At 37.0% G+C, this 288358-nt stretch overlaps 2 protein-coding genes across 2 annotated transcripts; both read left to right on the top strand.

The window, feature by feature from the left end:
* Nucleotides 1-126488: 126488 nt before the first annotated feature.
* LOC149182182 (cyclin-dependent kinase F-1-like) lies at nucleotides 126489-128716 on the top strand. Its single transcript, XM_089418482.1, has 3 exons — nucleotides 126489-127313; nucleotides 127779-127814; nucleotides 127858-128716. The coding sequence occupies exons 1-3, from the start codon at nucleotides 126816-126818 to the stop codon at nucleotides 128626-128628; spliced, it is 1305 nt and encodes a 434-aa protein (XP_089274608.1). The 5' UTR covers nucleotides 126489-126815; the 3' UTR covers nucleotides 128629-128716.
* A 16218-nt stretch (nucleotides 128717-144934) lies between these two features.
* On the top strand, nucleotides 144935-273549 carry LOC149182181 (pseudouridine synthase and archaeosine transglycosylase (PUA) domain-containing protein). Its single transcript, XM_089416792.1, has 8 exons — nucleotides 144935-145227; nucleotides 177882-177963; nucleotides 178076-178143; nucleotides 219959-220056; nucleotides 220145-220281; nucleotides 220608-220675; nucleotides 273175-273238; nucleotides 273475-273549. The coding sequence occupies exons 1-8, from the start codon at nucleotides 145217-145219 to the stop codon at nucleotides 273490-273492; spliced, it is 546 nt and encodes a 181-aa protein (XP_089272918.1). The 5' UTR covers nucleotides 144935-145216; the 3' UTR covers nucleotides 273493-273549.
* Nucleotides 273550-288358: the final 14809 nt, after the last annotated feature.

The following is a 288358-nucleotide window of genomic DNA, read 5'->3' as shown; positions in this document are numbered from 1 at the left end:
TAAAAAACCTTAAGCACTTTGGAGCTTTGATCAAATCCATCAACTTGGGCACCAAGACACAGTTTCTTATGGATCTTTATGAACACCATCATATCGAATCTATAATACTAACAAGTGATCAAAATTTGTGTGTATGGATCTTGTTATGGATATAGTTGGAGGTCATTATTTGGACCAAAATTGTTGAGTGGAGGTCTCAAAGGACTGTCTCATGAAAACTCTATTTTTGTGCCTACACAATTGATTTCTTCTCCAAAAATGAAGGATCCTGTGAGGGATGCAGGTGGTGATAGTAGTCCATTCAGGGCCGCCAAACACAAGAAGTGCATTAAAAAAGATAATGTTTGATAAATTTGGTCTTGAGTACAAAGGCAAAAGTAAATGGTGTTGTAAATATGGTGAATTTAGCACTGGTTTTTTACTTCTAAGGCTAACATTTAGGAGACAATCAATCAAGGAGTGGCTAATTGTGGATATGGAACCCTCTTTAGGGTACTACCTAAAGATGTTGGTGTTATCTAGAGGTTGGTTGGCCTTGGTATTCCAGTCAATGGAGGACTATGATTGAGTATTAAAATCTTCCTGGAAACTTCCAACTAAAACCTATGGACTTTACCCTATGTCTTCTCATTGCTCTGCGATCAGCGAGAGGCATTTTTTATCTCCATAACAAGGTTAATCCTCTCATTTTCCACCCTGACATGAAGGAAACCAACATCCTACTAGATGATAAATCCAATACAAGATTTGCATATTTTGGACTTTCAAGGCTTGATTTATTATCAGATATGGAAGGTTAAACTCCAAATTATGTATCAACTGCAGTGAAACGCACCCCAGGCTAGCTAGATCTAGAGTAGTTCTTGACTTGCCAACTGACTAATAAGAGAAATGTAGATAGTTTGGGCGTGGTTATTCTTGAGTTTTTTACAGACATAGAACCCATTTCACAAGGAAATAACTCGTCTATGCAAGTGTTATGGAATGAATTTAAAAGCTTCAATGTTACATAAATATGCAAAGGATGGAATTAAATCACAGAAAAGGCAGGAAGTTAGAACTCTCTTGGTTATTTTCTACAAAATGTTCTTTAATCCACTAGTTGAATTTGGATTTTTCTTGTAATTGCGCAATCATTTTATTTGTCGTGATACTCTCAGTGTGGAGGAGTGCAAAAGAATCATTTTAGAGGCATTTAATGCTTTGGAAAAGTAAAAGTCAAAGCTTCCTTGCTCGAAGAGGTTGCCAATTTGGTGGAGGTGCCACTTCCAATTCTTGGAAGTTTTGAAGAAACATTCTTAAAAATTCCTTTAGAAGTTTTAAATACCATCATGCGCAAGCATCAAATATATTTTCCACTATAGGATGCATCGAGTGGGAATCTTTTACCTGCATTCATTTCAGTAGAAAATGAATAAGTTCACAAAATAACAGTTTGCAAAGGAAATAAAGTTGTCCTTAGAGCGCTATATGAGCATGCAAAGTTATTTTATCAATTGAATACTAAGAGATGAAGTGTAAAGGTTGAACATAAGTCTGTAATTAATTTTCTGCGAGGAATAAATACATAATACATTGAAACAAAGGTTTACCATTCATAATACTTATGCATGAAATAAAGGAGTTCATGACCAAAGTTTTAATAAAAAAATTGAACAGTGGATGAGGCTACAACAGCCCAACACTCATCTGATGGCCATTTGAAAAAGATCAAAGTCATCCATCTACATGAAGAGATCTATAAAAAGAAGTAGACTATCTAATTCAAAGGATTCCCAACTTTTCATGCCCAAATGTTGCCCAACTTGCAAGTGAGGGTATGACCAGCCGGTGAGGCTTTCCCTTTTATTTTCAAGTTCCATCTTTATGCATTCATCTCATATGAGATCATGGACGGGTTGCAAGTTTCCTTTCCAAGAATTTCCTAGAACGTGAATGTAAAGTCTTATCAGTTAACAATCAGACAAAGGTATAAATCGTTCATTTTACATTATTTCCACTATTTTATCATTAAATTGGTATAATTATGTGATTGTTTTGCAAGATATATGATTTTCTTGTTTGTTGTTGATTAATTTAAACCTGACTATGTATCACCTTTTCTTTCGCATGCATATACCATCCTACCAAAATGAGATGCTGAAAGCCTAATTAAAAAAAATCCTTTACTAGTCATATCAAGCCTCAATGGTTTTATTGGCCTTTGGGCTTATTTTCTTTTAATAATGTTCGATTTTAATTTCAATTTTTCTTTGTATAAAAATGTTATATAATTTCTTGTATATTCCATGAACTTAATGTCCGTGTATGTTTAAGTTGTGATGTTCAATAAATTTTATTTTGTTTTACTTTCTTTTACTCTAACCTTGATTCTTTTAAATAATTTGGTAATAGTTACTATTAACTTTTACATTTTGTATGGTTTATCCCTTAATTAAGTTTGTTTATTTTATTTTAGGTTTATTTTCTTTTAATTTAATGTTATATTTTTGTACGTAATTTGTTATGTTTTAATTTAGAACTTTTTATTGGCTACGATATTTCTTAATGTTTAATTGTTGTTTTTAAAATAAATCTTTTTCATTTTAACTTAATCACACATTTTACATAATTGATTAATATTTCAACTTCACAAATATAAATACATAAAGCAACAATTAAATTATATACCTAACTAATTAATATTTAAAGATGCCTTCATTTATTTGACCAATTATTAAGTATTTGAATATTTCACTTTTAAATAAGAGGGATTACAAATCATTTAATTATTTCTTGTATAGAGGATATTGTGGTTAATTTATAAGTTAAATATAGCTAAGGCTTTACAATGCTTTAAGGCCGAAAAAAAACCTTAGAGCATTGATTAGTTTGTTGTTTTTGTAAATAATTTGGTGTTTAGGGTTAGCATAGTTAGTTAACAGTTTGTTTATTTTGTCAGGGTTGTCAGTTGCAGGATTGTTCCTAGCCTGTTATGACTCCTTTAACAAGTGAAAGAGTTGACTTACACCACCCTTGGTATGGATTCAACCCCTACTCGTGCGGCTATAAACTCTGGAATAACGTTCCTGTTACTTCACATTAGCCGCCAAGAAGCTCAATATGTTGATGTAGTGCCAAAGCGACGCCTTAATTCCATGCTATCAACAACATGGAAAACAACCATTATGTTATGAAGGATTATAATTTCAATGTGTTAGGTGTCATTGTCCTAGACATTTGGCTCAATACTGTTGTCTCCCTCATTGGACGAAGAAGTGGACTTGAAAGAGTTGAGTAAGTCAAAATAAGATGGAAAGGATCATGGGATTTCCCCACTAGATTGCAAGGACTACTCTCATGGTCATATAAATAAGTCTACACCTTTGAAAGAAGTTGATGTCACTCAAGCATTTGAAAATCCATCACTTGTTATCACTTCACTACCTAGATTGGATAAAGAATATTATTTGGATACCTAAATCTCGTATGACCAACACACAGTAGAACATATGTAAGTTCTTCCCTCATTTTTTAGTAAGCCTCCAATTTTTTTGGATTCCTGGAATTTACGTGAAGAATTTTGACAATAAAAATTTGGGCATTAGGAGCTTTCTTGAGAATTGTTAGAAGAATTAGAGACTAGGGACTTCTTGAATGGCCTTTTAAGAATAAGGGGGTTCCATTAAGTTGTAAATATCTATTTTCCATAACCCTAGAAATAAAACCATTAAAATTATCAGCTTCCTATTTTTTTATCAACCTAAGTGATAACCAAGATCCATTTGTATGTTATTTTAAGGAATCTAGAGAAGGAAGTAATTGCTACATTTTTTTATTTGATAAATTAGGAGGGTCAATGTGATATGAAGGTGGTTTAGGTTATCTAGGGGAGAAACAAAATAAACTACACATAATGAGGAGAAAATCCTATGCGACTATAGTGTAAAAATAGATACAATGTGAGAGAAAATAATCATAGCAACAACTCATAAAACATGTACATAATACTTAACCTAGAAAACTCAAAAAAAAAAAAAAAAAAAAAAAAAAAACTAACAGATATATTAGTCCCTTGGCCAAACCTAGAGTGAGCCTTCATCTTTCACCTCCTTAGCACATTACAATGAAATATCTCCAAGCCTTTAAACGCTTCATTACATGCAATTCACAAGCACAAAACCTCAAGCAACCAAAACCATGTGCCTGAAACCATCATTATTGACCTAAGAACTTTGATTATTTTACCGAGCCAAGTTTAACCTAACATTCCTCTTTTTAAACTTGACTCGGGGTTTATTTGACAAAATATCACCAATTGCCAAGTGAGCCAACACCGACACTCACCCTAGGCCCTAGTCCCCTCAAATTTTATTATGATGGTATTCGATAATCGAACATGTCCCCCTATCATATAAGTCTATGTCTAGAGTTTAATGGTAGTTTACCAGGGGTATGCATGCCTTGCCATGTGTTACATTCATATGCCCATTTACATGTAATAATTTTGATTCCACTATAATTTTTTTATTTTTTTGTTATCTCAACACTTATGGCACCATCCTCTCACTTTTTCATTTCTTTTTCTTCCACATGCTTGTTCAAAATCCAAGTGCATACTCATTATATTTAGACATCATGTTCTTAGCTTTTGCATCACAAATCCTCCTTTTAACTTGATGATGGATTCCGACTATATATCCATTACAATGAGAATGTTTAAAACCATTTTGATTTCCCACAAGGTCAATTCAAAACAATTACTCTTCCACTCATAAATAATTATCCCAATGAGCCATGCATGCTCCAACCTATTTCAAAAACCTCTCATAGAAGTCACCCAAATGAACACAACAACTATAATCCACAATGGTAGGGCATCAAAACCCACTTTGCAGTCATAAACACAACCACTATATATTCACTCTATGGGATCAAGATGTCATTTTTCCAGTTTTTGGGGTTTTCGCTTGTGCATGCATTGAGCAATTGTGTGTTATGTTGATCAACTCATGGCTCTCAAGATTTGAACCCTACCCTTCATGTAAATGACCCATGGAAAATGGTAGGTATCTACAACACCTTATCCTCATGCTTTAGCTTCAAATATGCCACACCCAACAACATGTCGTGGGTGTATAGCTCCCACACCTACTCCGCCAAAAGAAACAGTTGTTTGACATTGATGTTCATGGGTTTCCTTGATGATGCATGGGATATGATTCTAACAATTGCCTTTTGATCTTTTCATTGCTCCATTCTCTAGCAATTTCATCTCATGCCCAAGTGGATAACAAGGTGTGTCGTGTCTGTAGGTGCGCACTATCATGAGCACCTTCATGGCACCATCATTTTAACCAAAGGTAGCCATTTGAAATTTGTAATGCTAAGCTACTCATCAATGTTGCATACATCTTCAACGACCACTTCTCTTAAGTTTTGTCCTGAGTCCAAATTAATACAAAGGGCGTAGGTTATGCTTATAACTTGTACTTTCTTCATATAAACCTTTTGTTCTTCCCAATAGGTCTGCTCTTGATACTGCTTCATCTCTTCCATGAACCTCTTTGGCATCATGTCATATCTTTACACACGTGCTTTTCACCAATTCACAGCCTTGCCCAATTTTAATATAAACCACACCAATAAATCAAATCTAGTTGTAGTGGATTTACGTACATATAGACAATTTAGTGGCCTCATCTCTTTTACATGCAACCTTCTGAGTTTTGGGTCACATACCCTCACATTGGCAATGCTCTTGGGATTTTAGCCACACAGCCGTCTGATCGACCATCGAGCTCTAATACCATGTAAAAATAAAGAAAAGATGAGAGAAAATAATCATAGCAATAAAACATAAAACATGTACATAATATTTAACTTGAAAAACCCCAAATAGGGAAAAACCAACTAATAGATATATTAGTCCCTTGGCTAAACCCGACTAAGCTAGCCAAGTGAACCTTCATTGTTCACCCCCCTAGCACATTAATTAAGTATCCCCAAGCCTTTAAAGGCTTCATTACTTGCAATCCACAAGCACAACCATGGGCAACAAAAACCATGTGTCTGAAACCATTACCCAAAACCACCACTATTGAGTTAACAAATTTGACTCTTTTACCGAGTCAAGTTTAAACTAGCATATAGTGCAAAAGCATGCTAGTAGTGAATTTTTTTACGTAAATATATGTCATTTGAAGGGGTAATTAGTGCAACACCCCTTCTAAGAGTTATAAATGATATTGTTAACCTTTAATTATAGGGTTCTAGTTAACCTCACCAAAAAAATGGCCATTAAAAGGGTTGTCTATTTTCATCATTTGGAATTTATTTTATTCCAAGGGACTATGTTTGATGGTGGAAATTATTTAAGATTCAAATAAATTTGTAAGGAATTTGGATTTTGTTTATGTGGAAGCTTGGGGTAGATCAAAGCAACTCATTATGGCACGAAGAAAGTGATCCCTAATATGCTCTAACTCGTATCATTTTTCCTCGTGACTTATGTCTACTATGTACTCTTTGGAGTTGGGGAAAGAATTCAATGTTTTGAATATATATAGACCATATTTTAAAATAATTGCTAATTAGAACAAGATATTCAATTGGGAATGGCTCAACTATGGTGTAAACATTATTGGTGGGGATTTAAAATTTTACTTGGGGTCATTTGAGATGTCACTGACTAATTCACTTTTAGTATTTTATTCAAAAACTTGGAGATGTGTGTATATAGTTCATGAAAACTCCCTCCCACATGGAAAAACATGACAACATGTGGAGATCTAATAGCAAGGAAGACTTGATTGGTCACTTCTTTTGAATCCTAGCTAGACAAACCTTTAAATTTAGGCAATGGGTGTCCATTTGAGAGGACTTTGACCACTTTCATGTTAAAATGATTCCAAATATAAAAATATAAGAGCCTTGGCCTCCTTTTGATGAGCCTCTTCACGAATTAGCTACACTCTAGTTCGAAATGAATTTGAAATGGGTAAAAGAGGTGTCTATATAATGGTCACTATCAAAAAATAAAAGGGATGATTGAATGCTTCGTGACTTGGAGGTTAGATTGGCGTCTATGTACCAAAGTGATGGATTTGATTTTCTCAATGATGAAATAAGGGTCAAGGCAAACATATTAGAAGAAATAAAATGGAAGTTACTACTAGAAAAAGAGCAAGCCCAGAGACATAAAAATTCATGCCCTTTGGCTATAAGCCAACAATTAAAATACCAAGTTTTTTCATCAATTTGCAAACTTTTGAAAGAACACTAATTCAATTTGGAAAATAGAGAAAGAGGATGGCTCTTTGGTCACTAGTTTCAAGGAGATTACTGCAGAACCAATGGATTTTTTTGACAAAAGATATTAGACTAATAGAAGAGCAATAATTCCATAAGTTGTTTTAAGGATATTATTGCAAAATTAATGGAGAACTAATGGATATTTTTAACAAATGATATAAGGTGATAGAAGAGCAAGAATTCCATAAGTCATTCATATGCCATCTCACTTCCCTAGCTTTATAGATTAGAATCACAATCAAACTGTAGTGGAGGAGGTAAGGAGAGGGGAACTATTATTTATTCCTAAAATCTTCCAAAAGGATAAAATCCCATATCTTAATGGGTTTCCTAATAAATTCTTCCTGGTTTTCTTGAATTTATTGAAGAGGATTTAAGAATAGTTATAGAGGAATCCAAGTCTTTAAGGAAGATGTTAGCAACTTTCAATTCAACCTTATTAGCACTTCTTCCTAAAGTTGACGACCCCGCCTCTTTTGACTTCTTTGACAAGTTCAAATTGATATCCTTATGTAATTGTGTATATAAATAATAACAAAAATTATTACGCCAAGAGGCACTCTACAACCGAGTATGGGGTAGATGTCAAGCGTAAATGTTTAACATTTAACAAATTTAACATTTAATAAATTTAATCTAATGTCAATATCAACACTAATTTAAAATAGATATAGAGATAGATGTGTAGGCATAAATGTTTAACATTTAACGTAAACATTTAATATTTATATGTAGGCTCAATTAAAAAATAAATAAAAGGTTAAAAGTAATATGACAACTCAATTAAAAAATAATAAAAGGTTAAAAGTAATATAGAGCCAAGTATGGTGGAGATGTTGTAGTGTAAACATTTAAATCTTGGCTCAATTAATAATAAAAAGTTAAAAGTAATAAAAATAATAAAATTCAATTTGTTATATTATAATTTTGTTTTGCAAGTCAGCTTAGCCCCTCCAACTCAAGTTAGAAATTATGCTCTGGGAAAAATTGCATAAATAATTATAAGTTACATTGGTCAATGCTAAATTAATAATGGTTGATAGACAAATCATCCTATAGTCTTTCTTTGGAGTAACTAATAAATTGAGATGTGAAGTGGATAAGTAAATTAATTGGTCAATCAGAAAACTTGCATAAATATTGTTGGGTAGTAAAAGTCTACACATTTATAATTTTACTTCTACATAAGTGTCAAAGAAAACATAAATAATGGTGGGAAGTAACTCCTGTAAGTATATTTTTTACATCCTATTCTTAGTCATTTTTTATGTGAAGACTTGCTTAAATTATGGTGGGAAGTAATTGGTGGTAGATATGTTATTTACTTTAGTATAAGTTTTCCGCAAAGCTTAAGAATAAAAAATCATTGTGAAAATATCTAAAACTCATGCATGAAAATTGCAACCATATCCATAAATTATGGCATAAAATATGTAAGCCAGTTATCCACATGACATTCTATTGTGCAAATGTTGCAATAAGGCTTCCAAGTTATGTTCAAATGAAAAGTTTGAAAAATATTTTTTTAATAACATTGAAAAACAAATATTTATTTTTCAAAGTTAAACATTATAATTTACAGTGGTTAATGCTAAACTAACACTGATCAACAGACAAATCAATTGTTAGAGTCTTGCCTTTGCAAGGACTAAAAATGATTCCATAACCATATTTAAATTCAATTAATAAGCACATAAAAATGTAATACTTACAATAAACTTACAATATAGAAAGTTTCTTAACCATGGATATCCACCCCCACTTTACCATGGATATTATTAAGTTATAAAAAGGTTTTATTACAATGCCAAGGCTTATCAATACCACATATCAAGAAACCATAGATTTCAAATTCTCCATCATATGGAGAGAGAGAGAGGGAGGGAGATAGTAACAGAGTTGAAGGGCGGAGAGAGAGAATGATGGGTAGGGGAGAGAGAGAGAGAGAGAGAGAGAGAAAGGAGAGGAGGGTGAGGAGAGAGGGAGGGAGAGAAATATGGAGTTGGAGGGGGAGAGAGGGATGGAAGAACAAATACATAGAGAGATAGAGGTAGCGAGATACAAAGTGACAAGGTAGAAATGGGGAGAGAGAGGAGAGGAGGGAATATAGAGAGGAGAGGTGAGAGAGGGGGGGAGAAAGGGAAGAGAGAGAGAAAGGGAGACATAGAGATGGAGGGGGGAGAGAGGGGGAGAGAGAGAAGGAGAGAGGGAGGTAGATACTAAAAAATTTGGAGGGTAGAGAGAGAGAGATGGGGGAGGGAAAGGGAGAGAGAGGAAGAAAGAGAGATAGAGGACTTTAGAGAGATGAGGAGAGAGGGATGGAGAGATTAGAGGAGGGAAGAGAGGGAGAGAGGGAGAGATGGATTCAGCCTATATATGGTATGTGTATATAAAAACTAGCCTAGATCCATCTTAACCTCGAACCTATTAAGCACCGAGAGGGATCAAATCTCTTTTCACTTTAAAATAGGTTTTCATCTCAAGAGATTTGATCCCTCTCGACTCTTGATAGATCCAGGGTTAAGATGTATCTAGGATGGTAGCTACAATAAGAAAGAATATTTTATCCAATAACATATACAAGGAGCAGTGTGGGTTTTTTTTATTTATGAAGTAGTTGGAGTAGCATGGGAAGGATTTTACTCCATCAAGGATAACAAATTAAAGGAATTGAAGAGGTGGCAGGAGGGGATGGATTCTCATAAATCCTGATGGAAATCTGGAAGTTAAGTTTTCTTAGGGATACGGTCAAAGAATGAATAATCTTGTTGAAATGTATGGCCTCCACCTTGGCCTCCAGTTGGCCAAATATTGTGACATCTCTTCCATTCTCATCGTGGGGGATTCTATCATCATAATATACCACCTTAAATCGAGCTCTCTTCCTATGAATAATCTCGTATCGCTTCTCCTTAGAAGAACCAAGTGCATCCTTGAAACATCTTTTCATGTCCTATTATCATGTCCTTTGTGATCTCAACAAACAAGTTTATGCTCAAGTTAACCTCGCATGCCTACTTAAAGAAGGACAATGTGATGTCAATGGCTCCCTCACTTGGAAGGTTATTCCATGACAATTTCAAATATAGTTCCTATCTCCTCCCCTCTAAATAGAATTGAAGCTTGGATAATGACATGGAGTAATATGATCAAATTTAATAGCAAGGAAAATGGTGAAGGCCTTCCCTCTATGCCTTTGAAGTTATCCCCCTTGGAGCATAATCTGAGGATCAACAAATGGTGTCACATGCATGTTAGGTCAAGTGAGGTGGTAGGTTTCATGAATGAAGGCCATCGGAGCATTATGCAAGACATGCACCACTGAGAGAACTCATACTCCTTTGCTCTCTCGTATATGCCTTTGTGTCAGGCCTGGTGATCAACATATGGGCTAAACTTATGAACTTTGGGATGACATCATTCGCTGAAGCATGGGATCTCTCGGTGATATGACCAAAATTCATGGAGGCTAATATTAGGTTTATATTGCAAGATTTAGCTCGTAATTTCATAAATTTAAGCTCTGTGGGGTGGGATTTCCAACACTCTATTAATCAGGTTCGAAGCTCCTCCTTCTAGTCTATTGGAAGCCTCCTTAGTTTTTCTCTTCCATTTGAAATAGGTAGAGGAGTATCTCACTCTATGTTAACTCTGATCTCTTCTTCATTTGCGCAAATTGTGGGCTCAATTCGCCTAAGAATGACATTGAGGAATCAAAAAAAAACCGGTTGAAAGATTGGGAACTTTCAATAATAGTTGCAAAGGTTACTAATTTGGTTCAAACGTGTTCTGCACCACCCTACATGCCAAGTGAAGCAGCTTCAACAAATAGGAAGGGATATCTTTTTTAAGAAGATTTTCGACGTAAATCACATGTAGAAAACCTTTGTCGACGCGTTTCGTATAGTCTGGGCTCTTTGGTATTTTTCTCTACATCCACAATTGGGCTCTCTCCCCAGAGATGTCACTTGTATGCTCCTTTTATTTTGTTTGGGTGCTATGTCTCACCGAGAATTGTGATTCAAAGAGCCTTTTTCTTGCATTTTTTAACTCATCCTTCGAGTGTTCTTGGACCCCTTTGAAGCCTTGAATATAAGCATGTTATGGAAAATCAAGTCACTCCCTCCTATGCGACTTTCTCAAATAGCTTCACTCCTTGTAACCTCTATCTGCACCCCCCAGTGGATAGGAATTAGGAAATTAGTGACGTTCCTCAGCAGATAAGCCAACAACCAACCAAAATTCTCTACTTGAGAGAGGAAGTACAAAGTCAACAAGTCAGAATTAACCAGCTGGAAGATGAGGTGGATTGGATTCGCTACCAACTTGTGGACAAGCAGGATCAGATAAATTCAAAGGAAAACAAAAGCATGACCAGTAGTTCCCTTGGTGACCCCTCATACAATATGTCCATTGATCCTCCTTCGTAAGATATGTTTGCTCCATATAAATGCATTTTATTATGCGGCAAGTTCTGTCAAGTCTATAACAGCAATAAGCTTTATTTTTTCTCTAAGTATGACTATAGAAAAAGTATTGATGTAATCCTAGAATTTCCTCTCAATTCTTCTTGAAGATCTTGTATTTTTTAATAAAATGTAAAATTCCCTGAGTTTTTTTGCATCAATTGTGTAATAAATTAATAAAAGATCATTTTCATTTGTGTCAAAAAAAAAATGAAGGAAATGGAACTAAAGGTTGACCTTTCCAAATCTTATGATAAAGTAATTTGGCCATATCTAAGTTTATTTCTAAACTAATTTTCTTTCTTTACATCTCTTGTCACTTGGGTAATGAATTTTATCACTTTAGTGTTTTTTCAATCCTCATTAATGGACCAATGTCATCCTTTTTTAGGGTTGAATGTGATCTGACGCAAGGATTCCCTCTCTCTCCTTATCTATTCCTAAAGGTTATTGAGGGTTTGAGTCAAGCTCTAAAAGAAACACAAAGGGTTAGTAGTATTAAATGCATAAAAGTCAAGAATGATTTTACCTTGACACATTTACTATTTGTTGATGGTATTTTGTTTTTTTTATTGCTCTAGGTAGAAGGTCAAAAATTAAAGGAGAACATGGATATATGTTGTCTTCCTATAAGTATCCAAGTAAATACGGAGTAGTCAAACATCTCTTATAATGGGATATTTTAGAAGGATTAAGCTTGTATATCTTATCTCTTTCTTCTCAATTTTATGAAACTAGGAAATGGCCTAAAGTATCTGTGTTTTTTTTTTGCTCAAACCAAATAACTACCAAATAAATGATTGGTAATGGTTAGTAGTGAAGGTGGAAAATAAAAAAAACCTATGGTGAAATAATTAGCTCTCTCGTGGAGGAATATTGGTGTTGGTTAAGTCTCTAATTTAGGCCACAATTGTGTATTGGTATTCTTTATCATGGATTCTAAAGAGAGTGTTGGAAACAATAAGGAGAATAAGCAACAAGTTAATTCGGTCTAGCAATAGTGAGCGGAAACTAATTACACGAGTTCAATGGTTGTCTTGGAGGCATTAAGTAACTGGAGGCTAAGCAACATTTTCACTTTTCACAAGTTTAGGTAGCCAAAAGTTATTCCAAGAAGGTTTATGGGAAAAAAATTTGGTGCCATGTAGTTAAAGAGATTACATTCATCTTGAAACTATTGAAGACTCGATCTGAAAACTAATTAAGGAAACTCATATTATATTATTATTTAGAATTACTCATGCTTTCTCCTTGGTGGGGAACTAGATTACTTAGAGCATGGATTTAGGAACAAAGGTTTAAGTGGGAGTTGATACCTGGGTTGGATGTGGATATTTTAGATTACTTGTTCACATCATCCAATGTTGGGTCCCTATAATACTAGTGATTACCCCATTACTATTGTAGTTATACCCCTTATTTATATTGTTGTGCCCCTATTACCCCCATATTGTTATTTCTGTGCCCCATAGAATCCCTCTATTGTTATTTTTGTGGCTTTATATTATTATTGTTAGGTCGGCTGGATTATATTGTGACTCCTTAGACTCCTATATATAGAAAGGAGGTTTTGTCATTTGTATCATCCAAGAATTGTTCATTTATGTAATGTAAAGGAGGTTGCCCCCTCGAAGAGGCTGAATTCTAAGGCGTTGATCTATCTTTTCTATCTTTTCTTGAGCTGGTTTCATAACATTTGGTATCAGAGCTTTGGATTCTAGGGTTTCGCTGCTCCAAACAGGTCATCGTGGCATTTTCGCTATAACTTTTTTCTGTGACGTTTCAGAAGTCGCAAAAAAAACCCATTTGAGAAGAAATCGCGCTGAACCTTGGGTCCGAATTTCAGAGTTTTTCACGTGATATTTTCGGAGATATGATCTGAGGAAGTTGGTCTTTTTGCAGACTCCTGAATTACATTCAAAACAGGTGACCTGGGGAAAATCGTCATAACTTTCTCTCTGAGCATCGGATTGAAATTTCGTAAGAAGGTTACAGAAAGAGGACGGACTGTAGTTTCTTTTATATATTTTTCAGAGTCAAAGGTTGAAACAGTGACACGTGGCACGTCGTACAAGTTCGCTCTACTGAACTAGTCTATAATCAAGTCACTGTGGGAGATTTCGCATAACTCTTCCTTGGAGAATCCAATTTGGGTCAGACTTGTGGCATTGGAAAGAGGACACAGAGAGCTACTACAGGTCACAAATTCAGAACTAGATGATCAGAAAGTACAGAGATACATCAGAGGCAATATCGAGCTCCTACAAAGTGAAAAAAGGTGTGTAGATTTTCTTTAATTTTTGCTTAAGCTTGGTTTGAAAATTTATTTTGAAGGAATTCAAAGGGCATAGTAGAGCATTATTATCGGTAACTGATGCCCCGAGGAAAGAAAATGCAAACACCTAGTAAGGAACCTGAAAGCTCTAGCATGACTCATGAAGAAGAAGAAGAAATGCTACATGATATATCAAAATTACAAGAACAAGTGCAACAAATGTCACTTGCACAAAAAGCAACAGAATCTAAAATGGATGGTTTAAGGAAAGATGTAGAAGCTAAGATGGATGGTTTAAAGAAAGGTGTAGAAGCTAAGATGGATGGCATGGAAGCTAAGGTGAATGGCATGGACGCTAAAATTGATGGCATGGATGATAAGATGGATAAGTTGCTACAAGAAATGGTCACTAATGGTGAAAGAGTACTAAAGGAAACTCATGATGAGAACAAAAGAAATGTTAATCATGATTCCATAGACTCTAATGTTGGATCGAAGACTCACCATGTTCCAAAAATCGATATGAGGAAGTTTGATGGCAAGGATCCCGCCACATGGATATTACAGATGGAGCAATTCTTCGATCTCAATAATGTGCAAAACACACAAAAGGTACGTATGGCAACTTTATATTTGGAACCAAATCAGTTTGTATGGTATCAATGGCTTTGTTCTCGTAAACAATTTATCACTTGGGCAATTTTTACGGAAGAATTGATAGCACATTATGAGGATACAAAAAGCAACACTTTTTTTAGCCAATTGATAAGTCTCAAACAAAAGGGTTCAATAATGGAGCACATTGAGGAGTTCCAAAAATTGAACATAAGGGTAAAAGATATTCCAGAGGAGCATAGGATTGATGTGTTCATAGGGTCTTTAAAGGATAATATCCAACATGATGTGCGCCTTTGGGAACCTGATTCATTAGAGAAGGCATTCAGGTTAGCAAGAAAAATGGAAAGCAAAATTATGGCAACTAGGAAGCATACCATTCACAACTATAAAGACGGAAGTGTTGTTGCCCATAGTCTTCCACAACCTACAAGGTTGACACCACAACAATTGGAAGAAAAAAGAGCAAAAGGGCTTTGTTACAATTGTGATAGCAAATACACAAAAGGTCATAAGTGTGCTGAGAAGAAATTATTCTACATAGATTGTGAAGAGGAAGAAGAAAAGGAGCAAGAAAGGTCAAAAGAAGAGGATATATTCCAGGAACAAAGCCTAGATGAAGAACAAATAAATCCGACCATATCTTGTAATGCATTGGCGGGAATTACCACTCCTCAAACCATCAAGATAGAAGGACAAATCAAGAAGAAAAAGGTAATAGTGTTGATTGATTCAGGAAGCACCCACAATTTTATTCATTGTAGGGTAGCAAAAGAATTGAATTGCTTCCTATATCCAGCACCAGAGTGTCAAGTGATGATTGCAAATGGAGGAACAATAAATTGTTCTGGAAAGTGCCATAATATCAAGCTATCCATGGGAGAATATGTATTGACTAGCCCAATGCTTTCCATTCCAATGGGAGGTGCTGATGTTGTACTAGGAGTCCAATGGCTACAATCCTTGGGTACAATAGCTTTTAATTTTCAAGAACTTTTCATGAAATTTTCTGTGGAAGGAAAGGAAGTTGAATTAAGGGGTATTGCAGGGAAACCAGGAAAGATAATCAGCTCTAATGGCATGACAAAGCTTCTAAAAAAGGAGCAAAGAGGTGTAATTGCACAATTATGTTCGCTAGATGTTTCCACATTGGAATCATCTATTTCTCCAGATCTCCAAAAAGTCCTGGACAATCATTCCAAGGTATTTGAGACTCCCAAAGGTCTCCCACCTATGCGTGATCATGATCATGCTATTCATCTGATTCCAGGAAGTGTTCCTCCAAACATCAGGCCGTACAGATATCCCTATGTCCAAAAAAGTGAAATTGAACGTATGGTTGCAGAAATGCTAGAGGCTGGTATAATTCAACCGAGTCAAAGTTCTTTCTCAGCTCCAGTAGTATTGGTGCACAAGAAGGATGGATCATGGCGCATGTGTCCAGATTATAGGGAGCTCAACAAGCTCACTATTAAAGATAAGTTCCCCATTCCTGTCATTGATGAATTACTGGATGAATTGCATGGATCAATTTACTTCACCAAGTTGGATCTTCGTTCGGGATATCATCAAATCAGAATGAAGATTGAAGACATTCCGAAAACGGCATTTAGAACTCATGAGGGTCATTATGAATTTTTGGTCATGCCTTTTGGCCTTACCAATGCACCTTCAACATTTCAAGGTTTGATGAATTCAATTTTCAAACCATTCCTTAGAAAATTTGTGTTAGTATTTTTTGATGATATACTAATCTACAGCAAGTCTTGGAAGGATCATGTTGAACATGTTGACAAGGTGCTACAACTATTGGAGGAGAAACAATTATATGCAAAAAGATCCAAATGTTTCTTTGGAGTCCAGGAGGTGGAATATTTGGGTCATATTGTATCTCATGAAGGAGTTAAGGTAGACCCTAGCAAAATTAAAGCCATTAAGGAATGGAAAATCCCCACATCCATAAAGCATCTGCGAGGATTTCTTGGGTTGACAGGGTATTATCGCAAGTTTGTTAAGAATTATGGGAGAATAGCAGCACCTCTAACAACATTATTGAAGAAAGATTCATTTTCATGGACTCCGGAAGCAACAAAGGCCTTTGAACATCTTAAAGAGGCAATGTGCCAAGCACCGGTCTTAGCTACACCGGACTTCACAAAAACCTTTATTGTGGAATGTGATGCTTCAGGAAATGGAATTGGTGTTGTTCTAATGCAAGATGAAAGACCCATTGCTTTTGAAAGTCGTCCAATCAAGGGAAAGTTTTTAAGCAAAGCTATTTATGAGAAGGAAATGTTGGCAATACTCCATGCACTTAAGAAATGGCGACCCTACCTAATGGGAAGACACTTCAAGGTAAAAACGGATCATGATAGCCTTAAATACTTTTTAGAACAAAGATTATCCTCTGAAGAGCAACAAAAGTGGGTCACAAAGATGTTGGGTTATGACTTTGAAATCATCTACAAAAAAGGGAAGCAAAATGTGGTGGCAGATGCACTCTCAAGAAAGGATGAGGATGTGGAAGCATTGTTGTGTGCCATTTCTATTATCCAACCAGATTGGATAAACGAAGCAAGGAGGAATGGAAGAATGACGAAGAAGTGTGGGCACTTATTCGAAAGCTACAACAAGATTCCAGTACTTCTGATACATTTAGCTGGAAAAATGATTCGTTATGGTACAAAGATCGCTTATACCTCTGTAAGAATTCCCAGCTAAAACAAAAGATTCTTATGGAATTGCACACTTCTCCCTTAGGAGGGCACTCAGGATTTTTAAAAACTTACCACAGGGTTAAGAAGGAATTTTTTTGGGATGGCCTTAAATCAGATATTCAAAAGTTTGTGGCGGAATGTTTGGTTTGCCAACAAAATAAAGTTGAAACAATTAAGACACCGGGTCTATTACAACTTTATCCATTCCAAGCCAACGTTGGGAGGAGGTTTCAATGGATTTTATCACAGGTTTACCCAAGTCTGAGGGAAAGAGTGTCATCATGGTGGTAGTTGACAGACTTACCAAGTATGCACACTTTTGTGCATTATCACATCCATTTAAAGCCAGTACAGTTTCTACTGCATTTATGGAAACAGTTCAAAAGCTACATGGAAACCCAAAGATTATTGTAAGTGACAGAGATCCCATTTTCACTGGAAATTTTTGGACAGAATTATTTTCTTGTCTTGGTACTCAGTTAGCTCATAGCTCATCTTATCATCCTCAATCTGATGGGCAAACTGAGATAGTAAACAAATGTTTGGAAGGATATCTTCGTTGCTTTGTATCTGATAAACAGACACAATGGGTCAAATGGTTGCCTCTGGCTGAATGGTGGTATAACACTTCCTTCCATACAGCAACAAAAATGACCCCATTTATGGCACTTTATGGGTATCAACCACCATCCATCACATCATATTTAAGAGAAAATTCTAAGGTTCAGGCAGTGGAACATCACATCGAACATCAACAACAAGTCCTCCAACTCTTAAAGGATAACCTCGTGTTGGCACAAAATAGAATGAAACAACAGGCAGATCAACATCGCAGTGAAAGAAGTTTTGATGTAGGTGATTGGGTATTCCTACGGCTACAACCATATAAGCAAATGTCCCTAAAGCAAGCTAAGAAGGATAATAAATTATCACCAAAGTATTATGGTCCGTACAAGGTGTTGCAAAAGATTGGTACTATGGCATACAAATTGGAGCTTCCTGCAGCTTCTCGATTGCACCCAGTTTTCCATGTTTCATGTTTAAAGAAGGTTATAGGCGACAAGCTCCCAGTTCAAACAATATTGCCAGAACTTGACGAGGAAGGAAAAATTATATTGGAACCGGAAGCAGTCACAGAAACAAGAACTCGACAGCTACGAAATCGATCAATTTCAGAGTATCTTATCAAGTGGAAGAACTTATCCGCTGAAGATTCCACATGGGAGGATGAGAATTTTATGCAGAAGTATCCAGAACTACTCAAGCGTTGAGGACAACACTTTTTTGAAGGAGAGGGGCATGTTGGGTCCCTATAATACTAGTGATTACCCCATTACTATTGTAGTTATACCCCTTATTTATATTGTTGTGCCCCTATTACCCCCATATTGTTATTTCTGTGCCCCATAGAATCCCTCTATTGTTATTTTTGTGGCTTTATATTATTATTGTTAGGTCGGCTGGATTATATTGTGACTCCTTAGACTCCTATATATAGAAAGGAGGTTTTGTCATTTGTATCATCCAAGAATTGTTCATTTATGTAATGTAAAGGAGGTTGCCCCCTCGAAGAGGCTGAATTCTAAGGCGTTGATCTTTCTTTTCTATCTTTTCTTGAGCTGGTTTCATAACATCCAACATATAAGGAGTAGGGGGTTTTATACACTAAATCATATTTAAAACCCTATTATGGCTACAATTTGGTGCCAAAAGTGGATCTCTAGAAGGACTCCATAAGGGAGGATGATGACCACATGTTGAATATATATATATATATATATATATATATATATATATATATTATATATATATATATATATATATAGATATATATATATATATATACATATATCAAGTTTCACTAGGATTAAAGATGTAGATTATAAGCTAGTATGAATTTTGAACCCTATAAGTGATTATACTCCTAGGGAGGGATAAAAATTAGTTGCATATCAAGATGCTCAGGACCTCCGAAATGGTGGTGGTGGAACTTCAACTTTAAAAATTCCCCTAAAAAACTCTACATATGTATGTGACTGCTTTTAAATAATAAGGCCTTAATGTGGGAAATTCTATAGAGGAGTCACCTCAATGGGACTAGATGGTGCAACCGTTGCATGGAAGTGATGAATCAAATTGTCACTTGATTATGTCTCGTAGGTTTACTAAACAAGTATAGAAAGATTAGGAAGACTTTTATGATATTAAGAGATGCTTGAGTTGGATATTATATTCAATAAAGGCTTAAAATATGGACTGATAACCCTACCGAAAAATCATTTAGGGCTTTATCTCTAATCATAGCATGGGGCATGGGGTTGGATAGAAAGGCTCAATTTTTTTTTAAATATAGAAATCCCTCATGTTTAGTGTGCAATTAAAGGGTGGAACATCTTAGTTTCTTTAAGGCGGGTGAAGGATTCAAAGCATTCGATATAGATTTGTGAAGACCATGTTGAAGGAAATAACCTTGGGCATATGTTGATGGAACCTCTCAAGGATACCCACCTATGCATGAGTTGGTGGCATTATACATTTTTATTCCTATAGTTAGTTTCAAAGAAGATATTGGTGTGTGTTCTAATTATCTAGTGTAAATGATTGCTTTGAATCTAACACTGTGGAAACTAAAAATGGAATAATTGTTTTAACGATCTTTGGGGCTTTACCCTCTATCAACAGATCGTTCAAAAGTGAAAATAGTTTTAAAAATTTTAGTCTCCAATCTCTTCATGATGAAATTTCGGGTCTACTATAAGGTTTTACACAAGTTTCCTTTGCTCATTTATTTGGATAAAGGAACCAAAAGCCATCACTTTGTTAAAAGCATGCATAATGCTTCCCTATGCTACATGGACCGTGGAAAAAAATGTAAATGGGCTCTCCACATTTTTTCTTCATTCTCTTTTTCTAAGATGGACTCTACTTTTTCCTTGAATTGATGATGAATAATTTTTTATTTATGAATATGGATTCATGTATAAGGGGACTTTATTTCTTTACAGAGTGAACAAATATCTCATATATGTTTTCATAGTGGCTCTTGTTTGATGGGGTATTATACTATATATGTTTTTGGTTTGAACTAAAGACTAGTAGATAATTTCCTAGAGAGTGTGATGTCCCTTAGTTGACTTATGAAAGGCATTAGAAATTTTTTTTAAGTATATAAAAATGTAATTTAATATTTCCTTAATAGAAATAGATGCTTCCCACATCATAAATTCCACATGATATAACCTCTTTATACAAAAAACCTTCTATGCAAGCACTCTTCTTTATAATTTTACTAAAAAAAATCAAAGTCTAAAATTGTATTGAACTAATTCTATAAATATATTAACACATTCATTTACAACAAAATTTTAATTATATAAATAAACCCTACAAACCATGTATCAAAGAAAATGAAAAAAAAATATTCACTTTTGGGAATCCAAATATGATTCCATAAAAACTAATCGTAACTAGAGAGCTTCAATCATAATGAATTGAAAGTGTGAGAGCAGATAGTGTATTCCAGCTTTCATCTCCATAAGCACCCATGATGCCAATATTACCAATAAGTTGTGTTTTGACAAAGTTGTCCACCAATGTTCTAATATCACTAAATATGTGAATTAAAGGAGCCTCTTGAAAATAGTCTCAATATTTTTAGAATTGTTCAAAAAATAAGATCATCACTAAACTTTCTATTTTGAACTTCATAGTCACACAACTTATTACAACCTTGGAATCACCAAAAAATTGTAGATCTATAACATTCTTATTTGCTGCACATTTCAAAAGTAATTTTAAGACCAAAAGTTTAGCATGGGTATTGGAATCTTCTCATAGTCTAGCCTCATAATCTGAGGTTTAGAAACATATAGAATTCCCCTTTCCCCACATAACATTGGAGTTCCTTGTTTTGTTCCCTCAAAATTCCCCATGCAGTAGACTTATTAATAAGGACTTCCTCAATGTATCTCATAGTTTCAGTGATTTTTATAGATTCAATACCTTCAAATACTAATTAAATATAGGAAGCACATTGACAAGTGGGGATTTGTCAGATACCCAACCTCCTCGGTAGAATTAAGAAGGTATGGTATTTAAAACTTTCCTCTTAAACATTAATCTAAGGTAATTTTGAGCTTATTAAGGCATACTACTCATTGAGAGATTTCCAAAAATTATACTCTTACTCGACTTCGAGCTCCAAGTATAAAGTTATGGCCTTTTGGAATTTTTTAATGCTTTCTCTCTCCACTCCTATCTCATCATCCATACAAGGGATACATCCACAATGTACAATGACACGTCATATTTCACAATTATTGAGGAATTTTTCTCTCTCTCTTCAGTGTATCATGACCTTGAAATATTTCTCCTAAATGTTGTATCACATCTCCATTAATATTCTTATCATGCCTTTGAAAATGTTTATCCAAGCAATATGTAGCACCATAAACTTTTACGGTGTGACATATCACACTAGGAGAATTTTCAAACCCATATAGAGTCTATCACATTGCTTGAAAACATTTTTTCTTGTGATGTATCCAAGTTTTCTCTTCCCACAACAAGGTGTTCTCCTTCTTCTTTTCCACCATCCTTTCTTCCCTTTTATATCCTTTCTAGTTTCCTTATCCTCTCCATATCCTTTCCTTTCCTTTCTTCCTTCCACTAGTCACATTTTCAAAAACTTTCAACTTGCAACATATCATGCCAAAACAGTTTGTGCAATGATACACCATGGCCTCAAACATTTTCCTTGTTGTTATATGTGAACTCTTCATCACTCTCTAATTTATCACAATGTCTAACTTTTTATGAAGTGTGGTGTATCACTCCACAAATTTTTTTGGTGTGATACATTACACCATGGGGAACTTATATTCTTGAAGCATGGCACTCTTCTCAAAAATTTCCAAGTCTTTGAATCTAAATCTCCCCATCCTTGTTTATCTATACTCTCTTTTCTTTACCTTGTTGCATTCAAAAACTTTTAGGATTGCAACATATCATGCCCAAAATAATTGTGTGTGATACGTCATGTGCACAAAGATTTTCCTCAGTGCAATGAGGTTTGAGTCATAGGATTCTCTTTATCACATCTATTTTTCAACCCTACAACAAGTTTACTCTTCACTTAGAGACCCATGTGTCACATACTCTAAGAAAGTTCTAGCATGTAAGTATCACACCAAAAAAACTTGTGCTGAGATACATTGAACAATGAGAACTTTCCTCTCATGTGATACCTTGTAAACTATGCCACACCTTCCAAACCGCCATTGCTTCTGCTATATCACATGAAAATAAACTTCATGCAATATGGAAAAACTTGCCAAGTTTTCTGTATAGCCAAATTCCTATAACATTTTGAAATTTCCTAAGTTTTTCTAATGCTTAAGAAGCCAAAATTTGTCTAAAACTTTTAGGATTACAACATATCATGCCCAAAAAAAATGTGTGTGATACATCATGTGCACACAAATTTTCCTCTATGCAGTGAGGTTTGAGTCCTGAAATCTCTTTATCACATCTATTTTTCAACCCTAAAACAAGTTTACTCTTCACTTGAAGACCCATGTGTCGCATACTCAAAAAATTTCTAGCATGTAAGTATCACACCACAAAAACTTGTGGTGAGATACATTGAACCATGAGAACTTTCCTCTCATGTGATACCTTGTAAACTATGCCACACCTTCCAAACCCGAATTTATTCCACTATATCACATGAAAATAGACTTAATGCAATATGGAAAAACTTGCCAAGTTTTCTGTATAGCCAAATTCCTAAAACCTTTTTGAAATTTCCTAAGTTTTTCTAAGGCTTAAGCAGTCAAAACTTGTCTAAATCTACAAGACTTTTATACTTAAAGGTTACCAATCCCTAAAATTCATTAATTACCCTTAAGCGTAATCTTGTGTAAGAACATGATAATGACTTTTCCATTGTAGGCTTATGGCTATAATTCAAGCCCAATATCCTTCATAGATAGACCTAAAGGCCAAGGGCCCTAAGACTTAACATATTGTATTTATCTTGCTTTCTAAAAGGGCACCTTAGTTTAAGTTGATCCAAATGTTAGGAGTCTCATGGGTACCATAGAACTTCCTTTTGTGTCATACAACACAGAGGTTGGTTTAATTAGTCCAAAGTAAGTTGTTTAGTGAACTTTCTCTTCCAAAATAATTAATTCTAGAGTCCACTTGAGTCTCAAATACTTTATTAATCCCTCTTAATGCAAGATCTATATTTAGAATAGAGGATACTCTCATGCTTGTTCTAAGGCCTCAATTTACTAAGTATTTATTTTAGCATTTGTTCTCTAACATAATTGTTAATACTCATGCCAAAACACCCATATTATATCTGAGTTAACAACCTTTTAATAACTTCAAATTTTGGGTTACATTCTTACCATGGCTTAATTCATAAGAATTTAGAATTAAGGGAAGCGCCTCTTCCTTGGGTGTAGGAATCATCTACCTAGAGGTAGGATATCCTTTTCTTCATAAGATTATCTACATGCCCTTAGTTACTAAGTGATTTAGTTAGGTATCGGTCCTCTATTATAGCCAAACTCTTCATCTCATACCATCCATACTTTTTATTTTATTTTTCAAATAAAAAAACTTTATATGTATTAAAAAGTAAAATAATATATACATATATTGTCCACCACCAGTCAATTGGGGTTATCTTGCGTGGTTGGGAGTAATGATTAGGACCCTCCCCACCTAGGTTCAATTCTGGCAAGTCACATGGTGAACTTTGATGTAACAGGTGAAATTTGTATATTCCTTACATTGAATATATAGAATTGCATCAATGAAAAAAAATATTTTCCACCATCTGAAATCTGATCTCATACCATTTATTCAACTAGAAAACTATTGCCTTATTTTCTTAGATTTCAAACATAAATTACTTCATCAAATTAAACTTGCACATTTGTGATGCAAAATATGATGCTAAGGAAAGATGACTCGCGAGATGGAATAACTCTTACTTGTAGTGAACCTCAGTTTCTACTTGTTTTAGGCCTACTATGTAATATCTCCCATTATTACACCATTAAAACAAGAATTCATGTAAACTCAATTTACCAAAAAAAAATAGAGCACATAATTGAAACTTATCAGAAAATGTTGAAAGATCCAACCAACTCACTAAGGGTGAGTGATTCTCCACCCAACTATAGGCATAATTGCATCTTGAATTTCTACAATTGACCACCCACTAGCCAAACCATGTGGACACTAGAGGAATCTAACAACACTTAAAAAATTGATGTTTAAATGACAAATTGTATCATAGGAATAAGTTGAATAGGGGATCATTTCTCCACAAAGTGTAGTGCCTCCTCGATATCTAGGTGTTCCTCTACTAGCCTGCAGATAATTGAATCAAACCCTTCACTATTATACAGTCCCTCAATGACTCCCCTCCCTTATGCTTATCATGTGCACAAAACACAACATCAAATCACAACCCTCATGCTCAATGAATTTAGTGAACTTCCTTGCTATAATTTATGGCATCAACTCAATGGTTATGAGTTTGGATTTCATAGGTAATGGATATACTAATGAACAACTCTCTTTTTGCATTATGTTTGCTTGCAAAAGTCCATCACTTACCCACTTGTGTGCACCCCAATCATGATTTTTTTCTTCGTTTGATGTTGTTGTCGTCATCCATGATTTCCCATAGATGTAATCACCCCATTCCCTGTATATGATGTTGATAAGACTCTCTCAACTAACATCTATGCTAAATAAATATTAGAAGGGGATACTTGAACCAACCAATATTTTCATTTAATGATTTGGGCTGGAGGGAGAAATGTGTGGGACATTTCAATATTTAAAAATTAACAAAATGGTTTTGGCAAGGGTGGCTTGAAATTATTTACAAGTTGAAACCCCAAAGCCCTCTCATTATTCCCCACTCATTATATCATGGTCCTTGCAGACACTCAAGCCTTAGTTAGTTGTTTGGCGTCTTTATAAATTAAATTAAAATACATATACATTGCTTTTGATTTATCGAGTTCAATCTGGCGTGGTGATGAAATATTCATGCCAAAATAAAGCATCACTAAACATAATTAATTACAATTTTCCACGGGATCAAAATGGGGACATGACAGGATCCTTTTATATTCAAATAATTTATAATTTTTGGTTAACCACATATTCATGAGACCACAAGTGGCATATCTCTAACAAAATTTATCTCTTTTTTCTCATGCTAGTTCTACATGCATTTTTCCACAATTGCATAATGCCAACGATCAATACATCATGCCATAATTTCAAAATAAATCCATGTCATTCTTACACAATAACATTTTATTAACAAATGATCTATAGTTTCTAGCTCCTACTTGCACCACGCGCACCTACCTTATTCTCAATTGTTCCTCTTTTCTAATACTTCACATGTTAGGATGTTATTTATAATAACCAACCACATGAACACTCTTGTATTTTTAAATGCCCTAATTTTCCAAACTAGTTTCCAGCACCAACTAACCTCACCATGTTTCTCATATGAAAATTTCACCTAACAAACCCAACTTGGTTATATATTTTCCCATGGGAATTTTTTTTCTTAATTACCACCATCTTATCCTCCTCATCCCTACCTTAAATGTCTCTATTTCAGTCTCTCCATATAAGTCTTCTATTGTTCACCTCTTTCCTCCTCCAAACCTAAACTAATTACACTCTTCTAACCTCGATACCACAAGTTGGTAGCTAAAGGACCTATTGTCATTGAAAATTGAAGATTTGGTGTCCTATAAAATATTGATCAAATCCTCTACCAAACTAAAAGAATTATTATACCCAACCCATGGGCTAGCCCCAACTCTTAATTTTTCTTTATTTCCTACCTTTCAAACTAACTAGTTCCTTGTTATTGGAAATGAAGGCCTTAAACATTTCCATATTATTGACACGTTGTTTATAGGTATAGTCAAGCTCCTAATATATTGTTTTTTTTTCCAATTGTGGTTCACGGTCACCGAGTGGCTGCTACATCCACAGGTAATAATCCAAGAAAATCCACCTGAAGGGATTGCTCCTTATATATTGTTATAAGGAGAGAGATTCTATATTTATTTGCATGATTACCTAATTCCACATTCATCTCCAAAAATAAATCTCCATATAATTTTTGCAGCCATTGCCTTGCAAAAATGATGAATGTTTTTGAAGTCCTCGTATTCCTACTTATTTTGTCTTAGAAATTGTTTTCAACTTAACTAGAGGAATGTTATCTTTATCCTTATTACTAGTACATAAATAGTTAAAATGCTTTCTCTTATCTTCTCCAAAACTCGTTTGGGGATGGATACCAACAATTTGGAATCACTTCAAACACTACTTTACTAAGGTTAATCTTCCTCCGATAGATAGCCAAATATTACATCACATATTAACTCCTTCTTCAACCTTATCAGCTACACATTTTCATAATTTTATACCATAATCATAAGGTTTTAGGTTGAAATGTATGTATTCAAGCCTTGAATGAAAATCCAAATGTTGAAAAGGGGAAACTCGTAAAGCACCCTATCTTGTTCCTCCGTAATACCACTAAATGAAACAAATGATTTTTGAAAACTTATCTCCATATAAGATCATATGCTACAAGTATCAAGTATTTCTCTTTTGTAGCATCCCTTAAAGACCCACCATAGAATAAGAATGTATCATCTAGAGACAAATTGTGAGTCAAGTAGAGAGCCCTACCCATCTTCATTCTTCTAATGACACTTGTTATTTTGACTTCCAACATCACCCTACTTAAATCTTCAACTATTATAAGAAAGAGTAACAATGGTGATGGACATCCTTGCCTTACACCTCAGAATAGCTTGAAAAATACAAAGGTTAAACAATTCATTAAAAAACAAAACATGCAAATGTTAAACACCCAATTAAAGGTAAAAAATTATCCTTAAGATATTAAAGGGGCCTTCAATTTTCCATTAGAAGTCCAAATCCAATATGGATCAACATTAATCTCAAATAAACATATTTTTCTCTATTATGGGGCTTAAAGTGGGATTTCAATGTCATTGAAGATACCTTCTTAAATGTCCTGGCATGCAAACCTTATTGAATGATCCCAATCACATCATTCATTTGTCTTCCAAAGGCAAACAATCGTTGTTCTTTAGAGGTAGTTTCAAATAAAATCTTATTCACTATTATGGCTATGGTCTTTGTTATTAGTTTGTATATATAATGACATAAAGAATAAGAATAAAGTCTTAAAAAAAGCGGTTGTCCTTCCTAGGAATAAGTGCTACAAAATATGGAGTTAAAACCATAACACTTTACCAAGGACCTTATATTCATCTACAACTTGGAGAACATCCTCTTGAAGCAACTCATAAAAGCTAATAAATAAATCCACTATCCACTCAATAGGTTTTGGACTTTTATCCTTCTTGAATAATGTAAAGGTAGTTTTAGTTCCTCCTTTGACACCTCTTCCTTCAACATCTCATAGGCTTCCTCATTGACAAAGATAGGGAAATAAAATGAGATTTAGGATCTCAACTACTTTGGTTCTTTATACAAACTCCAGAAATGGGATAATCATAAATTTTCAATTTCACCAAACTTCCTTATTTTGCTTTCATATTAATTTTTCATTTCCCAAAATATGTTGTTGGTTTCTTTGATTTGCATAATTTTGAAAGAATTTCCTATTCTCACCTCCTTTTTCCAACCAAATGGCCTTGTTTTTCATTATCCACCATGATTCATTACAAGCTAAAAGATTTTTTTCTATTGTTCTAGTGACCTTATCTTTGGTCATGTTTCATCTATAAATATCACTTCAAGGTCTTGTTGATAGATATCTATAATTTTCCTTTCCTCTTGATTAAGCTCTTGTTTAGAATTCTTAATCTATTATGGGAACAGGAGGCTAGTGTAGTTTTCAATTTTTAGGGCTAGCTATAAATTTACAACTAGGCATATTCCTCATTGTCACATCATAAATTTTCCAACAATTTGGCTTGCTTAGTAAATCCTTCATCTTGTAATTGGGATGGATTAATCTGAGTGCACTATCTTCCTTTGCAATTTGAAGTAAAATTGGGGAATGATCATATTCACTCCCAAATTGCATGCATAACATAATTCTCTCATCATCTTCCGTTATGGACTTTGAAATGAGAAACTTATCCAACCTCTTGGGGGCATGGTTTCGCCATGTTAGCACTAGCTCAATTTGCTCCACAAGTACAAGTTTTGATTCCTCCATTTTGTGGATAGAAAATATTTGAAAGAGGATCAAATTTTGTTTTGGTCCCCCAAATTTAGCCCTCATGGTAATAAAGTTTAGATCACCTCCTAAAATTAAAGTATTTTCCTTTCTTCCTTCAAAAGATCTTAATGGAGTAGACCATCCAATAAATGAACCCCATATTCATAAGGTCCATGGATGTTAGTCATTGAGAATATGTTGATCCTCGGCTCCATTGACACAAGCTTTGCACCTATTCCTAATATAAACAAAGTAGAGTTTAAAAGTCTCATAGATCTCTTCCTCCACCATATTATCAAACGTTCAAATATTCACGTAACATCTACATATAATAAGTCCTAACATTTCATGATTGAAGCTATGCCCCATGTTAATTACTTTTTACCACCATGTTTTGTTGAATTAGAATAATACATGTTATATGCAAATCCACTAACCTCCCTACAACATTATTTTCTGATGGTTTTTTGAACCACCTTTTATGTGTGTGTGTGTGTGTACATATACATATACATGTACATATATCACATATGTGTATATGTATGCATATACATATACATGTACATATATTACATATATATGTATATGTATATGTACAAGTATATGTATATGTATATGTATATGTAAGTGTATATGTATATGTACATGTATATGTATATGTATATGTACATGTATATGTAATATGTATATGTATATGTATATGTACATGTACATGTAATACATATACATACATACATACATACATACATACATACATACATATATATATATATATATATATATATATATATATATATATAACACAAATGAGTAGTAATTATATTAAATTTGCACCTAGTTGTAGCAATTACATGAGGAATTAAATATATTGCAATTTATTTCATGGGATCCTCCACTGAGGCACTGACTGATAGACCAAAAAAACTATGATAGAAATAGACTATAGTAGCAAGTCGACATGCATAGATCTTACAAAATTGTGCTAACAAAATGATGTATTTACAAAAATAACCCATTAGAAAAGGAAGAAGAAAGCCTCCTCTGGAGGCCTATTTGGATCGAATTTTAGGTTGCTATACATGTATATGTATATGTATATGCATACATATACATATATGTAATATATGTACATGTATATGTATACATATACATATATGTAATATATGTACATGTATATGTAGACATATACATGTACATATATTACATATACATTTACATATACATATATATATAGCACAAATGAGTAGTGATTATATTAAATTTGCGCCCAGATGTAGCAATTACATGAGGAATTCAATATATTGCAATTTATTTCATGGGATCCTCCACTCAGGCACTAACTGATAGACCAAAAAAACTATGATAGAAATAGACTATAGTAGCAAGTCGACATGCATAGATCTTACAAAATTCTGCTAACAGAAGGATGTATTTGCAAAAATAACCCATTAGAAAAGGAAGAAGAAAGCCTCCTCTAGAGGCCTATTTGGATCCATTTTTAGGTTGCTAGCATTGGGGCTTGAAGTAATGTTGGTGATGTCATGGTTCCCTAGAACTTGGGTTGTGTGCTTCTGGTCCTCTATTTATTTTCATAAAGCATCCAACTCGTCTTCCTAACTTGAGAGCATGTCCTTGAGTGATTGAATTTCTTCATTGAGGAAGATAAGAAAGTTTTCTTGTCAATGAAATTTCCATTGGATGTCCAAATTCTCCATCTACAAGGCCTCAATTTTCTTATTGTATATGTTACAGGCCTTGGTGCCTCCAATGGTAGTTGAGTTGTTATCACTAGTTGACATAGTTGATAGTGCAATGGGGGAGGGCGGGGGCGCAACTAAATGAAGGAACGACCATATATTTAAGGAAAAAATAATCATGAATTTACCCTCCCTGAGGCTTACTTCACTCTAAGGGACCCTGCTATTTTTTTTTGTTTCCCTATTTAAATATCCCTATTGGTTTTATATTGTGTATGCAAGAGTTAAGACTTTCTTTATAAGATATTAAAGGTTGCTCCCCTCCCTGCATCCGTACTTTAAACCCCATCATTTCCTACTTCCTTCATAGTTGTATCCCCTTTCCAAACTCTAAGATCATAATGGGGATTATCAAGGCCAATAGAAACCTCCTCTAAATAGCCTTAATTAGGGTTAATCCTTTAGGTTTAGGATATGTTGTTAATGCTTTTTAAAGGAAGGGTAATTGGAACATTAATATTTTCCTTTAATTCCTCTCAAAGATCAATCTATGTAGGTCCCCTGATGCTTTTCCTATTCCATCCCCATTCTTTAGATTTTTTGGGGGATATTTTATTTTTCAAAATTATCCCCAAGATAGCCCAATGATCCTTAGATATTTCCATTTGTCTCCTTACCTCTAAATTATCACAATATAGAGGAAATAAAAGACATGCTTGATATCTTATCTCCTTTTGCTTTGATTACCTCTATTATCATTACATTGAAATGGAGACTCCCCTTGAAACAATCATCTCTTCGTTGATGGACTATTATAGAGACAATATTTCTCGATACCTCCCATTGGGTTATACTTTCTTTCCATACCCTTTTTTTTTATAATATTGATCATTTTCCCTTTTATACTAACCCTTCAATAAAGTTCCTCTATTTTCATCCTAGTTTTTCTTTTCATCTAAGGCCTCCACTTGAGATTTAATATTGACCTTTGAGGGACTTGGCTTCTACATGGGCCTTCTCTACCATACAACTTTTAAAAACTTTTGTAAACAATGTTCTATAAGGTTCCCATATATACGACATCAAAATGGAGTCCTCACATCATTTAATGATTGCATGTCGATCCACCTTATAACGTCTATTTTATTGGCCTTTGGAAGTCCCTCCTTAAATCTAGATGAATCAAGTTGCAATCCATTGTCATTGGGTTCCCTTTGAACCAATCATCCATGTCAATGGACTCTATGCTATCTCCAATAACCCTTAGAACCCACAAGCACCAAATATCTAATTGTAAGCTTGGGTGTTTAACTCATACAAGTTGAGGTAAATATGTCTCCATTTGAAGGCTGAAACATAAAGACCATTTTTTTAAGATACAATGACAAAGGAACCTAAACAATCTAGCATTAAGGATCATTGGTGCATCTTCCTCAAATTTAAGAAAGAACATTAGCCATATGTTGATAAAAATACAATACTCTAAAGAATCACTAAGCAGTGAGCTCCAAACCCTAGCTATCCATTGCTCCATATTCATTTATGAGGTATTTCTACAAAAGAACCACTTTGTAAGATATTTATTCTCCATATCCAACATTTGTTCCACTAAAATACTTCCTCTTAACACCAACTTCAATATGTTCCTCAACTTACCACTTTCCCTATCTTTAAGTTTAACCCGAGGACTTCCCAAACCTTTATTGCTTAACTCCCTCGTAGAGACGTCAAACCCTATCAACCCTACTAGCTCGAAATTCATTCCCATAAACCTTATGCTCACTCTCGTAGAACCGTTGACTCCTCCCACCCACAAGTACTTACCCTAATTTTTTAATCTAGGAAACTCATATTAGTTAAGTTCAAATTTATTTCCTCTTGGTCCCCATGATGGTCCTTTAATGCATAGTTTTGAAGGTGGTAGAGAGGGTTGCAAAATGAGCCCACAAAATCCTTTCCCTTCCTTGTTATTTATTCCCAATGACTACAAAAGTAAAGCTTATTACATTTATTTTTTACCACGTAAATTGTCAGAAATGAAAATTCTCACAAAAAGGTTGTCCTTTCCTTCTCATATACATAACCCAAAGTATTAGTGGGTTTTAAATACCCACCATCAAGATAACTTAAAAGATGCTTCTTAGAAAAGAACCCCTTACTTAAAGAACTTTGAGATCAAAATGAAGAACTTTCATTGGTGAATATTTGTTGACCTTCAAACAAATCTGGAAGATAGCCTATTAGCTCATGATCAAACTCCATGACTCATCTCCAATCCAAAGCTACACACATACACATCCTGCTAAGGAAAACCTCACATGGAAACCTGAGGTATCGTTTCCCATAATTATGGATGGCATCCCTTGCGGATATTTAATATCTAGATAGAACCTGACTCTTGTTCGTTTAAAAATTTGAAATATGTGGAGAAGACCCTTTTTGAACTTGAAACATGCATGTAAAGAAACAAATCAATGCCATGTTATTTTAAGACAAAATGGGTATGAGTTATGAAGGTGGTGTTCAAGTTTAGAAACAAGATATGGAAAAAAATGAATCTACATCAATCTTAAAAGGTACTAAACATACATATGTGGATATGACATCAACTAGGTAAGTTAAACTCCCCAACTCAATCCAATAACATTTGACATAGATCTAATAAATCACCTAAGCACTTGTAACATTTCAAACCTTTACTAACAATGTGGGGTTTGAATTCTTGGAGCAAATTCTTTAACATATAGAATAAACCAAAGTACACTTCAACTAGGTGATTGAACCAAAACAAAATTCATGTTTACAATATGACATATAGGTAAAGAGCATCCCCTTATCCTAAAAATGTTAAGACTTCAACAAATCCCGATGTTAATCCTAAAACCCATTATTAAGTCCTAGATATAGAGTAATTACATTTCTATTATTATCGTGTTAGGTATATTAGAACCTTTCATTGTACCCTTTCATTATAATCAAACCCTTTGTATCCTATTATGATCTCATGGTTTTGTTGCTTCAAATGAGTCGTCTTACCAGTTTTGTTATAACTTTTTGTGGAGATTTTTCAGGCCATGAAATTTTTTGCAAATAGAGAAGACATCTCAAGACCATGAAATTTTGAGTAGATTGAGAAAACATCTCAATGTACATTTGGTAATGAAATTAGACTCTAGTTTGCAATAGTTTTGGAGATATACCAAGTGAAAGTTAGGTTTTGTGAATTCTCTTGAAAAATATTTCAAATGAGTGATCTTGGCATTCTCACTAGAACCTTTTTTTCTGGGACATTCGAACTGTGAAATTTTTAGAGATGTGACGAGACATAGTGAAGTAACTCGGGTAAAAATTTAAGAATCATATTTGAAGAACTAGACATTTGGCATGCTTTACAAATTCACTTGTGGGAAGAGGTAAAAAAATCTACAAGTTTTGGGAAAGTTACCACAACTTTCACCTGAGACATCAAATTTTGGTCAAATCTATAGAAATACAAAGAACACATATAAGAGTATTACATGCCAAATTTTCAAATTTAGAAGGGCTCAAATTCATAGATATATCAAGACAAATGTCAGACATTTAGATAGTCACCCAATTAAGGTTTTAAAGGTAGATAACTTACAAGTGACATAACTCTTGATTAGAAGATCCATTTTTCTGGGTGACTGAAAGTTGTGATAAAGAGGATCATTGCCATTAATTTCTCACATGGATCCAAAGAAGATAGAAGAACTACTACACCAATTAAACATCCCAAATGCTCATCCATGACTCGTGAAGAAGCATAATACTTCAAATATTGGTTATCCACATTGGAAAGCTAATTTAAGCAAATAAATGATACTATAAGGGTGGAATTATCATGGGTGAAAGGATCACTCAGAAATATGGATCAAAATCTGGAGAAAAATAAGTAAATGATGGATGAAATAGAAAAGAAGATGAATGAAAATAAGGGTGATATACAAAAATCCATGCAAGAAAATAAGGAAGAAATACAAAAATCCATGAAGTCCTTGGAAAAATTTCTACCAAAAAGGCTTCTTGAAAGGGATATGGAGATGCAAGGAAAGCTTGAAAAATTTCTCTAAAATTGAATTTTAGAATCATGATCCACATCATTAAGGGTTCAATGTGGCACAAAGGAACTACTTCATTTCAAAGATTGATATGAGTAATTTTGATGGTGAAGATCCTATAACATAGATAGTCTAGATGCATTGATGCTTTGATCTATTTTTTTTAACCAAAATGAGAATTTGCATTACTAAAAAAGTGTGCTTGGAATGCAACACATACGTCTTATGCCAAAGAGTTTGTAAATCAAAAATAGGTCTCCATTTATTTTAAGGTTGTTTTTGGTAGTCCGAGAGATCAAACTTTTATGATCATTTCTTTCTATTCTATTATGTCTAACAATGTGTATTTTCCAAAATACATACAATATCAAACAACATTTCCAGATCATATATTAATCATTTAAGTAAGGAGAGTCACAATTCTACTATGTTTTCTCCCTTAGAGGTGTAATTTTTGTGTTAAGGTTAGGAACAAGTTGAGTTATTGTGTGTGAGTCTTTACCAAAGGTTGATGCATTCAAATGTTGCATATCTAACCTTGTTTGGGTCTCCCCAATTTGCTGACACAAGCTAATTAATTCATCCTCATTCTTATGCATGTTAGACTTCCGATCTACTCCATCATTGTGGTAAGGCTTATGACTATATGATTATATCTTATATGTAAGGCTTTTATGTTTTCTCGGATATGATTGATGGGTGCCATAAGCTAGTTTATTTATGCACCTTTGGAGTAGGGCATGTTTCTTATGTGGGATAAGATGAAGTTGATACACCAATTACTATCGGATGAGACCATGAACCAATTATTGAGCTACTTGACCAGTGCTCACTTATCCTTGAAGGGGAATAAGTCCTTTGACTTGAGTTGATGACCAATTGCCACTTGGCCTATCCCCTTTGTTTTATTTTACCCTCGCATATTGCTACAGTAAGGGTTTTATTTCTTGTTGCCCATTAATTATAATTAAACCTTGCACAATGGTTGATCCTTCATTAGCCATTTCATTGGCCTAAACATTATTCTTCATTGGGACATGATGGATTTCATAAGTTTCAAGTTTTTTAACGCACTTGGAATCCTTTTATGATTGCTTTTAAGATGTCTTCTTTAGGGAGGATTCCTTTCTTCTCAGTGTTAATGATTAGTTTCAAATCTTCGATTATTGAGAGGTTGGTGATGTTCCTTTCATGAGTGAGGAGAAGAACCTAGAGTAGGGCATAAGATTTATCTTGATTGTTGGTTTTGTGGTCTAGTTTCCATGAAAATGTTAATTCAATAGTTTCATTAGGGCATAGAATAACCCCCCCACTCTTGCCTCTTCTCAATACTTTGATCTACACCAAGTAACATCCTTACAAAAGGTAAATATTGCATCATTATATTCATAATATGATCAATTTTTATAGTATCAATGGCTTTGTGAAAGAAAAAATGATTCTTTGTAGCTTGGTCCATTCTTACAGAGGAATTGATAGCACATTATGGGGATATTAGGAGCAATAAATTCTTTAGTAAATTGGTAAATCTGTGACAAAATGGTCGATCTATAGAGTCAATCAATAGTTACAAAAGTTGAGTCTCGGGGTAAAGAATATTTTAGAGGATAACTTGTTATACTTATTTATGGGAACATTAAATCAAAGCATCCAACATGAAGTGTGTCTAAACCTAAATCCCTAGAGGATGTGTTTATCCTAGCTAGGAAATTTGAATGTAAAAATATGGCTACTAGAAGAGTGAACACTAAAAACTATTGAGAGAACCATGCTCCCTCTCCTAATATCACTCAACTAACAATATTGCAAACCTATAAAATGGATGAAAGAAGAGAAAAGGGACTTTGTTTCAATTGTGACATCAATTATAGTGAGGGAAATCAATGTAGTGAGAATAAATTATTTTACATGGACTGTGAGGAGGAAGAAGATAAATAATTGGAACCATCGGGAGATATTGAATGAGAAGAGACTACTTCAACAATTGCTTGTCATGCATTGGACAACATCAGTGTTGCACAAACCCTTAATATAGTAGGATATATCAAAATAAAAAGGTAAATACATTTATTTATTCTTGTAGTACCCATAACTTCATCACTTCCAGAGTTTGAAGCAAAGAGGTGAAGCAGGAGCGGCAGCGAGGGGTGAAATCTCGTTAGCAAAAATGTCGTCACACAAGACTTGTCGCATCAAGAAGAAGTTGGCTAAGAAGATGAGGCAAAACAGGCCTATTCCTCTCTGGATCAGGATGAAGACTGACAACACCATCATGGAACAGAACATTGAAGCAGACCAACTTTATAAAGAGGGTGTGCAACAGGATTTGGACCGATGGCGTATAGAAGAATCTAAAGATGAAGAGACCCATGTGTCAGACCTGCCTCTTTTTTTAGACCACTTACAAAGCCAAAGTTTAAACAGTTTAATTGCTCAACTATTATCAACTTTTTTGGTTTATGTTTTTCTATGATGGACACTCAGACTTTTAAAATATGTTTTTTACATATATTATACTATGGAACAGAGAAAAATTAATTTTTGATTTTTGGTTTTGGATTGCAGGTTGTTGATCCTTGTTAAAATTGGCAGCCAGGGTAAAACTTCATGTGGGTCATCTTATTCATGGCTGATAATATTTTTATTAGATTCCTCTCATTGAGAGGTGTAGGATTGATATAAATATCATCCGATTCCGATAAGTATTCATGGAGATATGAATTTATTTTGATTATGGAATTATTATCAAGCCGACCTACAACTCATGTAGGCTCAGAAGCCCAACAGTCGCATCTATTCACCCACCAACGTTGTGTATAAATATAAGAGGACTTTTCCTCATTTGGACTCACTCATCTCATCACATCTCTCTCTCTCTACTGTGCAGATATGAGTCTCTTCTCTACTGCGCTGAAATGGGTCTCTCTCTCTCACACATGTGAAGCCGGAAGCTGTTGAATTTGAAGCTGCAACTGAAGAAGTAAACATTGACTTGAATGGCCTAGAAGATCTCCTCTTTGGAACTGCACTTTAGGTTCATTGAACCTCCTTTGAAAGCCGCAACTTTTGGTGGTGGAATGAAGTCAATCCGACGAACGGTTTGCAAGATATCGACTGCCCTAGTTTGAAGCCGGAAATTGCTGAAACTGAAGCTGCAACTGCAGAAGTAAAGATTGACTTGCGTGACCTAGAAGATCTCCTCATCTGAACTGCATTGTAGGTTCATTTGAACCTCCTCTGGAAGCCGAAACTTTTGGTGGTGGAATGAAGTCAATCCGACTGTCGGTTTGTGAGATATGGTCTGCCCTAGTTTGATAATGAAGCCGCTAATGCTGATGCTACTGATCTAGGGTTTGCTACTGCTGATATGAATCAGATTTATTGTACTATTTCTCTCTGCTGAATTATTGAAGATAAAAGAAGATTTGATCAAAGGGTTTCCCCACACATTGTGGGGTTTGTCCCTGGCTAGCCGCCACATCTTGTGTCTCTTGTCTTGGCTTGTTTTCTGTCGATCGTTTAATGTTCTATCTGCAATTTACTTTATGTACATGTGATTGCTAATCGGTGGAATATAATAAGAAAAAGAAGTAAACTGTTATAAGCATAGAACATACCATAACTTAACATGGTATCGGAGCTGAGGTGAAGACAAAGCCCGAGCAAGAGCAAGAGCAATCATTGAAGAGAAGATTGGCAAGGCTATCCTAAAAGAACTATGGGGTCCTCAACACTCTTTCCTACCGAAGATAAGCTCCGTGAGAAAGCTGACTATCACGGATGGAAGATGTCTATCGATCTAACCCTTGAGAATCAAGGAGTGTTGGATCATGTGAGAGGCAATATTGTTGAGCATCCGCTGCTGCCTGGAACAAATGAAAAAATGGAGAAGTCAAAACAATAGAAGATCATCCGGGACTCTATCAACAAGCACTTTGTGGCCTACATCTCTGAACTGGACACCTCCAAGGAAATCTACGATAGACTGGTGAGATTATTTAAAGTTAATGATGCAAATCAAGTTTTGTTTCTTAGAAATAAGCTGAGGGAAATCAAGAAGGGTAAAGATGAAAGTATGCAAGCATACTTCTTAAGAATCACCGAGATCAAGAACGATCTCCTATCTATTGGGGAAACTATTACTGACAGAGAAATGGCACTCACAACTCTCGAAGGATTACCATCTGAATGGTATGTGTTCAGGACTACTCTTATGAACAATAATGTAATTCCTAGTTTCGAGGAATTAATGGCTAGATTCATTCAAGAAGAAACAAGGGTAGAAGAGCAGGAAATGCCCATGCTTAAAGGTCCTCCTGCTGCCTTTTCTTCTCATGCAAAGAAAAGAAATAATTCCGGGACTAAATCAAAAGGAAAGGCTGGACCTAAGGCTAGAAGAAAATGACGATGTTACATTTGCGATAAAGCAAGTCACTATGTATGAGATCATGAGCATCATGATGAATGAGATCATGGACATAAAGGGCAACATGAGATCATGGACATATAGGATAGCATGACGATGACGCACACTAGTTTGAGCAGCATTATGATGGATAAAATCATGGACATGGGCAGCATGATGATAATCATGATTAGAGAAGCATGGTAAAGTATGCAGTGGTGCAACTCGAAATCCCTCTGATGGCAATCAAAGGAATGACAAATTCAAACAGCAAAGGTAAGAGGAGAGCTGGGAATCAAGGAAGAGGACAAGCATTCAAGAAGGCTTGAAATTCTAGGATGTATTAAATGCACCTGACCTCAAAAGGAACCTAGTGTCCATCTTGGCAATGGAAGACAGAGGCTACAAGGTAACCTTCAGCAATGGAAAGGTATGTATATGGAAAAATAGGTTAAAGATGCCTTTACTCTTGAGTTTAGTGTTGACTCATTATATCAGGTCGATGGAAGTCCGCTAGGTGTCATGTCTTGTGACACAACTCTTTAGTCTGAACTTTGGCATCGAAGGTTTGCCCACCTTCATTACAAAGCTCTACCCGATGTAAGACAGATGGTAACAGGGATGCCCGAATTCCAAGTAGAGAAAGAAGGTGTATGTCCGGGATGTGCCAAAGGAAAGCTCAAAAGGGGACCATTCCCCTCAAGCCAGAGCAAGACCTCCGATATATTACAATTAGTTTACTCAGGCATACCTGAGGTTGGCATTAAGAGGGAGACTACTACACCACATCCTCCTGAGCAGAATGGTGTGGTGGGAAGGAAGAACCACACGATGATGGAAGTTGTCTGGGCCATGCTACATGATCAAAGCCTTCTAAAGTTTCTATGGGCTGAAACTACAATCACCGCCGTATATGTACAAAATCGATGCCCTCATCAAGCATTGGGTTCCAAGACTCCTGAAGAAAAATTCACCGGTAAGAAACCTGATGTTTCTCATTTTAAAATTTTTGGATGCCCTGTATACTTTCATGTGCCGAAAGAGAAAAGAAATAAATTGGGAGCATCTGGAAAGAAGGGAATTTTCGTGGGCTATGGTGAAAATACTAAAGGCTATAGAATCTATGTAGCCGGTCAAAGGGAAGTCATAATTAGTCATGATGTCACCTTTGACGAAGATATGGCTCTTAGCAAGGTGATCAATCTTCCGACTTTGAGGAGCTCTCAAGAAGCCGACACCAGGGAACCGAAAGAAAAGGATGATGAATCAATGCCTGATGTAGAAGAACCCATGGATCCGATTGATCCTCCTCCATATGAGCCTTCCTCTTCTAGGAAGAGGCCTTCATGGCTTAGGGGGATACTTGATGATGCTGAAGGACATGCTGCACCCTAAGGAACCTTCCATCAAAGTAAGAAACTTAATAGGTATCAAGGATACCTGACCATCATGAGCACGATCATACAAAATGAGCCTTCGTCATTCTCAGATGTCGTCAAGCATCAAGTATGGAAGGATGCTATGACCATAGAATATGAGTCTATTATGGAGAATGATGTCTGGGAAGTAGTTCCCAGACCCTGGACAAGACAATTGTTACTTCAAAATGGCTTTACAAGATAAAGCATGCAGCAAATGGAAGTATGGAAAAATATAAGGTTCATTTTGTTGCTCGTGGTTTATCCCAGAAGGGAGGTATAGACTATGATATTTGCACCTGTTGCCAAATATACGACCATCCGCTTGATCATAGCCCTTGTGGCTTCACAAGGATGGAACCTACATCAGATGGATGTTAAGACCGTGTTCTTGCATGGTTCTATCAAAGAAGAGGTCTATGTGGAGCAACCTGAAGGATTTGAGATTTATGATTGAAAATATCATGTATGCAGGTTGAAGTAGGCTCTCTATGGGCTGAAGCAAGCACCCCGAGCATGGTATGAGAGGATCGACAGCTACTTTATGAAGCTAGGATTCTCTAGGAGTGAAGCTGATCCTAACCTTTACTTTAAGGTTGAAGATGACAAGCCTCTCATACTAGTGTTGTATGTGGATGACCTCTTTCTAACAGGTGAAAACCCTCTCATTCACAAATGTAAGAGGGAGATGGCTTCTGAATTTGAAATGAAGGACCAAGGACTTGAAGTGTGGCAGAAGCCAAGGGAAATTTTCCTATCTCAAGGAAAATATGTGGTAAATATATTGGAAAGATTCGGTATGATGGACTGCAAACCTGTGACTACCTCGAGGATCTTAACTTTTAGAAGTTATATGGTAGTGATGTCGGACCAGACTTGGGAAATGCCTCTGAGTTTCAAAAACTCATTCGCATTGATGTTCTTGGTGAATCTCCATCCGAACATATGTTTTTCAATTAGCATTGTGAGCTCATATTTGGTTGAGCCTCACTGGATTGATGCTAGGAATCTTCTGAGATGTCTTCAGGACACAATCTCTCATGCATTAAGATACACTGTCGGAGATGTGAGACTACTTGGATATACTAATGTCGATTGGGTAGGCAGTGTGGTGGACCGTAAGAGCACTTCCGGGTACTGTTTCACCTTGGGATCTGCTTCGATATCCTGGATGAGCAGGAAGCAGAAGTTGGTGGCTTTGAGCACCACCGAAGCAGGATATATTGTTGCTAGCATAACCTCGTGTGAAGCAGTCTGGTTGCGAAAGCTCTTAAGTGAGCTGTTTGGATTTACATTGGATACCACTGTGATTCTCTGTAACAACCAGAGGTGGGATTCGATTATTGAGGAATCCCATATTCGTCAATTGCTCCAGCAGATAGATATCATCTGGGATATGGTAAGTCAATGAGCAAGGAAGCTCCATCACATTAAGATGATGTACAGGTTGATACACCTTGTCAAAGCCCCGAGGAAAGATCTAATCTGTGATTTTCCCAAACGACTTGGAGTCGGCAAGAAACCCTTGTACAAGGGTCCTGCATGTTGCATACATTGAGCTCTGGGAGCTCTGAGGGCTTGCGGTTCCTACTGGAGTAACATATGACCACAGGGTAACTCAACCTCCCCTGGTGGTGCACACTGGAACAAGATGATTCGCTCTCTTGTGGGACAAGATGATTTGCTCTCTTGTGGAACAGGATGATTCGCTCTCTTGTGTAGCAGGATGATTAGTTCTCCTGTGAGGCCTGGATTGATGTGTTCTCCATGGCAGCCTGGATTGATGTGTTCTCCATGGCAATTGTAGCAGGATTGATGTGTTCTCCTGTGAGGCCTGGATTGATGTGTTCTCCATGGCAATTGTAGCAGGATTGATGTGTTCTCCTGTGAGGACAGGATTGATTAGTTCTCCTGTCGAGGCATCCTACCCATGTAGTCTGGGAGTCATGGGAAGTACCTCTCATCTGATCAATGAGGAGGGAAATGAAGTTAGGGACCATAGTAGTACCGATGGATGCATCGTTGTAACTACCGTACTCCCTACGCTAGGATGACCTCCATTGATCTGGGATCAATGATACTGGTCTGGGACCAGTGGTAGGAGTTGTACCATACTATGACGCTGACTTCGGGTCGGTTGAGACTGGTCTGGGATTAGTGGTACATACTCTGAGACTGACTTTGAGTCAATGGAGGATGATATTGGTCTGGGACCATTGGAGTTGTACTCACTATGACGTTGACTTCGGGTTGGTTGAGATTGGTCTGAGACCAGTGGTACATACTCTAAGACTGACTTTGAGTCAGTATGATACATCCTCGATCATTTCTTCTTCTTCATAATTCGGACAAAAGCAAAGCAGAACAGAACAATGCAAGAGCAGAGCATAACAGAGCAAAACAGTACAGATCACTGCAGGGCAGAACAAGACAAAGCAAAACAGGTAGAATAGAGCAGAGCAGGGTAAGGGTCAGGCTGTACAGGGCAGTGCATTTGATGGATGAATAGTAACGATCGATAGACAGATTGCAGATGAAGTTCTCCATGGTTGAGAGGGAGTGTTAAAATTGGCAACCGGGGAAAAACTTCATGTGGGTCATCTTATTCATGGCTGATAATATTTTTATTAGATTCCTCTCGTCGAGAGGTGTAGGATTGATATAAAGATCATCCGATTCCGATAAGTATTCATGGAGATATGAATTTATTTTGATTATGGAATTATTATCAAGCCGACCTACAACTCATGTAGGCTCAGAAGCCCAACAGTCGCATCTATTCACCCACCAACGTTGTGTATAAATATAAGAGGACTTTTCCTCATTTGGACTCACTCATCTCATCACATCTCTCTCTCTCTACTGCACAGATATGAGTCTCTTCTCTACTGCGCTGAAATGGGTCTCTCTCTCTCACACATGTGAAGCCGGAAGCTGTTGAATTTGAAGCTGCAACTGCAGAAGTAAAGATTTACTTGCGTGGCCTAGAAGATCTCCTCTTTGGAACTGCATTGTAGGTTCATCTGAACCTCCTTTGAAAGCCGCAACTTTTGGTGGTGGAATGAAGTCAATCCGACGAACGGTTTGCAAGATATCGACTGCCCTAGTTTGAAGCCGGAAACTGCTGAAACTGAAGCTGCAACTGCAGAAGTAAATATTGACTTGCGTGACCTAGAAGATCTCCTCATCTGAACTAGGCTGTAGGTTCATCTGAACCTCCTTTGGAAGCCGAAACTTTTGGTGGTGGAATGAAGTCAATCCGACTGTCGGTTTGTGAGATATGGTCTGCCCTAGTTTGATAATGAAGCCGCTAATGCTGATGCTACTGATCTAGGGTTTGCTACTGCTGATATGAATCAGATTTATTGTACTATTTCTCTCTGCTGAATTATTGAAGATAAAAGAAGATTTGATGAAAGGGTTTCCCCACACATTGTGGGGTTTGTCCCTGGCTAGCCGCCACATCTTGTGTCTCTTGTCTTGGCTTGTTTTCTGTCGATCGTTTAATGTTCTATCTGCACTTTACTTTATGTACATGTGATTGCTAATCGGTGGAATATAATAAGAAAAAGAAGTAAACTGTTATAAGCATAGAACATACCATAACTTAACAATCCTATTCCTGTTTGGGCTATTTTCCTCTTTGAGGAGGCCCAGGAACTGGTTTCAACGACCATATCTGCATATTGAGATCGGAAAGTAATATGTTTTTGCTTACCATCTCAGATCAAACTCTATGTTTAGATGACAAACACACAATTTTTAGAATGCTTAACTGCATATACTATGTGACTTTTTATTGCCTTAATAGAAAGTTTGATTTTTTCTTTGGAAAAAAAAAAAAAAAAAACTTCATCACTTACAAATAAACAAAACTTTTCAATTGTTTCCTATATACAACACTAGAGTTTCAAGTAATGATTGTAGTTGGAGGTACCATAAATTGTTCAAGGAAGTGCCATAATATTAAGCTAAATATGGAGGAGTATTTATTGGATAATCCCGTGATTGAAAAGTAAATGGGTGGTGTTGTTGTTGTATTAGAAGTCCAACGGTTATAATCATTAGGAATAAAGGCATTTAATTTTCAAGATCTCTTCATAATATTTACGTCATAAGGCAAGGAAATTGAGCTTAGAGGTATCAAATGGAAGCCCTCTAAAGTGATAAGCTCTAATGGCATGAACAAACTACTCAAACAGGTGCACTATGGTGTAATTGTACAATTGTGTTCACTATATGTTCAAATGTTTATATCATCTATGCCAGGGAATTTTCAGAAAGTCATCAACAATCATTCCAAGGCATTTGAAGAGATGTGTAAGGGTATGCCACCTATTCAAGATCACAACCATGATACTCACTTGTAACCAGGAAGTGTACCACCTAACATTGGGCTTTAGAGGCATCCATATGCACATTAGAGTGAGATTGAGTATTTGATTCAAGAAATATTAGAGGTTGGCATCATTTAACCTAGACAAAGTGTTTTCTCTTCACTAATGGTGATTGTTGTAAAAAAGGAATGGTTCATGGCATATGCGTCTAGAATATAGAGAGCTCAATAAACTGATAATCAAAGATAAGTTTCCGATTTCTTTCATTGATGAATTGTGAGATGAATTGCATCGAGCATTTTTCTTTACTAAGTTCGATCTTTGTTTGGCACATCATCAAATCAAAATGAGACAAAAAGACATTTTTAGAATTATTTTTAGAACATATGGATCTTATTGAGTTTTCGTTTATGCCATTTGGACTTACTAATGCACCTTCAACATTTCAAAGCTTGATGAATTCTATTTTTAAACCCCTTCTTAGAAAAATTGTGTTAGTGTTTTTTAATGACATATTAATATACAACAAATCTTGGGAAGAGCATGTATGACATGTTGACAAGGCCTTGTCTCTATTGGAAGAGCTACAACTATATGCAAAGCCTTCTAACCATGCCCATGTGGTTCAAGAAGTGGAATATTTGGGTTATATCATATCTCATGAAGGTGTTAAGGTGGACCTTAACAAAATTAAAGTTATGATGGAATGACCAATCCCTAAAATCTTGAAAGAACTCAGAGAATTCTTAGAATTGATAGAATTTTAACATAAGTTTATCAAGAATTACGTTTAAATCACAACACCTCTAACAACGTTATTAAAGAAGGAAGCATTTCCATGTACTCAAAAGCAACCAATTTTTTTTTAAAACTTGAACAGATTATGTGTACAACCCTTATCCTAGATACATTCGACTTCACAAAAACTATCATTCAAGAGTGTGATGCCCAAGGCCGTGACATTGGGTTTTAATGCAAGGAGTAAGTCCCCTTGCCTTTGAAAGTAGCCAAACCAAAGGGAAGAACCTACTCAAACACATCTATGAGAAAGAGAAATTGGTCATACTACATGTAGTTAAGAAATGGCATCCTTACTTAATAGGAAGACACTTCAAAGTAAAAAAGATCATGATAGTTTGAAGTATTTCTCACAAAAAAAAAACCATCTTCTTTTCTTCTTTTTTAGGTAGGTAAGACCCATGGGGGATTTGAACCATTGACCTATCACACGTAGTGCCTTTACAATGCACCCATTCCCCGTCAATCCAAAGCCCTATGGGCCAAAAAAAATACCATCTTCAAAAGAGAAATAAAAATGGATTACAAAGATGCTAGGTTATGCTTTTGAAATTATCTACAAAAAGAAAAAGAAAATATTGTGGTATATGCACTCTAAATAAAAGAGGAAGACATAGAGGGTTTACTATGTGTTATTTCCATTCTGCAATCTGATTGGGTGGAAGAAGTAGGGATAGAGTGGCAACAAGATGATAAGATACACAATATCATTCAAGACCTACAGGAGGATCCCAATGCAACAAAACAGTTTATGTCGAATAATGATTTGGTATGGTATCAAAATCACTATGTAAAAATTCTCAACACAAACAAAAGGTTCTTTTGGCACTTCTCCTATAGGAGGACATCCAAGGTACTTGAAAATTTACCACAAGATCAAGAAAGATCTTTTCTATGAAGGTCTTCAAGTATATGTGTAAATGTTTGTGACTAAATGTGTGGTATTCCAATAGAATAAGAGAGAGACAATCAAGACCCCAAGGCTCCTGCAACCATTATCCATACCAAGCCAACATTGGGAAGAAGTTTCAATGGATTTTATTATCGGTCTACATAAGTCAGAATGAAAGAACGTAATCATGGTAATAGTATATTGGCTCACAAAGTATGCCCATTTTTCTCTCTTTCTTGTCCTTTCAAATAAAGTACAATAGCCATAAATTTTATGGAAATAATTGAAAATCTACCTAGAATCCCTAAGATTATTGTAAGTGATAGAGATCCAATTTCCATTGGAAATTTTGGGATAGAATTATTTTCTTGTTCGGGGACTCATTTGGCTCATAACTCCTCTTACCATCTTGAATCATATTGACAAATTTAGATTGTAAATAAATGTCTAGAAGGGTATCTTCATTGCTTTGCATTTGATAAATAAACACAATGGGTCAAGTGGTTACCTTTGGCAGAAATGTGGTATAACACATCCTTCTACACTTCATAAAAGATGTCCCCATTTTATGGCACTTTATGGATATCATTCTCCATCCATCACATCACCCTTGAAAGGATTTACAAAGGTTCAAGTAGTGGAGGACCACATATGTTCTAAAGTTATTAAAGGATGACCTGATTATAACACAACATAGGATGAAACAAGAAGCAAATCAATGTCACATTGAAAGGGAATTTGAAGTGGTAGATTTGGTATTTTTAAGGCTACAACCATACAAACAAATGTCACTCAAGCAATTATCACCCAATCATTATGGCCTTTATAAGGTGTTGTAGAGGATCAAAATTTTACTTAATGCTTAATTGTTTACTTCTTATTCTTTTTTTTTCGAACTAGGTTGAGCCTAGGTCGGGGCAAACCCCAATGTTGGATGGAAGAATGATCTGCCCACTATTGGGATGTTATCACCATGATTTTTTGAAGCTTGATCAAGCTTGGACACCCCTTGAGATAGTTTAATTCCCCCAAAGGTGGCTCCCATCCTCAACCCCTCCCCATGAGATTTGAACTTGTGACATCGTGGGTCATAGGTTTAACCAACAACAAGACCATGTTACAAATGCCTTTGGTGGATGGTTTAGCTAATCGAGATGACCCTTGGAGCTATATGTAGAAAAATAGAATGAAAGAGAAAATAACTAGTGTAGATACATCTTAACCTTGGATCTATTAGGTTCCCAGAGGGAACAAATTCTTGGAAGTGCATTTTTTTTCGAAAATTTTAAAACTTTGAGAGATCCAATCTCTCTCAACACTTGGTAGATCCAACGTTAAGATGGATTTAGCTGATTTATCACACATCTCATCCATGTTAGATAATATAGTGCACCTTACTTCTCATAGGGCAATGAATATATGTCATTCTCTAAATTTTATAATGGGCATATCCATTGCTAATATTGGGACTAGAAAGTCTCTCAAAATCCTTTAGAGCAACTTTATCATGTATTTTTCAAAAAACGTATTGTGAAAAGGTGCCTTGATTCACAAAATGGTTATGAATGAAAGAAGGTGGCTAAGTTTTATATAATTTTGACTCTTTTCTAGTTTGCCATAACCAAATTTGCCCATTAAATTTTCATAGAAATTGTAATTTTAAATTATTGAAATCATTGTTTTTAATGTAAAAATGGATTCAGTGTGATCTAGATCTAGAATGGTCATTGATGTAGTATAAATTCAGATTTTGAGATCAATACAATATAATAAAAGGGCTTGAGGCCTTTTTCACTAGTTTTCTTATTTTGTCTCACTTATATGAATTCTTATCATGGTATCAGAGCCATGGTAAGCGAAGCTAGGAGAAGTTCATCATTAGAACCAACAGATTGTGAAATAGAGATCTTTGAAGGAGTGGTTTGCTTTGGGATTTTAGTTGTCACCTCTTTCTTATTCTTGATTGTATATGGCATAATATAAATCTCACAATTTGTATATAAAGGTGTTTCTTAACAAATATGCTTGTATCAATCTAGTTCCTCATGTGATTTATAAGAGAACTAAGATATGCATAAATAGACTTGTCCTAGGACATACAACTCTTGGATTATTCGATTTGCATAAGTGTTATCAAAGCCTTGGATCCATGGTGAAATGTGTCAATACCTTTGACCTATGCAAGAGAAACTATGGTATGCGTCCATAAGGGGAAAAAGTCACTACATGAGCCAATGCTTTCGATGAATCATCAAGATACTTGTCTTTGTTGATATGATGAAGAATTCATGGACTGCTCAGCTTCTGGGAAGAATAGTTTTGCACATGCTAGCTACATCAAAAAAAATATTAGATCTAGATCTACAACGTCAAGTAATGTTATCTTTTGAAAGTATTTCATTCTTTTGTTTGATCTTAGAAGGCCACAATTAATGAGTTGTGAATCCCTCCTCTAAATTACACTAGTTTGGTGTATGTAATGGGTAACATATCTAATTTGTGAATCCAAACCTTTTTTTGGATTATATTTCATGGGAGGTCAAATCTATGTAGGTCCAAGCAAACTGCCATTCCACCAGTCAAAATTTGGATCCCGTCTTTTGATTTCTACGTAAGTTTTAGTCTAGAAGTACACACAAGCTCCTTAGGGTTAATTAAATATCAAGCGTTGTTCATTAAATATCTACTGATGTTAGTTTGCAGCAATTGTTGGATTTCAACGGTAGTGACACCAAATGTTGGATAAAGGGTTGATTTTTTATGTGCGTAGGCCCAAACCATCCAATCTTCTATCTTATTCAAATTGAGTTTTTGTGGTCATGAATCTAAGGAGTTCTACCATATCTTACATCTGTTGGTGAGGCACCATAAGGATATTTGCAATAGAAAGTGGAGGTGAAGGTTTCATGTTGAGGGTATGATGGAATTGGGAGGTTTACAACCATTTATTTGTTTATTTATTTTCTATTGGTGAAAGAGCCGACACACTAGCTATCACCATTTTTTTAATTGACAGTGTGCAATATTCTGGGAAGAATTTGTAGACAATAAATTGTATAACAATGCAACAAATTGATTTTGTTCAGTACAATGCTTGTAAAAGAGAAGTCTCTAACACTTATCAAGAGGATTTGTAAAGAGTCATCAAGCTTTTGTATTGGAATCCAATCATTGTAAACTAATGGACATTTGCAAATGATCATTGGCATGGAATTTATTATCAAAATGGTTTGGGATGAAAACATCTTTGTAACAACAAATAAAATTATTAATTTTCAACATTCAATGACTTTGTAACTATCCTTTGCTAATAATTGAGCATGGGCAGATCATTGAGGTGGCTTGTAGTGTAATTTGTTGCCATAGGCATGTACAAGAAAGCAATTGAAAAAAAAAGTCGAACTGGGTTGTGGCACTATGCTTAACACTCTCAAGTACATACCACGATCTCTCGTTCACATCAACATGACCATGATTTGTATTGACCTTTGTGTTTCACACACACAAGGTAAACCTCACCATTGAAGGTATCAATGTTATTTTCTAACTGATTTTAAATACATATGATTGCCACATTAAACGTATTATTCTTTAATGGGATTTATTTTTTTATTTTGATATACCTATGGTAAATCTCATTAAATCGAAAATAAGAGGACACATAACCATTTAGAGGCAGATGGTGATCATTTTCCCATAATAAATTATTTAACAAAAAAAAAGAGCTTAAAATGGAGATTCAAATTGGAAATGGTATCCTCCCACAAAATATTATTTTTTCGTAAAGCTTTAAAATAATGGTTAAGGGGAGGAGTGAATGATTAAAGGAACATGGAATTTGTTTTAATTGTTTACTTTTGGAGTTATAAGGGTTGTCCCTTAAAGTTATTAGTTCCCACTTCACTATGGATTATAACATTTGTCTTGTGGTCAAGTTGCATTGTTGTGTATTATTTGGCCATGTTTTTACAATTTTAACCAAAGTTTTGGGAAAATGCTTAATATTTCTATCTTTGCATAAATTCAAAAATAAGTTTTTGAAATTTCAGTAAATGTTATTTCTAATTTATTATTCGATGAGGAAGCTCTAATGGGACATAATTCCCCTGGTGGAGGGCGTTTTATTTTCGATTTTTTCCAGTGCCTGACAATTCATTTTAAATTAAATAAAAGTAATTTTGTGAGTGGCCATTGTGTTGGTGAGTGCTTTGACACTGACATTGTTATGTTAGCACTTTTCTCAATGATTCGAGAATTGATGTGGTTGCAGGACACTATTATGTTAGTGCTATACTCAATGATGTGAGAATTGATGTGGTTGCAGGTTGTGTGCAGGGGGGAGGGGGGCGTTGAACAAATATCTAATTAATATTATTATATTTCCTTGTGCGGAGGAAGGAGTATGTGATAGAGAGTTGGGGTCCTTGGCATAGTGAATTTTTTTATAGTAATCAATGATGCGGATATTAGTACGTTTTCCTTGTGCATAACTTTTACTGTGCAGAGGATGGAGAATGTGTGGGAGAATTGGGGTCCTTTGCATAGACGAGGGTGCTCTGACATTGACAGATGTGTAGAGGGAGCTAGTATTGTTTTTGTAATAATTATCATAACCGTTGGGCTATAAAAGCTACTCTTATTATGCAATATCAAATAAACTATGTTTTCAATCTATGTGACATGTGGTTTTAGGACACTATTATGTTAGTGATCTACTCAATGATGTGAGAATTGATGTAGTTGCAGGTTTTCTACATAGGCCCCGACGGGTAGGCTAAACAAATCTCCAATTAATATTATTATGTTTCCTTGTGCAGAGGACGAAGTATGTGCGGGTGAAATGGGGCTCCTTTGCATAGATGGGGGTGCTAAATAAACTGTGTTTTCAATCCGTGTGAAGAAGAAGTGTTGCGCATTAAAACTAAGTGATTAAATTCAATCTTTCCATTGAAAGGGGCGGGTACATGTTATGCAATATCACATGTAAATACTCCCCCCCAGGTAGAAAAAGTCCCTAGTGTTAGTTGAGTTCCTAGTTCCGCAAATGTGCAGAAAGCTTTGTGCAAGGTTTATTAAAATAATAAATAATAAATAAACAAATCTCTTTTTATATTATTATTTAGGAATGTATTTCGCAACTATGGAAGTAGTTGTGCAGAGGAACTTGTGAAAAGGTGATTGTGTGGAGTTTCCTATTCGAAGGAAGTGTGTGCAGAGAACAAACGCATGTGTGCAGAGATTTCATTATGCCAGAAGCATCGTGCAACGTTAAATAAAATAATAAATATGCAAATATCTTTTTTAATTCTTATTTAGGAACGTATTTCGCAACATATGCTCATTAATTAAAATAAGTTTCAAATTTCAATGTGATTTGTAAATTGTCGTGGATATTCCACTAGATAGTTTGTCACAACATATTTGATAATAATATATTAAAGTTTTGAATTTTTACACTATTACAGTTTTATTAAACTTCCAGATCTGTAAATCTAGCTATAATTAGTGCATGCATGTGAATGGCAATTATGCAGAAAAGTAGAGAACGATGAAATAAGCTCACACACACACACATAAGACACAAGATATGCTTTGGGAAACCCTTTCAGGAGAAAACCCAACATGAAGGTGAGGTCGCTTCGCTCTCTTTCTCTATCTAGAAATATGGCTATATGTACAAAGAAGAAATGCATGTGGCCCGTAGACTTATATAGTGCACAAATCCTTTGTGTGTGCTCTACCTCTTATTTTTCTAGCTATATTTTCTCAGCTATGGAACAAAATCCTCTCGAAGGAATGGAATGCCTCTTCCTCTTAGTGGCACGATTATAGCACAACCCAATAACCTAGTAGTGGTTAAGTTTGACTGCATCGATTCGTAACTCGAGTTACAATATAGACTCTTCTAGAGCCTTTTACATCAAAAACATGTGGTTAGCCCATTTTCCATGAATAATGGAGGTTGTCATGACATCCTCCCTAACTATAGGTGTGAAAACAGGAAGGTCAACTTCTAAGTGGCATAAATTTTTCATGCAGACTCTAATTGACATGCTTCTTTTGTTGTTGGAAATATATCTGTGTGTGGACAACATGAAAAGGTGATACTCTAAAGCAACAAATTTTTACCCCCAAAAAACATTGTTTGATGCCTCAAAGTTCTCTTGGAAGGTTTATAACCTCGTTTTGTCGAACTGGATCCCCTTGATAAAAACAATCCCATGAGTTGATTCCTCTACTTTTTCCACTATAAATGCATCGAGATGGATGAAAACAATATAATGATCCAATCTGGATCACACCTCCCCATTTTGGGAGGCTTTGGTCCCCAAAAGCTTTTACTTAATGAGGTGAAAATAACATCCATCCACCTTCTCTTTGGTGTACCATTTAGCTTTGATTGGAAGATGTCCCTTCAACCCAATCTACCAAAGCTCATGTTGCCCCTATCTTGTAGTTTTGGACCTCTTCTGCAAAATTTTATCTTCTGTCAACTATGCCTGAGCCTCTAGTTCCAAATCCTCCATAGAAGGTAGGACTTTTTCTTCTTCCTAATCTAGCATGGAATTCTCATAGGGTTTCAAATTCTCTACATTCACAACTAATTAAATGTGCATATATGGTGGTAAACTGAATCAATATGCATTATCACCCACCTTTTCCAATATCTCAAAGGGACCATACCTCAGAGCCTTGATTTTCTTACCAGGCCCCTGCAGCCTATCCATGTTCAACTGTAGCCATACTCTGTCTCCCCCCTTGAATGATTTATGTGTTTTTTGTTAATCATGCCTAGACTTATACTTCTCCTGTGGCTTCTGCAGTGTTTCCTGCCCCTGTAGATGGATCTCCCTGATCTTCTCTATAAATTTCTCAACCCTCAAAGCATCTCCTGTAAGATCTTCCCTCACTCCTCCTTGTTGCCCATATGCAATATCCGAAGGTTAAGGTGGAAAATTTCCAAAACAAGTTTCAAATGGGGACTTTCCTGTAGAAGTGTGGATTGCTTTGTTGTAAGAACGTTGTATATATACCAGATTTTCATCCCATATATTCAGATGCTTCTAGTTATATCCCCTCAAGAGTTGCACCAAAGACTTGTTGACTACTTTTGTCTACCCATCTATCTGTGGATGGACTCTTGTAGATCTCTTCAACTTTGTGTCCATCTTCTCCCACAATGTAGTCCAGAATGCATTGAGAAATCTTGTATCCATGTCTGAAACGATGCTCCTTTGTATCCTAAAATGCACCCAGACCTGTTCAAAGAACAAGTTTTTTGCTTCTTGTAAGTTGATGGTCTTTTTACAGGGCATCAAAACATGCATCTTATTGAACCTGTCAACCACCACGAACAGGTAGTCATTTCCCTTCCTAGTTGTTGTAAACCTCCCACAAAGTCCATGGAAATGCTCTCCCAAGGATGAGTAGCTACACGTAAGGGATGATATAGACCTTGTTTCATGTTGTTATGCTTGTTGATACAACAAAGCATGCATCCTCTTATTAAACTAGCTACCTTCTCTTGCATCTTAGGTCAATACACATACCTCTACAAGTTAGCCATGATCTTCCCTACACCAAACTGCCCTGCAACCTTGGAGGTGTGAGCCTCTCTAATCAGATACAATTTCTCACCTTTAGGAACACATATCTTATCCTGCATTTAGAGTAACCCATCCTGGTGATGATATTCAATGGTGTTGTCGTCATCGTGCACATGACTCTGACTCTGCAATTTTTGATACACCTCCTTGAAGTCCTCATCCTTTAAATATGCCTCTTTTTATGCATCATGGGTGAATGGTTCCATGTGCATAAGAATCCCTAAAGCTGTGATCTTTGATGTGGGTGGCCTTGAAAGCATTTTGACCAACTTTTGTGTGTTTCCCTTCTTATACTTAATCACCAAATGGAATTATTGTAGAAACATCATCCACTTGTATTGCCTCGTCTGTTGTAGCTTACTTTGGGCCTGCAAGTACTGTAACGACTGGTGAACTATGTAGATTATTGTATCCTTTCCCACCAAATAATGCTTCCACTTCTTCATAGCTTGCACCATCGCATATAGCTCCTTATCATAGGCAGGGTAGTTAAGAACTGCCCCATGAAATACTTCAGAATGGTAGCATACAGGCCTTCCTCCCTACATCAAGACAACTCCCGTAACATGCCCACTCACATCTATCTCCACTTCAAAAGGTCCCTGCAAGTTTGGTAATTCCAAAATTGGTGCTTGATTGATATTCTTCTTTAGTTCCTCAAAATCCTTATGCATTTCCCCACTAGAAACTCTTGCCACTTGTTGTTATGGCATGGAGTGGTGTTACTACTGCTGAAAATGAGGCTATAAATTTCCTCGGGTACTGTGATTCCCCAATGAAAATCCTAACCTCAGAAACATTAGTAGGAACCAACCATTTCATGATGGCATCCATATTCGAAGGATCTATCTTTAGTTCTCCTCCATCGATCACATACCCCAAATACACCAAGGACTACTATGCAAAATCACACTTCGTAAGATTTGCTAGCAGTTGGTGCTTCTTCAATGTTTCCAACACCTGCGTCAAATGTTAAATATGCTCCTCCTATGTAGCATTATATACCTATATATCATCCAAATAGACAATAACAAATGAATCTATAAAAGGGCGCAATACATCATTCATTAATCTCATAAATGTAGCCGGTGCATTACATAGGTCAAATGGCATGACTAACCACTCATAGAAACCTTGTCTGGTTTTGAAGACGGTCTTCTGTTTATCTTCTTCTTTGACTCGAACCCCGTGATATCTAGACTTCAAGTCAATCTTGGTGAAGTACCTTCCTTCCTACAGCTGATCTAGCAGATCATCTATCTCGGGAAGGGGGTATTTGTTCTTGAGCATGATTTTATTCAACACCCTATAATCTATACACATTCTCCAAGTCACGTCCTTCTTTGGCACAATGATGATAGGTAACCGACATGGTGATATAATAGGATGAATGACACCCTGCTTCAGCAGTTGTTGCAATTGTTTCTTCACCTCACTTGCTTCTACAATACACTGCTTGTACAACCCAATATTTGGAAATGGGGAGTCTGGAAATGGTGGATCTCATGATCCACTTCTCTCTTAGGTGGTAACCCTTTAGTCACTCGAAAAACTTCCCTATATGCATGTAACAACTCCTTCAATTGTTGTTTTTGTTTCTTAGTGTTGGAAAATCAGAAGGGCAGTAAAGATTTTCTCGATCTTGATAATTACTTGTGATGTTTCTTCGTATTATGATTCTTTATATCTTATTTCTTTAGTTCAACTAGCAATTACCAAAAGTAGCAGCACATACAATAATGAACACAAGATGTAGGCACATGCCAAGGAAAAACGCCCCTCAAGGGGAAAACCCAGTCAAAGTAATTCTTCCTTTCATAGTATTCTTTAAGACTCCTCACCCTAGACCAAGACCAGACCTTCCCTCCACACCAAGTCAGCCTCCAAAAAATTGACCTATTCCCAGTAACTTCGACTATGCAGCAGCCAACAACTTCCAGCAGTAGTCCAACTTGGAAGACTTTGATCTCCCATTCCAGAGCACAAAACAAAGTGAGACCACCTCCAAAAATTTGATTTTTATCTTCTCCTTAGACTCCCCCAAACTCGCAGTCACTTCGGCTTCCCTTCAACAAACTTTCCTAGCTTCCTACATTGCACTTTTGCCCAATAGAGAGAGAATGAGAAGTGATGCTTCAAATGAATTCAATGTCCTTCCTTTTATAGGCTTCTTGTGGGGTCAAATAGGGTCTTAGGCTGAATTGATCTTCCCTTAGGCCGACATGCTATGGAGGTTACATAATTCATATTTGACTCAATACTTAACCTTTTTACACGATTCAAAAGCCCAAGAAGGGTCTCTTTAAATGTACAATAATTCTATAGACTCAGAATAAATCCTAGAATTCCTCATTGGGCACTTTGACCTGGAACATGGTGACCCAAGCATGAAACTCATGCTTTAAAAAGTCACAATAATTATTATTATTATTATTATTATTATTATTATTATTATTTTCTTTATTCTTTTGACAAGTACATTACATAATGACTCAAGTACACTATTGAACACAGAACATAGTTACTTTTTCCAACACTCCGTCTTAACTAGGGAGGTATTCATAATGTACATATACAATGGAATATCTCAAACTATATGAACCATGAAGAACTTTAGGCACCGCAATGCCATGGACTAGATTCCTAAACATGGCAACCTATCCAAGTGGGACCAAGGTGGACTCAAGCTTTCAACCCCTCTAGGTACCATCAGGCTTACTTGCTAACCACCAACGCAAAAACAAAACATGTGTGTATCCAAAATAGAGCTCAATAATCAACACCACCTTTCCAACTTCGGGGACTCAAACATCAACACAAAGTGTCATTCAAATGTCTCCTCGGGCAATGCTTCACTCACAAAGCCTCAACACCCCTTGATCCAACAAATCAAGAATGACCAATCTCCCACAATCAAACTGATTGGTAACCAGCATGCTATCCTTCAAGATATTCACCTGTACAAACACAACCCCGATCAATAATATACTTAATATACTTTCACATGTACATGATCAAATACAAACAGCTGGGGTATTACATACAAAAGATATTGCTTCTCAAATTTCCATAGTAGGACTATCAACCAAATCTTTGATAGAAGATTCCTCAATCATATTTCCTACTTTACATGCAACAACATTTCCTCTGAAATTCATTCTTCAATTGATACCAAGCTATGCCCTCCCTCTCAACTAGGAAGCAGCTCTTTATTAGGAATCCATGTTAATCTTAGGGACATCTCTTATATCCATGCTTCCTCAGGGAGACTAGTTTCTTATTGTAGACATCGAAGAATCTTTCGTGACTTCCAACCATTTCATCAGAGATATCATCATCCCCATAATGCTCATCACACCTTCACCAAGTTGAAGATTGTGTACCAGCACAACTTGCTTGTCACATCGAGCATCTTCATGAAGTTGAAGATTGTGTACCTGTGCAAATTTAATAGCAAGTACAACCAAAACTATAGAAGCATGATGTTAGCCATATCAAAATCATGGAAGCATTTCAAATTTATTCATAACAGATACCCAAACTCAATTACAAACAAGAGACATATACTCTTCAACATCTTGCTAGGGACTTTGTTATACACCCTAGACTATTTCGTAACAACATTCATTCCATCTAAGGTTTCAATATGTCTTCCAAAGGTATGACATACCTTACTAAATAAAGCAAACCCTAGAAACCATTTACACACATAGATATTCAAAGTACCTAATAACCTTTCAAAACATATATGTTAAACTTTTCATTAGGGACTCATACAAATCCTAGATTTCATACAAAAGAATCAATCTAAGTCAATTATAGCTTAGTCATTAACCTAACCATCTTCAACTAGGGTTAGTTCCAAACCCCTAGATTTTCAATCAGCCACCAATCAATCACTATCATGATGAACTACCACTAGGGTTAGTTCGCAAACGTTATATTTCTGAGCAATCATCAAACTCAACCAAAAATTCCAATTTCAACAATCTATTCACACATCTCAAATTATCATATAGTTAACATTCATCAGAGATTTATACTCCAACTGAGGTGTAACTCCAAAACCCTAGAGTTCACAAATTCGCCAATATTTATACACATATCAAATCATCATATTCCAGAGATTTTACTTTGGCTAAGGTTTAATTCCAAAACCTTAGAATTCCACTTTTCACAGTCTCAACAATCATTACATACATAAATCTTACATTGTTATATTTCACACTAGACAATGTAACTACTAAGATTTAACTGCTAAAACCTAGATTTTCATTTCCAACAATCACTTATAGATTTCAGACCATTATATCACACATACTAGATATTTTAACTTCTCTAAGGTTTAGCCATAACAACCTTATATTTCCATATATCATCATCCTAGAATCTTAAACAAGGACTTCCATTAAGTCGTAAGACTTATGACCATCAATAACTAGGTCAACACAGATATCTAGGAATTCATAACCATACATAAGCATATCATATGTCCAACAACATTAAATCTTCTTGACCTAGAGAAACCTACGACTTCAACCAAAAAGACATATATATATATATATAGACAGATCGATTTTATCATAATGAAAAATATATTTCATATCATGTGTTAGTTAAACCCAACTTCAGAACAATATCAAATAAGAGTTAGACACACAATCATTTTGATTACATTAAGGTTTGATCAGACAAACACACACATATACCAAGGAAAACAATTTTAAGACAATGTAAGGGTCTTTCTCACACATTCCACCAAACCTCAATGAGTTAGGATTCCAATGTAGAAACATAGAAAACCCAAGGTCACCAAAACTTCAAAGGTTTCGGGATTTTAGACCTTATCATTCAACCCTAACAAATTAGGATTTCTCGATCACACCAAAATCCCAAACAAGACATCATCAATAAAATATTCAACTATAATTTCACAATATCCCTAAGCAACTTAGGATTTCAGACATTCATATTAGCATACCCCTCAATTAGGGTTTTCCAGAACCTGTCTAGGGTTATACCAAAACAATTAAGAGTGGGGTGGGTAAATTTATCAAGAGATGAATCACCTAAACAAGAGTAACTAAGATTCAATACAGCTAGTCACAACAAGGTTAGTAATAGATCATGAAATGAATAATCCTTTCAATCAAATTATTCAAAGCATACATTTGTTTCTTGACTAACCTTATCTTGAGATATCCTCCTTCTTCCGATGTTTTCCTAATCAATAAAACAGGGGGGAAAAGTGATTAGTATTTAATATAATAAAAAATAAATGAGTACATCAACCCAAAACTAAAAATACATGAGATACTTATCTTTGAGAGTTGATGGGAGCTCCCTCCAAGGCTTGAGGGAAACCTACAAAATTAAAGCAATACGAAAATGTCTTTTCCAAAGATATGTTAAAAACCTATAAATTCTAAAACATATAAAACAAGTTATGTAAAGAAAATGACTTAATATTGTAAGTCCCTAATGTTGGATTCTTCAGGTTTGAATTTCTTTGAGTCTCCTTCTTCAACAAAGTTGGCTTGATCTCTTCCTCTCTTCTTTTTCCTTGGATTCTCAGGACAGTCACTCTTGTAGTGACCTTTCTTATGACATTGATAGCACTCTATCTTAGACATGTCAACTTTTTTCCTTGGTCCCTTCAGTCTTTTTCCTTTATGATGAACAACATAGCATTTGATACTTCTTCAGGATTGACAACCATTGAGATCCTTAATTCTTCTTGACTGCATGCGGTCCATAATTCTTCAAAGCTGGGAGCTACCTTCCAATTGTTGAGACCTCGAGAAAATGCGCCCCAAGAGGGTGGAAATCCTAATATAGCAATGATCATCAATTCTTTGTCTAGAATAATCTCATCGATGGATAAAAGATCATCCCCGAGTCTAGATATCTTCATAATGAAGGTTGCAACAATATCTTCTTTAGTCATCTTAGTATTCCTCGTCTCATTCTTAAAACTTGCTACTTGACTAATGTTCCTAATAGTGAATAGCTTCGACAAGGATTCATACATCTCGTGAGCATGATCAATTTTAGCCACGAATGGGACAAGATTGTCTTATATCCCTTCTACCACTATAGTCATAGCCACCAATTCTAGATCCTTAAATTTCACTTTGTTGGCATCACTGGCTTCTTCGGTAGGCTTCTTTACATTTCCTTTTACCAAATCTAGCACCTTTTTCTTCTCGAGGATTAGGTCAATCCTCTTCTTCCAGGATCTGAAGTTAGATGCTCCTTCAAGATTTTTCTCACCCTTGATAGAGTTAGACATCCTCTTTGAATATAATAGACTCCTTCCCTAAGATAGTGCCTATGAATGGATCTGCCTTTTTCTTCCTTCTTCACCAAGCTCTGATACCATGTTGGAAAATCAGAAAGGTAGTAAATATTTTCTCAATGTTGATAATTACTTGTGATGTTTCTTGTTATTAAGATTCTTTATATCTTATTTCTCTAGTTCATCAAGCAATTACCAAAAGAAGCACCACATAAAACAATGAACACAAGATGTAGGCATATGCTAGGGAAAAACACCCCTCAAGGGGATAACCCAGTCAAATTAATTATTCCTTTCAATATTATTCTTTGAGACTCTTCAACCTAGACCAAGACCAGACCTTCCCTCCACACCAAGTCAGCCTCCAGAAGATTGACCTCTTCACAATAACTTCGACTATACAGCAATTTGCAACAACCAACAGCTTTCAGCAGCAATCCAACTTGGAAGAATTTGATCTCCCAATCCATAACATGAAACATAGTGAGACCACCTCCAAAATTTCAATTTTTTTCTTCTCTTTAGACTCCCCCAAACTCGCATTCACTTTGGCTTCCCGGCAATAGACTTTCCCAACTTCCTACTTCGTACCTCTGTCTAGCAAACATATTTCACACTATTGCTCAGTAGAGAGAGAATGAGAAGTGATGATTCAAATGAATTCGATGTCCTTCCTTTTATAGGCTTCTTGTGGGATCGAATAGGGTCTTAGGCTAACATGGTGTGGAGGTTACATAATTCATATTTGACTCAATACTTAACCTTTTTACATGATTCAAAAGCCTAAGAAGGGTCTCTTTAAATGTACAATAATTATATAGACTTAGAATAAATCCTAGAAGTCCTCATTGGGGACTTTGACCTAGAACATGGTGACCCAAGCATGAAACTCATGCTTTAATAAGTCACAATAATAATAATAACAATTCTTTTCTTTATTCTTTTGAAAAGCACATTACATAATGACTCAAGTACATTATTCAAGACTGAACATAGTTACTTTTTCCAACACTTAGTACACCCCTCCAAGGATGCCGTACCTCTTATTGACTCCTCTCTAGACTGACTTTCTCTTAAAAACAATACAAAATACTTCTTGTTGGAACCAATCAACTTCTTGGCTTGGTTGGAACTTACGAGTGAAATTTATGACTTGCCTTTGTGCGCGTTGATGATTAACGATTTTCCATCCTTGACGAGGCAGTACTAATTCGCTCTCCTCATGAATATAGCAACTCACATGTATATGTATGGACTCCCAAACAAGACTCTTTGTACACCAAATGGGAAACACATCTAGATCTACTTGATCAATAAAATCAACAATGATAGCAAATATAATTTTACACTATTTTGTTACCTTGAGCTTTGCATCATTATTTACCCATCTCAGTGGATATGGGTTTGGATGATCACAAAATTCCAACCCCGACTTCTTGACCATGTTTGTTGTAATGAGATTCGCTTATGATCTTGAGTCAAACAGAGCATTAATAGTTGTCTTCTTGACCTATGTCTTTATATTGAAGAGTTTGGTCATTTCTTTCTCTTCCTGTTCCTGAAAGATACTCATATTCACCTCCTTCTACACTGACGTACAAAAGATTTTCTTATCGACATCTGAGCTTCTTAAAAATTTGGTTGCTTGAATCTATGGCCATGAGATTCTTCTTCTTATTATCTTTCTTCTTGTTCTTTGAGTTTAGCTTTGGATGCAACTTCCAACACTTCTCCTCTATATGGCCATCAATGTTGTAGTGGTTGTTAGTATCTTTGCATTGGTGTGTTGTGGATATCATATTTTTATCTTTTCCCCCTTTTTCCTTCTTCTTCCCCTCCTTAGAATATTCTTGTTTCTCCTTCTGCTTCGATCCACTTTATTGCGCACTTTTCAAGCCTATGTTCTCCAGGCATTGTGCCTGTACACTAGCCTCGTCCACCAGTTTGGGCTTGAACAACATCACTTGCTCGTGTAGATAGTGGTGCAGACCCCCCAAATACTTGAGGAGTACGTATGGGTTCTTTGGAGAGATACCCAACATTATAGCCATATTTCTGAATTATGTGGTGTACTCCTATATGCTTTGGCCCGACTTTTTCTTGAAGTAATGCCATCGGATCCATTGGTCCTCCATGTACCCCATGGGATAAAACTGTGCCTTAATGAGGGTTTTGAAATCTTCCCACTTAGTCACTGGAGATTCTCCCTCCAACCTAAGGTTTTTTGTGTGGCTCTCCCACCAAGTCAGTGCATGGCCTTCCAATTTTAGCTCCACAAATTAGATTTTTTGTCCTTCCTCAATATGATGGACGCTGAAATAAACTTCAGTTGTTGTAACCAATGGTTCAGCTTTAGAGCATCGATCTTGTCATGGTATGGCTTGATATCGAATTTTTCTTCCATTTTAGATAGGGACTGGTTCACAACACTCAAATGAGGTTGATCTTTTATGAATTATTTCTTCGAATGGTCCTTTGTTTCTCTCCAATCTTCTGATCCCCATTCAGATTTTTCCTCTGTATTCGAACCCCCTTCTTCTCCAAATTTCCTGAGCTTTCTATTAAATGTCACTATGAGGAGGTTTACATTGTGGTTGATGTTTATGGCTTGTTGTTCCATCCGTGTAAACCTCACCGTTGCAGGATCACGAGGTTCATTTATAGATTTGTTGGCCATGATTAGGGTTTTAAGATTTTCGGCCCCACCGATCTAGATCCCTGAAATCTCAAAAAAAAAATCAAAGAAACTTGCTCTGATACCAAATGATCCATAAATTTTTGTGAATATTCCACTAGACAATTTGTCACAACAGCTCTGATAATAATATATTAAAATTCTGAATTTTTACACTATTGCAGTTTTATTAAACCTCTAGATCTGTAAATTTAATTGTAATCAGTGCATACATGCAAATGGAAATTATGCAGAAAGGTAGATAAGGACAAAATAAGCTCACACACACACACACACATAAGACACAAGATATACTATGAGAAACCCTTTCTGGAGAAAACCCAGCTAGAAGGTGAGGCTGCTTCGCTCTCTTTCTTTATTTGGAAATATGGCTATAGGTAAAAAGAAGTAATGCTTGTGGCCCTTAGGCTGCTAAAGTGCATAAATCCTTTCTCTGTTCTCAAACTCCTATCTCTCATGGCTATCTTTTCTCAACTATGGAATAAAATGTTGTCGAAAGAATGGAATGCCTCTTCCTCCTAGTGGTCTGGTTATAACAAAACCTGATAACCTACTAGTATTTAAGTTTGACTACATCGACTCTTAACTATAATTTCAATATAGACTCTTCTAGAGTATTTTACATCAAAAATATGTGGCTATCCTCTTTTCCATGAATTATGGGGCCTGATGCACCATCCTCCCAAACTATAGATGTGAAAACAGGAAGGTCAACTTCTAAGTGGCATAACGTTTGCATATGAACTCTAATTGACATGATTCTTGCATTGTTGGAAAGATATTTGTGTAAGAACATCATGAAAAGGTGTTACACTAAATTTCCCAAGTTTTCCCCTATAAAACGTCTTTTTATTACTCAAAATTCTCCCAGAAGGTTTCATACCCAGTTTGGCCAAACTAGTTTCCGCTGGGAAAAACAATACCATGAGTTGATTCCTCCACTTTTTCCACTCTGAATGCATCAAGATGGATGACAAACAATATAATGATCCAATATTGATCACAATGATTGAACGAATGGTGTTATTGAGTGTGGAAGTATTTGTGCGGACGAAGTTGTGTGAAGGTGGTCGTGTGCGTGCAGAGGTTATCCGAAGAACAAATGCATGTATGAAATTTGTGTGAAATGAGGGAAGTGCGGGGGGATATTTTAATTGTAATGTGTTTCCAAATATTTTGGAGTTATTGCACGTGCGTATTTTATCATTAATAAATTTTGTGGATTGTGTAGATTCATACAATGAAAGATTGAGAGCTTTTTGCACACAATGGACTGTGTTGTTTGGAGAAAGCATGTGCAGAGAACAAATGCATGTGCATAGAGCTTTCACTATGCTGAAAGCTTTGTGAAAAGTTTATTAAAATAATAAATATACAAATCTCTTCTTTAATTATTATTTAGGAACGTATTTCGCAATAAATGCTTCCTCCCTATGATATTTCGAACCTACAACAATTAATATAAGCTTCAAATGTAATTGACTGACCTAAGGGCATTGTTGAGTCTGAAAGTAGTTTTGCGGACGAATTTGAGTGGAGGTGGTTTTGTGTGTGCGATGGTTATGTGGAGAATAAATTCATATGCGGAATGAGGGAAGTGCGGAGAGATATTTTAATATTAATGCGCTCTCAACTCTTTTGAAGCTAGTGAATGTGCAGTTTGATATTAGTAGATTGTGTCAAAGAGCACTGCCTATTTTATTATTAATATATTATGCGGTGTGCAGAGGTTTGCACAATGAAAGCTTTAGAGTACATATGCATTTGTGTTATTTTGAAAGTATACATGAGTATTTTCATTTTAATACTTTGAAAAGCATGTTTGTATATTTGATATTTTGAGAGCTTCGCTCGCACTCTAGTATGAAACTAGTGGTTATTTTATTATTAATAGATTGTGCGAAGTGTGGAGGCCCGTACAAAGAAAGCTTGAGAGATTTTTGCGCACAATGGATTTGTCTATTGTCCCGCACACATGCATTTGTGTTATGTTGAAAGTATACGAAAATCATGTTTCTGGATTTGATGTTTGAATGCTTCTGTGGTTTTCTGAATCTGTGGGCAGGTGTGTAGTCAGTGAATTGAATGTTAAGAGGAATCGTATTTACTTACATAGTTGTTTTCTATTAATCATAGGACAGACATCAGGACAATAAAAAATATGGATGGTGGCTTTATCTTTGTAGCGTGTTTTAGATGCAAAATAGTGGCAGGTGGTGATTTCTAGGGAAATGAATCTACAAACATTTGAAATAGCTAGTATAGTGAGGGAAAAACATTATTTGTAGTGATAGAAAAAATAACTCACTTCGTTCTGATTGTTATATTTGTGAATTAAGAATAATAATAATAATGACAGGACAGACATTGGAACAATAGAGAAACATGGATGTTAGCTTTATTTCCGATACAGAGATTTCATGACATACAAGTGGTGATTTATAGGGAAATGAGTTGACAAGCATTTTGAATTCATCGACGGAAGAAGGAAAGAAGTTATTTGTTGATATCGATAAGATCCTTTTCTAATCATTTACGTATTTTGAGTAGCAGATCGAGTATCATTTTCTCTTTGCAAACTTCATTTAAGAGCTTAGAGTATTGTTTGAGCTTTTGTTGCCTTACATAAATTGTTATGTTCAAAGTTGATATGGCATCTCCAATGGTGTCTCAATGCCATTTTTGTTAAATCGTGTATGGTAGCAGTAGTGTAGAAATACATAAGCTCTACAATACTGCAAGCTTTCAAATTGATTCACCTTTACTAGTTTCCTATTCACATTTGGCAGTTTCTTAGCTAATTATCATGATTACAATTAGTTTGAACTTGTTTTGTATGGTAAATTTATGTTTCTTATGACACGTATAACGTTGATATTAAATTAGTGGATTGTGATTAAATTTGGTTTATTCTATTGTTAATTATCCATCTTTTCGTGTGTGGTAGTTTTGACGTGGAATAATAGTTGCGGGAGAACGGGTGGGAGAAGCAAGGAATATGACATAGTGTTAGTTTCCATTCGTTCATTTGTCTAGTTTAGTCTAAGTCATTAGTTTTTTTTTATTTTGAATGAATCCTAATGTTAAATGTCATTTTTTGTCATCCAAATTTTAATCGTTTTGATGTTTGTTTTCTTGTTAACAGAAAATACGTGTGCGGGTAAATAGTAGTGCTTTCAACATTCAATTTACCAAGTAGGTACATGTGCATGTCTTTATTAAATATACAAATACACATAAGATATCAATATTTCTCATTTTTGTTTCATACATACATTTTACCGCAAAGCAATAATTGTTGGCATCCATTAAAAAGACACTACATCTAATATTGCATAATAGTAATAAGTATTTAATCGACAAAATTTTGTTATTTCTAGTTTACAAATTGGTTTTTGCAGTTGTGCCTATTACATTATGAATTAAAGTTTCACTTTTCAATAATTAAATTATTTTCGTGTCTGCAAAAATCAAAGAGTTTAAAATTAAATCTGTTTTTGTAGAATAAGGTTCCCACTGCATCGAAATTGTGTGTCAAATTTTGTGAGAAATAGGTTTGTCAAGTCATTCGTAAATCAAATTTGGTTCAGTTTTACAAAGAAGTGGTGACCAACTATCAAGTAGATTCGTCGTAGAAGGCAATTGAACATGTGTTGGCATAGTATTTATTTGTGAATCTCCTTACGCACTTTATTATTTGTAGTCGTTATTGACAGTTTTACGAGCCTTCGAATTTGACTAGAAAAACAATGGAAATTTTGACATGTTCCTGATAAAATATGGTGGAATTTTATTTGTAACTCGAGGTTACAGCTGTCAACTTTCATGATCTTGGGTGTCGATCGAGTTTTTGATGATATTGAATCCATTTCCACTATCAAAAAACACAATTTTAACACTCACATTGTCGAATTTTATTGAAAAAACAAAACAAAAAATGTCAGGTTACAATTATTTTTCGCAGTATGGGAAAATTTTCCGATGGGGTTTTTGATGATGTTGAATCCATTTCCACTATCACAAAACATGATTCAAACACTCGTGTTGCTGGATTTTTATTGATAACAAAAAAAAAAACTGCATTGTGGTGATTTTTGTCTGTGTGGGCGAATCTATTGCCTCAATAGAAAACGTCTATTATTATATATCGTAATTTGATGTTTCTTACGACACATATATCAATGATATTGAAGCAAGAGTAAAGTGAAAAGTAAATGGACATGATGCTTCTGGAATTTCAGAATTTTTTTCCTATTACTCTCCATAAAAGTTGGCTTTGGTATCTTTAATTGTTATTTATTCATAGTGTCGTGTGTAATGGTTTTCACACAAGTAATAGTAATAGCCAGTGTTTGTGAAGAAAACATAGAATTGTAAAGTGAAACAAGATTTGAATACATTATTCAATGATAGAGTATTTTTTATAGTAAAGCAAAAATGGGTAACAAGCGAAGAAAAGATGTTATTTGCAGTGATACAATTAACTCACTTGCTGACATCGATCATAGTTTTGATTCATCAAGAACATATGATCCATATGTGAATCTATCAGTGAAAGAGAAAACAAGCAACAAGATTTGGAGTACTAGATTAGCGAATGTTGGGTGATTTCCGGAGATCTTCAATTTCATAGAATTTGTTTATCCCTGTGAAAATAATTTTGGTTTAAGAAAGAGGACAATTAAGCTAGGAGTGACAAAGGTTCCTCTAAATCCAATTGCATTCAAATGGTTATTCAAGTTACCTAAATCAAACGAGTGTTTAGAATTGTTCGTTATGAATAGTTTCCTAAAGCCAGAAGGACGCAATGATGCAATATTGACATTGTGCAAGAATTCATTGCTCCAACTTCTGAGGTTCCTTTCGATCTTTCTCTTGTATATATTTCTTTGTTTAGGCAATTGTTTAGGGATTTTTGTTGGCTCTTTTCTCGTGTAGTAGGTCTACAAAGTACAACAAATTTTCCGAAATGCATTTTCTATGTGCTTTATAAGACATACAAAAATATTTGTATTTTCGATTGGTTGATGTCATTTTGCAATGAATTAATTGTTCAATTACATAGATTATCTAAGAAAAAATGCTTATTTATGATGGCATATTTGATAACAACTCTCGTGTAAAGGCATGTATTTGACAATTTACCCTATAATCCTAAATTCAATATTCACGAGGAACGAATGTAGTTTTTGTATCCTATATTGTAGAAGCACGAAGATTCTTTAAATTTTTGTTTAATTCAAGATGTGTTTCTAAGGCAAGTGTATTGCATGGTAACCGGACAAGAGCCTTCTCAAATATCTGCAGAGGTTGAGATTTTCCTATATGGAAAAGGGGAATATGAGGAAAGAGAAAGCAATACAGTTATACGAATTGATAGTTTTGAAGATAGACCATTGCTATTGCTAATGTTTGTTCTAGATATCTATTTTATTGTTGAATTATGCCGACAATATCATCATTGGCTAACTATATTTGAACTGGGAAAACAAAAAAAAACACAACAACAACAACTTATTTATTTTCTGTTTATTGATGGAAAAGTCGAAATGAAGAATATGACTCATGCTAACTTTTGTAGAGTCTTTTATTTTTGATTGGGTTGATGTCATTTCGAATGAATTATTTGTTCAGTTACATAGATTATCTAAGAAAAAATGCTTATTTATGATGACATATTGATAACAACTCTCATGTAAAGGCATGTATTTGACAATTTACCCTATAATCCAAAATTCAATATGCACGAGGAACCAATGCAGTTTTGGTATCCTATATTGTGGAAGCATGAAGCTTCTTTATATTTTTTTTAATTCAAGATGTGTTTGTAAGGCAAGTGTATTGCATGGTAACTGGACAAGAGCCTTCTCGAATATATGTAGAGATTGAGATTTTCCTATCTGGCAAAGGGGAAAGAGAAAGCAATACGGTTATACAAACTTATGGTTTTGAAGATAGACCATTGCTATTGTTGATGTTTGTTCTAGATATGTATTTTGTTGTTGAATTGTGTCGACATTATCATCGTTGGCTAGCTATTTGTTCTAGATAGGTATTTTTTTGTTGAATTTTCTCGACAATATCATCGTTCGCTAGCTATATTTGAACTGCGACAAAAAACAAAAAACAAAAAACAAAAACAAAAAAAACAAAAAACAAAAAACAAAAAAAAACTTGAGTCTATGAGGTAAAAGAACTTGTTTCCAATAAATAGAGAGAAGAGCAAGGAAGTCAAAATGTCTCAACAAAAAATCAAAAAGCGCTATTAGATGCTAAATAGATCGCTGGAAAAGAGATCATTGAGACAAGGGAAAGATATAAGAAAAAGGGTACAAATCCTATGGGACAATCTCAATCTTACACACGCAGTATTGGAAGCGAAAAAAATTGGTCATCGATAGACTATCAAGTGGCGAGGATGACGAAGAGCCTCCTTGTAGAGTAACTCCAGAAAGAGCACACATGAATGAATCATCTAGATCCAAGAGTATGCCTAAAACGAGGAGCATTGAAGAGGTTGTGGACATGGAAGTTGATAGTGTTGTAATTCCTGATTGGGTTAGTACTTGTTTGCAAGAAAATATAAAAATAATGGGTAAAATTGTTGAAGAGGACATTACTTTCGATGACCATTTTGTCACATTGCAGGATGCAAATTATGACAGGGGCGGTAAGAGATTGAATATTTAAAGGGTACAACTTTCCAACATGTTGCTGATCGGGAATAAATGAATGTTGATCTATCTTTGGTTGCAACGCAAGGGCTATGAAATTATATCAAGCTATTTGTGAAGCGCTTGTGGATTTTGTTAGTAGATGACAAGCAAAAAAAATTGAAGCTGAAGGCAAAAATAAAAGAGCTAGAAGATACTTTGAGCTTGGGTCCTTTGTTGAAGGCTCCACTAGTGATATGCAAACCGCCATTGGAAATTTAGTCCTGGCGGATCTCATAGGTTTGAGAATCTTATCAATCTTGTGAGTTTAGTGAAATCATATAGCATTAGTAATATATCTGAAAGATTGTGGATTTTTGAATCTGCATGACAAATTGCTTTTCATCTACGACATTTAAAGTAGAGAAATTTATGTCAAGTTGGTCAAAAGTGAGTTGGAGGGAGGTAGGGAATTCATAGACAATGACCTATTAAATTTTAATCAAAAGCTTGGTTACTGTCTGAACTAGAAGAATATTAAAAAGGTTGCCTGATGTTGATTGGATGAGGAAGATCAAGGTTACATGGTCTGATAAAATCAAAACATTGGAGGACATTATTTCTAAGTGTGGAGACATAGAAAACCAAAGAGAAAATGTGTATCTCAAGGCCATAGCAATTGTTCAAGATTGAAATGGTTTGTGAATTACATATGAGTCTAGATTAATTGTGAAAGATGAGCTAATAGCTGATTTGGAGAAGCTAAAACAATGATAGGCAACAAAGTTCGATGATATAACGAATTTTACTGTAGAGGAAATTAGCAAATGGTTAATTACTTTTGTTAGTGTTAAGGAAGAGTACTCTTCCTCAATTTTGTAATTTCCAAAAGAAGCTAGAGAAATTGAGGAGGAGATATTCAATGAACGTGTTTAGTGGGACATTACCGTCGCTCCAATGAAAGAATTCATTGAAGCTAAAGTGAAGGAATTCATTGCAAAAAGCCTGATTCCAAGAGATAGTTGAGGGCTAAACATTATCAGGCTATGCTTTGACATATTGTAAGTGTTTTAATACATTGGAACATTTGTTTTTATCTTCAAAGCATTTTACTATTGAAATTTTATGTGTGCATTATGATGGAATAGTCTAATTACTAAATGCATTTCCTTGTTATTTGTTGCAAATGACTTTTAGAGGTTACGGTCGACAGGATCCCAGTCACAGTCCCCATTGGGATGAATGCATTTAGGTTTTCGACTAAAGTATTAGAATTTTCATAAATACTTTATGAAACAAAGGCTATTTTCTAGACCAAGGCTTTATAATCATAACTTATTTGAATTATGATTACTGTCATTTCCATCTCTCTGTTTGTTTACTAATTATGTAAACAATTATGAGATAACGTTTCACATGGGATGTTGTATGGACCTGGGTTCTCGAATGTTGTACATAAAACAATAATTGAACACCTGTTTTCCAATATTTGCTTTGAGCTTTTTTATATTAGCTAATGTTTTGTAATGAATGATAATTAAAATGGAATTTTGTTTACTTTGTTCTAATACTAAAAGTTTTTACCCATTATATCAATTATAATTCATAGATAATGTTTTACATGTGAACTTATATTACTCTAGATTCTTTAGCATTTCTAAATATCATTGATTGAACATAAGTTCATGAAACCATGATTTTGAGCTTTTATATTTTATGTAATGGTATGAAAATTGTTGGCAATTAAAATAAACGTTTAGCGGGAGTTTCGGTTTAGAGATATTTATTGCATTTGTGATGTTTATTTGAATGATAGCTATAGTGATTAGGATTTGAATCTGAATACAATTGTTGTTGTTGTAACTATGTTCATTACTCTTCAAGGCTTGTGAAGCACAAAGACTATTTAGTCTGTACAAAAGCGAGAATTACACACATTAGTGTTTCATTGTACAAAGTTTTCATTCTGTGGGCCTAGAATGAGAGTTTTCATTGTGCAAAGGAAGCTTCTTGTCGGGAGTAAAAGCTCCACACAAGAACAATGATAATAATAATAATAATACATTGAACTATAGGTTCTGTTTTTTCAAAGCATTGTGAAAAAACTCCATATTTTGTTTTGCAACAGTCAATTGTAAACTAGTCTTTGTAAGTAATTTGGTTATAGACATATACAATTTATTTTCTTAAAGTAAATAAGTATTAAATAAGTCCGACTAGATATAGAAACATTTTTTATTATGCAGATATTTTCTTATCTAAAGCTCATATTAAAGCTTATATTGTGTGCAGGAAGCTACTTCCTCACAATGAAAACTTTTATTAAGCAATTATAAACCTAAAAATCATAAAAGTGCATAGGGATCTTTTAATATCGATCTCACAGTTTGTAGATCAAGGTGTTATTTAACAAATATAATTGTATCAGTCTAGTTCCTCATGTGATTTATAAGAGAACTAATACATGCATCAACAGACTTGTCCTAGGACATATAGCTCTTGGATTCTTCTATTTGCACAAGTGTTATCAGAGTTGTGGATCCATGGTGAAATGTGTCAATACCTTTGACCTATGCAAGAAACTATGATCTACGTCCATAAGGGGAACAAGTCGCTGTGTGATCTAATGCTTTTGGTGATTTGGATACTCAACCTTGTTTCTATGATAAAGAATCCATGGATTTCTTAGCAGCTCGGAAGAATAGTTTTGCATGTGCTAGCTAAATCAACAAAAATATCATATCTAGATTTGCAATGTCAAGGAATGTTATCCCTAGGAATGACTTTTTTGGATCAATCACAACAATATTTTTGGGGTCAGCATTTTGAAACCTCCACTAATGTTATCCTCTGAAATTATTTCATTCTTTTGTTTAATTTTATGAGGCCAAAATTAATGAGTTGTGAATCTCTCCTCTAAATTACATTGGTTTGGTGTATGTAATGGGTAACATATCTCATTTGTGAATCCAAACCATTTTTTGGATATGGATTTCATGGGAAGTCAAATCTATGTAGATTCAAGGAACCTTTGATTTCACCCATCAAATTTTGGATCCTGTTGTATTGATTTCTACTCAAGTTTTAATCTGGAAGTAGACACGAGCTCCTTAGGGTTCGTTAAATATCAAGCATTGTTCATTAAATATCTATTGATGTTAGTTTGCAGCAATTCTTGGATTTCAACTATAGTGACACCAGATGTTGGATAAAGGGTTGAGTTGCTATGTGCGTAAAATCCCAGATCATCAAATCTTTCGTCCTATTCAAATTGAGTTTATGTGGTCATGACTCGGAGGAGTTCTACCAGATCTTATATCTGTTGATGATGCACCATAAGGATATCTACAATAGAAAGTGGAGGTGAAGGTTGCATGTTGAGGGGATGATGAAATTGGTAGGTTTTCAACCATTCTATTTATTTAGTTATTTTCCGCTAGTGAAAGAGCCAACACACTATCTCTCGACATTTTGTTGACTGAACTTGTGCAATATTCTAGGTAGACTTAATAAACAATAAATTATATAACAATGCAATAGATCAATTTTTTTAGTGCAATTATTTGAAAAGAGAGGTCTCTACCATTTATCAAGAGGAGTTGTAAAGAGTCGACAAGATTTTATATTGGAATCCAATCATTGTAAACTAATGGAAATTTGCAAATGCTCATTGGCATGGAATTGATTATCAAATGGTTTGGGCTGAAAACATCTTTGTAACAACAAATGAAATTATTAATTTTCAAGATTCAATTATTTTGTAACTAACATTTCCTAATCATTGAGCCTTGGCAGTTCATTGAGGTGGCTTGTAGTGTATTTTTTTGCCATGGGCATGCATAAGAAAGCGGTTGAAAAAAAATAATTGAACTGGGTTGTGGCACTATGCTTAACACTCTTCAAGTACATACCATGATCTCTTGTTGGCATCAACACGACCATGATTGGCATTGACCTCAGTGTTTCACACACACAAGGTAAACCTCACCATTGAAGGTGCCAATGTTATTTTCTAACTAATTTTAAATACATCTAATTTCCACATTAGACGTATTATTCTTTAATGGGATTTAATTTTTTATTTTAATATACCTATGGTAATTCTCATTAAATGAAAAATAAGTGGCCACATGGCCATTTAGAGGAAGATGGTGATCATTTTCCCAAAAAAAAAACTTAAAATGGAGGTTCAAAGTGGAAATGGTATCCTCCCACAAAATATTATTTTTTCGTAAAGCTTTAAAATAATGGTTAAGGGGAGGAGTGAATGATTAAAGGGACATGGAAGTTATTTTAATTGTTTACTTTTGGAGTTATAAGGGTTATCCTCTAAAATTATTAGTCCATGCCTTGCCCGGGACTATAGCATTCGTCTCGTGGTTAAGTTGCATTTGTTGTGCATTATTTGGTCGTGTTTTTGCAATTTTAACCAAAGTTTTTGTAAAATGCTTAATATTTCTATTTTTGCATAAATTCAAAAATAATTTTCGACTTTTCAATAAATGTTATTTATAATTTCCCATTGGATGAGGAAGCTTTAATGGGACATAATTCCCGTGGTTGAGGGTGTTTTATTTTCGGTTTTTTCTAGTGCCTAAAAATTCATTTTAAAATTAAATAAAAGTAATTTTGTGAGTGGCCACTACGTTGGTGAGTGCTCTGACACTCAAATTGTTATGTTAGTACTATGCTCAATGATACGAGAACTGATGTGGTTGCAGGACACTATTATTTTAGTGCTATGCTCAATGATGTGGGAATTGATGTGATTGTAGGTTGTTTGCAGGGGGGAGGGGGCGTTGAACAAATTTCTAATTAATATTATTATATTTCCTTGTGCGAAGGATAGAGTATGTGCAGGAGAACTGGGGTCCTTTGCATAGTGAATGTTGTGACATTGATCAATGATGTGGTAATTGCTATGGTTTCCTTCTGCGTAACTTTTATTGTGTAGAGGATGGAGTACGTGTTGGAGAATTGGGGTCCTTTGCATAGACAGGGTTGCTTTGATAGTGACGAGGGTGCAGACGGAGCTAGTATAATGTTTGTAACAATTATCGTAATCGTTGGACTATAAAAGCTACCCTTATTATGCAATATTAAATAAATTGTGTTTTCAATCTGTGTGACATGTGGTTGCAGGACACTATTATGTTAGTGCTCTGCTCAACGATGTGAGAATTGATGTGGTTGCTAATTTTTTGCATAAGCCCCGGGGGGGGGCTAAACAAATCTCCAATTAATATTATTATGTTTCCTTGTGTGGAGGACAAAGTATGTGCGGGAGAACCGGGGTTACTTTGCATAGACAGGGGTGCTAAATAAGTTGTGTTTTATACCAGTGTAAAGAAGAAGTGTTTTGTGGTAAAACGAAGTGATTCAATTCATTATTTCCATTGAAAAGGGTTGGTAGTAAATACCCCCCCCCCAGGTATGAAAATTCCATAGTGTTAGTTGAGTCCCTGGTTCCCCAAATGTGCGGAAAGCTTTGTGAAAGGTTTATTAAAACAATAAATATACAAATCATTTTATTATTATTATTTAGGAACGTATTCCGCAACTATGGAAATACTTGTGCAGAGTAAGCTTTGTGAAGGTGATTGTGTGGAGCTGCCTGTTTTGTGGAAGCGTGTGCGGAGAACAAATGCATGTGTGCAAATCTTTCACTGTGGTGGAAGCTTTGTGCAAAGTTTATTAAAATAATAAATATGCAAATCTCTTTTTTAATTATTATTTAGGAACGTATTTCGCTACATATGCTCATTAATTGATATCAGTTTCAAATGTTAATGACTGAGAAAATGACGTTATTGAGTGCGGAAGTGGTTGTGTAGAGGTGGTTGTGCATGTGCAGAGGTTATTCAGAGAACAATGCATGTGCGGAATTTGTGCAGAATGAGGGAAGTGTGGAGGGAGATTTTAATTGTAATGCATTTTCAACTCTTTTGGAGTTAGTATACGTGCAATTTGATATTAGTAGATTGTGTGCAAGAGCAGTGCTTATTTTATCTTTAATAGATTTTGTGGAGTGCAGAGATTCATACAATGAAATCTTGAGAGATTTTCTCACACAATGGATTGTGTTATTCGGAGGAAGCGTGTGCAGAGAACAAATGCATGTGCATAGAGCTTTCACTGTGCCGAAAGCTTTGTACAAAGTTTATTAAAATAATAAATATACAAATCTCTTCTTTAATTCTTATTTAGGAACGTATTTCGCAACAAATGCTTCCTCCCTACAATATCTCGGAATGCAAAATGAGGAAAATGTGGAGGGTTATTTTAATTGTAATGTGTTTTCAACTCTTTTTGAGCTAGTGAATGTGAAATTTGATGTTAGTATATTGTGTGCAAGAGCAGTGCTTATTTTATTATTAATAGATTTTGTTGAGTGCACAAGTTCACACAATGAAATATTTAGAGTACATGTGCATTTGTGTTATGTTGAAATTATACATTAGTATTTTCATTTGAATGCTTTGAAAAATCATGTTTGTATATTTGATATCTTGAGAGCTTCACTCGCACTCTCGTATGAGACTAGTAGTTATTTTATTATTAATAGATTATGTGAAGTGCGGAGGTTCGTATAATGAAAGCTTGAGAGGTTTTTGCACACAATGGATTTTTCTACAATCCCACACACATGCATTTGTGTTAAGTTGAAAGCATGCAAAAATCATATTTCCGGATTTGATGTTTTAATGCTTCCGTGGTTTTCTGAATATGTGGGCAGGTGTGTATTCAGCGAATTGAATGCTAAGAGGACTGGTATTTACTTGTAGGGTTGTTTTCTATTAATTAGAGGACAAACATCATGACGATAAAAAATTAGGATGGTGGCTTTATCTTTGTAGTGTGTTTTAGACGCAAAATAGTGGCAGGTGATGGTTTCTAGGGAAATGAGTCTACAAACACTTGAAAGAGCTAGTATAGTGAGGGAAAAATGTTATTTGCAGTGATAGAAAAATAACTCACTTCCTTCTTATTGTTATATTTATGAATTAATAATAATAATACTAATGACAAGACAAAAAAAAGCTATTTATGCATTTCATCATGTTCTAAGCCAAAAAAAAATCCCATTGCTGCTGAGTCGCACACGCCCTCTACCCTGGTGTGTCCAAGGTCCTCAGCTACCCTCTATTGTGGCCTCCTACTACGTCGATGGAGTTGTTGAATCCTCCATAGGATGGAGATCCACATTCAGGTGTTCATAATGAGCAAGAAGAAACTACAAACGCCTTTGCATCATTAATATCAGCCATTGGTCCTCCTAAAACCAGGTCGTCAATATCCAAGTTTGTGAATAAACTTGATGATATTCCAAAGATATCTCTCCCTCCATATCTTCCCTGTCGAGCAGCTCTATCTCTAGCAGAAAGGGGATTGGTTGGCCAGTTTACAAGACTATGGCCATCTCCTCATTCGATTCAGAAATGGATCGAAATAAATTGGACATCCTCAATAAATGTTAAAATCTCTATAAGATATTGTGGAAGAGGGTATTACACCTTTTATTTTGAAACAAATTAAGACCGAGATTTAATCTTCAGAAATAGCCCATACTTCATGGACATGCGAGGGTTATACCTAAACAGATGGACACATGTTTTTGATCCCGAAATGGATGTACCTAGCGCGGTGCCAGTATGGGTAAGACTACCCCATCTCCCTCTTCATTGTTAGGGAGATGAATCGATTAAAGCTATCGAGAATGTTGTGGGGAAATACATTGACAAATGCGAACCAAAAGAGAACATGCATGCTTGTACGAGGATTTGTGTCGAAGTCGATCTAGGAAAAGGTCTTCCGGAGGCAGTAAAGATCAAAGTAGATCAATGGATGCACATACAATAGCTGGACTACGAACATATACCATTCAAATGCAAGGTATGTCATGAATACGATCATTTTGCAAATAGATGTCCAAAAAAACAAGAAAGTGAAAATCTAGAAGAACCTGAAGCCAAATGGGAACAAGTCAAAAAGAAAAAATCGTCAAACAAGCAACCCATATCCTCTTCAAGCCATCCACAGGCCCCACCTTATCCTTCCCCATCCTCTCCCATCTCATATGACCCCACCATATTCTCTACATCTCTCGCCAATACCAATTATTTTGGACCCCCTGAAGAACCCTCAGTCCTTCCATCCCCCCCTCCTCCCCCCCTCATCCTTCCCCTTCCCATATCTTCATGCCCTCAATCCCTTTAATTCATTGCAGCCCCCCCCCTCCCTGTGTGGACAGAATACTAACAAGAAACCAATATAAGGAATATCTCCAAACTCTTGAACACCAAAAGAAAGTAGGAAGAAAGTCTGAAAAAGAGCTTAGAGATGAAGTGGCAACAAAAGAGATGGCTCTAGGAACGCAACAACCTATGGATTCCTTATTTGGAAAAAGTTCCAAGAACAATGAGAAAAATCAAAATCAACGAGGAAAAGGTCCCTCATCCCACCAAACAAATACGTAATGATTGTGGTCTCCTGGAATTTTCGTGGTTTGGGAACACCCTTTAAAGTAAATGAAGCAAGAGACATTCTAGTAAAATGAAAAATGCAGATATCCTTATGCTTCAGGAAACCAAAACAAGCTGCCATGAATCAAAAAAAATGATTAAAAAATTAAAAAATCATGAAGGAACAGCTCAACAAGCCATAGGGGCCTCAAGGGGAATTTGCGCACCATGGAGGAAAGGAAAATGGGAAATGCTACAACAAAAAAAGGAACAATATTGGATCCGAACATATCTAAAGGAGACAACCACCAATGAGCAATTTTGTATCATCAACATATATGCCCCTAATCACTATAGGGAAAAAGAGCAATGTTGGAACATGGTTCAAGAAACCTTAAATGAAACTCACAATAGAAAATTAATTTTGGGAGGGGATCTCAACCTTGTTCTAAATATAGAGGAGAAATTTGGAGGGACCTACCATGCAGACCCATCTAGGGATGCCATTGAAACCATTATGGAAAAAAACAAGCTAATAGACATACCCCCAAATAATGGTAAGTACACGTGGAATAACAAAAGGGTAGGAAAAAGCAATATAAAATAAATATTGGATCGAATCTTGGTTCAGGACAACATCATCTCCAATTATAATTCAGCAAGATCAAAAATCATTCACACTACGACATCTGACCACAAGCCAGTGGTAATCACTCTGGGGTTGATGGATAACCAAGGACCATTACCATTCAAATACTGCCCGATATGGAACAGCAACGAAGAATTCAGAAAATTAATTTCGGAAGTTCGATCTCAGAAGGTCATGAGATCGCCCTTAAAAATCTGAGAAAGGAATTGAAAATTTGGGCCAAAGAAAATGAAAAACAAAATAAAAAAAAGGACGGAGCTATTAAAAAAGATGGAGAATTTACAAGAGGCAAAGGAAAACAAGGAGGAGGACAAAGAGGATCATCTTCAGGAAAAGGAACTTTTTTGGGAAATATATAGAGAAAACTGGAAAGAAGAAGAAGAGGTGAGATTAAACTCAAGAAGCCTATGGTTAAAAGTAGGGGATAAAAACACAAGTTTTTTCATAACTCTATGAAAATTAGAAGAGCTAGAAATCAGATTGATAAAATTCAAGTAGATAGACAGGAAATTAAAGGAGCAAAGGAATTAAAAAAAGAGGCACACAATCATTTTAAAAATCTTCTAACAGCAAATGGAGAAGTAGCAGATTATGATAATTTTTTGCAGCATATCCCAAACAAGATAAATGAAGGGAAAAATGCAAAAATTATGAAAGAAATTTTAGAAGAAGAATTAGAGGCAGCAGTTTAGAGTCTTCATCTGGATAAGGCCCGCCTAGATGGCGTCACAATTTCGTTCTAGATGCAGCATTGGCAGATAATAAAAAAGGACATTAAGAATGATAAGAAATGTGTTCAAAAAAAAAATGGGAGGCAACTCCAAATCCTCTTATCTGGCATTAATACTAAAGGATGCTAACCCCTCCACTTTTAGTAGATTTTTTCCAATTTCCTTGTGCAACTCTTCTTATAAAATAGTAATGGAGATAATAGCCAATAGAATAATGAAAGTTCTCCTGGAGATAATTTCGGAAAACCAAGGAGGTTTTGTAACAAACAAACAGATTATAGATAATGTTTTGGTGGTCCAGAAATGGCCAATGCCTTTGACAGGGTAAGTCTCCCCTATCTCATGGTTGTTTTAAAAAAATCTGGTTTCTCAAGTGAAATCATTGAGGTTATTAAGGCTTGCATCACAAACATGTGGATAGCACCGTTGATAAATGGAAGACCCAGTGAATTCTTCCAAAGCTCCAGAGGGTTGAGGCAGGGATGCCTTGTCTCTCATTTTTTATATATAATAATGGCTTAATCGTTAAGTAGAACTTTGGAAAAGAGAAGGAGAGAAAGAACTTCGACTGCCTTGCAAATCACGAATGGAATTAAAAGCATCAATCATTCAATGTTTGTTGATGATACCTAGTTGTTGGGCGGTGCTTCATGCATAATTGCCCAAAGATTTAAAAAAATCATTTACAACTTTATGGACGTCTCTGGAGACCTCTTAAACAATGCAAAGTGCAGAATATATGGCTGGAACACTACACCCCACACCATGCAAAGAATATCTCAGATTCTTGAGATTACTATACAGGCAAGCTAGAACCATTTCTTCTATCTTCAGCTACCCATATCCAAAGAAAATCTTAAGGTAGAGTTGTGGAGTACACAAACTCAAAAAATGAAAGAAAAAATTCAAAATTGGGGAATGATGTGGTTGAACATGGCAGGCAGAGTGACCCTAATTAAAGCTATGCTCACTGCACTACCAATCTACCAATACGCCACTATATTGGCTCCGGCAAGTATACACAAGCAAATGTAATTAATCATCAGAGTTTTTCTCTCACAAGGAGGGAAAAAGGAGACTAAAAAATTCAGTTTGGTAAAATGGGCTCAAGTAACTCAACCCTATGAGAAAGGAGGTTTATCTGTAAGGCTGCCCAGTTTGATGAATGTTGCCCTAGGGGCTAAAATCATATGGAGAATGATAACCGGCAATGACATATGGTGGAAACAAACTCTAACTTCAAAATATATGAACCAACAAAGAAAACACTTGCTGGTTGAAAGTGTTCCAATAAGATCGTGCACGCAAGTTTGGAAGCTTGTTAAGAAAATGATACCAACAATCAGCAAACACACCTCAAAAATGCCAGGCAATGGTAAAAATATCAAGGTATGGGAAGATAGAATCATGGGGAAGGAACCTTTAAATTACCTTCCAGGTTGTGAAGAGATAAAAAAATTGGATGAAGGGCAGAGGGATAACTACTCTACACTCCATATCTCGTTGGGAAAATAGGAACTGGCAAGACTGGTATATACCAAATATCCCTCCAAATTTAAAAAGTCAATGGGACATCTTATTGCACCACCTCAAAGGATCAGCCCCAACGAGCATGGAGGAGGAAGATACAATAATATGGGATCCAAGTGGAGGAAGCTACACAGTCAAGACTAGATATACTGCTCTACAAGCTCAGAAAAATGTACAAGATTTGGCTCCATGGAAATCCATATGAAAAACATAAAGGCTTCCTAAAAATAAAATCTTTAGTTGGACCCTATTAAAAGGGAAAATCCTCACTGCTGAAAACCTCAAAAGAAAAGGATTCTTTGGCCCGTCAAGGTGTCTGATGTGTCTAAAGGAAGAAGAATCTATTCAACACCTCTTTTTGGATTGCATTTTCACTAAAGAATGTTGGAAGCAGCTATCTAGTCCCTTGGAAGTGGAACTCAATTTTTCTAGAACATTCAATGAATTCTTTATAGAATGGAAAAAAATATATCCCTACTCAACAAAGAATAAGCAAACCATTAAAAGGTTTTGGGAAGGCCTTCCATCTGTACTATGTTGGTAGATATGGCTCTCAAGAAACAAAAGCATTTTCAAAGACTAGGTTCCAAAAATTGGAAGGGTCCTGTCAAAAACTTGGGGACTTACCTCAGAATTCTTAAATATGAAGGGAGTAACAACAATTGACAATAGTCTTCTACAGCAAGAAGAAAGGAACTGGATTAGTAGGGCAACGATAAGAAATAATGGAAATATTAATCCCAGGGATAGACCTCCAACACAGAACTGGAAAATCAGACTAAACAAGGAAGATTTTATAAATTGGAAAGGAAACCAGAATAGGTTTTGTCTCTTTTTCGACGGGGCCTCCAAAAATAATTTGGGCAGAGCAGGAGCTGGAGGGAACATCAATGATTCCGGGGGGGGGAATGTTGGTCTCCTATGAGTGGGGTCTGGGGGAAACCTCCAACAACAGGGCAAAGGCATATAGTTTGCTAATGGGATCCAAGATCCTTAAAAAAAGGAGATCAAAGACCCAATAATTCTGGGGGATTCAACAATTATAATCGAAGCAATGGTAAGCAGAAGAAATTCCTCAAATGCTGCCATGAATCAAATTTTTAAAAGAATTAGGCACAATCTGGCAGATTTAGGTAACATTACATTCAAGCACATTCTGCGGGAAAACAATAGCACAACAGACCACTATGCAAATATGGCAGTGTCCAGGAAAGAAGGAGAAACAAGAGAAGATATGGAGGTGTATCATACAATGATTCCCTAGTGACTGAACCTCAATGATCATCATGACAAAAAACACTCTTCCCCATGAAAATCTAAAGTTCAAAACAAAGAAGATACGAAGGATCAGTATAAATCTCTGCAAAGATATTCTTCCAGCTAAAAAAGCACGGAATTCTCGTGACTCCAAGAAAAATATCTTGTGACAAACAAGTCTCAGCCATAAATCAAACATCAACACTGTAAAACTAATAATGCCTCTCCAGATAAGCACGATTTCCAAATTGTATGATCCTTACTCTGCCCTCTCCTCGCCTTTATATCTCTAGTCTTCTTATCCTCTCGCATTCTTAGACTTATCATTGCTCATTTTATAGCCTCTTGTTCTCACCACTCACCTTGCCTCTCTGATTCTATAATCCATCACAACAGTCTCAGCTCTAGCCTTATTTTCGTTCCTGCTTTTTTCTCAATGTGTTCCCTCTCCTCTTCCTTGCGCAAAGATAGTTGATCGTTCTCTTCCAAAGGCACCCATTCAGTGGGATAATCTCCCTCCTCTATTTTGTAAGTATTCGGAGTGCCTGAGATTCATAAATTTCAAATCTTGTCCCCTCTTAACCTTCCATTATCAAGCTATTCGTGCAGGCAAGTTCCTTTCCCTTTGCTTGTCTCAATTCCTTTCATCAGACAATAGAGGGAATACAAAGCATCAAGGCCACAACAAGCAGAATCAGAGGTGTCATTCTTTCAAGAACAGAGGAAGCTTAGCAAGGTCTTGTATAAGAAGAAATCTCAAGAATCATCAACATATCATAGAGAACCAAATTGTGTCTCTCAGGAAATTTGAAGACCCTACAGAAATGGAGTTCAATCCAGTGGAGAGAGCCTCCCAAAACGACAGTTGTTCCACTTACAAAGCTAATAAGTTTATGATCAGTAAAATAAAATAAACAATACAAGATCTAAGGTTTGAAATGAAGGCTGAGAATAGATATCAAAATAGACAGTTGGAGATCCAGAAGGCAGAAATAATTGCACTCAAAAACAAATGTATTCACCTGGAGGAGACGATTACCTATCTCAAAAACATCACACTGAGCCAAGAGGGAGAAAATTCAACTTATCAAAGCAACAAACAGAGTTCTCATCAAGACCATTCAATGAACCAATACTAATTAGCCATAAAGTGTTTTATAAGTATCTTAGAAGTATGTAATGAAAATGTATTTTACTGTTGTTCCAGTTTGTAAGGCAATATTTCAAAGTAGTAATAGGAACCTCTAGAATTTTGGGAATCATGCTTAAAGGCTTCGGGGACTGCATTCCCACCATTCTTTCCTTTAGCATGATTTCAATCAGTTTCAAATGTAATAGGAGCTTGCTCCTCCTTCTTTTTTTGGAAATATAAAAATATAACCGATCTTGTAAAAAAAACAATGACAAGACAAACATTGGAACAATAGAGAGCTCTAGATGTTAACTTTATCTCTCATACAAAGATTTCATGACATAAAAATGGTGATTTCTAAGGAAATGAGTCGACAAGCATTTCGAATTCGTCGACAAAGGAAGGAAATAAGCTATTTGTTGATATTGATAAGAGCCTTTTCTAATCATTTATGTATTTTTAGTAGCAAATCATGTAGCATTTTCTCTTTGCAAATTACATTTAAGAGCTTGGAGTATTGTTCGAGCTTCTATTGCCTTACATAAATTGTTATCTTCAAAGTTAAGATGGCATCTTCAATGGTGTCTCAATGAAATTTTTGTTAAATCATGGACGATAGTGGTAGTGCGGAAATACAAAATCTCTACAACACTGCGAGCTTTTAAATTGATTCACCTTTGTCAATTTCCTATTCACATTTGGCAATTTCTTTGCTAATTATCATGATTACATTTAGTTTGAACTTGTTTTGTATGGTAAATTTATGTTTATTATGACATGTATAACATTGATATCAAATCAGTGGATTGTGATTAACTTTGGTTCATTCGATTGCTAATTATTCAATGTGTTGTGTGTGGAAATTTTGGCGCGGGTAATAGTAGCAGTCATCGGAGAATGGGTGTGAGAAGAAAGGAATATGACATAGTGTTAGTTTCCATTCCTTGACTTGTATAGTTTAGCCGAAGTCGTTGATTTTTTTTTTTGAATGAATCCTAATGTTAAATGGCATTTTCTGTCATCTAGATTTTTAATCGTTCCGATGTTTGTTCTCTTATTAACAGAAAACACTTGTGTGGGTAAATATTAGTGCTTTCGATATTCAATTTCCCGAGAAGGTACGTGCGCATGTCTTTATTCAATATACCAATACAAATAGGTATCAACATTTCCTATCTTTGTTCCGTACTTACTTTCTACCGCAGAGTAGTACTTGTTGGCATCTGTTAAAAAGACACTAAATCTAATATTCTAAAAAGTAATAAATATCTAATCGACAGAATATTTGTTATTTCTAGTTTACAAATTTCGTTTTGCAGTTGTGCCTATTACATTATGAATTAAAGTGTTGGTTATTAGTAATTAAATTATTTTTTTGTCTGCAAAAATCAAACATTTGAAAATTAAATCTGTTTTTGCGGAATGAGGTTCCCATTGCATCTAAATTGTGTGTCAAATTTTGTGAGAAATAGGCGTGTCAAGTCATTCATAAATCAAATTTGGTCTAGTTTTACAAAGAAGTGGGGACCAACTATCAAGTCAATTTGTTGTAGAACGAAATTGAATACATGTTGGCATAATATTTATTTGTGAATGTCCTTGCGCACTTTATTATTTGTAGCTATTATTGATAGTTTTACGAGCCTTCAAATTTGACCAGAAAAACAATGGAAATTTCGACACGTTCCTCATAAAATATGGCATAATTTTGTTTGTAACTTGAGGTTACAGTTGTCAACTTTCATGATCTTGGGTTTCGATCGAGTTTTTGATGATACTAAATTCATTTCCATTATCAAAAAGTATGATTCAAACACTCATGTTGTTGGAATTTTATTGAAAAAACAAAACAAAAAATGTTGGATTGCGGCAATTTTTGGTGGTATGGGAAAATTTTCTGATCGGGTTTTTGATGATGTTGAATCCATTTCCACTATCACAAAACATGATTCAAACACTCGTGTTGCTGCATTTTTATTGACAAAAAAAAACGGATTTCGGTGACTTTTGTCTGTGTGGTCGAATTTGTCACCTTAGTAAACAACGTCTTTTATTATATATCATATGTTTATGTTTCTTACGACATGTATATCAATGATATTGAAGCAGGAGCAAAGTGCAAAGTAAATGGACAAGATGCTTTTGGAATTTTAGAATTTTTTCCTATTACTCTCCGTAAAAGTTGGCTTTGGTATCTTTAATTGTTATATATTCATAGTGTCGTGTGTAATGGTTCTCACAAAAGTAATAGTAAAAACTAGTGTTTGTGAAGAAAACAAATAATTGTAAAGTGAAATGGGATTTGAATACGTTATTCAATAATAAAGTATATTTTTACTACAAAGTGAAAATGGGAAACAAGAAAAGGAAAGAAGTTATTTACAATTATACAATTAACTCACTTGTTGACAATGATGATAGATTTAACTCGTCAAGAACGTATGAGCGATATGTGAATATGTCAACGGAAGAGAAAAACAAGCAACAAGATTTGGAGTATCAAATTAGCAAATTTTGGGTGTGTTCTGGAGGTCTTTGATTTCAGAGAAGTTGTTTATCTCTATGCAAGGTTTAAGAAAGAAGACAATTAAGCTAGGAGTGACAAAGGTTCCTCTAAATCATAGTGCATTCAAATGGTTTTTCAAGTTACCGAGACCGAGCAACTGTTTAGAATTTTTTGTTGTGAATAGTTTTTTGAAGCCAGAAGGAGGCGAGATTGACATTGTGCAAGAATTCATTGCTCCAACTTCTCAGGTTCCTTCCAATATTTCTCTTGTAGATATTTCTTTGTTTAGGCAATTATTTAGGGATTTTTGTTGACTCTTTTCCCATGTAGTAGGTCTACAAAGGAAAATAAATTTTTCGAAATACATTTTCTATGTGCTTTACAAGACATACAAAACTATTTGTATTTTCGATTAGGCTGATGTCATTTTGAATGAATTAACTGTTCATTTACATAGATTATCCAAGAACAATTGTTTATTTATGATGGTATATTAGACAACAACTCACGTGTAAAGGTGTGTATTTGACAATTTACCCTATAATCCTAAATTCAATATTCACGAGGAACCAATGCAGTTCTGGTATCCTATATTGTATTGCATGGTAACTCAATAAGAGCCTTCTTGAATATCTGCAGAGGTTGAGGCTTTCCTATCTTGCAAAGGGGCATATGAGGAAAGAGAAAACAATACTATTATACGAAGTTATGGTTTTGAAGATAGACTGTTGCTATTGTTGATGTTTGTTCTAGATAGGTATTTTATTGTTGAATTATGTCGACAATATCGTCGTTGGATAGCTATATTTGAACTAAAAATAATAATAGTAATAATAAATAAATCAATAAATATAAATATAAATATAAATAAATCTTTTATTATTGGAAAAGTCATTATGAAGAATACGGTTCACACTAACATTTTTGCAAAGCCTTTAGATGCTTTTAACTTAAGTGAGTTGAAGCTATTAAAGGATTTGGTAGAGGAATAATTTTCATGGAACACCTTGAGTCTATGAGGTACGAGAACTTCCTTCCAAGAAATAGAAAGCGGAGCAAGGAAAGTTACAGTGTATCAACAAAATATTAAAAAATGCTAGTAGATGCTAAACAAATCATTGGAAAAGAGATCATCGAGATGAGAGAAAGATATAAGCAAAGAGGCAAAAATCCTACAGGACAATCTCAATCTTACACACGCAGTACTGGTGTGCTTCATCTGCTAGCAAAAAAGGAAAAATAACTATTGGAAGAGAAAAACTTGTTATCGATAGGCTATTAGGTGGTGGGGATAACGAAGATCCTCCTCGTAGAGTAACTCCAGAAAGAGAGCACATTGATGAATCATCTAGATCCAAAAGTCTCCCTAAACGAGGAGCATTGAAGAGGTCATGGACATGGAATTTGATAGTGTTGTACTCCCTGATTGGGTTAGTACTTGTTTGCAAGAAAATAAGAAAATAATGGAGGAAATTGTCGAATAGGGAATTCCTTTCAATGATCATTTTGTCACATTGTAGGATGCAAATTATGCCAGGGGTGGTAAGAGATTGAATATTGAAAGTGTACAACTTTCCAACATAAAGGTTGTTGATCGGGCATAAATGAATATTGATCTATCTTCGGTTGCAACACAAGGGCTTATGAAAACATATCAAGCTAGTGGTGAAGCACTTGTGGATTCTATTAGTCGATGACAAGCAAAAAAATTGAAGTAAAAGGCAAAAATAAAAGAGTTAGACGATACTTTGAGCCTGGGTCCTTTGTTGAAGACTCCACTAGTGATATGCAGACTACCATTGGTAATTTCTAGTCCTGGTGGATCTCATCGATTTGAGAATCCTGCCAATATTTTGAGCGCATTGAAATCATGCACCATTAGTAATATATCCAAAATATTGTGGATTATTGACTCTACATGGAAAGTTGCTTTTGATCTATGACATTTAAAGTAGAGAACTAAGTCTTCTATCGAGTTGGTCAAAAGTGAGCTGGAGGGAAGTAGGGAATTAGTAAACAATGACATATTAACCTTTATTTGGAAGCTTGATTTACTGTCTAAACTAGAAAAGGATAAACAAGCAATGCCTGATGTTGATTGGATGAGGCAAATCAAGGTTGCATGGTCTGATAAAATCAGAACATTGGAGGACATTATTTTTGAGTGTGGAGACATAGAAATCTGAAGAGAAATTGTGTTTCTCAAGGCACTGATAACAATTGTTAACATTTAAATGGTTTGTGCATTACATATGAGTCTAGATTAATTGTGAAAGATAAGCTAATGGATGAATTGGAGAAGCTAAAACAATCACATGCAATAAAGTTCGATGCTATAACTAGTTTTACTGTAGAGGAAATTAGCAAATGATTGATTACTTTTGTTGGTGTTAATGAAGAGTACTCTGCCTCATTTTTGTAATTGCAAAAATAAGCTAGAGAAATTGAGGAGGAGATATTCAATGAATGTGTTAAGCAAGATATTATTGTAGCTTCGATGAAAGAATTCATTGAAGCTAAAGTGAAGGAATTCGTTGCAAAAAGCTTGATTCCAAGAGATAGTGGAGGGCTAAACATTATCGGGCTATGCTTTGGCATATTGTAAGTGTTTTAATACATTGGAACATTTGTTTTTATCTTCAAAGCATTTTACTATTGAAATTTTTTGTGTGCATTATGATGGAATAGTCTAATTATTGAATGCAATTCCTTGTTATTTGTTGCAAATTACTTTTAGATATTACAGTCAATGGGATCCCAATCGTAGTCCCCATTGGGACGAATGCATTTAGTTTCTCGACTAAAGTATTAGCATTTCCATAAATGATTTATGCAACAAAGGTTATTATATGGACCATGGCTATGTAATCATAACTTAGTTGAATATTGATTACTGTATTTTCTATCTCTCAGTGTGTTTACTAATTATGTAAACAATTATGAGATAACATTTCACATGGGATGTTGTATGGACCTGCGTTCTCAAACGTTGTACAAAAAACAGTAATTGTACACCTATTTTCCATTATTTACTTTGAGCTTTTATATATTAGCTAATGTTTTCTAATGAATGATAATTAAAATGGAATTATGTCTCCTCTATTATAATACTGAAAAAATTACCCATTATATCAATAATTCATAGATAATGCTTTACATGTGAACTCATATTACTCTGGATTCTTTAGCATATGTAAATATCATTGATTTAACATAAGTTCATGAGACTATGCTCTTAAGCTTTTATATTATATGTGTTGGTATGAAAATTTCTGGAAATGAAAGTAAACATTTAGCAGGAGTTTTTATATGTTTAATTGAATGATAGCTATAGTGATTAGGATTTGAATCTTAATACAATTGTTGTTGTTGTAATTGTGTTCATTATTGTTCAAGTATTGTGAAGCACAAAGACTCTTTAGTCTGTTCCATTTCTGTTTACAATGGAAATGAATGCTTCGCAAAAGTTTTGGTTATTAGATATATATTGCATTTGTTGTGGCTAGCATTTAAATCTGAATACAATTATAGTTGTTGTAACTATGTTGATTACTATTGAAGGTTGCTTAGCCAGAAATCCTCATTATTCTGTCATAGTTCTCTTTATTTATGAACGCATATACAAAAGCAAGAATTGCACACATTAGTGTTTTATTCTACATAGTTTTCATTCTACAGGGCTTAGAATGAGAGTTTTCATTGTGCAGAGGAAGCTTCTTGATGGGAGTAAAAAATCCACACAACAACAATGATAATAATAATAATAATACATTAAACTATGGGTTATGTTTTTTTGAAGCATTGTGAAAAAACTCCATATTTCATTTTGCAATAGTTAATTGTAAACTAGTCTTTGTAAGTAATTTGGTTATAGAAACCTACTTTATTGTGCAGAGCTTTTCTTGTTTGAAGCTCATATGAAAGCTTATATTATGTGCAGGAAGTTACTTCCTCACAATGAAAGCTTTTATTAAGCAACTATAAACCTAAAAATCATAAAAGTTGTAGTAGTTAATTGTAAATGAGTATTTATAAAGTGTTATTGAATATGGAAGTGGTTGTGCAGAAGTGGTTGTGCGTGTGCGAAGGTTATGCGAAGAACAAATGCATATGTGGAAGTAAGTATTTAGATAACTCATGGTATATATAGAAACATGTTTCATCGTATGAAGCTTTTCTTCCCCAAAGCCGATAATAAAGCTTACATTGTGCGTACAAAGCTACTTCTGCACAATGAAAGCTTTTATTAAACAACATTAAACCTAAAAATCATAAAACTAAATTAAATAACATTATTTAATAATAAATTTTATCAATTGAAAAAAACAATTAATAATGTTATTATGCAAGAAAGCTTTGACCTGGTAAGTTGAGAACTATAATTGTAAACAGAGTTTCATTATACGAAAAAAAAAAAATTATTTCTGTTCTAAGTTTGTGCTTGAAGTTTTACTAGTGATTGTAATCAATGCGGGAGGTGCACGCTGCAAATGGAAAAGACACAGAATTACAAAATCGTGTTATGTAGAATTAGAATAAAGAAGAAAAAGAAAAAGAAAAATGCTTTCATTGTGCGGAGTGTGGTTTTCTCATTTTTGTACACAACATAATGACATTAATGATTCGGTATCCTTTTGGCAAATGGACAGATCGACCGTAATTGGGATCGTAAATGCTATTACATCTAAACTAGAAATGAGATAGTAATGGATGCGATTGTTCACATCCTGTAAGCTAGTTGTCATTATTAGAAAAGATTCACATTCAACTTGTTTCATACATGGAGTTACTGCTTTCTAAATTTTGAGATTTGTTTTTAAACTATTTCCACTATTTCTCAAAAATGTCTGCTTTGGTTTTTTTTGAATTGGTATTTATTCAAAATGTTTTGTCAAACAGATTTCATATGCATAATAGTAATAGATAGCGGAAATGTAAAAAAAAAAAGCAGAAAATTTAGTACTATCAGCAATTACTCTGATATTGAAAACCCTGAATCTTGACAATTTAAATCTGATTTTCCAAAAAATTGTGCTTGGTTGTCTAAAAATCGTGTCATAATATCTATTGTTTTCTAGCCAAAATTGTGGTGCATTTAGATTATGTGAATTATTTCTACCAATTCTCATAAATGTAGAATTTGCCATATTGAATTGCTATTTATTGAAAGTGTCTTGTAGAAGAGATTTCACACGCAAAATAGTAATAGGTAGCAGTTGTTTAACATATCAATGAACTATAGCTAAAGCGCATTGAAAATGTTGTTGGTTAACATAATATTTTAAAAGTACAGAGCATAAATGGCTACGAGGGGAGGGAAAGAAGTTATTTGCATGAATACTATTAACTCACTTGCGCTGATCGATAAGTGGTTTTAGTGTTCGGTTGCGTATCAACAATATGTGATATGTTTATGCTGGAGAAGAATAGCAATAATATTTGCTCTACCAAGTTAGCAAATGTTGCATGCATTCTTGAAGTATTTGATTTTAGAGAAATCATGTATTTATGCGCAGAGAAATTTGATTTAACACTCAAAACAATTAGGCTCCCAGCCAAAGATACTCATATTTCTTTGACTTCAGAGACATTCAGGTGCATATTGAAGCTACCTATTTAAGATATGTGCTTATATTTTTCAAAAGAAAATGGTTTTTTGAATCACACGAAAGTGGCTTGAAAATCATACAAGAGTTCATTTCGCCAGCTTCTGAGGTTCCTTTTGATCTTTCCTCTCTATATATTACTTTGTTTAGAGAAACATTTAGAGAGTTATGTTCGTTGTGTACGCATTTATTGGGCCAAGAAACTACGACCAATGTAGCAATATCCATTCTTTATGTGCTCCATTATTCATATTAAAAAATTGTGTATTTGATTCGGTTGATCTTATTTCAAATAAATTGTCTTTTCAATTTGTGAATTTGTTCAAAAGAGGTAGATTTTCATGATGGTATATCTGATAATAGCCCTTGTGTCAAGTCATGTTTTTGATGACTTGGCACATAACCCTAATTTCAATTTTGACAAATTATTGTGGAGGTGGGAAGCTATTTCAAATTTTTGTCTAATTCAAAATATTTTTGTAAAGCAAGTTATTTGCATGATCACTGCACAAGAGCCCCATCGAATATCTAGTGAAGCACAAGTTTTCCTCTAGGGAAAAGGGATACATGAAGAAAGAGGAAATAATACAGTTATTTGAGTTTATGGGTTTCAAGGTAAACCACTATTACTTCCAAGGATTGTTATGGAAAAATATTTTGTTGTCGAAACCTGCAAGAAATACTACAAATGGAAAGTCAAATTTGAAACGAAAAAGAAAAATTAGTTTATTTCTTTTCCATTTATCGTTGGAAAAGTAACCGCGAATAATGGAAGTCACCTTGTAGAGCTTGCGAAGTCTTTTCATTGTTTTAATTTAGAAGAAGCTAACGATTGGCAAGACATTGGTCCAAAAGGCCTATTTATTGCACATCTAGGTGGCATCAAATGTGAGATTTTGTTGACAAGAGTTGCTAGTGAAAGCAAAAAGAGTCATAGTGCTCCAAGAATTAATCAAGAAGCAACAATAACTACTAAAGAAATTGTTGAAGAAGCAAGTATCAACATTGAAACAAAGTGAAAACAAAGAGATGGAAAACCTACACTATCTTTAGTTTGCATATCTGAAACTACTATAGCTTCATATTTGAGTGAAATAAAATGCAAAGATACCAAAGTTGCAAAGCCAATTCATGTTCAATTATCAACCACTAGAGATGACAAGGAGCCTCGTCGAATGTTTATTCCAGAGAAAATGCACATGATTGAATTGGAAAAATGCAAAAGTCCCCTAGAAACAAGAAGTATTCAAGAAGTGATCAACATGGAAATTGAAACTCTACTACCTGATTGGGTTAGTACTCCTTTGAATGAAAATCAGAAAATAATGGAGCAAATTGCCAAATAATTTTCTATTTTCGATGATCAATTTTCCACTTTTCAAGATGCAAATTATAACAAGGACAATAAAATATTGAAAATTGAAAAAAGTAAGGATGCATCATAAAAAAAGTTATTGATAAAGTAGAAACTAATGTTCATATGTCTGGAATTGCAGCCATGGGTGTTATGAGATTCCGTGAAGCTACCGGGAATGCACTTGCAGTGTCTATTGAGCAACTGGAAGCAAAGAATCCGGTATTGAAAGCAACAATAGAAGAGCTGGAAAATGCTTTAAATCTGGGTCCTTTGTTAATGACTCGAGTCACAATACATACTCTACGATTTGCAATTCCCACTACTAGCACATTTCATGGATCTATTAGAGCTCTGCAACTAGTTAATGCAGTCAAATGTCATATTGTCACTAATATATGCCAAAGATTAGTAATCATTGAACATGCATGACATGCAATTTCTGATCTGTTATGATTAGCACAAGAAATCAACTCATTTATTGATTTAGTGAGAAGTAATATTAATGAAGATAAGTATTGCGTTAACAATGACTTACTTGCTTTTAGTCAAAGGCTTGAATTGTTGTTTGATATGAACAAGAATAACAGAGAATTGTCGAATGCTAATTGAATGAGGAAAATCAAAGCTTGATGGAACAAAAAAATTGTACACTAGAGAACACTATTTATGAATGTGAGAGCATAAAGAATAGGAGAAGTGATGTGTTTCTAAAGGCAATGCAAATTTTTCAAGATGTAGATGGCCCATGCATCGTACGGATTTTTGAATTGATTACAAAAGATACTCTAACATTTGAATTAGAAAATATAATATGGTCAATGGCAAAACAGTTCGATGATATAATTGATTTTATTTCACAAGAAATTAGCAGATGGTTAGTTGGATTTGTTAGTATTAATGACGAGAAGACGATGCTAACTGCTCAGTTACAAGAAGAGGTATGAAAATTGAAAAACAATTGTTTAATCAACATGTAAGGCTAGACATTACAATGGGACCAATGAAATAATTCATTGAAGCGCATCCAAAAGACAACTCATATTGAAACAATTAGCCTATATACTTTCACATATTGTAACTATCCTTAAATATTTGCATTTTCATTTTTTGTTTGTTAGTATTCAGTCATTGTGATTTGTTAATTTTATTAATGTTGCATAGTTTAGTTTCTCAAGGCAGTTCCTTGTGTTCTTTTGTAGTTCCCTCTTTCCCTATTACGGTTCACGCATTTACTTTTCCCAAATGCAGGAGCAGGTAGTTAAAGACAAGATGTCAGAATAACATATTGATAGCCAATGAACTGAGCCATTTAGCATTTTCATTATTGATATAAGCGATTCCCGCTGAGAATCAAAGTCCTTAATGCTTTGCATGGGATCTTTTATGCATTTGTATTTTTTTATTTATTTTAATCATAGCTATGATGATTGAAAATTGAAACTCGATATTATTATTGTTAATGTGATTATATTGATTAATGTTATAAACTTATGCTTTGAGCACCTGGATTATGTTGAAAATGGAACAAAGAAGCCTCAATTTTAATTTTTCCTTAATCAAATTAAGGAAATTTGAAATTCCTCATTAGCAAACAACTTGGTGGATTTAACTCAGGTGACATAGCTCTTGTCACTCAGTGAAGAACACTCAATTCGAGTTAATGGGTTGAAGTTCAATTTACTTGAGTTGATTCTTAAAAAATAGGAGTCTAGCTTAGTTAATTCAAGTTAAGGGCATGAAGTTTAGTTATATGTAGCGATTCCTAAATTTTAGGAGCCTAGATTGAGTTAATTTCGGTTGTACTCAGTTAAACTAGCTCTAATTGTTAATAGAACTAGTTGGTGGTCAGTGAAGTAGTGGGACATCAGTCTAAATCAAAGATCATCTAGTTAACTCATCAATAAGCTAATAATTAGATCATGCATGCAAAGAATACAAGTTTCCCAGCTGTGGTGGAGATTCCAAGGCAGTGTACAATTAATTATATGCTATATTAAGTGTATAGTTTATTGTATTGGTCAAGTGATCAATCCTAGGATTTGCGCAAGCATTTTGGAGGAATTTCCTATTTAATAAGGGTTTATTCCTCAAGGAAAAAAGCAAGGAAATATGAGCTTGGAGGGCTTAAAAATTGGGTAAGTGTTGGCCAAAGTCAGTTAGTCAGGCAGAGGGATAGACTATACACTTGTAGAGTGTGCTCAGGCTTGAGCAAACATATGTATTTCATCTCGATTCTTTGATTAATGCAATACAGATAGGAAGGGGTTTTGAGCAGTTGCTTTCCCCTAGATAAATCTTTGTGCATGTGTGATGTTTCCTTTTGCATGTTTAGGATTTGTGTTCTATATGGTGAATTAATGTCCGCAGTGTAGCAAAGTAGCTTTGAGTCTTGTGAATTAGTCAATTTAATGATCAATTTAGAATCTACACTCTAATTTCTACATGTCATTGATACATATATTACAACAACATGAAACATGAATAATGTTATGTTTGTTATGAAACATGAATAATGTTGATTGTCGTCATATTTTAAATTTGTGCAGAGTACGTACTCCGAAAAGGGATTTTATTATGCTTTCCTCATATCTCCCTATTGCACATAATGGAATTTTTTTGTTGTATTTTGAAATAAAATTGATATATCGATTTTATACGATTTCAAATTCGATTAGTTTTGTGCGGCACTACACAACCTTTAACAAATTAATTATCCATGGAGCTTTTTGCGAATAACTTTCCTTGTGCGAGAAGATTTCATTATGCTAGGAAAATTTATAGACAATAACTGAAAAATCTGCTACACAAATTGCTTTCGACAAATTATGCCATAACAGGATAATGCATTGTGCATAGTGAAAGCTTTGCAAAAGGAAGTTCATTGTCCCTCCACACTTCATACAGTGAAAAAATTGATTATCCCGTTGCATAATTTAAGCTTTTGCATCTTCACATTTCCCTATAATTCTAAGACATATTGTTCAATGAATACATGTATAAAGTGCGGAGCTCTCAACAAAAGCCATATGCAGAGGTAAGAAAAAGCGTAGGAATGCTTTGTACAATAAAACTTTCGAATCTATTTTGCACTCCACACTAGACTTCTATTAATATTAGACTATTAGTAAACAAATATGAACATTAGACTATTAATAAACATCAACATTAGATGTGTTGTGTTCTCAAATTTGAATGGACCTTCCCGTTATGTTGATTAAGTCAATTAGTAACAATTTATATGTTAATATTAATATTTTAATTCTTTCAAAATCATAACAAAAGCTTCAAAGCTTTGCATTTGTGTTAATTTTGAAAATATACATTAATATTAATATTTCAATGCTTTGAAAATCATGATTTTAGATTTAATATTTTAATGCTTTGAAATAATGCCAAGTCAGACAACACTACCAAGTGATAACCATTTTTTTCATATATATTGAATTGGGTTCCCAATGAAACCTTGTTGACAATGTGAATGAAATTTCTCACTTCGGAATTAAAAAATAAAAGTTAAGTATCTTTATTGTAATTATCAAGTTTGCTCAAGAGGAATAAGCAGTGTACAGAGCATTTCTTGTGCGAACAAGCATTGTGCGGAGCTTTCTACAAAGTGAAAGTTCCACTCAAGCAAATTTGCACACAAGGTTTATTAAAATACTAAATATACAAACATTTTTTTAATTACTATCGTTCATATTTGGCAACTACAGAAGCATCTTTGCGGATGTGGTTGTGCGGAGCTAGATTTTCGGAGAAAGCGTGTGCATAGAAAAAATGCATGTGCACAGAGCTTTCACTATGCCCAAAGTGTTATGCAAAGTTTATTAAAATAATAAATGTACAAATATATTTTTTAATTCTTATTTCGGAACGTATTTCACAATGATTGCTTCCCCCCGACGATATTTGAAACCCCCATTAATTAATAACAACTATGAATGTCAATTACTCTCTGAATGGGGTTATTGAGTACAAAAGTAGCTGTGCTGAGGTGGTTATGTGTGTGCAAAGGCTATGCGGAGAAAAATGTATGTGCAGAATAAAGGATTTGCAGAATTTCTGTGGAATGACGAAAGTGTGGAGGCATCTTTTAATTGTAATGTGTTTTCAACTCTTTTGGAGTTAGTGCACTTGCAATTTGATATTAGTAGATTGTGTGGAGTGTGGAGGTCTGCACAATGAAACTCAAAAGCTTGGTTCACAATAACAATGCTTATTTTATTATTAATAGATTATGGGGAGTGCGAAAGTGCATACAATGAAAGCTTTAGAGTAAATATGCATTTTTGTTATTTTGAAAGTATACTCTAGTATTAATATTTTTATGCTTTGAAAATCATGTTTCTATATTTGATATCTTGAAAGCTTCGCTCGCATTCTAGTACAAGATCAAATGTTAATTTATTATTAATAAATTATGTGAAGTGTGAAGGTTGTATAATGAAATCTTGAGAGCTTTTTCTGCACAATGCATTTACTTTTACAATGCTCGTGTGGGTGACCTATATTTCTACACATAGAAACATTAACCAAAGAAACAGAAACAAGACATTACAAACACATTAACTACTAACCTTATTAGCTAAATCTGCAAAAGTTTTAAATGCAAAAATAATATAAAATTAATTTCGTCTGTGCAAATAAAGTTCCATATGCAACCCCATTCTCCTGCACATACCGCATCCTTTGCACAGTCAGAGATTTGCATAATGAAACGTAATAATATCAATTTGAAATTCCCTCTACATCTTTGTTCTCCTGCACATACTTCATCCTCCACACAGTTAAATATCTGCACAATGAAACATAGTCAATCTTCATTCCACACAATGTTGGAAGCATTTGTAAATGAAACAAGATAACAATATATGCCACAAAAAAAGAAAGAAAATGAAGACTAGAATATCGATAACAACTTAATAAACATTTCAGGATGCAAAAAAAAATCGGCATTATCACATTGCAACAAAATCATTTTTCTTCAAACATTATAAAAAAGCTAACACTAAATAGTACTCTACAAATCACAACTCAAGAAAACTGATCATCCATCTCCATGTTGCACCTTCATATAAGCACAATGTAATGGAAATGAGTCTCAAACTACTTGGTCGAGAAATATTATAAGAAATTGACTTGCATAAGCTTTTTTTGGTCTTCATCCACATTTTCCTGCACCTACCCCGTCATATGTGTCATAGACACAAAAATAATAATATTAATTGTAGATTTGTTCAGCGTTCCCCGTTTACCCCACCTTTGCAAAAGACCTGCAAATGCATCAATTCTAGCACCATTGGGCAGAGAAATAACACATTGTCAGAGCACTCAAAATATCATGAACTAATAGCATAATCAAAACCAACGAAAAGTAGTTATTGATCTTATTAATTCACTCTAACAACATTTACTGAAAATTTGTCGTATCTTTAAACTACCTTTTAACATGTTGTGCTCTTGGCAAAAAAAAAAGAAAAATAGCCTTAGTTTCAAAGACATATTGTTAAAAAATCTTTAAATTATTTTTTCCCACCTTGTGTTTAAAGTTTATAACAGCGTGTGGAGTTTTTAATGTAAAGCAGTGTGCGAAGCTTTTCACACAATGAAAACACCATAAAAGACTAGGAAATATTTTTAAGGTGTGTTTCTTAGCGTCAACTAGGGAGCTAAGTAACAAATGGCTATTATTTTTACAAATTTCCATAGTGGTAATGGCATTATTGAAACTGCAAATTTAACGTTTTTATTAAATTCATGAAATTAATCATATTTACTAGTTAATCATTTATTTCAAAACATGTAAAAAAATTAACAATCTAGGAACACGTGACGTTAATTTTTTTCATTATTTTTAAAAGGAAGGCATGTAAACTTAAACATTTGTGGTCAAAATTCGTTGACTTTCGATTAGTTTTTTTAATTACAATTTTTCCTATCTACCGGTCCAATTTTGTTAAGTATCTAATACATATGTTAATATTTATATGGTAACGTGACAATTGTAACCAGTAATTTTGGTTGTGTTATATGTAGAAGCATTCGCAAGGTGTTCATCCTACAAAAAATTTAACATACACATTACGAATGCATGTTAAACTAGTTTTCGGAGGAGTTGGTTATAAATAGAATCCTCATATAGGTTGTACGGTATTGTTTTGGTGGTTGCACATCGTGAGGGGTTATCATTTTCAAGTGAAATTGCAAAACGTGTAGCATTATTGACAAGTAAACAATGCATTGTTTGTTCTATATGCGAGAATTAAGAACATTTTTACAATATACGGTATAGTCTTGTACCAATGATGTACAAAGTTCAAATACTATATAATGTGATAATATTAAACATGTTTGCAAAAAATACGTTATTGTCGTCTAGTTCTTATGTCTGTAGTACTTTGGTGCTATGGAATTATAACCTCTTATTTGTCTTATTATGTATATTTGATCTAACTCATATTGACATAACAATGGACATGAATACAATCAAGATAGGTATCGTTAAGGACAATGATAATTCTTCTAAGAGGTATGTTTCTGTTTTATTTATTGTACTTTGATTATATTTGCATTACACAACCCATTGTGGTTTTTTTCATTGTGCTTTTGGGCCATATTTTTTAGTGTTCTATAACTAAAAGCGAATCTTTTTAAATTTCCAAGAAACATATGACACTTAGGGATTCAGGTCCAGGACAACAATTACAAGGAAATAAGTACTTTGAACATTTCTATAAAACATTTGTATTTTCTAAAAATAAAATCTATTTAGAATTTATGTGCACTAGTAATGACTTTGTGTTATCTTATTATGTTTTCATTAAACAAATCTTACTTACTTTCAATTATAATCTCCTTTTAAGAGTGGTTGCAGTGTATTAATTGTGAATAAACAAAAGTTATGAAATTTGAATGATGTCATAGTAGAGATGGACAACTGCGTAGATATAGCAATGAGCAATACTACAGAAACATATATCAAAAGAGTCAAAACAAAAGCAATAGAAACCAACAAAGAAATAAATGCAAATAAGTGCTTCTACGCATGTTTAATTAACTTTGTATTAGATTTCTTTTATTCATTTTTTGTCTTTGTATTCCTCTCTCTCTCTCTATTAATTTATTCCAATTCAATGCTCATGACTAGCCAAAAAGAAATCGAGTCTATACCATTGTTGATTGAGGTTATCAGTGACGATATAACTAGGAGGATTTTTCATGGCATTGTCTTGGCTATATATCAAACGTTTTTGGACAAATCAAATAAGTCAAAAGCAATACTCTGTGCAAACTTGACAGATAAGAAAGCAGAAATGAAAATAACATTGCTTGTGCCAACACCATTAAACGAACAACATTAGTCAAATCTTATTCCAAATGATGGTGTTTCTATTAGAGATTTTGAAATAATTCCAAAGCATAAATACGATAGTTGGTGATTGTGAAAAAACTAATTTTCTAAATAGTTTTAGCAGTGTAGAGAACATTTGTCTTGTTTGTGCAAAGTACCAATTTTTTCCAAACATGATGATTTGCAAATTTGTCATATAATGACGATGGGTTTCCAATTGGCATAATCACAACTATTGCAATTTTGGTAACACACATAACAATGCAATATGTACTAGAAATCAAAGACGACAATGCAAAACAGGACAAGGCTACAGTAAGCTTTGTTTTATTTGAACGTTTTACTGTTACTAAGTTATTGTCCCTCTATTTATTTATTTTTCTTTCCCACCATAAAACCCACTTTTCATTGAAATAAAAATCAAGTTACATATGCGTAGCTATGATTGTACATTACTTTACAATCATGGTTTTCTTTGTTTAAAGTGTCGACCAATCCAATATTTTTTCTATTTAAAAAGTTATTACATACAAGATTTAAACAAATATCAAAACACGACAGGGCTATAGTAAGATTTGTTTTATTGAATGTTTTATTGTTACAAAGTTATTGTCCATCTCTTTATTTATTTTTCTTTCCCACTATAAAACCCATTTTTCATTGAAATAAAAATCAAGTTACATATGCGTAGGTATGATTGTACATTACTTTACAATCATGGTTTTCTTTGTTTACAGTGTCAATCAATCCAATAATTTTTCTATTTAAAATTTATTGCACCCAAGATTTAAACAAATATCTAAATAAATCATTGTCAGATTAAGTTGAAACGAATTTCTAAACCGAATAAGAAAGATTACGATATAATTTCTAAAACATATTGCATTTAAAACTAGTATGATACGTTTTTTTTCTTGAACTATGTCGAGGATATTACAATACATAGCCTTTAGCATATACTAAATTTCAAAATTGGCTCAACAAATAACAAAATTTGGTACCGATTTCTTTACTAATTAACCATGGTTGGACATTATCGCTTCTAGTGATTATGTTGGCAGAATCGAGAACTTATTGCTCTGTTCATGTTTTGCAAGAGCTCTTCTAACAACATTCTTACGACATCTAATCCATCTTCGAGTCGCCTACGCATTTGTTGATGTTCTAGTATTTTATCCATTAGCATTAAAATATCTTGGCTAAGCATTAAGATATCTTAGCTTACGCATTAAGATATCTTGGCTCTCTACGTGTTCCTCTTCCTCTGTGCTCCTACCATTGTTTCTTTGGGCCATTTCTTCGTTGTTAGTAACAAATCCAAAAAACAATAGACAAATTATAAAGCAAAACCTTAAAACACTTAATAGTTTCATAACAACAAAGTAACTTGGTTGCATATAACTTAATAACGAGTCTAGAACAAAATGAACATTGACAAATCTGCTTTAACGGGTAACAAATGTACCTATAATGCGTCAAAGGTGATAATTCATCTAAATCATGAATTGACATCTTAGTTTTGAAATGACATTTAACTACTATCAATTTTAATTGTATCCATTAACCAATGATCGTCATTAATATGGCTAGTACTAATTTGTCTGATCTTTAATTAAAAAAAGATTGTTGTGAAATATGTTACTTTAAATCATATAAGTTTTACTTAAGTTTCAATTTAACATATTCAAATTGATACGATTAATTTCATGATTAATTTGCCTTGCACGCTTTAGAAATCAATATCGAGATACTATTTTATTAATATCGTGAACTGCATTATATTTTCATTAACTAAAGCTCTTTTTCCTAAATAAAAAAAAATTCGGTAATTATTCATCTAACCAATGTGTATTTAGCACATTAACTATGTAGACTTTCCTTGTATCGTCCAACTCTTACTTTGCGAAAGCATTTTCAAATTCTAGATGTCAATTTGTGACTTAGATGCCTCATTGCCATTGTCCGATAATCCAAATATTAAATGAACGATATTCGCTAGAATAAGTAAATTAGGTAACAATTTATAACTTCATATGGTTTCTGCGATTTTTCATTAAGCTAAAAACTAGCATTCCAAAACTATTACAAGCTTTCTCGCACAACAAAAGCTTTGATTGTAAACTCTGCAACAATTTAACAAAACTTTCAACATCCAGAAAACGTTCAAGATCATTAAATTGCCAAAAACCATTTGTCTCTGAACATCACAAGAAAACTATGATTGAATAGGATTATCCATTTCCATGTCGCATCTTCAGATAGGCACAACATAATAGAAATAAGTCTCAAACTATTTAGTTGAGAAATAGCCTTCGAAATAGATTGAATTTGCCATCGAATAAACTGATTCAAGTGCATTCGCATAACTATCACTTCGCCTGCAACCTAATATTTAATTCTTAAATTGTACTTCCTCCGCATATCCTCTGTTTACAATTAGCATATTTTATTGATGACATGTAGATACAAATTAGGGATCACTAGAACCAACAACATCTCTAGCCGAAAACCGTTCTTTCAAAAGCACTATGTATTTTTCAATTCACGCAACGTTTCAGGGATAACGTAAGTATGTATCGATTTGATAAATATATATTAATATGACTAGTAAGCATTAATTAATTATTCAATGCTAAGTGTGATTTCAAAGTTTTCGCATCTTCGTAAACATTATCGTCTCAACAACGTTTTTGCATGTAACACGCTTGTTCTTTCTTACATGTTATAGTACTAAATGCTTCCAACAATTTATATGTTAGTTGTTATCATTACGATAATTATGTAATAAAATATGTTATAAACACTAATTTTATCCTGCATAGATAACGAGTATAATATCTGATATTAAATTTGATTAATGAAAATTGATATTGTGTATTGGCGACAAAGTGAATCTGCAGGATTGTATGTCAACTTTGAACTTTTTTGCAGTCAGACTATGTACTCAACCAAATCTTGACACTCAAGTACGTGTTCTAAGAAAAATCTACAAATCCTTTAGTGCGAAATGCAGAGGTTCACACATTGAAAGCTTGAAAGCTTCCTTTGCACAATGGACTTCATCCGCACTTCTGCACATCTGCTTAATTTAAGAAAGATAACCATAAACAAAGATTGTGCTCGATGATCGAATTTTCTCCACGCAACCTTTTCTCAATTGACCACTGATATTTGAGAATGCGGAGATCTGCATTATTTATAATTAAAAAATTGTGAAGAGCAAATATGGATTATTTATAATTAAAATAATAGTTATAATACTGTATGAGTCCATCGCTTGCCTCAACGTTATTGTGAACAACGAATATGTATTATTTAATACTAAAAGAATATCAATAAAAGCCTTCAATACGTAGTCCAGAGATCCGCACAATGAAAGCTTGAAAGCATCCTGCACACAATTAACTTTGTCCGCACTTTCTGCACATGTGCATAATTTCGTAAAGATAACCATAAATAAAACCTTCTCATCTAATCGGAAGTAGAAATAACATTTACTAAAAATTTGAGAATTGTTTTTTAATATATGCAAAAATAGAAATGTTGAGAATTTTCTCGAAACTTTGGTTAAAATTGAAAACACGCAGCCAATTAATGCATAGTTAACACAACTTGACCACGAATAAAAATTAAATGCTTCCAACATTTTGTATGTTAACTATTATCATTACAATAATTACATAATAAAATATATTATAAATAGTAATGTTATACTGCACAAATAACAAGTACAATATGTGATATTAAATTTGATAAATGGAAATTGATATTGTATATTGGTTATGAAGTGATTGTGCGACATTGTATGTTAGTTTTGAATTTTTCTGCCCTTAGTCTTCGCACTCATACACATGTTTCGAGAAAAAATGTACAAAAGTATTTAGTGTGAACTACACATATCTGCACAATGAAAGCTTGCAAGCTTCCTTTGCACTTCTGCACATGTGCCTAATTTCAACAAGATAACCATAAACAAAGCTTGTTCTCAATGATCCGAACATTGATGCGGTTGCAGGTTCTTTACATTCCATAACAATTCAACCTTTACTCAATTGACTAGCGATATTTGGGAATACGAATATTTGCATTATTTATAATTAAAATGTTTCTAACAACAAATATGGACTAATACTAAAATATTAACATGTTGACATTGTTGGACCCTCCAAAATTCAGGGGATCTCCTCGATGTGAAGTCCCAATTAGACCTCATATTGTTTGGTGTAGGAGTCCCATCTAGTATAAAGTCTTGGTTGTCAAATCCTTAAAGATTTTCCTTGGCTCTAACTGTCTGCTAGAGAGAGGGATGAGATGGTGTTTTCGAAAAGCAAGAAGGTGTGCTTGGTGAGTGTTCAGTTGCAAATGTGTCAAGGTTCTTCTACTGCAGAGATGGGAGAAAAGTGAGCCTCTAAGTGAGAGGTAATAGTACCACCCAAGAAGAGACACATAGGAACCGGAAGGATCAGTCTAACATCCATCTGAATAGTCCAGAGAGGATGCAATGCTCGTTATAACCAACAAACAAGGAAAGATCTGTCTAATATCTTGCAAAATATTCCACAAGGATGGGGCATCAATAACAACCATTACAACACATTCTCAAAAATATAACTACTAAAATAACTGAAATAGTACAACTATCTTAGCAAATGTGAAAGCAAACATGAAATACAAACATACGCATAATAGTCTTAAAAACATTCATAATCCATGCATGTAGAATGTGTTGGCCTTGAAGACTTTTGTTATTAAGTAAAAAATCCAAGACACATGTTTACAATGTACATCACTAGCTCTAGTAGTGGAGCATTGGAGCCACTCCTTGCTCCTCAAAGAACTAGCTTATCTCTCTAATGCCTTGTGAGAGGAGCCAAGTTGAAAAAGTCCTTTGCTCATAAAATGAGGGAGTATATATAACCATGGGTGACTCTTTGACTACCCTCATGATTGTTTGACTTTCGATGAATTTTCAACTTACATGACTCTTTACATTCCATATGTGTCCTTTGGATTTCCACTTTACAATACATTTTGAATACAATATACATGATCCAAAATAGTGATGTGGCATATGACCACTCATGACATGACACTACTAACATGGACTACTTGATTATGTGGCAATGTCAATTCATTGTTGCTGCTAAGTGTTGGGTGTCTTCTTGAAGATTTTTTCTCTTCACCTCTGCATGGCTTGGTGATGCGGAATCTTCAATGATCTCCAGTCTTAGATAGTGGTCGCAAACTAGTGTCCCTTCGCTTTCTCTTGATCGATCAACTTGTAAGTTTAGCTACAAGAGAGTCTTCAAGCATGCTTCCCTCCTTCTTCTCCTTCTCCATCATCTTGCCATGACATGATAGGGTACCTATTCCTGCAATTGACTCATGACGAGATGACATCAATCCGAAAACCCCCTAATCTAAGATGATGCATTTTGGTCCACCAACTGAGCCCAAAACAAGTGACATGCTAGGAAGAGGGACCCAGTGACTTCATAGTGCACAGTTCCAACAACCAAGGGAAAAGATTGAGCTGTGAGACTGCGCAGTGCGCAACCCAGGTAGGCCTAGGCACAAGGTTGTGCAGTTTCCAAAGCCAGTGAGGACAGGCTGAGGGAATGGACACCAGGAGAGCTAACTGTGTAGTTTTGGGAGTCAAGGGAGGTTGGGCTACTGCACAGTTCAAGGACTCAAGGGATGAGATTGAGGCTTGAGGATGCGAAGTACGTAGTTTAACCCAGCCTAGGGACATGAATACGCAATTTTGGAGGTCAAGGTTGGGGCTTGGGCACAGAAATTGCGTAATGAAACAGTTCTAGGAGACAAGAACTTCGCATTGCACAGTGCCAAGCAGCAAGTTCACAATTAGAGGACTAAGACTGCATAGTGTGCAACTCAAGGGAGGCCCGAAGAGGCTAGGTTGCTCAGTAGGGAGGTCTTTCTAAAATGGCTAGGTGTGGAAACAATGAGATCGGTGATGGAATTTGACTATGGTCACACACTTAGAATACTTCGATGACATGACAACATAGATCATTTGAACATATGAACAAAGCATTTTCCTCTGTGTGACAACTTTACGACAAGATACGATAAGTGCGATACTTACGATATACTTTGGGACGACAATGACGACACTTGTGCGACTATGCTTAGAACTTTGTGAATGAGTGTGACATATTTTTACATAGTTAAAACAAATCATATACAAAAACACATACCTTTGAAACCATCAGAATAGACTTGTACACATTGCGTGATAGCGAAACATGCCAAAATACGACAATTTACCCAACATGCAAAAGGGAACAAAACACTACAAGGAAGCTCATGAAATATTCTCTAATGTTTGTGACAACAATGTACAAGACCAAGGAAGGCTTCAAAATTAAGTGCAAGCCAAAATTTTGGAGGGTGTTGCAGCAACTACAACATTTTGTGACACACTGGTTAAACTCTAGCTTCTATATCTCGATTAACTTCTTCTGTACAGAGCCTCGATTCTTCAGGGAGTATTGATTCATCATGAAGATTACTTTGGTCTTCCCACTTACCCCATGGATAAACACAATCCCCCTTATACCTTCTCAGTTGAACACAACATAAGATTCAACAATATCACAATGTTTCGAGTTGGGAAGGGTAGTGTAACTCGTGTACTTAAGATTTTCAGAGTATAATTTTTCATCTCTGGTGTTGCTCTGCTGCTAGTAAGCCTAGACAGTACCCCGATGAAGTCATGCAGGAACACAAACATTGCTTCGCTGCCAGCGAGCTTAGATAGTACCTTGGCGAAGTTGCTTTCTCCACCTCTTTGCGTAGGAAGCCTTTCTCTTCTTTCGCCTTTATTTATTTATTTTAAAGAGAAATGTGCATCAACACTTATTTATTTTGGGGCGGAAGAGGGATCTTGAGTTATTGAGAGCATAAGGGGTTGTTCCTTTAGAGAGGCATATAGAGACCTCTGATTTAGGTTTGCTTGTTTAGATTTCCCCTCTTCTCTACTTTTACTAGTTGGATAAGCAAGAAGACATAGAAACATAAAGACCAAGTGTAGGTATGAGGTTTCTAGAATAGCCATGGGTTCGTGGTTAGGCCAAAACTCTCCTTACAGATGGGTCGTATTTTGCGTCAGAAATTCTTCGGCCAAAAGATATAACCAACATAAGGAAGATGGACAGAAGGCTAGTTAAATGTTGATGTGTCACAAGACTCTTTAGAGTTTGGCCACACACATACTTAGAAGCCACAACATGTACATGCACAACACTTATTCACATGATGAAAACCAAAACAAAACTCAAGCAAACAAACAAACAAAAAAATAAAAGACTATGTACACAGTGTAGGGCACAACCCCAAACCTTCATTGAAAATAGTGTTTTAAGTCTTAGCCATTTATAAGGAGAGAGTCAATCTTCTTGTCAATTGATTGAAGATGATAAGTGTGTTGACCAAGTTTTCCATGCACTGTGAATGGCCCAATCCACAGGGAGTGAAACTTAGTGTGTTTGCCTTTGTCTTCGTGGGCTTTATCCCACTTTAAAACTAAGTCACCTGCACTGAAGTTGTTCTTCCCTACAGACTTCTTGTCGAACCACCTCTTAATATGATTCTGGTGAACAGATTTTTTTTTCTTTCAACCTTTCTTCCTGTAGCTCGCAAAGGGTGTCCATCCTACATTGCACTAACAAACATGGCTTTCCTTGGGATTCTGTTGAAAGTTGGGGGGCAGGCAAGTAGATGTTGGGTAGTAGGATGGCTTCTTTTTCGTACATCGGGAAGTAAGGGGAGGTATTCAAGGAAGTCTTCGGTGTGACTCAGTTAACCCATAAGGAATTTACCAAAGCAGAATGCCAGTTTTGTTGCTCATAAAATGGTCTTTTTGATAATTCAGATTAGGTTCTTATTCGTGGATTCAACAAGACCATTCCCCTGTGGGAAATAATTAGTTGAATGTTTAAATATAATACAATTTTCCAATGTTTATTCATAAAGTTTTAGCAATGAGAAATATGTTGCATTGTTGAAAACAAATGAAGTAGGAATGTTAAACCTGAAAATGATGTTTTGTTGCAAAAATCTAATGACTTCCTGATCATTCACTTGTTTGAGTGGAACTTCTTCTGTCCACCACGTGAAGTAATCTGTGGCAATAAGAATGTAGTGGTTTTTCTGCGATGAATTCAGAAATATTTCTCCAATAATATCTAAGCCCCACTGTTGAAAAGGTTCTTCACTACAATGGGATGCAATGAGGTGGTTGGCTTCTTGTTTCTGTCGGCACACCTCTGATAGGCCATAGACTTGCGAGCGTAAGCATGATCATCTCTGAATAATGTTGTCCATTAAAAAATGACCTACATGACATTATGCACTGTTGTGTTGCCTGCAAAGTGTCCCCCGTTGGTCCGTCGTGGAGATCACGCAATACCTTTTCTGAATCATGTGATTCCAAACACCTGATAAATACTCCATTATGGTGCTTTCTGAACAACATCCCATGCACCAGCTAATAGGATAATTCTTCAAGTCTAAGTGCCCTTTCCTGCCATGTGGAAAATTGGGAGGGCACTGTGTTTTGCTCAAGGTATTGGCGCACATCATCATACCAAGAGCTTGTGTTAGTAGTGGGGGAGGCCCGCTCGATGTTGTACATATCAATTTTTCTTGCTCCCATCCTGAAAGATCTTCTACTTCTTCTTGTGTGTTCACTGCTTCTGTCACTAGTCGACAAAGACCATAGCCCTTAATTGTGTGAACTAGCTTGATCTCTAGATCATATTCTTGCAAACCAGTCATCCAGTTCGCTCTCCTTTCACCTAGCGCTTGTTGAACAATCAGTGATCTGATTACTGGGTGCGGAACAAAGATAATGGAATGACTTTTCAATGAATAGGGTTGAAACTACTTTACCGCCTTGTACACCTCATAATCTTATCTATCCATGGAGGGGTAGTTAAGTTTAGGTCCTTACAGACTCGTACTCATGAAAGAAATAGGCCACTCGTTGTTCAGATCGTCCTTTTGGGTGAGTACAACGATGAGAGAAGTGTCTGAAGCAAAGTTGTAGAGAAAGAAATCTTTATTGAAGTCTGGGTTGTACAATACGGGTGTTTTTTCTATAGCTTGCTTAATATGGGAAAACACATCCTTTTCCCTTTCATCCCATTTATATATTGCATCCTTCTTCACCATCTCCTGTATTGGCTTAACAATCTGGGCGTAGTCGTAGATGAACTTGCGGAGGAAATTGATTTTACCCAAGAAGGACTGCATATCCTTTTTATTCATTGGGAAGGGAATCTGTGTGATTCTTTTGAACCTATCCAGGTCTACGTTGACCCCACTTTTGGAGATAATGTGGGCCATGAGATTACCCTCAGACATTGTGAAGATCATTTTCTTATGATTTAAAGATATCTCGTACTTATGACATCGCTCGAATTTTTTATTTAGGTGTTGTATGTGGTCTGACCTTTGTTTGGAAAATATTGTTACATCATCAAGATAGACCACTACATTCCATCCAATCGGCTTGTGGAACGCGATGTCCATAGCAAGTTGAAATGTTGCACCAAAGTTGATTAACCCAAACAACATTCGCTTGAATACAAAGGTGCCCCACTTCATGCGGAAGGTGGTCTTAAGTCTATTAGGCTCTGAAACTAAAACCTGGTTGTATCTTGAATAACAGTCTAGAAAACAAAATGTTTATGACCCTAATATTGTTTGCAATATTTGTTCCATGGACGACACGAGGTAGTTGTCCTTATCCAAGGTGCGATTGAGATTTCAGAAATCGACACACAAGCAGATTTCCCCAAACTTCTTCCTCACTAAGACAAAATTAAACACCCACGTTGAGTGTCACACTCTGTATATGTATAGAAATTCCCACTGTAGATCAACAGATTATGCAATATACTAAAGCAAAATACAAGATCTACTTCTACAACAAACTTTGTAGAAGCTTAATCGAATATGAGCAAGATCAATAGAACACATATAATTGAGAATGTGAAAGCAATCACACATGAACACAGAAGAATAATCCCGGGGAAAGCCTCAACCTAGAACCCCAATCTTTGTAATATCATACAAGTGGAAATATGTTCAGATTACAAAAAAGAATCAGCTCTCAAGCTATCCTGCTCTCTCTGCAATAGAACAATACAGCTCACAGACTGAATAGACACAACATATGACTATCCTCAACCCTCCAAGCCTCCTATTTCCTTGCAGAGTTTTCCTTAGGGTTTAGTGATGCCACTTGTGTGAATTGGTCTCATTCACACTCACTAAACTGAAGAAGTAAACTGCACAATCGCTAAGGAATGAATTCCTTCTGCATGTAAGAGATATCCTCCAAGGAATATTCCTGCAACTGATAGTACATTGTCCCATCACCTGATCTCAACTGGGTCTCTGATTGAACTAACATGCATGAGTTATTTATGAGAGAATTTTCAGTTATCTGAAGTGCGGTAGTTACATGCATGTATGCATTAACTAACTGAACTCACAATTAGTTCAACAAACTATTTGAACAATCTAACTGGACTTAACTCAGATAACTGAGCTAACTAATTACAACTCATCCTCATCTCGTTAACGAAGGGATAAATTCCTCAATCAATGGAGAAATTGTTGCATGTCCTCACATAGACTTCATGTTTAAATTTCCACAACTAATTAACTCATGGTGAATTAATTAATTATTTTACAAACAACTGCTAAGATCAAATTCGAATTTTAATTCTCTATTTTAGTTTAAGGACTGACTAAAATAGAAAGGTATACCGAAATTCTATTTATAGCAGTGTTATTTTTATCACTTCTATTTTTAGCATTTCTTGTTGTTATTTTCAACAATATGATCCAGGCATCCAACAACTTACTCAACTCTTTCTGAATAAGAGGCTTAAGCATTGGGTGTACTTTTCTCAATTTCTGTTGGAATGGCTTGCCCTTTCTTTTATTGGTATCACTTGTTGGATGATTCGTGTGTCATATGTTTTAAGTTCATCATACGTCCACATGAACACATCTCAGTATTACTTGAACAAGCAGATAAAGGATTTATTCTCTTGTGGTGTACAACAAGTACCAAGATTGACATACTTCAGATCTTTTTCTGTTCCCAAGTTAATATGCTTGTGCGATAGTGTGGAACGGTGGGTATTGGCATTAACAAGACCCCGAAAGTGATTCTGCAGGTCATACAACTTATCCAACGATACCACACCCTTTGGGATGAGATTTCCTTTATTTTCACTGACTTCTTCTTGCAATGCCTTTTCGTGCTCGTCCTTATCGATTGTTGCATATTTGAACACATTAGTGTTCGCCATGAATCACAGTATCTCTTGGACATCATCAAAAACACGTAAATTAGTAATACTATCGAGGACATATGGCTTATAAAGAATTTCAACAAAAAAAACATCCCTCGATAGTGACAACCTAGTAGTGACATTTGCTAATGCATTTGTAGCTATGTCACACATTCAGGGAACATAAATGATATCAAAAGCTTGGAAATGTGAAATCAAGCGCCATACCTCTTGTTGATAGCTTCTAAGATAATGTGATACAAATGTATGGTATTACATACCTGTCGAATCACAATTTATGAGTCACCTACTGCTTTCAGGATGGCAATGTTGAGGTCAATGGCTCTTTACAAGCCCAAGATGAGTGATCCATATTCTGCAGTGTTGTTCATGCACTCAAATTCCAAGCAGTTAGAGCCCAAATGCTTTCTCTGTAGTGGATATATTAAAACACAATAAGCTCCAAAGCCCTCCTACGTTTTGGAACCATCGAAGTACAAGGTCCACATATCATATTTCAGGGACTCTGAACTACACTAGTACTATTACTACTACTGCTAACTGTACAAATGTCATTTTCGTTAGTTAGAATAGGAAGGATCTCCAACTGTGTATCTAGTGGGAATGGGGATGGATGTGCAAGATAGCGCCCCAATTGGGTTTCCATGAATCAATTGCCAAATATTAGTTCTGTGGAAGCCACTGGTTCATTCGATCCATCCAAGGGAGTGACAATATGTTTCATGTATCTTTCTGAATTCACCTGGATATGATTATTTATGCCCTTATACGGAAGCCATAAATGTGACCAGTCTGTAGCAAAGTACCCTTGTAGCTTGTTGGACCAGTCTCTACTCAACAACACTCCATATGCTTTCAGAATGTCCACAACCACTATGGTGATACATTGGTGGACTCGCCCATCAGATGATAAACGAATGATCACATCTTTGAGTTCACCAATTACATGGACATGAGTTATGTCTAGCTGAATAATACATGCATCTCTTTTCTCCCATTTTGCGTTGATTTTCCTAGTAATAGATAATGGCATACGTTCATTGATGCACCATAACCAACCAAGCAATTGTGTACATTGAAATTAAAGATTTCAAAAGTTAACAAAAAAGGAGGGCATAGTGTATTTTGGTCCATTATCAAAGCATTAAGTATAGACTCAAGAGAACTAGAAGACGTACTAGATCCCTTGTTATAAGAAACATCATTACCTGTGGTGGACTGCCCGAGTGCGCGTAAGAGGATGTCTCGCTGGCTTGTGATCTTTGTTAGCTCAAACATTGAAATGTTCGCACGAACCTTCTTCATGCCGTCAACTATGTTGTAATCTATAGTGGGAAGCAATATTGAAGTGTATGGGGACGTAACTTGGTTTGTGACTTTCGGTATGTCGGTCTTATTCTTACTACTTATAGAAGGAATTTTTGTTGTAGCTGGGTTCCCAGAGTTTCTCTGAGTGTTCCTTTGCCGAGTTGATAGGTGGATTGATCTTCCTTAATAATTTTTCCTTGATTTTCTTCTTTTTCAACTATGGTGCGTAGCCAACCCTTAGCTTCTCAAATTATACCGATTGGTCTGCTTCTAGGCTGGACCATCACTCTTAGGTTGTTTATCGGTAGTACTTGTTTGGGCTATGAGTATGCAATTAAACATGTTTACCACGCCCAAACTAAGAGTGTCTTCGGTTGCAATAGCTTCTGGCTTTTCTTCTACAGGCTCATTCTTCTCCTTAGCCATTACTGCATCAACAAGATGCGTAGCAAGAATTCTCATGATATGATTCCACTGTGGGCATGCTTTCTCGGAAATATATTCTTGATGATATGAACAATATTGATCTTCTCCCAAGTTTTCAAAATTCAATACAACATTGGAGTTTTGCGCAAACTTAGCGGGTTGATTTTTGCTATTGATGGAAGTTGTAGTCCTTCTAAACAGGTTGAACCTAGGAGGATTGCTACTCATGGTGGTCTCACTTGACCTTTGATTCAGTTATGCCAACTCATTTGATAGATTCTTGACAGTACAGGTCAAGCTCTCAATATCAATGGTTTTTTTCTTTGGACTTACTCACAAAGGCCTGAAACCTTTTACCCCTACCCCTGGAGTATTTAGTTGGTTCATCATCTGAAATGACTCCAATCTCGTGCAAGTCCTTTTCAACCGTGATTACCTCTTCATAGTTTTTGGTTAGTGTTTGTTTCGCAATTCTCTTTACGAACTGAACCATGTTGGTCAGCAAGGCAGAAGTGTAATAATCAATGGTGATGGAATCACAAGGTTTAGTTTTTCTGAGAACTTGTTCAAAATGAGGCTAAACCTTTGATTAAAATCTTTCACTGTTTCATTTTGCTCCATCTTGAGACTGCCCAGCTCTTTCAATAACACAGCGGAGGTCTTGTCAACAACAAAATTCTCAAGGAAAGTTTCTTAAACCCCCTCCAGTTGTGGATGGAATTCAAAGGAAGACTATGGTACCACATATATGCTCTACGATATAATGTACACGGAAACAGTCTACATGCAACATCATCATAGCATACATGAAGTGTCTGCAGATGTAAGTAGAAGTTGTCCAAATGGTCCTCTACCTTTACTGCTCTATTAGGTTCATACTTCGTCAGGAGATTTTGCAGATGCCTTGGAATCTTGTGTAACACACACTTGGTAGTGCCAGTGGGCCCTAAGACATCCAATCCAGATCTTGGTCTGCCATGTCGTCTTTGTTATCTTACCCTCTTGCTTCATAGTCTGATTGGTCTTCTTCTTCGTCTCCGCCCAACCCACGGTAGGCATCGTTTGAGAGCACTACGTTATCACCATCACCATGGTTGAAGGTTGTAGGTTGTTCTGTTTTTATGTGTTTTCTTCAAAGTCTGCTAACTCTTCAAGGATGGAAAGAACCAACTCTTCAACTGTTGAAACCATTATCCCAGTAGGGGTGGTTTGGTTCTTCTTCTAAAAATAAGGAAGAGTCTTTATTCCAGGTATCAGTCCAATAACTCTTGCAAATTTTTAGGTGATGGGGCAGATGGCCCGGAGCTGTTCATATGTGAGCTTGTAAGGTTGTGCAGTCTTAGGCTAAGAAGAATTGACAACTTAAGGAATGTGCACAAGGGAGTTGCTGGGGATATTACTGCCTTGACGAAAGGAAGCAAGATTGGGGTCGGTGGGGTTATCAACCATAAAAGTCTAGCTACCCTCCTTCTAGTGCCATAAATGTTGATACTATTGGACTTGCCAACATTAAGGGGAAGTCTCAATTATACCTCACGTCATTTGGTGTAGGAGTCCCATCCGGTATAAAGGCGCGGTTGTCAAAGCCTTAAAGATTTTTCTTGGCTCTAATTGTCAGTAAGAGAGGGATGAAATGATGTCTTCAAAAAGCAAGAAAGTGTGCCTCGTGAGTGTTCAGTTGCAAATGTGTCAAGTTTATTCTACTGCAGGGAGGGGAGAAAAGTGAGTCTCTAAGTGAGAGCAAATAGTACCACCCAAGAAAAGACACACATAAACCGAAAGGATCCATCTAACATCCAGCAGAATAGTCCACAGAGGATGCGACAGTCATTAAAACCAACAAATGAGGAAAGATTTGTCTAATATCCTGCGGAATAGTTCACAAGGATGGAACATCAATAAAAACCATTACAACACATTCTAAAAAAGACAAGTACTAAAATAATCGAAATAGTCCAACTATCTTAACACATGTGAAAGCAAACATGAAATATAAACATCTGCAAAATAGTCTTACAAACATTCATAATCCATTCATGATTGCCCTTGAAGGCTTATGTTATTAAGTAAAAGTTCCAAGTAAAAAGTTTACAATGTACATCACTAGCTCCAACGGTAGAGCATTGAAGTCATTCCTTGCTCCTTAAAGAACTAGCATATCTCTCTAATGCCTTGCGGGAGGAGCCAATGTGAAAAAATTCCTTTGCTCATACAGCGAGGGATTACATATAACCACGGGTGACTCTTTGATTACCCTCATGACTGTTTGACTTCCTATGACTTTTCAACTTACATGACTCTTTACATTCCATGTGTGTCCTTTGGACTTCCACTTTACAATACATTTTGAATACAATATACATGATCCACAATAGTGATGTGGCATATGACCACTCATGACATGACATGACACTCTGACATGGAATGCTTGATGATGTGGAAATGTCAAGTCACTATTGTTGCTAAGTGTTGGATGTCTTCTTGAAGATGCTTTCTCTTCACCTTTGCATGGCTTGGTGATGCAAAATCTTCAATGATCTCCAGTCTTGGATAATGGTCGCAAACTAGTGTCCCTTTGCTTTCTCTTGATTGATCAATTTGTAATTTCAGCTACAAGAGAGCCTTTAAGAATGCTTCCCTCCTTCTAATCCTTCTCCATCATATTTCCATGACATGATAGGGTACATTTTCCTGCAATTCAATCATGATGATATGACATCAATCCGAAAACCCCCTCAATCTAAGATGATGCATTCTGATCCACCAACTGAGCCTGAAACAAGTGACAAGTTGGGAAGAGGGACTTAGTGACTACGCAATGCACGGTTCAGAAGCCAGGGGAAAATATTGAGTTATGAGACTATGCAGTGTGCAACCCAGGCAGGCCAAAGGGACAAGGTTGCATAGTTTCGAGAGCCAGTGGGGACAGTGTTATGAAACCAGCTCACAAAAAGATAGAAAAGATAGATCAACGCCTTAGAAATAAGCCTCTTTTAGGGGGCAACCTCCTTTACATTACACAAATGAACAATTCTTAGATGGTTCAAATGACAAAACCTCCTTTCTATATATAGGAGTCTAAGGGGTTAGAGTATAACCAAGCCAACCTAACAATAATAATATAAAGGCACAAAAATAACAATAGAGGGATTCTATGGGGTACAATAATAACAATAGAGGCACAACAATAACAATAAGGGATACAACGAAAATAGTAATGGGGAAATCACTAGTATTATAGGGACCTAACATGCCCCTCTCCTTCAAAAAAGTGTTATCCTCAACGCTTGAGTAGTTCTGGATGCTTCTATATAGAATTCTCATCCTCCCATGTGGAATCTTCAGCGGATAATTTCTTCCACTTGATGAGATACTCCGAAATTGATAGATTTCGTAGCTGTCGAGTTCTTGTTTCTGTGATTGCTTCCAGTTCCAATATAATTTTTCTTCCTCGTCAAGTTCTGAAAATATTGTTTGAATTGGGAGCTTGTCACCTATAACCTTCTTTAAACATGAAACATGGAAAACTGGGTGCACTCGAGAAGCTGCAGGAAGCTCCAATTTGTATGCCATAGTACCAATATTTTGCAACACCTTGTACGGACCATAATACTTTGGTGATAATTTATTATCCTTCTTAGCTTGCTTGAGGGACATTTGTTTATATGGTTGTAGCCGTAGGAATACCCAGTCACCTACATCAAAACTTCTTTCGCTGCGATGTTGATCTACCTATTGTTTCATTCTATTCTACGCCAATGTGAGGTTATCCTTTAAGAGTTGGAGAACTTGTTGTTGATGCTCGATGTGATGTTCCACTACTTGAACCTTAGATTTTTCTCTTAAATATGATGTGATGGATGGTGGATGATATCCATAAAGTGCCATAAATGGGGTCATTTTTGCTGCAATATGGAAGGAAGTGTTATACCACCATTCAGCCAGAGGCAACCATTTGACCCATTGTGTATGTTTATTAGATACAAAGCAATGAATATATCCTTCCAAACATTTGTTTACTATCTCAGATTGCCCATCAGATTGAGGATGATAAGATGAGCCATGAGCTAACTGAGTACCGAGACAAGAAAATAATTCTGTCCAAAAATTTCCAGGGAAAATGGGATCTTTGTCGCTTGCAATAATCTTTGGGTTTCCATATATCTTTTGAATTGTTTCCATGAATGCAGTACAAACTGTACTAGCTTTAAATGGATGTGATAATGCACAAAAGTGTGCATACTTGGTAAGTCTGTCAACTACCACCATGATGACACTCTTTCCTTCGGACTTGGGTAAACCTGTGATAAAATCCATTGAAACCTCCTCCCAACATTGGCTTGAAATGGATAAAGGTTGTAATAGACCTGGGGTCTTAATTATTTCAACTTTATTTTGTTGGCAAACCAAACATTCTGCCACAAACTTTTGAATATCTAATTTAAGGCCTTCCCAAAAAAAATCCTTCTTAACCCTGTGGTAAGTTTTTAAAATTCCTGAGTGCCCTCCTAAGGGAGAAGTGTGCAATTCCATAAGAATCTTTTGTTTGAGTTGGGAATTCTTACATAGGTATAAGTGATATTTGTACCATAACGAATCATTTTTCCAGCTAAATGTATTAGATGTACTAGGATCTTGTTGTATCTTTCAAATGAGTGCCCATACTTCTTCGTCATTCTTCCATTCCTCCCTTGCTTCGTTTATCCAATTTGATTGGATAATAGCAATGGCGCACAACAATGCTTCCACATCCTCATCCTTTCTTGAGAGTGCATCTGCCATAACATTTTGCTTCCCTTTTTTGTAGATTATTTCAAAGTCATAACCCAACATCTTTGTGACCCATTTTTGTTGTTCTTTAGAGGATAATCTTTGTTCTAAAAAGTATTTAAGACTATCATGATCCCTTTTTACCTTGAAGTGTCTTCCCATTAGGTAGGGTCGCCATTTCTTAAGTGCATGTAGTATTGCCAACATTTCCTTCTCATAAATAGCTTTGTGTAAATACTTTCCCTTGATTAGATGACTTTAGAAAGCAATGGGTCTTTCATCTTGCATTAAAACAACACCAATTCCATTTCCTGAAGCATCACATTCCACAATAAAGGTTTTTGTGAAGTCCAGCATAGCTAATACCAGTGCTTGGCATGTTTCCTCTTTACGATGTTCGAAGGCCTTTGTTGCTTCTGGAGTCCATGAAAATGCATCTTTCTTCAATAATGTTGTTAGAGGTGCTACTATTATCCCATCATTCTTAACAAACTTGTAATAATACCGTGTCAACCTAAGAAATCCTCGTAGATGCTTTATCGATGTGGGGATTTTCCATTCCTTAATGGCTTTAATTTTTCTAGGGTCTACCTTAACTCCTTCACGAGATACAATATGACCAGATATTCCACCTCTTGTACTCCAAAGAAACATTTGGAGCTTTTTGCATATAATTGTTTCTCCTCCAATAGTTTGAGCACCCTATCAACATGTTCAACATGATCCTTTTGAGACTTGCTGTAGATTAGTATATCATCAAAAAATACTAACACAAATTTTCTAAGGAAGGGTTTGAAAATGGAATTCATCAAACCTTGAAATGTAGAAGGTGCATTGGTAAGGCTAAAAGACATGACCAAAAATTCATAATGACCCTCATGAGTTCTAGATGTTGTTTTCGAAATGTCTTAAGTCTTCATTATGATTTGATGATATCCTGAACGAAGATCCAACTTGGTGAAGTAAATTGATCCATGCAATTCATCCAATAATTCATCAATGACAGGAATGGAAAATTTATCTTTAATAGAGAGCTTGTTGAGCTCCTTATAATCCGGACACATGCGCCATGATCCATCCCTCTTGTGCACCAATACTACTGGAGTAGAGAAAGAAATTTGATTACATTGAATTATACCAACCTCTAGCATTTCTGCAACCATACATTCAATTTCACTCTTTTGGGCATAGGGATATCTGTACGACCTGATGTTTGGAGGAACACTTCCTGCAATCAAATGAATAGTATGATCATGATCACGAATAGGTGGGAGACCTTTGGGAGTCTCAAATACCTTGGAATGATTGTTCAAGGCTTTTTGAATATCTGGAGAAATAGATGATGTCGATGTGGGAACCTCTAGCGAACATAATTGTGCAATTACACCTCATTGTTTCTTCTTTAGAAGCTTTGTCATACCGTTAGAGTTGATTATCTTTCCCGGTTTCCCTGCAATACCCCTTAATTCAACTCCCTTTCCTTCTGCATAAAATTTCATGAAAAATTCTTGAAAATTAAAAGCTATTGTACCCAAGGATTGTAGCCATTGGACTCTTAGTACAACATCAGCACCACCCATTGGAATGGAAAGCATTGGGCTATTCAATACATATTCTCCCATGGATAGCTTGATATTATGGCACTTTCCAGAGAAATTTATGATTCCTCCACTTGCAACCATCACTTGACACTATGGTGTTGGATATAGGAAGCAATTCAATTCTTTTGTTATCTTACAATGAATAAAATTATGGGTACTTCCCGAATCAATCAACACATTACCTTTTTCTTCTTGATATGTCCTTCTATATTGATAGTTTGAGGAGTGGTAATTCCAGCCAATGCATTACAATATATCGTCAGATGCATTTCTTCATTATCTAGGGTTTGTTCCTAGAGTATATCCTCTTCTTTTGACATTTCTTGTTCCTTTTCTTCCTCCTCTTCACAATGGTAGAATAATTTATTCTCAGCACACTTATGACCTTTAGTGTATTTGCTATCACAACTATAACAAGGCCCTTTGGCTATTTTTTCTTCCAATTGTTGTGGTGTCAACCTTGTAGGTTGTGGAAGGCTAGGGGCAAAAACACTTCCATCTTTATAGTTGTGAGGGGTAGCCTTCCTGGTTGCCATAATTTTGCTTTCCATTTTTCTTACTAAGGTGAATGCCTTTGCCAATGAATCAAGTTCCCAAAGGCGAACCTCATGTTGGATATTATCCTTTAAAGTCCCTATGAACACATCAATCCTATGCTCCTCTGGAATATATTTTACTCTTATGTTCAATTTTTGGAAGTCCTTAATGTGGTCCATCATTGGACCCTTTTGTTTGAGATTTATCAATTGGCTAAAAAAGGTGTTGCTTTTTGTATCCTCATAATGTGCTATCATTTCTTCCGTAAAAATTGCCCAAGTGACAATTTGTTTATGAGAGCAAAGCCATCGATACCATACAAACTGATTTGGTTCCAAATATAAAGTTGCAATACGTACCTTTTGTGTGTTTTGCACATTATGGAGATCGAAAAATTTCTCCATCTGTAGTATCCATGTTCCAGGATCTTTGCCATCAAACTTCCTCATATCGATTTTTCAAACATGGTGGGTATTCAATCCAACATTAGAGTCTATGAAATCATGATTAACATTTCTTTTGTTCTCATCATGAGTTTCCTTTACTACCCTTTCACCATTAGTGACCATTTCTTGTAGCAACTTATTCAACTTTAACTTCAATTCTTCCATGTTATCATCCATGCCATTCATCTTAGCTTCCATCTTATCATCCATGCCATTCATCTTAGCGTCCATGCCATTCATCTTAGCTTCCATCTTATCGTCCATGCCATTCGTCTTAGCGTCCATGCCATTCATCTTAGCTTCCATGCCATCCATCTTAGCTTCCACGCCATTCATCTTAACTGCATGCCATTCATATTAGCTTCCACGCCATTCATCTTGGCTTCATTTACCTTTAGTGAGAGTGAAATTTGTTGTACTTGGTCTTGTAAGATTGATATATCATGTTGCATTTCTTCCTGTTCTTCACGAGTCATGCTAGAGATTTCAGGTTGCTTACTAGGTGTTTCCATTTTCTTTCTTCGGGGCATTAGTTAATGCTAATAATTCTTCACTATTCCCTTTGAATTCCTTCAAACTAATTTTTCAAACCAATCTTATGCAAAATTAAAAACAAACTACACACCTTTTTTTTTTACTTTGTAAGAGCTCGATATTGAATCTATTTTATCTCTGTAACTGCAGATCTTGAATATCTGAAATCTCGTCCTGCGGTAGCCCTTTGAGTCCTCTTTCTAACCCTGCAAGTCTAATCAAGATTGGATTCTCCAAGGAAGAGTTATGCCAAATCTCCCACGGTGACCTGATTATAGACTAGTTCAGTAGAGCAAACTTGTATGACGTGCCACGTGTCACTATTTCGACCTTAGTACCTAAAACTGATACACAGAAAACTACAGGTCGTCCTCTTTCTGAAACTTCTTACGAAATTTCAATCTGATGCTCAAAACAAAAGTTATGATGATTTCCCCATGTCACTTGTTTGGAATGTAATTCGGGAGTCTACAAAAACCCTAACTTCCTTAGATCATATCTCCGGAAATATAGCAAGACAAGCTCTGAAATTTAGACCTGAAGTTCAGAATGATTTTGACTCAAATGGGTTCTTTTTGTAGCTTCTGAAACATCAAAAAAAAAAAAAAAAAAAAATTGGTTATAGCAAAAATTCCACGATGACCTGTTTGGAGCAGCGAAACCCTAGAATCCAAAGCTCTGATACCAAATGTTATGAAACCAGCTCACAAAAAGATAGAAAAGATAGATCATTGGCCTTTGAAATAAGCCTCTTTGAGGGGGCAACCTCCTTTACATTACACAAATGAACAATTCTTAGATGTTTCAAAAGACAAAACCTCCTTTCTATATATAAGAGTCTAAGGGGTCACAATATAACCAAGCTGACCTAACAATAATAATATAAAGGCACAAAAATAACAATAGTGGGAGGTACAATAATAACAATATGGGGACAATAGGGGCACAACAATAACAATAAGGGATACAACGACAATAGTAATTGGGAAATCACTAGTATTATAGAGACCTAACAGACAGGCTGAGGGAATGGACACTGGGAGAGCTAATTGTGCAATTCTGGGAGTCAAAGGAGGTTGGGCTACTTCACAGTTCAAGGACTCAAGGGATGAGATTGAGGCTTGAGTATGCGAAGTGCACAGTTTAACCCAGGCTGGGGACATGACTGCATAATTTTGGAGGTCAAGGTTGGGGCTTGGGCACAGAAACTGCGTAGTACAGCAGTCCTGGGAGATAGGAATTGCGCAGTGCTAAGTAGCAAGGTCATAACTAGAGGACTAAGACTGTACAATGTGCTTATCATGAGAGGCCCTAAGAGGCTAGGTTGCTCGGTCAGGAGGTTTTTATTAAAATGACTAAGTGTGGAAATGGTGAGATCGATGATGGACTTTGACTGTGATCACACACTTAGAATACTTCGACGACACGACAACATAGATCATTCGAACACATGAAAAAAATTTCCCTCTATGTGACAACTTTACGGTAAGTGCAACACTTGAGATATGCTTCGGGATGCCTGTGACGACACTTGTGCGATAATGCTTAGAACTTTCTGAATGAGTGTGACAAATGTTTACGTAGTTAAAAAAAACTCATATGCACAAAGAAAAACCTTTGAAACCATCATAATAGGCTTGTACACATTGTGCGATAGCCAAACATGTCAAAAGACAACAATTTACCCAACATACAAAAGGGAACAAAACACTACAAGAATGCTCATAAAATAAGCTATAATGTTTGCAACAACAATCTACAAGACCAAGGAAGGCTCTGAAATTAAGTGCAAGGAAAAATTTCTGAGGATGTTACAGAAACTACAACATAACAATAAAAACATTATTTATAATTAAAACATACCAATAATATTGTATGGTACACCAGTTGTCTTGGTCTTATTGCAAATATGAGGGTCCTTTTCATAGACGAGGGTGCTCTCACACTGGAACTGCTTTGGTTAATGATGTGACAATTGATGTGTTTGTAGGTTCTTTGCACGAGCTTGTGCAAAAGTGTGTATATTACTAAAATATTAGCAATAAAAGCATTCATTGCAGAGTGCAGAGATTCACACCATGAAAGCTTAAAAGCTTCCTTCGCACAATGGACTTTCTCCGCACTTCCGCACATATGCCTAATATTAGTTCTTGTAATGACACAATTCTCATTCCTTGTATTGCCAAGCATCCTAACGTTGCCTCAAAGTTTCTGGTTCAAAAATTACATTTTTTTCTCGAACAAATATTTCATTGTACTCGACAATTGGGATCTAATTTCACATTATCAATCAATATACTATACTCATGGGAACAAGATTAACAATGTAATCATCAGAGCAAACAAGATGATTTTCTTCTACTAATGCAAATGCTAGTATGACATTGTACAAAAACGTAATCCAATGAATTATTTTGTTCCGACTCTATGTTTTGTACTATGCTATGTCGTTTTTGCTTTGTTGTAGTCTTGTTTCTTACATTGTTTCGTTGATTTATCAAATTTGCAAGTTCTATAACTATTTAGGCAATATTACAAGTTGGTTACGTTGCAATTTCTAGTGACATTACTTTACAATCATGGTTTTCTTTGTTTACAGTGTCGACCAATCTAGTATTTTTTTATATTTTAAAAGTTATTCCATACAAGATTTAAACAAATATCTAAATAAATTATTTTCATACAAAGCTTAAATGAATTTCTAAACCGAATAAGCAAGATTACGATATAACTTATAAAACATATTTCATTTATACATACATTTGTAATCCAAAATAGTCCAATATGTTTTTTTTGCTTGAACTCTGTCGTGGATATTACAATACATAGCCTTTAACATATACATTTTAAATTTGGTTCAACAAATAACAAAATTTGGTACCGAGTGCTTTACTAATTAACCATGGTTTCTTGACATTATCGCTTCTAGTGATTATGATGCCAGAATCGAGAATTGATTGCTCTGTTCATGTTTTTCAAGAGTTCTTCTAACAACATTCTTACAACATCTAGTCGATCTTTGAGTCGCCTAATCATTTGTTGAAGTTCCAATATTTTATCCATTAGCATTAAAATATCTTGGCTAAGAATTAAGATATCTTAGTAGAGCATTAAGATATCTTGGCTCTTTGCATGTAACTCTTCCTTTTTGCTCATACCATTGTTTCTTTGGGCCATTTCTTCGTTGTTAGTAACAAATCCAAAAAGCAATAGACAAATTGTAAAACAAAACCTTAAAACACTTAACAGTTTCAGAACAGCAAAGCAAGTCAGTTGCTTGTAACTTAATAATGAGTCTAGAACAAAATGAACATTGACAAATCTGCTATAATGAGCAACAATTGTACATATAATGCGTCAGAGGTGATAAGTCATTGAAATCATGAATTGATATCTTAGTTCTGAAACAACATTTAACTGGTATCGGTTTTAACGGTATCCATTAACCAATGATCATCATTAATATGGCTAGTACTGATTTGCATGATCTTTAATCAGAAAAGACCGTTGTGAAATATGTTACTTTAAATAATATATGTTTTAATTAAATATCAATTTGACATAAACCAATTGATACGATTAATTTCATGATTGATTTGTCTTACACGCTTTAGAAATCGATATCGAGTTATTATTTTATTAATATCGTGAATCACATTATATTTTCATTAACTAAAGCTCTTTTGCCAATAAATAAAAGTATTTTCAGTATTTATTCACTAAACCAACGCGTATTTATCACTTTACTATGCAGACTTGCCTTGTTATCGACCAACTCTTACTTTGCGGAAATAATTTTGGATTCTAGATGTCAATTCATGACTTGGATGCCTCGTTGCCTTTGTCCCATTATCCAAATATTAAATGAACTCCATTCATTGAAATAAGTAAATTATGTAACAGTTTATAACTTCGTATGGTTTCTGCCATTTTGTATTAAGCTAAAAACTAGCATTCCAAATCTATTACAGGTTTTTTCACACAACAGAAGCTTTAATTGTAAACTTTGCAACAATCTTTCAAAACTTTCAGCATTCGGAAAACTTTTAGGAACATTGTATTGCTAAAAACCATTTTTCTCTGAACATCACCAGAAAATTATGACTGAATAACACTATCCATTTCCATGTTGCATTTTCATATAGGCACAACATAATAGAAATAAGTCTCAAACTATTTAGTCAAGAAATAGCCTTTGGAATAGATTGAATATGGCATTGAAGAAACAGGTTCAGGTGCATTCGCATAACTATCACTTCACCTGCAACCTAATCTCTAATACGTAAATTGTACTTCCTCGACATATCCTCCGTTTACGATTAATATTTATGACTGATGACATGTAGATACAAACTACAGATCATTATCACCAACACCAACAACATCTCTAACCGAAACTGCTCTCTCAAAAACACCGTATTTTTCAATTCACACAGTGTTTCATGGATAACATAAGTGTGTGTTAAATATATATTAAAATGACTAGTAAGCATTAATTAATTATTCAATTCTAAGTGTGATTATCAAGTTTCTGCATCTTCATAAACATTACAGTCTCGACAACGTTTTTGCACATAACATGCTTGTCCTTTATTACATACTATAATATTAAATGCTTCCAACAATTTATACGTTAGTTGTTATCATTACAATAATTACATAATAAAATATGTTATAAACACTAATGTTATACTGCACAAATAATGAGTATAATATGTGATATTAAATATGATAAATGAAAGTTGATATCGTATATTGACAACAAAGTGAATGTGTGGGATTGTAATTCAACTTTGAACTTTTCCATAGTCAGACTCTGCACTCAAACAAAGCTAGACACTCACGCCTATGTTTCAAGGAAAAATCTACAAAAGCCTTTAGTGCGGAATGTAGAGGTCTGCACATTGAAAGCTTGAAAGCTTCCTTTGCACAATGGACTTCATCCACACTTCTACACATCTGCCTAATTTAAGCAAGATAACCATAAACAAAGCTTATGCTCGATGATCCAATTTTCTTCGCACAACCTTTACTCAATTGACTATTGATATTCGAGAATGTGGAGATATGCATTATTTATAATTAAAATATTGCTAAGAGCAAATATGGATTATTTATAATTACGCCGTAAGGTGTTTCCCTTCGAAATAAACCCCCCAAAATGCTTTTCTGTCCTAATAGTAGCCATCAGATCTATTGTTAGACGATTGAACAGAAATCAGCCGTCTAATTTAATAAAAAATGTAATAAAACATTAAAAAACCTTAAAAAAGGGTTAACGTATCAGTTATAATACCTACCGAATGAACCCGTCCTGCGCGCGGATATCTGCGTTTGATGCAGAGGAGAGGAGGGCGAGGGTGTTGAGGAGGGCGGAGTTGCTGCAGAGGAGGGTCGGTTCGGTCATAACTCCTGCATTTCTTGTTCGTGTTTGATCTATAAGGCTGCTCAGATGTTAAATATATTTGATTCGGTCTACTTTGTTCTGAGGGCAAATGAAACTCTCCGGGCTTATGAAGGTTGGTTTGAATTGAGGAATTTGGGATATATAAACACTGGCCATGTTCTCCGGACCATGGAATTGGGGATTTCTCCATAGGGTTTTAGTGTTTCAGGGTTTTGAGACTTGAATACCTCGAAAAGATTTGATGGGCGGGTTTTGAGAGTTAAAATCTCGAAAAGATTTGATGGGAACAGGTCTTCCGGAGATTTGAGGAATGCAAAACATGGAGGACAATGTGCAGAGCAGCTGGAGTCTCCACGGCAACAAAGAAATATGTGCCCGTTACGAGATTCTAGAGAGGGTCGGCAGCGGAACTTATTCGGATGTGTACAGAGGGCGGAGAAAGGAGGACGGTCTAATAGTAGCCCTTAAGGAGGTGCATGACTATCAAAGCTCTTGGAGAGAGATTGAGGCGCTGCAGAGGCTTTGTGGGTGCCCCAATGTTGTGAGGCTCTATGAGTGGTTTTGGAGAGAAAATGAAGACGCAGTTCTGGTTTTGGAGTTTCTGCCTTCCGATCTCTATTCTGTCATTAAGTCTGCTAAGAATAAGGGAGAAAATGGTATTCCCGAGGCCGAGGTTAAGGCCTGGATGATTCAGATCTTGCAAGGGCTGGCTGACTGCCATGCCAATTGGGTTATCCATCGTGACCTAAAGCCCTCTAATCTGCTCATTTCGGCTGATGGAATTCTCAAGCTCGCTGATTTTGGACAGGTAAGTATAGATGATTTAGTGGCTTGCCATCTGCTGCCTCTTCTGTGTTTTTTTTTCTTATCACCTTCAATCCTCCAGCTCTGTTTGACCCTATTTCTTGAAGTGTTCGTACATTCTGTTCTGTTTCCCATTTCATGTTTTTAATATTTTAAAATATGCTGAAAGCCTGTTTATGGTTAACTGCATCTTCGTAGTAGTTCAAAATGTTAACAAATCTCACACGTGAAAAGTTCAATCTAAAATCTTGAAAATTTTGACTGATTCAAAGCGCTTTGGAAACTAGATAAATGAATTGATTTTGCCTTTTATTATAACTATTCGAGCAAATGTTGCATAGAAGCGCAAGGTTAATAGTTGCCCAAATTGAAACTGAATAGTGCTTAAAGTTTAGTGATTCTTCGTCAGTAGGATGCCTGAACATTCAATAACTTAGTGATCTCTGAATTCGAAAATCAATACTTGCAGGCAAGGATACTTGAAGAGCCTGAAGCGATCTATGAAGTAGAGTATGAGCTTCCTCAAGAGGGCGATCTACAAAGTAGAGTATGAGCTTCCTCAAGAGGATATCGTTGCTAATGCCCTGGGAGAAAGGTTGATGGAGGAAGATGATAGTGTTAAGGGAGTGTGGAATGAAGGGGAGGAGGATTCATCCACTGCAGTTGAAACTAATTTTGATGATATGGCAGAAACTGCGAATTTGGATTTGAGCTGGAAAAATGAAGGTGATATGGTGATGCAGGGATTCACATCTGGTGTTGGAACTCGATGGTACAGAGCTCCGGAGTTGCTCTATGGAGCAACGATCTATGGAAAAGAAATTGATTTGTGGTCGTTAGGTTGCATTCTGGGGGAGCTCTTGATTTTAGAACCTCTCTTTTCTGGGACTTCAGACATTGATCAACTTAGCAGGCTGGTTAAAGTTCTTGGGACTCCAACAGAAGAAAATTGGCCTGGATGCTCCAATCTTCCTGATTATAGGAAACTTTGTTTTCCTGGTGATGGAAGCCCCATTGGTCTGAAGAACCATGTCCCCAATTGCTCAGACAACGTGTTTTCTATTTTGGAAAGACTTGTTTGCTATGACCCTGCATCTAGGCTAAATGCTAAAGAGGTACTTGAGAATAAGTATTTTGTTGAGGATCCTTATCCTGTCCTCACCCATGAATTGAGAGTTCCCTCACCTCTGAGGGAAGAAAACAATTTTTCAGAGGATTGGGCGAAATGGAAGGATATGGAAGCAGATTCTGACTTGGAAAACATTGATGAGTTCAATGTCGTTCACTCAAGTGATGGTTTCTGCATTAAATTTTCATAAACTCTAATTGGCTGATCATGTTTCATCTTCCTCAAATTGCCTTTTATATGGATTAGTATTCTAAATTAGCTTTGGGGGCTGCATGTCTTCAAGCATTCACCACGACAGTAAAGTAATCATTATGATTACTGATGTATTGCTGTCACGGGGTGAGAAACATTATAGCCATGAACCTACTGTTAAATTTGTAGAATTGTCTTATACTTGCTCAAAATAGTGACTGCATGTTTGAGAATAAATTTCTCTGCAAAGACCAACTCCAGATTCTTTCTTTTCACTTTGTACTAATGATCATTGTGACCGCAAAATCTTTATACACAATACAGAAAATGCAAATTTAGAGATGACTTTCTATTCTGATGCTTGAATTATAGTTATGAAGAAATGCGTTTTGTTGTGTGACCTGGGACCTGGCATGTGGAGATGCAATTAATTTAAGAAAACTGCAGCTGTTATAAAAGGTATCATAAAAAAATAGTTATCATATGCCCTGAAGGGTGTCCGAATTCAAAATAAATAAGTAACTTTAAGACTGTTGAATAACACTAAAATGTTGGCTGAGAAATTAATAAATTATATTATTGTTGTGCCTTTCATCTCAATGAAATAACATTTAGACCTATGACTGATCATTATAACAGCAGGGCTATTGTAAATAACAACTTGTCATTTAGGTGATTTAATGGTGATAAGGCGCTCCTAAATTTAGGATCAGTGGGAATCCTCCTCTGTTTGCCTTGAACATGTTGCATCCTCTAATTGGTCCCAAAATGCATGATGTGCCAGGCTCCAGGGCAAAATCTTCATATACACTATACAGAAAATGCAAATTTAGAGATGACTTTCTATTCTGATGCTTGAATTATAGTTATGAAGATTTGCGTTTTGTTGTGTGACCTGGGACCTGGCATATGGGGATGCAATTAATTTAAGAAAACCACAGATGTTATAAAAGATATCATAAAAAAATAGTTATCATATGCCCTAAAGGGTGTCCGAATCCAAAATAAGTAAATAACTTTAAGACTTCTGAATAACACTAAAATGTTGGCTGAGAAATTAATAAATTATATTATTGTTGTGCCTTTCATCTTAATGAAATAACATTTAGACCTATGACTGATCATTATAACAGGACTACTGTAAATAGCAGCTTCTCATTTAGGTGATTTAACGGTGATAAGGCGCTCCTAAATTTAGGATCAGTGGCAATCCTCCTCTGTTTGCCTTGAACATGTTGCATCCTCTAATTGGTCCTAAAATGCATGATGTGCCAGGCTCCTGTGCCTCAATGGATTTCATTCTGTGTAGTCCTTGCATTATTATTCATAAATCCATCCAACCTGCTGCTTTGAATTTGTCTTTGGTTTGCTTCAGTGCCATGCCACATGGGCCATCTTTGGTTTGTGGTTGTTTTCTATGTGATATTTCAGGTGATCTTACTGCAGTGGCATAACTGGATGTCCCTATTTTGGGATTATTGTGTGTATAATCTTGTCACATCTAATTTATTGCTTTTTGACAGTCATGGTTATTTGTAGTTCCGTGGTCATTGCTGTTGGGACTATTTCTCTGAAGAATTTTCAACTTCAAAAGAAGTCAAAATGGCACAAGTATTTTTTGTTTTAGGAATTCTCCAACATTTGTACCTCACTCTGTTGCATTGGGATTATATTAGAATATTTGAAAACAAATATCTAAACATTTTAATGCTCACAATAAATTCCATTGTAGACCTTGATGTTCTTCCTATGTTTTAGACATTATCCCATGTTAAAATGTCTATTAAGTATCTAATAGAGATACGAGGAAATAATTACTGAGAGAAGTTGCAAGTGGGTTAATGTAATGGTTGGAAATTCACAAGTTGCCTGTGGAGCTCCCAGGTCACCATGACATCATGGTTGTTGAAGGAGCACATAGTTACATTTGAGCATTTTTCTTTACTGACTCAGACTCAAAATCAGACATATTAGAGCACGGTTCTTACAATTCCTCTACTAATTACAACAACCATCACTTTGGTAGTGGACTACCTGCCCCTCCTCCTGCTTATCAGTCTTCTTTTATACATTAGGTAGGTACGGTGCTTATCTTACCGTGGTCAAGCAAGTTGTGAAATGTATATGATTTATAACATATCATCCGTGAACAAAAGATTTATCAGGCCAGAAACTGGTTTTGGTGTGCAAGTCCCTGGCTAATGTCATAGTCTCAATAGTCACTGTATTAACTGAGTCTCATAGACACGTTAGCATTCACATTGGCTTTGACACCTTCAAACCTTACTATACTTCAATTCGTTCTATTATTATAATAAAGTATTATTGTGTGTACTATTCAATTTTTTCTGCTAAAAGTAGTACTGGAGTACATTCCATACATTGCAATTTCGTACTGACCTCCCATCGTGGTGCTGTCCTTTCAACCTAAATATGGAGGAGATTAAGCCCTTTCATTGCTTCCACCGACAGTATGTGAAACCATCTAATTTTTACCTAACTCAACATAAATCTTAGGGCCATCTCCGCACTTCACGTGTACTGCTTGTACTACCAGATTTCGGTTCCTTTCTCCTTCTCTATCAATCTCATTTCAATAAATTATAAATTACAGACATTCATTGACTCTCAGTTTCAGAAAAGGTTTCCCCTACATATTGGGCTCACATGAATAAATGAGACAGAGCACGCTCGACTGGGGTGACCTTGCAACACATTCATAGGACTAATGGAGAGATCAAGAGTTTAGAGTAATGTGGACGTGTTCCCAGATCGCCCCAGTCAAAACCTCCTCTGCTACTACTGCTTTAATGGTGTCCTCTGCTTCTCTTCACTTCTTATCTCACAGCCAATATACTCAAAGGTAAGGACAGATACTGTAACTGCAAGAAAGAAAGAAACAGAATCTGCAACAAGCAACAATTTTTAACAGTCTCTTTCGTTTGTTTGTGATTCCTGCAGTCTCCCCTCTCTTTGATAGCAGTGCTTTGTTTTTAGGTGAGCAAATGTTGTTTATAGGGGCAACCATGGGCATTTTTATATATTCAGGAATCTGGCAGATAACAACAAGGTTAATGGTTTGAACTTGCTCTTATTTTTAGGATTGCAAGATATTTTTAGATTCTAATAGTTTTTAAATGTGATTTTTTGAAAAGTTTTCTGATTAAATTTGTTTAAAATCTGCTAGGGATTCATTGAAATCACAAGCTGTCGAGGTGAACTCTTCACAAAGAAAGTGCCCCAGAGATTTTTGAGGGTGCAAAATCTATATATGCAATTAAAAAACCAGTTTAAACAACACAAATCAAGATTTGGCCACAAATTTTTTCACTAGGAAACTCCAAAAAATCTCATTTAAAGACATTGGCTCTACCTATCTGTTATGTAGAATGTGCATTTAATAGCGACCTTGGCCCTCATTTCTAAAAATATTCTTGTTTCTTTGATTGAGAAAATTGTATGTCACAACTGGCATAATTCAGCTGCAGTAAGTTGTTTGTTACTGAATCCTTCTATGCTATCAAAATCTACAAATACAATTACAGCCAAATTATTTGTTTATTTTCATGATCTTGCAGAAATCAGGGTGTAGTATATGTTTATTGCTGAATCCAACTATACCATCACAATCTACAGTTTTAATCAAATTGTTTGTTTGTTCCATGAAATTGTATATGAAACCCACAATGCATAATCAGGGTGAAGTAGATATTTGTTACTGAGTCCATCAGTGCCAATTAGGCTCTACAATTTCAATCCATTTAATCATAAATTTCAACAAAAAATGGTCCACCATGTATGTGGATCAATCATTAGTCAGAAATATGCCCTAAGTATATGATCATCCTCCATAACAATATGCCCCTAACTCTTCAAAGTTGTAATACTTTCATCATCGAGCAGTAATATTTATTATCCGGAGACAGTTTTTTGTAATTTAATGGCTTAATCTACTCGTCGTCATTACTGCCGAAGCCTGATCTTTACTTTTGTGTGTTATTTGAAGTCGGATCCTAAATGTAAATTGTGCAGTTCATATTTTTCTTTATGTCCACTGAAAAGCATGGAGACCATGTAAGATTTATGAGACTAAGAATTCTCAAAACAAAATTGCATTTATAGTCTTGATGTACTTTATCTCAAAAAGAATGTCTCAACCTGCAATATGTCTCAACAACCTGCCATGTCTCAATCTGCAATATGTCTCAACAACCTAGCATTTATATTGCCAGGACCTGTTGGCCCTGGTCAGAGCCCACCAGACCTTTATCAGAACAATTTTTCTTCCAAAATTCCCATTGCATCTTATTGTTCCCAATTTTTTTTTTTTTCATCCATAGAACGTAATTACCATGATCAAATGCTTCGTAACGCTGATTAATGAATAGTTTTCTCTGCTCTGTGGCAATGGATCTCCCCATTTAATTCCCACTTCAATTTTTCATGTGAAAACTCTCGCGAAGGAGGAGAACAGAGATGGTAATGGGCCCTTGGGGTCACATTAATCTTCGCCCTCAGAGAGATTTGCAGCAGGCTTAGGGATTAGGGCTTTTTGTTTTTTCAGATTAGTTGAGCTGTGTATTTATAACAATCAAGTGGTGGTGGATGGATTTGATCCCGCGCCAAAGGATCATCATCATGAGGACCAGGCAGCTGAGATTTAATTCAAGGCAGCAGCAGCAGTTCCTGAGCCGTTTCAGAGTTCTCTACTGCTTTGCTATACTAGTCTTCTCTGCATTGCTTCTGCTAGCTTGTGCCATCGCTGGTGTATCATCCTACGTTGGTCAGTTTTTTCACCAATTCACTTGTCTTTACATAACAAGATAATCAATCGATCCAGAGTATGCTTTGAATGTCCAATAGACTGTATTTTGCAAGCATGGCACTTGTATTTCTCCTTTGCCCATTTTCATATATTGTCCCTCTGTGACCTATTCATAATAACAGAATATCATATTTTTCTTTACGGCCACTGAAAACCATGGAGACCATGTAAGATTTATGAGGCTAAGAATTCTCAAAACAGAATTGCATTTATAGTCTTGATGTACTTTATCTCAAAAAGAATGTCTCAACAACCTGCCATGTCTCAACCTGAAATATGTCTGAAATTGATCAACCTGGGAGCCGCATAGATCGTTATGTCTCTCAATTAAGTTTTGTTCTCTCACGTAAAGCAGCTGGTTTAGTTAACTTACAAGCCCGTCTTGCAATGTTTTAGCAGCATCTGAAGGAGTAGGAGATATTCAACACAAAGAGTATGCAGCAATTTTAATGTTGAAGCGGGTGATGCAGTCAGTGGGTAACTGCTATTTTGAGGGGCATTTCATTCTTTTGGTAATTTTACTCGAAGGTGCAGGAGTTGGGTACAGATGAAATCAAGTGTATTTGTGCAAATGGTAATGCACTTGAGCATATATACTTTGATGGCTTTACATAACAAGATAATCAATCGATCCAGAGTATGCTTTGAATGTCCAATAGACTGTATTTTGCAGGCATGGCACTTGCATTTCTCCTTTGCCTATTTGCATATATTGTCCCTCTGTGACCTATTCATAATAACATAATTTTTGTGTGCATTTTGTTAACTTTGTAGTTGACATTTTTATTTCATTCTTCAGGAAATGAAGCTTCTCACTGAAATTGATCAACCTGGGAGCCGCATAGATCGTTATGTCTCTCAATTAAGTTTTGTTCTGTCACGTAAAGCAGCTGGTTTAGTTAACTTACAAGCCCGTCTTGCAATGTTTTAGCAGCATCTGAAGGAGCAGGAGATATTCAACACAAAGAGTATGCAGCAATTTTAATGTTGAAGCGGGTGATGCAGTCAATGGGTAACTGCTATTTTGAGGGGCATTTCATTCTTTTGGTAATTTTACTCGAAGGTGCAGGAGTTGGGTACATATGAAATCAAGTGTTTTTGTGCAAATGGTAATGCACTTGAGCATATATACTTTGATGGAATTATCTGATACAGACCCTTTTGTTGTTAAGTTATAAATTATTTATATATGATCATCCTCCATAACAATATGCCCCTAACTCTTCAAAGTTGTAATACTTTCATCATCGAGCAGTAATATTTATTATCCAGAGACAGTTTTTTGTAATTTAATGGCTTAATCTACTCGTCGTCATTATTGCCGAAGCCTGATCTTTACTTTTGTGTGTTATTTGAAGTCGGATCCTAAATGTAAATTGTGTAGTTCATATTTTTCTTTACGTCCATTGAAAAGCATGGAGACCATGTAAGATTTATGAGACTAAGAATTCTCAAAACAAAATTGCATTTATAGTCTTGATGTACTTTATCTCAAAAAGAATGTCTCAACCTGCAATATGTCTCAACAACCTGCCATGTCTCAATCTGCAATATGTCTCAACAACCTAGCATTTCAAGTGCACGTAATCTTGTTTGTTATAAATGACACCAAGCTTGCCGTGTTCTCAATCATTAACATTTTTTACATGAGGCTTTTATGAGATACATTTTTTTATCTGAATCTTCAAAGCTCATGGTTATTGATATGCACAATGACAACTCGTTACATGAAATGGCATAATTATATCAACTAGCTTGTGCATTTCTTCTTATGCTAAATACATGTTCTGTTATAAGCTCATTCATAAATGATGGGGCTTATTATGTCCAAGGATTATAAAAGTGTTGATTTTCTAATATGAAACCATAGATGAAATGTGAGAGGATACATCATTGATGAAGGGGCTTTTCTCTCTCCTGAATTTTTACATGCTGAACCAATTTCTGCAAATTGCATGAAAATACAATGCACATATATTGGTTTTATCGTTTATAATAAAATAGCATTTTTTTCTTATGAAAAAAAAGATTGCCCTGTTGTGCTGCAATTATTTCCCACTATTCTAAAATCAACATTTTTTTCTTATGAAAAAAAAAGATTGCCCTGTTGTGCTGCAATTATTTCCCATTGTTCCAAAATTGATTTCCCCATACAGTGACCACGACTAAAGATTGTGCTGCAATTATTTCCCGCTCTTCCAAAATTGATTTCCCCATACAGTGACCACAACTAAAGACTGTGCCACGACTAAAGACTCTGCTGCAATTATTTCCCACTCTTCCAAAATTGATTTCCCCATACAGTGACCATGACTATAGATGCTTTCCTGTTCCATTTCTTCATGTGAGGCATGGTTTGTGAAATTTGAGGATAACGTGACCTTAAACTTCTAAATTTGAAGATAAAGTGACCGTGATATTGATTTAAATCAAAGCATGCACGTAAGAGGCTGTAAGCTATAACATAACAGCGCAGATTGATTTTAAAGTATTCGAGACCTCTCCCATCCCAGATATAGAATTTATTGGAAATCTTTGTTAAAAGAATGACTACAATTACAAGCCATGGTTCCTGTCATTTTGGAGTTTAGGATTTGCTCATCTATCGCTTTTTTAGACTTTACCCTACTCTGCTAACTAGCACACCCTTCACATGCTACGCTGCATTACAAATAAGTCAGAGTGCAAAGGATAAATTGAGGAAGTAGTCTGCAAGCCCTTGGTGACTGTTTTTAGCTGTCCGGAGTGGAGTTTCACCATTTGATGATAAGAATGGGGCTGGATTCACAGCCAACTGGAATCAATGCTCTGCGTAATTATTCAATTCTATGCTCCGATCTTCCTCATTAGTTCTATTTCCCCTCAGTAGACAGGGATAGCCCCAGTGCAACCTAATTTGAATGACAGTAAGGCAGCAAAACATGACACTTTGTAGAGGCTTAGTGATGTTTGGTCTCAAGAATTGTTCTTCCTTGTTTGAATGAGTGACTACTCAGGCAGCAAAGCATGACACTTTGCACAGGGTTAGTGATGTTTTGTCTCAAGAATGGTTCTTCCTTATTTGAATGACACTGCTTAGGTAGAAAAACATGACATTTTGCAGAGAGTTAGTGGTGTTTTGTCTCAAGAATGGTTCTTCCTTATTTGAATGACATTACTCAGGCAACAAAACAGGGCAATTTGCACACGATTAGTGATGTTTTGTCACAAGGATGATTACAACAGTATCCAGAGCGAGCATAGCTGGTATTAGGCTTTTATATGGATATCTTGCAGGGATGCTTGTCATATAGCCTTTATATGTTCAATGACTGCTCATGAATGAGGTGGGTGTTTTGTTATGATCTCTTGTTTCAGATACTTGACAAGAGATGTAACCCTGTCTTAATCTATTTTTGTCAACCTATAAATTGTTATCTTGGAATTGGAACCCTTAGTGATGTTTTTGTTATGACAATTGCTTTCATAAATGCCCATTCACATTTCAATATTCTTCCACACTCTATGCCTTACGACATTTCCTTTGTAACATTAGTTGCAAATGCTAGTTATAATATTAGCAATAATATCATATGGGTCCACCACTTGCCTCGGTGTTATTGCGAGCAATAAATATGTATTATTTAATACTAAAAAATTAGCAATAAAAGCCTTCAATGTGGATTCCGGAGATCCGCACTTTCCAAACATGTGCATAATTTCATAAATATAACCATAAACAAAGCTTCCTCATCCAATTGGAAAGTAGAAATAACATTTACTGAAAATTTGAGAATTGTTTTTGAATATATGCAAAAATAGAAATATTGAGCATTTTCTCGAAACTTTGGTTAAAATTGCAAAAACATAGCCAAATAATGCATAATTAACACAACTTGACCGCAAATAAAAACTAAATGCTTCCAACATTTTGTATGTTAACTGTTATCATTACAATAATTACATAATAAAATATGTTATAAACAATAATGTTATACTGCACAAATAACGAGTACAATATGTGATATTAAATTTGATAAATGAAAATTGATATTGTATATTGGCTATGAAGTGATTGTGCGACATTGTATGTTAGCTTTGATTTTTTCTGCACTTAGTCTCTGCACTCATACATGTTTTTGAGAAAAAATATAAAAAAGTCTTTAGTGTGGATTGCAGAGATCCACACAATGAAAGCTTGAAAGCTTCCTCCCCACTTCTGCACATGTGCCTAATTTCAACAAGATAACCATAAATAAAGCTTGTGTTCAATGATATGAACATTGATGCGGTTGCAGGTTCTTTGCATTCCAAAACAATTCAACCTTTACTCAATTGACTAGTGATATTCAGGAATATGAAGATTTGCATTATTTATAACTAAAATATTGCAAACAACAAATATGGATTATTTAATACTAAAATATTAGCAATAAAAGCATTATTTATAATTAAAACATTACCAATAATATCATATGGGTGCACCGTTTGTCTTAGTCTTATTGCAAATATGGGGGTCCTTTGCATAAACAGGGGTGCTTTGACGTTGACATTGCTCTGGTCAATGATGTGACAATTGATGTGATTGCAAGTTATTTGCACGAGCTTGTGCGAAAGTGTGTATATTACTTCAATATTAGCAATAAAAGCATTTAGTGCAGAGATCCGCACCATGAAAGCTTGAAAGCTTCCTCCGCACAATGGACTTTCTCCGCACTTCCACACATATGCCTAATTTTAGAAAAATTGCCATAAACAAAGCTTCTGCTCAAAGATCCAAAAATTGATGCGCTTGATAAGCAAGTGATACCTCTATATTATGATATAATAATCCAAAGTGCTCTTCCAGCAAAAGCGAATACGAAGATACACATTATTTATGACTAAAATATTACCAGTAATATCATTTAGGTCCAACTCTTGCTTCGATGTTATTGCAAACAACAAGTATGCATTATTTAATATTAAAATATTAGCAATAAAAGTCTTTAGTGTGAAGTGCGAAGATCCACACAATGAAAGTTTCCTTTGCAAAATGGAATTCCTCCACACTTCCACACATGTGCCTAAATTGAAAGATATTCAGAAATATGAATATATGCATTATTTACAATTAAAATAATATCAATAATATAAGCAGAAACAATCTTATTGCGAACAACAAATATGGATTATGTTTTAATACTAAAATGTTAGCAATGAAAACCTTCTGTGTAGCGTGCGAAGATCCGCACAATAAAAGCTTGAAAGCTTTCTGCTTAGAATGAACCTTCTTTGCACTTCCACACATCTACCTAATTTCATAAACATAACCATAAATAAAGCTTTTGCTCAACAAAAATGCAGTTTTCTACAAAATTTTGTCTGCACTCCGCACAACCTTTATTCAATTGACTACTGATATCTATAAAAGACCAAGATCTCCAAAGGGCCCTTCGAGCAAAAGAGAATATGAAGATACACATTATTTACATATAAAATATTAGCAATAAAAGCCTTTAGTGTGAATTGCGGAGATTCACACAAAGAAACCTTTCTCCACACAATGGACTTCCTGCACACTTCCACACAAGAGCCTAAACAAAGAATTATTTGAAAATACGAAAATAAACATTATTTACAATAAAAATATTACCAATAATATCGTATATGTCAACCTCTTACTAAAATATTAGCAATATTTTATGTCAATCTTCATTCCACACAATGTCAGAAGCATTTGTAAATGAAACAAGATAACAATATATGCCACAAAAAAAGGAAGATTAAATTGATAGTGCACTGTGCCAAAATCTTTGTGCAAAGTTTATTAAAATAATAAATATACAAATCTCTTTTTTAATACTTATTTAGGAACGTGTTGTTTGGAAGTGGTTGTGCGTGTGCAGAGGTTATGCGGTGCGGAATTTGTGCAAAATGAGGGAAGTGCAGAGGGGTATTTTAATTGTAATTTGTTTTCAACTCTTTTGGAAGGATGTCCCATATGTACTCAATAGTTGATCGAAAGACGTTATTGAGTACAAAAGTAACTATCTGCGGAAGTGCCTAGAGCTTTCACTGTGCGAAAAGCTTCATGCAAAGATAATCAATTAAATAGCGGTAGTATGCATTATTTACAATAAAAATATTATCAATAATCTAATCATAAACAATGTTATTGCGAACATCAAATATGGTTATACTTTAATACTAAAATATTAGCAATGAAATCCTTCAATGCGGAGTGTGAAGATCCACACAATGAACTTTCTCCGCACTTCCACACATTTACCTAGTTTCAGAAACATAACCATAAACAAAGCTTATGCTCAATGAAATGCGGAAGTGCAAATATCTGCACAAAGAAATCTTTGTCCACACAATGGACTTCCTACACACTTCTGCACAAGAGCCTAAACAAAGAGATATTCAAAAATATGAACATAAGCATTATTTACAATTAAAATATTACCAATAATATCATATACGTCAACCACTTACTAAAATATTAGCAATAAAATCCTTTTGATACGAACATGTTTATGAATTAATAACAACTTCCAATGTCAATGGCTAGCCGAAAAGCGTTATTGGATATGGAAGTGCAAAAAGCTTCATGCAAAAATAATCAATTAAAATAGTAGTAGTATGCATTATTTACAATTAAAATATTATCAATAATATAAACATAGATAATGTTATTATGAAAAACAAATATGAATTATGTTTTAATACTAAAATATTAGTAATGAAAGTCTACAATACAGAGTGTGGAGACCCACACAATGAAAGCTTGAAAGTTTCCTCCTCGCAATGAAAGCTTGAAAGCTTCATCCACACAATAAACTTTCTCCACACATCACATAAACAAAGTTTCTTCTCAATGAAATGCAGTTTTGTGCGGAATTTTATGTGCACTCACACAACCTTTACTCAATTGACTGATAATATCTATAAAAGACCGAGATCTTCAAAGGGCTTTTTGAGCAAAAGGGAATATGGAGATATGTATTATTTATACCTAAAATATTACCAACAATATTAACAATAAAATCGTTTAGTGCAAAGTGCAGAGATCTGCACAATGGAATTATTGCGCATTTCCGCACAAGAGCCTAAACAAAGAGATATTTAGAAACACGAATACAAGCATTATTGACAATTAAAATATTACCAATAGTATCGTATACGTCAACCACATACTAAAATATTAGGAATAAAAAGCCTTTAATGCGAACATATTTATCAATTAATAACAACTTCCAATGCCAATGATTGACTGAAAGGCATTATTGAGTACAAAAGTAGCTATTTGCAGGAGCTTTTACTATGCAGAAAGCTTCATGCAAAGAGAATCAATAAAATAGCGGTAGAGGTAGGGACTATGTTGCATCACAACTATTAATCTTGTTTTTTTAAACTTATGTATCTATTGAGGAAAAATGAAGAAGAAGGAGGTTCTCAAACGTATTTATTTATTAAAAAAAAAAGAATGAAGATTTTCATAAATTAAGGTGTTTAACATACTTTTTAGAAGAAGATCTATTGTAAAGCGACTTGTCTGAAATTGAATAAGGAGGTCAACTAGAGTGAGTTAATCATTGTAAAAAGCACACTTTAGGGTACATGATTGGTAGTACCCGACACATTGAGGTGACATAAAATCAAGCAAGTGTGATCAAAGGAACAAGTACAAGTGAGCTTGCGAGCATGTCAAGTGCAAATGGGTAAAGAAGGAAAACGTTTACAAAATGCTTCTCATTAAATTAAAAATTTGGAAGAGTGCAACCATGAATTACACAACAAAATTAAAGTATTTGAGTGGAAATTATAGCAAAATCAAATTATAATTGATCAAATGGATGACACACTAGTTTATGCAAAAGATTAAAAAAAATAGATATGAAGGACCAATTGCTTCATGCTTTTCAAACTAAATTAAGAGAAAAGGAGGATCATATTGACGATATGATTGAAGTAACATTTACAATGAAGGTCAATGTAATTCGTGATACAAAAGATCTAATACATAAGGCTAATACGTACTATGATACAAATGAATTCATCCAGACAATTGATGCAAGTTGTCGCACATATGAGCTAATCAAACAGAGTGATGCAACATGTGATACAAAGGACCTTATTCAAAAGTTTGATACAACATGTGATACATATGAATTAAAAACAAATTTTGATGCAATTTTTTATATAATATGGGTGTTTGATGTTCAATGTGATATAAATGACTTAATGGAATCAATGAATGAAACACATAATAAAAACATCATTAGTAGATAAAGCAATTGTCAAGAAGACATGGAACAAGAAAATGGTCTTTCCAAGATGGTGTCATACCTTGGGAAGAAATATCATTCAACATGGATTGACATACACCAAAGAAAACATCTTTCACATTACATATTTTTCCAAACTAGTTTAATATGTGAGTGCAAGATTTCTTGATGAAGTTAAGAGTATTGATAAAAAAATGTCTGTGTTGTCAGATAAATGGTCACAAGGAGAGCTAATGTTTTGATCTCCATCCTTGTATTCATTGTGGGAAGGCAAAACACTTATCAGAAAGTTGTCGAAGGAAGAAAAAATCTAAGAAATTAATTCAATATAGATGGATACATTCATGGAGATGGAATCAAGAAGGGAAGAAATTACATCTGTCTTACTGCCTAGTCAAAACAAAGGTTAAACCACAAGAGTCAAAGATGGTACTCTCCACACCTAAAGGGAGGGAGCTCAATGATATAAGAAAATCTCCTACATCTTTAAGGTGGGAGTGAATTGATGAAGTGAAGATTGGTTAATGATCATCCAAAAACCACCACATTATTCAAATAAAGTTGGATTTGTTAGTAATCATCTAAAAACTACCACATTATTCCAATCAGGTTGGATTAGTTGATGGTCATTTAGAAACCACCACATTACTCAAAGCATATTGGTTAGTGGTAAATCGAAAACCACCAATATTCATGGAAGACTATCAATGGTCAATTAGAAAAACCACCACCTAAAGAATCCAAAGCCCCAACTTAGATCATTTCTAGAACATAACTATTGAAAACTTCTCACCTTGCACATGGCAAGGGGAATATTAGATATTAGGCTTCAATTTCCGAAGTCTTATTAGTCAATTCAATCAACAATTGGGAATTCCAACATAGTAATTGATCTCCTCAATCGAAAATCTTTTCAATTATTCAACAACATTGCTCAGACATAACAATTGTTCACTTCCAGATTTTTAGATATTGGCGATTTTTTAAGCATATCTTCATCGAAACTCAATTCAACAATTTCATATTGAAGATAATAAATGTTATTTGTACAATTATTCAGACTTATGATTAAAGGGGGAATGTTAGATCGTGAGCCACTAGACAATCACAAAGTTTGAGAACACAATTATCATGACTTGTAATTCTTATGTTGATGAAGTGTTGTGATGATCCATTGATGAGCTGTCAGTGTGGTGTAGATCCAGAGATAGATGATCTAGAATGGTCATTGATGTATTATAAATTCATATTTTGAGATTAATACAATATAATAGAAGGGCTTGAGGCCCTTTTGGACAATTTGCTTGTTTTGTCTCGCTCATGTTAATTCTTAACATGCAATACCCTAATTTGTAATGTTTTTGTACTGAGAGTAACAAGGTGCTTTATAGTTGAGTACTGGGAACATGTTGTCACAAACAAACATAACATAACATTACATTCAAAACAATGAAAATTAATTCACATTATATGTGTGTGTGTGTGAGACCACATTTAAAAAAATTAAACCAATCTAGATCAATCTTAAACATGGGCCTAACATACACAAAGATTATTAAATTTATTAATGTGTAACTTTAATAATCATTTAATATGAAAAAAATGATATGTGACATGGAATTAAATGATTAAAAAAATTACACATTAAGAAAATTAAATCCTCTTAATGATTACTAAATCTAGGTTTAAAATAGATCTAGACTATTGATTAAAATTTGTATTTCCATCCATCTAAAATGATTATTGCCCAATTTTATACAAAAGCAACGACAAATTCATTTCTCATTATTTAAAAAACCGAAAAAATAAATAATTCACGTGCATACATTTTTTTTTACAAACAATAAAACAAAATAAACCAACACTATTGGGCCAAGAGACGCTCTATGACTTAAGATTACATTTTTTATAAATAAATATTTATTATATTTTTTTAGCGAAAATGAATATTTATTTATTTTAGTTTGTCCAAACTTTTTAATTCAGTTATAGGTTAAAAATTTAAATATGAATTAAAAAATGTTGGTTCTGAATACTTATAGGGTTTTATTTTAGTTATTCTATATCATTTAATTAATCATAATTTAATTGTTAAATTATTTTTTTTAGAATTTATTTTTATTATAAAAATAAAGAATTTAGATTTAGTTAGTCTTAATATTTTTTGGTTTTGTTATATTTTAATTATATTCTATTAGTGAGAGGTAGTTTTTTTTTTTTTTTTTTTCCGAAGGTGGCAAAACCTATCAAGTAGAAAGTCCATTTTATTTTATTTTTAGGGTATTAATTTTATAGTTTAATATATATTTTTTTGAGTCATAATATAGTTAAGACATTTTATTATCTAGTCACTCTCCTCATGGCTATTTAATCTAGTGCCATGATCTGATTCTGTATCCTCTTCTAATGATGAACCATAGTGGATTCGAAATACAATGACAAAATGCTTTGATGTGATTAATACGAAAGCTGTCCGATATTGTAATGTTTAACATTTTGACTTAGTCAAAATAAAATAAAATAAAAAAATAAAAATAAATTTTTTTAGCCCATGGTTTTTTCTCATGATATTCTTAACCCACAAATTTTTTCCATGATATTCTTCTCTAATGTAACCCATTTAAAGACTATTAATTAAACCATATTATCTATCTTAACTCCAGATCTACTAGGTGCAAAGAGATCAAATCTCTTTCACTCTAAAAAGATTTACCCCTAAAAAAAATCTGATCTTCCTACCTTAAAACTATGTTAAATCCACATCCAAATCATTATTTTTTTTAATAAAAAGCTTTGATATGATTAATACCAAAAACTGTCTTAACATTCATGGTAGAGATATTGTAATGTTTAACATTTTGATTTAGTCAAAATAAAATAAAATAAAAAAATAAAATAAAATAAAAATTTCTTTATCCCATGGTTTTTTCTCATGGTATTCTTAACCTATAGATTTTTTCCATGATATTCTTCTCTAATGTAGCCCATTTAAAGACTATTAATTAAACCATATTATCTATCTTAAATCCAGATCTACTAAGTACAAAGAGATCAAATCTCTTTCACTCTAAAGATTTACCCTAAAACAAATATTTGATCTTCCTACCTTAAAACTATTTTAAATCCACATCCAAATCATTATTTTTTTTAATAAAAATAATTAAAAAATGATCAAATGAAAACATGACCAAAGATGTTAATGGGGAGAAAAAGTTGGGGTAACGCACACATACATGCAAATTATTTTCGTGGTTGGGTGGTAAAGTTAGGGATGCTTGGTTAAGACGCTATTTCTTCCGTCTTCCATATTTGAAAACCCCACAAGAACGCTGGTGAGGAACTCGCTAATCTGACACAGTTCATTTTTCAAACCTGGACACAGGCAAAAGCTGCGAAGTACTCGCTCATCTGTCACAGCTCATTTGGCTGGAAATACGATATTAGTTCATCCAGGTTTTAACTGAATCCAAGCTTTACTCACTTCCAGGGATTGACAATTTGCGGCAAAAATGTTCAAAAAGTAAGCCTGCCATCGCACTCTTTCCTTCAATTTGTATTTTCTTTCTCCAGTGATTGATAAGTACGGGGATTCTTCATTCTACAGAAAACGCCCTTAATGTTTATCATGGAAGTAGAACTGCCCCTTTATAGTTTATAAATTCATTTATGCTTTGTTTTCACTAATGCCTGCTGTAGCTATTATTTATCGTTGGAGATACTCTTCAACTTTGAAGATCTTCTTCTTTCGTTTTCTGGGAATAAAAAACCGAGTTTATTATGCCAGATAAACAATGGAGAGCAGAGTTAGAGCTAAACAATGATTTACTTTCCCTCACTACTAGAGAAGAAGAGTATGGATCTCTGATTGAGGCTTTAGGTCACCGGATGAACTATATTTGCAATGTTAGCCATGAACAACGACATTACTTATTTCAGAAATCTTTGTTTTTAATACCAGCGATCACACTTTACAACTTACTAAGTGGATCAAGCAGCCAAGTCTAAGAGCAAACTGCAGAGTCCAACAGCCCCGCCTATAGAACAATGGTTCTCGTATGACTGTTGCTTTCTAGGGTGTTGAAGAAGAAAACTGCAGACTCCTATTAATTATAAACATGTGTACTTTGGTAATATGTGATCATTTTATGTTACTGATTTTTAATATCAAAGGCATGATATATGACAAATAGAGAAAGTTAAGGTTAGTACTAGGTGGATAAACCACTATAACTCTCTCTATCTCACTAAAACTTTGCATCCAGAAGATAAGATAGATACGTGAGAGATGTCATGTGTCTCTGTATACACGGGCAGCCTGTCTTGGCGTGACCCCACCCCCTCTATAACTTCATCGCAGGAATTGGGCACATAATAGTCACGATCTCTCCCAATGATATTCTGGAAAATGTAGAAACGATGCTATTAGCAGAAGTAATAAATGATTATGATGAACTCATCCTTATTACCTTATAACCATGCAATTCTATGTTCAACACATAAACACCAAAATGTTGAGATCAGAATCTAGAATGCAAATATTTGAATGGAACCAATCAACAAATCCTTAATCAGCAACATATAAGCACAGGAAATAGCACCATTGCATGAAAAGAAAACACAAAAGAGAGTTGCTCATAGGCGAAAGAATGATCACAACTATATTGAATGAAATTATGCAAATAACTCTTGAGAGGTGTATTTATACACAACTCAAGGGGTTGGGGTGTCTTTCCTAGGAAGGGGGTTATTAGCCCACATAATTGTTCATGTTTGTTTTTTCAGTCTGTACACACCTTGATGATTTGTCCAGGAAACATCCATGGGCAAGGCAAAAAGATTTTATTATTTGGAGTAACTTTAAATTCAGGCTTACACCACAACCTCCTCATATCTCAGGGTTCATAAATGAAGTAGGCACTGTTACAATAGTTTTCGTAACTATAATTTGGTTTGTAAACTAACACTGTCGGAATAAGTATAACAACATTTACTTAGGTAAAATAGTTTTTACCTTTCCTTTTAATGGAATTGTTGTCACATTATAACAATCTCCACTTAGACAACAATTTTCCTAATACCTTGCCAAAGTCTTTTCATCACCTTTTCCGTAAGCCAAGAGAAGTCAAACGCCATTGCTACTTCTCTATCAACACTAGTTTTGTAAATATGTTGGCACAATTTTCTTGAGTGTGGACCTTTTTAAGATCTAGTCCACCTCCATCAATAGCTTGTCTTACAAAATGGTATTTTATTTCAATATGTGTAGTCTTGCTATGATAAACTCTTCCAAGTTCACCTAGAAGACCCTTAAATCAAATTGCCTCTTTGCAAGCATGTGAGACAATAATGTACTTTGCCTCTATGGTGCATAAAGCAACTGTTTCTTGAAGCTTCAACATCCAACTGATGGACCCCCCCCACAAGAGTATAGACATATTCTGAAGTAGACTTCCTTTTGTCCAAATCACTTGCAAAATCTGAATCAATTGTGCCACTAAGATATCGAAGCACCCATTTCACTGCATTCCAATGTTCTTTTCTCGAATTTGCTTTGTACCTGTTGACAACACTCACTGCATGTGAAATATCTGGTCTGGTACAAACCATCGCATACATTAGATTTCCTACTGCATTAGCGTAAGGTACAAGAGACATATAATCCTCATCTTCCTTACTACTAGGACATCAACTTGAAGAAAGCTTAAAATGGGAAGCCAAATGGATATTTATAGGTTTTACATTATTCTTCCTGATTTTTTCAAGTATTTTCTTAACATACTTTTGTTGTAAAAACTTGATCTTACCAATTGTTCTGTCTCTATGTGTTTCAATGCCCAAGATTTGTTTTGCTGCTCGTAAATCCTTCATCTCAAAGGTCCTATCCATTTGAGTCTTCAACCTGTTGATTTCGTCCATGCTTTTGATTGCAATAAGCATATTGTCAACATATAGCACTAAGATAATGAATATGCCATTCAAACTTTTGAAGTACACACAATGGTCATACTCACTTCTAGTATAGTTTTGGGTCATCATGAAGAAATCAAACTTCTTGTACCATTTCCTGGGTGATTGCTTTAGGCCACACAATGATTTCTCGTCTTACAAAGTAATCTTTTTTTGTGATGTTGCACAAAACCTTCTTGCTGTTCCATGTATATCTCCTTGTCGAAATCTCCATGTAAGAAATTTACTTTAACATATAATTTCTCTAACTCCAAATCAAACAAAGCAACTACTGCCGACACAAAATGAACAGCTACAAGCTTAACAATTGGTGAAAAATTTCATGGAAATCTATATCTTCCATTTGAGAGTAACCTTTTGCAACCAATTTGGTTTCATACCTTTGAACATTACCGTCAACTCCTTTCTTCAATTTGTAAACCCATTTACATCCTTCAACCTCTTTATCTTTTGGGAGTTCTACTAGGTCCCAAGTTTTGTTTTTCTCCAAGAAATCCATTTCTTCTTTCATTGCTGCCTTTGATTTGGCATTATTGATATCGTCTATTGCTTCCCGATAACAAGAAGGTTCTCAATCATCAGTAACCAAAGCAACAAATGAACTGAAATTAGTATACCTTTTAGGTGGTTTTCTCTCTCGTGTAGATTTTCTTGGGGTTGGTTTTGGAATTTCCACATTTCGTTGAATGTCTTCAACATCTACGACTTCTTTTTCCTCAAAAGATTCGTTTCGCTTCCATGTGTTTGTAGATCGTTCAGTCTTAAGCTCAATTTGTTGGATTGGTGCTTGTTCCCGTACTTGTTTCAAAACATCTTCTACACGATCTAATTTAATAAGAGAAGATTCATCAAATGTTACTTCTTTGCTGATGATGATTATGCGGGCAATAGGATCCCACAATCTATATCCCTTAGCAACATCAACATAACCAACAAAGGTATATTTGTTTTATCTAGGGTCAAATTTAGAACTCTAATTCTTAGGATTACGTGTGTAAGCTTCACAACCGAAGATTTTTAAATTTGAATACTTGTAGGGATAACATGTCCATACCTCTTCAAGGATTTTGCAATTTATTGTAACTAGTGGTGACCGATTTACAAGATAACAAGCAGTAGCAATTGCTTCTATACATAATTCTTTTTGCAAATTGGCATTGTTAAGCATGCTCCTGGCTCTTTCTATAAGAGTCTCGTTCGTTCATTTTGCTACACCATTTTGTTGAGTATATACAATGGCTTTGTGTCTTATGATCCCAACTTATTTGCAATATATCTTGAATTCTAAAGAAACGAACTTGCCCCTGTTATCCGCTCTTAAGCATTTGATTGTTTTCTCGATTTTCTTTTCTCTCATTACTCTAAATTGTTTAAATGTATCAAACACATCAACTTTTCTTTTCAAATGATAAAGCCATACTTTTCTATAGAAATCATCTATAAACATTACAAAATACGATGATCCTTTGAAATAAACCATAGGGGATAGCCCCCAAACATCAGAATGAATATAATTAAGAATTTCTTTACTAACATGAGTGCCTACTTTAAATTTCCATTTACGCTGTTTTCCAAATCTGTAATGTTTGCAAAAATTCAAATTTGGAAGTAACTTGCGGTTTATTAATACATGTAGTTTCTCGCTCATATGATCCAATCGTTGATTCAATAATTGAGTGGATTTAGCCGCCTCCTCAGATGCCACTGCTGCTTTGCTGCTCTAAGTACTTCCATCCAACTTGTAAAGGTTTTGTGTCCTAGTATCCTTCGTGATTACTAAAGCGCCTTTGGACCTGTGAACTTATAATCACTAGAATCAAAAACTCCCAAAGAAATTAGATTTTTCTTTAGTTTAGGGCCTAGGCACATGTCTCACATCTGTTAATGTTCTTACAATACCATCAAACATCTTGATTTTGACACTCCCAACTCCAATAGTCTTATAGGAAATGTTATTACCCATAAGAATAATTCCACCATCAACAACTTCATATGATGAAAACCAATTTTTATGTGGACACATATGATGAGAAGCACGAGAATCTAATAGCTAATCTTCATAGTATTTAGGAACATTACAAATAGACAATACTTCATCAATCAAATTTGGGCCTGAATCAACCGAATTTGCCTCCTTTTTTGAATCTTCCTTGGATTCTTGTCTCTTTCGACAATCTTTCTTGAGATGCCTTGATTTGTTGCGAAACCAACATCTTAGTAATCTCTTCTTGCCTTTCGACTTTGATCTGGATGTATCTCTTGATTTATCTCCTTTTTCTCTGGAGCGACCTATAGCCACCATCGCTTTTGGCATGGAGGTTTCAATGCTTGATTTCCTCCTCACCTCTTCAGACAACTTCTCCAACAACAATATCAAATTCAAGAGTTTCACTTATAATAAAGCTAATGGAGGTTATTAGATGATCCCATGATTCAGGTAACAAACACAATAGTGTAACTGCCTTATCTTCATCATCGAGTTTGACATCCATGCTGTTCAACTGGAAAATAAGAGTATTAAACACATCCAAGTGATTTTTAATACCTTCTTTCATTTTCAGATTGTACAATTACCTCTTCAAGTAGATTCGGTTTATCAAGGATTTTGTTATGTATAAACCTTCCAACTTGGGCCACAAGCCTATTGTTGTTGCTTCAACAATGTTAAACAAAAAATCATAACAAGACACAACTAAATTGCACTATGGCCCCTAGCATCTAGGTCCTCCTATTCATCACTGGTCATCTTTACAAGCTTCTTGCTCATGCAATCCTTGTTGTACTAGTAGATCTTGAATTTTTAATTTCCATGGTTCAAAATTGTTTATTCCGTTAAACTTTTCAACTTGAAATTTAATATTCGCCATTACCTTTTAGACAAAATTTCCTTTTGTTTTTTTCTAAGTTGTAGGAAACGTTGGAGAAGGGTCCGTTTCCGGCCGGAAACGAAACGGAAACGAGGAAACTCGTATCGTACGGCTTGGAAACGCGTTTCCAGCCGTATTGGCCCATTTCTCGAGGAGGAAACGTGGCCAGTACGGTCGGAAACACGTTTCTAGTTCGTATGATGGAGTTTCCTCTTCTAACTTGAGTTTTTCTTGTATTTTTTTTTATGTTTTCGCTTCTAATTTTTTATTGGGCGACTAAAATATCTTTTGGATGCTTCTAGATGCCTCTCAAGTTATAAAAAAGAGGATTTTCTGAGTGGGGCAGCCTAATGTTCAAGCCTATGGCCCTAGTGTTGATATGCAGTTCATGGTAATGTTAAATTCTTAAAGTAAAAGGATGAAAATGAAAAATAAAGGAGAGTGGATGAAAATGAAATATAAAGGAGAGTGTCACTTTTACTTAAATTTTTAACATTACCATGAAATGACTCAGGATGTTTGAGAGTGGTTTCGCCCTCATTGGATTTCATATGGAGAAAGTAGAATTTTAGATCTCACTCAAAATCCAACAGAGTTATCTGTTTTTCAAGATTTCAAGATTGGGGGGATTGCAATGTTACCATTGGATTTTGTCATGTACTAGGGTATGGAACTTGTATTTAATCAAGAGAACCAAGCCCTCTATGTAGGGGAGACTCCCAATAATCAAGAGCACGTAGGGTACTAGGGTATGGAACTTGTATTTAATCAAGAGCACTAAGGTTGTTCGACTATGTAGGAGGAGACTCCCAATCAAGCATGAGACAAGAAATTAGAAATTTCTCGTGGCTGATTTTTGATATTGCTATTTTCATTATGTGATCATTCATGAGTAAATGTGATGTAAATTTAGAAACTTATAGTTTATGCATTGACAATTGACAATTTAATCATAATGTAATAAATTAAAATGTATCATATATGCTTTATGATTGCACATATTTATTAAATGTCCTAATATATATATATATATATATATTGTGTTTCCCCATTTCCAAAATTTGGGGAGGTGACGTTTCTTACGCGTGCCCGTTTCGGAAACTCGTACCCATTTCCCCGTTTTGTGCAACTTAGGTTTTTTAAAATAAACCCCACTCTGTTTTTCAAAAAAATTTCGATCTTCAGACCCCCAAAAACCTTGTTTTAAACTTGGTTTCTTTAAAAATTTGATTCTCCCCCCCAGACACACACATACATATCAAATGAGCTGCCATAGAAATATTTTACTAGGGTTTTATTCACAAAAAAATAGGGTTTCTCTTTGCTTAAGGGTTTATTTTCTTCACAGATTTTAAGCAAATATTTCACCAAAAAAAAGTGCGTGTACCCAATTTCGGCTAGGGTTTCTCTGTGTGTAGCTTCTCAACTGGACATAGCTTCCACCACAGTGTTGGCTTTCATGAACAACAGTCTGAATTGGCTTGTAGTGTCTCGAACTTGGCTTTCGCTGTAGGGTTCTCTGTTTGCATGCTTCTTAGTGTGGCCTCCTTCATGGGCAGACTTGGCTGAACTCTTTGTGTAGCCTCCTTCATGGGCAGACTCAACTCGTCTCTCTGTGCGGCCTCCTACATGAGTAGACTTGGCCTGACTCTTTGTGTCGCCTCCTACATTGGCAAACTCGGACTTTCTCTTTATGCGCAAACAATGAAAGTGCTAATTTGCTTGGCCTCCTAAGATGCCATCATTGCTTCGCTGCTTTGAGTACTTCCATGCAACTTGTAAAGGTTTTCTATCCTAGTATCCTTCATGATTACTAAAGCGCCTTTGGACACTTTTAGTGCTTCCTCTTAACTTGTGAACTTATAACCATTAGAATAAAAAACTCCCAAAGAAATTATATTTTTCTTTAGTTTACGCATGTTTCACATCTGTTAATGTTTTTACAATACCATCAAACATATTGATTTTGATACTCCCAACTCCAATAGTCTTGTAGGAAATGTTATTACACTTGAGAACAATTCCACCATCAACAACTTCATATGATGAAAACCAATTTTTATGTGTTGTTGACACATATGATGAGAAGTGCAAGAATCTAACAGCTAATCTTCATAGTATTTAAGAACATTGTAAATCAACAATACTTCATCAATCATACTTGAACTCGAATCAACCAGATTTGCCTCCATTTTTGAATCTTCCTTGGATTCCTGTTTGTTTCGACAATTTTTCTTGAGACACCTTGATTTGTTGCAGAACCAACATCTTAGTTTTCTCATCTTGCCTTTCGACTTGGATCTGGATGTACCTCTTGATTTATCTCCTTTTTCTCTGGAACGACCTATAGCCACCATTACTTCTGGCATGGAGGTTTCAATGCTTGATTTCCTCCTCACCTCTTCAGACAACGATTTTCCAACAACAATATCGAATTCAAGAGTTTCGCTTATAATAAAGCTAATGGAGGTTATTAGATGTTCCCATGATTAAGGTAACGACCACAATAGTGTAACTGCCTTATTTGCCTTCTATGGTTGCTCATTGCTCCAAGAAGTATCCCAAGCCCCCTGGAGCTCCCAGAGCTGAATATCCAACTCAAACGGGACCCTCATAAGAGGGTCTCTCCACGACTCCAAGTTGTTCACGAAAGGTTAAGAATTTGACCTTCCCCAGGGGCTTTGTAAGAATATCTGCGACTTGATCATCAATCCCAATGTGACGGAGCCTTATTGCTCCCTGTTGTACCATATCTCGGATAAAGTGGTACTTGATATCAATGTGCTAGGTGCGGTCATGGAACACGGGATTCTCAAAAAGACGAATCCCACTTTGGTTGTCGCAGAAGATCATGGTGGTATCCAACACATGTCCAAACAACTCACTAAAGAGCTTCCTCAACCAAATAGCTTCATAGGAGGCCATACTAGCAACAATATATTCGGCCTTGACGGTGCTCAAAACAACCGATTTCTGCTTCTTGCTCATCCAGGATATCGAAATAGAACCTAGAGAGAAGCAACATCCGGATGTGCTCTTATGATCCACCACCCTGCCAGCCCAATTAGCATCAGAATAACCATGGAGTCTCACATTCTCGACAGTGTATCTCAGTCCATAAGTTATTGTGCCCCGAAGATATCTCAAGAGATTCTTGGCAGCGATCTAATGTATGTGATGAGGCTCGACCATAAACTGACTCAATGTATTCACTGCAAAGCATATGTCCGGACGAGAGTTCACCAAGAACATCAGGGCCCCCACAAGTTGACGATACTCAGAAGGATTTCCCAAATCGGGCCCAGCAACACTTCCGCATAACTTCTTGAAGTTAAGTTCCATCGGAGTAGTCACAGACTTACAATCCACCATCCCAAATCTTTCAAGTAGCTTCACAATGTATTTTCCTTGAGAAAGGAAAATCTCACCTGGCTTTTGCCAGACCTCCAACCCTAGGAAATAATGCATCAGTCCTAGGTCCTTCATCTCGAACTCGGAAGCCAACTCCCTCTTGCATTGATGAATGAGAGGGTCTGCACCTGTCAGAAATAGATTGTCCACATAAAGTACAAAGATGAGAGGTTTGCCATTCTCAACCTTAAAGTAAAGGTTCAAATCAACTTCACTTCTTGTAAATCCCAGCTTCATCAGATAGCTGTCGATCCTCTCATACCAAGCTCGGGGAGCTTGCTTCAACCCATAGAGGGCTTTCTTCAACCTGCATACATGTGTCTTACAATCTTGAACTTTGAACCCCTCGGGTTGTTCTACATAGACTTCCTCCTTAATTGAACCATGCAAGAAGGCGGTTTTGACATCCATCTGGTGTAGGTTCCATCCTTGCGAGGCAGCAAGGGCTATAATCGAACGAATGGTGGTATATCGGGAAATTGGTGCAAATATCTCATCATAGTCCACACCTTCCTTTTGAGAGAAGCCTTGAGCAACAAACCTGGCCTTGAACTTTTCAACACTTCCATCAGCTCCATGCTTGATCTTGTAGAGCCATTTCGAGGTGACAACAGATTTGTCCTTGGGTCTAGGGACCACATCCCAGACATCATTCTTCATAATCGACTCATACTCTTTGTTCATAGCATCCTTCCAAACTTGGTGCTTCACAACTTCTTCGAATATGTAAGGCTCAGTTTGAACAATGGTGCTCATGGTAGCTAAGTACCTATTCGACTTCTTATTTTCACGAAATGTCCCCCTTGGTGCAATATGTCTCTAGGCATCTTCGAGAGTTTCCCTAAACCATGAGGGTCTCCTTTTTGAGGAGGGCTCATGAGGAGGTGGATCAATGGGATCCATTAGTCCTTCAACATTGGGCATCGACTCATCCTGTGGTTCTCCTTGCTTTCCTGTATCTGCTTCTTTGTCCTTCCTTGGAATAGGAAGGTTACTAATCTTCCCAAGGGCAACATCTTCATTGAAGGTGACATCATGACTTATCTCCACTTCTCTTTGACCAGGCACATAGATTCTATATGCCTTAGAAGTTTCACTGTAGCTCGCAAATGTTCCTTTCTTCCTAGATGCGTCCAATTTGCTTATCTTTTCTTTGGCACAAGAAAATACATAGGGCTACCAAAAATTCTAAAGTGAGAAACATTGGGTTTCTTACTGGTGAAAACTTCTTTGGGAGTTTTGGAGTCCAACGCTTGATGAGGGCATCTATTTTGAACGTACACGACAGTGTTGGTAGCTTCTGCCCATAGGAACTTCAGAAGGCTTTGATCATGAAGCATGGCATGAGTGGCTTCTGTAATAGAACGATTCTTCCTTTCAGCAACACCATTTTGCTCTGGTATATGCGGTAATAGTCTCCCTCTTAATGCCAACTTCTCTACAATAGTCATTGAATTCATTTGATTCATACTTGGTTCCATTATAAGTCCTCAATATTTTGATCTTCTTCCCTATTTGATTTTCGACCAAGGCTTTGAAAGAACGGAACCATGTGAACACTTCGTCCTTTTTCTTTAAGAAATAAATCCAAGTTTGCGAGATAAGTCATCCACAAAGATAGCATAATATAAATATCCTCCCAAAAATGTCACAACCAACATACGAGATAGATCAAAATGAAACAATTGCAAAATGTCGGTAGTCTTGCTATCACTTGAGGGGAATGGTCCCCTTGTATGTTTTCGTTCGACACATCCCTGACAAACACCTTCATGCTCTACTTTAAATTCGGGCATACCTGTCATCATCTTCCTCACATCGGGTAGAGCCTTATAATGTAGATGAGCAAACCTCCGGTGCCATAATTCAGATTGAAGTGATGTGTCGCAAGACATAGCTCCCAATGGGCTTCCTCCAACTTGATATAGGCTATCAACCTTGAATCCAAGAGTAAATGCTTCTTTGAAATTTCTTTTCCAAACACGTACCTTTCCATCGATGAATGCCACCTTGAATCCTTTGTCTTCCATTGCCGAGATGAATTCTAGGTTCTTCTTTAGATCAAATACATATAGTACTTCTTGTAGATGAATGGTGTTACCTTGATTCAATTAAAGAGTAACATTCCCAACTCCCTTCATGGGATAGGTGGCATTGTCCCCAAGAATGATTTCCAAATTTGTATCATTTTCTATCAGATTTGAAAGAGCTTCCTTATACCTAGTGAAGTGCCTTGAGGCACCACTATCAATCAACCAATTTCCCAAGGTATCCGGTGGAGAGGCAGTAGAGAGGGCAAATATAAGATACAATTCTTTTTGCTTGTTATCTACGACTTTAGATTCATCATATCTGGAGTTTCTTGATCTTTTGGGAGGTTGACCATTTCCATGTTGAGTAGCAAGAGCATTCCTTTTCCCTTTGTTGTTGAATCTGCCATTCCTTTGATTGTTGTTGCCCCTGAAATTGTTGTGGTTGTTGTTGTCGTCATCCCGAGGTGTATCCCTTCTATTAGGACATTCCCTAGAATAGTGACCAAACTTGTTACAAATGAAGCATCTTCCCTTCCTTCCATTTTTGAATCTTGGTCTTCCTTGACATTGCTTCTTTGAACCTGCATTGTTCTTCTTTTTAGCATGAGCGGAGAATGCAGTAGGTTCATTCCTATTTGAAGGCATGTCTCTCTCCATCATCTTTGTTTCTTCTTGAGTACATCTAGTCAGCAATTCATCAAAACCTGGAATCATGTCATTGTTGAGGATAGTAGTGTTGAACACATGCCACTCACGAGGGAGACCTCCAAGGGCAATGAGAGTGAGCTCCCTATCAGCGATAACTTCTCCAATTGAGAGGAGATCATTTTTGATTTCGGTAATCCTCATGAAGGAGGATTGGATATCTTCACCTCTTCCCTTCTTTATGTCCTTCAACTTGTTTTTGAGAAAGAGGACTTGATTTGCATTGCTAGCTTTGAACATGCCAACCAACCTGTCATACATCTCCTTAGATGTGTTCAAATTGGAGATGTATGCAACCAAATGCTTGTTAATAGAATCCTTGATGATCTTCTTTGCTTTGAATTCACCTTTCTTGTACTTTGTCTTAGCAGCAGCCGGTGCATTTGAAGGAGGTTCATTCCTTGTACATAGTCCATAACATCTTGCTTTTCCAAAGTCAAATCAAGAGACATCTTCTATGCATGATAATCAGTATTATCATTGAACTTGTCATCAGGTTTGAAGTAAGATGCGGAGGCCATTGAATCTTGTCCTTGTCCAACCAATCTCAGTGATTGCTCTTTTCACTTTTGCTTGGGCTTTGTTTTCACCTCAGCTCTGATACCATGTTAAGTTTAGATAACAATGGTATGTTCTATGCCTTAGAGCAATTTATTTCAATTTTCTTATTAGCCCAATATCAAATTTCCAGATTAGCAATCACATTAACATTGATAGTAAATGCATATAGAACATAAATAGAAAAAGTAGAAGAGAAGCCAAGCCAAGACAAGAGGACACAATATTAGGCGGATGCCAGGGAAAAACCGCAATGTGGGGAAACCCTTTGATCAAGTCTTCTTATTATTCTTCAAAAGTTCAACAGAGAGAGAGAGAGTACAATATACAAAATTCACTTGCCCAATCATAGTCAAATCTGTCCAGTCAAACTGCAGTCAATAGGATGCCCTAACCAGAAAGTCAACGCTGGTCAAATCAATAGAATTACTCCTCCAAATCAGCTCGGTCAAACCCAGTCAATTCGGCCTCCAAGAACAGTCCGAATCAGCCCAAAACAGTCCAGAAAAAGTCGGTCAAACTCGGTCAATGCAGAGTCAAACCTGCGGTCAACACTGGTCAAACAGCCCAGAAAACCTCGAAATCTGTGCCAAAAAATGCGGCCTGCCCAAACAGAATTTCTCCCAAGAAAAACACAGTCAAACAAGGTCAACTGCTGCCCGGTCAATGCTGGTCAAACTTGCTGCAACTTGGTCAATGCAGAAAACAGAAAAGTACAGTCAGCCCTTCGCACGTGTGGAGGAGAGAAGCTGCCCATAAATCTGTACGACCCAATCAGATGAGGAGAGAGAGATATGTGAGTGATGATGAATGTCCAAATGAGGTAGATGCTCCTATTTATATGCAACGTTGAGGGTGAAGAGACATGACTTTTGGGTTTCTGAGCCTACATTAGATTGCTGGCCGACCTTGACAATTTGTCCATAGAAGAAATAAATTCATAATTCCATTTATACTTGTCAAAATGAGATGATTTTTAGATCAATCCTACACCTCTCGGAAAGAGGAATCCAACAAAAATATCATCTCCATCATCTGAGCTGTACAAGGTGGAGTTTGGCCCTAGTTGCCCAATTTAACACTTACACCACAACCTTCTCATCTCTTGGGATTCATAAATGAAGTGGGCACCATTACAATAGTTTTGGTAGCTATCATTTGGTTCGTAAACCCATATTGTTAGAATAACTATAACAACATTTACTTAGGTAAAATAGTTTTTACATTTTCTTTTAACAGAACTGTTGCCGCATTCCAACAAGCCTTAACTACCTAGATAAAATACGAAACGTGACAACCACCCAATATTTGGCCCAATACCCAAATAAAGGGTAGGCATATGGCTACAAGTGAAGATCACACTACAAATTCTCAACACCCCCTTTTAATTTGAATAGGGAGCCATGGAGAAAATATAAAGGAGTGGGCATACTGAACTCATTATATCAGAGAACTGCTCATCTCTTGAATAAATGCCATTGCTGAATTGTCCATCATCTAGAGACACACGGCGTTGGTTTGGCCATTTGCTAAGGAAATGGGTTGAAGCACAAGAGAGAGTAGATATAAGATGTCTACCATAGTTGAACATAGAGTTTTCCATTGCTAAAGTAAGAGAGAGTGGGTATATGATGTCTCGCCTCCTAACTCAATACAATAGTGGACCTAAAAGGCTGAAAGAATGTTGCCACTGAACTATCCATCTGCTGGAGAATACTTTGTTGACATGCTCATCCAATGGGGGAGGGTAGGAAGACATATCCCTGCTATGCTGCACATCTATTGGGAGAGTGGTACTATTGAATTGCCAATCCAATGAAGCGGTATAAACATCTGTATAGGAATGGGGAATGCAAACAACAAGATTCTCGTACTTGTCACTAACCTGCTCATCCAATGGAGGAGGGCAGGAAGATTTGTCCTTACCATGTTGCTCATAATAGGACAGTGGTATTCAACTTCCCATTCAATGAACACTGGAAGACACACCTTGTGTGGGAATGAGGAATGTAGCCACTGATTGGCTCATTTGTTGGAAAAACTATCATTGACTTGCTCGTCCAATCAAAAAGTGTGGAAATATATATCCCTATCATATCGTGCATCCATTGGGAGAGTGGTACTAAATTGTCCATTTGAAGAGGTTTCAGAGAAAACATCCTATAAATGGAAGTACCCAATTCAAATAAGATCAACCATCATTGAAGTGAGAGTGAGAACATCCAACTCCATGTATTTGAAAGAGCTTGGATACAACCAACTCTGCTCAAATACAACAAGTGTGTGGGTGAGCACCCAAGAAAGCAAAGCTCAAAAGGAAGCTTGAATATCAGATGAGTGTGGGTTTATAAATACCTAGCTCAAATACAAGTGAGAGTTGGTGTATGCCTGTCTGACTCAATTAAATTATGAATTTGAGTTGAAATACAAAAATGAGAGGGTTTATGGATACCCATCAACGTATGGTTGGTCCTCTGCATAACATTCTCCTTGAAGATGAACAAGAGGCTGTGATGAAAAAGCATCAGATTGTTACCATATCTCCCCCCTTTAATTCTAGCAGCTTAAAACGAACAAAGATCCACACGATCAAATTGATCCATTGAAATAAGTTGACAATAATTCATAGCATCATTAGTAAAGTAGAGTTGTTCAAATCTTGTGGACTTGTGAATAGGAATTGCATCAAAGGAGTTGAAAGGGGTCTCCCTTCACAAACAAATGGCCACAGGTTTGATAGAGTTGTGAATCACCGCCAGAAGCTGAGGAGTAGACCTTGCATCACCAATTTGAATATCTAATATAAAAGTAACAACTCTTGGAATATGAGGAATATCTCCAAATAAGATGGAGCCCATACCAAGGACCACATCTTTGGAATTCTGATACATCTCTATCTGTAAAGTGCACCTCCATATGTGCAACAAGAGAGGAGTCCACCTGGTCCAGAAAAAAATAGTGCTTGATTCAGAAAATCCTAGATACGCAGCACTTAGGGAAATTGCAGCGAAGAAATAATCTCATAGATCAACCAGGTGCCCAAAAAATTCTTCCATCAAAGAGAATCCTCCAGATGAGGTGTGGTCTTCCTTGGAAACCCTAAATAACAAATCTGAAATTACTGGTTTGCACAAACGATAATGTCACCAACAAAATCATCTGACTTAAGCTCTGTAACAGCCTTGGAAGAGTGCTGAAATCCCAATTTCAGGTCTCTGACACCCTTGGAAAAGTTCTGAAACCCTAAATTTGGGTCTGCAACAGCCTTAAAAACTGCTGAAACCCTATTTCGGTGTCTGTAACAGCCTTGAAGAAGTTCTGAAACCCTAATTTCGGGTCTGTAACTGCCTTAAAAATTGACGAAACTCTAATTTCGGGTCTGTAATTGCCTTAAAAATTGACGAAATTCTAATTTCGGGTCTATAGCAGCCTAGAAAACTTAAAAGTGCTTTATAACATCCTTGGAAAGTGCTAAAAGTTAAAACCCTAATTTTGGATATGTAATAGCCCGTGGAAAGTGCTGAAAGCTTAATTTTATGTCTATACCAGGTTGAGAATAGATCTATCTATCTATAATCACAATGTTGATGAAGTTTGATACATCAAAAATAGCTTTGAAACAAGACATGAGGGAACATGAAATGAAACCATGATGACTATCTCTAATCTAATGCTTGTATGGGCTTGTGATATTCCTACTTAGCAACATTGCTAAGGGAAATATCAATTTTGCCCAGTTTTGAATAATTCACATTAGCACTGAGGAAGTGTGGGTTTAGAGGCCCCACATGTATTTTTGGTCAAAAGCCCAAACATTAGAAGATGGAGGAGGAAAATCGAGCCTCTAGTGGAACGGGGTGCCACCCATAGGGAAATGCAGCCTACAAGGGAAACACGCACCCATTGGAGCGAAGTTGGTGGGGGAAAGTCGAGTTGGGCCCACATGGGCATTTTGGACGGTTTTGGACAAAAGGAGCAAGAGGCACTCATTTTGGTCATTCATTCATCTTTGAGAAAATTGTCTTTGACATAGCATGCTTGAGCTAAAGCCAAGTTTGCAAGTGCTGTTTAGCACACGAGTGTTTCCGAGCGGAAATCTCAACGCTTGCTTCGGTGGACTTCGAGTGCCAACCCAAGGAGGGAGTCCCATCTATTCCAATTTGTACCAACAACAATGAGTGCGAGTTTGTGGAGAGGTTCAGCAGCAATAGCGCATGGATTGCACAGTTCTTGGAGAAGGCACACTTGGAGGTTGAGGAGAGAAGTGAGTTTGGGGCTAAAACTTGAGGAGGAGTCTGGGGAAGTATTTTGGTGGAGATTGCAGCTATTTTGGGGACTTTTTGAAGTAGGATATACAGGCGGGTCGAATTACCCAGCAGCAGAGCCATTGAGGGAAAAGAGGGCCGAAATTCCAAGGTCAACCATTGGCTAATTCCTTTGTGGGTTATAATGGGTATTTGGTGGAGAGCCCGAGGTTAATTTCTCAGCATTTTCTGAGCATCAGAGGAGGAGGCCCAAACAACCATTCTACACAACCAACAACACATTTTTTGGGTATTTCAACGCAGAATCAAGGAGAACCAACTAGCACGCTTGTAGGAGATTTCACACTCATCACTTGGGCTTAGCTAGCTTGCCTTGGGCAAGCCCAGGTGCATACTTTCCAAGCACCCATTGCACTTCATGATTTATCAATAAAATGGCTCAGTAGCGTAATTTTTGGCTCTAAATTGGTGTTCTGATGTTTGAGTAATTTTCTGTGTATTCATGTCTATGCATGCTTTGATTATTTAATGTAAAATTTCCTTAGGGATGTTACAGTGGTATGAGAGCTCATAGCCTTGGCTCAGCCTGTGGGGGAACAACATTAGTCTATGATACCAGAGGACCAACAAAACGTAACCTACAGGAGACAGAGGTACAAAAGCAGAGAGAGGCAACTACAAATCACCCCAGAGCCAGAGGTCATTGAACCAGAGGTCGAAATGCCAAACATGGGGGATAACGTGGGAGACAGGGGGAGCAAAGAGGAGGAGTTTGCCCAATCTCTTCTCAAGGCCGTACAAGATTTGTCTAAGGGTATTGAGGAGCTAAGTTAACAAAACTGCAGCAACAACAAGGGCAAAGGGATTCAAGGGGAATTCCAGATTGGTGAGGGCTCCGGTACTTCGCATGACCAAGGGGGTCATGGCTCCAATGCACCCCTCATTCCCAAAACATCACTTAGGTCCACCATTCCTACATTCATAGCGTCTGATGCTGGAGGGCTGCAAGGGCAAGAGGAGATGCCCATGGGGGACTACTTTATAGAGTATTAGTCATATGGGCCTGACTTTAGAGAGGTCATTACCTTCAGGGACTTTTATCAGTTGAAAGGTAATAACAAGGGGAAGGGACAAGGTGGAGGAAGCTACAGTCATGGCACAGATCTACAACGCACCATTGGGAGACTGTTCCTCCCAACTTTCGATGGGGCTTCCAAGAATTTAGCCAGAGCGTGGGTGGAGAAGTTGGATGTTTATTTCCAGCTCAATCAAATGACGAAAGGAGAGGCAATTAAAATTGCCACTTTACATTTGGAGGGAGAAGCCCATGACTGGTGGTTCCATGGGTTAACCACGATGGGGCATGCCAGATTGGCAACCTATGAGGAGTTCACTAGGAGGGTGTTGGAGCGTTTCGAGAGGAGATACTCGAAGGAGCATTTTGGGGAGCTGACAAAGCTCAAACAGATGGGAAGTGTTGAGACCTACATTTCAGAGTTTTTGAGGTTGTTAGTAATGGTGCCTGATCTTTCAGAGGCCAGGAGGGTCTTCATGTTTATAGAGGGGCTAACAGAGCCATTGAAGGGACTACTGAGGTCTAATAGGCCCACTACCTTGCAGGATGCATTAGGGAGGGCTCGAGATTTGCAGGATTCTCTACCCAAGGCTACAACACCGTTTCCACCTAGACAGGGATTCCAACAGAGGGGAAGAGACATGAGGGCTCCACCACCGAGAGCCAACCAGGGGCGAGGGTAGCTGGATGAGACCAAGAGGGACCTTCGGAGGAGGAAATTGTGTTCCACATATCAGGAACCATGGACACCAGACCATAGATGTACAACATGCAAGGCCCATTACATTGAGGTTTTTTCCAACAGTGACATGGAGGATGAGCTAGAGCTGGAAGTGGGTGGAGATGGCAGCGTAGTACATGTGGAGAGGGCACTGTTACACAACATTTTGTCATTGTCCCTGTACTCCCGTTCCATGATCTTGGAGGACCTCTACAGTGAACCCTACATGCTTCCCCTTCATGAAGAAACTCCCATTGCGTCCCTCTTCATGAGCAGGAAATTTCCCTTTTGCATCATTTCCCAAAAATATTTTGTTTTTCCCAGTTTACAAGACCGGCGCTAATGACCCGTGTCCTCCTCGCGTCGATATGCAGGGATTATAACTGTCCCTAGTGCCGACCAGAGCGACTGAGCCTTGTTCCAGTCGCGCTGATCCTCTTTTGGAATTTTTTTTAAATAAGGAGCCGAAGCTTCCAGCTCTAGAAGCTTCGTAACGAAAGTCTGGTAAATGGTTAGGCCGGATGGAGTCAAGGATGTGAGTTTGGGCTCCTTTCCCCTATTAGGATGGAACTACCTCAAGAGATAAGACCTTCTCCCATGAGAAGAAGAATCATCTCCCTTCCATCCACGCTATATAAAACTCCCTTTTTCCCAAGCACAAGCTAGTTTGGTGTGCTAGTGCTAATTAAGTTTGGAGTAATCAGCAAGTTATTCATTTGTACTATTGTAGCTCTCTAGTTGTGTGTGAGGGAGAAGTGTGAAGACTAAAGGGAAGAGCCTTAAAACTACCATTATTGAGGCCATCATGGAGTGCTAACGGAAGTGTGTGGGAACCTAGATTTGTCGAAGGAAAACAACAACATCAAGACAACGATTGTAATCTCTTCTTGATTTAATATTATATGCAACTATCGATTGATTTCCTACATAATATGTGATCTCACATGTTTATGGCTTAATGTTTCTTGACCTGTTAAGTAGGTTGAATACAATTTGTCTATTATCACGATTGTTGTTTGCTATTGTTTACTTGTTTCAGGTGTTCGAAGAAGGAAACGGGAGATAGCTGGAGTGAGCAAGCAAGGTTATCATCAAACAGGATAAGCGTACTAAGAGGTAGGCCTTCTTAATTGGTTCTAACCTAAGGAAATCTTCCATAGAATGTCTTGTTTGCGGCTAGACCCGCTATCGGGTTAGAGGAATTGTTTGTGTCCGCACTTAGAATTTTACTTCACCACAGGGACCACCACCACCACCACCACCATTAGGAGGAGCTTCTTTCGCACCTGCAGGAGGGGTCCTTGCATCTTTGCAAAGGGTACCCAAGTTTTTGACCTTAAGGATCAAGGGCATGGTACAGGGGCAACGTGTTTCAGTTTTGGTGGACAGTGGGGCTACCCACAACTTCATCGATGCACAAATGGTTTAGAGGAGGGGCATCACAACCGAGGAGTTTGAGGGATTTTCGGTTCTTGTGCCGAGAGATAGGACCATGTAGTGCACTCACTATGTTCCTGCCTTGACAATCACCATGGGGAACTATTCAGTGACAAACCACTTTTTTGTGGTAGATGTACCGGACACCAACGTGGTGATGGGTGTCCAATGGCTTTATTCACTTGGCTGAGTCACTACAAATTGGAGGAAGCTGGAGATGGAGTTCATAGGGCTGGATGGCAAATTGGTTTTGCTGAGGGGTATGCACTCTTACCCTCCACAGACTGTTTCGGCCCACAGGATGGAGGCAGATCTGAGGCATGGCGATATTGAGTGGGCTGTGGAGTTGAGGATTTCTGAGGCTAGGGGTTAGCCCAAGCCACCACACCTAGACATACAGGCTATTCTGGACAGGTACTTGGTGGTGTTTGGAGACAAACCACCCATGCAACCTCTTGATCGGGGTTTTGAGCATACCATTGAGTTGGAGCCGGGGGTACAGGTCGGGATCACTACCCCATATAGACATCCCAAGGCATACAAGGATGAGATTGAGAGGGCCATCCATGAGTTGTTGGCACTTGGGCACATTAGGCCTAGCTCCAGCCCTTTTGCTTCATTAGTTGTCCTGGTGAAGAAGAAGGATGGGTCCTTACGCATGTGCATAGATTACCGGGTCCTCAACAAGAAAACCATGAAGAACCGCTATCCCATCCCACGTATAGATGAGCTGATGGATGAGTTGAAGGGGGCTAAGTTCTTCTCGAAGATTGACTTGCGCTTGGGGTACCACCAGATCAGGGTGAGGGACCAGGATGTCCCTAAGACAACTTTCAGGTGCCACTATGGGCACTTCGAGTTCTTGGTTATGCCCTTTGGGTTGACCAACGCACCAACCACCTTCCAGTCATGCATGAACCACGTATTTCGTGGGCAGTTGAGGAAGTTCGTGTTGGTGTTCTTCGATGACATACTGATCTACAACTAGACCTAGGAGGAGCACTTGCAGCATGTTGAGACAGTGTTGCATATTCTGGAGGAGCAACAGTTCTACGCTAAGTTGTCCAAGTGTGAGTTCGGTTTGACAGAGATGCTCTATCTAGGGCACATTATTGGGGAGGATGGTGTGAGAGTTCATGAGGAGAAGATTAGAGCCATCTGGGATTGGCCAGAGCCCCAAAATGTGACAGAGTTGAGGGGTTTTGTGGGCATTTGCACCTACTATCGGAAGTTTGTGAAGGGCTTCTTGCAGCTAGCAACTCCTCATCGATTTGACGAAGAAGGGGGTGTTCGAGTGGATAGATGGGATGCAGGAGGCTTTTGAGCGCCTCAAACAGGGCATGAGCAGCTGCCCGGTGTTGGCATTCCTTGATTTCACACAACCCTTTGTGCTTGAGTGTGATGCATTAGGGGAGGGTGTAGGAGCAGTTTTGATGCAGGGGGGACAACTGATAGCTTTCAAGAGCCGGAAGCGAATGCCCCATGAGAGACTGTACTCCATCTACGATAAGGAGATGCTAGCCATCTTGCACGCGCTAGCAAAGTTCAGGCAGTATTTGGTGGGGAACAGGTTCAGGGTCAAGATAGACTATAACAATCTTAGATTCTTCTTGGACTAGAAGCAATTGTAGAAGAGACAACAGAAGTGGGTGAGCAAGCTCCAGGCATACAACTTGACATTGAGTATGTCAAAGGGAAGCACAATGTGGTAGCTGATGCGTTGTCCAAGAGGCTAGCTACCCTTTCATTGATGCGCATTGCACCAAATTGGCGGCATAGTTGCTGGTGGAGTACTCCAAGGACCATTTTGCATGTTATGTCCTTGATGGTGCAGTGGTGGATGACTGGTACTGGGTGATGAACGAGGTGATCTACTTCCAGAACCAAATTTATTTGGTACCTCGCTCCCAATTGAGGGAGAAGATCTTGCAGGCAGCTCATGACTCACCATTATAAGGGCATCAGGGGTTTACCAAGACTTACAACACCATCAGAGAACGCTTTGCATGGAAGGGCCTCAAGGATGATGTTCTAAGGCATGTTCAGGAGTGTGACACATGCCAAAGGAACGAGGGTGAGCAAACACACCTTGCTAGGCTACTACAACCTCTTCCTATTCCTGAGGGGAAGTGGGAGAGCATATCGATGGACTTTATCACTGGGTTGCCCACAAGTCAGGGCAAGGACTGCATATACGTGGTGGTGGACCGATTGACAAAGTTTGCACACTTTTTCGCCATCTCAGCCCGGTCCTTGGCCTCACAGGTGGCCGAATTATTTTTCAGAGAGGTATTTCGACTCCATGGTCTTCCGAAGACCATAGTTAGTGATCGGGATAGTAGGTTCATGGGAGGATTTTGGCAGGAGTTGTTTCAACTTGTGGGCACAAAGCTCACTCTGAGCAATTGTGATCACCCCCAGATGGATGGGCAAACAAAGATTGTCAACAAATGGCTGGAGGGTTACTTGTGTAACTACGTGACGGGACAACAACGTGCATGGATACAATGGTTGCACTTGGGCGAGTATTGCTATAACACCACGTACCACATGTCCATTGGTATGCCCCCATTCAGAGCCTTGTATGGTTACGATGCATTATCTTTTGATGACGTGATGTTTGGAGACAGCAAGGCCCCCAGGGCCAAGGATTGGATATAGGAGAGCCAAGATATCTTGAGGGCTCTCAAGGATAACTTGCAGACTGCGTAGAACCAACATAAACTCTATGCAGACAGGGGCCGAGTAGAGACGCAGTTTGAGGTTGGGGACTTAGTCTTCTTGAGGCTCCAACCGTATAGGCAGTCATCACTCAAACTGAATGGGGCTGAGAAGCTCAAGTCTCGCTTCAATGGGTCGTACAGAGTCACCAGGAGAGTTGGGGAGGTACCCCCAGGGAGTGGAGTACATAACATTTTACATGTGTCTTGCATGAAAAAGGCATTAGGACAACAAGTGATAGCAGCTACAGAACTACCACCTATAGATGATGAGGGGCACTTAGTTCTGGAGCCAGAAGCTATTTCGGACACCTGTGAGAGGCACTTGCGGAACAAGGTCATCAAGGAGTTTTTTATTAGATGGAAGAACCTACTAGATGAGGATGCCACTTGGGAGGGGGAGTAGATACTTCAACATCCTTCATTACAGTTGCTTGAGGACAAGCAATGTTTTGGCGGGGAGGACTGTGATTATCCCATTTAGCGACATTGCTAAGGGAAATATCAATTTTGCCCAGTTTTGAATAAATTCGCATTAGCACTTATGAAGTGTGGTTTTAGAGGCCACACATGTATTTTTGGTCAAAAGTGAGCCCAAACATTAAAAGATGGAGGAGGAAAATCGAGCCCCTAGTGGAATGTGGGGGTCACCCATAGAGAAATGCAACCCACAAGGGAAACGTACACCCATTGGAGTGAAGTTGGTGGGGGAAAGTTGAGCTGGGCCCACATGGGCATTTTGGAGGCTTTTGGACAAAAGGAGTAAGAGGCACTCATTCTGGTCATTCATTCATCTTTGAGAAAATTGTCTTTGACATAGCACGCTTGAGCTAAAGCCAAATCTGCAAGTGCTGTTTAGCACACGAGTGTTTCCATGTGGAAATCTCAACCCTTTCTTCGATGGACTTAGAGTGCTAGCCCAAGGAGGGAGTCCTGTCTGTTCCACTTCGTACCAACAACAGGGAGTGTGAGTTTGTGGAGAGGTTCAGCAACAACAACGCAGGGATTGCGCAGTTCTTGGAGGAGGCATGCGTGGAGGTTGAGAAGAGAAGTGAGTTTGGGGCTGAAACTTGAGGAGGAGTCTGGGGAAGTATTTTGGTGGAGATTGTAGCTATTTTGGGGGATTTTTGTAGCATGATTTACAGGGGGGTTGAATTACCCAACAACAAAGCCATTAAGGGCCAAAATTCCAAGGTCAACCATTGGGAAATTCCTTTGTGGGTTATTTTGGGTATTTGGTGGAGAGCCCGAGGTTAATTTCTCGGAATTTTCTGAGCACTAGAGGAGGCCCTAGCAACCATTCTACACAACCAACAACTCATTTTCTGGGTATTTTAGTGCAGAGCCAAGGAGAACCAACTAGCATGCTTGGAGGAGATCTCACACTCATCACTTAGGCTTAGCTAGCTTGCCCTAGGCAAGCCCGGGTGCATACTTTCCAAGCACCTATTGTTCTTCATGATTTATCAATAAAATGGCTCAACAATGCAGTTTTTGGCTCTAAATTGGTGTTCTAATGTTTGAGTAATTTTCTGTGTGTTTATGTCTATGCATGCTTTGATTATTTACTGTGAAATTTCCTTAGGGATATTACATGTTCGTTTCCTACTTTACTAATCTATTTATGGCACCAATTTCCATTAGAACATTAAGGCTTCTATGTTTGCCTATTGGGGCAGGTGCAACTTCTCTCCATGCAGATGATTGTGGTAGAAGGAATTTGTGTCAACAATGTCTTCAATTTTGTAGGAACTCAACAATAAGTTATCAAATTTGCCATGCTTTCCAGTTTCTCCTTCATTTTATCCCACATAAGGACCAAGTCACCTTTCTACAAAATCCGTGGATGAGCCCTTTTTGAATGTTTGTTTGACTTTTTTTGACTCTCAACTAGACGATTAAATGCCGTTTGTTGGTATTCCTTTAGTTGCACTAGTTGATTCACCCTTGCTTGAACCGCTTCTTGATTTGATGTGAAATGCTACAATAATTGACACATTGATCTTTAAGTGAATAGGCAATTTAACATCCATCTTGTATACTATATCAAATGGGCTTTTTCTTGTAGCTTCTTTCATTTTGATTTGATATCCCATAGGGCATGCTTGATTTTACTATCCCAATTTTTCTTATTACCACCCATAGTTTTCTTGATGATAGACATTAAACTCTTATTACTCGACTCGGCTAGATTGTGTACTGTCCTTGTGGGCAATAATTAGACGAATGGGATATGGATCATGATAATGCCATAATTGAAACAAAAACTTGTCAAAGCTGTTGCACTGAATGCTTTGGCATTATTGGTAGTTATCTTTATTGGGACATTGAACTTGGTAATTACCTTATCCTCCAAAAATTCCATAACCACTTTGTTGGTTGCCCTCTTTGTGGGTATTCCTTCCATAACCACTTTGTTGGATGCTCTCTTTGTGGGTATTCCTTCAATCCATCTAGTGAAATAATCTATGGTTGTGATAATCCATCGCATTTTGTTGCTAGAATTTTCTTTGAATTCCGCAATAAAATCCAGGTCCCATTACTGAAATGGTGCCTCAACAATCATTGGATACAAAGGTAAGGCTACAAAATGTTGCATACCTACAAATAATTGACAATGTTGACATAATTTAACAAAACTCTAGACATCAACAAATATCATTGGCCAATAACACATAGTCAAAATTTTGTGAGTAGTTGTCCTAGTTGCCTAATGTCCTCTACATACGCTCACATGCAACTCTATGATAAGCCTTTTGGCTTCAACCTCATCAACACATTTGAGTACCAATCCTTTAGGGCTTCTATAGTGGAAACATCCTTGAATCACACTATATTTTGATGCTTTCAATCTCAATGCTCTTCTCTTGTGATCCACCAAATGATTCAGACATGTTAGTTTCTTCAAAGAATAAACGATGTCTGCATGCCAATTATGTTGTTCTAATTCTTCTAAGATTGTGGAAGCCACCGTCTTCCTTATCTATGTTCAATGCCCTTTCATTTCCTTTTGCCAACATCTTCGCTAACCGTTATCCATTTATTAATTTTGTTGGCTTAATTTCCAAATTATACTCTTGAATCCTAGACATCCATTTTCCTCTGACATCTAAATAATCCTTTTGAATCAATATATCTTTAACAACTAGACGAGGAACTTAAGCAATTATTGCACATAGCCTCTGAAATGCTTTACAGGCTGAATAAGAGCATATGCCTATTTCTCTATGATGGCCTACCTTAATTTTGCATCCCTAAGTGCCTTGCTCATGAAGACTATGGGTTGCTCTATGGTTTGATCATTCTTCTACTACAACACATGTGTAATAATGTCCTTAGATGTAAATGAAAATATCTCGGCGCTATGATAGTAACTTACTTAATCCTATTGAATGCTTTCTTGCTCTCATCATCCCACTTAAAGTTTTTTCCCTTCAAAAGATATGATATCGGTTTAGCAATCTTTGCTAAAGTTGGGATGAACCTCATGAAGAAATTTATTTTACCGAAGAAATATTGCACCAATTTCTTGCTTTAAAGCAAGGGGGCTTATTTGATTGCTTCTACTTTGGCTATATCAATCTTGATATGATCCTTCGATACTATGTGTCCTAGAAGATTTCCTTCATCAACACCAAAAACTGACATCTTTGGGTTCAAGGATATCCCATATTTCCTACATATTTCAAAAACTTGTCTAAGATGATCCACATGAGCACTTCTATCTTTTGAAAACATAGTTAGATGAACTTGATATATTTCAATGATTTTACCAATAAGGCAAAATCTATGGCTCTCTTGAAGGGAAAATCTATGGCTTTTTGGAACCAATGTTTTAAAACTCCGACTCTGACTCCAACTTCGACTCGGCCGAGGGTCGACTCCGACTCTGTCTCCGACTCGGTCGGCTCGATTTCAATGACTCAGTCGTTGTAAAAAATACATTAATTATTTTTTTTTATAAAAAAATAATTTTGAAGATTTTCATTCATATTTCCAAACTCACAACATTAGAATATAGATAGAAGACAACATATGATCAAAGTAGGCTCATGAATATATCCATTATATCAAAATTGCACCTGGTGCACTGTCCAATACATACATGATGATGATATAGAGATCAAAACAAAAACACATAAGCAAGGAGGCTAGAAATGTACTCTACAACAGAAGTAAACTGTGACCAGTGCTTCTGGCTACTGCTAGAGGAGCCAAGATCATATGGATCAACCTCTGGATCAGAGTCAGACAGGGGGCCCCATGGTTCCTCCTCCTCATCATCTCCAACTGCAACTGTAGAAGTGGTAGACTAGCAGGTTGTGCAGTAGTTGCAAGCTAAGATAGATGAGATATGCGCTTCTGTCGTGGCTTAGCAAAGGAAGCGCTTGCAACTGGAGGACTTGCTGGCTCGAGGCTGAGGCTGGTACAAGTGGATTAGGATCTGCATTCAACTGAACATTATGTTCGAGTGATGCTATCATCTGTAAATCATAATCAATATCCTCATCAGAAGCAAACTCTGTTGGATGACTCTCCACTACCCAATCTGATGTTGGATCAAAGTCTTCCAACACAATGGGATCTAAATGAGGTCTTTTGTTCAGCGATTGGTTGCATCTGAGCTGGAGGTTTTATTGGACATAGAATAGATCATTTAACCGTTTTTGATCCAAATGGTTTCTCTTCTTCGTGTGAATCCTCTCAAAGACAAACCAATTGTGCTCACACCCAGTAGCACTGCAAGTTTGATTCAAAATACGAATTGCAAACCTATGCAATTTAGGACAATGGCTACCAAAAGCCTCCCACCATTGTGCTGCAAAAAACATAGGAGTGTAATGAGTTAGCTCAACATAATTACAAATTATATCCAACTTTGAAATTATAAACAATTTAACAAAATAAGTATTAAGAATTTGAAAATTGAAGTTTTTGTTTACTTGGCTCATTTGCTTCCCTTGCAATCTTTGCTAGGTTCTTCCCAAAGGTACCTGAGGCATTGCTGAAGGTTGTGGCCTGTCGATGTATCTCTAGTTGATCACACTCCAATGGGATCATGCGATCAATGCAGTCAATCAATCCATCTCTAACCTCCCCCTTCAAAGCTCTTGTCTCCTTAGCTTTATAATGATATCGTGGGTTCAAGAAATACCCAGCTGCATGTATAGGGCGATGGAGTTGATTGTTCCGTCTTTCATCAATGATTTTCTAAATGGGCCCATACTTAGCCACTTTATCCTTGTATGCCCTCTTTATTTGCTTCTTTTCTTGATCCATAGCCTCATAAATGAAGCCCATAGCCAATCTTTCCCCATCCACCAACCACAACACCTTAACCAGTGGCTCAACAAGCTTCACAATCTCTGCTGCCTTTCTCCAAAATATTTCTTCATTAACTTTCTTTTTCAATTCTTTGTCTTCCTGTTTGTGAGACCACTGGCTTTGATTCCATTCTTCATTGGAAAATATCTTTTGCAAGTTTCTATATTGTGAAAGCATAGATTGCAATGTCAAAAAATGAGTAGCAAATCTAGTAATGGCAGGCCTAATAATATCCTTGCCCGCTTTGTGTTTCCTCATTAGGCTCAAAATCCATGAATGATTGCAGATAAATTTTGTTATGCTTTTGTCATGATCTACAATGTTTTTGACCCAATCTAATTTTCCAATATCCTCAAGCATGAGGTCTATGCAATGTGCAGCACATGGGGTCCAAAAGATGGTTCTGTGTTTTTCCTCTAATAGTTTACTAGCAAGAACATAGTTAGAGGCATTATCTGTGATGACTTGAACAACATTAGCCACCCTTACATCCTCAACAACCTCGTCCAATAGCTGAAACAACAATTTTCCATCTTTTACCTTATCAGATGCATAAACTGATTTTAGAAACATGGTTCCCTATGGGCAGAAGATAAGAAAGTTTATGATGGTACGGTTTCTTTGATCAGTCCATCCATCTGACATGATGGTACATCCTGTTCTTGCCCATGAGTTTTTGAAATCTTTCAAATACTCATTAATGGAGGCAATTTCCTTCTACAAACGATACCCCCTTATCTCATGCTTAGTAGGGCCTTTGAAGCCTTTTTTCAGCAGCATGTATGGCATCAAACATAGGCTCATAATATGGTGAACGGGAAGCATTGAAGGGGATATCAGCATCATACCACCATCTACATATGTAATCACAAGCAATCTCCCTCAATTCTTTCTTCCAATGGTCATCTAAAGTGGGTTTCAAAGTTCTACTAGCTTGAGGAACATGTGCATCTGATGCAGAGGAGGGTGTGACAGTAAAATAACTTTTGCTATTCATATCACCTTTTTTTTTCATTTTACCCTTACCATTTTCTTGAATAGACTCCAAAGAGGGAGGAACATATCGGAAGGGGTTGGATGCATCAGTGCGGTCAAAATCAAAATGGGGGTTGGTAGCCAACATTTTTTGTATATTCCTCTTCCTCCCAATTTCAGCCTCTAACTCTTTTTGCCTAGCCTTTTCTTCTTTAAACTTCTCAAAGTTGGCTAACAATTCCTTCCTAATCTTCCCAATTTCATCTGATTCACATGGAGTAATTTGGCCTCTAATCCCCGCCAAGTGTTGTTTCAGCCTATTAATAATTAATACTCCTAGGACCTTCCTTAATTTTTCTATGGCAAAATTTGTAATGCATTTGACTATCAACCATTTCAACATATGCCCAAGCAGCGTCTCTCACTCTAGGTGCCATTTTTTGACTTGGAAATGAAAGCAAAAAATCTGAAAATGAAAACAAAAAAATAGCATTGCTTCAATGTTCATTTCTTTCACAAAAAACTCTCTTTTCAATTTCCAGATTTGCACATTAAAATTAATAAGCAAAAACAGATTTTTACAAGTGAAAAAAATACCTCCAGGCACTAACTGCCTCCTCAAGGTTGCTCCAAGCCTCCAACAAACCAACTCCTCAATGCTGCTCCAAATGGCTGCCCAAGAAGCTTCTCACTCCTGCTACAATGCTTGCCCAAGACTCCTCACTGCTGCTCCAAAAACAAACTCCAAAACTCCTCACAAACTCTAACTCAAATCCTCACTCAAATGGAATGAGATGGCTGTGAGGAAATGAGAGGGGTTGGGTGGGTTTTATAGGGTTTAGGAGAGGGGAATGGACCCCAAATAAACTATAGGCAAATTACAAACTTGTTTGGGGTCCCCAAAAAGCAAAAAAAAAAAAAATCGTTGTTTATGAGGTTACGGGCCGCTGTCATCCAACCCGGCCGAGCCAACCGGGTTATTAGCGAGCTGGTTGAACTGGTTCATTGGCCAAGTCGACTCGGTGAGGCTTTGACTCAGACCAACTCGACCGAGTCGGTTCCGAGCTGGCCGAATCTTAAAACACTGTTTGGAATGTAGATCCAACATTTAGTAATCCAAATCGTACTATGGGATATTCAAATGTTCTCCATGACACAGTGAAAAGTTGAAACCGTCTTCTTTTGATCCTCTTTATGTACTAACACTTGATTATATCTTGAAAAGCTATCTAACATGGATAACATACTCTACCCTGTAACTTTCTATAGAAGATGTTCCATGTTGGGAAGTAGATAATTATCTTTGAGGGATAATTGGTTCAGTTTCTTGAAGTCAACACAGAACTTGATTTCACCATTCTTTCTCTCCACAACTAGATTTGCCACGTAAGATGAATGCCTTGCAGGTGCTATGATCTAAGCAATGATCATCTTTTGTGGTTTGCTTTGAATAAGTGAAGCCAATTTAGGATTGATATGTCTTTTCTTTTGTTTGAATGGCTTTGATCCTTCTTTTAGTGGGGTTGTATGCTGAATGGTATCTCCTTATAAGCTTCAAGGTCATCATATGTCCAAGCAAAGACATCTCTATATTCCCAAATAAGATTCTCAATTTCCCTCCATTCTTTAATTGGGGCACTCTATCTAATTCGGATAAGCTTAGGACTTTTTCTTGATTTTATGTTTGTTTCAATATAGTTTCTAGTTTGATTTTATATTTGTTTCATTATAGTTTCTAGTTTGTGCAAATGAAATCATCGTCTCCAACAAAGTTCATGCTATCAAAATCATTTTGGTCCACATCAACTACTTCTCTAGCCTTCCTTCTAGCTTCTCTAGTTGCTGGGCATGATTCCTCATTGTGACTATCCTGACAAGTGTGACACCATGACAACACTTCATGGTCAACCGTATTAATGGGGTTTATGGGAACTGAGTCATTGTTCTTTAGGACCTTTGTTTCCATCGCATCCACCATTTTCTGGTGGCAGATTCTGGTTCTGTTGTGCCCTTTCTAGGCATATCAATCTATTTTGCATGGCAGTTTTTGTTGAGTGAAACTGGATTCTGTGTGTCTTACTACTATGAATGCTGTAATACGATTTCGGGTTGGCTTTGTTGAATTCATGGCTCTAGGCTTAGGCTCAACCCTAGTGGGGTGTGGCTCTTACAGTCTGGAATTCAAACTTTCCAGAATCTATCCAATTCTTCTTAACTTTGAGCACAGCTTCTTGGGCTTTATGCAGATTCTTGGGTTTCCTTTCTCTCAAAAGGAATCTAAAATTACCCTCAAGAGTGCCTAAATAGTATTTATCATGATAGTTGCTGTTGGAGGTTTAATATCCATGTGTAACCTTTGCAATATATGATTAAACCTCTTATTGAATTCCTTAAGTGTTTCATTTTCACTCTTCTTTGTGCTATTCAAGGCAATGAATAGTCTTTGTGCTAAAACCTATTTTCTTTGTGCTCTCCCTAGTTCTTCGAGAAGGCTTTCTCAAGAGGATCCCATGCATTGAAACTATTATCCAGGAAACCTTTGAACAATTCCACTGCGTCATCTTTCAAAGATAATGCAAATAGTTTCATTGTGACATCCAAGGGCCACATGTATCATCTCTATGAGTGATGTCTCACTAATATGTATGAAAATATGTGCAAGGGAAGTTTAATAGGTGAAACGCTCCTACTCATCAAGGAATCAGTGTTCTTAGGAGACCTAATACATGCCTAAAAGTAAGGAATGTGCTAGGATGTCTTCTCCAAGAACTCAACCAACTTGTCCTTCAAGGTGCAAAAGATGCCAAATCAAGTGTCAAACAATAGATTCATAAATGGATATACGAGTCAATCCAACCATATGCTAGTGTAGATCGACTTGTACCATCCTCAAAATAATCACCTAGATCCATCAAGGAAGGGGATATCCTAGTCAAATAAATAATATAATATGACCAGGCCTCAAAAAATATGCCAACACAATGAAACCAAGGGAGCATTCCACTAGGAATAATAGCTAACCATATAAAGACATTGTCCATGAACAATGGCGTCTATCGAACAAGGGTCCAATCATAACATATCATCCAATATCTAGCCTTTGAGAGAGCTAGATCAACATAAAAACATGTGTATATAAGGAACACTCTAATGCATAAAAATATGATGAAGGATACATAGAATATACAAATAATACTCCTCCCCCAAGGCGCTCAAACATAGGTGGTACCAAGATGAAATTATTCTAAAAATTGCTCTTAGGGTTAATACATGAACCGATGTACAAGTGATCTACTCTCACTAGCATGCCTCAGTACCCACCAAGGTGGTCAACAGACAAACTGTCACAAGGGAAGCAAGTCTAGGAGAGCACGCACAAGCAATATGCCCCAGATTGATGGAAACTCTCGACCAAAACATAGTGCAAGCCTCTGATAAGTGTGATAAAAGTCATTAGTATGCAATCAATGAATCCAGAAGGACCACTGTGCCCCAAATGTTTGTGTGATAACAATCACTAGTATGTAATCATCCCTGAAGTGAATAAATCCACAGATGTGACCTGCTTGGGCGGGGTCTTCAATCATGACTTAAGCTTCGTGCAACATGAGGGGTAACGGCTACAGTGTTTAATAAGTTGGTCAGCACGTTGATAGGATATGAGATACTTTTAATGGAATAAAATTAAGAACGTTTATTGCTTCTATTAAGTTGCTAACTTAATTAGTACCTTTTAAAGATTTCACTGACTTTATATGTACTAAATTTATTAATTTTATTTAAGCTTGTTTCTTAGTTTTTTAATAGAGTAGCATACAGAAAGGGCACATGGCTCTTGTCCTTTTTTGCCTTCATAGTTAGTTGGTCATGTTGTACTTCTCAGTTCCATTGGCTGCTTTTTGATACTAGTGGACATTGATAAAATATGTCTATCTACCTATCCGCATATGGTTGCTGATGCTAAAATTGTTAGAATGATTTTGGATGTATCTGGATCAGTCTCACTAGTGTGGAAACACAAATGACATTGGGGTTAGTTCATTGCTTTTTGTTAGGAGTTCCTAGTAAATGTTTGAGATCACTCTATGTAAGTATGCAGACATCCTGCCTTTCAGGTTTTCTAGTGAGGAAATTTCTTCCCAGAATCAAGTAAAGGCATCTGTGCAACGCAAGATCCGTCAAAGCATTGCAGAGGAGGTTTGTTTTGCCACAAAGACTGTTGCTAGCTTTACAAATAATGTTTAGAAGAAAAATCAACTTCATAAACCTTTGCTATAGTCAGAAACTTATGCTTTCATTTTTCCTGCAGTATCCGGATTTGGAGCCTGTATTAGAAGATTTACTTCCAAAGAAATCTCCTCTTATAGTTGCAAAATGGTATGCATTCATTCAGCATATTAATTTATTTTCATAATTTTCAAATTTTGATGTTTCTGTTATTTCTCATTTTTAGATTTCTGATAAAACTTTCAATCATACACTGTTCTTAAGAATAATATTGTTATCCAAATATATTGACCATGAGAAAAAAGAACAATCATAATGGATAAAGAAATTATAAAATCAGAGTGAACTGCTATCGAAGATTGTCTGGGATTTGCTCTGGCACATGATATGTGATTACTTGTGCCCATGAAAAGCAGGAGCTTACATATTTATGCCATAAAATGGTAGCATAAAAATGCTTTAAAAAACATTTGTTCTGTTTTTCGTATCTGTAGCCAAAACATTCTATACTTCTTTACAAATTGATGTTAAAAATATTGGCTACTCATCATCAAATTCTGAAATTTAGCCTTGGAAAAGGTGATTCCCTTCTTGATATATTCCCTTGGCATGTAGAATGATGTATAAATAGAATTTTATACTTAATTATTCTGTGTTATTTAGTGATGAGAGTAATTGGTGATTTGTGGCCTATTACTTTCCTTACTAGGACGAGGATAATGGTAGAGCAAGACAAGAGTATGCCCACCACCTTTAACTAACAGGTGACTTTTGTTTATTTATTATGTTTCCCAATCACGGCCTCTAAGTGTGCTATATTTATTCACACTAATTTGTTTTGCTGCTATGCTCCGTTACATTCAAAAAAAATTCGAGGCATTTCAAGGGCATGGTAACTATATTACTTGAGTGTGCCTATCTAGGGTTGGGGATCAAAGTTACAGAACTGACCCAGTCATTGAACTAGTCAATACCAAAATCGGGAACTGAGAAAAAACTGGAACAAAAAACCTGTAGAACAAAAGATACATCAATATTCATATTTCATATATATATAAAATCATGTGCATCCAGACTATTATACACAAACATGCAAAGTTTCTCATATATATAGCAACGGTACATATAACCAAAATAGCATTGAATGCAATCCATATTTGAATAAAAAATACATCAACAATGAGGCTCTACCGATATATATATAAAATACATCAACAATGGGGCTCTACCGATATCATCCAAAAAAATTCATGCTACAACAAATACCTACGTATCATCAAGATCATTGCCTATATTGGGATCCCCATCATCAATATCACTATCTAAGCATTAAAATAAGATAGAAAAAACTTAACATGTCAAATGCCACTAGTGACTAACATCAAGGTACATAGAAGGTTTGGTGCTCTTGATTCAATGCTAGTTCCATACCCTCATATACGACAAAATCCAATAGAAACATTGCAATCACCTGAATCCCGAAATCCTAAAAACTGTTAATTTGCTGTATTTTAAGTGGGATCTAAAATTTTACTTTCTCCATTTGAAATCCAATGAGTTTGGAACCACTTTCAAACATTGAAACAATCAAAGGTAATGTTAAAAATTTAAGTAGAAGTACATATCATCAAAATCATTACCTATATTGGTATCTTCATCATCAATATCAACCTCTAAGCATTAAAACAAGATAGAAAAAGCTTAATATGTCAGATTGAGTTTTTTTTAAGCGATGGGTACATTTTTACTTGGGTCATGATAAAGTAGTTCAACAATCAATGCCACTAACATCGAGGTACATATAGGGTTTGGTGCTCTTGATTAAACGCTAGTTCCACACCCTCGTACATGACAAAATTTAATGGAAATGTTTCAATCCCTCCAATCTTGAAATCTTAAACATTGTTAAGTCTGCTAGAATTTGAGTGGGATCTAAAATTCTACTTTCTCCACATGAAATCGTACGAGGTTGGAACCACTCTCAAACATCTAGAAGCAACTAATGGTAATGTTAAAAATTTAAGTAAAATGATGCAAAACTGGTCGGATTGGTTGGTTCCATCTGTCCCAATAACACTAGTGGGGATCACATCCCCTGCATTCTTCTTATCACTAGTGACATGGCTATACTAAGTAATGCTCCTGAAAATTGGTGGTGGGGATATTCCCTAAGTATTGGGGATTTTGAGGCAATTTGATGAATGTTAGATATAGTGATGTTTACTTTGTTAGTAATAAATGTATTAGACCTAGCAGGTTCCCTCTGCAACGCAGTAGCTACTCAGTAGCCCCTTGCTGCTGGGATCTCAGAACTTATGGATCCCTCAGAGGAGGGCGATCCTCTATCAGATTGAATTCAAGGAAATGAAGAAGCTGCAGAAGTGTTTGCCTCCCTTATCATAGCGACAGGAACTCCAAGAATCAAGCCAACAATAAACAAGTTTGTTAAAAAGCTCGATGATATACCCTAGTCGAACGACCTTAGTGCTCTTGATTAAATACAAGTTCCATACCCTAGTACCCTATGTGCTCTTGATTATTGGGAGTCTCCCCTGCATAGAGGGCTTGGTTCTCTTGATTAAATACAAGTTCCATACCCCAGTACATGAAAAAATCCAATGGTAACATTGCAATCCCCCCAATCTTGAAATCTTGAAAAACAAATAAGTCTGTTGGATTTTGAGTGAGATCTAAAATTCTACTTTCTCCATATGAAATCCAATGAGGGCAAAACCACTCTCAAACATCCTGAGTCATTTCATGGTAATGTTAAAAATTTAAGTAAAAGGATGAAAATGAAAAATAAAGGAGAATGTCACTTTTACTTTAAGAATTTAACATTACCATGAACTGCATATCAACACTAGGGCCATAGGCTTGAACATTAGGCTGCCCCACTCAAAAAATCTTCTTTTTTATAACTTGAGAGGCATCTAGAAGCATCCAGAAGATATTTTAGTCGCCTAATAAAAAATTAGAAGCGAAAAAATAAAATAAAATACAAGAAAAAGTCAAGTTAGAAGAGGAAACTCCACCGTATGGCCTAGAAACGCGTTTCCGGTCGTACTGGCTACGTTTCCTCCTCGAGAAACGGGCCAATATGGCGGGAAATGAGTTTCCAGACCATACGGTACGAGTTTCCTTGTTTCCGTTTCGTTTCTGGCCAGAAACAGACCCTTCTCCAACGTTTCCTACAACTTAGCTCACAGTATACAGCAATATCCTTTATAAATGCGCAACAAATGATCAATGTGCAACCAACAAGCACCAATTACAATCCATTACATAAAAATAAGAGTTTACTCATGACCAACACTATGTTCTAACAATACAACCAACTAAACTTTTCTCCACAAAAGATTACTTTTATTTGTCAAAACAGTCATTGCCTTTATACAACCCACCAAACTCTTATGCAGCAGTCGAATCAAGGAATCAATGCATATATATGTAGACAAAAAACTATAATGAGTTTTAAATACAATGCCACACTGGGGCAGCAGCAACTGCAAACTTGCTTGGATCCTTCAAATACTCCTTCACTTTCAAATTTGAAATGATGGCTATCAAAACTTCAACAACTATAGCACCATGTCATGGACATGACTTGAATGCTCATATATAAATGCTTTGACTAGGGTACGAACAAATATTCTTTGATCTTGCCACTTCTTCAAAGAAAACAATCTGCCCTCATATATCACACAGAATTTATGGAGAGCTAACAACGCATATGCCAGAATGCAATATATAAAGAGTCAACGATACCTCCAGTATTCCAATAAGAATGATGAACACAATAATGACCCACTTGTAGGAGCTACGCACCAATGAAAGGATTATTCCACATGTTCATGCATGTATGAACACACAGAGATGAACCGACCAGCTCGTTGCTTTAACACACAACTTCTCTTGTGCGAGTCTCTCTGCTCTCCACGCCACTGCGAAGTTGTTCTGCGGTGCTTCTGATTCTCCAGACTTTCACATCTATAGCAGTGATCAACACTCCAACATCATCCACGGTCTTCCACCAAAAGCATAGCAACGTTTAGCAAAATATATATCTGATATTTCTCGGAATGCCCCCCACAAAAATATCAGAATGCGCCAATTGACTTTCTGCTTGCTCTAGCTTCTCCGCAAGATCTGAAATTTGACCTGCAACATAATCTTGGTTCCCTAAGAGTGGCGAAGATGAAAGAGTATTCATCCAATATTTATTCCATAAGAGGTCCAAGAGGTGAGAATCAAGGGATGACTGTATGGAGGAATATATAACGCAGAGTATGGAGGAGAAACCGGTGGTATATGGTAGGACCGGTGGTAATAGGGACGAAAGAAAGATCCAGTCACAGGGCAAGCGCATGGAAACCAGAACTCCAACGTTATATACTAGCGTGGAAGGCCACCATTATTAACCGGGAGCGAAAGGGAGTTATAAAACTGCGCCACAATGCTAGAACAACGTCGGTCGATATGAACCTTGATAAGGGCACCAATTGATCGGATAAATATGCTCATGTGAAAATACTAACTGAGAAACACCATAAATATCATAGTCATCTTCATAAATTATGTCTTCAAATGGAATATCTTCATGTAAACTACAACCATTTGCATAAATCCACTACCCATCTTGATCGACCACCACTCATAACTGCAGTTTTGATTAGCATTCAGGCAAAGTGTCTCCAACTCAGTGCGTGGAGACACCAACAAAAAGCAGAGACTTGATAGTAAGATTTTAACGCACAATTTTCAATGCCTTCACATGTAATTCATACCAATAAACACAAGAATTAAACATCACACAGAGAAGTAAATACCATACACTTCATTCTTGTAACTGAATATCAAAAATCAAGTTGCTCCTTCAGTGAAACTCTACAATACTCACACCAGTCCAATCGTTCCATCAAATCTCACTGCAAAATTGACTCGAACCTCAGGTCGACGGTTCGAATCTGGACATCCGACTGGTGTCCCTTCCCATGCCTCTCATCGATGGACTACCCATGGGAGTCGAATGCTTTGAAAATATGCCCCTGAGTGTCCTTGTCCAATTGATTGATTCATCACACAAGCTCGCTGAACCGTTCGAAGAATGGTTGGATCAGCAGATGAATCATGATAATAAGGATAACAAAGAAGCGTCCGATTCTTCCCGTTTTGCTGCTCCTGCAATGACATGCATAATCAGTGACATGTGTATAGGATGGGTTCACCGTTAGGGAGCCAAGTTCGACATCCCCATCGTGGTTTTCTACATGGTGGGGGCATTCACCATGTCTGTTATGCATTCCCTCTGTAACCACACGCCGCAGAAGAACGTAGAAGAAGAAAACGAGCCTTTTCAGATCCCGGGCTGAGCTTTGACCTTATGCTGCGCAAGTCAGACTTGCCTGCGGGCTGGCGGGTTGTGGATATCAGGGCTTTGATACCAGAAAGCCAACAACCAAATTGAGGCTCAACTTAGCCACTCCCATGGCAGATGCAAGAGATCGATTAACCATCAGGCAACGCTAGAGAGGAAGGATGAGTCTGAAACAAAATGGTAGACAAAGAATCAAGACAGATTTTCTATCAAGGGAAAGAGGACAGAGAATAATGGGAGAGGAGTTACGATGCAGAAACCTAAATTTGAAACTTGCGCTCTAGCTGTTAGTGATGTCAGTTTCTGCAATATGGGCAGAACAGGCAAACCATTTCAGGGCAACGCATTATATGAAGCAACGGATTATATCATGTCAGGGCAACACATTATATATGCATCAGGATTATATGTCTGGGCAGCATAGCATTATATGCAGGTAATTATAAAAACCCGGTTAGAGAAGAGCAAAGGGGCAGCGCTCTGTATGCAAGGCAGAAAATAGCTAGAATAGGGAGTTACAAAGCAGAGGGAAGCCAAAAATGGCGCTGGAGAAATGACAGAGGTGGCAGCTAGAATTTAGCTGAGAAAATATTCATAAGTGATGGTAGAAATGACCTGCACATACAGACCATAAAACAAATGGCTCAAAGTAATTATGCAGGGCAGGAATACGCCTGCTCTGATACCATGTTAAACACACATGGCAGCAACATAATCTGAAAGATAAAACATGAGAATACATTTTTTATTAACAAATGATATACATTTATAGTACATGTTCTGACCGTTGGGTTCCACATCCCAAGGTCTCTTGGACTCCTTTAGTCTATTTGACTTCCACACTAACCCTTAGAGGATTAGGTGTCTAACAAAGGGGCTCTTTCCCCTAGGTTGCAACCCTTGGAGGGCTTGCTCTAGGCCCTCGAGGCCTTCCTCCCTTAGCCGCTAGGCCTTTGAGGCCTTTTCTTGTGTGCCACAACCCCGTCTTGCCTCTTTTCACCCTTGCCGTGGACCAACTTGGCCTTGATCCCGCCATCGCTGCCCTTCTAGCCCTCTTTAGCCTTAATGCTAGCCTTTCTAGGCCTAGCATTGCCCTATTTTGGCCCTTCTTTGCCTCTTCTCACCCTCTGATTTGGTTATCATTGATGTTTTCCCTATAATATTTGGTGTTTGTAGCAATTATCAAGCTAATACTTGTGGTTGCAGGTGGTTTCTTCATTTGAGGAATTGTGGGCAAATTCTCCATCCATCTTCAAGGCCAAAAGGCCAAGGGGTTTGACTCCTCTAATCCTCACTTCCTCACTGTTTTGTTTACAACCATAATATCATTTGATAACATTAGTAAAAATCTCATTTAAATGCCCTAAAATCACTTAATAAATCACCTAATACATCACTAAACACTATTTTGCATTCTAAGTACTCTAAATTGAATTCACTTACTGCTGTCATAAGAATTATGTTTTTTAATTGGAACATAAGTTTGTTGTTGGTTGATGTCCTATTGATAAGCATAACTCATTGTTGAAAAGGTTGTTTACATTGTCTATATTGTTTACATTGAGTTGTTGAAGTAGTTTGATAATTGGTGAAGTTATTTCATAAGAATACTAACACATTATTGTCTCTTGTGAGTTTCATAAGCTTCAAAGTTACAACTTTACACTTAGTAAGCTTACTCACTCGACACATTATTCTCAAAGATCTAAATTCACCTCGGATGGTTAGTATTGTCACATTGAAGATCTAATTGTTTTACATCTAATTGACATTGTGATAATTGGTTAATTGCTAATCATGCCTAAAGAACATCTAAATTGTGAGCAATCTCTTGATTCTTGTGTTATCTCGTATAAGTGTTAATAAGAACCTTGGTTAATTGTTCTTGGTAATAAGTGCTCTAGTCTCTTTTACTTGCCATCATTGTTACTATCGTTTCATGGTTAAGATATATTGTGGATGACAATTTTATCTTTGGCATATTGGTAGATCATTGTGAAGAGCATTAATCTCATTTATTTACCTGAGCAATTATCTCTTGGTTATCTTTACATCCCTTGAGCACTATTTTAATCGAGCATTTATCTTGTGTTTAAGATTGTCGCCTATTTATTGTTAAGTACTCTTTGTCATATTATAATCACAACTAAGTGCTTAAAATTGTGAACAATCTTAACTCAGGATCACTCAAGCATCTTGCATTGCATTCTAGGCTTAGTCTTGCATTTAATTAAACTTACCTCCAACCATAAGCTTGGTTGATAGAAAGTTAGGAACACCTTTCATATCTTGCTTGCGAATGCTAGACTCTCTCTAGTGGTTAAAACAATGACCTTGCAGTCATCAGAGTCACAGTCTCTGCTATTAGAATATTCCTATTTAGTATTTAATGCTCATTCTTTTTAGCTGTTGCTATTTGTATTCTTTTAGCAGTTTCTTAGATGAAACTAAGTGTTTCCATATTCTACATAGAAACCTGATGTTTCTATTATTGTAAATATCTCTGTATTATCATTGAGCTGTTTGCTCATTCGAAATTAATTCATTCAACATTCTTTTATGGTATCAGAGCGAGGTTAAGAGATTTCTTGAACAATTATTCTCTCTGCATCCTAATCTCTTGAGTCCTTTCTAAGGTCGAGCCCTCTGTAAGCCAGGTAGCCTTCACTGAGTCTTAGCCTCGGCTTTGCTCACTGTGATAAAAGCTTACAGTCGTCCATCTCGATACAGAAATGGATTCTTCTCCTGCTTTATCATTTTTTTGAGGAATTAATCTTGTGGCGGTGACCGTTTCGTAGGAGCGGGATTCGTTTTTTGGCTGGCCAATTTGCACTCATCTCGTCTCCGATTCCTCTATGGACTGTTTCGGCATTGGGTTTACAAGTTAGCAATTCTGCTGTGTTTTTTCATCTGGGTAAAGTCGATTTGTGATTTCTCGTCATACACGCCATCTCCGACAAAGGCCTCTTCGGCTTCGATGATTTCTTCGAATTCTTCTCTTCGAGATCAAATTTGAGGCGCCTGAGAGCGCTGACGGTGCTGGAAAGGCGATCGAAGACCTCAATCTCACAGAAATCATCTTCCTCCTCCGCAATCAAATTGGCGAGTCTCCTAAGCTCGTTCTTGAGCTCCCGAACAGAGCGAAGGCAGTTTTGTGTGTGAAGGCAGTTTTGTGTGTAATTTCTAATATAGGAACCCGACTACATTCAGCTCTGGGGTACTCAATTCCCGACGCGACCAAAATCAGTGCATGACAAACGTTGAAGCCGAACAGAATGCGCAGAATCCTGCCCTCCTTGAATCGTATCTGCACTATTTTTTTCTGAACCTACGGCTTTCTGCTTAGGAAACAGAAGCTCTATCCACTGATACATGCAATCTACGGATACATGCAATCTTGCAATTCTTGAAATCGCCTTGAAATTAAAGCCCGGTAATTTTTTGCTCAACATGAAACTTTGACGGCATCTGGTTTTTTTAAAAAACGACGGCTCACGTATTTTGGCACGCCCGGTATTTTTTGCTCACGTATTTTGGCTCAAGTATTTTGGCAGCGGAAGCGGTGGGACCAGAACCCAGTCTACGTATTTTCAGTCTACGTATTTTTCAGTCTACGTATCAGTCCAAGCTTTATATGTATGTGTTGAGAAATGTGCCGACTTATAACAGCTGAAGCCGACATATCTGTGGACTGATATAGATCTGAAGCATGGTGTTGACACTTGCACATATTCTTTTCTAGAACAGAGTGTGAAAAAATTCAGCCTGAGACAGCGTTTTTTTTTTTTTGAAAATTCAGGACTGTATAGTCAGTGAAACCTACTCTATTGCTACAGCAGTGTAAGGGTACAGCTACAGCAGTGGAACCTGCTCTATTGCTACCTTTTCTAGACTGTGGAGATATATATATATATATATATTTTTTTTGACTTCTGTATTGTCTTTTGGAAAATGGCCACGCTCACCAATCTGATGTTAGAAGGAAATCAACGCTTTAATGGCAGCAACTATAACATTTGGAAACAAAGAATGTTGACCATTTTTGAATACAGGCGTCTTGATCAGCTCATTTTGGGCAAAGAGCTTCGTCCCGTTACAGCCGGTACCGATCAAGATAAATTTGATGATCGAAATCGAGAGGCTGTTATGCTTCTCAAGCTCTCTGTCGCTGATGATCAGTAACCTCAGATTCCTTCTGGCAAGACAGCTGCCGAAATCTGGCAACAGTTGAAAGAACTGCACGAGACATTTGACAAAAGCAGAGCCTTTTTTCTCAAAAATCAGTTGTTCTCCATCATGATGGACGAACATATGTCTTTACAGGAACATCTCAACAAAATTAAAGACATTCGAGATCAGCTCGAAGCCATTGGTTGGACCATGGAGGAAGAAGATATGGTAGTCATTACTTTGAAAAGTCTACCGAAATCTTATGAACACTTCATAGAAACACTCAACATTACCACCACAAATGTTGATCTGAAGTTTACAGATTTATGTACCAAACTTCTGCAGCAGGATCGGTGGAAACAACAGTTTGGTAGTAGTGCTTCATCAATGTCCTCGGAAAATGCATTTTCTGCAAAATATCAGTCCTCTCAGTCCTTTCAGCAGAAAGGCTCCTCTCAGCCTTTTGATCCTGCTAGGAAGAAAAGTGTGCAGTGTAATTACTGTCACAGGTTCGGTCACATGAAGAAAGATTGCCGACAGAGGATTGCTTCTGAACAGAGGAAACAGGGAGGGCCACATCAGACAGCAAATGTTACAGAACATTCCGAGCAGACAGAGTCTGCCTTTTACGCCTTTATGGCTAAAAGGTCTTCAGATCCTGTTCCTTCCTCTGCATGGTACATTGATTCTGGCGCATCACGTCATTTCTTTCACAGGCGTGACTGGTTTATTGACTTCTCACCTTTCAGTGATTCCGTGGTATTTGGCGGAGGTGAAAAGTACACAGTAGCTGGCAGAGGTACAATTCAAATTCAGTCTGGTGGGCGCACACTTATATTTCTGAATGTATACTATGTTCCTGGTATGGAAATTAATCTGCTATCTGTCAGCCAGATTATGAGGAATTCTCCTCAACTTGATGTAGTGTTCAGTGCCCACAAGTGCTCCATTATTGACAGGGAGACTAGTTTAACAGTTGCTGTTGGCCTAGAGAACCATGGTCTATACAGGTTACTTGACACCGGTGACTCTCCAGAAGTGGCTCTAGCAGCACGTATCTCTCCTATCAGCACTCTATGGCATCATCGATATGGGCATCTCAATATGCAGTATCTCTCTCAGCTCTCTCGGGAGGGACTTGTGTCTGGATTACCTGATATTCAGACTCAGCAGTTGGGGGTATGCAGCGCCTGTCAAGCGGGAAAGCAACATCGGTCTTCATTCAAAAATGGAGAATCTTGGCGCGCATCTAAGGTACTTCAGTTACTTCATGCTGATATTTGCAGTCCTATGAATACAGCTTCTATCACTGCTTGCAAATATTTTTTACTTATTGTAGATGATTTCAGTAGAAAGATGTGGGTATATTTTTTAAAAAATAAATCTGATGCTCTTAGTACCTTTCAGAAGTTTAAAACCTTAGTGGAAAAAGAATCTGGCTGTAACATCATGACCCTTAGGACCGACAATGGGGGGGAATTTTGTTCTTCAGCGTTTGCCAACTTTTGTGATATTCATGGCATCAAACGTCAATTAACCACTCCTTACACTCCTCAGCAAAACAGTGTTGTCGAGCGTCGCAATCGCACGGTTGTTGAAATGGCTCGTTCCATGCTACAACACAGGAGTGTTCCAAACAAATTCTGGGCTGAAGCAGTATTTACTGCTGTTTATCTTCTTAACAGATCACCCACTCATGCTGTTACAGGGAAGACTCCTGAAGAGGTTTGGTCTGGCCGTAAGCCTAAGATCAGTCATCTCAAAGTATTTGGCTCAGTTGCATATGTTTGGATTCCAGCTGCTAAGCGCTCTAAGTTGGATTCCAAAAGCCAGAAACTCATGATGACAGGGTACAGTGATCATCACAAGGCCTATAGGCTGATAGATATAGCCACTGGTCGTCTTAGCTTCAGTCGGGATGTAGTATTTGATGAAGACAGAGGATTCTTTCAGTCTTCTTCTTCTGAGCAGTGTTCTGAGGATCAGCCTCACAATGTTCTTCTTCCGGTCGGTCCATCTGATGGGAGGGATGATGTAGCATCAGTATTTGATAATACTCTATCTGAGCTTCCTCCAGAAAATAACCCTCCTCTTGCGGCCCCTATTGCTCTTGAGTCTTCTCCACCTCCTCCTGATATTGGTTCCTCTACTCCTGATATTGCTTCTTCTACTCTTCGGCCTAAATGGTGGGCTAAAACCATTGGTGATCTCCGGGATGATGAGCTCCTTGAAGGTAGAACTTCTAGACATAAGAACAGACAACAGTCTACAGTCAATTTTGCTCTTATGGCTAACCTACACAGTACTTTTGAGCCTCAAACCTATTCAGAGGCTAAGGGTACATCTGAGTGGGAACAGGCTATGGAAGCCGAATTCCAGAGCCTTCAGAAGAATCACACATGGACACTTTCTGATCTTCCTGCAGAAAAAAAACCCATAGGTTGCAAATGGGTGTATAAAGTGAAATACAAAGCTGATGGAACCATAGACAAGTATAAAGCTCGTCTTGTGGCTCGAGGGTTCTCACAGAAGGAAGGCATTGACTATGAGGAGACTTTTGCTCCTACAGCCAAGATGAGTACCATAAGGCTTATGCTTGCCCTAGCAGCTCAGTTCAATTGGAAAGTTCATCAGATGGATGTAAAGAGTGCTTTCCTAAATGGTGATCTCCAAGAAGAAGTCTACATGACGCAGCCTCCAGGATTCAAGGTTGCTGGTCAAGAACAGAAAGTGTGTCGGTTAGCTAAAGCAATCTATGGATTGAAACAAGCTCCTCGGGCTTGGTACATGAAAATTGATCAATACCTGACAAATCAGGGTTTTCAGCGGAGTCCATCTGATGCAAACCTGTATATCAAGCATACTGGTGATGATATCTTGTTTGTGGTTGTCTATGTGGATGACCTTATCATTACTGGCAGCTCTGCACATTTGATCCATGGGATCAAACAAGATTTATGCAGCACTTTTGAGATGACTGACTTGGGACTTCTTCATTACTGTCTGGGGGTTGAAGTTTGGCAGACTGAAAATCAGATCTTTCTCTCTCAGTCCAAGTATGCCAAAAATCTTGTGGACAGGTTCAGAATGCAGGATTGCAAACCGGCCACGACTCCTATGGAACCAGGGCTCAAACTTTTAGCACAGTCATCCTCTCCCCTTGTGGATGAAACTTTATTCAGGGAATTAGTGGGCAGTCTCATCTACCTTACTGCTACCAGACCTGACATCAGTTTTGCAGTAAGCTACATTTCCCGCTTCATGTCAGCTCCTAAAGCTGATCATTGGCAAGCAGCAAAGCGTGTGCTACGATATGTGCGTGGCACTTCTGATTATGGTCTCCTATACACTCGAAGTTCCAAACCTATACTCCGTGGTTACACTGATTCTGACTGGGCCGGTTCGGTTGATGACCGTAAATCTACAGCTGGGTATGTGTTTAATCTAGGATCCGGTGCTGTTACTTGGACTAGTAAGAAGCAACAGGCAGTGGTTCTCTCCTCAACAGAAGCAGAGTATCGGGGAGCAGTTAAGGCATCCTGTGAGGCAGTTTGGCTTCGACGTATGCTTGCAGATATGCATGTTTCCCAGACAGGGCCTACTTCTTTGTTTTGTGATAATCAGGGAGTGCTCAAACTTGCCAAGAATCCAGTCTTTCATGAACGAACAAAGCATGTGGAAACTCATTGCCACTACATTCGCCAGCTTGTTGAAGACGGCTCAGTTCAGTTGCAATATGTTTCCACAACAGAGCAGCCCGCCGACATTTTCACCAAGCCTCTTGGTCCTGATAAATTTGTAAAATTCAGAGGATCTATTGGTGTTGTAAATAGATTGAGCATTAAGGGAGGGTATTAGAATATTCCTATTTAGTATTTAATGCTCATTCTTTTTAGCTGTTGCTATTTGTATTCTTTTAGCAGTTTCTTAGATGAAACTGAGTGTTTCCATATTCTACATAGAAACCTGATGTTTCTATTATTGTAAATATCTCTGTATTATCATTGAGCTGTTTGCTCATTCGAAATTAATTCATTCAACATTCTTTTATCTGCAGCACTGGAGGCATCGGATATGTTAGATTTCAAGGGGAGGTATTGGTAACCAAGCCTTTGCTTGCTTCGCCTTGACTTCTCTCTGCCACTTACTTTTGAGACTAGCCTCAAAATAGATAAGGATCAAGGGATATACTTAGCTAGGCATATAATTAAAATCAATTAAGATGCTGGCATCACACTTAAATCATAGGATTTGCATCTCATAGAGGATAGCTAAGCATTTAAGTAACGATTGTTCATTCGGTCACCTAGTTTTCAATTGATCTAAAGAAATTAGTTGACTCCATAAGGCACTAGTCTCATAAATAATTCAATCTAATCCTTTTAACTTGTTATAATCAACCAAGTGGCTAGGCCATTCAATCGTGTCTCCTGGACTTCTTGGTTGCCAATAAGTCTTGCATTTCCATCTTCCATAGGGACTACCCCCTATAGCCTATTGTTGGGAGACAACTAGAATGGAGGGGTCAGGGATCAAAGTGATAGCCCTTGACCTGAGTCATTGTCACACCGTGCTTGTACAATCTGAGCGACAACAGGCCAAAGAAAATTATGATGCAAAACTCAGGCCCATATTCAGTCCTACCTGACAGAGGATAGGGGCTCAAGTATCCTAGACAATAGATATACATGTATTGCATCCAAGGAGGCATTAAAATCTCAGATACTCATTATCATGTCAAGGGAAATTTGTTAGAAAATTATATATTACAGAGCAATGGAACACATAAAATATTGCAGAAATATAAATACAGAAAATGCATAAAACAAGAGAGACACAGATATACGTGGTTCACCTAGTTTGGGCTACATCCACGGAGAAACAGCCAGTCCTTCTTTATTATATTATCCAGCAAACTAAAGAGATACAACCTACAACAGATCCGTTGTAACACCCTCTTCGCTCTCAATCTCCTCTCTCTTCCTCACTCAGAATACAAATATACATAGACGCAATACAATTCCCTCATATATAGTGAGGGGTTGCCTTCTAGGGCAAAAAACCCTAAATTAAACATAACTTCTACCGTCAGATCATCTGCCTAATGAACGGCCTAGATTGACTAGAATTTACTAGACTTTTACAAGGCAATTTTACATCTATTTTTTAGCTTCGGGGGTGCTGCCCCTGAACCCCAGCTGGGGGACTGCTGGCCCCCAGACCCCTCAGGACCCCCGCAGGGGGGACAAGTCCCCCCGCACCCCTCCATGTGGAGGGGTGTACAGTCTTCCTAGGGTATACATCCGGTTGAAACCTTTGAATACAGAAGATAATCAGGCTCCACACCCAACAATTTTTTTTCTTGAAGGCTATCAATTAACAAATGATGGGAGGAATTTGTCATACCTGAACTTCTAAAATTATTGATGAGCCTTGCAAGTTTTAAAAGACACTCTTTTCTTTCATGCTAGACCTGTACTTGATCTACAAAAACAAGACAATAATACATACCTTGATTTTGTGTTCCAGTCCTTCTCCAAACTTCAAAATTCACAAGAATGACTTGCTCGAATTAGGAACCTTGCTAAGATTTTCTGCTTGTCATGCATCCTGGGATAAGGAGAAATATTGTAGCAAGACATCATAGGTTTTGTCCATAACAGGTGTTATGTTAGTCCCCTACAAGAACTTAGTCTTGATTAGGGAAAATTCAACCCTGATTTTATGTTCCAGTCCTTCTCCAAACTTCAAAATTCGCAAGAATGACTTGCTCGAATTAGGAACCTTGCAAAGATTTTCTGCCTGTCATGCATCCTGGGATAAGTAGAAATATTGTAGCAACATCATAGATTTTGTCCATAACAGAGGTTATGTCAGTCCCCTACAAGAACTCAATCTTGATTAGGGCAAATTCAGGCCTTCCAAAAGGCTCGGTCTTCTCCTTAGAATAGATTCTAACTTTAATGCCATCTATAGAAGAGTTCAACAACATACCTCAAATTTTGTCACAAGACTTCACATTGTATGCAATGCTACACAGACTGATGTAGATCACTAACCCGCATTATTCCATAGAGAGTACATTGCATGGTTCCACATGAAACCTTAGATGGTACTTGCACTTTCGGACTTGAGCTTCATAGATCTTAGGTATAATAGACATAGATTTCGTCTCAGAGTGATAGTCTCACACATCATGCATGGACAAAAGGCTTCGGGCTTGGACACCTTCCACAGAGCTTGCCATTGACACTTCACAACAAATAAGTCAACAACTTTTGATGAATAAATGGTCTATTGCAAACAATGGTATGAAATTTCAGCCTTCCTCAAACAATTCTTTTGATCTTCAAACAAAAAATATCTAAGTTGCAGGAAACGTGGCCCTAGGGGTCGTTTCCTCCCGGGAAACGAAACGAAACCCGGAAACACGTACCGTACGGCTTGGAAATGCGTTTCCGGCCGTACTGCCATGTTTCCCGAAACGGAAACGTGGTAGTACGGCCGGAAACACGTTTCCAGGCTGTACGAGCCACGTTTCCCCAAATTTATGTGTTGTTTTTAAATTTGTTTTTAAATTTTTTTTAGGTTTCCTGGATGTTCTAGAAACCTATTTTAAAGTTATAAAAGAGCAGTTTGACTCATGAGTAAATGTGATGTAAATTTAATCTTAATGTTTAAATGTAATAAATTATAATCATATAATGTAAATGTGTCATTCATGCTTTATGATTGCACATATATATAATAATAATTTTTAAATATTTTTAATATATATATATTATTATATATATTCGTGTTTCCCCATTTCCAAAATTTGGGGAGGTCGCGTTTTGTTTCGCTTCCCGTTTCCTCGTTTCGTGCAACTTAGAAAAATATTTATATTAGTCTTGTCCTTGTTACCAAACCATCCCTTAGAAATTCAATTCAAACTCAATATTTGATCATGGTCCAGGATAAGGCCTTATTTTTGGAGGGCTTCGACCACACTACCTCAGAGAGTTGCAACAACAATAGAAGGAATTCAGGCCTTTCCATAGAGGTAACTTGGACGTCCTTCAGAGAGAACATGAGCTCGGATAGAACTCAGTCTTGGATAAGTAGTTGCTCGGACTATCACGAAAACATAGATTAGGATCATTCCTTGCAACTTGGGCAAATCACAGGGTTTCAAATCTTAAATTTGCACACTGTATACTTCGTTATTCTTCTCGTTGAAATATATAACTAGGTTTGGCTTTCATAATGACATATGTAATCATGATTTTATGTATTTGATGTAATAAGGAAAATAAATTTATTAGGTCAAGCTCCCATTGGGAGCTTCTAGGGCTTGTCATTAAGTCTACAAGTCAAAAGAGTCATTGTCATGTATGAAAGACCCTTCTTGGGCATGTTACATATTGTAAAGAAAATTATTTGAGTCAAAAGACCCTCCAAGACCATGTCATGATGCAATGAACAAGTTGACCTACGCAAGCAACAAGTCAGCGTAGAGACAGTGGCAAGTTAGGCCTAATTTGAAGTGACTGGAAGCCTATATATAGGGCACTCGACCTCACTCAAGAACACGCATACGACTCACACAAGTTTGATCAAGGAAGAGGAGAAGTGCGAGAAAGAGGAGGACAAAAGGAAGAGAAGAAAAATCGATTTTCTAGGACTATTTTTGGGTATTCTTCTCACACGTGCAAAGTGGATTAGGGCATCCTTTTGTAGTAGCAAGTACCATAATTGTAGTCATCTTCAAGGGCTGAGTTTGGGTCAAGAAAGGTCTTTCTAGCAAGCTGAATTGTCAAAGAAGGGAAGTCTAATCAAACGAAAAAGAATGTAGGCAAATTTGCCCATTTTCAAGCCACATGTGTGACCTAGGGTTTTTGTAGAAGAGGCCGAAATTGTAGGTCTGCAACAACAAGCCAAAATTTTGAACTAGGGTCGAAATCTGAAGTTGTGGAACAAGTTTGACCAATGTTGACTTGAAGGAAGAAAAGTTCAACATGGAGAAGCTTTGACTTGGTCTTGGAGGGGTCTTGGTCAAGGGTCATAGGTCTTGGAATTCATCAATTGAAGGTCTATAAGAAGAGAAGAATTCTTGTGGGTTTTCTTCTCAGTTGGAGAGGTTTAGGCCCTGGATGATCGCCTACATCTTGTGTCCTTTGTCTTATTGTTCTTTATTTTTGGTAGCTTTTTGATGATACAGAACATTAATAATAACAAAGCAAAGAAGAAGTTAATCAAGTAAAGCAAAAATACATCACAAGCAATTATCACTAGAAGAGAAATCACCTGCACTTGCTTCCCCCAAATTTCTCAACATGGTATCAGAGCTAAGCTGACAAGTCAAGAAAGCGCAGCTTAAAGAAGGACACTCAAGGGTCGAAGCACTAGAAGATCATCAAGATTATCAGTCATCAAGAAGGACCACTCATCTTAAAGGCACCTAAATGACAAAGATTATCATGAACGAAGAAGTCCTTAAAACCCTCGTTCATTCAAAGAAGGATTCTACACTTGAAGAAGTTCTTGGGAACCTCGCTTAATCATCACCTCGAGAAGGAGGGGACTTCAAAGACCTTACCTCTACTTAAGGAAAGAAGGACTACAAAGCCTCTACATCAAAGAAAGGCCATGAGAAAGGCATTGTTATCATCGTCAAGGAACTAAGGTGATCTCTCTCTTTTTGAAGGATCACTTTTGAAGGAAGACGTCTTCATCAAGAATACGTCTATTATCAACATCATCATCAAAATCAAGAAGGCAACAAGTTGAAGATATTGTCATCGAGGAGTATCTTCACAAGTAAGGATCTTTATGTCCACATCTGAATCTATCAAAATGACTTCATTTTGCAAAGAAAGCAACAAATTGGTTGGGTCATCAAACTTTCTTGCATGGAAGAAGAGGACAAATTTGATCCTCATAGAAAACGAAGTCATCGATTATGTTAAGGGTTCCATCACTAAACCTTCAAAGGAAGAAGCTCAAGCTCTTGCAAAGTACATGAAAGGGGAAGTAAGGGCTCAAAGGATCCCTGTAGAATCCATCAAAGGTCCCCTCAAACCCTATGTATCAAAGTTGGGGGCATAATTTTTTTTTACGAGAAGCTAGTATAATTATTCTCCGTAAGTACTGCTGGAGAGGTGATATCATTAAGACAAGAACTCTACAATATGAAGATATCAAAGGAAGATGGAATAACCTCATACTTTATGAGGGTATCAAAAATAAGAAACCAGCTACAAGAATTGGGAGAAATAATGTCTGATAAAGAAATGACCACCATAGTGCTCAATGCACTACCCGAGGAATGGGGCAACTTTACATTAAGCATCTATGGAAAGAAGGAAGCTACCCCATTCAATGAACTTTGGTCATTGTGTAAAATTGAAGAAACCAAGCTGAAGGAAAAAAGTGATGTAGGATCAAATGAACAAGCACAAGCATTTGCTGCCATGGCTAAGAAGAAAGGAAAATTTGGAAGGTTTGGTCCTTAGAAAAAGAACAAGAAGGATATGTCGAAAATCTAATGCTATGGCTGTCATGAATATGGGCACTACAAGAGAAATTGTCCTAAACTCAAGAAGGGCAACAATAAAAGAGGAAGGGAAGAAACCCATATCAACAAAGAAGTGGAAGAAGCTGAAAAGAAGAAATCAAAGGAGGAGGAAGTAAAAGATCTCTACTATGATTGAGATAGTCTTCTCCACCAAGTTCTTTTCAGTTTTTGTACAATATAGCTATCATGGTAGGAAACATTAGAAGTATGATAGGATGCATCATGGCATCATAATAGCATACGATTGAAGCAAGATCATAAGAAGCTTCAAAGATAGCTGAAGTAGAAGTCTATAACAATCATCATTAGAAGGAAGTGGCTCTTGGTAACCTCATTGGAAGCATAAGTAGTACTTATGGGTAGAGAAAGTCATCTAGTGTAGAGCTCATCATACTTCATTAGGAAGGAGCATTTGCAAGATAAGGATAATCAAGATCCTCCGTTGGAATCTTCATTAGAAGGTCCATCTCTTGGAAGAAGCAAGTGTCTCACTGAGAATTTCACCTTGTCTGGAATTCATTGCTTGAAAGAATGATGGTATGATGACAAAAGAATGTATCATGTCAAGATAGTTGAAGTACTCTCAATCAAGGAAAGGAGGCTGCTAAAGGAAGCCTTGATGACCAAAAGAAGAAAAGAGGCATGTATGCATATGTTTGATAAATTAAGTCATGTCATCATATAGTTGTAGATAGCATGGTATACTCTACCTCACGAGTATGATCAAAGGAAAGGGATCTCTTCTGTTGAAAAGATACACGAAGGCATGATTCAGATATTGTAAAGATGAAATCAACATAATATGTCCTTGTATGGAATATGAGGTGGTTGAAAAAGATGAAGGAACTATGGATGGAAGTTCTTGGGGAGCAATATGTGAAGAAAGAAAGATCATGAAAGATGCAACTATCGCCACGTAGAAAAGGAAATCAACATCCGATGATTAGAAGAATTGACCATGACATCTCCATGGAAAATATGCGAAGACTCTAATGAAGTCTGGAAAGGAAGGAGACCCTTGACATTGGATATCTTGGAGATGTGTCAATATGTATGCTGGATGTTGATGTTGCAAGAAGCATATGTCATGATGAAAGGCCATCACAAGAGGTATCTTTGATTTGATTTTCATTTGTGATTTTTGAACAACATCTGGATGGGTTGATATATGGCTACCGAAAGAGAGTTGTAGATGTCACCTACAACTAGCACTCATCTGGTTGGATGAAAGATCCTAAAGAAAACATGACTTGGAAAAGGTAGCTGTATGAAGAAAATCCAGATGTGGACTAGAAGATCACTTTTCAATTAAGAAATTAATGGCATGATTGACAGGGTTCATGAAGGAAAGTGATGGATGGCCGATGCCCTACAAGAAGTTTCAAAAGATGAAGGCTCCATAATGTTGAAGATGAACTTCATGATATCGAAAGGAGCCCCTCAAGCAGCTGACAGTCCCATGATCTCCACCTAGAGCAGAAAGCTGTTGGAAGCAAGTCCTTGATTAAAGAGGGAGCTTGGACAAGTCCCTGAGTAAGAGGGAGCTTGGGTACATTCCTTTTATAGGAATGGGTACATTCCTTCGTAGGAATGAGTATATCCTCTCTAGTTGAGAGGGAGAGATAGACACATCATTTTTGTCTTCACTTTGTAAGAAAGAATGGAGGATTGGGTAAGCATCTGGCGTCTGCTACTCTTTGAGGATGAGGTAGGGCATCCAAGATTAAGAGTAATCGTAGAGGACCAATATTCTTTTAGGACTGAGAATCCAAGATAAGAATAGTCCTGGAAGGACATACCTTGTGAACACCCGGGTGGGGTATTTGCCTTGAGATAATGATGATGGTGTCTATAAGTCATTAGTCTCGCCAACATTGTGCTCTGATCTTATGGAGAGATAGAGTTGCTAGTCAAGGCCTTGCTTTGTGTCAATACTGGTTGATATGATGCTGAACAAATAGGTTACCAATCCGACTCTTCTTATGAGAATTCTTTAGATTGAGAATGTCCAACTACTTTGTATGGATTATGAATACCTCCCTAGTTAAGAGGGAGTCTTGAAATATCTAGCTAGGTTCGGTCTTCATAATGACACATGTAATCATGATTTTATGTATTTGATGTTTTGAGGAAAATAAATTTATTATTGGTTGTTCTTAAGGCATGGGTTTCATGCTCAAGGAAATTTGTTTTTTTAGGTCAAGCTCCCATTGAGAGCTTCTAAGGCTTGTCATTAAGTCTACAAGTCAAAAGAGTCATTATCATGTATGAATGACCCTTCTTGGGCATGTTACATATTCTAAAGAAAATTATTTGAGTCAAAATTAGAGTCAAAAGACCCTCCAAGACCTTGTCATGATGCAATGAACAAGTCGGCCTACACAAGCAACAGGTTGGCCTAGAGACAGTGACAAGTCAGACCTAATTTGAAGTGATTGGAAGCCTATATATAGGGCACTTGGCCTCACTCAAGAACACAATCACAACTCACACAAGTTTGATCAATGAAGAGGAGAAGTGCGAGAAAGAGGAGGACAAAAGGAAGAGAAGAAAAATCGAGTTTCTAAAACTGTTTTTGGGTATTCTCCTCACATGTGCAAAGTGGATTAGGGCATCCTTCTGCAACAATAAGTACCAAAATTGCAGTCATCATCAAGGGCCAAGTTTTGGGTCATGAAATGTCTTTCTAGCAAGTTGAATTGTCAAAGAAGGGAAGTCTAATCAAGCGAAGAAAAAAGGAGGAAAATTTGTCCATTTTCAAGCCACACGTGTGATCTAGGGTTTCTGCAAAAGCAACCGAAATTGCACGACTGCAGCAACAAGCTGAAATTCTAAACTAGGGCCGAAATCTGAAGTTGTGGAACAAGTTTGACCAGCATTGACTTGAAGGAAGAGAAGTTCATCAAGGAGAAGCTTTGATTTGGTCTTGGAGGGGTCTTGGTCAAGGGTCATAGGTCTTGGAATTCGTCAATTGAAGGTCTATAAGAAGAGAAGAATCTTGTGGGTTTTCCTCTTAGTTGGAGAAGTTTTGGCCCTGGATGATCACCTACATCTTCTGCCCTTTGTCTTATTGTTCTTTATGTTTTGGTAGCTGTTTGATGATAGAGAACACTAATAATAACAAAGCGAAGAAGAAGTTAATTAAGTAAAGCAAAAATACATCACAAGCAATTATCATTAGAAGTGAAATCATCTACACTTGCTGCCCCCAGATTTCTCAACACTTCCTTTGGTTGAGAAAAGCTCCTATTCAACATAGACTTTTCTGAGGATCAAGTCTTCTAGACTGAACAAAAATATGAATCCTTCTTCAAATCTTCCTTAAGAGAGGATGATCAATCTTGTCAAGTGTAGGAAGGCTTCTCTTCAAGACTGATCTCAGTGCTCCTTCTTCACCATAGCTTTGATAACATGTTGTTTTTGTTGGAAATACTAAGTGGGGGGGGTGAATCAATATTTATTTCAATTGTTATTTATGCTAGTTAAGATTTTTATCACAAAATGAGCCATAACATAAAAGATAAAAACAAAAAAATAATTTTATTAATCAAAATGATGAGTACTCCAATCCTCTTTGTTCAACAAATCAGGCTCCAACCTGTAAAACAATATTTTAAATTCTAAAGTCTCCAACCTTCAATAGACCTAGGCTCCTACTATGTCAAAATGAGGACTGCAATCCTCTCAACAACTTCCAAGCTCCAACTTGGTCAACCAACAAGACTCCAATCCCTCCAAGCTCCAACTTTGTTAAAAACAAAACTTACAAAAGACTTACTTTCAAAAGCTTCAGGACTTTAATAGTGTTACAACTGCTTCAAGAATGCACAATAGATCCACTCAAACAGTCTTCAAGATCTCCTCAATTGTCCTCCAAGATATTCTTCAAAGTCTGCTCCAAATGATGCCCCAAAACTCTTGACTTCAAGACTTCAAATCTAGTCCAAACATTACCCAATAAAATGCTCTCAAAAAGGTGCCAAATGCCACAGGTTCAAAGTTCAAATGCTTGAGGTCTGCATCAACTGCTACAAGTCCAGGCTTCAAATGTCTGAGGTCTGCATTAAATGAAATATTTCTATTCACTGTTCTGAGGTTTTATATAATAGATCCGAGCTTCCACTGCCACAGTTCGAAGCTACTAAAGGTCTTCCCACAGTTCAAGGTGTTGGTTAGTACACAGTTCACAAGTTTAGGTATGAAATCCTCCTCAGATCCGTGCCTCCACAGTCAACAAACCTCAGGTCCTCTACAAGTCTGAGCCTCCACAGTCAGCAAACCTTAGGTCCTCTACAAGTCTGAGCCTCCACAGTTCACAAGACTCAGGTCCAAAATTTTCAAGCCTCAGATCACAAGTTCGAGCTTCTTCTGTCACAGGTCTTCAGGCCTCAAACCAAAAATCTTCTCTGCTCCATAGACTGAGGTCTTCCACCAAAGGGTCGAGACCTTTTTCTTTCCACAGGGTCGAGGCTTTCTTCCTATCCTCAGGGCTGGAAAAAGAGGTACGATGCAGACCTACCTCAGGGCCAAGATGCTTTTCCTGGTCTCAAGTTTGAGTTATAAAAGAAATGTCTGTGGATAGATTAAGAGATCAAGCCCTACTCCAAAGGATGCCCAAAAACCCACAAATTTACCACAGAAAGCCCTTAGAAAATATATCCAACAGAAAACAAGGTGTATCAATTTATGCTCCATGAAACCACAAAAGTATCAAGAAATTTCGTCCTCCTTTCTAGGGCACGAGTCGTGAACCCTTTTATGCACTTCTTGTCTTATGTTTCAGCCGAGATGGATGGTAGATTGATGTTAAAATTGGCAACTAGGGCCAAACTCCATCTGGGTCATCTTATTTATGGTAGCTGATATTTTTCTTGGATCCCTCTCATCGAGAGGTGTAGTATTGATCCAAAGATCATCCGATTCCGATAAGTATTCATGAAGTTATGAATTTATTTGTGTTATAAGACAATTTGTCAAGGTCGACCAACAACCAAATAACCCCCACATGTGCTCACCGTTTTAGTATACAAGGAGATGACTTGAGAGTCATTTCACACACATTTCTCTCTTGATTTTCTCTCCACTCGCTTTGGGTTTTAGTGGAAAAGAAATCTAGGAGAAGGATACCCTAGCCGCAGTCCTAAAGTGGATGATCTAGCTGCAGTCCAAGGGAGAAGACCCCTAAATCTATACGCTGCACAACTTGCCCTCTGTGCTGCCTAAAGGAGAGACATAGCACGGTGAAGAAGACTTATTCACGCTGCCCAAATACGCAGATCTATCCTGCCCTAGCTGCAGTAGGGAAGACCGAACAACGTGGGTTTTTGGAGGCTGTTTCAGAGTCATGTGTGAAGGTCGAGTTGCTGTTAGGAGCCGAGGCAGAGGAGGGCTGTTTGGATTTGATGTGTGGGCCGTAAGCTACAACAAAGATACATGGGACAATGTGGGCTGTTTTGGGGTCATGTTATACCCTCATCTTCAGCGTGGAGGCAGAGGGTTTACACTAGCATAGGCCGCATTTCATAAGGGCAATTCTGGGCCAGATTTGAGGACGGTTAGGGACTGTTGTGTGCCCTAACTAGTCCCAGAAATTACAGCAGTAATAAAGTGACAAACAATATTGTTTGTATGGTGTGTTGGCAGCAAGATACATGGGACAACAAGGTCACATGGTGCAGCAAAGGAAGATGGGACAGCAAGGTTACATGGTGCAACAATGGTAGATGGGACATCAACAACATGGTGTTGCAAGGGACAACAGTATGGTAAGTGGTACAACTGGACATGGTGCTTGTTGGAGCTTGGTATTTGGGACAACACGCTATGACATGGCACAACAATGCTAACAATTGGGACAGCAGCAATGGCATGCTAACAGATGGGACAACAACATGACATGGTGCAACAATAGCCAATTAGGACAACAATACGGTAAGAAAGGTACAAAAAGCACATGGTGGCAAGCATGATGGTGCAACCACATGGGATAGCAGTGTGGCAACATGGTGCAGCAATAGCACATTGGACAAGTATGGTACATGATACAGTACAGTGAGGCACAGTATGAGGCAACACTGGTGAGTGCAACAAGATGATAAGGTACAACAAGATGTTGCAGTATAGGAAGGTGCATCAGTATGATGTGTGCAACATGGTAATGAGGTCCAGCTTAGTGATGATGGGTGCAGCATGATGCAGCACAGTGAGGTGCAGCGCGATGATGAGGTGCAACACTATGATGGGTGATGGAGTCACCTGGGAGAATCAGTTAAAGCAGCATGTCTTCAACTGAGTTAACTACCTTATGTATCATCCTCTTAGAGATGATCTGTGCTCTTATTTAAGATAAGTCAAAGTATTGACTTTTGTTGTAAATGTACTATCTCTCTCTTTCTGTGCTGAACTATTGAAGAACATATAAGAAGAATTGATCAAGGGTTTCCCCACATTGGGGTTTGTCCTTGGCTAGCGCCACATCTTGTGTCCTCTTGTCTTGGCTTGTCTTTTGCGATCTATGTTTATGTTCTATCTACAATTTACTTTAATGCTGATGTGATTGCTAATCTGGATAATATATTGAGCTAACTGTGAAAATTGAAATAAATTGCTCTAAGCATAGAACATACCTAAAATTAACATGGTATCAGAGGTGAGGTGAAGACAAAGCCCAAGCTAGAGTGAAAGAGCAATCGCCGAAGATAGTTGGGAAAGGACAAAATGATAAATAGATTCCTCATCCCTCTTCAAATTCACCAAGGTTGAAGTTGAAGCAGAGAATATTATGAAAATGGCACAGCGGAAGCTTCTGATGGCCTACCTAAAGATCACTTCAATGGGATGTCCGGATCTAAGGGTGGAAGGAGAGGCAGATGCCTTGTTTGTAATAAGTTCGACCATTATGCGAAGGAGTGTTCGAATGGCAGGGACACATCACTTGATGATGATAACAATCATTCCAGGGACATCTTCAATGATCAGAGGAATGACAGGTAATGCAGGTCATCAAGGAAACGATTGACTCTTCAAAGAAAGCAAGGAACCCCAGGTATGAAGAATCAAATGTTGCTTCTGATAAGATAAAGAAGCGTTAGCTTGTATTGGCCCTCTCCTTCAGAGTCTTTGGGAATTTGGCTTATTGATTGTAATGCTTCAAGGCACTTCATCAGATAGAAGGGTGCTCTCTCTAATTTGGTAGAGATGGAAACAATCGTGGGATTATACTTGAATTCGATGCCACCTATCTCAGAAAGGGTGTAGGGAATGTTACGCCTCAATTGGATGAGGGTAACTTGATTCATTTACGAGAATCTCTTTATGTACCTGATCGCAAGAAGAACCTGGTGTCCATTTCGACAATGGAAATCAAAGGTTTCAGGGTGGCATTCGTTGATGGAAAGGTACGTGTTTGAAAATAGATTTTTCAAAGATGCTTTTTCTCATGGGTTTAGGATTGGAAATTTGTATCAAGTTGCAGGATGGTTCATTGGGGACCATGTTAGTTGATACATTTCATCTATAGCATCAGAGGTCTACTTTATGAGGCCCTACTCGATTGAGTCAGATGGTGATAGGGATGCCTGAATTCAAAAAGATCATGAAGGTACATGTCTGAGATGTACCAAAGGAAAATCTTACAAGGGGATCATTCCCCTCATGTAGCAGGTCCACAGGTTTGGAACAACCCAAGGGGTTTGAAATTCATGATCGGGAATCTCATGTATGCAGGTGGAAGAAAGCCCTCTATGGCCTGAAGCAAAAAATACCCCAGGCGTAGTATGAGAGGATTGATAATTGTTTGATGAAGCTGAGATTCACTAGGAGTGAAGCCGATCCAAACCATTGCTTGAAGGTTGTGGATGATAGACCTCTCATACCGACACCTTCTAAGGACGACCTCTTTTTGACAGGTGCAGACCATCTCATTTGCAAAAGTAAGAGGGAGTTGGATTTCGGATTTGGAACCTGGTGTCCCGTGACTACCTCGATGGAAATTAACTTTCTGAAGTTATGTGGTAGTGATGCTGGACTAGATTTAGGAAATGTCTTTGAGTTTCATAAACCCATTCGCATTGATGTTCTTGGTGAACTTCTGTTCGGATATATGTTTTGCAGTTAGCATGTTGGGCTAATATTTGGTTGAGCCTTATTGGATTGGTGCCAAGAATCCTCTGAGATATCTTCGGGGCACAATCTCTCATGGATTAAGATACACTGTCGGAAATGAGAAGCTGCATGATTATTTGAATGCTGACTGGGCATGCAGTGTGGAGGATTGCAAGAGCACTTTTGAGTGCTGGTTCTCTTTGGGTTCTGCTTCGATATCCAGGATGAGCAGGAAGCAAAAGTCGGTTGCTTTAAGCACCGCTGAGACCGAATACATAGCTACGAGTATGATCTCGTGTGAAGTTGCTTGGTTGTGGAAGCTCTTCAGTGAGCTGTTTGTACACATGATGGATACCACCGTGATCTTCTGTGTCAACCAGAGGGGGATTCGATTATTGAGGAATCCCGTATTCTATGATTGCTCCAGCATATAGACATCAGATACTACCTTATCTGGGATATGGTACATCAATGAGCGAGAAGGCTCCATCACATTGAGACTGATGTACAGGTCGCCAACATTCTGGCGAAGCCCGGGAAAAGGTTAAATTTGTGACTTTCCTGAACGACTTGGAGTCGTTGAGAGACCCTCTTATGAGGGTCTTGCATGATTGAGCCTTGGGAGCTCCGGGGGGCTTGGGGTACTTCTTGGAGCGACAAGCGACCATAGGGCGACTCACCCTCCCCTGATGGTGCGCTGTGTACAGGGTGAATGGTTCAGCCTTCCCTTGTGATACCCCGTGGCGACTTATGGACATGATGAGTGGTTCTCCAGTCGAGGCATCCTACCCATGCAGCCTGGGACTCATGGAAAGTACCTCTCATCTGACCAATGAGCAGGGAAATGGGGTTAGGGACCATAGTAGTACTATCGATGGACACATCGTTGTATCTACCGTACTCCCTATGTTAGGATGACCTCCATTGATCTGGGATCACTATGAGTGGTTTGAGACACTCTCTTTTGATATTGATCTGGGATTAATTGGAATTGACTTCAGGTCAGTAGGAGTGATATAACTCACTCTCTTTTGGAACTGATCTGGGATCAGTACGAGTGGTATGACACGCTATCTTAATATGGAACTGACATCGGGTCAGTATAGAATGGTATGAGACATTCTCGATCAATTCTTCTTCTTCATGGTTCAGCAAAGCAGAGCAGAGCACTGATGGTAGAGATAGTATAGTCTGGTAGATGGATGAACAGATGGAGTTCTCCCTAGTTGAGAGGGAGTGTTAAAATTGGCAACTAGGGCCAAACTCCATGTGGGTCATCTTATTTATGGTAGCTGATATTTTTCTTAGATCCCTCTCATCGAGAGGTGTAGGATTGATCTAAAGATCATCCTCTTCCGATAAGTATTCATGAAGTTACGAATTTATTTGTGTTATAGACAATTCATCAAGGTCGACCAACAACCAAATAACCCCCACATGTGCTTAACGTTTTAGTATAAAAGGAGATGACTTGAGAGTCATTTCACACACACTGCTCTCTTGATTTTCTCTCCACTCGCTTTTGGTTTTAGTGGAAAAGAAATCTAGGAGAAGGATGCCCTAGCCGCAGTCCTAAAGTGGATGATCTAGCTGCAGTCCAAGGGAGAAGACGCCTGATTCTATACACTGCCCAACCTGCCCTCTATGCTGCCTAAAGGAGAGACATAACACGGTGAAGAAGACCTATTCACGCTGCCCAAATACGCAGATCTATCTTGCCCTAGCTGCAGTAAGGAAGATTGAACAACGTGGGTTTTTGGAGGCTATTTCAGAGTCATATGTGAAGGTCGAGTTGTTGTTAGGAGGGTCAAGATATCTTCCTAGAGGGCCGAGGCAGAAGAGGGCTGTTCGGGTTTGATGTGTGGGACGTAAGCTACAATGAAGATACCTGGGACAACATGGGTTGTTTTGGGGTCATGTTATACCATCATCTTCATCGTGGAGGCAGAGGGTTTACACTAGCATAGGCCACATTTGATAAGGGCAATTCTGGGCTAGATTTGAGGACGGTTAGGGAGTGTTGTGTGCCCTAACCATTCTCAAAAATTACAGCAGTAATGAAGTGACAAACAATAACGTTTGTATGGTGTGTTGGCAACAAGATACATGTGACAACAAGGTCACATGGTGCAGCAAAGGAAGATGGGACAACAAGGTTACATGGTACAGCAAAGGAAGATGGGACAACAAGGTTACATGGTGCAGCAAAGGTAGATGGGATAGTAGTAGCATGGTGCTGCAAGGGACAACAGTATGGTAAGTGGTACAGCTGGACATGGTGCTTGTTGGAGCTTGGTACTTGGGACAAGAAGCTATGACATGGCACAACAATGCTAACAATTGGGACAACAACAATGGCATGCTAACAAATGGGACAACTGCATGACATGTTGCAGCAATAGCCAATTAGGACAACAGTACGGTAAGAAAGGTACAACAAGCACATGGTGGCGAGCATGATGCTGCAACCACATGGGATAGCAGTGTGGCAACATGGTGCAGCAATAACACATTGGACAACTATGGTACATGATGCAGTACAGTGAGGTACAATGTGAGGCAACACTGGTGAGTGCAGCAAGATGATAAGGTACAACAAGATGTTGCAGTACATGAAGGTGCAGCCTAAGGTGCAACAGTATGATGTGTGCAACATGGTAATGAGGTCCAACTTAGTGATGATGGGTGCAACACTGATGGGTGATGGAGTCACCTGGGAGAATCAGTTGAAGCAGCGTGTCTTCAACTGAGTTCAACTACCTCATGTATAATCCTCTTAGAGATGATTTATGCTCTTATTTAAGATAAGTCAAAGTGTTAGACTTCTGTTGTAAATGTACTATCTCTCTCTCTCTCTCTGCTGAACTATTGAAGAACATATAAGAAGAATTAATCAAGGTTTTCCCCACATTGGGCTTTGTCCCTGGCTAGCGCCACATCTTGTGTCCTCTTGTCTTGGCTTGCCTTCTGCGATCTATGTTTATGTTCTATCTGCAGTTTACTTTAATACTGATGTGATTGCTAATCTGGACAATATATTGAGCTAACTGTGAAAATTGAAATAAATTGCTCTAAGCATAGAACATGCCTAAAATTAACAATTGACGAGTCCAACTTTGTATTTATACACATTTCACCTTATTGCAAAGAGACACATCCTTTGGAGGAGGAGCCGAGTTGCTCGTGTAGGCTTATGTCGGCTAGGTTCAAAAAATATAATATTCCAACTTGTAAAATCATTTTCTCTCAAACTATGAGGAATTAGGAGGCAAGTAAATGCTCGTTGGAAAGTGCATGATGTCCTCTATGAGCCTATGACCTCATTTCCTTGAGCTGCTGTTTCCTTTGACATCAATAACAATTTTCTTCCAACAAATTTCCAGTGCAAACAAGGCTAGAACAAATTTGCAAATCTGGTAACTACTTCCAATGATACAACAAACTTCATTAGAGCATTCAATTTGACTTTTATATTATTCCAATCATCATCAAAGAGTTACACATGTTTAATGTCCCCAATTAAACTAGCTTTGCTAAGAAGAATTTCCATTTTTGCCATTGGGTGTTGGGAAATATTTTGGCAGGTAAACTTAGGAAAAGTGGGTGGAGGGAGTCTCCACTTAATTTTGGGAGAGATGGAGGCCATCAACATTAGAGAAAAGGAAAAATTAAATTGGTAGTGGGATGTGGGGACCACCCAAAAAGGGGAATTTGAACCCCTTTAGAAAATTGAGCTAGGGAGGAGGAGGTCGAATTGGTGGGGCCCACAAGGAGAGAAAGGGGGCAGCAAAGATAAATATAAGGAAGAGACATCATTTTTGGGGATTTTGACATTTTGATAACTGATTGTCACTCTAGCTGTTTCGCTGAGTTACAAGTGCTTCCCAAGGAGTGAAGCTCAACCTTTCTTTGTGGGACTTTGAGTGCCACCCTAGGAAGGATTTTCTCATGCTTTGGAGGTTGGGAGAGGGACATCACACAAGATCCCAACTTGTGCTCTATACTTGTAGGAGGTGATCCACTCATCTTGGTGCTATACGTGGATGGTTTATTTCCCACATGTGTAGATAGGCTCATAGTAGGCTGCAAGGTAGACTTGGCTACAGAGTTGTAGATGGACATCAGGTTGGTGCATGACTTCTTGGGTTAGAGGAATGGCAGAGTTTAGGTGTGATCTTCCTTGGTCAAGGGAAGTATGAAGTGGAGATGTTGAGGAGATTTTGGATGGAAGACTGTAGACTTATGGCTACTCCTATGATCACCAATTTGAAGGTCTTGACTTCAGCTTTAGAGTTGGTGGATCCCACGTTGTATAGGTTGCTGATAGGGTCCTTGATGTATTTTGTCAACACTAGGCCAAATATTTTTTTTGCTGTGAACACCTTAAGCTAGTTCATGGTGGAACCAAGGCAGGTGCATTGGGTAGTAGCAAAGCATGTGTTGATGTACTTGAGAGGTACAATGGAGTATGGTTCGAGGTATTTTGGTGGTGATGGATTGAGGTTACAAGGATATATGGACTTAGATTGGGTAGGGAGTGCAATAGATAGGAAGAACCACTGAGGGTGCTGCTTTAGTCTTGGATCAACGATGATTTCATGGTTCTGTAGGAAACAAGCTTTCGTGGTACTCCATTTAGCAAAAGTAGAGTATATGGCAGCTAGTATGGCAAGTTGTGAGGCTTTGGCTTTAGAAGTTGATCATAGGATAATTTGGTAGTTGTTGGAGCCTATGGTGATACACTATGATAATTAGAGTTATATCAAATTCTTTGAGAAACCAATGTTCCGTGATAAGTCAAAACATATTGAGATTAGATATCACTTCATCAAAGATAGGATCCAAAAAGGGGTGGTGAAGCTTCAATATATCTCCACAGTTGAGCATATTACAAAAAATCTCACCAAACTCTTGGTGAAAGGGAAGTTTGTTTCATACAAGGACAAGCTAGGAGTGGTGCAAAATACCTTCCTCGCTAAGAGGGAGTGTCTATGTTTGTAGCTTAGATAGGTACTTCTAGACAGGTCTAAGTGTCTAGATAAGTGGCAGGTGTCACGTGAAATAATTATGGAACATAGTGTGGACAAAGGGAAGGCTCCAAGCCACATGCCATGGTACAAGGGTAGCTATGATGAGGAAAGCCTAGGGTAGGAGAGGTTAATGAAGGACCCTATTAGGTGGTTTCAACCTCTAAGGGAATGACAGGTCCAAGGTACACCCTTCAAGTGGCAGGTGTCATGTGAAATAATGATGGAACAAAGTGGGGACAAAGGGAAGGCTCCAAGCCACATGCCATGGTACAAGGGTAGCTATGATGAGGAAAGCCCACACCTTGGGTATATGAATGTAGGAGGGAGCAATCATGGTACATGAGTTACCCCGACCTTTGTTTTTCCACCCTTCTTCATATGCTTTTTTCCTTTTATTGATTTTTCTTCATTTTATTGCTTGGGGCTCAAGGGGATGAGAGCATGATATGTAAGATATAACAATGATTACTCCCTTAAGGTGGGGCAGTTCATCGCCCACTAGGGGTTGGGACATTCATGGGTTCCTTGATAATGAAAGGGGTAATCATAGGGGCCCTAAGAACTAGGGTGATGGCCATAATGAGAAGGGGCAGAGCTCATGTTTGGCATTTGCCCATGTGCTAAATTTTATCGTCTCGGCCATTTTTTGCATTTTGTGGTATATTTTCTATTGCATGTGGCCATATTATGCTTTTGTCTTTCTTTTTAGCTGCATCAACCTTCGAGGCATCATTCTAGGCCCAAACTAGGGTGTGGACAAGGGGGGAGGGGAGACTAACACCTTGTGGAACCAATGGATAAATGTGGACCTAGATGGGGAAAATGTGAAAGGGGCTTGTAATGAGTGGAGGGGAGTGAGATATATGGTGTCGGGAAGTGGGACCACACAACCAAAATCAGGGTTTCCCATGTAGTGCCACTCCTAAAGCTAATAGCCAATATAGGAGATCCCACGAGATTAGGATACAAGATTAACCCCTAGTTGAGGCAAGGGAACAAGAGTACAGTTGAAGCCCTTCCTTCTTCTAGGTCTCCTAGTAATCCATGCCCAAGTGTGCCCAAGAAAAACAAGCATAAAATCCCAATTACATAATTATAAATCATACCTTTAGGGTTGGATGGCCCACCTTCAAACATACAATCACGACGAATGAGCGAGGGTACACAATGGCTGTCTTAGGTGGCGAATACTGGTAGCACATCATAGCTATCACGTGGTTGCAAGGGGATGTTGGCTACCGATTGAAGATAAATCTTAGGAGAAAATTTCTCCTATAGGGGTCACCCACTGGTGGTGGGTAACAGGTGATTTAGGAGTTTGAGCTATGGGACATTGTTGAGAAGACAGTGACAACACCCACTGATTCAATACAACTGGCTGATTTTAACAAGAGGAATGCTAAGGCAAAGAGGGTCCCCTTAGATGCTATCAAACAATACCCTATTCCTCATGTTTTGGGGAAGACTTATGCCTTTGAGATGTGGGCAACCTTGATTAAGCTTTTCCAGAGCACTAATGTGAACAAGAAGACGGTGCTCCGAGAAAAACTAAGGAAAACCAAGATGACCAAAATTGACACCATATCCTCATACCTTACCAAGATCACTCAAGTGAGAGGTGAGTTGGCATCTATGGGAGAAACCGTCTCCGATGAGCAACTGGTTAAATAAGCCAGGAGTGGTTTTTCCAAAGAGTGGGATGCCTTCATTGAAGGGATAGTGGCCCGTGAGCATCTTCCAGACTGGGGAAGAATGTAAGATGATTTCCATCAAGAGGAGATGAGGCGTAATGCCAATAGTTGTGGGAAGTGTGGTGGGGGAGAAGAGGAGAATGTTGCTCTTACAGTTAAGGGGAAAGGCAAAGGTAATGTAAAGGGAAGTGGGGGATTTGCTTCTGAGAACATGAGCAAAGTGAAATGCTTTGCATGTCACAAGATTGGTCACTATGCAAGCAAATGTCCATACAAGAAGAAGAAGAAGATGTTAAGCAAAGTATTGTCATTGATGTCAAGTAGTGTCAAGTTCAGGGAGAGCTTGTTAGGGATTGTTGAGCAGAATCAGTTGGTTGTCATTGATGCAAAGTGATGCAGGTGCATAGGTTGAACACTAAATTTGATGAAGTTGGATCGAAGCTTACCTATGTGATGGGATGGTCACATGGTGATGCTGGAAGAAATTTTAAATATTTTGTTAAGAAATTGTAAATATTTATATTAGGAAGTGAGTTTTGTTTTTAAGAAATAAGTTGGAGAAATTATTTCCTAATGTAAATATGGTTTTAGTTTCCTTGTTTGTAGAGAAGATGAAATGATTCATCTCTTGTGACTCTTGGTTGTCCCATGTTAGCTTTCTTTTTAAAGAGAACGAGTGTTTGGAAGAAAAAGAGAGAGGGAAGAGAGGAGAGAGGAAGATAAGATAGGAACTCATTGTTCTTATGTGTAACTATAGTTCTAAGGTTTTGTAGATGCCTGTACCTTCAATCTATGTGAATGGAAGGTATTTCTATGTGAACGACGTAACAAGCAGCAATTTGGGGCTGTAAATTGTGTGACTATTTAATGAATTGAAGTTCTGTAGTTACTCAAAATCAATTTATGTTATGAGTTGTTCGAAATTCATAATTTTTATTCGTGCATTGATATTGGTTAGTTTATGAGCCCTGTAGCTTCAATCGCTGTGTGATTTATTCATGCACCTTTGACATTCTTGTTCGCTATGTTCAGGAGTGGAAATGTGTGGTATTTACTGTGATTTGAGTGCTGTTACAAAAAACAAAGCACCCTGTTTTGGGAACATTGTCAAACCCTTTTTGACTGATCTTTTTGATTGGCAAGTTTGTATGATTTGCAAATCTGGTTAAGAAAGGCAAAGTAAATCGTTATTTGTGTCAAGAAGCAAGTTTGGGGCATGGAGAATCGATTAGGAAAAGAGCTGAGTGGTTTCACCTTCCCAAAAACCGCAATGCAAAATTTTAATGAGCGCTACAAAATCATTTCGTAGCACCTGTAGGTTTTTTGAGTGCTATGAAATTATTTCTTAGCAACTACACATAAAATTTGGAGGAAAACATGTTCGGTTCTTAAATGACCGTTTGCCCTGCTCGTTGCACCATTTGTTAAATTGAAACGTATGTAATTGGATTCATCAGATGAGGTGAGAAAAAGAGTGGAAGGTGAGAGGAACATCTCTCATGGGAATTATCAAAGTAGATCCATATTCTTGAGTTGTCTGCATATGTTATTTTTTCGTGAAACACTGTTGAATTTGACGTCAATATGGAGATCTGAGTGCAGTAGCCTTGGGGTTATTGGTAATCGGGGTAACCCGGTCGACATCAAGTGGTATCAGAGCCTGAACGCTCTTTGGTGATGAAAGCCTGAGTGCTCTTTGCTGAAAAGAGCAGGTTTGAACGCTCTTTGGTAATGAGATTAGAACAATTTAGCAAGCAAGAAAAGTTTTGGAGATAAAATTCAAAGCATAGAGTAGAATCAGATCTAATAAATCTGATTAAGTGATTGCAGAATGGAAATCTGAAAGAAAGGAAGCAGTAAAATTCAGAGTTTGTAGCAAAAGCATAGAGCAGAATTAGATTTGAAAATTTGATTGAGGACATTAGAAGACTGTAACATTGAAGGTAGAGCCAACAGAGAAGACTGCAACAACAACAATGTATGTTCAACAGAGATTTGGACAGTGAAGGAGCAAGCAGGCTCTTAGAAGCAAGGAGGATGGTGACAAAACCAAACAATATATGGATCGCTGAAGAAAGAGAGAGGATGAGCAGGTGAGACTTGCAGCAACCTAGAGCAAGGAGTGCTTGAAGGGTTCTAGAGAAGAGAACCAGAAAGATGCAAAAAGCCCAAACTCAGGAGAAAGTTTGGTAAGGTATCGTGTAGCGAGGTGGAGACTTGTTACTGCAGAGGCGTGTTGCAACTCACGAGTTGAAGTTGTTACGTGAAGACAAGAGGTCATAAATTTTCGTACCTTAGGAGTCTGATGCAGGTGCATAGGCCGAGCACTAAATTTGATGAAGTTGGACTAGAGCTTACCCATGTGATGGGATGGTCACATGGTGACATTGGGAGAAATTTTAAATATTTTGTTAAGAAATTGTAAATATTTGCATTAGGAAGTGAGTGTTGATTTTTTAGAAATAAGTTAGAGAAATTATTTCCTAATGTAAATATGGTTTTAATTTCCTTTTTTGTAGAGAAGATGAAGCGATTCATCTCTTGTGACTCTTGGTTGTCCCATGTTAGCTTTCTTTTTAAAGAGAATGAGTGCCTGGAAGAAAAAGAAAGAGAGAAGAGGACAAGCTCTCGAGAGAAGAGAGGAGAGATGGAGAGAAGAGAGGAATTCATTGTTCTTCTTTGTAACTACAGTTCTGAGGTTTTGCAGACACCTGTACCTTCAATTTCTGTGAACAAAAGGTATTTCTGTGTGAATGGCATAATAAATAGCAATTTGGGGCTGCAAGCTGTGTGACTATTAAATGAATTGAAATTTTGTAGTTACCTGAAATCAATTTCTGTTGTGAATTGCTAGAAATTGATAATTTTTATTCCTTTGTGTTGATATTGGTCAGTTTATGAACCCTGTAGCTTCAATCGCTGTGTGATTTATTTATGCACCTTTGGCATTCTTGTTCACTGTGTTCAGGGGTGGGGATGTGTGGAATTTACTGTGATTTGAGTGCTGTTATAGAAAACAGAGCACCCTATTTTGGGAACATTGTCAAAGCCTTTTTGACTGATTTTTTTGATTGACAAGTTTGTATGATTTGCAAATCCAATGAAGAAAGGCAAAGTAAATCGTTATTTGTGTCAAGAAGCAAGTTTGGGGCATGTACAGTCAATTAAGAAAAGCACTGAGTCGTTTCACCTTCCCAAAAACCGCAATGTAGAATTTTAATGGGTGCTACGAAATCATTTCGTAGCGCTTATAGGTTTTGTTGCACAGAAAATTTGGAGGATTGCATGTTCGGTTTTTAAATGCCCGTTTGGCCTACCCATTGTTTGAAGTTTGGCAGTAAGTTAAGTCATAAGGAATCCATGATGTCCAAGTTCATCTGGGATATCTAGGCACATTTAGGATATCTGGGTCATCCAGGGGCAAGCAAGTTGGTGTGCAACTAACAGAGACAGATTTTGGACTTATTCAGATATCTGGGAAATCTGAGACATCTAGACTTGTAAAGAAATCTGGGACATCTGGACTTGTGAACAAATCTGGGATATCCAGGCTTATCCTCATGGAGGAAGAGATATTCGAATATCGGTAAATTTGAGAAAATAACAAAGAAGAAAGATAAAAAACACCCGAATGCCGGATAAATGAATGGCATGGTAGAGGTAACAAGTGGACGCATTTGCTTGGGTGGCTCAGATGAGTTGGCTGATAAGCTGGCCTGTTGATGTGGTAGAGAGAAGTATATCGAAGCCTTCGGGCGTGTAACCATTTTTGCCATTTTTTCTAAACACTCAGATTTGGATTTATCCAAAGATAAACAAGTGGTGGAACCAAGATAGGTGGCAACATGAGCTGGCAACCAGATGAGGTGGCGCCTCGATAGCATAACACGTTGTAGGTGTTTTTAGACCTTTTGGGTGGCCAAGTGGGCTAAATTTGAGTGACACATGGCACCACTCAGAGACTGCCACGTGGCAGTGATGATGTCAATAGATGACATGGCATATTATTGGGATTCATGCCAAGGGGCTGATTTGTAAATAGTTTTCAGTATTAATGATTTTTGTGGTGGGTCCAGACTAGGCTCGAAGATCATCTGGATATCTGGGCCTTTAGCAAATATTTTGACATGAGAAAAGTTTCAAACTTTCGAATATTTGAAGTCCACACGATAAGAATGTGTCCCATTAGTCGGTGATATGGAATATAGTTAAAGCCTCAAGGGCTAGAGTAAAAGTAATTCGGGTCTTAATAAATACGGGTATACCATAATTTGTCACAATCGAATGGACCTAGATCCAAATTTTTGGGATCACAATGATATCATATGGTCATGTGAGTTATTTGTTGAAGCCCCTTGGAGCCAAAAAGCCAAGGTGTATATAGATCATTCAGACTGGATTTCTAGTAAGAAAATTTATAGGTTGTGTATTGAATTGTCGACTCTGTTATGGATTGATGCCATGAAGATGTATAAATAAGCTAGATCACTTCAGAGTTAAGTGTGATGTAGAGCTCGATGTGGTGAAGTATAGTCTTGCATAGTCGAGGGGCTTAGTGATGATGACGTCTTAAGTGAGAAGCTGCAAAGTCGAATTTTTATTTTGGGTTTATACTTGTTTTTTATTACAGGGATGAAATTAATTGCGAAATTGAGCGGTTTTGTTTAAGTTGTAAAAGGTCAAGAAGTTTTGAATAATTAGAAGGCTGTGGATCTAGTCTAAAATATTGTGAAAAGTGGTCTACAACAGGTTGAAGAGGAAGGTAGGTACCTCCACCGAGGTTGGAGCCTCAATCACGTTGAAGCCTACAACAAGTCGGTGCTTGCTCATTTTGAAGGTTGGTGCCTCAATAAGGTTGTTGCCTATTGCAAGTGTGTGCTTGCACATTTTGGAGGTTGGTGCCTCTAGTAGGTTGTTGCTTGCAAATTTTTTTTTGGGGGCAGGTCCAGTAGGTTGGTGCTTGAAAATCTACGTAATCAAGTTGAAGAAGTAAAAAAACAAAAATTATGGTTTTCACCTGCAAGGGTTTCCACGTAAAAGCTGGTGTCCGCATGTGTTGATATGATGAGTATTACTTGATGCACAATTTCATTCTTTGTTATGATATATGTCATTTATTGACGCACTGCTATATATTCAGTTTTTGATGAATGATTTTGAAATGCCAAATTTACCATTACACTGATTCACCCCCCCTCTTAGTGTGATTCTTAGTTCTAATGGAAAAAAGAGGCACATGTAGCAACAATAGTAGCATCAACTAAGATTGATGATTTTAATGAGAAATTTAAGAAAGAGTTTTCTCTTATTGCTTGTATTTCAGACAATAGTATTGTTGTGTATGAGGACAGTGGACTATGGCTTGTGGACAATAGAGCATCCAAGCATATGACAAGGATGAGGCTAGTGTTCTGCAGTGTTTTAGAGATAGACTTAGATTGTAGTGTGATTAGTGGAACTAGTATGACACATGCAGTGAAGGGGGTTGGATGTGTTAGATTCCAACTAGAGTTAGGATGATTTCTTGAGGTGATAGGTATGCTGTTTGTTCTAGGATTGACAGTACACTTGCTCTCAGTGTCAGCCTTGGAGGATGATGGATATAGAGTTTTGTTCCACGATGGACATGTGCTTCTATGTTAAAAGGGAGTGACCTTGGAGGCAACAATAGTGCTTGGCATCAGGCAGGGGCAGTCATATAGGTTGCTGGGACAACCTGTGGGTGGATTCGAGGGGATCATGGATTCAGGATCAGTGTTAGTTACTAAGAGGGGATAGGCGATTAGGAAGAGTGATTCTTTCAGTGCTTTCAGGGGATCCAATTGGTATGACATGGCATTGTAGAGGCTTAGTAGTGTGATGGTATTCCTTGGAGCATCGTTGGTTTTGGCAGGTTTCAACTTTCAAGGCAAGTAGCAGGACAAGCTTCAGGTTCAGAGGGAGCAGTTACAAATGATGAAATAAGCTTGGAGACAAATCTAGGTGGTGAAGGTGCCAGAAGTACCTCCCTCGCTATGAGGGAGTGTTAGTTTTTGTAGCTCGGGAGGTACTTCTGCATTGGTAGTGCCTAGCATGCAGAAGTGACCGAGCATATTTCACTCTCTAGGCACTTTATTTTATAAAGTGATTCTAAAAAGTTGGAAAGTGTACCTTTTTAATTAATGACTAAAAAGTGACTTTCTATAAAGTGAGTGTGACTTTATCACTTAAGTGACTTAAGTGGGCCCAACATGAGATTAAGTCATGACCATTGATCTTGAGATGGTGAGATTTAATCTCAGCCATTGAGATCTAGGGTTAGGGATTTTGGTTATTAAAGTATTTCTGCTCACAAAATCAGATTGCATGTGTTTAAACTTTAAGTTTAAATGCATTATTTGGGAAAGTTTTTATTGGAGACAGAAATAGAGTTTGACTAAGTGTTTGACAAAAGTCTTAGAAGGGAAATTCATTGTGTAGGTGGTTTTTAAACAGCCACAAATTAGAGCATCTTGAAGAAGTGAAGAAACATCTGCAGTAGGAAGGATGGACGAGTAAGGAACCCTTTGCAGCTTGTTACCCCCTTGGGGATAACTGTTTCCAGAGCCACCCTCTCATGGGGTGTGGTGTTGTTACTTGCATGAGCTCTCTTGTTCATGTCATCTTGACTTAGAGTACTTTTTTTAGTTCTCCTTCGGATATCTGAAAATCTTGCTTCACATCGCTGCTCAGTTCTTTGTATATCAGTTCATTTCTCATACACCTCAGATAATTTTCAGCATAATGTTTTCTTTCAAAGTTTCAGTATAATTTTTTTGAAATTATATCTATCTATCTATCTATATATATATATAGTCTAATGCAAAGGAAAGTCACTGGCTAAGAAATGTGGACAGCAATTAGTCAAATGGAAAACAATGCAAATATGTATAAAGAAACTTACCCTTAGAATCTTAAACTAAGTTGCATGGTACGGGGGTACGTGAACGCGCCAGAAACGTGAGCTCCCTACCGTGGCGCACTCCTGTTTGCCTGTACCATGCAACTTAGTGTAAGATTCTATATATCATGTTTCCTCATTTCCTGATTTTAGGGCGGTCATGTTCCAGCCCGTTTCCGTTTCCCCATACCTTGCAACTTAGTTTAAGATGCTATGGGAAAATATCTTGATACATATTTGCATTGTTTGCGTTTGACTACTTGTTGTCCACGTTTCTTAGCTGGCGACTTTCGTTTGTATTAGACTCCTATGTTTTTGAGATACAATTCTTGTGCTTATATCATTCTCTATCTAAAAGGTGGGGAAGAAATTAACTGCTTCTGTCCTAATCCTGGATTACTGTGCAAAAGTTCCATTGTTCTATTGTACAAGATGCTGCTAAATGTATCCGTTCATTGGTATTCTGACTAATATTCTCCTTGCCTGATCTTTATTAGCCCTGGAAAATTCTTCTAGAAGGTTTGACTTTTTGATCACATATATAATATCTTTTTCTTTTGGTTATTTGTTTGATTCTTGACCAACAACTGAAGGGAAGAGTTTAATTTGGTCATTTTTAATTATTCACTTGTTTTTGAGGACAAGAAGATGATTCCAAAAGGACATGCAGATTACTATGCAATTAAAGTTGTTTTCGGCATAGAAAATTTAGGCAAATATCTTTTCAAGAGGTTGTTGGCATTGATGAGATATATTCTCTTAAATTTAGCTTCAATTGTGTTCCTTCAGAGTAGTGATTTAAATTACGAAGCATAATTTTTATCTACAGAAGCCTGGTAATCATATTTCATAATAAATTTTCGGGCCCACAATTAGAATGCTTATGGATCATTCTGGAGGAAGCACATTGCATGAATAGTGGGATGAATTCTAGTTACAGCTTCCAATCATTTGGGTTGGTGATTGTGGTTAAAATAAGATATTTACATTTTGTGTTCTTCTTGTTATATTGTTTTAGTGTTGATAATGCATGTATGTTTGAAATAGAACCATACCAGTAAAATGTTTGGAAGATTACTCTGTTTTTAAGCACGCACTTATGTCTCCGTTCTTTTTCAGCCAGAATCATATTAATCTGATTTTGGTGAATAATGTACCACTCTTCTTCAACGTTCGAGATGGTCCTTACATGCCGACCCTGCGTCTATTACATCAATGTAAGATAATTTTCGGTCTTAGTTTGGTGGCAAGCATCTAATTTTAGATTACAGAGGGCTTGCTCTAACTAGCAATTTGATTTTGTAGATCCGAACATAATGAAAAAGTTTCAAGTAGACAGAGGGGCAATCAAATTTGTCCTTGCTGGAGCAAACATCATGTGTCCTGGACTCACATCTCCTGGTGGCGCTTTGGATGATGATGTTCCTGCAGAATCACCTGTGGTATATCCTTATTTATGTAGATCTCTTTCTTGTGAAGTTAAGTTTTTCACATCGAAAGTGCAAATGGATATGTTATTGTGGATATATTAGTAGATGCTGACCTATTCATCTACTTGTATTTAGATAAGCAAGCATTTTATGCTGCAATATTAATATCTAAACTAGAGTATTATATTTGGATATGGATTCTGCATTATAATAGCTTTATTATAAATAATTGTGACAAAACCATTGTGTTTTTCAAAATAGCTATTCCTGCAATTTTTTTTGGATGCTGTATGTGGTCTGAGTGTGTTGTAGTTTAACGAATGCACTTATACTTGCAGGCAGTAATGGCTGAAGGAAAAGAGAATGCACTTGCAATTGGATTTACAAAGATGTCAGCGAAGGACATGTAGGCTTTTGCTCCAACTCATAGTTTCTTCATGTATAGGGTTATCTAGGATATATGTAAATATCAATATCAATTTATTAGATTGTCAGCACTGCTGAATCCAGTACCAAAGTGCTTACTCGGGAATTCATTGTTACTATGGACTGTTTCTTGTTTAATGATTGGAGTGTCCAAAACATTTAACCTAAGAGAGGTGTTACTAGATCATTATGGTCAATAAAAATTGATTTTCAAAGACCAATTTGAGATGGTTAATCTTATTATCACTGAATCCAAGAACTCAAGGATATACGAGTCATACAATTTTTGAAAATAATTCCACCATGCGAACTTTGTGGTAAATATATTATCTTTCTACCTCTTTCTTAAGGTATATCTTTTCATCAAGAATGTACAGCTTGAGTGTGCTTAATAGTTAATAACACGTGTTTCCTCCTAAACGATTACAGGTTCAAATACAAAGGGGGGTAGAGTATGTACACCTCCTTAGACTTTAGCAATCAAATCGCTGCACAGAGGGGGGTCTCTTGTTGTTGAAAACGGTACCAAGGAGGTGTTTCCTCGTGTTTTTTGCTTTAGCCTAGAAAAACATGTGAACTGACTTTATGTGGTTATTAAAGTCGTGGCTTTTAATCACTTTATGAGGTACTAAAGGTACATTGTACTTTATTATATTAAAGTGAATTTATGAGAACAAGGTACATGGTACAAAAAGTTATTAAACTGAGCAGAGAGGCTCATTAATGAAGGGGGAGACATTAGAGGGGGTCAATGGGAGATTAGATCTCCACCCTTGATCAAGGAGAGCTGAGATCTAATTTCAGCCCTTGATCCTAGGGATAGGGCTTCTCATCATTATGAGATTAAAAGGAGGAAAAAGGCAAGAGGCTCATTCATTCTTCATGTGCAAGTGTTGGAGAAGAGGAGAAGAGGAAGAGGAGGAGAAGAGGCCGAGAAAGCATTTGCTGAAGGAGAGAGCACACATGAGCAAGGAGAAACCACACATAGGCCTGAGTTTCAAGGCTGTGACTGTGGCACACAGACCAAGGCACAACAGTTCATCCTCAGCATGGATTTCGGGGAAGATTTTGTGCATTTTTGGAGGCTAGCAGTATGAGTTTTGAGGGGGGTCAGACTGTATTATTTGTTGGTCTGACAGACCCATTTTTCAAGGAGAAAAAGACAGGTTTGTGGCATGATTTTCAGGGTAGAAGAAGTTTGTTAGAGGCCCAAAAATCGAGAAGAGTCAGACTATCAGCACAAATTTTGAGGCAGAAACAGTCAGCTCTATGGCATGAAATTCAAGGGGTCAAGTCTGACTTGTGGCACGAATTTCCAGATCTGGGATGTCTGAACAGTGCCACAAATTCCAATGCAGTGATTGCTGGACAGTGGCATGGGTTTCATGGACAGTGGCATGATTTTCTTGACAGCAATGGGGAGAGATAAGTACCCTGTGTTATGTATTTAATGCTGTAATTTCTCTGAGATAAAAAGAAAATAAAATCCTCTTCCAAACTGGTTTCCCTGCGGGGTTTTTCCAAGGTCTTGTTGACCAAAAATAAGTGTCCAAATTTTGTGCATGAATTTTTATCAGATGAAAGTGAAAGTGAAAGAGTAGTGGTAGACTTTTAGTGTTTTAATTGCAATTTGTATTCAAGTTTAAATATCAGCAATTAACCATGGGAGGTGGGCATTAAACTTGTTATGCAAAACCAATTGAAACCGGGGTGGGGCTATAGGACACAAATTTCCTACATGGTATCAAAGCTTGGGGATACATGGTATCAGAGCACCAGTGAACTTACAACTGATAAAGTGTGACCAACAAGCGTATAACAACCTATATACCCAGAGATTTGTGGTTGAGAGGGATGTTGTTTACTGATTTTCAGTATTGAGAAGTTGTGTTGGTTGAGAGGGTCAGATGACTACTGGTTTGATGGCAGAGGATAGGTTGAGTGGGGCTGAAAATTTTGGTCCTAGAAGGAGAGGATAGTCTTGTCTCTTGAGGAGTTTTGAGTTGTGGGTGTTGAAAATATTGGGGGGGTGTGTGAAAATTTGGTAGCCCCAAATTTCTACTACAACAACTGATTAAGTTTCTCCTACTTGTTAATTTCTGAATAAAGTTATTGTTTCCTACAGTAAATAGCGAAACTAATACACTGCAGTCTACACTATTTAAATTATAAGCGAAAAGAAGAAACTGAACAGGGAAGAAATACAACACATCTACACAGTTATTTTTGGACAAATGACCCCGGGAAAACCCAATGCGGGAAAACCGGTGCAACAACTCTGAGGGTTTTATTATTAAGCAATAGTAATTTCTGAGTACAAATCGTTGGATGCCCAACTAACTATCCTGTACAAAGGGAAACTTGACAAAACAAGTAGTGAGATGCTCTCACCCTATCACTGGAAGAATTTGACCCTGATCTCACTGGAAAGATGATCTCCGTCTCTTCTGCGTCAGCCTCTGTGCAAAACTGCATCAACCCTACGCAGTCTCTGGGTCACCTATGCTGGGGACTGCGCTGCTCTTCCTTCTGATCATATGCTGCCTAGAAATTTCAATTTCTAGCCTTCCAGTCTCACACCCCGATTCCTGGCTTTTGAAATTCGATTTCCTTAGCAGGAAATTCGATCTCCCTCTAGGTTCTGTGCTGCCACTGCGTGGGCCAGCGTCAACCTCTCTCTGGACGTCGATCTGTCCTCTCTGCCTTGTACTCTCTGGCCTAGGAAAAGATTCCTGACCAAATACTATCCCTGCCCCTCTGCAAAAGATCATTATCGAAAATCTCTCTGGTAGCTGCTCTGCTTCAGAAAATTGAACTTCTGATCTTCTCACTTTGTGTTCTCCAAGTGCCCCTCACGCCTCTTCTTATATCTTTTTGTTGGACAACCAACGACCCAAATTAAATTCTAATCAATGGCTTAGATCATTTTGGCTTGATCCTCATATTCTTCTAGAAGTTACACCCATAGTTTAGATTAATACCCATTAATAATTCTAATTTCCTAAGTTTAGAGTTAGGGTCTGATTAAAAATAATTAATTATTTTAATAAAATTGCCTCCAGGTGGAATTTCCCAAAACGATTTTTGGGTATTGGAGAATGCATGTGTCTAAGCCTCCCTGCAAATTTTGAGACTTAGAGCACTTCCGATGCTACTAGAAATCAACACGCCCTCTTAGCGAGGAATGTGCTCTAGCAATGCAACCTACTGAAGAATCACTCTGTTTTGTAACATCTCCTCCTGCGCTGTTGATGTCCTACATCCTGTCCACCAACTACTGCGCAAATGTTGCATCTGTACTGTTGCTAACCCTGCCACTGTCAACACTACATCCGTACTGCAACTCCCTCTCAATTTTGCATCCATGCTGCTGCTGGCACTGCCAATTGCATCTGCACTGCGATCTTCTCTAATTGCTGCTGCTACTGCATCAACAACCAAAAAACATCCCAAATTATTGAACTGGTGTTTAGTATGCTGCATCTCATTGCTAGAGTCTGACTACTGCTAGTCTCTACGCTGACCCTTTGAAGCCTCTGTGTTGTTGCTGACCTCTGCTCTGTGACATCTGCACTGTTGCCAACTCTGCTCTGCACTACTCATTGTCTGGCGCTTCTAGCCACTACAATTGTCACTCCGGCACTCCTTTGCACCGACACTGGTCCATCCTGCTACTACTGATTTGGGCTCCCATAGCAAGGAATTGATTCGAGAGGTGGGCTCCTCAAGGATCCTGCCCGTCTGTAGCTTTTTCAAACTACAGCTCTAAATCAACCCACCTCCCTCTTGGAGGTATCTCGACTGTCATGGCAAACTCATCCTCCTCAATCTTCGTGGTTGCAACCTTCAGATCATGCTTCTCATCTTTGCCCTTTTTTGTGAAACGACACTGTGTCGCGTAGTGACCGGGTTCACCACACCTGAAGCATTTGATCTTCGAAACATCTTTCTTCTTCTTCCATTGCTCCTGCTGCCCCTTGGATGCGAGGGCTGCATTCTCTTCCCCCCCCTTGGGCTTCTATCCATTGATGCTGCTTCCATCAAGTTTACACTTGACCAAATCCCTCCTCAACTCCTCTTTCTTAAGAGCTGCCCACATCTCATCCCAGTTTGGCAAAGTCGCCCTTCCCAGGATGCTTTGGACAAAGACTTTCCACTCCTTAGATACTGAATTTAGGGCTAGTCTTACCGTCTCAGAACCTTGAGGTGTTGACCCCACAACTACCAACTCATCTCGGGTCTCTTGAAGCTTTGCAAGGAATGGATCAATGCGTTCCCCCTTCTGCATCTGCATAGATCTCATCTTTTGCTCCAAGTACATCTTCTGCTGCTCGGAAGATCCTTGATACAACATTGACAATGCATCCCACATCTCCTTGGCAGTGTTTCTGCCAGCGATGTGACAGACTATATGATCCTTCACTCCATCGAGGATCATTCTCTTTGTCTTTGCCATTTCTCCCTTGTACTTCTTGAGCGGATCTGGATCTGCGGGCTCAGCTACCACGTTGTCGACATAGACTTTGAGAAAATGCTCATCTAGAAGGCATGACATCCTTGCCTTCCAGATCACATAGTTGGATGCCCCATCCAACCTATCTTGATCTCTCAGTCCACTGGCTGCCATCTTTGCCAAACGAAAAAGTTGAATAGCCTCCTCTCTCCTACTGCTGCTCAGCAAATGAGAATTCAAATTCCCTGGCTAGGAATTCTCTAAGGAAGAAATTCCCTCGGTGTCTCTCTTCTTCCTTCTAATGTCTTTCTGCCCAGCAGCTGTTTGCAGAAAACTGCGTCCCACCAGAAAACCCTTCTACGCTGAAGCTTTTGCTGCGCTGCTCCATCTGCTGCTGACAAATTTCGATCTGGAAATCTTACCTCTTTGTTGACTCACTCAAAGAGATTTACCACGAAGATCTTGCCCTCTTGGCCTGACTGTGCAAACCCTCTGGGGATTCAAATTGCTGCCTCTGCAAGAATTTCGAACTCCCTCCCTTCTTCAGCACTGGGCTCTTCTGGCACTGTTCTCTTGTTTCACCTGCAACTCTGATACCACGTGAAAATTTGGTAGCCCCAAATTTCTACTGCAACAACTGATTAGGTTTCTCCTACTTGTTAATTTCTGAATCAAGTTACATACTATTTCCTATAGTAAATAGCGGAACTAATACACTGCAGTCTACACCATTTAAATTATAAGCAGAAACAAGAAACTGAATAGGAAAGAAATACAATACACAATTATTTTTGGACAAATGTCCCGGAAAAACCCAATGTGAGAAATGTGGTGCAACAACTCTGAGAGTTTTATTGTTAAGGAGTAGTAATTTATGACTACAATTCGTTGGATGCCCAACTGGCTATCCTATACAGAGAGAAACTGGACATAACAAGTAGTGAGATGCTCTCACCCTATCAGGTGTAGTGACCGGGTTCACCACACCTGAAGCATTTGATCTTCGAAACATCTTTCTTCTTCTTCCATTGCTCCTGCTGCCCCTTGGATGCGAGGGCTGTATTCTCTTGCTTCCCCTTGGGCTTCTATCCATTGATGCTGCTTCCATCAAGTTTACACTTGACCAAATCCCTCCTCAACTCCTCTTTCTTAAGAACTGCCCACATCTCATCCCAGTTTGGCAAAGTCGTCCTACCCAGGATGCTTTGGACAAAGACTTTCCACTCCTTAGATACTGAATTTAGGGCTAGTCTTACCATCTCAGAACCTTGAGGTGTTGACCCCACAACTGCCAACTCATCTCGGGTCTCTTGAAGCTTTGCAAGGAATGGATCAATGCGTTCCCCCTTCTGCATCTGCATAGATCTCATCTTCTGCTCCAAGTACATCTTTCGCTGCTCGGAAGATCCTTGATACAACGTCGACAATGCATCCCACATCTCCTTGGCAGTGTTTCTGCCAGCGATGTGACAGACTATATGATCCTTCACTCCATTGAGGATCATTCTCTTTGTCTTCGCCATTTCTCCCTTGTACTTCTTGAGCGGATCTGGATCTGCGGGCTCAGCTACCACGCTGTTGACATAGACTTTGAGAAAATGCTCATCCAGAAGGCATGACATCCTTGCCTTCCAGATCACATAGTTGGATGCCCCATCCAACCTATCTTGATCTCTCAGTCCACTGGTTGCCATCTTTGCCAAACGAAAAAATCGAATAACCTCCTCTCTCCTACTGCTGCTCAGCAAATGAGAATTCGGATTCCCTGGCTAGGAATTCTCTAAGGAAGAAATTCCCTCGGTGTCTCTCTTCTTCCTTCTGACTTCTTTCTGCCCAGCAGCTGCTTGCAGAAAACTGTGTCCCACCAGAAAACCCTTCTACGCTGAAGCTTTCGCTGCGCTGCTCCCTCTGCTGTTGACAAATTTTGATCTGGAAATCTTACCTCTTTGTCGACTCACTCAGAGAGATTTACCACGGAAATCTTGCCCTCCTGGCCTAACTGTGCAAACCCTCTGGGGATTCAAATTGCTGCCTCTGCAAGAATTTCGAACTCCCTCCCTTCTTCAGCACTGGGCTCTTCTGGCACTGTTCTCTTGTTTCACCTGCAGCTTTGATACCACGTGAAAATTTGGTAGCCCCAAATTTCTACTGCAACAACTGATTAGGTTTCTCCTACTTGTTAATTTCTGAATCAATTTACATACTATTTCCTATAGTAAATAGCGGAACTAATACACTGCAGTCTACACCATTTAAATTATAAGCAGAAACAAGAAACTGAATAGGAAAGAAATACAATACACAGTTATTTTTGGACAAATGTCCCCGGAAAAACCCAATGTGAGAAATGTGGTGCAACAACTCTGAGAGTTTTATTATTAAGGAGTAGTAATTTATGACTACAATTCGTTGGATGCCCAACTGGCTATCCTATACAGAGAGAAACTTGACAAAACAAGTAGTGAGATGCTCTCGCCCTATCACTGGAAGAATCTGACTCTGATCTCACTGGAAAGAGGCTTTGCGTCTCTTCTATGTCAGCCTCTGCGCAAAACTGCGTCAACCCTGTGCAGTCTCTGCGTCACCTCTGTTGGGGACTCGCTGCTCTTCCTTTTGATCCTTTGCTGCCCAAAAACTTCAATTTCCAACCTCTCGGTCTCACACCCCGACTCATGACTTCTGAAACTTGATTTCCTTAGCAGGAAATTCCATCTCCCTCTAGGCTCTGTGCTGCCACTGCGTCAGCACTGCGTGGGCCAGCGTCAACCTCTCTCTAGACATCGTTCTGTCCTCTCTGCCTTGTACTCTCTGGCCCAGGAAAAGACTCCTCACCAGATACTATCCCTGCCCCTCTCTGCAAAAGATCACTATCGAAAATCTCTCCGGTAGCTGCTCTGCTTTAGAAAACGGAACTTCTGATCTTCTCATTGTGTGTTCTTCAAATGCCCGTCAAGCCTCTTCTTATATCTTTCTATTGGACTACCGACTCAGATTAAATTCTAAGCAATGGCTTAGATCGTTTTGGCTTGATCCTTGTCTTCTTCTAGAAGTTACACCCATAGTTTAGATTAATATCCATTAATTATTTTAATTTCCTAAGTTTAGATTTAGGGTCCCATTAAAATAAATAATTATTTTAATAAAACTGTCATTGGGTGGAATTTCCCAAAACGATATCTGGGTATTGGAGAATGCATGTGTCTAAGCCTCCTTGCAAATTTAGAGACTTAGAGCACATCCGATGCTACTAGAAATCAATAGGGGGGGTGAATAAGTATTTCTCAGTGTTGAGAATATTAGTATCGAAAAAATATCGGCGAGGGTCCTGAAAACATCTTTTCGGCAATATCAACAAAAAAAATCAGAAAATATCAGCAAACATAAAAAAATGTATTATATATTCCTCTTTTTTATTTTTTTTTATTCGCATATTTTTAAACATATAAAACAATAACAACATGAAATAAACACATAGACACATAAATATGAAGAAAGCACTAATATATATGATGTAGTGGATGTAAAGTAAAAATGATACATCAAAGGCGATACCAAATCCTGCCGATCCCTGATAATTGTCCAATAAAGGACTAAAATGTGCAGAACCAATACAAAATAACATCACATATATAAAAGTATCTCATCATCATGAGTTATATGTAGCAAAACAAATAAAACTACCAGCTAGCTATCTGAGATCATTGCCCTCTCCACCTTTTACTGGAAAACATGATGGGTTGTTTGCCAGATTTGCTCCTAAGAGTAGAAGGTCCTGACCCTACACCTAATGTCAAATAATGACTTATGGGTATGAAGCTGTGCTCTCATATATATGTAGCAAAAGGTGATGACGCTGACGCTCCCACAGTCTCCTCCTCCTTCTTCTCTTCCTCCTACTCCTCCTCCTCATGCTACTCCTCCCCCGAGTCCTCCTCCTCTTGTTGTACCTGTACTAATGGTTCCACCTCTAACCATGTAGGTGACTCCTCCAAGACGGGCATCTCAGACTCCACCCTCCACTGAGACAATACATCAATATTGTCTAAGGAAATGGCATATGGATCCATTGGTTTCTCTATTTGCTTCACTCGAAGTCGGAGATTGTAACGCACACACACTAAATCATTGAGGCGTGAGAACTCCAACCTGTATGAATATCAAAATACGAATGAGTCTTGACTTTTGACACTTGAGGGTCATAAATTAAAATTACAATAAATGTAATTGCTCAACTGAAGTTTGAAGTTCAAAGTTATACCGTTGCGCTTTTTTGAGTGTGTTTTCTCAAATATACTCCATTTGCTCTCACACACTGAAGAGCTACATGTTTGACTCAGGATTCTTATGGCCAATTTCTGCAAATTTGGTGCCTTTGTACCATAGTTTCGCCACCAAATATCTACAACAAAATATAGAAAAAAAAGGTTAAAAACTTAAAACATAATTAAACTTTCAAATAAAACACAATTGAATTTAAAAAATCTAGAATTATAAATAATTGAATTCTAAATTGAAAATTCTAATGAGTCATGACTTGTCACCTACGTGGCATGAAGAGGGTCCTTTCCCGAATAGCATCATCAAAGTCAAATAGGTCAACACAATCTCGTTGAAACTGTATCTTGCGATTGCTTTTGCTACGAAGCTTAGGATCAGGTGCCATCCTATGAATACAAGAATGAAACCCTTCCCATCACCTCGCCATCAAAATCAAAGCCGCATTTGTATGGAAATGTGGGGTTGAGGAAGAGTGTTGTTGCATGAATGGGTCGATGAAGCATCCCTATCCACCTACTATCAATCGCATCCCGTAACATCATTTTTATATTAAGCCCAACAGAACCCTTGTCAACATAATAAGCACGAATGACCTCCTTGGTCCTATCCATGGCCTCATACAAATAAGCCATTGCAGGCTTCTCCCCGTCTACCAATCTCAAAACCTTTACTATAGGTTCACTAACTGAACACACTTCTTCTATTCCTTGCCAAAATGTGTCAGTGTACACCTTTTTTGCAATGGCTCTTCCATGCTGTCTCCTGCTGTATCTACAACCACGCCACTCATCAGAACAAACATTTGCTTCAACTCAAACTGGCATCAAAGCAAAGACTGAAGAGTAATAAAGTTGGTGGCAAAACGTGTGATTGTAGGATGCCACGACTCCTTGTTTTTAGTGTATCTCACAAGGCTAAGAACAAAAACATGGTTATATATAAATTTGGGGACGCTCCTAGCCATATAAATCACCTCCTTGTTGAAGGAGATTTTCCCCATATCCTCAAGCAGCAAATCGATATAATGTGCTGCACATGGAGTCCATAACAATATGCAGTGCCTCTCCTTAAGCATCCTGATGACAACCGCATAATTAGCTGCATTATTTGTTATGACTTGCATCACATGATGCAAACCAATCTCCTGGATGAACCCATCTAACAACTTACATGTCAATGTTGCATCTTTTATATGTGCTGATGCATCCACCGATTTAATAAACATGGTACCTTTAGGACAATGTACCAAGAAATTTAGAAGGGCCCTACCCTTCCTATCTGTCCTACCATTTGACATCACTGTGCATCCAGAGACTTCCCATGTCTGTTCCAACTCCGCCAATCTAGAGTTGATGTCCTGCTTTTCTGCTTGAAGGATTGGCCCTTGTAACTCCTCATATGTAGCACTTTTGTACCCTAGGTCCACAATAGCAATAACATCACACATTGACTGCCAAAATGGATTGTTTTTGGTGATGCTGAGAGGTAAGTCGCTCTAGAAAAGATACCTTCCCATAATATCAAATTTTTGCTTCTCCTTTTTTTAACAACTAATTTTATGGGAGGTTGTGCTTCATGTCTAGTTCATGGAACAAAAAATGACCTCCCACTCCCAATAACATTAGCACTAGCAGGGGACGTTGTGGATCCCCTCCCACTACCGTCAGCCTCAAAATCAAAAGAAATTATCTTCAAAGATCTACCTGCACATTCAACCTTGTTTCTTTCCGTCTTTTTCATCAATTGCTTCAAGAGCTTTTTGTATAAGCTTTGCACTAGATTCCCTACAAAGCCCAACATCATATCCAGGGAGTCTAGTCAAATGGCATTTCAATTGCGTAACCCCTCATGTCATCTCGTCCCCACACAATTTGCATGTTAGATATGCCCGAATTGTCCCATCATTAGGTTCCCCATACTCCCAAAATGGGTCCAAGGGCTTTGGCATATTTGTAGTGGATTAATTCAAACCTAGGGCACCAAAAAAAAAATTGCATTAAATCCCCATACACAAAAAATAACAGCCACCTCATTTAAAATAAAATAAAATTTACTACATTATTTGCAATGAAAAATGACAATAAGAGGGTGCATAAGAGAGTTAAAAAAAAATGAAGCTTGCTGTCCAAATATGGAGAAAACCCTTGCATTGGCTCATGGGCATGAAAATCATAGCAAATGGAAAAAAAACAAAGAAGCAAAATGTTAGTAGGCAAAGAGGTCAAGCCTAAATCTATAAATTTTTATTAACATAGGGGTTTTAAGAACATACTTGTTAATGGAAGAAATGAAGTTTGTTTCATTGTTCCTGAACCTTTGATCCACAAAAAATTTTTGGTTGGTGATGATAATGGCTATTTGATCCTCAATCCCTCCTTGAAAACCACCACAAAGTTCTTCCCCTTCCTTCTCCAAGACTAACAAAACAAAATGAGCAAATAAAAGTCAAAAAATTGGTTTTGTAGCCGCGACCTAGCTTGGTCGATGATATTTTTGGTCGTCGCGCGATTTTTTGCCGATATTTCAGAATTATCGTGATAGTTTCAAAGTGGAAAATTTTGTGATATTTACTCGGCGATATCTCGTTTTGCCAAAAATATCACAATATTTACAAATATTGGCGATATCTCCGCGATATTATCAACATTGTTATTTCTTAGAAATTAACACTTATTAATCTTTTTTCAGAGCATTAGTTAATCTTCAATAGTACTATTATTATTATCTTCAGATAATCATAAACATTCATCAATAATAAACAACACCAACAACAATGCAGAAAGATAGAGATAATAGACACAGATTTTTAGGTGGAAAACCCCCTCTGGGTCAAAAACCACCGAATGCTTCTTAGTAATTGTCTTCTTCTCTTTAAAAGAATTAATTACATCAAGTTTTTAGATCCAACTAAAGGAGGCTCCAACCCCCTGATTTACAGGCTCCAACCTGTAGGATGCTTCTACACCCTATTAACCTGATGCAACCGGAAGGATGTCTCAATGCCCTGTGAGTCAGGCCATAATCTTACGAGTGTCCCAATACTCTGTTTACCAGTTGCTGTCAGAAGGATGTTTCATCGCCTTGTAATTTATCAACCCCAACTGATAGGATGACACAAAATCTATGCAGGCTACAACCTGCCCTAACACCACCCTGCCGTCTTGAAGCGTTCTCAGGCCACAACCTGAAGGTGACTTCAATCACCTAGGTTGCACCACCCGGCCACTCTAAAGTGTTCTCAGGTACCAACTTGAAGGTGACTCCAATCACCTAGCTTGCACCACCCTACCACCCTGATCAAAAGGCGGACCATGTTTCACAATTTTCAGACTGGATCCCCCTGTGCTCTGAATCAATGTAAAGAAACTTTAATGCAGATTCTACTACTGTGCTCAGTATGAATGTCATTGTGAAGTCCTGACAACCTTACTACACACCATTGCTCAATCTGACCACTGCACTATCCAATCCACTGTTCACACAACCTGTCTCTGCTTAGTCACAATGCCAAAACAAACTACACAACCTGCTCATCCAACTGAGAATCTGTTCCTGTATAAGCTGTAAACCCAAGCTGTACCAAAACAATAAACTCACTGCACTGCAACAATCAATGCAACCTGCAATGGTCAATGTCACTGTACTGTACTGCTCTTGAATGAATATGCGTTCAATGGTTCATAGAGCAATCATCCAAATCACTGTGCCAAGCTGCTGCAAGTACCGACCACTGAAGTCCAATGGTGGCACAATCCACTCAATGCCTTAGATCATCCCTATGACCTACTTTCAATGCTCTCAAACTCTGCCCAAGGAGGGCTACTAGCATGTGTTTTATTTTTGCTGCTCAGATAATCAATCTCCTGGTGCCATCATCTTTTACTGCTGTCATGTAAGATCACTGTTCAAGAATGCTGTTACAAATATATTATTGTGTCAATATTATCAATATTGTCACTCTTAAAGTCATTAAGACTGCTGCATACAATATAATAGTTCACTTCAAGTTTCTATGTCTTACTCTATAATGATGAAACCTTTGACTACTTCTAATAGTGTACTAAATGTAATCAGTCACATTCCAAAATATAAAAAACACATTCCCAAATGTATTCAGTCACTGTTTCACTGTTACACTAAAACACTATTGTTCACTGGAACACTCTCACAAAGACTCTTGTCTTCACTACTTCAAGTAATCAACTACCACTTATCAAGTCAAGATTCTTTTGTATCACTGTTGTAGGTTACTTGGAACTCATAGGTATCCTTGGTTTCAAATATTCAACTTTTCTAATTAATCATAGTTATGTACCCTTGTCTTTTGCTAGGATCAAACTCCCTTTATACTTGAAATCAAGGTCAAGATGTAAACTGATACCCAGTTAATTAGATGCACTAATTTCTTCAGAACACCTTTAACAATCTAGTTACTGAGGTGCAATTTCCTTAGGAAATCTGCCTCAATTCCACTCTTTATCATCTACTAAATATGTGCATTCACATTTCACACATCAAATAACCTCCTCATCAAATTCTTACACATCATGATAAATTATTTCCACATAAACTTATTGAATATATCATGCATAATTTAGCATACTCTACTCAAAAATTAAACTATCCATGGTTTTAACATTTCAGTTGATGGTTTTTGAAACCCAACTATCCCGTAATTACCTCCCAAATAAATTCAAACTCAATAAATATTTAAAACCAATAATTACCTCCCAAATAAATTCAAACTCAATAAATATTTAAAACCATTTATGAAACCAACACACAGTTTCTAAAAACCACCCACATTAATAATTATAAAATAATCCATAACCTCTGCTCATAATTACCGTGAACCACCATAAGCCCATTTAAATCAGTTGTTTTTCAAAACAGTCCATGGTTTATATAACCAATAATGAATAAAGTAAAATTTCCATTCACCACAAATTATCCTTCCAAAATTCTAAACTGCCCAGGGTTCAAATGACATTTCCATTATGGGTTCCAAATTTGATTATTAATTGGGTTGATAAATAAATAGCATCACATTTAATCTATGGTTCAAACGATTTTGACTTTTTAACTTACCTGATCCTTGCCACAACAAATTGTGACTATTCTTGGAAATGTTCCAACAAAATCAATTGGAAAATGTTGTTCTCTGCTTGACTCGCTATGGAGATAACTTCAGTCACACGTTAGGGTTTCCCCAAAATAAAAACAAGATTGTAAACCACAAATTATTTTCTGTCTCCTCTGTTGTTTTTGGTAACTTCTTGAGGGCTGAGGTTCACAGCAAAGGCATAATAGATTGTTCGTTGTGTTATGTGAAGACTAATTAATGTTCTTATATGGTTTCTTTTGGAATGAGAGAGGGCTTTCAAAGATGATTGTTGGAGTATCTTAAGGAGGAAATATAATTAGATTTAAGACTTTAATAAAAATTAAAACTTTAATTAATAATTAATATATAATTTAACTAATTTTTAATAATGTTTCTTTTTAATCATTTTAGACTTTAATATATAATTAATTGTTTTCTTTTCCTTTTAGTTTTAATTTTAATTTAAACCTTTTAATTTAATTTCTCTTTGACCTTTGACCATAGTGTAGGAACCATATGGCCACCCTTTGGGGTTTTAGCCCACGAAATGGGGTCCTCGACTTCAAACGCGAATATCTCTCAAATCAGGAGGCCTCTTGGGGCATACCACATACCACCGAAAACATCTTGACGAGGAGAATCCAATGACATGGATCTCCAAGCCAAAATCAATGATTTGCCACTTCAAAAACCCTTGACAAAGTCGAGGTATGTCCTTAATCCAGGGAACCCAAACCCTAGGACTAGGGTTTTCAACCATCCAACAGTGGAGCTTCCAACTTGATGTAATCCAGACAGTTCTAAGAAGCGTTCATTGTTCATTTGACATCAATGATGGGTGTTTCGGTTAAAGTCAAACCCGGTCAAACCCCAGGGTTGACATCAATGACAACACCATCCAACAATATCCCCCTTTGTCATTGATGGCAACATACGTACTCCTTCTGTGGGTTCAACTCCCCTTGACTTCGTGCTTCCATCTCCTTCTCATGATTTCAATCTCCTTCTCATGATGGGGTTGATGAGGAGGAGAATGTTGCCCTTGCAAGAAGGCCAAGAAGGTTCTTCTAGTGGAGCCAAGCAGAAGGGTAAACAAAAATCCCAAGAGAAGGACATGAGCAAAGTAAGATGCTTTGCTTGTCAGAAGATGAGTCATTATGCCTTTCAGTGTCCCAATAAGAAGGGGAAGAAGAAAGGTGTTGCAACATTAGCCGAGGTGGATGAGTTTTCCACCAAGTTTGACACAAAGTTTGCTTTAGTGGTGAGTCTTGCCACTAGTGTTACATCCTCTAGTGTTTGGTTTGTAGACAATGGAGCTTCTTGCCATATGACTGGAGTTAAGGAGCACTTTTCAAGTCTTACAGAGACTGATATAGATTTGGAAGTGGTGCTCCCTATATCCTTTCAGAGGTATTCATTGCCTCCCTTGAAAGTGACGAAGGTCCTATATGTTCCAGGGCCAAAGAAGAATTTGGTTTCAATTTCTAGTTTTGAGGACAGGCGATATGTAGTGGTGTTACGATATGGATAAGTACTCATGTATCCCAAGGGTTCCAGTATCACTTTTGCTAGAGTGGTAGGAGTTTGTCATGGGAGACAATAGAGATCAGTGTGGAAAAAATCGCGTTAAAATCGACAAAGTTTGATTTTTTGGGCTAGCTGATTTTTTGGCAATTTTTCGAAAATGCAAAAATCATGATTTAATCGAAAAAGTCGGGATTTTATTGAGAGTTGAACCAAAAAATCGTGAAGCCTGCCCAGGTTGTAGATAAGTGAGGGAAAAGGCTGAAAATCACACTCATTTTTCACTCTTCTTTCTGCCATTCGTCCCTGTGGAGAGAGTAGGTGTTTTCCATTGCCCAAGAGAAGGAGATTTACTAGTTTTGTGGTGTGGATTTGGAGATTTGTTTACTGCTCAACGTGAGAGACTCAAGGTGCCGATTTGCTGCTGCTAGGTATGTATTTTAGTTTCTCTCTTAGTCTTTGTTACACAAATCGCTTCTTAAATCTTTCTACTATTTTGTTTTTAGCTTATTTTTGCTTAGAAATTTGAATAAAAACATTGTTTAGAATCTAGATTGAATCAAAACTTCAAAATGTTTAGATTATTTACATGTTTCAACTTTCAAGAATAAAAAATTCAAACCCTTGTTTAGTGAATCTGAGTGTGTTCAAGTGAGTGAGAAGAGACATTTAAAATTGAAAATCAACAATTACATTTGTGAAACGCTTCTTATGTGATGGGCAATTTTTATTTTTTTCAAATTTTTTTGTGCCTTGGCTTCAAATTCAAGTTCAAAGTTTCAAACAAAATGTCGAGGAATTTGGACCCTATGTGGAAATATGGTGAACTTGATCCTATACTCGATGGTGCGGGAGTCAATAGACAATGCTTGTCTTGCAAGTTGTGCGGCAAACATATGTCAAGTGATGTCAATAGATTAAAAATCCATCTGGGGCAAATTCTGGGGCAAAATATAGAACTTTGCCAAAAAGTAACTCCATAAATCATCCGGAGGGCCATTAAATCACTACATGATAAAGAGGATGCCAAAGACAATAGGGCATAGGAAAAGGCAAAGCCATTCCTTATTCCCGTAAAAGGGGCAGAGGATCTCAGTGACTAATTACTTTATGACATGTCGATGACTCATGATATACATTTATTATATTTTTTGTTGATATATTGGCTCTTGAGAGTTGAGATTGAGTTAGGACTCAAGATTCAAGACTTGATTCACTATTTTGATATGTGATGTAGCACTAGACTTCATATACATATTATATATTAGCTTTCTTTTCATGTTTACGTGGAAATGCATTTATTTGATGTTGTGGATACTTTAGATGCTAGATTAAAAAAAAAATGAATATTTTTGTATTTTTTAATTTTGCTGAGTTTTTGCTAATTTTTTCAAAAGCCTCCTGACTTTAACGATTTTTTCAATTTCTGGACCCTTGTTGATTTGATCTCGAGGTCGATTTTTTCCACGTTGCTATGTTTAAACCTACTAGAGCCTTAATGTCGACGATCAACAATGTGATTTGTGCGAGTCATGGCACAAGAGGATGGCCCACTTGCACCACGAAGCATTCAAGGTACTAAGGGGTTAGTTACTGGCTTACCAGATTTCAGTAATGAGCATTATGATGTGTGCAGGAGGTGTGCTTTGGGAAAGTATAAGAAGATTCCTTTCCCGAACAGTGATCATAGGGTAGCAGGTATCCTTGATTTGATTCACTCTGATGTATGTGGTCCTATGTCTTCCGTATCTTTGAGTGGATTTTCCTATTATGTGACTTTCATTGATGACTACTCCAGGAAGACTTAGATTTCTTTATGAACACCAAGGATCATGTCTTCAAGAGGTTCCAAGAGTTGAATGCTCTTGTGGAGAACTAGAAAGGGAAGAAGTTCAAGGTCTTCATGACAGACAATGGGGGTGAGTATACCTCCAATGAGATGAAGGAGTTCTGTAGGAGAGCGGGCATCAGGAGAGAGTTCATAGTGCCATATAACCCCCACCAGAATGGGGTGGCAGAGAGGAAGAACAACCCATAGTATGGGCAATAAGCCATGTTGCATGATCATAGGCTACCTTTCTTTTTATGGGTCGAGGCTTGTAACATTACAATGTATTTGTAGAACAAGAGTCCTCACAAATTATTGGGGAGTAAGACTCCTAAGGAGGTTTTTCTTTGGGAAGAAGCTCGAGATTGGGCACATTAGGATTTTTGGGTGCCTTATTCACATGTCTTTGAGGAGAAGAGGACAAAGCTGGAGCCCATCGTAGAGAAGGGCATTCTCGTGGGTTACAATGAGACTTCCAAGGCCTATCAAATATATATTCTTGCCAAGAGGAAAGTTGTCCTAAGTTGGGATGTGATGTTTGAGGAGGAGAGGGCCTTGAGGAGGTCACGGGAGGATGATCATGTACAGTAGCAAGCTTCTTAGCAGTGGAGCACACCACATGTTTCAAGATCGTCAAGTTCACCGGGGTTAGGAGGATCACCAACTTCGGGGGTGACAGGATCACAGGTGTCAGGATCACTGGACATAGATTCCTAGAGTACAAGTTCACTGCAGGTCATAGGGGCATCATCATCAGGGGCTCCAAGGGAGGAGATTCCCACACTAGTTCAAGAGGCTACTTCAGGGAAGAGAAAGCCAAGATGGCTTTATGAGACCTTGAAGGAAGCACAAGAGTCAGTGGGAAGACCGAAGTGGTCAGTAAGGGAGAGCAAACCACCAGAGAGGTTGGGTGGCTATGTGGTGAGTGTTGTGGAGACCACGCCAGCTAGCTATTAGGAGGCTGCGAGTTAACAGATTTGGAGGGATGCCATGGTGAAAGAGTTTACTTCCATCATGAAGAATGATGTTTGGGTGACTTCCAGGTGGCTTTGCAAGATCAAACGTGTTGCGGATGGCAGCGTGGAGAAGTTTGAAGCTCGATTTGTGGCACGGGGTTCTCACAAGTAGAGGGAGTTGACTATGAGGAGACCTTCGCACCAGTGGCTCAATACACCTCAATTCGAGCAGTGATTTCCATAACAGCAGAGATGGGTTGGAAGATCCACCAAATGGATGTGAAGACCACCTTTCTCAATGGAGTCATACAAGAGGAGGTTTATATTAAGCAACCACAGGGCTTTGAGGTGCATGGGAGAGAGTCTCATGTGTGTAGGCTTAAGAAAGCCCTATATGGTTTAAAGCAGGCACCGAGAGCATGGTATTCGAGGATTGACTCATACTTGCAACATATGAGTTTCTAGAAGAGTGATGCAGATCCAAACCTATATTACATTGTGGTTGGCGAGGATCCACTCATTATTTTGTGTATATGGATGTTTTTTTTATTACAAGAGAGGAGAGACTCATAGAGCACTGTAAGAGAGATCTTGCTTCAGAGTTTAAGATGACTGATCTAGGATTGATGCATTATTTTTTGGGGTTGGAGGTTTGGGAAGAGGATGGGCATATCTTTGTGGGCTAGGGCAAGTATGCAGGAGACATACTGAGGAGATTTCATATGGAGGAATGCAAACCTATGGCCACTCCGATGATTACCAACTGGAAGAAGTTGCATGCTTTTGATTTTGAGTTGGTAGACCCCACTTTATACTGTCAATTGATTAGGTCACTGATGTATCTGGTCAACACTAGACCAGATATCTGTTTTGCATTAAACACATTGAGTCAGTTTATGATGGAGCCCAGGAGGGTGCACTGGGTGGCTGCGAAACATGTGTTACAGTACCTACATGGCACAATGGACTATGGACTAAACTATATCTAGGGGGATGGAGTTATGTTGATAGGTTGTATAAACTCAGATTGGGTAGGCAGTGCTAGTGATTGGAAGAGTACATATGGATGCTGTTTCATGTTGGGTTCAACAATGGTGTTGTGGTTTAGCGAGAAGCAGAGATCAGTGGCACTAAGTTCTGTGGAGGTTGAGTACATTACAACAAGTCAGGCCAATTGCAAGGCTATTTGGCTTTGCAAAATGATGTATGGCTTATTTGGTCAGGGGCTGAGACCAACTACGATTTTTTGTAATAATTATAATTGTATTAAACTCACGGAGAATCTAGTATTTCATGACCGGTCAAAGCATATTGAGATCAAATACCACTTCATCTAGCATTGTGTTCAAAGAGGAACAATGAAGCTAGAGTGTATACCCACTGATGAACAAGTTGCAGATAGTCTCACCAAGTCCTTACCAAGGGGAAAGCATGTCTATCTCAGGGACAAGATGGGAGTGGTGAGAAACACCTTCCTCGGTAAGAGGGAGTGTTGAAGAAAAAGTTACCAAGGAAGTGTTTCCTAGTGCTTTTGCCTTAGCCTAGGAAAACATGTGAGCCCACCTTTTTAGTGTGACTTTATGTGGTTATTAATGCCATGTGACTTTTTAGTCACTTTATGAGGTACTAAAAGTACATTGTACTTTTCTATATTAAAGTGACTGAGAAAAAGGTACATGGTATAGAAAGTTATTAAAGTGACTAGGGAGGTTCATTAATGAAGGGGGAGACATAAGAGGGGGTCAATGGGAGATTAGATCTCCACCCTTGATCAAGGAGAGCTGAGATCTAATCTCAACCCTTGATGCTAGGGATAGGGCTTCTCATCATAATGAGACTAAAAAGGAGGAAAAAGGCAAGAGGCTCATTCATTCTTCATGTGCAAGTGTTGGAGAAGAGGAGAAGAGGAAGAGGAGGAGAAGAGGTTGAGATAGAAGTTATTGAAGGATAAAGCACATAACAACAAGGAGAAACCACCCATAGGCCCGAGATTCAAGGCTGTGACTGTGGCACACAGAGCGAGGCTCAGCAGTTCATCCCTAGTGTGATTTTGAGGAAGATTCTGCACTTTTTTCGAAGCTAGTGAGTTTCAAGGGGGGTCAGACTGTATTATTTGCTGGTTTAATAGGTTCATTTTTCAAGGAGAAAAAGGCAGGTTTATGGCACAATTTTCAAGGCAAAAGAAGTCTTTGAGAGGCCCAAAAATCGAGAAGAGTTAGACTGTTAGCACAAATTTTGAGGCAGAATTAGCTTTGCGGCACGAAATTTGAGGGGTCAGGTTTGACTTGTGGCACAAATTTCTAGATATGAGAAGTCTGAACAGTGGCACAAATTCCAACGCAGTGATTGCTTGACAATGGCACATGTTTCAAGGACATTGGTATGATTTCCTAGACAACAATAGGGAGAGATAAGTACCCTGTGTTATGTATTTAATGCTGTAATTTCCCTAAGATAAAAAGAAAATAAAATCCTCTTCCAAACTAGTTTTCCCTTCGGGGTTTTTTCAGGGTCGTGTTGACCAAAGATAAGTGTCAATATTTTGTGCATGAATTTTTATCAGCGGAAAGTGAAAGAGTTGTGGTAGCCTCATATTGTTTTAATTGCAACTTGTATTCTAGTTTAAATTGAAACCAGGGTGGGGCTATAGGACACATTTTCTACGCTTGCCCCACAAACAAAGGGTTCTCATACACCGACTTGGTATTTGGCTTGGATGTGACGCTGAACTTATATTATGATTATTATTATCATCACTATGAGTTTTTGACAAGGATCATTAATTCCTCTTAACTAGTTCCATGAGATTATGGTTGCTACATCACTTTCCTTCCCTTGTTGAAATGCTTTTGCCTTGAACTGTTGCCAAGTTCATAGTTCATTTGACCATTGGCATGATATCCTAGGCATTGGTAGTGATGGCATGGAGATTTACACATTCAATTTGTAGAAACTATGGGATATTTTCTTGAATTTGTTAAAGCATTTGTAGTAGGTAGTTATGTTCATTATGTTGAATTTTGTAGCTATGGTCGGTCTTCATAATATATTTTTATCATTGATATTTATGTAAAGCATGTTCTTCATGCTCAAAATAAAATTTTATTATTTATGTATTTGTCAAAAGAAAAATTTCGAAAGGCATGTTCTTCATGACCTTTGCAAAAGAAAATTTCAAATTTTTGAATTATATTTTTGGCTCCACAATTTGACCAAGTCAGCCCTCCTATGATCATGTCAACATGCCCAAGGAGACACCCATTCGGTCCTTAAGAACACTATATATTAGAGTAACTTGTCCTCCCTCAAGGCACTTCATATCGAAATCAAAAGTATATCTCTGCAATCAACAAAGGAAGATACTAATATAAGGAGTCTGAAAAGAAGAAGAAGAAGTCATCTTTCGCCCCTCACTCAAGTGACTACAGGAGGTCGAGGTTGGTCTGATCTTCTATGGTGATTTTCTGAGGTGGATCCAAAGTATTTTGTGGTGATATCTGTGATCAGTCTGATGTGGCAAAGAAAGAGGCCAAAATTCAGCCCTAGTACAGACCTGTAGCAGACCTTGATTGTGAGCACTTGTGGACAGATTGAGGACGTTTTGACTTGGAATTTGGTGGATGGTTGACTTGGCTCTTGGTGGATTGCCATCTTGCTATTATGCTGGTCAGTTTGTCTATGACTTTGATGTCTCTTGTTGAATTGATTCTCTAAGGAAAGGATTGCTGGGTTTTTACCCCAAGTGGGTTTTCTCAGGGTAAACTTTGTGTTGCTTCTTGTGATTGTGATCTCTACTTTCTTTATTCTTGTATGGTTGAATTTCTAAAGTATAATTGCTTGATGAAGAATTTGTAAATGCTAAAAGAATTAGTGCTAGTCTATTTTGCACTTGGATTTTTAACATATTATCCTTTTGATAGTGCAACTCAACATTCATGACGTGGTTATGTTTTTGACACTGTGAATTGTTGTGGCTTAACCATTCTGGAGGGTCTTCCAAATAAAGGATTAAACCTGCTGAATCCATTGTTCATATCTCTAGAGGGAAGTTTGTGTGCTTCCCCGAACAAGCTTGGGGCCTTGGGCTTGTGGAGAATGCCTCTCTCATTGAGAGGGAGTGCTGATGAGATTGCATCATGGATATACCTTCTCCTCGTGTCAAGTACTTTGAATTGAATTAGGGAAATTATCCCCGTGTCAAGTACATTGACCTGAATTAGGGAGAATGGTTTGACAAATTAGAGAGCATCATGGACTGACATTCTTTCTATGTCAAGTAATTTGCCCTGAATAAGGGGAATTATCCTTGTGTCAAGTATATTGCCCTGACTTAGGAAGAATAGTCCAGTGGACTGACATTCTCCCTATGTCAAGCACTTTGACCAGAATTAGGGAAGTAATCCCTGTGTCAAGTACATTGACATAAATTAGGGAGAATGGTCTGACAGAGGACATACTCCTTGTGCCAATTTACCTTGGGTGGAGTATGGTCGTAGGGGCTACTTAGTAGAGATGAAGTCTCCCATCATCATGCTCTGATCTCTTTCTAGAGCGAGCTTGTTTATCATTGATGAGGCCTCTCGTGTTTCACCTAGACTATGTCCATTGTCTATAGTTGTTTGATGGTGAATTGTGATTAACCTCCCTAGCTAAGAGGGAGTGTTGAATTTTGTGGCTATGGTTGGTCTTCACAATATATTTTTATCATTGATATCTATGTAAAGCATGTTCTTCATGCTCAATTTTTTTATTTATAAAAATTATGAAAGGGATGTTCTTCATGACTGTTGCAAAAGAAAATTTCAAAATTTTGAATTATATTTTTGGCTCCACAAGTTGACCAGGTCGGTCCTTCTATGATCATGTTGGCCTGCCCAAGGAGACACCCTTTCAGTCCTTAAGAAGACTATATTGGAGTAACTTGTCCTTCCTCAAGGCACTTCGTATTGTATGAAATCAAAAGTATACCTCTGCAATCAACGAAGGAAGATAAGAAGATAAGGAGGCCGAAAAGAAGTGACTATAGGAGGTCAAGATCAGTCTGAGTTTTTGAGGTTCTTTTTTGAGGTGGATCTGAAGTTTTCTGTGGTGATATCTGTGATTAGCCCGAGCTTTTTGTGGCAGAGAAAGAGGCTGAAATTCTGCCCTAGTCCAAACATGTAGCAAGAAGATGCTGATCTCAAAGGACTCAAGTAAATACTTAGATGAAAAGGCCATCATGATAAGGTAAATATGATATTTAATACTTTGGTATTGGTTATCTGGTTAACATATTGTTTTGCTACCTGAAAGGAAATTGCATAAATGCATAATGGCAATTGAGGAAACTTCAACTGTTGGTGTTCAACTCGATTCAAAGGACATATGGATTGAGTGAATGGTTTTAGTAATCCTTAAAGGATTATGTAGTCAAGATGTTTACATCATCATATTGGAATTGAAAGGCAACAATATTAGAAGATAACTTGATATTTGTGTTTCAATGACAACAAAAGACCACTTTCATGTTTAGAGGGAGTTATGATTAGCTCTAGTTTGATAAAGCTAAATATAATGCCTTCATTGATGATGACTAGAGGAAAGTGATATGTAAGGGTGATGGCTTGAACCCTGTCACAAAATAAAGGAAGATGATGGCTCGATAATATCAAGAAAGAAAGAAGCTCAATATGATAAGGTGCAAAAGAAATGAGGAACCATGCAGCTACTACTTGAAGATCCCAATGAAGAACTAGTAGTTGTTTAATCTATGAAGACAAGCTATAGAGCTTGTGGTCATTACTTCCTAATCAAAAGGAAGTAAGGAATCTCCTCTATATTTGAGAGGGAGTAAAAAGTCTCCTTAATACTTGTGAAGGAGCAAGGATCTATTTCTTGATTAAGAGGGAATGAGGATATCCTCCATAGTTGAGAGGGAGTGATGATGGACATTGCATTCTCTTTTTATCATGTGTCATGCACTAGGCCAGGACTAACAACCATACGCCTAACTAAAGGCCATGGTAGAGAGAATGGATGATTGGATAAACATCTAAGATTAATACTCCTCGAGGATAAAGAATCCAAGATAAGAAGTATTATTGTTGACAATCACTCTTTAAGGATTAGACAGGTAACCAAAAGAAGAGTGGTCAAAGAGGATTGATATTCTTTGAGGATTGAGAATCCAAGATAAGAATATTCCTAAAAGGACATACCTAGTGAACATTCAGATGGGCTATGTAACTTGAAGAGGTAGTGTGTATCTCTCGTAAAGCCTCCCAGCATTATGCTCTAATATAAGAGCTTGTCAAGTTAAGGCCTTACTATGTTAACGGTGCTGGTCATGATTTTAATGCTTAAAGATGGCTTCCCGATTCGACTTTTCTTATGAGAACTCTTCAATTTCAGAATATCCTTGTACCAGTGGTACAATTATGAATACCTCCCTAGTTAAGAGGAAGTGTTAGAAAATGTAACTAGTTTCGGTCTTCATAATTGTCAATGTACTCATGCCATTATGTATATCTTATGTTACAAGAAAAAGAAGAAAGATAAATATTATTTTAAGCATGGGTTTAATGTTCCATTTTTGTTAGTCATCTAGGTCAGGCATGTTCTTCATGCTTCGAGGGTTTGTCAAGTCAAAAGCATATTTTTCTTCACTCAAGATAGTCATTATCATTTGTATAAGACCCTATTGGTTGTAACATGTAAAAGATATTATTTTGAGTGTAGAAAGTCCATATGAACCTCCAAGCACAAGTCGGCCCTGCCAGAAGAAGTCGGCCCAGTTTGAGGCTATTCGACCTCATGAGAAGGCTATATATAACAAGAACTTGACCTCATTTGAGACACACATCTACAGTTCGATATGAAGCAAGAAAACGAAGACAAGGAGCGAAGACCTAGAAGAAAGAAGCATTTCAAGAAGAAAGCGAAGTCTGACTTTTGTGACCATCTTTCTCTCACACGTGGGAAGGTTAGGGTTTTTGTAGGCCGAGAATTGCAGGTTCGAGTTGCAGGGGGCCGAGAATCGCAGATTCAAGTTGCAGGAGGGTTGAAACTCTGTTTTGACCTAGTTTGACTCGTTAACTTTGGAGACATTGACTTGTTTAAGGGAAGACTTCTTGAAAGGTTGACATGTGTTTGTAAGAAGGTTTTCTGCTGTTCCTGTTAGCGCTCAAACTAGCAGGGGACCTAAGGGGAAACCCTAAAAGGAAAATGCTAGGCTAAGGGCAACAAATGGAGTCTTAGCCCACTGTCACCTCAACTAAGGCTCCCCTGTATTTACGGACTTTCACCGATGGAAGGAGACCCAGTATATGTGGAGTCACTAATGAAGGATAAGTTAATGGATATGAGTACCCGAATAACCCTTTCCCAGAATTTGAAGGATAAAGATTGCTTGCTTTGTAAGCAAGGTACTTGGTAATTTAAGGGAAAGAAGAGAGGATTTGAGGGTTAGGATTATGGGATAAGATGTGTGAAGGAGTTTCCCAATCCCTAAAATCCTTGTTAGAATTGGTATCCCAGATGGTTCTTGAAGAATGGTTTTCAAAGGAGTGGGACCACACAGGGCCAAGTGGACCCAGCCTAGGGTATGTGGAAGGAATATGACAACCAATGATATTCTTACCCTAGACAAGGTAGAGAGAGGATCAAAGAAAATTTTGATTACTCAAAGATGTGGGAAGTGCTAGCCTTAGAGATGGTAGGGCAAGTTTTGGTCCCGGAGCTAGGGCTTGGCTTTTCTCTCAATTCCACCATCGGAATGTCTTTGAATTTGGAGGAGGGCTAGAGGAAAGGCTAGCGCAGGAGACCCTAGGAGATCAAATTTTTTCAGTGGCTAGCTTGTCGGGAAATTGATGCCCTAGGCACCCCAATGTGGCTAGACTTGGGAGAAGGTGAAAGAATAAGAGTTTTGGTGACCACCCTTGGTAGATCAGTGCCTTAATCCTTGGGAGAATGGAGTCTATGTTGATTATGTGTAAGATTTCTTGGTTCCCAGTCAAGGAGGCCTCAAAATTACTTCACAAACCCTCTAGGTCAAGTGAAAGCAATCTTGCAGCTTTTATACTTCAAATGCACAAGAGGAATGGCTTATCAAGGTCCGATTTTACCCCTAGGAGATTTCGCTCACACTACATGGCCCATACATGGAGAGAACGTCTTAATAGAGACAATCCCATAATATTAAGCAATAATTTGCATGCATCAATTAGCCCTACACCAACGAAAATCCCAATCTAGCATATATGACAAAAGTAACAAGAATAACATCAAAATTTTCATACTGACATGCAATAGAGTATATCCAACCATTCACAAATGATAATAGAGAAGCTCCAAGAGAAGATAGACCAATAACCATACATCAAAATTCATCCATAAATGATCCAATTCATCCTCCAGAAAAAAGTGCGAAATTCTCTAAAGAAGAGAGAGATCCAATCCAAATTGATGATGAGAAATGATCCCACCTCACTTGTATTTATACACATCTTAGGAGTTCAAATTAGCCTTCTTCTCTTACATAAGCCCCAAAAATAAAACAATGTGCTAATAATACATCCTTTTGGTGACAAGCCCACCAAACTAGCTCATAAATGAAAAGGTAAGCCTCTCAAGAGGTCAAATAATAATCTATGCATGTCGTAGGGCCCTCTAAGAGGCCTAATGAGGTCCATGGGTGCCACAATGAAGAATAGGACCCTCAAAAGCAATGGACAAGGGGTTGGCCCCTTGTAATAACCTGTGGTGCTCCAAATGACATGTGGGGGCACACAAGTGTCCTCATGGGTCTCCAAACAAATCGAAGATGCCTGTAGGTTGCTCGCAAGGGCTAGGATGATAATGTAGGTGATGCCATATCATCGTACAGTCCTGGATCATTTGCCAAGTGTATGGTGTAGATTAGGGGTCAGCTGGGCATGATGGATCAAGTGCATCTTCCTCGTCCAATAAGTAAACCATGAGCAGTGTCTTCATGGATGTGGGAATCCATGAAGTGAAATCTGCTGTTGTGGAGGCCGATGGCTCTCAACGCTCACCCTAGATGTGCCAATGTAGTCCTCTGGAGGATTAAGACCCCGTATAGGAAGACCAAACCCAAATGGAGACCATCTTAAATCTTGCATAAGATCCAATGCGTCCCCTAGCCTTCCAGCACAACAAGTCATTAGAGAAATCGAGTAAATGAGCTTACCTTATCATGACCCACAGGTGGGGACTTCATAATGGTCTGTCCTTCTATAATGGGCTTCGGGGTGTGCCAATGTCTCCTAAACTCCAAATGGGGTTAACCAAGTGCCCTATTAGGTGGTTTCTACCTCTAAAGGAGATAATATACTCAAGGTACATCCGTGAAAAGGTGGTGGCGTGTGATAGATAAGTGAATGAAGTAGGGGGTTAGAAGGGGCAGCCCTGGGTCACATGCTGGGGTACAAGGGTAGCTAATAAGAGGGAAGCCCACACTTGGGTTTGTAATGTGTAGGAGGGAGCAATCATGGTACATGAGGTGCTCCGACCTTGTTTTTTCCACCCTTCTTTATATGCCTTTTGCCTTTTTATGATTTTCTTTTATTCACTGCTCGGGGCTGAAGGGGTTAGAGCATGATGTACAAGATATAGCAGTGAATTCCCCCCTTTAAGGTGGGGCGGTTCATCGCCCACCTGGGGTTGTGACAATCATGGGTTCCTATATGATGAAGAAGGCTCATAGAACCTATAGGAACCAGGGTCATGGCCACGATGATGGGGTAGAACTCATGTATTATCTTTTGTCCGCGTGCTAGATGTTTTTTGTCCCGACCATCTTTTGCATTTTGTGGTACTTTTCCTGTCAAATGTGGCCATATATGCTTTTAACTTTCTTTTCAGTTGCATCAACCTCTAGGCTTCATTCCAGGCCATGACCCAAGGTGTGGGCAAGGGGAATGGGCAAGCTAACCCTATGTGGAGCCAATGGAAGGATGTGGACCCAGGTGGAAGATATGATGAATGGAGCAATAATGGAGGGAAAGAGGGTAATATAAGCAGATGAGGGAGCGGGACCACGCAAGCAAAATCAAGGTTTCCCGTGAAATACAATCCTTGGAACCAAATGGTCAATAAAAGAGATCCCACGAGACTAGAATCCAAGGTTAATTCCTAAAAGGGACCTAGGGGATAGAAGCACATACCCAGTACATTCTTTCTGCCGAATCCCCCCATTAATCCATTCCCAGAAGTGTCTATGATAAGCACACTACAATACTCAATTTTAAAATGACAAGGCATACCTTTAGATTCAGTAGGCCCACCTTCAAACATACGATCATGGCAGATGGGCGAGGAACCACATGGTTGGCTCAAGTGGTAGAGAAATGGCACAATGAGCTAGCTGATGGTTGCAAGGGGCTGCTGGCTACTAGCTAAGGACCATCTTGGAAAAAAAATTTCTCCTAGGGATATTACCCACAAAATGGTGGGTAACAGTTCCAAAGGACCAAAGTTGCAGATCTGAAGTAGAAGGCTGAAATTTTGAAGTGAAGCATATTTGAAGAGGTTTGGCATTCTTGAAGGTCTGACTTGGTGCTTGGAGGAGGTTTTGACTTTGGTCTTAGGGTCTTGGATTTCTCGTTTGAACTGATTCTATAAGAAGAGAAAAGATTCTTTTTGGATTTTCCCCTTGGAGGGGTTTTGCCCTGGCCCTGAGCCTATATCTGTGTCCATTGTCTCTATTGTTTATGCTCTTGATAATTGTTTTATGAAAATATTCTAATTAAGAACAAGAAGAAGATAATATAAGTTCACAACCTTATATCAAGGTTAAGGAGAATTGAATTAATAACTGCCCTCCTACATTCTCCAACATGGTATTAGAGCTAAGGTGAAGAAGAGAAGGCAACTTGGTGATCATCTTGTTGACATAAGAAAGGATTGCTTGTCTAAGGGATTCAAGGATAGAGAAGAAGACCTATTGACCTAGAGGGAAGGTTACTACATCAAACTTTCATCAAAGATTTCATCATCTCAAGAAGGATCATGCTCTCACTAAGGAAGGAAGGCTCTCAAATGTTCCATCTTGAAGAAAAGGAAGCATCAAAGAATCTCGGGATCATCATCCTCTCATTAAAGCTATTTGAAGACATTATTGTTGAAGAAATCCTAGAAGTCATTATTCTAGGGCATCTATGAAGTCTCTTTAAAGGTCTTGAAAGCATCAAGATAGTTGAAAACATCATCAAGAAGGACTCTTGGTTGACATCAAGTGTCATATTGTCTTCTATGTCTCAATCTACAGATCATATGGCTACATTTTACAAGGAAAACAACAAGCTCATTGGATCAACAATCTTCCTAGCATGGAAGAAGAGGATTGACTTGGCACTCACAGAAAATGAAGTCATGGAATATGTTCTTGGTGAAGTTGGTGTACTGGACAAAGAGAAGACTCAAGAGTTAGCAAAATATAAGAAGGGAGAAGTGAGGGTACAAAGGATCACTGTTGAATCCATAAATGATCATCTAGTTTCCTTTGTTGTTGATTTGAAGACATCCAAAGCTATGCATGATAAGTTGGTGAAATTGTACTCTATAAGTACATCAGGTCAAAAAATTTCCTTGAGGAATCAATTATATAGAGTAAGAAAATCAATTGATGAAGACATGGCCACTTATCTTGTGAAGATCTCATAAATAAGGGACCAGTTGCGAGGACTTGGGGAAATTGTTTTCGATTAAGAAATGACCACTTGTGTATTAAATGCTTTGCCACCTGATTGGAGCAGTGTGGCAACTAGTATCTACTCAAAGAAGGATGCTACTTCTTTTGATGAGTATGGGCTCAATGTATCTTAGAAGAAACTAGGATAAAGGAAAAGGATGACACCAAATCAAATGAAAGGTCTCAATATTTTATAGCAAAGTCCAAGAAGAAGAATAAAGGGAAGCTTGGAAAGTCCAAGGGAAAACAAGATATGTCCAAGATTTAATGCTTTGAATGCAATGAGTATGGGCATTCCAAGAGAGATTGTCCAAACAAGAAGAACAACAAAAGAAAGGAAATAAGTGAAGCTCACATAACTAAAGAAATGGGAGAAACTGAGAAGAAGCCAAAAGGAGAAGATCCAAAGGATCTTTACTATTGAAGGAAGCCTCATCTCTATCAGGTTCTTTATGCAATTTGTCTTTCCTTTATTAAGTAGAAAGTAGAGTAACATGCATTGTTGCATTCTTTAGAAGAGTCTTGTTTTTTGTAAAAGCGTGGCATCATAAAAAGAAGCATATGATAGTAGAGGAATTAGAGTCTACATAATCAAGTTGCTTTGAAAACAATCATCTAACCTTCAAGAATGAGAATATTGGGACCATATTGCATATTATTGTTCTTCCAAGCGTTTTCTAGCATCATGTTAGAGGTAGTCATTTTGTGAAGAGGGATCATCAAGATCCAGTAAGAACTATCATTTAGGAGGGTTCTTGGAAAAAGCATTATGACCGATATATATTCCATCTAGTATGGAAATAATACTCTTGAAGGATGAAGGAATGTAAATGGTCAAATTGCAATATGAAAGGCATAATTAATGTCTTTCTCCTCTTGAGAAACCTGTCTGCGATAGGTATAAGAAGCAAGCTCGTTCAAAAGAAAGAATGGCGAGATGGTTATATAAAAGCGAAGGTATGCATATTTTAAGTAACTCTTTGCTAGGATAAGGTTCATATTTACAACAATCTTGCAGAAAGAGTCGATTATAAAAGTGTGCTTGGTAAGTCTTCCATATGGTTACACTATTCTTGAAAGAAGAAATTTGACATGCTAGAGCTCAAGACTATCTCACAAGATAGCATGGCATAAACACAATGATATTGATCAACATCGAGCATAGCCTCTGGAAGAATGAAAAAGAGTTAATAATGATAACTCCAAGGAAGATATCAATTTGATCAATGGGCACCTTGATTAAAAGTAAATGCATGGAGAAGGATTCTTGTACAATATGGAGATGAATTATGCAAAAAGATGTTGATCTCAAAGGACTCAGGTAAGAAATACTTTGATGAAGGGGCCTTTATGATAAGGTAAATATGATATTTAATACTTTAATATTGGTTATGTGGTTAACATATTGTTTTGCTACCTGAAAGGAAATTGCAAAATGCATAATGGCAATTGAGGAAACTTCAACTGTTGGGGTTGAACTTGATTCAAAGAACATATGGATTGAGTGAATGGTTTTAGTAATCCTTAAAGGATTATGTACTTAAGATGTTTACATCATCATCTTGGAATTGAAAGGCAATAATATAAGACAATTACCTGATATTTGTGTTTCAATAACAACAAAATATCACTTTCATGTTTAGAGGGAGTTATGATTAGCTCTAGTTTGATAAGGCTCAATATAATGCCTTCATTGATGATGACTAGAGGAAAGTGATATGTAAGGTTGATGGCTTGAACCCTGTCACAAAAATAAAGGAAGAGGATGGCTCCATAATATCAAGAAAGAAAGAAGCTCAATATGATGAGATGCAAAAGAAAGGAGGAACCATGCAGCTACTACTTGAAGATCCCCATGAAGAACTAGTAGTTAATGAATCGTTGAAGACAAGCTAAAGAGCTTGTGGTTATGACTTCCTAATCAAAAGGAAGTAAGGAATCTCATCTATATTTGAGAGGGAGTAAGAAGTCTCCTTAATACTTGTGAAGGAGCATGATCTATTTCTTGATTAAGAGGGAATGGGATATCCTCAACCGAATGGTTATATAAAAGCGAAGGTATGCATATTTTAAGTAACTCTTTGCTAGGGTAAGGTTCATATTTACAACAATCTTGCAGAAAGAGTCGATTATAAAAGTGTGCTTGGTAAGTCTTCCATATGGTTACACTATTTTTGAAAGAAGAAATTTGACATGCTAGAGCTCAAGACTATCTCACAAGGTAGCATGGCATAAACACAATGATATTGATCAACATCGAGCATAGCCTCTGGAAGAATGAAAAAGAGTTAATAATGATAACTCCAAGGAAGATATCAATTTGATCAATGGGCACCTTGATTAAAAGTAAATGCATGGAGAAGGATTCTTGTACAATATGGAGATGAATTATGCAAAAAGATGTTGATCTCAAAGGACTCAGGTAAGAAATACTTTGATGAAGGGGCCTTTATGATAAGGTAAATATGATATTTAATACTTTAATATTGGTTATGTGGTTAACATATTGTTTTGCTACCTGAACGGAAATTGCAAAATGCATAATGGCAATTGAGGAAACTTCAACTGTTGGGGTTGAACTTGATTCAAAGAACATATGGATTGAGTGAATGGTTTTAGTAATCCTTAAAGGATTATGTACTTAAGATGTTTACATCATCATCTTGGAATTGAAAGGCAATAATATAAGACAATTACCTGATATTTGTGTTTCAATAACAACAAAATATCACTTTCATGTTTAGAGGGAGTTATGATTAGCTCTAGTTTGATAAGGCTCAATATAATGCCTTCATTGATGATGACTAGAGGAAAGTGATATGTAAGGTTGATGGCTTGAACCCTGTCACAAAAATAAAGGAAGAGGATGGCTCCATAATATCAAGAAAGAAAGAAGCTCAATATGATGAGATGCAAAAGAAAGGAGGAACCATGCAGCTACTACTTGAAGATCCCCATGAAGAACTAGTAGTTAATGAATCGTTGAAGACAAGCTAAAGAGCTTGTGGTTATGACTTCCTAATCAAAAGGAAGTAAGGAATCTCATCTATATTTGAGAGGGAGTAAGAAGTCTCCTTGATACTTGTGAAGGAGCATGATCTATTTCTTGATTAAGAGGGAATGGGATATCCTCAACCGAATGGTTATATAAAAGCGAAGGTATGCATATTTTAAGTAACTCTTTGCTAGGGTAAGGTTCATATTTACAACAATCTTGCAGAAAGAGTCGATTATAAAAGTGTGCTTGGTAAGTCTTCCATATGGTTACACTATTCTTGAAAGAAGAAATTTGACATGCTAGAGCTCAAGACTATCTCACAAGATAGCATGGCATAAACACAATGATATTGATCAACATCGAGCATAGCCTCTGGAAGAATGAAAAAGAGTTAATAATGATAACTCCAAGGAAGATATCAATTTGATCAATGGGCACCTTGATTAAAAGTAAATGCATGGAGAAGGATTCTTGTACAATATGGAGATGAATTATGCAAAAAGATGTTGATCTCAAAGGACTCAGGTAAGAAATACTTTGATGAAGGGGCCTTTATGATAAGGTAAATATGATATTTAATACTTTAATATTGGTTATGTGGTTAACATATTGTTTTGCTACCTGAAAGGAAATTGCAAAATGCATAATGGCAATTGAGGAAACTTCAACTGTTGGTGTTGAACTTGATTCAAAGAACATATGGATTGAGTGAATGGTTTTGGTAATCCTTAAAGGATTATGTAGTCAAGATGTTTACATCATCATCTTGGAATTGAAAGGTAGCAATATAAGAAGATAACCTGATATTTGTGTTTCAATAACAACAAAATATCACTTTCATGTTTAGAGGGAGTTATGATTAGCTCTATTTTGATAAGGCTCAATATAATGCCTTCATTGATGATGACTAGAGGAAAGTGATATGTAAGGTTGATGGCTTGAACCCTGTCACAATAATAAAGGAAGAGGATGGCTCCATAATATCAAGAAAGAAAGAAGCTCAATATGATGAGATGCAAAAGAAAGGAGGAGCCATGCAGCTACTACTTGAAGATCCCCATGAAGAACTAGTAGTTAATGAATCGTTGAAGACAAGCTAAAGAGCTTGTGGTTATGACTTCCTAATCAAAAGGAAGTAAGGAATCTCATCTATATTTGAGAGGGAGTAAGAAGTCTCCTTAATACTTGTGAAGGAGCATGATCTATTTCTTGATTAAGAGGGAATGGGATATCCTTCCTGGTTGAGAGGGAGTGATGATGGACATTGTATTCTCTTTCTATCATGTGTCATACACTAGGCCAAGACTAATAGTTGTATGTCTAAGTGAAGGCCATGTAGAGAGAATGGAGGATTGGATAAGCATCTAAGATTAATACTCCTTGAGGATAAAGAATCCAAGATAGGAAGTATTCTTGTTGACCGACATTCTTTGAGGTTTGGACAGGTATCTAAGACAAGAGTGGTCGAAGAGGACCGATATTCTTTGAGGATTCAGAATCCAAGATAAAGGTAGTCCTGAAATGACATACCTAGTGAACATCCGAATGGGGTTTGTCCCTTGAAAAGGTAGTGTGGTATCTCACGTAAAGCCTCCCAACATTATGCTCTAATAAGAGCTTGCCAAAGTAAGTCCTTTGTTAGAATTTGAAAGTTCTATGCAGAAATTTAAAAATTCTTTGCAGAAACTTGAATGTTCTTTGCAGAAAATTGAATGTTCTATGCGAATGCAAATTTTTTCTTCAAAATGTTTTAGTCAACAATTGTAGATAGAAAAGAAACTTAAGGATCATATGAAGACCATCAAGCACAAATATGAAACATTGAGATTTTGTCCAATGACCACGACAAAACCCCTCAAGGGGGAAACCCAAATGATTCTTCTTCTATTAGATTTCTTCAATTGTTCAACAAAGTACAAAGAGAGAGAGAATGATAATGAATAAAGTCACCAATGTCTGATCAACTTGTAGCTGAAGTGCACTTGCTTTTTGCTTGAAAATCTCCTCTTTCTCTTGATCAGATCATGTCCTTCACACTTGCTTCAACTCTTACCTTGCTCTTGCTCTTCACTAGTTCTCACACTTCTCTTGGAAAGTCATATTAGAATTGTCAGAAATGAAATTTTATTATAGGTGGTTCAAACAGAATTGAAAGATATGATTTCTTCTAGGAGAAATTCATCCCCGAGCTGCCAAATTTTAACTCTCCTTCTCAGCTAGGGAGGAATTTCTTTTTGCATCGAAGATCTTTGCTTCCTCCGATCTCTTTTATTCATCTCAGTTCAAATTTGCTCTGTAACAATGAAGTTGCAATCTAAAGAAGAATCATCCACTTGATACAAATTTGGAAAAGAAAGGATCATCACATAGACAAGACTCAAGTCACACAGACAAGAATCAAGCACAACTAAGTTTCATTAAACGTCAAGTGGTGGAACACCTACATCCTAGTTAAGTTATGCAGACAAGTCTCACTACCCCTATTGGCTAGATAGGTGGCTATCAACTAACCAACTATCAAATGAATCTGCTGAAGAAGAACTAGAAAGAGCAAAAACAAGAAAATATTCTGATTGAGTTTCCGCTGCATTATTTCTATACATTGGATTTCTTGTTTTCTTAGCATGGCCTTTTCTTTGATTTTCAGAAGTATCTTTTCTAAATCAGATTTAATTTTGAATCGAAGTGCTCTGCTTCTTTCTTTATAGTCACGAGCAAAGTGACCATGCTTTTGACAGTTAAATCATCTAACTTTTGACATGTGTAAATTCCCTTTATCTGATTTGAAAGCAGATTTCTTTTTATTACCTTTTTTTCTCTTGTCACAGGCTGAAAATGCAGTAGGTTCCCCTTCTTCATGATGTGAGATTCTCCCTCTGGAGTTCGGTCGCCTCTTGGATACACTTTCCCAGGAGCTCATCAAATGTGGGAATAGTGTTGATATCGCTGATTGTGGTGATAAAAGTCTCCCAAACTGGTGAAAGGCATCCAAAAGGCATCCAAGCGCAATCAACACCATTTCTTTGTCGGGTACAACTTCACCAACTATTGACAATTGATTTATGATTTTGGTCATTCTCAGAAAGTATGCTTGAACTGTCTCTCCTCTGTTCATCTTGATGTCCTTCAACTGATTCTTCAAGGCAATAATTTGGTTCAAGTTACTAATTGCAAACATGTCAATTAGTTTGTCATACATTTCTTTAGCTTTCTTCAAATCAGAAACATAAGTAATGAGATGATCACTAAGAGAATCAAGGATAATTTTTTTAGCTTTGATTTCACCCTTTTTATGTTTGGATTTGACAACAACACTTGAATTCTCTAGTGGATTAGCTATTGTGCCATCAACATACTCCAAAGCTTCGCGTTCTTCAAGAGTGATATATAACCTTGCTTTCCATAGACCAAAGTTTGAAGCATCATTCAACTTCTCCTCTACCTTGAAGTAGGATTAAGTCATCTTGATCAAAAAACTTTGGCAGGAAGTGGGGTCTATTCAGGTGATCTCTAGTCTCCTTGGACTTGTCTTCACCAAGACTCTGATACCATGTTAAAATCTGAAAGTTTTATACGAAAAATTGAATGTTCTATGCTGATACAATTACTTAGAATGCAAATTTCTTCTTCAAAACTTTTTAGATCATCAATGGTAGATGAAACATAAACTTAAGGATCATATGAAGACAACCAAGCACAAATATGAGACACTGAGATTTTGGTCCAATGACTAGGGAAAACGCCCTCAAGGGGGAAACCCAAATGATTCTTCTTCTATTAGATTTCTTTAATTGTTCAACAAAGTACAAGAGAGAGAGAGAGAATGAGAATGAATAAAGTCACCAATCCCTGATCAACTTGAAGCTGAAGTGCACTTGTTCTTTGCTTGAAGATCTCCTCCTTTTGATCAGATCATGTCTTTCACACTTGCTTCAACTCTTCCTTTGCTCTTGCTCTTCACTAGTTCTCACACATCTCTTGCACACACTCAACACTTGTTCTCATTCTTCACAATGGACATGCTACTCTCATCTCTTACTTTCTCTTGCTCAAGTAGATGAGAAATTAGAGGAGTTACAAAATGAATTCATGCCTTGAGCCAATAACAGGAGAATCAAATTCTACGAGGGAGGAGTTACTTGAGAAGTTTAACTCATCCCAAGAATAGAGAGAGTGGTACACTTGTCTTGAGGGGTTACAATTTGAATTAGGGGGAGAGAGAGTTACACTTAGACATGAGATAATATTTGGTGAGAGCTACAAATCGAATTGAATGAGGGAGTTACAAGTGCATTTAATGAGGAGTTACACTTTTTCCATATATTGAATTAGTGAGGGAGAGTTACATTCTCTTAAGTGTGGAGTTGCTATTTTATTCCAAGAGAAAGAGGTTTGATTTGCCAAGTAAGAGATTCTCAATTTAATTTACTTATTCCATGAGAGAATTCGTTTTTATTAATCCATTAAAGGTGAATGACTTTAGACTATTTTATAAATAATAATAATAATAAGGATAAAAATATTAGTTCTTGACTTGTATAGTCACGATTGATTTGATTTTAAAGTGGGTTCCATATGACGAGACCACCCTTGATCATTTAGACATGACTTTCTATTTTTGGAAAGTCACTTCCAAATTAAGATGTGACTCACTGTTTTTCGAAAGTCATATTAGAATTGTCAGAAATAAAATTTTATTATAGGTGGTTCAAATAGAACTGAAAGATGTGATTTCTTCTAGCAAAAATTGATCCCTGAGTTGCCAAATTATAACAACCTTACTATGTTGACAATGTTGGTCATGATTTTGATGCTTAAAGATGGCCTACCGATCCGACTCTTCTTATGTGAACTCTTCTATTTGAGAATATCCTTGTACCGCTTGTACAGTTATGAATACCTCCCTAGTTAAGAGGGAGTGTTGGAAAATGTAACTAGTTTCGTTCTTCATAATTGTCAGTGCACACATGTCAATTTGTATATCTTATGTTACAAGAAAAAGAAGAAAGAAAAATATTATTTTAAGCATGGGTTTCATGCTCCAATTTTGTTGGTCACCTAGGTCAAGGGTGTTCTTCACGCTTCTAGGGTTTGTCAATTCAAAAGAATATTTTTCTTAAGTCAAGAGAGTCTTTATCATTTGTGTAAGACCCTATTGGACAAGTTGTAACATGTAAAATATATTATTTTGAGTCTAGGAAGTCCATATGAACCTACAAGCACAAATCGACCCTTCAAGAAGAAGTTGGTCCAGTTTGAGGCTATTCGACCTCATGAGAAGTCTATATATAAGTAGAACTCAATCTCATTTGAGACACACATCTGCAATTCGATCTCAAGCAAGAAAACAAAGACAAGGAATGAAGACCTAGAAGAAAGAAGCATTTCAAGAGGAAAGCGAAATCTAATTTTTGTGACCATCTTTCTCTCACGCGTGTGAAGGTCAGGGTTTTTGCAGGTCGAGAATTGTTGAAATATGTAACTAGGTTCGGTCTTCATAATGGCGTATGTAATCCTGATTTTATGTATTTAATGAAAAGAGGAAAATAAATTTATTATTTGTGTTCTTGAGGCATGAGTTTCATGCTCATGGAAAAAATATTTTTAGGTCAAGCACTCGTTGAGTGCTTCTAGGTTTGTCATAAAGTCAATTGAGTCATTGTCATGTATTGAAGACCCATTTGGGCATGTTACATATTGTAAAAAAAAAATTATTGAGTCAAAATAGAGTCAAAAGACCCTCCAAGCCCTCGTCATGGCACAAAGATCAAGTCGACCTACATGAAGGGACAAGTCAGCCTCAAGATAGCAATTTGTACCCCTCACAAGCCTATAAATAAGAAGGAATTTGACCTCATTTGTACACTCACTCAAGCAAGTTTGATCTCCTCAAGATAGAAGCTGGAAAATTACGAAGAAGAAGAAGAAGATCAAGATCGAAGTTTTTGGGCCTCTCTCTCTCTCTCTTGGCTAGACAAAATTCTGAAGCTGCATCGAAGATGTGAAGCTGCAAGGTCGAAGATGTGAAGCTGGAAGATCGAAGCTATGAAGCTACAAGATTGAAGCTGTGAAGCTGCAAGGTCGAAGCTGTGAAGCTGCAAGGTCGAAATTGTGAAGCTGCAAGATCGAAGCTTTGAAACTGCCTCTAGATCAAAGCTGTGAAGCTTCTATGTCGAAATTGCTGAAGCTACATCAAGGTCGAAGTTGTGAAGCTGGGGTCGAAGTTGCTTGAAGGTTGAAGTTTGTTGCTCATCAAGAAGGAAGGATGACTTGGTCTTGGAGGGACTTGGTCAACGGTCATAGGTCTTGGAATTTGTCAATTGAAGTTCTATAAGAAGAGAAGGATTTTGGTGGGTCTTCCTCTTAGTTGAAGAGGTTTTGGCCCTGGCTGATTGCCTATATCTTGTGTCCTATTGTCTTATTGTTCTTTATGATTTGGTAGTTGTTTGAAACTTTGATGATAGAAAACACTAATAATAATAAAGGAAAGAAGTAAATAACACAGTGATAATAATGATATCACATTAAATTACATGGGAAAAAGTAAGGTTTTTATAGAGTTGTGAGGATTGTTTGAAGCACTAGTTAGGGCTCACCTATAGCTATTATGGTGCCCTTATAGAGGGTTGAAGTCACAGTGACAAGTGGACAAGCGTGGAGTTTAGGGCAACTGGTAGGTCATCCTTAAAAGGTATGTTGATTGGTTTTCAAGTTGACGAGGTTCAATTTTGAACAATGCTTGGGGCAACTTAAGATCAATGTGCAAGGACTGTTAGTGGCTAAATAAAAGAGCCCTAGTTCTGTACAATTAAGGAGGAAAATTTTGTAGAAGCATGGGTTGTGGATCATGCCCTAGATTAGTCAATTTGTGGGCTTGTGTGCGGGAAGATTTGTGTACCCTAGTTTATTGAGTTGGAATCATCTTCAATGATGTATGACAGTGACCTTGTGGCAGTTATAACAGTGATATATGGCAGTGATGCTTGTTCCTATATGACAGTGATGTATAATATGTCAAGTGTTGTATAATAAGTCAAGTGATTTATGATATGACAAGTAGTGTATAAATGACAAGTAGTGTATAAATGACAAGTATTGTATAATATGATAGTGATTGACAAGTATTGTATAATATGACAGTGATATATGATATGATAGTGATGTATGGCAGTATCCTTATGACAATATGATATATGGCAGTGATACTTGACAATAGTATGAGGACAATGATGTGCTCCTATGGTAGCTTCTCGTATACTATTTGAGACATGATCATATGCTATTTGTGACAGTGATACGGATACCTAACAAAGGTCTTACGAAGGGCTTGATTGATAAGCGTGTTTGTTGCCATCTTATGAGGATCTTGCATGGTACGGGGTTGGACCTAGGAGGCCTAATGTGATTGATGATGAAAACTTACATCTCATGATAATTGCACTTTGTATCTTAGTTGAACATTTGATGAACATCTAATAGAAGAAGAAGAATTGGTTATGGGTTTTCCCCTTTTGGGGTTTTGCCCTAGCCTTTGACCAAAATCTTGGTCTTTCTATTGTATGTTTTTCTTCTAATGTTCCTTAATGTTCCCCTGCATTGTTGATATTGATGTTCTCTCTATATAATTATTTATGATGATATGGGGTGAATGTAATGTTGAAAAATGTTTAAAAATGCAATTATCTAAAACATAGAACTATCTAGCCCTAAAATTAACATGGTATCAGAGTCAGGTTGGATTTCATGATCAAACAAAATGAAAGAGATGAAGATTTTGGAGACCCTAAAGAATGTTAAGGTTTGGAGGAAACCCTAGGGAGTCCTTGTTCTCACAAATAATGGTTAGGGTTTGATAGAAATCCCTAGGAGTGGCCTTGGATCTTGAAAAGACCTAGGTTCTATAGCATTGGAACCCTAGTACAATTCAAAATCTTCATGATATGATGTGATCAGTGAGCAAATATTCAAATTCAGAATAACCCTAGATGGGCCTACCTCTCTATAGGAGATGGTGTGATGCAGATCCAATAGTCATCTTGAACAATGATAATTGGGCTTGGCTGCCGATGAAGGAGGTTAAGGATACAAGTGGTGTTCAAGAGGAAGCATTTCTTCTTTTGCAAAGTTAGGATTAAGAGGGAGTTGATAGCTTCCTACAGTCCTCATTAAAGATAAGTGCTTTCAAGACTTATGTTATTTCCTTGTGACACTGTTCTTGTTTAATTGTTTTATCTTTTTAGACTATTGTTTAATTAGCTAACCAAATGCTTCCTTTCCTAACTTCTTAGATGAGCATGTGACCAAGAAAAGCACATTCATCTTGAGGGCTGTCAAGATGAAGCTTAATGCTGGAAGAGTTAGCTTCAAGAGGGCGCTGGTGCAAGAGTGTGAAGAAGACACTCTCATATCTAGAGAAGAAAGCATGAAGAAGCTGAAAATGTGGAGGATTATGTGCAGATTCTTGCTTCATCATCAGAGTCTCTTTCATAATATTTGTTTACTTTGCTATTATTTCTCTTACTCTTATTTTGGGGTCAATATGTACATCAGATGGATGTAAGGACCTAATCCTCAATACCGATATTAAGGAGCATGCAGAGTCATCCCATGATCATAGTGGCGCTTGAAAATGGATAAGAGCTAAGAGCCCTTAGGAAAGATTGCAGTCTCCCAGATCGATGACTATGTCTGAAGAGGCTCTCTATTCAAAGGGAGTAGATTGTGAGATTGAATGCAATAGTCTAATGAGATACTGGGAGCAATATGTCCTTCATGCAGGAATGCAACAATGTCAGATGCTTACACGATATTAATTTCAATAGTGATAAGGAATATGCTCTCAAAGGGAGAGGATTGTGATAAGATCCTAGCACCTGTTGCTAGATGCATTATATGAAGTTGGCTTTCTCCATGATGTACTTGAAGAAGTAACATACTTGAAGCTACCTCAAGGCTTTGAGGTACATAAGAAGGATTCTCATGATTGCAGATTAACAAAAGCCCCGTACGGACTTAAGCAAGTCCCCTGGGCTTGGCATGCTTGGAATAATGGACATCTGATGCAGACACCAACCTCTCTTCAAGGTTGAAGGTATGTCTTTCATTTTTTGTTTCATATATGCTAGCAATTTATTCTCACAGGATTAGATCATCTCAGTGTTCAGTGCCAGAGGGAGTTGACTTATGAGCCCAAGGTGATCCACTTCTTGAGATTAGAAGTGTAACAAAGAGATGATGAGGATTTCCTTGTTAAGGGAAGTATATTATTAGAGACTTGGCATGATGGATTACACTGAAGCAGTTGAGAGACTCCTCTTCAGATTCAGTTTTGGCAGATCTCATGATGAGAAGGCAACTAGATGGATCCTTGCTTTGCAACATGTTGGGATGCTACAAAGCTGGTATTGAGATACCTACATGGATTGAGACAATGCTATGACAAAAGAGATACGCTGGTGCCAAGTGAACTAGGAGTGTTGTAAACAGGAAGAACACATTGAGGTGTTGCTTCAGTATGGGTCTTGCCTTGATTACCTAGATAAGCAGGTAACAGACTTCATTGCATTCTGTTCAACAATGGCCAATCATATTGCAAGCAGTGTGGCTTTGACAGTTATCGCTAGGATTGTTAGACTTGGTACCACTGACGGAGTGATGAGGCTCTAACACAGAGGGAGGGATGAGTCTCTAGCACAAAGGGAACGATGAGGCTCTCGCACAGAGGGAGCAGTGAGGCTCCAACAGTGACTTGTTGCAAAACTGAAATAGTGATGCTTTAACAGATGAGTGGATTGTAGACATTCTCACCAAGCCAAAGAAGTTCATATTCTTCCAAGAGTAGCCTGGGATGCAGGAGAATGTATCCATTGAGCATATGCCTTCCCCCGTCTTTATGGCTAGCCATGGAATTGGTGAAGGGGGATGTGCAAAGAGGCTCTCCCTCCCCAAGAGGGAACACCATTGATCGAGAACACCGAACTATGCTCAGGATCCTAGTCTTTTTACTAGCCATGGACTTGCTGAGGGGAGAAGAGCAAGAGAGCTCCTGGGTGTGAGGGTACTCCTTAAAGCCATGGACTTTGTTGAGTACATGCCCTAGTATGCATCCTACCTGCAGGTCACTTTCACGTCTTTATTGACCAAGGGCCATCGTGAGGTTGTTAAGCTTATCGGGATTGCCTCCCATCTTGGCCACATGGGAGAGGAGGCTTAGGCATGTGGGATGTTTACCTAATGGAAAACGCGCCTACCATGGACTTGGTTATGGTAAATTGATCTCCCTAAGTATTGGATGCATATGTTCTACCACTTGATCGATGAAGATCAATTTAGGAGAGGGGCAGTCAGTGGACATAGGGTTTGGATGATCTCTAACAAGGTCATTTATGACTGCCATGGACTTGGCTGTGGTAGATTGATATCCCCTATTGTCACATGGATTCTTCTTCTTCTTATATGGATAGAGTCACCATTGTTCATTTGAGATGAGGTCATGGAGCTTGACTTGGAGACCAGTGGGTGCGTGTGATCTTTACAAAGTTCATTTATGACTACCATGGACTTGGTTGTGGTAAATCGATCTCCCCTACCACTGGTTGTGGATTATTCTCCTTCTATGAGATGAGATGAGATTCTCTTATTTCAAAACATGTACATCTGAGATGAGACACTTGGGGCAGTTGGAAATTCCTCCCTAGTTGAGAGGGACTGTTGAAATTTGTGCAGCTTCGGGATGAATTTCCCTAAGGGAAATCCAATTGCCCCTAGGAAAATCCCAATAACTTGTTGAAGGCTCGCAATTCTCTGCCTAAAACAATATAAGGGAGACCACCTAGTCCAGACCTTAAAGCAACTCCTTTTCCATTTGGAATGGTGGTTCCAACTAGTTTAACTAGGTCCAATTACCTATCCTTCTCCGTTGAGCCTTGACTTTTCCATCCTCCTAAGGTTTCTCCTTTGGTTAATTTATTTTATTAATTGTCCTATTCTTGACCTTCTTGTATTTAGAATTTTGTCTCTCGTTCTAATATTTTTATTACTAATACCATATCAATAATATCTTAATATTATCAATCCGGGCTTGTACTAACATCCCTAGATCCATTAGATGGCTTTACGTATAATTTTGCTATTAAGTTTTTACCCTTACGTTAATAAACCATATATTTTTTTTAAACTAATATTTAATAATTAATTTATTAAATAAAAACCCCTTTACTTGACCTAGATTGACTATATCTTATCCCTATTGGATTTAAATGATTAATTAAAAAGAATTAAATTAATTAATTTAATAACCAAATAAAATTTATAAATAAAATGAAATAGAATAAGATTCAAATATATAATATATTATAATATATAAATTATTGAATTATTTATTAAGAAGAAAATTAGTTACTATGATTATAATATTATATTACTATGAGTTATTACCTTTTGACTTATTAACCCATAATTAACATTATAATATTATTATATAATCTAGCCGTTTTTATATAGTCGTTAATGGTCACACCTAGCCGTTTGGAAGATCTACTCTCCCTATTTAACTTGTAGCCATGATCTGACTCTTCAACTTGTCCTGACGATGAACCACACTAGTTGGTTCGAAACGCGTCGACAAAGGTTTTCTACATGTGATTTACGCCGAAACTCTTCTTAAAAATGTTATGGATCACAGAAGCCTCAATTCAACAAGGGGTCTACCTTGGTCCCTGCTCCTGTGGTATCCCCTACATTGAAGACACTGGGAGATCTATTAAGCAGAGGATCAGTGAGCATGCGGCTGACATCAGACACAATCGCTCCCACACGTCAGGCCTTGCAGAACATGCTGAGAAATCAAAGCACCATGTATGCATTGAAGAATCTAAGGTCATTGCTAAAATTGGTCATTTCCACCACAGGAAACTTAGGGAAGCAATTGAGATCGAGAGGCATACCAATAACCTAAATAGGGATGATGGCTGGAAGTTAAGTAAAAGCTGGATTCCAGCTCTTGCCTCTTAACTCTACTACTCTCTCCTCCCCCTTATCTTTCTTGGCTTTTGTTATCTTCCTCCTTTTATTTGGTTACTCTCCTCTTGTTGTTAGTTATTCCTTTCTTTGTCAATAAGGTGGCTATCCCCCCTTATAGTCCTTATTGAATGTTTGTTAATGTTTAATATAAAGTTATCTAAAGCGATTAATTTTTTTTAACCTATTATTCATATAAATAAATAATTATATTATTAGTTCTAGTCATAGTATTATAATAATAAAATTGATTATTAATTTCATTTAAACTTTTTATATAAATTCATAATATTAGTAATATATTATTATATAAGATTTATAATTGATTATTTTCAAACTATTATTATTATATAAATTTATAATAGTTGTAAGACATTATTATATGAATTTATAAGATTTTAGTTATTTAATTTGGTAAATATGTTAGTTTTTTGTAATATTTTATTACATAATAAAAACCTTTTACCTAATATTATTATAATCACCTATGATAATGGCTAGTTTTCTACAAACTAATTAATATTATTATGATAACAACTAGTTTTCTTCGTCCCATTGACTAGGTCAACCCTTGCTCATATTATTATTTTATTAGATTATTTAATTAATAAATTTGCGACTTTTCGATAATAAATAATTTATTATTACATAATGGCTAGTTTCTAACTAAATAATTTTATTTCACTAACGGCTAACATTGTACAGTGATGCATCCCTGCTATTTATTCTCTTAGATCAATTGATTTCTCACCTTGTCCTGAGGATGAACCACATTAGTTGATTCGAAACGTCGACCCAATCCTTGCAATGTGATTAATCAGAAAGACTATTCTCTAAATAATCTTATAGTAAGAGTCAAATAAACCTTATATTAAATTACTCTTAGCACCTTTTTAAATTCACTTGTATTTTATAATATAAGCTTGTCTCCTTAAATTTTAGGGGGACACCCAAAAGTCCCCCTTTTCTGGGGGGATGCCTAGAGGCACTCCTTTTCTTGAGGAGACACCCAGAAGTCCCCCTTTCATTGGGGATGTCTAGAAGCACCCCCTTTTGGGGAAACATGTCCCCCGCACTAGAGAAATGTTTCCCCAAAAGTGGGGTGTGGAGAAACACTTCCCTATGCGTTCCCCTGATTTCGTGAGTGTGGGGAACATAGGGGTGCACTCCACCTTGGGGGATGCGTCTCCATAGAACACTGCTTCCAAGGCATGGAAAACCTTACTTTCTTTGAGTTTCTTGGAATGATGAGAAATTTGATCCCCATGTTGTTCACCATTAAAGGTTCCCAAAAATATGACCAAATTCCAAAATGCAGAAACCCTAACTTTGACCTGATTTTCCATGGTCTCAAATCACCAAATTTGGCCTACGTGCTATCCTCAATAAAGAGTATCTACAAATGTAACTATTTTTTAAAGTACACAAACCCTAATGTTGACCAAAATTTTGACTTTGATTTCCACCAAAATTGAATCCTATGCACTCTTCCACAAATAGTATCCAAATATATGATCAGATTTATGTAAGATAAATTTATGAAAAGTATAAAATTTCCAAGAGAGCAAATATTGAAAATCAGATTTCACCCTTTTGAACTTTTTAGATTCCCATGCATCCAGCAAGTGTTGAATTTGAATTGCAAGCATGGGGAAATCTGCTGAACTAAAAGGTCTGCAAGCTATGTACTGGTATGAATGTAACCTTCTCTCTTATGATAGCTGCTCTGAAGATCAATTTCAAGAAACTTGTCCAATATTTTACTGAGTGATGAAAACCTGCAACCATGTGCTATCTTTGGTTATAGCACTCATCAAAATTCAATGCCGAATGATGAACTTTTGATAATAAGTTCAACCTGTAATGTATCCACAAATTGTCGATGCTGAATATACACAAATTTAACCACAAACCATCAATGCCAAATCACAAAGATGAATTTTGGAGAAATTCATTTTGAGTGAAACAAGACTAAAATCCCCAAGGAGAATTTCAAATGGTAGCAAGTACAACATGATGGCAATCTCCAACTTACAAGTTATATAGAGGCAGACTGGGCAGGATCATATGATGATATGAAGTCAAATTTAGGGTACATGCTCATGCTGGGATTTGATATAGTGTATTTGACAAGTAACAAGCAATAAGCAATTCATTGTCCATGTCATGCAAAATACAAAGCAGCTACAGATGCCACATGTGAGGCAGTGTGGCTTTGTCAAGTACTTGGGATTCTGAACTTTAGAGAGGATCATGCCATAATGCTTCATTATGATAGTCGAAGTGTCCTAAAGTACATATGGACTACATTAGAGGGTAGGTGGTAAACTTAGAGATAGAGTTGAGGTTTTGTGCTCAGGAAGTAAACAACCAATATCCTTACCAAGCGACTGGGAAAGGTTAAGTTAGGAATTTGGGATAACTCTTCAAGATGTAGTCATTTCCTGGTTGGTGGGGGTATTAGAATAATTAATGGCAACTTATCACCACCCTATCATGTGTATACTATAATATTATATTACCTGACAATGCACATGTCTGTGATTTTTGGCTGTGGTTTTGGTCAACTGCAGTTTTGATTGGTGGTTTGTTGTGTGCCTTTTCCTATTTAAAGGCAGCGTGTCTAATGCAGTTTATAAATGTGATGCCTAAAAGTATGTCTGCATACTGACATCAGTTAGTGTATCTGTGTTTGTCATTTTCTTTTCTATTCCTTTTCCTCAGTAATTTATAGCCTATAAGAAATTTATTCTCCTTACTTTAATGGGACTTTATATTATTGTTAAAGTGCATGCTTAGTTTTTGAAGGGTTTTTTTTTTTTCTCGTTAAAACTATTCTATTATTTACAGGATCAAGAAAAACAGTTACATTCACAGAGTCATTTTACCAGAGGCCAACTGTGGCACTTTGGAATAGGAGTGACCAAAAAAAGAGCAGCCCTCGCAGGGGCACCACGTCTGAGTGAAACAACCCTCGTAGGGGCACTATACCACAAAAGAGCAGCCAGACCAAAACTAGACATCCCTCGTAGGGGCGCTAGACCAAAAGTGTTCAACCCTCGCAGGGGCATCAAAAGACCTTCAACATTATCCCTTTCGGGCAGTACAGACATAGCATGAACAGACTCTAAGCCAACAAGACATAAACAGTAAAACCAAAACAAGACCTGAGCAGCGATGGAGGTCATGATTCCGAACAGATGGGCGGCTATTCATCCGGCTCCTCCTCGACCACCCTGCACCAGCCATACTTCTCAATTTCCTCTGCAGTGGGAAAGGAGTCCATGTTGACATTGTCCCCTTTGGATGTCGACACCTCCTGAGCCTGAGGAAGGTTAGAAACAAGCTCTGGAGCATCCGCAGGCTTCTCCATGGCGTCCTCTGAGCTTCCACCTGGATGCTTCCCCTTACTGTGATGAACATCGCCACCATCCGGAGAGTCCTCAAGGAAGAGAACCGATACGTGGTTATTGATACGGGGCTTGTTCAGAGAACTGCTAAAGGTGAAAATGGCAGAACCGAAGGCAGGTGTAGGTGCCGGATCAGAGTCTGGGGCGCTTGAGTCCAGAAATTGGCTTGTTTGGAGGGGGTTGGCCTCAGCGATTCGATGACAATGGCAGAGGCAACAGTGGGATTGGGACGCATCAACTGGAGGACGCGAAGACCCACCCCGAGCAGAACCTCGACGGCTGAGCAATCGCTGTCGAGGCCTCACCATATTTGCAGGAACACCAGGGGTATGGAGCAATGCAGAATAGGATAACCTTTCAGACTTGAGACGGCACCCAACAGTCAGGGAAATGGCTTTGACAGCAAGAGCTGTTGCTTGAAGAACCATAAACCAGGCAAGAGCTTGAGCACCGAGAACCATAAACTGAGCGTGAACCGGCGCATGGAGAGCCGACCCACCACCTTTTTTAACCTCCCCATCACCACCTCGAATCCTGTTCGCCATAACTGCTTGCTGCAATCGCACCAGTGAACCAGACAGAGCATTGAAATGCTTCTGTTGTTCTCCCATGCTTTTATTCCTTGGCGGCGAGCGTCGTATCAGCTTGCCTGCCTTAATCTTGAGGCAGCACATGGCTAGCATGTGGCTCTTCATTAACACGCGTCTTGTCACCCGCATCCGGGGGTTTTTGAAGGGTTTTGATTAAACAAGTTCTGTGTGCTATTGTGGTATTGCAAAGTTACATGAACCCTGGGTGGGATTGGAATTGGCAGAAGAATCCAGTGCAAGTGTGGCATTCATCTAGAAATTAGGAGTTGGGGAATTGGAACTATAATCCTAATTTTTAAAATAAATTTAATATTTAAATTTCATATTGAAAAAAAGGAAATGAAATCTGAATTTAAGCACATCAACTGTTTAGCTTCCATAGTCATATTGCCAATTGAGGAATGAGACACAACCACCAAGTTTGCTGAAGATTTAATGACTGCAATTGCTAGCATATAGCATGATCAAATATTCAGGCTATAAAACCAAAACAGTCTGAGCCAAGATGGTGGACATTGAGAAGTCAAATCAATTCCTACAATTGCAAGACGAGAGAGAGAGAACTTACAAGTAGTGGAAAACCGTGCAGTATGAAGTTTGAACACATCTAATGCAAAGAGAGACCCATTAATTACAGAAAGACACATTGCATGCTGACTTTAACCTTTCAGATGAGAGAGACAGTTCTCTAGAAGACAGATTGCACTGAAGAGAACTTAATGTACAAAAATACAAAAATACAATATTAACATGAACATCATGATTACAACTAATCTAATGCTAATCCTAAAGTGCTCAACTGTGACACTTGGGAACAAATGGCTCGAATCTTGACCAAGTCAGCAAATAATTATTATTTAAATTGTGTGCTTACTGTTCCTAGAGATGACAATTGTAAGAATTATTCAAAATATATAGCTAGGGGGTATGTTTGCCATGACTCTGTCACTGGGATCTGGATGCACTTGTGCTGGAAATGGATCCTGTGTTAGGAAATGGATCCGATCCAAAGTTCGAAAAAACCCCATGAATCCAATTCAAATCTGAGGTTCCATGATTCCAAGGAGATTAAGTTGTGGGTGCAGGCCCGCAGGGTACCTTAAGGTGAATCTGGTCACTTCAGGTGTTTTCAAGATTGATTATTGATCGGGATGAAAAGCTCTTGGTCACTTTAAGGACCTGGGGGTCTAGTTGACAGATTGGTCTTCCTTACATTTGTTAGTTGCTTGAAACATATTGTTTTGTAATTAGATATTATTTATCTGTCTTGGATTATGTTTAAAGGCTATGCCCTGTTTTTAAGATGTTTTGGTCATCGCTTGCTCCATACCTGTCGCCTTTGTTTGCTTGACTTTGTTACTGTCCTCAACTATCCTCTTTTAGGAATCATAAAAGAGAGTAAACATGAATGAATTTGTCATAAGGTACTTGTCCTTTAATATTTTGTTGCTCTGTTTAATGCTTTTGGTTATGCGATTAACATGGGTTACTGTTAACCATGTTCAACCTAGTATCATTGTGGGGTTGATAGATTAACAGTATAATTGGGACGTTGATCAATTAAACATTTTTCCGCTCTTCATATCTATGCTAAGGTTTCATTTGGATGTTCAAAAAACTTATCATGCTTATCATAGGAACTGGTAAAATGCAATTGATTTGGATTCAGCCATAATATAAAACAGTGTTAAAATATTTCAGAAAATAAGTATTATTTATTCTGTATATGTTTACCATATTCACTGGCCATTTCAATGTTGATTTTACTAGTGCAAACAAGACCAGGACAATTTTTCAAATTGATAACTACTTCCAATGATACAATTTGACTTCTTATAGCATTCCAATCATTAAGCAGTTATACATGAAAAATTTCAACCATTCACTTTCATCAATAGAGCAATAGAGATCACAATGAACAATAAAACAAGAGACAAGAGACACCAGAAATTAGGCTAGCAGCCAGGGCAAAACCCACAAGGGGAAAACCCAACCAATCTTTCCTTATGAGAGAGAAATTCAGTTCATCAAAAGTACATCAGAATATTCCAACAAGATTCCAAAATTATGACAACAAATACCAAGTCAAATCAGTCAAAGGAGAGAGAAAGTGCAGTCAATGCTGGTCAAAGTCAAGTATGCAACAGAGCCAAATTTCGGCCTGAGGTAGCTCAGAACAGAGGGCCAAAATTTGGTCAAAACCACACAAATGAGCCTCTCAAATGTGGAGGTTTGCCGTTACACCAAAACCCGCAGGTGTTGGTAAATATTACAAGCCAGTAACTAGGATCCCCAGGGTGGAAATTACGGATTCTATAGAGGTGCGGTGATTCTTCCAACACCCCCCTCAAACGCAACTTGGGGGAATCGAACCTGGGTCCAAGCTCTGATACCATGTGGAGGTTTGCCGTTACACCAAAACCCGCAGGTGTTGGTAAATATTACAAGCCAGTAACTAGGATCCCCAAGGTGGAAATTACGGATTCTATAGAGGTGCGGTGATTCTTCCAACATCAAATTATTGGTCAAAGCTTCAGTCAAGCCTGCGGTCAACAAGCCCAGGAACAGGAGCAAAGTCATGGTCAAACAGAGTCAAAGTATCCCTGAAATATTTGGCCTCCAAGAGAGACAAAGAACTCGGTCAAACAGAAGTAGTCTCTCCAAAGTCAACGCTCGTCAACACAGAACAGATTCTCCTTTGACTTCTTTGCCTGTGTGGATGTTGCCTTGCTATTTCAGATCGAATGTGTGTGATGAGATGGTTCCAAATGAAGTTCAACGAGCTCTTATTTATGTGTCTTAGGAGGTAGCTTTTTCACATGTGGGGCCGACTTGGTCAACATCAAAATGTGAATTTTCTCCATTAATTTGTTAATGAAAATACCGACCATAGCTACCAAATTTTCAACATTCACAACCATGCCATAACATGTAAAGTAATTCATTTTTAGTTGTTACAGCAGTTTGGATGAGAATATCCTCACATACAAACAGTTTTGCTAATGTAATAATTAAAAAATTGGCAAATAATTTATTCCCTGAGGTTCAATTGTGTTTTATGCTATGTTGCGCCAGTTTTCGGGACGGGGAATGGTGGGGATGGGGGATGCATCCCTTGGACAGCTAGAGCACAACCCCAAATTTTTCAGGGGACAGCAATTATATATATATAACATTTAAAATTCAAATTCACCATAAATATTTGTAGTTGCTTCAAGCTTGTAAGCATGATAAGCTATACCGTATAGTATTATGCACAGCTCTTAATGTTGCCAATTTTGAAAAAGCTTGAGCAAGTATGTAAAGGGCTGAGTAACATTGTGTTGTCCAATCATCAATGCCCACGATTGTCAAAACTGAGGGTATATGCCTATAATATCCCTGAATCTGCATCAAACGTCTTGGGGAGGGCCAACAAGTCTCCGAGTCCTCGATGAAGTCCCCAATACTTTGGGGACGTTTCCTAAGGGTCCACAAGTCCCCCAAAACGTTGGAACCCAGGGTACGTGGGATTTTATGGAGGGGACAGGTCCCTGTTTAGCATATGTTTTATGCTACATAAAGCAATTAATGTTGAATGTGTTTTATGCATCATCAAGAAATTTAACAGCGCTTCTTTTTGCTGTTTCAGAAAAGCAATCAACAAAGGGATAGGTGTTGATAACATGCACTATCTCAATGATGGCCTTTGGAAGGTATGGTCAAACAGTCGACTTTCTTTCCAAGTTGAGCTACGGTTGTGTTGAAAGAGATTCTAACATGTTGACAAGGATGAATTTAAATTAGCTTCTGCAGAGTAGTTTTTGTAGAATTTTTGCATGGTTCTGCTTGCGGCCTCATAAGAACATATTTTGTAGCTTTCACCATTTATGTTGATATGATGTACTTGCATAAACTTGGTTTAGTAACATCCTCTGGTATTGTTTGGCAGACAGTGCAGTTGAACTGATTGCAGCTGGGATGCTGAAGAAAAAATGCTCGTGTATATCTTGAAATCATCGTCATAGATTGACTACAAAATTTCTATATCTTGTTTTATTGCTGGTTTCCAGGACTTTGGGTTTCTTGCATGCAAAATTACTTTGGAAAGAGCATTTTTTGTGCATTTGCCATTGTTCCAAATCAGGATTTTGAAAACTGAAAAGCATCTTTTATATAGGTGTACACAATTGAACTACTTGGTTATGTAGCCCAAGTACTTGAATACAGGCTGTGTACTATATATTGTCTGATAATTTTGACTACAATATAGAACGGGCTTTATGTAATGTCCATTTGCTATCTGAATATAATGTATGATCTTTATGTTCTATAAAGATTTTACAGCATAGAAAAATACGGTTGAGTACAATGGTACTCTCAATAGGGTGTGGTTGGGTTAACTCCTCATTGAAGGCACTTATGTCCCAAGCACCCAAAAAATTTGGCGGTAAGTGCGGTTAATATTAGAAGCTCATAGCGTGATTTTCAGGAATCAATAATTGGTGAGCTTATTAGATTGCAGCACTTATTGAAATACCAAATGCTTCGAAGTGTAACTTTAAGTGAACTGTCATATACCATGATCTTTCTCAACAGAAGACACGGACAAAACGCACTGCAGATTTTGCTTGAATATTTCATACCCTGTACTATATTTGAACATGTAGACAAAATGCAACGTAATGTGATCCCTTATGGTTGCCTGTTTAGATTAAAACATCTTATGAGGGAGTAAGCATAATCGGGTTTGTCCTGGCTGACATCGGATAAACGCTATTGCCAGATTTACAGGTTGGTAATGTGTGTTTGGCATGCTGCCCCTCGTAAGGATATATTACAAAAGAATAATCTAATAATGGTTAACGTAGTTGTCAAAGACAATGAAAGACATCTTTCCCGGAATTGTGGTTTACTGATAGTATGGTTATGCTTTGTTGTGATAATTTTGAAGGAATTTAGAAGAAACATTGTCGGGCGTTCAACATGTTCTATCTAAAAAACATTAAACTCCATCCATTTATCTTTGGCAAATACTGCCATCATATTTCTCCTATGAGGTGGTTAAGTATGCCCATGTTTCAGAGAGCTCATTATTATATTACTGAAAGGGTTATCATTTGTATTAAAAGATGGCTGCAGCTGCACCATACAGCTAATTCATAGTAGTTCATACAAAGCAATTTTAATCAAGGTTTCAAAAAGACCCAAAATTTTAAAATAACTGCCTACTATCTGAGCTGTTTTCACATTTCTAGCAATATAACCATAGAGCTGACTAGTGTAATACTGGATATACCAAGATAGTAACAAAACATGCTCACTACGAGCTTATTATTTGATGTCCCCCTAAAGGTTGTACATTTCTGTTTTCCATGTTTCCTTGTGCTTGAATTTTCTCTTCATCCTTAACCATTGCTCGAATAAAATGACCACAGAACTTGGGAAGGGAGACCTGGTAAGGGAGACCAAATATGTGAGCTCCTTGCAAGATCCAGGACTATTTCAAGCATATCGAAGTCTGTGTCCAATTTCTGTATTTGCTTCTTTGATGGGCCACAATTTCTTGTAATTCTACAGTATTCCTCGATCTATTCTATTTGACTTTTGCTGCTGTAATGAGAAAAGGCGAGTTGTATGTCCTCAATCTAATGTACACTCAACTAAGTTCTACAAAGGTATGGAATTTTGTAGGGACACAATGGTCAAAGTCCCTGTAGCCCTCCACTCTTACCTAAACCTTGCAATGCTTCTATATGTTGGATCAGTTTCTACACTTAACAAAGACCAGCACCTACAGCTAGTGGTACCACCTTTCAAACCCTAGTTTGGAGACAGGCAACACTTCGAAAATGAAGCCAAAGGTAGTCGATAGGGCCTGGAGTTGAAAACAAACGCGCATTTCACCCGAGGCTTTGTGCCAAAGCCAAACCACGGGACCAAATAGATCAGGGTTATGCTGATGAAGCCAATCTTGCTGACATTCCAAGAGCTCCCGAGGAGACCAAAAACTAGAGACAATAAATCCCACCTCTTTGGCTTTTTGACCAATCCCTGTAAGTTAATTACACTTCAAGGTTCTAGATGTATTGCCAATCCTCTCACCTTAAGGTTCACAAATCACTTGTCCACAAACTATTTTTGTCATGATTAATCTATGGTTTATGAATCTTAATTTCATGGGAGGTAAGAAAAGATAAGAACTTTCCCATTTATAGTTGGCATTCTAGTTTAGCTGAGAGATTTATTTTATAATCCAGTGGATGTGTAAGTTTGTCTATTTATCTGTTTCCTTTAAAATAAAAATTATGTCCTAAATAGCATAATAATGTTGGCTATTAAAAAAATGAATATGTTGTAAAGTAATTAGAAGTAAACAAATGTTTCACTAAGATGTTTAAATCCTATATTTTTCAAAAATATTTTAACAAGAAATTTAAATAAATTATTTGAAGATCTATGTTAACTAATTTATGTAGATATAAACTTCATATGTATCTATATATAGGAAAAAATTGTTAAAATAAATGTTTTAATGCTATATATAAAAAAATATCAATGTGGGTTATCAATAAAATATTTTAACACTACTTAATATTGACATATACTTAAAAATATATTAATAATAAAAAACCATTCTAATTTGTGTGATAAAATGTCTTGATGTACATGTCATATAAAATATTTTAATGTCAATTATGTATATATTATATATTTTCTAAAAAATATTTTAATGTCAATTATGTATATATTATATATCATGAACAGTTTAACATTTTATAATTAAAATGTTTATTTGGTCCTATATATATTTTATTTAGTATTCAAAAATACAATTTAAACAATGAAAAATAACATTATATTATGTTATTTAAAGAACTTTGCACGTGAAGAAATTTCATCCCTCTAAGCTTATGTTAGAACTGTACTTAACATAGATCTATGCTAATTTCACTTGAATAAATTTTGTGACATTTTTATTATCTGATATTGGTTTCTTACTAACAATCTATATCTATATCCGTAAAATATTATTGTTTTATTTAAAATAGCTATCCAGAAAAACCTTCTCACAAAAGGCATAGGCATGGCTAATAGTTTTTTCCCAATGATACTCGTTGAAAAAAACCACATGGCTTACAATGCCAACACCTCAACTTAGTTGTTGGTGGATTCTCCTAACCCGAGCACATCTTATCTCTTGATTTCCTTTTAGATTGAAGGCCTTAGATCTTGCCACTGCTGTAGAGAGCTCATCATGATAAATAGAGCTGATATTGATTTGTAAAAAAAATTGCTGAAGTTTTTGTTTGCCCTTTTATAATATTCCATTTTGATTTTAATTTTCTTTTTCCCATTTTTTTGGTTGGATCTGTCATGATCGATGTTATTAAGACATTGTTATTCCGTTTTATTTATTTATAGTATCCAAGCAATTGCACATGTTTTATTTTATTTCACTCAAATAAGTTTTGTCGTAATTTTTATTATCTAATATTGTTTTTTATTTATAGTTTATATCGGTAAGATATTTTTATTTAATTTGAAATAGTTATTTAGAAAACCTGCTCATAAATGCGCTAACTAATTGTTTTTTTTTTTTCCAATGATGCTAATGGTATCATAAAATTATTTACATAAATAATTCAAAATATCATATGGCTTATCTTTGGTAGAGCACATGGATAATGTAATTTTAAATGACAATCTACAATATTATACCCAAGATAGGTATCACCATGTAAACCAACTTTCTTATTTATCAAATAAATATTCTAGACAATTAACATTTTGCTTACTCCCATAGAAATGGAGCTCAACTATGTTTTCCATTATTGGCTACTACTTGCTAAGGTATGCTAGATACAACTTTTATGTGTAATTTATGATAGCCACCAAAAGCTATATCATTTATTAATAAACTTTTTGAGCAAAGTCATGCAAGACATGCCAATTTTATAGTCAATTTATTGCCATTGCCTACTTACATATCATAATAGACCTATATACTTGTTAAAGCCTTAATGCTTGTGATGTTGAAAGTTGTAGATTGAGTACGAAGCTTAGTTTACATGGCTTACCGTGTTGAAAAGGAATTTATGCCTTACTCTTTTTTTTTTTTTTTTAGAAACCAAAAGGACTCTAGTTACAATAAAGTTATTCTTTGTAATATTTATTGCACATATCTTTCATATGTTTTTTTTCCATGAGAAATATCATTATATTTCATATGAGGAATATACATGTTCTAGCGCTTGAGGGACTGCTCAAACTCAACTACAATGCTTAAAACCATTACAACAAAGCTCATCATGTCACTTGTGGGAATTGAACCTTGTGGGAGGTTATCAATCATTCCTCCTAGCCACTTGAGATAAACCCAATTGCCACATATCTTTCATGCATTAGGAGAGTTCCTCTTATTTGTATGTTCAAGGATTTGAACTACCACTACCAAACTTTGCAATTATAGTCCTAATTAGTTTTTCTTGTGTTATGAACATTGTTTGTTGTTGTTTCTTATGCAATGGCCTTGGTGGTTTGGGATGGACATTGTTAACTCTTGCCTCTATCATTTCTATCATCAAGTTATTGTTGGTGCCCATTCTTGTGGATAGTGTTGATGTTGGCTTGATGGTTCATCGATTGTTTTGGAGTGGTGGTGGACGGTGTTCTCCTAGTCCTTCTAATTCATTTTTTGATGTGGATTTATCATACCAATGTCTTCATGGTTGTGGGGTTATGGTGGGAGTGGTTGTGTCAAACCATTGTTGGTGGCTCATCCTCATGAATTTATGTTTCTTGTTGGTTTGCATTGTTGACCTTGTTATGTTTGGTCTGGTGTTGTGAATGGTAGTCAGGGTGTTGGTGTGGCTTGCACTAACTGTGTTGCAAAGCCCTTGTTGGTTTATCTAGTATTGTCAAGTTGGTTTGTCATTGTGGGTTCCTCACGTAAAGGCCCTAGTGGTTATAATGTTTGTGGTGGGAGTAGATAAAGTGGGTTCTTGCCTTCAACATTTCTATTGTTGAGTTTTTGTTGGTTTTCCCATGGTTGTGGATGGTGTTAGTCTTTGTGATACTAAGGTATTCATGGGTGTGGATGGTATTGGTATTCTCCTTTTGGTTCCTTGTGGTTATGTATTTGTCATTTTGAAGTCTTTGTGGTTGTGGCATTGATGACTTGGCTTGACCCTCACGACTTTGTTCTAGCTTTTGGTTACAAATATTTTGTTGTTTTGAAGGGTTTTAAGCATGCTATTTGTTGCTTGTGCTTGAGATGGCCACTATCACATTTGGCTAGGGTGTATTAGACAGTGACTTAGAATTTTCCTAGACTTGATTTTCACTTCTTGAGTTAAGTGTGGACTCTTGCTCTCCAAAGGTAACTTGGGATAACCTTGTCAAGCGAGGCTTTGTGAGCCGGAGTATATGATATCTCTGCAAATCATCTTATGAGGACACAACACACTTATTCATGGTCTATCCCTTTGCCATCACAGTCTGGGAGGAAGTATCCACTTCTCTCAAGATCAATTGTGAGGTGAACAAAGATTCATTGTTTGCGTTCCTTAGCTGTTGGATTGCTCATCTCCCGAAATACAAAACCATTCCTCTATACATTCTCTGGGGGATCTGGGGTTGTCGGAATGCTTATATCTTTAACAATGCAGTCCCCGATCTGAGAGCCACTATCCTTAAAATTGTTGCTTACTTTGTGGAGATTGGCCCTTGAAAAGCTAAGTGTTGCAGGCGTTGTTGGTCCTACAAATCCCTTGATTTGTCCCATTAGTTTCTTCGGCAATGCATCTGTGGGTGGTAAGTGTGGGTGTGGAGTTGTTATCTCACTTCTCCCTCTTGGAGATACAACTTCTTTTGGTCTGGTAGATTGAGGACAAATATGAGGGACCAAGTGTTGGCCTTATGGGGCATCATCATATGTGCTTTGTGGCTCACAGTGGATGAGATTGTTATCTCTGGTGATTCTAAGGTGACCATCGATTGGGCCATTGGGAAGCTCTCCCTAGTTGTGTCATCTTTGTGCCACTAGTTGGAACAAATCTCCTCCATGCAGGATTTCTTCCACTCTGTTTCTTTTTACCATATATATCGAGAGCACAACTCACATGCAGATTAGCTCTCTAATCGTGGTATCTCCGCATTGCCTGCGCATATACATTTTGAGTGTCTGGAGCAGGGCACTGTTATTGGCAATGGGGATTTCCCTTTTGCATGATGTTCCTTTGCTCTATTTTTTCCTTGAATGCGATGCTGGTTTTCACTTTCTGATCTCCTCTCTCAGTGTTTTGATTGTTGGCTTGTATCGAGTCGCAATGGGATCTCCCCTATTGCTCTTGCATGGATTTTTTTGTCCACTTTCTTGTTTTAGATGATATTGGCTTAAGGCCAGGATCCTTTCTAACCGACTTTTTTGACTTTGTCAAATTCTGAAAGATGTAACAACTTTATTTAAATATAATATCTATTGTATTTTTCTCTGAAAAAAGGTGTGGACCCTTGCTCTACATTGAACTTAAAAGCTTGGGTTTGAAAATGTCTTGGTTGCTTTGGATGAACAATTGATTTGGTGGTCTTTGTGCATAGTGAGAAGTTGTTTGCTTAGGGTTTCTATTAGTTTCTCGTGGTTTACATTGAAGGGTTGTTTATAATTAGAAGTGTAGCATATGTTACAATTACCCTAGGTCTCGTGCTCAAATATATGCCACATGCATTTCAGATTCTAATTTGTGCAAGGTTGGGTTGTTTAGATGTATAATTCATTGCCCCTTTTCGTTTTTTATTTAAACGAAAACTATTGAAAAAATAAAGTTTTGTTGTTATGTATAGGACTAAAAGACTAAAGACTTTGATTGATGTTTTTATGTCTTGGTTATTAATTTTTTTTTACTAAGCAATATCGATTCCAATTTACTTGCTTGGCATTTCTAATATTTTTCAATAGTTTCCATTAAAGGATACTTGTGTCTTTCATTGTAGCATGTGTTATACTTGCCCTAGGTTATGTGCTCAAATACAATCCAATATCTTTAGTGTTTTCAAATTGCGAAATGTGTAATCTTGAGCTATTTAGAGAGGTAATCTATTATCTCTCTACCTATGTCATTTAAAACAAGGTTGTTCCAAAATTGAAGTATTTGTATGTTATGCAATAAGAAAGAAATAGGCACTTGAATTTTGGTTCTATGCCTTGACCATTTAAATTTTTTTTAGCATGCAATTTACCTAGCCTTTGAATTGGTTTGAACATACTATAAATGATTTTCCAGTGAGTTAAGGATTGGATTTTTTCCTAGTTTTCATCTAAAGAGAAGGGTGTCTTCCCATATCTATTCTTTCTAGGGTGATGAGCTCTTGATTGTAGTTGTGGTATTTAAGTCCCTAGGATTTCTTAGTTGCCACTATTTCTAACTATGTTCATAATTATATATGTAACTCTTTATCTATCTACATCTTACATTGAAAGAACTTTGTTTGAAAATCAAAGTCTTACGGTCTTAAGTTAGAAGGTAGTACAAGACTCTGTTTTTAGTACAAGGCTTTACAAATTGAATATTATTAGGATGCAATCCACCTAGTTTGCAAATTGATTCAAAATCATTATAAATGGATTGGTTGCTAGAAGGAATGAATTGCATGTTGTATTCATTTCGAGAGAAATTTTCCTTCATAGTTGTTTCTTGTGGGAGTTTCAACTTATCCAATGAGTGCTTGAGGGTAGTCACTATTCTTGAATGAAACATATCCTTTGACTATTATTCTCACTTGTTGTGTTTATATTTCCATGCATCAATTTCTCTTTTGTATAAACTAAAAATAAAATTTGATTTCTAATGTGTGTTTTGATTGTATAAGTTGACAACTCCAATTTCTTCGCCTCTAAATAATATTTGTTTGCTCATATATCAAGTTGGATTTTAGCTTTGTTGATCTACAATATTTGATGGATGCAATTATTTCTGTATGATTTTTATTTGAGTTGGGATGCTTGTTTTTTATATGATTTTTGAGGTATTGGATGAGTACTTGTATACATTCCTTATGCTTGCATCACCAAATAAACTTCCTTGTTATTTTATATGTTCATGTTCATATTTGCACCCATCATGTTTCCATTGTTGATGTTGGAAACCAAGTGTAGTTGAAGTTTTGTGTGAAATCATACATAATATTTAATAGTGATTTGTTTGCTCTTTTGTGTTATAAATGTAATGGACAAAAACACATTTCTTATTTTACATGATAACTACATTCTTTTTCACTATTGTGCATACTAGATTCTAACACTTTGGTTGCTAAATATATGTGGATGCAAACACAAAATCTCTAATTTGAGTGTGCTTGAGGCCTTAGTGGCTAAACTATTGCTTCTACTTTTAATTTTTTCATATGTTTTATATTTATATCTTCAACGTACACTTGTTTTTGGAGTCCTTTCATCTTCAAATTAGATCAATCAATTATTCATAAATAACAAATACAACAATTTGATATCCTAGATATATGAACCTAAGTTTTTCCTTAGATTTTGCTTGCCTCCAATTAGTCTGCCATTAAGTCACAAATTTGAAAAAATAAAAGAAAACTATTGCTTGTATTTGCAAGGCATTGCTAGCCTTTCATATTCGTATATTCAACTTGCATCTTATAGTTTTGAAGTATTTTCCTATCTAATTAGAATAATATACTATCAAATAATAACAAAGAGAATGCTATTGCATCATAGAATTACAATAATATAGGTACATTTACAATTCTTTTGCCTTCAAAAATCATTTGTCCATTGAAGTTTGGTATTGAAAAAGACTGATGATGACCAACTATTTTTAACATGCACTCATTGATGATACCTTCACTATGAGTTTAGGATAATCTTATGAATATGGAGATGCCTTCACCCTCAGATCAATGTGCTTTATTCTTCTCGTTGACTCATAAATCCTACCCATATTTAATGGCTTTGATCTACTAAAATAACATATGAGAAAATAGGAACGAAAATTGCTTTCCATAAAACTATTCTAATCGAAAGAAACATGCTGTAGTTTTCGAAAGATATACAAGATATTTTGTGATAGCCTACAACCACACCCCCCAAACCCCTCACTCATCCCTGCCACATGAAAAAGAGAATTTTGTCATACTACATGACTTTTACAATGTGGTATCCTACAAAATAACATTCAATATTTTCAAATATGTTCCACAAGCATGACAAACTTGTATTGCCACGGATTATAATAGCATACATTGGATCATTTTTTCTTTTATATACATAGTGGACATTTGACATGTGTTATTCATTGCACATTTTTCCCTATTCACAAAGCTCTTCTATTTTATTGATTTTCTCCCATGCACTCTTGGTTGTAGGTGTAAATACTAATCCCTATGTGGATTTGGGAGGCATTCATTTCACTTGCTAATATGGCTGCTTTAGTCTATCATCCTTGCTTACTAATGTATTAAATCTCTTGCACTTTGTTAGCACCCATAATAGGTTTCTCCAAAATTTATTTGGGGCACTTATCAAAGATGGTTTGTAGGTACATTACACGATGAATTGTTTGGATAGTCCATCATTTGGCATCAATGTTTCAACATTTTTTTTCATACTTATCACAATCATAATTTTTCATTTCTCAAGAGTTGATGGTTGGACAAGTTTTGGTAGGTAGTTCATACACAAGTATGTTTAGAAGACACATCATAATAAACTCCCATATCAATTGAATAGATTTTTAATGTGATTAGGTGCTCCATATTTACGGTTTCATTGCAATGTTTAAAACATGTATGTGAGGTTGAAGACTCCGCAAGGATGTGGTTGGATCATTTCACTTCTAGATTCTTGATTTCAAGATTTATTTCTTGAAATTGCATTTCTTTGAAGTCATTTTTTTAGAGATACAATTATATATAGATACCCTTTATTTGACTTTGAGGCAAATAAGAGAAATTCTTATTGTAGAAAAATATAATTTTAGAAGATTTCTATTTAAGCCAAATCTTCTGGAAAAATCACATAGAAATCTTAGGGTTGACGCGTTTCGAACCTATATCGAGTTTCATCATCAGGAGAAGTTTGGAGAGAATGATCAACAACTCACCAATTTATATCAGAGATGCAATGATAAATTTTTAATGATCAAAAAGAAAAATACTATAAATTAAAAAGAAAAGTTAAGGGATCAAAAATAATTACAATAAACAATTTATTTAATTAGTTATTTATAAATTTAATTTAATTTTTATTTTTATTTTTCAAAATTCATATATGACTTTGAGAATTATTAATTTTTTATCATATAATATAATAACATTCAATTATCTATAACTCTAATATTAAATAATTGTTTGATTAAAACTTATATAAAGAAAGAGAAAAAATATATACTAATAATATTAATAAAACTAATAAATTCAATAATAAAAACAAAATGCACAATATAAACAAAAATCAAAACACAAAATAAAGGATATCATAGACAAATACAAACAAAAACCAGAACAGGAGAAGGAAATAAAGGAGGGGAGAAAAACTCAGGCGCTCAGGAATATAGGGAAGGGACCCACAAACCTTTTATCTTCCATCCATCGTCCTATTAAGAGTACTAAGTCTCTTTTCAATTTCAATGACTTCTCTTAATTTATGGTGATGGAGATGATCAACCCTAGCGAGGATCTTAGAATCCTCTAAACAAATATGGTGTTTTGATAATTCCACATGTTCTGCTAGAGCGGAGGAGCGAAGATTTTGGCTTAAATCATGAACCACAGAAACATCCAATCTGAGATTTACTCACTTACTGACAAAAAAAAAGATTTATATTTTTTAAAATTTGGTCCAAATGACATGGGGATCACATTTTTGGGACCCTAATATGGAGTATTGTTCATGGTTCAAATTTTAATTGATTTCAATACCATGAAACATTTGATTTATTTTTAGCAAGGTGGTTATATTTTTTAGGACCTAATGTGGCATGTAACTATAGTGTTGAATCTCAAACCATTGCAAGTTTTTTTTTTAGGGTACATATTCTTTTTGGTAGCCTCTAGCTTTTAGAGGGTACTTGGTGGGTCCTATTGTTAGATGATCCAAAAATACATAAACTTTAGTTTAATTATTTATAGTATAATATTCAATTATCTAGAATATTTAATTAGATATTGGAGACATTTTAGAATAGCCAATTGTTGCAAAAGATATGACATCTAGAAAGGTGTCGCTTTTTAGGAACTACTTTAGGAAAATAGTTAGGAGTGTTGTTATGAGAGCATTAAATGTAAATGGACACTTGTAAATGGAATAAGTGATCCATAACAAAATTAGGTTAGGACATTAGCTTATTTAAAACTTGTTTCTCTTCTTGCAAGAGTGTTGAGTGATTGTGTGTAAACTCCTGGAGATTTTATGTAATTTTCTTTTTCTTATTAATAAAATTGGTGTGTGTTATGACACTTTTGCTATTATTGTGGCATCAGAGCTTTAATGATACAAGTGATGTGAAAAAGAGATTCCAACTTTGCAAGTTTTTGGAAAACTCCATCAAATTGTTCAATGGTTGAATGGTATGAAAAATTCTCAATTCTATTAAGGAAAAAAATGATTATTATTGTTAATTTCAGATTTTGAGTTTGCATTTTTTTAATTTGTGGCAGCTGAAAGGCGTTACGAATTCAACCACCTGCATTATTGAAAACATTTATGTGAGCCCTCTCTTCCGCCCTCCATTTCTCCTCCCTCAACTGACTCTGCTTGTTAAGATCTTTTCATTTAAATCCAAGACTCAGCTGGTTAATATGTTTTCATTTAAATCCGGCTTTTGTTAAAGATCCGAAAGAAAGTCCGTCGCACCTTCCTAATGTAACAATTCCTGGTTGCGCGGCATGAAGAGGTCTTAATCAAAGGCCGATGATGAATTCATTTGATGTTGGAGGCACCCATAGATTAGAATTTGTCAGAAATTCTTCGATCTTAGCAGAGTTAATACCTTTGTTTGAAAAATTGTGTATATGGAAGGGTGTTTTGCCCCTTCTCAAATTTGGCTATATCGAACACCTGTTGTGCAGTAGATCTCATCTCCATTCTTGAACTTGGAAATGCCATCGCCAACTTCGACCACTACTCCTTCCTGTTCACAACCTGGCACAATCAGAAAGTTGTAATCCTCGCTTCTGAATAAGCCGTTCCACTTTTTAGAGTCTGTGGGATTGAGAGCAGCAGCCTAGATTTTAACAAGAAGTTGGCTTGGCCTCGGCTTTGGCACAGGGATTTCACCGAATTGCAACACATCTATAGATCCATATTCGTTGTAGAAGTAAGCTTTCTAAAGTTTACTCATATCTTCTCTCTTCTAGCAATACTCTACTTTTGCATTGATATGATCAAGAACCTAACTTTCAAAGTCTCGAAGAGGTTCAGAGAACAGCCTGGAGGAGACAACATGGATTCCATTTTGTATTTAGAGTATAATAATTTAGAAGTGATTTCATAAAAAGTTAATTTACCTTAGTAAATTCCTTTTTAAGGTGAGAAATGGAGTGATGTGTTTTTTAATGGAGAGATAAGTATAATTTTTAATATTTTATTGAATTGTTTTTTTGTTTTTTGTTTTTGTTTTTTTTTATGTTTTTGGTTTTTTGTTGAAGTGGTTTTGTTTTGTTTTTTTTTTAAAGGTAAGGTGTGAGTTTGGTAACTCTAGAGTGATAAGGTGTTATTATGTAATTTGTAATGTTTGGAGTGGTTATTTGTGTAAAATTTTGTAATATTTGGAGTAATAAGGTGTAGTTTTATTTTGTTTTTTGTTTTTGGGGTGATAAAATTGTAACTCGAAGTAATATTTTTTACTTTGAGAGGTGTTTGAAAAGTTAACTAGTTACAGTCATATAAGTCAAACTGCAAGAGCACTGTAAATTCAAATTTTGAAAGTTTCATTGTAAAATTTCAGAGAAGTTGACTTGAGGCAAGTGCAAAGCTCAATCACTTTTCTCCTCCAACGACTATACGAGGGTCAAGGCCAAGCTCCGATAGATCGTTTTTTGTGTGGTGTTGTGCATGGGGTATTGTCCATCTTCTTTTTGTGGTTCTTGGTCCATCTTGGTGCATACATTTACTTTTACAATGTCCAAGCTGGTAAATTTATTTTTTGATTCGGACAAACTTGAAGGCTCAAAGACTTAAAAGACATGGAAAAGGAACATAGAAAGCACTTTGATTTACAATGAACTTTGGTGAAATTTATGTGATGGTGATGTTAAACCAAATAAACCTACAGATGCAGCTTTACTAGCTAAATGAGAGATACAAAATGCCAAAGCGTTAACATTAATCAAATCTTCATCTATGATGAAATCTGTGTTCACATTGAAAATGCTTTTGATGCATGGTCTGCCCTGAGAATATTTAAAGATTTGTTTGGTACACAACCTGAATCAAAGAAAGTTGATCTTCAATTGAAGTTGTTCCAACAAAAATTGGCAGAAGGAGGAGATGTACTTGAATACATTTCCAGACTTAAGAACATTAACTTAAGAAATAGTAAACATTGGATTTCCAACAGTAGATGGGAGTTTCATGACTACAATTTTGATAGTTGGTTTGCCTTCTTCATATAAACATTTCTTGGAAACTTTAGAAGTAACTGGAAAGCTAGAGAAGTTAAAATTTGATGTGTGAAGTGAAATGATAGCTCAACATGACAAAACCTTTGGAAAGAAGAAACAGATTGGGGAAGACGTCTTCTTCACAGAAGCTAGCACTAGTAAATCTTCAACTGATAGTTTTGGAGGTAGAGGAAGAGGGCAAAATCAAAATCAAAGAGCACATAGAGGACAAGGTCATGGTAGAAGTCAAGGCAAAGGAAACAACTTCAGTAGAGGTAACAATTTTGGAAGAGGAAACATCCAAGGAAGAGGAAGCAATCAAGGCAAAGGCAAAAATCAAGGCATAAGACAAAGTCAAGACAGAGGACAAAATCAAAGCAGAGCAAGAGGACAGAGTCAAGGTAGAGACAAATATTTCAGTCAAATTGTTTGTAGAAGGTGTAACAAAGTTGGTCATTATGTTGAATATTATTGAACTTCCATTGACAAAATTCCAAAGTTTCAACAACACATGGCACAATTTGCTAATGATCAATAAGATGATGGCTCAGAATATGTCTTTACTACACTTCAAAGTTTAGAATCAACAATATTACAGATATCCACATATCTTAAAAGTGATTATGAAGATGCTTGGATCTTAGATATAGGGGCAACACAACACATGACTTTTCGATGTGACTTCTTTTGGAATTTTCAACAATGCCATCTCAATTCAATCTTTCTTGTAGATGATACAAGACACACTCCTTGTGGAAAAGGTGTAGTCAAAGTTTTTGTTCTTGGAATTGGAGAAAAAATATTTTGAAATGTTTAGTATGTACCAACTTTCAAGAAGAATTTGTTGTCATTAGTCACGATTCAATAAACAGGACATCGAGTTGTTATGGAGGATGGCTTAGTAAAAATCAACTCCATCAAATAGAATATGAAGACAGCCATGACATGATATGAAGATGGAAAACTTCTAAGGATGAAAGGAACAATCATTCCATGAAACTTTGATTTTGTAGGAGAAACAAGTACATATATTTCACCAATAAGGTTGTGACATGTTAGATATGGGCATTTAAACTTTGAAAGTCTCTTTCAACTTCAGAAAAAGAGAATGGTTAAAGGACTTCCAACTTTTAAGTAAGAAAATGCAAAATGTGAAGCTTGCATTTATGTGAAACAAAGTCAACAGACTTTTCCAACAAGTTCATGGCGTG

Source organism: Pinus tabuliformis, chromosome 3_2, assembly GCF_031772625.1.
Source record: "Pinus tabuliformis cultivar Carrire ecotype Pingquan chromosome 3_2, CPIR1, whole genome shotgun sequence".
Lineage (NCBI taxonomy): Eukaryota > Viridiplantae > Streptophyta > Pinopsida > Pinales > Pinaceae > Pinus > Pinus tabuliformis.
Note: the sequence above shows the minus strand (reverse complement) of the source record. Positions and strands in the feature narration are given on the sequence as shown.

Bases quoted from the DNA above. Each gene is read 5' to 3' on its own strand.
- LOC149182182 (XM_089418482.1), top strand. From the start codon at position 126,816: ATGCAAAACATGGAGGACAATGTGCAGAGCAGCTGGAGTCTCCACGGC. The intron at 127,314-127,778 runs GTAAGTATAGAT...CAATACTTGCAG, and splicing joins AGCTCGCTGATTTTGGACAG to GCAAGGATACTTGAAGAGCC. The intron at 127,815-127,857 runs GTAGAGTATGAG...TACAAAGTAGAG, and splicing joins AGCCTGAAGCGATCTATGAA to TATGAGCTTCCTCAAGAGGA.
- LOC149182181 (XM_089416792.1), top strand. The intron at 220,057-220,144 runs GTAAGATAATTT...TTGATTTTGTAG, and splicing joins CCTGCGTCTATTACATCAAT to ATCCGAACATAATGAAAAAG. The intron at 220,282-220,607 runs GTATATCCTTAT...TTATACTTGCAG, and splicing joins TTCCTGCAGAATCACCTGTG to GCAGTAATGGCTGAAGGAAA.